Here is a 288,358-nt window from a genome sequence, read left to right as displayed (position 1 = left end):
AGGTGTACAAAGCAAAGTAATAGTTAGAAATTTACACCTCTCATATAGTGATAATACCGCTCCCCAAAGCTACTACCCCTCTGACATCTTATATAGCTGTTACAATCATTGACTATCTTCCTTATGCTATACTCCACATCCCATAACTATATATATGTAATATATAGTTTCTTACCGTTGTGATCAGAGAAGACGCTTGATATAATTTCAATCTTCTTCAATTTATTGAGACTTGTTTTGTGGTCTAATATGTGGTCTTGGAAAAAGTTCCATGTGTACTTCAAAAGAACATATATTCTGCTGCTTTGGGATGAAATGCTCTAAAAATATCAATTAAATCTATCTGGTTTAGTGTGCCATTTAAGGCCATTGTTTCCTTGTTGATTTTCTGTCTGGAAGATCTCTCCATTGGTGTCAATGGGGGAGGTGAATGTCCCCTACTATGACTGTATTGCTGTCAATCTCTCCCTTTATGTCAGTCAATATTTGCGTTACGTATTTAGGTGAAAATATGTTGGGTGTGTAACTGTTTACTAGGGTTACATCCTCTTGCTAGATATATCCCTTTCTCATTATCATCTTTGTCTCTTAGAGCTTTTGTCTGATATAAGTACTGCTACCTCAGCTTTTTTTCATCCATTCATATGAAAAATCTTTTTCCATCCCTTTACTTGCAGTCTGTATGTGTCTTTCTATCTGAAGTGAGTCTCTTGTAGACAGCGTATATATGACTCTTGTTTTCTTATCCATTCAGCTACCTGTGTCTTTTTATTGGAACATTAATCCATTTACATTGAAAGCGATTATTATTTTTTTTAAAGATTTTATTTTTTATTTTTTTTATTGGGGAATATTGGGGAACAGTGTGTTTCTCTGGGGCCCATCAGCTCCAAGTAGTTGTCCTTCAATCTAGTTGTGGAAGGCGCAGCTCACTGGCCCATGTGGGAATTGAACCGGCAACCCAGTTGTTCAAAGCTCACGCTCTAACCAGTTGAGCCACCCAGCCGCTCAAAAGTGATTATTGATAGATACATAGTTATTGCCATTTTATTACTCATCTTTATGTTCTGCTTTTTCCCCTTTATCTTCTTAAAAAAGTCCCTTTAACATTTCTTGTAATACTGATTTGGTGGTAATGAATTTCTTTAGGTTTCTCTTGTCTGGGAAGCGCTTTATCTCTCCATTTTAAATGACAGCCTTGCTCGATAGAGTAGTCTTGGTTATAAGTCTTTACTTTTCATCACTTTGAATATTTTTGAATATTTTGTGCCAATCCCTCTGGCCTGCAAAATTTCTGTTAAGAAGTCAGCTGATAATCTTTTGGGATCTCCCTTTTAAGTAACTAGTTGCCTTTCTCTTGTTGCTCTTAGGATTCTCTTTGTCTTTAACCTTTGTCATTCTAATTATAATGTGTCTTGGTTTGGGCCTGTTTGGGTTCATCATGTTTGTGACCCTCTGTGTTTCCTGGGCTTGTATATCAATTTCCTTCCCCAGGTTAGGAAACTTTTCAGTCATTATTTCTTCAAATAATTTCTCAATCCCTTGCTTTCACCCTTCTTCCTTTGGTACCCTTATTATGTGAATTTTGTTATCTTGATATTGCCCCAGAGGTCTCTTAAACTATTTTTTTTTCTGTTCTAAGTGTGTTTTCTACTACTTTGTCTTTTAAATCTCTGATTTGATCCTCTGCTTCATCTAGTCTGCTGGTGATACTTTCTAGTGTATTCTTCATTTCAGTTATTGGATTATTCACTTTTGACTGGTTCTTTTTTATGGTTTCTATGTCCTTTGTTATGCTTACTATCTCTTTGTTGAAGTTCTCACTGAGTTCCTTGAGCATCCTTATAACCATTGTCTTGAACTCTGTATCTGGTAGGTTGCTTGCCACCATTTTGTTCTTTTTCTGGACTTTTCTCCTGTTCTTCCATTTGGGATATAGTTCCTTTTTTCCTCATTTTGGCTGCCTTTCTGTGTTTGTTTCTATGTATTAGGTAGATCTGCTATGTCACCCAGTCTTGGCCTTATGTACTAGGTGCCCTGTGGAACACAGTGGCACAGTCTCCCTGGTCACCTACACCCTCCGCTCCAGGATTGTCCCTTGTGTGGGTTCTGTGTGCCCTCCTTTTGTTATAATTGAGCCTTGATTGCTGTTGGTATGTCAGTGGGTGGGATTGACCCTCAGGCTGTCTTGCTGTGGGGTTTGGCCATGTCCAGCTTACAAACTGCTGTATTGGGGGCTCCCTCCATGTAGCGGGATTCACCCCAGTGGGCTCTGGTGCCTGCTGAGAATGCCCTTTGGGTATGCCACTTGTGGGGCTAATTGGGAAGTGCTTTGCTGTGATCTGAAGCCGACCTCCAGGTATGTTGGTTCTGGGGCCTCTTGAAAGCAACTCTAGGGCAGTCCCAGATCAGCCACAACCCGGGACCAGCTGGGACTACCTATTAGGAGGTACAAAGTGATCTGTGTTCGGTCCTTGCCTGTGCTGGACCTGAAGGCGCATGGAAGAGGCCATACTGTGAATTGACGGTGGCTGCAGCAGTACTGGGCCTGGGATAGCTCTGCCAAAAGCCCAGAATACCCCAAGGTCTCCTGCCACCTGCTGGCTCCCATAAGGCTCAGTCACTGATAGAGCCTTGTGCGTTATGTGAGTTAGGTGAGGCAGGTTCTCTGAGTCACCAGCGTGGTATGAGTGTTCACCAGGTTAATGTAGATTCTGGTTGGTGCCAGTGCTGAGTCTGGAGCTACTCAGCAAAGGTCTCAGAGCACACTGAGGCCAGCTGCCACCCAGCTGGGGTCCGTGGACCCCTGAGAGTTATCCAGAAAAGAGTGCAATGTAGGCGGGGCTGGCTGTTCACCAAGAATGTGCCTAAGGCATTGAGCAATTCGGGTGGAACAGGATCCCAGGGAGTCACCAGGGTAGAGTGAGCAAGTGTAGCAAGCGGAGTTCACCAGGCCAATGCAAATTCAGATTTGGACATGGGGGTGTGGCAGCTCAACATAGGGAAGATGTCATCCACCTGCCGGCTACACAGGTGGAGGGTTCTACATAGGGAAAATGGCTACCGTCCCTCCAGTCTTCACCCTAAAGCCACACAACTCAGTCTCTCCCTGTATGTCTCTGATGCCTCCTGAATCACTGTCCTTTCACCAGAGCCCAGGGTGAGTGCCTGTGAGCAAGTGAGTTTGTGCACAGGCCCTTTAAGGGGACGTCTGGGTTTCCTACAGCCTTCCATCCCACCCAGATGATTGAAATCCACAATTTATCACATCACAGCCAGATGTTGTGGCAACTCTTCTTCCTGGCACTGGAACTCAGGGCTGTGGAACGTGGTGTGGGGCTGGGGTCCCTCACTCTTTTGAAGGGGACCTCCATTGCTGAGATATTACTCCAGATTCTCAACCACCAAATGAAAGTATGAGGCTACCCGTTCTGCGTCTCCACCTTTCCTACCAGTCCTGATGTGCCTTCTTCTTTATATCCTTAGTTGTAAAACTTCTGTTCAGCTAGACTTCAAATGGTTCTATGGGTTGACTATTCTATAATTTAGTTGTAATTTTAATGTGGTTTTGGGAGGAGGCAATCAAAACGGTTATCTATTCCACTATCTTGGATCCTAAATTCCAGGTTGTTGGGGATTTTTTAATTAATGGGTTGAATGGGGTGGAAGGTGCGTACTCCATCTTGTCTGGAACTGAAAGACCATTATCAGTTTTTGTTGCTGGTTCTTCATATTCCTAAGGCTCCCTCTGCAGACTTCTTTTCCTGTCTAGCTACATTCATCCTTAGGTGTTCTTATAAAATACTGTGACTAATTACAATCATAAGAAACTCTCAGATAAATATCTTCAGCCATGAACACTTTCCTGATCCCCACACTCACATATTCAGCCACCTTAGATGTCTAACAGACACCTTAAACTAGATACTTCCAGAACAAAATTCATGATTTTTCTGTCCAAACTAGCCCCTTCCTCATTCTTCCCCATGTCAGTAAATAGCAACCTTATTCTGCCAGGTGCTTAGATCATCTTTGATTCTACTTTATTTCTCTACCTCGATCCAATCCATTAGTATATCTTGTTGACTCTACCTTAAAAATGAAATGAAAATCCAATTCATAATTTCCACAGCTACCGTCCTGGTCCAACCCAATATAATATCTTACCTGGATTATTGGAATAGGCTTCTAGCTGGCTGCCATGCTTCCACTCATGCTTTCCCTGCATCTTGTTCACCACTCCAAAGTGCCCCTTTTTACATGTAAATTGGATCATGTCAAACTCAGAGTCCTTATCGTGTCCCTACTCAATCTGGTGCTGCTGCCCTTCCACCAAGATTTCCTGTCAATCTCCTTCTTGCTCACCATGATCTACCCACACTGGCCTTTGTGCTGTTCTTAGAACATGCCAAATATGTCCTGCCTTTTGGTACCAGCATTTGCTGCTTCCTCTGCCTGGAATGCACTTGTTCCAGATGGCAAAATGGTCTGGTCCCTCTTTACATTCAGGTTTCTCCTTATCAGGAAGGCCCTCCCTGACCATGCTTTCCAATACCCATGCGTCTCTTTGTCTCTTTGCCCTGATTTATTTTTCTCCTGATCATTTGTCCCAGTTATCTATTGTTGTGTAAGAAACCATCCCCAAAACTTAGTGACTTAAAATGAAAAAAATTTATTTACCCACAGTTTTGTGAGATGAAAATTCAGGCATTCTGGAGCCTCAGCTAGGATGGCTTTATTGGCTGGGAGGTGACCTCATATGTACAGGGCCTCACTTCTTGCTGTTATCTGGATTCCTCAGTGCTCCTCCATGATGAACTCTCCATGTGGCTAACTTAGGATTTCTCACAGCCAAGTGGTCTCAGAGTAGTTGGATTTTTTACATGGTGGTTGGCTTTTCCCTTAGTTGAAGTGAAAATGGCCAGGTTTTTAAAAAGCTAGACCCAGAACTAATGTGGCAACACTTCTGTGACATACTCTTGGTCAAGGAAAGACACAAGGCCAGCCCAGATAGGAAAGAGTAAATAGACCCCACTATTTGGTGGGAAGAACAGCATGTATGTACAGGGAAGGAAGATATTGATGATGGCCCTGGCTATCTTTGAAGATTATTTGCCAGAGCACTTATCACCACCTGACATTATTCATATTTATTTACACCACTAGGCTGTAAGCTCCATGAGAACAAGAGGTTGTCTGTTTACTTCACTATTATATCCCCAGTGTCCAGAACAGTACCTGGGACATAGTAGATACTGAATAAGTATTTTATTAATAAATTCTGCTCAAGAGCTGAAATTAGCTGACTCCTTGCTGAAAACAACTGAATTAGTATCCCTATAATTGTTAACTTCTGCTGATACCTGATCCAACATTTTACTACATATTTTATTTATAAACTCACAACACAAAGGGAAGTTTACAGATTTTACATATAGGGAAAACATATACCCTAGAAAAACACAGGTGGAGTCCTCAGAGGTCCAGAGACCTGGAAACAGGCACACTGCTGCTTATGCCAAAGTTTTAGGATATTACATAGTTGTTATATAAGCTTCCTCTTCAGCAAAGTCACATCCAGAGTCAATGGGAATTTTTCATAGCCTAGCAGATAAGCCAGTTACAGGCTCTACTTATTCTTAACCTACCAAGAGGCCCCAAAATTTCTAAGACACTTATTTGAAGCCAAGAGAAGAAGATACACACACACACACACACACACACACACGGTCAGACAATTAAGTTCACAAACTCATCCTAGAAAAAGTGCTACACACCTCATTGTTGAATATCACTATGGTCACCTCTGAAGTACTCCCCTTGGGAAGCTATGCACTGACACCACCCTTCAAAGCAATTTTGGAACTCTTTTTCTGGAATGGCCAGTAGAGCTGTCGTCGTATTACCCTTGATGTCCTGAATGTCATCAGAATGTCTTCCTTTCAATATTTCCTTTATCTTCGGGTGAAGAAAGAAGACATTGGGGGCCAGATCAGGTGAGTAGGGAGAGTGTTCCAATGCAGTTATTTGTTTACTGGCTAAAAACTCCCTCACAGACAGTGCTGTGTGACCTGGTGCATTGTCGTGATTCAAGAGCCGTGAATTGTTGGCAAAAAGTTCAGGTGGTCTAACTTTTTCATGCAGCCTTTTCAGCACTTCCAAATAGTAAACTTGGTTAACTGTTTGTCCAGTTGGTACAAATTCGTAATGAATAATCTCTCTGATGTCAAAAAAGGTTAGCAACATCATTGCAAAAAGTTCACGAACTTAATTGTCAGACCTCGTGTGTGTGTGTGTGTGTGTGTGTGTGTGTGTGTGTGTGTAAGCGCGCGCGCGCGTGTGTGGCGTATGTGGGGATATATATATATACTATTATATAGAGCAACTATATAGTTGTAACTCTGTTACTATTTAGCTGCCATCATATGTGTATGTATGTACATATACATACACATATATGTGTATATACATATATATATATGTGATAGTAAGTAAATAGTAACAGAGGCAGCCAGTTAATTGAGTGCCAAAAGGCATGGGACTTTGTATTCACATGTCAAGTGTACTATGGGTCCAACCCACAGCTCCCACTCAAGGAGCAGCCCTTGGGCATGCACAATATAGCCCTATGATATCCTGCTCACCACGTTTGTTTACGCTAAAGGTCAGGTACTTGTTTGACCCCAAAACAACAAATCCTTAGACAAGCCAGCAATCCAGGAATTCACCTGCCAAGGAAAGATTAGCTGAATCACATTACACTGGGAAAATCTAAAATAATTAGAAAAACAAAAACTATGAATAACAGAAGCTATGAGGTACTGAAAAGACATAAGTGAGGAGGTAAACTGGGAGTCAGATGGAAATAAGCTGACGTACAGAGAGCAGCTGAAGCATAATAACAGCAAAGTGCTAGGATGAAGGACCACAAATTCCTGTCATCCTTCCTGCCGTCTTAGATTCCTGCAACCCTAACCTCTAATAGAAGCCCAAGGCAAATGCTTCAATACTGTGCTTGAGAGGAGCTTTTCCTATGTTCATAAACAATGCATGAAGGAGCTTATTTGTTATTATGGCTGTAATATTTAATCCAATGATATTTTCTGCTGATTGTCTAACCCTACTAAGAACCAAAAGTGAAGAGAAAAAACGTATCCTCTTTTTAGAGTTCCCAGAAATAAGGAAAGGAAGTACAAGTCAGATTGCATGCCTTAAACTTCAAGCCAACAAAGAGAAATATTGGATGAAAATTAAGTTTATATTATTTTGATTATAGGCAATTGCATTTACTTAACTCAGTTCTTCCCTTGCACTGACTCTTAAAGTAACAATACCCTCACAGAGCTACAGAGGGAGAAAATACACTCCTTTTCTAGATTTTATAAGGAAAGGTATCCTGGCCACCTCACCAGAGAACGCTCACTACCTTCATAACTGCATTGCCAACTACCTGGAGGCCAAGCAGAATCACTTTTGTGTGTAGAATATCGATTCATAGAAGAGCTGGCTCTAAGCTGGGATATGCTGACTTGGCTCCTTTTTCCCTCAAACCTTCCTTCTTCTGCAAGCACCTCAGAGAGGGTGGGACAGGTGTAGCTATTGAATCCTGGGGCTGGTCCACCCAAGTCTTCTGGGTTCTGCCACTCTGGATAACAATATATTCTGCCTTTTGTTGATGTTCAGAATAAATCTTCTAAGATTCAAAACTTCAATATCATTTCTGGAGTTCAGCTTAGAAAACTGAACATGACAAATTCTGGGGTTTTTTGTTTTGTTTTTTTATTTTATTTTTTTAAAGTTTATTGGGGTGACAATTCTTAGTAAAATTACATAGATTTCAGGTGTACACTTCTGTATTACATCATCTATAAATCCCATTGTGTGTTCACCACCCAGAGTCAGTTCTCCTTCCATCAACATATATTTGATCCCCCTTACCCTCATCTCCCACTCTCGACCCCCCTTACCCTCTGGTAACCACTTAACTATTGTCTGTGTCTATGAGTTCTTGTTTCTAATTTGTTTGTCTTGTTCTTTTGTTGTTTTTGGTTTATATACCACATATCAGTGAAATCATATGGTTCTCTGCTTTTTCTGTCTGACATATTTCGCTTAGCATTGTACTCTCAAGATCCATCCATGTTGTCACAAATGTTCCTATATCATCTTTTCTTACCGCCAAATAATATTCCATTGTGTATATATACCACAACTTCTTTATCCATTCATCTATCGAAGGACATTTTGGTTGTTTCCATGCCTTGGCCACCGTAAACAAAGCTGCAATGAACATTGGAGCACACGTGTCTTTATGTGTAGATGTTTTCAGATATTTTGGGTAGATACCCAGGAGAGGGATTGCTAGGTCATACAGTAATTCTATTCGTAATTTTTGGAGGAAACTCTACACTGCCTTCCATAGCGGTTGCACCAGTCTGCATTCCTACCAACAGTGTACAAGGGTTCCTTTTTCTCCACAGCCTCTCCAACACTTGTTACTATTTGTCCTGTTGATGGTAGCCATTCTGACTGGGGTGAGGTGATACCTACCTCATTGTGGTTTTTATTTCTATTTCTCTGATGATTAGTGATGTTGAGCATTTTTTCATATGTCTATTTGCCATTTGTATGTCCTCTTTGGAGAAATGTCTCTTCAGGTCGTCTACCCATTTTTCAATTGGGTTGTTTGTTTTTTTTATTGTTGAGTTGCATGAGTTCCTTGTATATTTTGGATATTAGCCCTTTATCGGATGCACTGTTTGCAAAAATCTTCTCCCATTCAGTTGGTTGCCTCTTTATTTTGTGGATGGTTTCTTTTGCTGTGCAGAAGCTTTTAAGTTTCATATAGTCCCATTCATTTATTTTAGCTTTTTCTTCCCTTACGTTTGGAGTCAAATTCATAAAATGCTCTTTGAACCCAAGGTCCATAAGTTTAGTGCCTATGTTTAATTCTATACAGTTTATTGTGTCAGGTCTGATACTTAAGTTTTTCATCAATTTTGAATTAATTTTTGTACATGGTGACAGATAGCAGTCCAGTTTCATTTTTTGCACGTGGCTATCCAATTCTTCCAGCAAAATTTATTGAAGAGGCTGTCTTTTCCCCATTGTATGTTTTTTACTTCTTTGTCAAAAATTATCTGTCCATATTCATGTGGTTATATTTCTGGGTTCTCAATTTTATTCCATTGGTCTATGTGTCTGTTTTTCTGCCAATACCATGCTGTTTTGATTATTGTAGCCCTGTGGTACAAGCTAAAGTCAGGGAGTTTGATACCTCCAGTATTGTTCTTTTTTCTTAAGATTGGTTTAGCTATTCGGGGTCTTTTGTGGTTCCAAACAAATCTGATGATTTTTTGTTCTATTTCTTTAAAAACTGCCATTGGGATTTTGATCGGGATTGCATTAAATCTGTATATTGCTTTGGGTAGTATAGCCATTTTAACTATGTTGATTCTTCCAATCCATGAGCATGGAATGTCTTTCCATTTCTTTGTGTCTTCTTCAATTTCTTTCAAAAATGTCTTATAGTTTTCAGCATATAGGTCCTTCACATCCTTGGTTAAGTTTATTCCTAGGTATTTTATTTTTTTTTTGCTGCAATTGCAAAAGGAATTTTTTTTTGTATTTCTTTTTCTGAGATTTCATTGTTAGTATATAGGAATGCAATGGACTTTTGTACGTTGATTTTGTAGCCAGCAACTTTACTGTATTCGTTGATTGTTTCTAATAGCTTTTTGTTGGAGTCTTTAGGGTTTTCTATATATAGCATCATGTCATCTGCAAAGAGTCATAATTTAACTTCTTCATTCCCAATTTGGATGCCTTTTATTTCTTTCTCTTGCCTGATTGCTCTGGCAAGGACTTCCAACGCTAAGTTGAAAAGCAGAGGTGATAGGGGACAGCCCTGTCATGTTCCTGAACGTAGAGCAAAGGGCTTCAGTTTTTCACCATTAATTATGAGATTAGCTGAGGGCTTGTCATATATGGCCTTTATTATGTTAAGGTATTTTCCTTCTATACCTATTTTATTAAGTGTTTTAATCATAAATGGATGTTGTATCTTGTCAAATGCTTTTTCTGCATCAATTGATATAATCATATGATTTTTGTCCTTTATTTTGTTTATGTGATGTATCACATTGATGGATTTGCGGATGTTGAACCATCCTTGTGCCCCGGGGATGAACCCCACTTGGTCGTGATGAGTAATCTTTTTAATGCATTGTTGTATTCGATTTGCTAGAATTTTGTTTAGGATTTTTGCATCTGTATTCATCAGAGATATTGGTCTGTAGTTCTCTTTTTTTGTGTTGTCCTTACCAGGTTTTGGTATCAGGGTAATGTTGGCCTCATAAAATGAGTTAGGGTAGGGAGTACTGTCTCTTCTTCAATTTTTTGGAAGAGTTTGAGCAGGATTGGTATTAGATCCTCTTTGAAGGTTTGGTAGAATTCACTAGTGAAGCCATCTGGTCCCAGACTTTTGCTGTTGGGAAGGTTTTGGATGACTGATTCAATTTCATTACTGGTGATCGGTCTGTTTAGATTTTCCAATTCTTCATGTTTCAGCCTAGGAAGGCTATATGTTTCTAAGAACTTGTCCATTTCTTCTAGATTATTGAATTTTGTGGCATACAGTCCTTCATAGTTTTTTTGGATGATTCTTTGCATTTTTGTGGTGTCCGTGATAACTTCCCCTTTTTCATTTCTGATTTTGTTAATTAGTGTCTTCTCTCTTTTTATCTTGGTGAGTCTAGCCAAGGGTTTGTCAATTTTGTGAATCTTTTCAAAGAACCAGCTCTTTGTCACACTAATTTTTTTCCATTACTTTTTGTTCTCCATTTCATTAAGTTCTGCTCTGATTTTTGTTATTTCCTTCCTTCTGCTGACCTTGGGTTTCATTTGTTCTTCTTTTTCTAGTTCTTTAAGGTGTAACATGAGGTTATTTATTTGGGATTTTTCTTGTTTCTTGAGATACGCCTGTAATGATATAAATTTCCCTCTTAAAACTGCTTTCGCTGCATCCCAAACATTTTGGTAGGATGTATTTTCACTGTCATTTGTTTCTATGTATCTTTTGATCTCTCCTCTAATTTCTTCTTTGACCCGGTCGTTCTTTAAAAGTGTGTTGTTTAATCTCCATGTATTTGTGTTTTTTCCTATTTTCTTTTTGCAGTTGATATCCAATTTCAAAGCCTTGTGATCAGAGACTATGCTTGGTATGATTTCAATCTTCTTAAATTTGCTGAGGCTGATTTTATGTCCCAATATATGATCTATCCTTGAGAATGTTCCATGTACACTAGAAAAGAATGTATAGTCTGATGTTTTATGTTGAAGTGCTCTGTATATGTCAATTATGTCCATTTCATCTAATGTGTCATTTAGGGCTGCTATTTCATTATTTATTTTCTGTTTGGATGATCTATCCATAGCTGTCAATGATGTATTTAGGTCCCCTAGTATAATTGTGTTTTGGTCAATTTCTCCCTTTAGTTCTGTTAGTAGTTGCTTGGTATATTTCGGTGCTCCCTGATTGGGGGCATAAATATTGATGACTATTATGTCTTCTTGTTGTATAGCCCCTTTACCATTATGAAATGTCCATCTTTGTCTCTTGTTATCTTTTTCACCGTGAAGTCTGTTTCATCTGATATCATTATGGCTACACCTGATTTTCTCTGGATACCATTTGCTTGGAGTGTCAATTTCCACCCTTTCACTTTGAGTCTATGCTTGTCCTTGTAGCTGAGATGTGTGTCTTGGAGACAGCATATGGTTGGGTTTAGTTTTTTGATCCAATCTGCTACTCTGTGCCTTTTTATTGGTGAGTTCAGTCCATTTACATTTAGGGTGATTATTGATATGTGAGGATTTCCTGTCATTCTATCTTAAGTTTTCTGGTAAGACTGTGTCTCCATTGTTTCTTTGCCTTTTTGTTCTTGTCTATTATTTCTGTGTGGTGGTATTCTATGATGTTTCCCTCTGTTCTTCTTTTATTACAGTATATATTTCAGTTCTGGATTTTTTTTTTGAGTGGTTACCCTTAAGTTTATGTAAAAGAAAGTTTGATATTTAGAGTATTCCATTTTCTTCAGCATGCTTACTTTCTCCATTCCCATATTCCGATTCATGCCTTTACTCTCCCCCTTTTTATGCTTTGGTTGCCACAAATTGTCCCTGTTGATGGTGGTTGAATAGGCTCCTTTAGTATTTCTTGTAGTGCCGGTCGTGTATTAGAAAATTCCCTTAGCTTCTGTATGTCTGGAAAGGTCTTTATTCCTCCTTCATATCTAAAGGATATCTTTGCTGGATATATTATTCTTGGCTCATAATTTCTCTTTCAATAGTTTGAATATTTGGCTCCACTCCCTCCTGGCTTGTAGAGTTTCTGCTGAGAAATGTGATAATAATCTAATGGGTTTTCCTTTGTAGGTTACCGTCTTCTTTTCCCTGGCTGCCTTGAGGATTCTTTCTTTGTCGTTGATTTTAGACAGCTTCAATACAATGTGCCTTGGAGAAGGCCTGTTGGGATTGAGGTAATTAGGTGTTCTACTTGCTTCTTGAATTCGAGGATCCAGTTCTTTCCACAAGTTTGGGAAGTTCTCATTGACAATTTGTTTGAATATATTCTCTGTTCCCTTCCCTCTTTCTTCTCCTTCTGTATGCCCATTATTCTTATATTGATCTTTCTGATGGAGACAGAAAGTTCTTGTAGAGTTCTTTCATTTCTTTTAAGTCTCAAGTCTCTTTCTTCTTCCATCCGTGTCATTTCCAGGTTTCTATCTTCAATGTCACTGATTCTTTCCTCCATCTGGTCAACTCTACTACCTAAGCTGGCTATTTCATTCTTAATTTCTTCTATTGAGTTCTTAATCTCCAGAAATTCTATTTGGTTCTTTTTAAAAATTTCATTCTCTTTCGTAAAATGCCCATGTTGTTCTTTGATTGTGTTTCTGAGTTCATTAAACTGCCTGTCTGTGTTTTCTTGCATCTTATTGAGTTTTTTCAGAACTGCAATCTTGAATTCTGTGTCACTTAAGTCACATATTTCCATATCTTTAAGTTCCTTTTCTGGAGACTTTTCACTTTCTTTCTGAGCTGTCTTGTTGCCTTGGTTATTCATGGCAATTACTGATTTATTATTTCTCTTCCTAGACATCTACAGAAGTGGCTTCTGCAACAGATTGATAGGAAGAGGTCTTTCTTTTGTTTTCCACTACTTGTTGGTAGAATCTTTTATTTTCTCTCCCACTGCAGCCTTTTTTTTCTCTCTCACACGTTAGTGCTATGTTTTCTCTGTACTATTCCAGCTTCTCACACAATGGGGGGATTCCCTGGGAGATGGGCTTCTCCTCTGTTAATAGTTAGCCTGGGTCACAGGGCGCAGTGTCCGTGTGGGTATGCAGAGAGCTTTTGAAGTTCCAAAGCTCTTCCTGCACCAGATTCAGAGCCCGTATGTTTCAGCAGTTCTGTTTACTCCTTCAGGGATCTACCCAGAGAGGTGGGGCTAGGGGCGGGGTGAGTCGTGAGAGGTGGCCCAGAGCAACGGCGTGACTACCACCACAGCCAGTCCTGTTTCTACAGCTCCTCCCCTTTGCCAGAACTAGTTGGGCTGCAAATCTGTGTCTGTGGTCCACAGTTCTCAGAACAGCAAATATTCTGTTCTTTTGATCTGACACTGTTACTGTTCCGCTTCTAGCTCCAGGCAGGTGGGGGCAGGGCGAGCTCTGGGAGGGTAGGGAGGGGGCGGCTAGTCTCAGTGCCTAAGGCTTCTGTTCTCTGCTGGGCAGTGAGGGCTTAAACCACCGTTTCAGGCTTCTTGCTTCAGTCTTTTCTCCGAGGTCTCTGCCGTGAACGTTGGGTTCATCCGTGTTATGTGCTGCCCCCTCAGCCCTGTGGGCCATAAGCGGAGCCCTAGCAGTCCGAGTTCTTCCCTCTCCCGCAGCCGCGGTAGCTCCGGGATGCAGTGAGCTCAGAGCACTGAGCCAGGTCTGCGTCCTGTGCCCGCGCGGCTCCGTCTCTGCACTTCTCCCTTCCCTCCTCCCCTGCTCGCGCGATTCGCCCATCTTTAGGTGATTTCGGTAGTGGGCCTCTTCGTCTTTCCTGTCTGCTGTGCAGGGAGTCCTTTGTGGAGTTATTGTTGTTCCATTTGTTGTAAATTCCAGGGGAGATTTACAGAGGATCGCCTCACGCCACCGTTTTGTTGTCTTAAATTCTGTTTTTTATATTCACTAGAGAATGCTGCAATAGTATAAAATAGATGTAGATAATGGATCAACACACACGAAAAATTTAGGATTCTCTAAACTTGGCAAGGCAGAAGTGGAGGTAAGGCAGGACTGTCAGCAAGTACACACACACACACACACACGCACACACACACACACACCTGTAAAACCACTATGAGAGAAAGGCATTTGTGGGTTAATTCAAGATGAGGTAGTTATCACATTTCCTCTTCCCACCTCTGATACACTGGATAGGAAAGCAGGAAGGTGGGTAGAAGGAAACTTCTGAGGCAACACAGGCATGGGCTGCCCAACGCCATTGCCCTCTCTCTACTTCTACCCACACTGCCCTTCAGGAGTTGTCATGCAGGGAGTCACGTGGGGTCTCAGCTCCTGCTCCCCACATAAGAACGCAGGATATGGCTAGGCCAAAAAGGAACACCCACAGAGCCATAGATAGGGAAGTCATACCACTATATTCTCGCTGGCGGCTGGGTTGGAGACCCAGGAAGCAGGAGCCACACTATCCGCAACCTGCTGTCCACTTCTCTCTGCCAACCAACCTCATTTGCTAGCTGCAGTCCACCATGCTAACTGCAATCCACGCATGCTAGCTCAGCCACCATCTTCTTGCTAGCCCCCCATTTTCTGCTAGGTTAGCCTCAGCAGCTATATTACTGGCCAATGGCTCACTGGTTACAGCTGACTGTCAGCTAGCTACACCTGATGGCCATCCAATCACAGTTGATGGCCATTTACTACCTGAGCCAGCACTTTTCCACGTGAGGCCGAGAGCCTAGAAACTGCTCTCTGGGGCTCTGTCCCCACAGGAGTATATGCCATCTGCTTTTAATACCATCATCCATTCTTTTCCCTTGGCCATTAGTTTGCTAGGGCTGCCATAACAGAATACTACAGACTAGGTGTCTTAAACAACAGATTTTTTTTCTTGTAGTTCTGTGGGCTGGAAGTCCAAGATCAAGGTGTTGGGTTTCTTCTGAGGCCTCCCTCCTTGGCTTGCGGATGGCAACCTTCTCACTGTGCCCTCACCTGATCTTTCCTTTGTGTGGGAACATGTCTGTGTCTTTATCTCCTCTTCTGATATGAACACCAGTCATACTGGGTTAGGGACCATCCATATGAACTGATTTTACCTTAATTACCTCTTTAAAGGCCCTATCTCCAAATACAGTCAAATTCTGAGGTACTGAGGGTTAGGGAAATAAAAGGTCCAAATTTCCAGGTATAAAACAAACAAGTCACAGGGATGTAATGTACAGCATAGGAAATATATTCAATAATATTGTGATAGCATGGTACAGTGTTAGATGGTTGATGGACTTATGGTGATCATTTCTTTAGGTATATAAATGTTGAATAACTATGGTGTACCCTTAAATCTAATATAATATTGTATGTTAGCTATATTTTTAATAAAAACCTTTAAAAAAAAAAAAAAAAAAAAAGAAGAAGTGGCCGGCCCGGTGGCTCAGGCGGTTAGAGCTCCACGCTCCTAACTCCAAAGGCTGCCGGTTCAATTCCCACATGGGCCAGTGGGCTCTCAACCACAAGGTTGCCGGTTCAATTCCTCGAGTCCCGCAAGGGATGGTGGGCTCCGCCCCCTGCAACTAAGATTGAACACGGCACCTTGAGCTGAGCTGCCTCCCGGATGGCTCAGTTGGTTGGAGTCCGTCCTCTCAACCACAAGGTTGCCGGTTCGACTCCCGCAAGGGATGGTGGGCTGCGCCCCCTGCAACTAGCAATGGCAACTGGACCTGGAGCTGAGCTGCGCCCTCCACAACTAAGATTGAAAGGACAACAACTTGACTTGGAAAAAAGTCCTGGAAATTCACACTGTTCCCCAATAAAGTCCTGTTCCCCTTCCCCAATAACATCTTTAAAGAAGGAGGAGGAGGAGGAGGAGGAGGAGGAGGAGGAAGAAAGAAAGAAAGAAAGAAAGAAAGAAAGAAAGAAAGAAAGAAAGAAAGAAAGAAAGAAAGAAATCAGAATGAAACCTGTGCCCAGCACTATGGGATAAGCGTTAATGAGGTTGAGCCTGGAGACCTCCCAGGACAAAGCCATCCGATGCTCTGTTCCATTGGGGAGAGTTGTTGGCAAGTGAATGTGAACCACAGAACCATTACCTATGAGCCTGTGTGAGGGCCATCACTGGGGTCTGTATGGGGACCCATCTAAACCTGAACTTCATTGCAGAAAAGATGAATGTCCACATGATTGGGCAGGACCAGATTTCAAAAGCCACTCTCGGGAGTTTTGGAAACAAGAGCAGCTGGGAACATACATCACTTCCCAGTTCTTGTTGGAGATATATATATGCAGAGGGTGCCAAAAAATGTATACACATTTTAAGAAAGGAAAAAAACTGTATTAAAATTGTAATATTCAATATATACTGATAACAAAAGATGAATACAAGTCATGTGTATACATTTTTTTGGCACCCCCAGTATATCACATCTTATTTATCCATTTATTCACTGAAGGGCACTTAGGTTAAGACAACTTGGATGGACCTTGAGCACATTATGCTAAGTAAGTCAGACAGTGAAAGATGAATATTGTGTGATATCACTTATATGTGGAATCTAAAACAGCCAAACTCATGAAAACAGAGGGTAAAATGTGGTTACCAACGGCTGGGGGCTGGGGGATAGGAGAGATGTTGTTTCAGGGCACTAACTTGCAATGAGTAGTAAACAAGCCCTAGAGATCTAATGCACAGTATAGTGACTATAGAAATCGATACTGGATTATAATCATCAAACTTGCTAAGAGACTAGAACTATTCCAACCACTAAAAAGCAATGATAATTATGTAACGTGATAGAGGTGCTAATTATCACTACAATGGCAATCATTTTACAATATATAAATGTACCAAATTAACATGTTGTACATCTGAAATTTACACAATATTACATCAAATATATTTCCATAAAAAAAGATATAAACTATCATATGACAGCCATCCAGGCTGATCTCATCCAGGGAAGGCAGGGAGGTGAGTGGGAAAAGGGCTTCAAAGCAGCTCCTCACAAGCCTCCCATGAGCTCATGTTCCAGAAGGATCAGAGGCATTATGCCAAGTCTTAGATCAAGCTGTGGTACAAGCCTCCTCTGTGTAACCTATGTGAATACATGCAAGGTTCCCAGGACACCATTGTGGAGCCACTCCTCTACAATGTGCAGGGAAAGAGTCTTGGGATTCTGTCCAGACCTTTTTTCAACTTACGAAGTTTTGAGAAAACTTCATTAGTTTCAAATATGCCACTGTCTTCACTACATATAAGGAGAGCAATGAATTATTATTCTGTTGCTGGAGAGATCCTAATGTGGGAAAGCACCAGCTGAACCTGTACCCTCTGAGATCCTTCTGTGGCTTTGAGCCATAATATGGCCCAGAGAGGATGTGAGTAGAGCCATACCTAGATTGCCACATTGTATTCATTGGCCTCACAAAGGCCTCTGACATTCTCAGTAGTGTTCCTGGGTTTTAGTGTGCATTGGGGATGTTCGGACTTATCTTGAAGAAGGTGACACATATAGATTAACCGGGCTAATTGAAACACTTTTCATTATACATGGAATGAAACAGGAGTTCAGTAGTTGAAGTACAATTCTTATGAGGTGTGTTTTTTGAAGTCCTGTTCCTTCAGAGCTAAAAGCCAGTGTTAAAATGTTTCTTGTCCTTTGGGAAACTCTTTAAACCCAGCAGGCCGGTCTAAAAAGTCCTGAGTCCTCTGTTAATAACTATGTACTAAACCTTTCACACGGGAAGATGTTGCATTCTGATTATAAGCCTGAACAAAACCAAATCATCATTCCACATGATTGCAGAAAGGAAATTCCCACAATCCGCCTGTACAAGTTTGTTATGGCTGCTATAACAACAACAAAACCAGACTGAGGGTGGGGGGCCTTAATCAGGTCAAGGTGTTGGCAGCATTGGTTCCTTCTGAGGGTTGTGAGGCAGGATCTGTCTAGGCTTTTCTCTCTGGCTTACAGTAGCCATCTTCTTCCTGTGTCTCTTCACATTGTCTTCCCTTTATACATGTCTTGTATCCAAATTTCCCCTTCTTATAAGGACACTAGTTGTATTGGATTAGGGCCCACCATAATGACCTTACTTTATCTCTGTAATGACTCTGTCTTCAAAAAAGGTCACATTCTGAGGTACTGGTGGTTAGGACTTCAACTCATGAGTTTTCAGGGGACCCAATTCAAACCATAACACAGCCTGAGATACTCCTGCTTGTTCTGTTACCAATTGCTCATTTTGGCTAATTTGGCAGTACACTCTTAGACCAAAAGGTTAGAAGAATGAGTCATAAAGGAACACACTTTTTGCAACTCAGAAAACATAAGAAGAGAACTAACAAAGCTTCAAACTCCAGACCAAAATTCTTGAGGGGCACACTAATGCCAAATTTCAAATCTTACGATTTTAGCTACAGATTAATGGGAAATAGCAGCAATCACATTGCCCAAGAGTAATGTCAAGAAAAAGTAGACAAAACATGGAAATATGCAAGATTGCATGGCCTTTTAATTCGGGAGCACTGTCTAACAAGCCCAGCTAAGATTCAGCTGACTCTGTAAGGGAATGTAACTTGTTTGACATACAATTTACTATTGATTAGAACTCAGATATTTTATAAGTCTGTAAACTCAGAGGTTAGCTTACAGAAAACTGGGAAAGTGCAATGATTTTCTTTTCTGCCCAGTAGAAATGATCCCAAAGCTTATGGTTTTGTTGCCCTTTGGGACATTAACCAGTTTTGTATCCATGGTAGCAATCTTATATCAACATTCCTTTTTCTTCGCTGACTGTATAAAGCCCCACTTCTCATATCCTCTTTGAATCAGTTGTTGACCTTTTGACTTCCTCATTAATGAACTAAAATCCATATTTGATACTGGCTTACTGTCAATTTGTATATGAATTTAGCTTTTAATATTTTGAAAATTACACTTTTGTAGTACCATTTTCAGGCAAAGGTTATCAACTAGGAGGCAATAAGGTAAGTAAAATAGAATGTTATCATTGTTAAAATTAAAAGCTGGACAAGAAATGTAGGAACTGAGTTTATTTCTGCTGGCAAAGAAGAACAAGATGACAGTTTTGATGAAAACTTACATTGTCTCAGTAGGAAGTATAAGCATCAGTTTTATAAACAGTTTGAAAAAAAGAAAAAAATTGCACTCATACTAATTTAGAATTGAAATACAGGGCCCACATGTAAATTTCAAGATCCCTAACTTATCTTTCTTACTGGAAGGTTTTTAAGAGTTTGACCAAATTTGTAGCTCTGGTCATTTGAATGTCTAGTTATGTAGGTGTCTCTGTGGATTGTTAACAGGTCAATAAATTTGCAGTAGGAATTTTGTTCTTTGTATATCTAACTCCAGCAGTTGATTTTTTATTGGCTTTCATCAGCCTGCACTTATAGGTTTCTCTGTTCCCATGAAGGTTTTTCATAAATTGTGGGATATCGGCAACATGGCCAGAAAAGTATGGTCTTCTTAGTCCTTTCTGTATATAATGTGCTGTCATGTATTTTTCATATACATTCGGAAGCCAAATAGTATATGAAAAATGTATAGTATATGTGAATTTAGATTCTGACTCCATAAGAAATAATATTCCTAATAGCTTTGGACATGCTATAGTATAGCTAATGGAATGTAAACTTTAGGGTCCCACATTTGCACTGGTCCTGTACACTCCTCAGGAAGGGATCTAGCAATTTTGTATTCATAATCTGTATTATTTTTCTTTAAAAAGGCCCAACCTAAATTGTATAAATGGTGAAACCTATAAATCTCGGATTTCTCCCTGTCATAGAGTGAATTGTTGTTTATCAAATGCCATTCATACCACCACGAGAATTAGTGAATGCATGAAAGAACTGCTAAAGAGATATTTTCCTCTCTGGTTCACTTTCTTGTATACTGTACAGCTGGGTGTTTGTGCTGGGAGGTGAGAAGGTGGGACTCATATAAAACCTAGCAAAGCAGCTCTTAGGCAAGATTTTGTCTAGAATGAGCCCTGACTTTTGTTTACTTTTGTCAGGAACCAGGTTATGGGGAGAGAAGGAAAGAAATCCTATGTAACTTTACTAACCATTGTGATCCCAATAAACTTTAATTTAAAAATAAAAAGAAGGGATGACGTCATAGGAATGGCGGCAGCGAGGCGCACTTTCTGAGTTCTCCTCCGGATCTTATTACAAACGGGACCTATAACCCATCAAAGAACTCTTTGCTCATCACACAGAACAGCTAAGAGACTCGTGGATTACTTGAAGCTCAGGATTACTTGAAGGTGCGCTAATTGGGCGAGCAGGGGAAGGAAAGGAAGGGAGCGGAGTGAAAACGCGCGGCCAGCAGCGGCGGCGGGAAATCCCAGCCCGCAGCGGATTCTCAGCCGGTGGCGGCGAAAACCGCGGTGGCACCCGCAGTTCCGGGCACGCACGGGATCCCAGGGCGGAATGGAGAGCAGAGACCAATAGGTGGGCTCTTTCCCTGCGTCCCACGGCTGATTTCTCCTGCCAGGAGGGCGGCTAGTGGGCCCTGGGGCGGACAAAGAACACACACTCCATACCTGGGCCCCTCCCCCGCCCCGCTCTACCAATCCTACCCCCGCCCTTCCAGAGATTTAAACTGGCCCCTGAACTGAGGAGTAGTGTCAGATTACAGAGGAGCCGTAGTAGTGCTCAGGCTCTGGGAAGCCTGACAGGCAGCCCTGACCCAGGGAGGAGACTGGGAAGAGCGTGATTTTGGCTGGGCTAGGAGAGAAGAGATTCCTCCACCCCCAGCCACCACCTTTTCTGGCCTGCGGGAAGAGTGTGACCTGCGGCTGGGCTGGGAGAGAGAAGACCCCTCCATCCCCAGCCCCCACCCTTTCTGGCCTGCCTAGGGCGGGGCAAGTGCAACTTCCGAGACACTCCCAGGTATCAGCAGTAAGGCAGACGCAGCTCTGGGCTTTCAGCAGCTCAGAAATCTCCCGCCCGCACCCCCCCATACACACACACACTGAGAAAGTGCCTTAAGACTCAGGAGTACTGGACACAGGGCTGGTGGTGCTACTCTCAGTGTGTATATGTGCAGGCAAGGGCAGAAACTGCACTGACTTTGTAAAAACTATCATCCAGACCCCTCAGGCCCACGCATTTAAATCTACAGCCCCAAAGTCACTCTGGGCACCAAGTGACCGGCTCTGCCTGCGCAATAAGCAGGGGGCTCTTTGGTACAGCAGAGGACAACCTGGACATTACTTGGTAGGCTTAAGCCAAGACTGGCACTGCTTTTTGTTTTGCTTTGTTTTGCTTTGTTTTGTTTTGTTTTGCTTTGTCTGTATATCTTTGATATCTTTGCCTGTGTCGAGTGGGGGTTATCGGGTGTTTTTACATGTGAATGTATTTGATTTTTTTCTTTGTTGTTGTTGTTGCTATTGTGCTTGGTGATTTGCTTTGTTCTGAAACTGCCGTACTAGGGCCCAGCTTAAGAGGCACAAGATTCAACATATCCAGAGGCCAACTCCAGACCAAACCAGAGTACTACTGGGTTTGACCTACAAGTCACACACCCAGAGGGAATTCTCTGAAGGCACTAGAGCCCATAGAGGCCAAACCACATTTAAGTGGTCAACCCTCACGCAGCAGAACGCCCTGTGGTGGGCAGAGCCAAGTCTCACAACGAGTCAGCCTAGGAGTTAACCCCACCTACTCACAAGCAAAAAGCAATTAAAGATCTTCTTGAACAGGACAATATACACAACACAAGAGTCACCTTTGGAGCACACTCAGAGGAAAAGAACGAAGTAGTGCAAGTCAAATATAAAGGACACATACTACATAAGATAACCTAGCAAGAACTAAGAACTCTAGGGGATCTACCTAATACATCAAAGCAAACACAGAGAGTCAGCCAGAATGGGGAAACAAAGATACACGTCCCAAGTAAAAGAACAGAAGAAACCTCCACAACTGGAACCAAATGAAGCAGACATAACCAACCTTTCAGAGACAGAGTTCAGAACACTGGTGATAAGAATGTTTAAGGAGCTTAGAGAAGACATAAAGCAGGATGTAGAAATCATAACGAACAACCAGTTAGAACTGAAGAACACAATTACCGAAATTAAGAACTCACTTGAAGGAATTACCAGCAGGTTAGATGAAGCAGAGGATCGAATCAGCGACTTAGAAGACAAGGTAGCAGAGATCACCCAAACGGAACAACAGAAAGAAAAAAGAATAAAAAACAATGAGGATGGCTTAAGAGACCTCTGGGATAACATCAAGCGCAACAACATGCGCATCATAGGAATACCAGAAGGTGAAGAGAGGAAGCAAGGGATTGAGAACATATTTGAAGTAATAATGTCCGAAAACTTCCCCAACCTGATGAAGGAAACCAACATACAAGCCCAGGAAGTGCAGAGAGTTCCAACCGGGATAAACCCAAACAGGTCCACACCAAGACACATTATAGTTAAAATGGCAAAGCTGAAAGACAAAGAGAGAATCCTAAAAGCAGCAAGAGAAAGACAGAGGGTTACATACAAGGGAACTCCCATAAGACTATCAAATGATTTTTCTACTGAAACATTGAAGGCCAGCAGGGAGTGGCAGGAGATACTCAAAGTGATGTAAAGCAAAGGCATACAACCTAGATTGCTTTATCCAGCAAGGCTATCATTTAAAGTTGATGGAGAGATAAAGAGCTTTCCAGAAAAAAATAAGCTAAAGGAATTTATTACTACGAAGCCAGCATTGCAAGAAATACTAAAAGGACTTCTGTAAATAGAAAAAAGATCAAAACAACCTAACTACAAATTTAAAAATGGCAATAACTATGTACCTATCAATAATCACTTTAAATGTAAATGGATTAAATGCTCCAATCAAGAGACATAGGGTGGCTGAGTGGATAAGAAAGCAAGACCCTTGTATATGCTGTATACAAGAGACTCACCTCAGAACAAAAGACACACACAGGCTGAAAGTGAAGGGTTGGAGTAAGATATTTCATGCAAATGGAAATGACAAAAAGCTGGAGTTGCAATCCTTATATATGACAAAATAGACTTTAAAATGAAGAACATATTAGAAGATAAAGATGGGCACTATATAATAATAAAGGGATCGATCTGACAAGAGGACATAACCCTAGTAAACATCTATGTACCCAACATAGGAGCACCTAAATATATAAAACAGGTACTGACTGACATAAAGACAGAGATCAACAGTAACACTATCATAGTAGGGGACTTCAACACACCTCTGACAACAAGGGACAGGTCTTCCAGACAGAAAATCAATATGGAAACAACAGCCTTAAATGGTACATTGGACCACTTGGATTTAATCGATATTTTCAGAACATTTCACCCCAATGCTGCAAAATACACGTTTTTCTCAAGCGCACATGGAACATTTTCCAAGATAGACCATATGTTAGGCCACAAAACAAGTCTTGATAAATTTAAGAAAATTTAAATCATACCAATTGTCTTCTCTGATCACAATGCTATGAAATTAGAAATGAACTACAGGAAAAAAACTGGAAGACACACCAATTCATGGAGGCTGAATAACTTATTACTAAATAATGAATGGGTCAAGCAGGAGATCAAGGAAGAAATCAAAAGATATCTTGAGACAAACGAAAATGAAAACACGACGACCCAAAATCTATGGGATGCCGCGAAAGCAGTCCTAAGAGGGAAATTCATAGCTTTGCAGGCCTACCTAAAGAAACAAGAAACATCACTAATCAACAGTTTATCTTCACACTTAAGGGATCTGGAAAAAGAACAGCAAAATAAGCCCAAAGGGAGCACAAGGAAGGAGATAATAAAGATCACAGCAGAAATAAATGAAATAGAAACCAGAAAAACAATACAAAAGATCAATGAATCCAAGAGTTGGTTCTTAGAGAAGATAAACAAAATCGACAAACCTTTAGCCAGACTCATTAAAAAAAAGAGAGAGAGGACCCAAATTAATAAAATCAGAAATGAAAGAGGAGAAGTGACAACGGACACCGCAGAAATACAAAAAGTTTTAAGAAGTTACTATGAGCAACTATATGCCAACAAATTTGACAATCTGGAAGAAATGGACAATTTTCTAGAGGCGTACAACCTTCCAAGGCTAACTCAAGAAGAAACAGAAAACCTGAATAGTCTGATTACCACCAGGGAAATTGAATCAGTAATCAACAATCTCCCAACAAACAAAAGCCCTGGACCAGATGGCTTTACAGGTGAATTTTACAAAACGTTCAAAAAAGAATTATCACCTATTCTCCTCAAGCTCTTCCAAAAAATCCAGAAGGAAGAAGGAAGACTCCCAAACACTTTTCATGAAGCCACTATCACCCTGATCCCAAAATCAGACAAAGACACCACAAAAAAAGAAAACTACAGGCCGATATCTCTAATGAACATAGATGCAAAAATCCTCAACAAAATATTAGCGAACAGAATTCAGCAATACATTAAAAAGATCATACACCATGATCAAGTGGGATTCATCCCTGGTATGCAAGGGTGGTTCAACATCCGCAAATCAATTAATGTGATACACCACATTAACAAAATGAAAAATAAAAATCACATGATCATATCAATAGGTGCAGAAAAAGCATTTGATAAAATCCAACAGCCATTTATGATAAAAACCCTTAAGAAAGTGGGAATAGAGGGGTCATATCTCAACATAATAAAGGCCATATATGACAAACCCACAGCTAACATCATACTCAATGGGGAAAAGCTAAAACCATTCCCCCTAAGATCAGGAACAAGGCAAGGTTGCCCACTATCTCCGCTTCTATTCAACATAGTGCTGGAAGTTCTAGCCACAGCAATCAGACAAGAAAAAGAAATAAAAGGCATCCAGATTGGTAAGGAGGAAGTAAAATTATCATTATATGCAGATGATATGATACTATATAGAGAGAACCCTAAAGACTCCACCAAGAAGCTATTAGAGCTGATAGATGAATTTAGTAAAGTAGCAGGATACAAAATTATTATTCAGAAATCAGTTGCATTTGTATATACCAATAAGAAAACATCAGAAGGAGAAATTTAAAAAACACAATCCCATTTACAATTGCTCCAAAGACTATAAAATACCTGGGAATAAATTTAACCAAAGAAGTAAAAGATCTGTACTCAGAAAATTATAAGACACTGAAGAAAGGAATGAAGGAAGATATAAATAGATGGAAAGACATACCATGTTCATGGATAGGAAGAATTAATATAGTTAAAATGTCCATACTGCCTAAGGCAATATACATATTCAACGCAATTCCTATCAAACTACCAACAACGTTTTTCACAGAACTAGAACGTATAATCCTAAAATTAATATGGGAACATAAAAGACCCCGTATAGCCTCAGCAATCTTGAGAAATAAGAACAAAGTGGGAGGTATAACAATACTTGACTTCAAATTATACTACAAGGCTACAGTAATCAAAACAGCATGGTACTGGCATAAAAACAGACACATAGATCAATGGAACAGAATAGAGAGTCCAGAAATAAATCCATGCCTATATGGCCATTTAATCTACGACAATGGAAGCAAGAATGTACGATGGGGTAAAGACAGTCTATTCAATAAATGGTGCTTGGAAACCTGGACAGACACATGCAAAAAAATGAAGCTGGACCACCTCCTTACACCATATACAAAAATAAATTCAAAACGGCTTAAAGACTTAAATGTAAGATCTGAAACCATAAAATACCTGGAAGAAAATATAGGAAGAAACTTCACAGACATTACCCGGAGTAAGATTTTTACTGATATATCCCCTCACGCGAGGGAAGTAAGAGAAAAAATAAACATGTGGGATTATATCAAACTAAAAAGTTTTTTCACAGCAAAGGAAACCAGCAATAAAACAAAAAGGGATCCTACTGAATGGGAAAAGATATTTGCCAATGATATAACTGATAAGGGATTAATATCACAAATCTATGAAAAACTCACTCAACTCAACTCCAAAAAAACAAACGACCCAATTAAAAAATGGGCAGAGGACTTGAAGAGACATTTTTCTACAAAGGACATACAGATGGCAAACAGACATATGAAGAAATGCTCAACCTCACTAACCATCAGAGAAATGCAAATAAAAACCCCAGTCAAAATGGCTATCATCAATAAATCAACAAACAACAAGTGCTGGCGCGGATGTGGAGAAAAGGGAACGCTTGTGCACTGTTGGTGGGATTGCAGATTGGTGCAGCCACTATGGAAAACAGTATGGAGGTATCTCAAAAATCTGAAAATGGAACTACCCTATGATCCAGTAATTCCACTCCTAGGTATCTATCCGGAGAAATCCAAAACTCCAATTCAAAAATCTTTATGCACTCCTATGTTTATTGCAGCACTATACACAATAGCTAAGACATGGAAACAACCGAAATGCCCATCGGTAGATGACTGGATTAAGAAACTGTGGTACATGTATACAATGGAGTATTATGCAGCCATAAAGAAGAAAGAAATCTTACCATTTGCAACAACATGGATGGACCTAGAGAACATTATGTTAAGTGAAATAAGTCAGACAGAGAAAGATAAGTACCATATGATCTCACTTATATGCGGAATCTAAAGAAAAGAATAAGTGAATGAACTAATCAGAAACAGTTTTGGAGACAAAGAGGAAAAACTGAGGGTTGCTAGATGGGCGGGGGGGGGTGGGGGTAAAGGGGAAGGTGAGGGGATTAGAAAACAATCAGTAACCACAAGATGGCCACGGGGTTTGAAAATTAATCTGGGGAACGTAATTTAGTGGTTACCAGAGGGTAAGGGGGTTGGGGGGTGGGAGATGAGGGTAAGGGGGATCAAATATGTGGTGATGGAAGGAGAACTGACTCTGGATGGTGAACACACAATGTAATTTATAGATGATGTGATACAGAATTGCACACCTGAAATCTATGTAATTTTACTAACAATTATCACCCCAATAAATTTAATAAATAAATAACAAAAAAAAGAAAATAAACAAAAAAAAAGAAAGAGAAAGAGATCCTACTCTTAAAAGTCCCAGGGACGGTCAGACCTGCTTAGGTGTTGGCCATCTATATGATATTAACCTTTTTCTTGTATAAGATTTAGGAAATGTTATTAAATATCCTTTTATTAAAACTTTTGCCTCGTGGCATCAGTTATCTTGCCCAAATCTTTCTTTTTCACTATTTGGAATTTTATACCATACAAATGTGGTTGAGTAGCAATTACGTGGGTTGGGATCTTTTGATGTCAGACTGAGAGCTTATTTTTGATCTACATGCATAAAGGAAACTAGGAAATATAATTTAGCCTAGGTGAAATGGGAAGTAGCTCTTTTTTATTAATAAACTCCCAAGGATAAAAAGAAATTTTATAAACGAACACACTCTGATTAGTTCTGTGGTTTTAGTTTTATCATAGTCAGTCCCTTTCCTGAAAACTATTGAAATGAATATTTGGAAGATGGAAATTTCACTAGAAAAAGATTTTTATTTATTTATTTATTTATTTATTTATTTATTTATTTATTTATTTATTTATTTATTTTTTGGTCTAGAAACTATTTTTTAAAAATATTTTCCATTGGAACTTCTTTGCTGTAAAAAGTTAGTGGAATTGCTTTTTATTTTATGCTGCTAAAACCATTCACTTCTGAGAAGCCTTTCTTGACTTTTCCACCCTCCCCACCCCCATCTGAATTAGAAGTCTGTTTCCCCTGGTATTCCTCTTCTGTACTACCAAATATTTTTACTTGGCTTACATTAAGAATTTTACCAACAACAGTGAGTAAGATACCTTATGCTAAAAGCAGTCAGAAATATATACATTTTTATAAGCTGATTACACAAAATTTTTGATGCTTTTTAAAATAATTGGAACTGGTCAATAAGATGGTGAAAGAAAATTGTTCAGACTTACTTAAAGCTAATGTATTAGAAGAGATGGCTCAAAATCTATTAAAAGAAAAAAGTTATCTGCCTGTACAATTTTTTAACCTCCCATACTTCTTCAGTACATATATATAATACTATTGACAGAATTGACACCCACTGTGGTAGCCAGCCTCTGAGATGAAACCCCAAAGATCTGTGCCTTCCAGTATTTATTCCTTTGTTTTGTCCTCTCCCTTAGTGAATCAGGGCTAGCCCTGTGTAACCAATAGGATCCAGTGGAAGTGATGTTGCCTGACTTCTGAGGCTACATCATAGAGGCCTTGCAGCTTCTGCCTGGGTCTCTTGGAACGGTCACTCTTGAAACCCTCAGCACAATACGTGAAGTCCAACTACATTAACGCCATGTGCTAGAGAGATCACACGTAGAGGCCCAGAGATTTCATATACAATGATTCCTGGCCAGTGCCCCAGCCGTTCAAGTCATCCCAGCTGAGGCTCTGGATGTAGCATGGAACAGAGTTGAGTTGTCCCCATTGAGCCTTGTGGAAACTGCAGATTCGTGAGCAAAATAAATAATCATTGTGTTAATCCATTAAGTTGCAGGTGGTTTGTTAAGCAGCAATGGATAATGGAAACACTCTTCCCCTCCTTTCTCCTTCACTTATAAAGTGTTTCCTTAGGTGAGTGCAGAGTGAGCAATCACATGTCAGGTCAACTCAAGAATAGGGATTTTTTTTAGCTATTGTTGCTGGGGCAATTGAGTTATTCATGCTGTGGAGACATACCTCTTTAGGACTGTCTTCTAAGAGGTAACTATGTCACTTCTGTGGTCAAGACACACAGGGGACCCAGACCACCTCCAGTCTCTGTGACCAGGTGGAAACCCACAACCCAACTGTTAATATAAATGAATACCTCCATTACACTGAACATGAAGGGCAGCTTTCTATAGAAAAGAAGTCACAAAAGTATAAGTTATAGGTGGAAAAAGCAACCAATTTCTGTCTGGACTCTGCAGAGTTACAGCTGCCAGCACATGTTCCGTTTTCAGGATCTGCTCTCCACACGTGTTTGTAATACGGAACTCATCTCTGCAGCTGCAACAATTAGACCAGGGCTGTACACTGACCAATTGGTGTAACCGTTCTATTATCGACTGGCCAGCAATTTATCTGGTTATCTCCCTTGAGAATCTAAACTAAGATATAAAAAGATTGTAGCATGCATTTGCACAGAAAGGCCATGAGGAATAAGGGTGCGATGTTTGTTCTCAGCCATGTACGTATATGCCAGTGAGTAAATAAAGAGAGATAGTTTGCAGAAAAAAGTGGTGGTGAGAATCCATTGGGGAGAAGAGAGGAGAAAAGAAAAAAAGAGCACGAGAGAGCTCTAGCACTAGCTCTGTTTATTGGCTTTCTAGTTCCCAGTTTTTAAAATGTAATTTAATTTTCCTTTATTTTATTTTTGGTCAGGGGGTGATGGTGGGAAGAGGCTTAACAGAAGGGGGATTTTATCTTCACTTTTGGTTAAGGGTCCCTGAATAAATCACTGTTGGAACTTGTTTCCTCCATTGTGCTACATGGTGGTTATAATTTTAACATTCTATGAATTTAAAATATCTAAGGATCTTACCCAAAACATCCTCACATAGACCTTTCATCTCACTCTGAAGAAGAAAAGTATGCACTGGGTAAAGATCCTATTGCCTAAGATCTGGAACTTAAATTTGCAGTAATTTCTAATACTTGAGAACATGCACTTTTCTTCCTGATTATGCAATAAAGGACAGGAAGTGAAAAAAGGAACATTCTTAATGCTCAAGTCAGAGACTCATTTAGGATATACACTAGATGTGAATAAGTGTGAGAAAGTAAAATGATCACTAAATTTAAACCTGAACTGATCCACATTTGATGTCCTACCAAGATGTCAAAATACTGTGCTCAGAGAATTAAACCAATAACTCACGTTTTCTATTACATAAGCAATACATGTGTATTGAGTAAATTCAGCCCAACTATAACAAATATTAATATTTAGTGTATATATATTTTTTAATATCTCAAGACAAACCCTATACCATTTGCTTAGAAGATTATTTATATGGTAATGCCTATGTCCTCAACTAGGCTATAAACTCCATGAAGAGAACCCTTTTTCTATAACTCCACCCTGTCCCCCACACACACATTTCAGTCACTTTCTTTGGGAAGGAATATGGAAGAGATTATAAATGCTTTCTTCACTAGCGTGCAAGTATTCATTCATTTGACAAAGGTTTTATTGAGCACCTAGTATGGAGTTGGGCCAGTTCTAGGGACTTCAAAGGTACATGCCCTTAAGATAGTTTTTCTTGGTCTCAAGAAATTCAGTTCCGATGGGAAGAAGATACACAAATAATTATTTTACTAAGTACTTCTGTAATTTTAGAGTGAAACGTGGAAGTTTTAAGAAAGCACAGGAGAGAGGTCAAAGAGGGTCGGGGAGGTTGTTGGCGAAGTTTCCTGAGGGAGTGACACTGGCCAGACGATGTAGGGACGGAGGACGGGTAATGAGGGGAGAAGTAAGAAATATGGATTTCAGGGCCCCTTCCTGTGTCAACAGCAATTCCTGTTCCCTTATTATTTGCATAATAAAACTGTAGTTCAACGTTCAACTAGGGATCCGTCCCGCACCTCGAACTTGAAAACTGAGAACCAAGAGCAAAAACGTTGCGGACCAGGCACTCACATCAGCTCGAGAGCCCCACGGAGTCCTAGGAGGGCGGGGCAGAGCTGGGGGCGGGGTCGGCCGTTAGTGCGTTAGAGCCAGCCGGGCCCGCCCCTTGGGGCTCACGCAGAAGCCGGGCGTTGATTGGTTGTGTGCGTGCGTCGACCTCTTTTCATAGGCAGCGCTGGGGGCGCTGAGCGGTTATTGGCTGTGGCGGGTCGTCAAGGGCGACTGTGAGGAAAGAAGAGAGAGAGGGTTGTGGGCCTCGGAGGAGAACCCAGGCAGCCGGCGTCGGGGCGGTTCCTCGAGGCTGTCTTTTTAGATCTGTGGGGCCCAGGAGCCCAGGGTTCACACCGCACTCCAGGAGGTGCCTGAACAAACGGGCCGACGGGGAGTAGCGGCTGGGAGACCCGCGGGCCGGGACCATGGGCTGCTTCTTCTCCAAGAGGCGGAAGACTGAGAAAGAGTCGCAGCCCGAGGGGGAGGAGGAGCGGCCGAAGCAGTACAGCTGGGACCAGCGCGAGAAGGTAACCACCGAGTCCCGCAGCTTCTGGTCTCAGCCCTCCCAAACCGCTCCACGAGGGTCCCTTGCGGCCCCAGGAGAGCTGAGGGGGCTGACCCAAACCAATACCTCTCAATACCTCTCTCTCTCTCTCTCTCTCTCCTCTCTCTCTCTCCTCTCTTCCTCTCTCCTCTTCTCTCTCTCTCTCTCTCTCTCTCTCTCTCGATTGAAGTCAGGATGAATGACTTTTGGGGGAGGCGTATAATACAGCGTTAGAGAGGCTCTGCGGAGGACCGTGAAGCGCTGGAAGGGGCCTTAAAGCTCACTGTCAAGGTAGATGGACCGTTGAGGGTTTTCCCTCCGCTCCGCACCCTAACCTCCGGTCCCAGGATGGACTCGAGAGAAGGAAGGAGAAGGGGCAGTGCCCAGAATCCCAAATCTGCTCTTTCTCCGGCAGCGCCGAGCGGGGTTTTATCCAGTCCTCTAGTTACACATGGGACTGATTCTCATCTCTTTCACGGCTTATGTTCTTTCTGGGACTGTTTTCTCTTTTGTCTGCCCTAGCCAGTAAATCTCTTTGGTACCTAATGGTATATTCCACTACTGAATTTTCTCAATTACGAAGTGGGCTGTTTAACATACAGCTTTGCTTTCCCTCCTCTTCCAGTTACCCGAAAGGAATCATGAAAAGTGAATCGGTCTTGGAATGTGTGTTAAGACTGTATGGTGAAAATAACCAGCATAAACTAGGCAGTATTTGTTACTGCTTTAAGTGAATGATGACGCTCTAATTTTTACTTTTTATATAGCCAGAAACGAGAAAGCTTTGAAAAGATCCACTAGTCTTGCACAAAACACTTAGTCATAAATTTCGTAATGCTTCCTCTTTCTACATAGTTCTCCATTTGTGTTTAGTACAATACTTTGATAGACTTATCAATTATTTTTCTTTCAAACCAAATGAGAGATTTTTAAAATGTGTGTTATGAACACAGCTCCTTGGTTAATGTAACATATCTTTGTCCATGAATGCTTTATAGTAAATTTCTTATTAATGTTTTGATTTCATAGACCTGGCTGTGTGATTTCCAATCCCCAGCAGAATTTACTTATGTAAACTCAGTTTTTCAAGAGTCAAAATTAAGAAAGTGGATGCTTTTTGCAGACTTCTCAGCCCCATCTTTCTGCCCTTTTCTCAGATCCTTCTTAGGTTGCGTGGTATATTTATTAATTCTCTCTTATCCCTACTTGTAGCAGCATTTTATAATGTAGGAATGGAAAGTATTGTGCTTTCTGTCATGTAAGAAGATTGTACCTGTCGTTTAAAATTACTTGGTGTACAGTTTGTAAAAGATTCATTTCCTCAGCCCTATTAGTATTTCTGACAATGCTGTTTAAGCTTGAACTGTCTGCCATAGAGAAGGTTGTGTATTTATTTTTATTTTAGCTTTTTGTTTTGAAATCATAGTCCCAAACTAACGTGCTTTTGGTTTTTATTTAAAGTAATCTATTATGGTTGCCCTCTGACTCATTACTTCATAACAAATTCTTACAGTTAACCTTCATTAACAGGATGTTCATGTTAATCTTTCTCCTTTCAGATAAATGGATGTGCTCTGTGGTGTTTTTTTAATTTTACTCTTTGGCTAAGTAAACACATTTAAACAATAGAATAGTAGACACCAATATCTAAGCTTCCTCCCCGCCAAATGAGTGTATAGTAAATTTTCAATTGTAGACATTGTTTTCAATTTACGGGGAACATTCTTTGGGACCACTGCTGGGTACTGTAGTTGTAGAGGTGTAAGAGATGTTCCTGGGTATGTAAAATAAGCTCATGCTTCTGGGTATGTGGATAATAAAAACTAAAATCTTGATCAACTCAACTAATCAAAATTTTTCTAAATGAGCATTTTTATTCTGAAAACAGCCCAGTTTTAAAATCTTTTGGACTATTAGAGAAAGAGAATTACCAGCTTACATTTTGAGACAGTGGAGACGACCACATTTCTAATCATTGCTTTTTCTTTTTGGAATTTTGTCTTTTGGGAATTCAGAGGAATTCACTCTAGGTGCTTCATTTGTGATAGCCTGCTAAATTTTATATGATTTTAAAGATTTATATGATTTTTTTTCTAGTTCCTTACCTCTTTTGAGGCCAATTTGGGCGAGTGTACAGACGTTCTGTATTAGTCTGATGATGCTTTTACTGAGGTTAGCATGGTCTTTATTGCTCCCTGAAGATTTTAACTGTACCTTAAAAGCAATAGAATGCAAATACAGCCAATAGAAAGTAAATGAGATATGTTGCATGTATATTAACAGAATGGTTTGTATTAAAAGTTTAGACTTCTATAACGTGATCAAGCATTATAGCATATACAGTTTTAAAGTTATACCAGACAATTACCATTCAGCTTGTAAGACTTTAGGTGTAAAAACAAAATGTGTAAAATAAAATGTAAATAGTTATTTATAATAAAATATAAGTACGTAAAATACATATAAATAAAACTCTAGATCTGTGAGTTGAAAAAAAAATGTGTTGCCTATAAAGTTTTCCTCACAACTTGAAAAACTTGTGTTTAAATTTTTCCTTAGGTTGTGTAATCAGAGTATCTTTATTGAGAGGCACCCTCTGGGTTTTGGGTTTTGAGTTGTGTAATTGGGTCAGTCTTAGGGGACTGAAGCTAGAAGAAATTGTCTCAATTAGAAAGAATGTTTGGGGACTAAGTGTTGTCATGGCAACTGATATACTGTAATCAACAGTGTAAGAAGTCCGTTTTCTATTGCCGCTGACTTTGAAAAAGAAAAAAAGCTTACTGTACAATTATACATTGACATGATAAAAAATATTTTAGATTTGTAAGGTCTGTGTTTAAATCATTTGGAAAGAAATGCTTTTATCCTTGTTATCTGTATGTTTCCTCCCATAGCTAGGCAAATTTTTCAATATATAAGTACTCAAACAACAAGGAAGAATCAAAATTATAAGAATTATCCCTGCCCTTGAAGAGCTGAATGGCTTTTTTAAGTTGAAACAGTACGAACAAAGGGAAGGTCAGTGGTACAGAAAAGTAGTTTTAATTTTCCAGTTAGTCATACCAGTTCTCCTCCTAGATGATAGAAATGATGGCATAAGTATGAAAATTATTGTTTTGAGTATGGATAACATCTTGTATCCATTACATTTGTCTTATATTCAATAGAAATAATACTAAACAAAAGCCTTATACCAGAGATTGAAGTAACTGCATTTTGTTCAGTGTCTGTTGTGGATCTTTACATAAAGCAGCCAGTTTGTGCATTTCGGGTTCCTTGGCTATAAAATGGGACAGTGCTGAAGATTTCTCTGTGATTTAATAAGGTAAAGGCCTGTCCTGAGGAAGAGGGGTTACACAGTCATGGTTACCTCTAAGGACAGAGCTCGGACCAGAGGTTGGGCAGGACAGAACTGGCCTTAACATAAGGCAGATCGTATTCCCCGAGCTGTTCACCAGTGGAAGTGTGGCATTGAGGAACTGATCTCTGTGTTAGTGAAAACATTCAGACTAGAAAGAAGTCTGTATTGAATAGAGGGCTAGAGGCTGTTTTTAGCCTGTTAAGTACATAAGGTATTCTGGTTATCCATTGCTGTGTACCAAAACTTAATGGCTTAGATTAATGGCAAGTACTTGTTTTGTTCACAACTCTGCAGTTTGTGTGGGGCTTAGCAGGGCTGGTTCTCTGTTCTATGTGGCATCAGCTGGGGCAGCTTGACTTGGGGCTGGAGGATCTGCTTTCAATATGGCTTAATCACAGAACTGGCTGGCAAGTTGCTGCTGGCGTTTGGCTGGGAGCTCAGCTGGGGCTGCGGGCCAGGGGCCTTTTCACGTAGCCCTTGCTTCCACACAGCGTGACGGCTGGGTTCCAAGGGCGAGTGTCCTAAGAGAGACTGGTAGAAGCTGCGTGGCTTTTTCCTAACTAGCCTCTTAAATGATGTAGCAGTACTTCTGCCACATTTGGTTGGTTGAGGCAGTCACAAATGTCCACCCACATCCAAGGGGAGGGGATCTCTTGATGGGAGAGGTGTCAAAGAATTTGTCAACATGTTCTAAACCCTTTACATAAAGTTGGTTTTTTTAGAGGAAATAAATAGTTCTTTATTCATTTTAAAAACTTTTTTGAGATATAATTAATATACCATACAATTCACTCACTTAAAGTGTACAATTCAATAGTTGTAATAGGTTCACAGGTTATGTTAGCATCACTATGATCTAATTTTAGAACATTTTCATCCCGCACAAAAGAAACCCATACCCACTCTCCCTCTCCCCCTAGAAACCACACTTTTACTTTCTGTCTCTATAGATTTGCCTTATTTTGAACATTTGTCAATGGAATAATACAATATGTGGTCGTTTGTTGCTAGCTTCTTTGACTTAGCATCTTTTAGAGATTCATCCATATTGTAGCATGTATCAGTACTTTATTGCTTTTTATTGCTGATAACATTCCATAGAATAGATATTTTATTTATTTATAAATAAATTTTATTTATCCATTTTATTTATCCATCAGTTGCTGGACATTCACATTGTTTCCACTTTTTGGCCATTACAGATAATGCTGCTGTGGATATTTGGGTTTTTGTGTAGACATATGTTTTTATTTCTCCTGGGTATATACCTGAGAGTGGAATTCCTGGGTCATATGGTAACTCCATGTTTAACTTTCTGTGGATCTGCTAAACTGTTTTTCAAAGTGTCTGCACCATTTTACATTTCTACCAGCAATATATGAGGGTTCCAATTTCTTCACTCATTTAAAGTTTTGATAAAGGGAAAAAGCACAGGGAGTGGAAAGTATGTGGGACTGAGGTTTGAATTTGTATTCTGCACTCCTGCAGCTCACTGCTAAAGTCATTTAGCTTTTCCAGCCCTCAGTTCCCTAAGATCCCTTCCAGTTCTCTAATTCTTTGAGCATCTCATGAGGGGATGTAAACATTGCTAGAAGTGTTCAGTCAGACTGGGTGGACAAAAGGAATGTGATGAGATGTGAAATTAGATTAGATTAGATGATAGTGGAAAACCCTTTCCAATTCTAAAATTTTATAATTCTAGTTCATGTTTATTTAGCAACATAGTGAGCTAATATAAATATAATACTTCACCTCTCATCATCAATATATAAAGATCAAGGTACTAGTATTTATTATTTCTGTAGTTACATGGCACTGCCATTTTAATTTGTGAAATAACCTTTCTACATAGGTACATAGACCTGAAACTGACTTAACAATGTTTAAATTTTAAGTAATTTGTTTATTTTAATTGAAGTATAATTTACATACAACAAAATTTATCCTTTTACATGTACAGTTCTTTGAGTTTTGACAAATGACACAGTCATGTAACTACCACCACAATCAAGATACGGAACAGTTCTATCATCCCCCCAAATTTCCTCATACTCCTTTGTAGTCATCCCTACCCCCACCCAGCCTCTAATCAGTTTTTATCCTTATAGTTTTCTCTCTCTGAGAATGTCGTATAAATGGAATCATATAGTGTATAACCTTTTGAGTCTGGATTCTTTCACTTAGCATGCTACATTTAAGATTCACCTGTGTTGTTGCATGTATCAGGAATTCCTCTTTATTGCTGAGTAGTATTCCATTATATGGATGATACCATGTTTGTTTATCCATTCACCAGTTAAAGGACATTTGGGTTGTTTACAATTTTGATAATTATGAATAAAACTACCATAAACATTTGCGTACAGGGTTTTGAGTGAACGTAGGTTTTCATTTCAGTTAGTAAATACCTGGAGGTGGGATTGCTGAATCATATGGAAATTGTGTTTTAAATTTTACAAGAAACTGCCAAACTACTTTCCAAAGTTGCTGTACCATTTTGCAATCACACCATCAATGTATGAGAGATCCAGTTGTTCTCCATCCTCACCAGCACTTGGAATAGTCAGTTCTATTTAAAAAAAATTTAGCCATTCTAATTGGCGTGTAGTGGTATTACATCGTGGTTTAATTTGCATTTCCAGATGACTGGTTATATTGAGCATTTTTCCATGTACTTATTTGCCATCTGTGTATTTTCTTTGGTGAAGTGTTTATTAAAATATTTTTACCATTTTTACTGGGTTATTTGTTTTCTTATTGTTGAGTTTTGAGAGTTTTTTGATATATCCTAGGTACAAGTCCCTTGTCGTATGTGTGTTTTGCAAATTTTTTTCCCAATTAATGACTTGTCTTCTCTTAACAGTATCTTTTAAAGAACATGAGTTTTAAATTTTGATGAAAATCCAATTTTCAATTTTTTTTTCTTTTTTGGATTATGTTTTTGGTTTCACATCTAGGAAATTTTTGCCTAACCAAGATTACAAAGATTTTCTCCATTGTTTTCTTCTAGAAGTTTTAGAGTTTTGGGTTTTATATGTATGTGCTATGATCCATTTTGAGGTAATTGTTAAATATGGTGCACGGTATAGGAGATTCTTTTTCTTTTTCTTTTTTACATGTAGATATCCAATTGTTCCAGCATCATTTGTTGGAAAGATTATCCTACTGTGAAAAAAAAAAAAGATGATCCTTTATTAAATTGCCTTTGCACTTTTGTCAATATATATGTAAGTCTATTTTTGAACTCTCTATTCTGTTCCATTGATTTATGCACCTAGTAAACATTGGTTTCTGTTTGAATGTGTTTGTGTACTAAGGAACCAGATTGCTTAGGTCTGAGACTAAGCTCAAACACCTACTTGGGCAAGTTATTTAGCCTCTGGGGGCCTCGATTTTCTCATCTATAAAACAGAGATAATTATAATACACAACCCTCTTAGGAGTTTATATGAGGATTGAGTGAATGATTATAAAGCACTTAGAATGGTGGCTGGTACGTATATAGTACTTCTCAGACTCCTGAGTCCTTTTTTTTTTTAACTTTTATTTATTTTTTAAGTGTGTTTTTCCAGGACCCATCAGCTCCAAGTCAAGTAGTTGTTTCAATCTAGTTGTGGAGGGTGCAGCTCACACTGGCCATGCAGGGATCATACCAGCAAACCTGGAGTTACGAGCATCGTGCTCTAACCAACTGAGCTAACCGGCTGCCCCAGACTCCTGAGTTTTATTTTGGGCTTCTACCCAGATTGGATTTCCATTAAAATTAACAAATGTTATTATTTCATCTCAAATTATCATTATGGAAGTTTAACTATGGAGATGAATTTTAATGAAAAATTTGCATCACTGCTCAGTAAAAGAATAAGATGTGCTTTCTGTTAGGAAAATAATGCTTAACTTAGTTTAGTACTATGTTTCCCTGAAAATAAGACCTAGACAGACAATCAGCTCTAATGCATATTTTGAAGCAAAAATTAATATAAGACCCAGTCTTATTTTAATATAAGACCAGGCCTAATATAATATAACGTAGCATAACATAAAATAATATAATATGGGAGTCTTATATTAATTTTTGCTCCAAAACACGCATTAGAGCTGATTGTCGGGCTAGGTCTTATTTTCGGGGAAACACGGTAGTTGTATCAGGTGAATTCCAACTCCTGAGATGTTTCTTTGATTTTGAAAGTATATCCACTATCTTTTACAGATTGTACAGTGTTTCCCCGAAAATAAGACCTAACCGGAAAATAAGCCCTAGCAGATTTTTCAGGATGTCATCCCATGAACATAAGCCCTGATGCGTCTTTTGGAGCACAACTTAATATAATACCCAGTCTTATTTTCAGAGAAACATGGTAGTAAGAAATACAGCCTACACTAAGCTCACGTCATGAGTGAATCTTGGGAAAAAGTAATTTAAAACATAATTTTTTCATCTATGTGATTTTAGTCTGAGAACTAGTAACTTTTGCAAAATTATTACGGTATTAAGCTTCAGGTTGTTTATTATTACTTTTTGTTTTGAAGAACTTTCAGGGATTGTTGAAAAAGTACCACAACATAAATCCTAAGTTTCTTTGTATACCATGTTGACAGTCTAGATACTTTTATACTATAAACCTCTTTAGCTATAGTCTCTTTAGCTGTAGGATTAATTTCTCCCCATGCACTAGGAGAACTGAGGTGTTCAGAAAAAGTACGTAGAAGAATAGTAAATTACATTGAAGTCCTCAGCATTGGACTAAATGTTTGTGCTCCCCGCCAGCAAATTCTTATGTTGGAGTCCTAACTGCTAGTGTGGCTGTATTTGGAGGTGGGGCCTCTAAGGAAGTAATTAAGCTTAAATGTGGTCATAAGGATGGGGTCCTGATCTGATAGGATTAGTGTCTTTATGAGCAGACATTAGAGAACTTACCCTGCACCCACCCGGGAAAGGCCATGTGAGGATATAGTGAGAAGGCAGCCATCTGCAAGCCAGGAAGAGAGGTCTCACCAGAAACCAACACTGATGGCACCTTGATCTTAGACTTCCCAGACTCTAGAACTGTGAGGGGAAAAAAATCTGTTGTTTAAACCACCCAGTCTGTGTTGCTTTGTTATGGCAACCAATCTTAGTCTGCTCAGGCTGCCATAACAAAATACCATAGACTGGGTGGCTTAAACAACAGACATGTATTTCTCACAGTTCTAGAGGCTGGGAAGCATCAAGATGCCAGTAGATCAAGTGTCTGGTGTCAAAGTTAAATACAGCCAAACATTCCTTAAAGCGGTAAAAACATTTTATTCAGTAACTACTGACAATTTGGGAAAGTGCTGATCTCTGTTCCGATTGGGGTGACTTAAGTGGAGAATGGGGCTGGGGGGAAAGCAAGGGCTCAGTAGAGTCAGAGAAGTGAAAATTGTAAAGTTGATCAGAGTAAATGTGATTTGGCCAGCTGTGTTTGTTAACTGCCGTTACCAAAACTAGGATTCTGTCCTCCCCACAGAGACTGGTAGACAGAGGCCCATCCTTCCTGATAGTTATACTTCAAAGGAATGGCTCTGAGGTCCTTGAAAAAGGTATTCCTGAGTTGTAAGAGATACATATTGACAATTGTAAGCCCTATTTAGTAAATGCTCTAAAAAAAAAGAAAAAGAAAAGGTCAGGGGCTGATCTTCAGGTGTTGACTACAACAAATAGTAAATGTTCCAGGTAGGGTTGAGCTTTCTCAGGCAGGCATTTTAATGGGGGGCCGGAAGCTTCCTAAGGACACAGTTTTGTGCTGCTAGAAGCCATGCCAGAGTTTAGTCAAGTCTCTTAGTGCAGGGCTTTGGACAGAGGTACAATGTCCCAAGAGTTGTACAGTTGTCAGTGGTAAGGGCCTGCTTCCTGTACTCAGCCTCCTTGCTGTGTGCTCACGTGGCCTTTCCTGGGTGCTTGCAGGGGGGACAAGAGGGGGAGAGAGAATGAATGGGAATGAATGAGAATCTCTGCTCCCCCTCCTTTCTTCCTCTTCCTCCTCCTCTTCTGCCTTCCCTCCCCCTCCTACTTCTCCCGTCATGAGGCCCTCACCTTCTTGACTCGATCTAAACCTAATTACCTCCAAAAGGCTCCACCTCCAAATACCACCACATTGTGGGGTTAGGACTTCAACTTTTGGATTTTGAGAGGACACAGACACTCAGTCCATACCACAGCCCAAGGAGACTAAGACAGCAGCTCAGTCATTTTAAAGTTAAGAATAGATTTTATTTCTGCATTTACAAGCCTTCACTACAACTACTGATACAGTACTAACTATAATTAATGTAGTTGAAATTTCTGTTCAATACTGTACATCTTATATATCATTTCCCATGCAAAAAAATTAGTTAAGTTCCTTTAAGTAACAGGTACTAAGTTTTATTTTTTTATTTTTAGGTAAACATTAGTTTGTTGCCTACTTAATTCTCATAAATATGCTTGCAAATGTTTGAACTTGTTATCTGTGTCTTAGGCAAGGATAATTTGGCCAGAATCTTGAACCCCAAATCACTTGAACCCCAGGAAAATACACATACAATTTTACATTAAAGTTTGAAGTGATTTCTGGTAGTGAGAGAAATCGTAAACTGAAGTTGAAGATACCTCTTGCCCGTTGAGCTTAAGGCCTTCGTAGAGACCGGCCAACTCCTGGGCGGCTTTTCCCTACACCTGTTGGTGGCGCCCTTGATCTTCTTACTCCCGCTGTGGGAGGTGGATTGGTGCCAACAAGACAAACTGAAGACCAAAGCATGTTTTTACCCTCCTTAAGGCCTAAATCAGGACTGATTTCAACCACTCTTGCATGTTCCTTTTTCCCACTTTTAAGACCTGGACTGGATCAAAATCCCATTCGCCCATTCCATGTCCGCCTTGCCACCCCCTTCCACGGACTCTTCCAAGCGGAAGGCAGCCTCAGCTTCCTTTTGCTACTGCAGACGTGAGAGAGAAGAGAATGGAAACGACTGGCATTAGAAGGAGTGCCTCTGCCTGGCTTTGTGTGTAATTATCTTACCACTCAGCAGTGGGCCAACTTGAACAGTGACCTAACTGAATGTCCCTAAGAACACCATGTTCCTGATCAATATCAGACTCTCTTCTTTGGAGATGGGATGGGAATGGGGGATGGGGAAGTATGTGATCAGCAAACTCAGTTACCCTTCACATTGACATAGTTAAGAGACAGCTGGAGACCACCAACCTCAGGTTCCACCAGGTGCTGGGGGAAAACAGGAGAACAAAACAGATAACCCCTCGCCTATGGAGTTTATGTTCTAATGGAGGGCAGGAGAAGACAGAAAACATATACTTCATATATAGTGTGTTAAAAGGAAGCTTTTTTTGGAGAAAAATAATGGGGTAAAGAGGTAATATTGGAGGAGGTGTTTCAGTTTTAAATAGATTGGTTACAGGAATCCAGCCCAAAGTTTATGATCCACTAGGGGACATAGACTGGTATTTAGTGTGTAGGTGCTCAGAAAAGGAGAGCAGGCTTCTGGTTGAAGGAACTGGAAAGCTTCACGGACAAAATTGGACAGGTAGGCAAGTAGAACTGGGAGAGAGCCTTCTGGACAAATGAGAATCAGAGGACATAGACCAGTCACAGTAAGTGCTTCAGATCTATTGAAGAATAAAGTTTCTATAGGAGGGTGATAAGTGTTAGGACTAAAATGTAAGTTGATATCACATAGCGGTGTCTTACAGGGTAAGATTTTCTAATACCGAACCATTTTCACACAACCTGGGATAAATCCAACTTAGTTGAGATGCTTTCTCTTTTTATAGGATTGGTTTAATTTACAAAATTTTTTTTTTCATCTATAAGCATGAGTGAACTGGACCGATACTTTTCTTCTATTGCTATGTCTTTGTTTTTCTTATTAGGGTCTTGCTGAGCAGGCTAGCAACACGAGTTAGGGCTGGTGTTTTCATTATGGGAACAGTTCAGCCACTGCTTCTATTTCTTTAGTAGTAACAGCTTTTTATTTAAGCTTTTAAGTTCTTGAATTAGTTGTGGTAAGTTATTTTTAAGAGATTTGTTCATTCCATGGACAAAATCTTTTTTAAATTGTTGGCATATAGTTGTTGATGTTCTCTTTTTAATTTCTGTGTTATTTATAGTTATATATTCCCCTTTTCATTTATACCCTTTCTGTTTTCATTCTGTTCTTGATCGTTCTTGCCAGCTGTTTGCCTACTGTTTAGCGCCCCTCCTCCCAAAAAAAAACCTATTTGTGGCTTTGTTGATGTTTTCTATTGTATATTTGATTTCTCAATCATTAATCTCTGCAATTATTATATTATCTTTTTTTCCTTTCTGTAGGTTTATTCTGTTGTTTATTGTCTAATTTCTTAAGATGGACGTTTAACTCATTAATTTCGAGAGTTTTTATTGTAGCTATTTAGGGATATAGCTCCATCAAAGCACCATTTTTGCTGCATCCCGTATGTGGTGACTTAACATTTAATTTTAAGTAGTTTTAGATTTTGATTATGATTTCTTCTTTAACCCATGAATTATTTAGCAGTATACATTTTAAATTTTCAAATACGCAAAGGTTTTTTTAAAGTATCTTTAGTTATCAACTTTTTGTTTTTGTTTTTCTTTTTAATTTATTGGGGTGACAATTGTTAGTAAAATTACATAGATTTCAGGTGTACAATTCTGTATCACATCATCTATAAATTACATTATGTGTTCACTACCCAGAGTCAGTTCTCCTTCCATCACCATATATTTGATCCCCCTTACCCTCATCTCACACCCCCCAACCCCCTTACCCTCTGGTAACCACAAAATTACGTTCCCCAGATTAATTTTCAAAACCCCATGGCCATCTTGTGGTTACTGATTGTTTTATAATCCCCTCACCTTCTCCCTTACCCCCACCCCCCCCGCCCATCTAGCAACCCTCAGTTTTTCCTCTTTGTCTCCAAAACTGTTTCTGATTAGTTCATTCACTTATTCTTTTCTTTAGATTCCACATATAAGTGAGATCATATGGTACTTATCTTTCTCTGTCTGACTTATTTCACTTAACATAATGTTCTCTAGGTCCATGTTGTTGCAAATGGTAAGATTTCTTTCCTCTTTATGGCTGTGTAATACTCCATTGTATAAATGTACCACATTTTCTTAATCCAGTCATCTACCGATGGGCATTTCAGTTGTTTCCATGTCTTAGCTATTGTGTATAGAGCTGCAATAAACATAGGAGTGCATAAAGATTTTTGAATTGGAGTTTTGGATTTCTCCGGATAGATACCTAGGAGTGGAATTACTGGATCATAGGGTAGTTCCATTTTCAGATTTTTGAGATACCTCCATACTGTTTTCCATAGTGGCTGCACCAATCTGCAATCCCACCAACAGTGCACAAGCGTTCCCTTTTCTCCACATCCGCGCCAGCACTTGTTGTTTGTTGATTTATTGATGATAGCCATTTTGACTGGGGTTTTTATTTGCATTTCTCTGATGGTTAGTGAGGTTGAGCATTTCTTCATATGTCTGTTTGCCATCTGTATGTCCTTTGTAGAAAAATGTCTCTTCAAGTCCTCTGCCCATTTTTTAATTGGGTCGTTTGTTTTTTTGGAGTTGAGTTGAGTGAGTTTTTCATAGATTTGTGATATTAATCCCTTATCAGTTATATCATTGGCAAATATCTTTTCCCATTCAGTAGGATCCCTTTTTGTTTTATTGCTGGTTTCCTTTGCTGTGAAAAAACTTTTTAGTTTGATATAATCCCACATGTTTATTTTTTCTCTTACTTCCCTCGCGTGAGGGGATATATCAGTAAAAATCTTACTCCGGGTAATGTCTGTGAAGTTTCTTCCTATATTTTCTTCTAGGTATTTTATGGTTTCGGATCTTACATTTAAGTCTTTAAGCCATTTTGAATTTATTTTTGTATATGGTGTAAGGAGGTGGTCCAGCTTCATTTTTTTGCATGTGTCTGTCCAGGTTTCCAAGCACCATTTATTGAATAGACTGTCTTTACCCCATCGTACATTCTTGCTTCCATTGTCGTAGATTAAATGGCCATATAGGCATGCATTTATTTCTGGACTCCCTATTCTGTTCCATTGATCTATGTGTCTGTTTTTATGCCAGTACCATGCTGTTTTGATTACTGTAGCCTTGTAGTATAATTTGAAGTCAGGTATTGTTATACCTCCCACTTTGTTCTTATTTCTCAAGATTGCTGAGGCTATCCGGGGTCTTTTATGGTCCCATATAAATTTTAGGATTATATGTTCTATTTCTGTGAAAAACGTCATGGTAGTTTGATAGGAATTGCGTTGAATATGTATATTGCCTTAGGCAGCATGGACATTTTAACTATATTAATTCTTCCTATCCATGAACATGGTATGTCTTTCCATCTATTTATATCTTCCTTCATTCCTTTCTTCAGTGTCTTATAATTTTCTGAGTACAGATCTTTTACTTCTTTGGTTAAATTTATTCCCAGGTATTTTATAGTCTTTGGAGCAATTGTAAATGGGATTGTTTTTTTTAATTTCTCCTTCTGATGTTTTCTTATTGGTATATACAAATGCAACTGATTTCTGAATATTAATTTTGCATCCTGCTACTTTACTAAATTCATCTATCAACTCTAATAGCTTCTTGGTGGAGTCTTTAGGGTTCTCTCTATATAGAATCATATCATCTGCATATAATGATAATTTTACTTCCTCCTTACCAATTTGGATGCCTTGCCTTTTATTTCTTTTTCTTGTCTGACTGCTGTGGCTAGAACTTCCAGCACTGTGTTGAATAGAAGCGGAGATAGTGGGCAACCTTGCCTTGTTCCTGATCTTAGTTAGGGGGAATGGTTTTAGCTTTTCCCCATTGAGTATGATGTTAGCTGTGGGTTTGTCACATATGGCCTTTATTATGTTGAGATATGATCCCTCTATTCCCACTTTCTTAAGGGTTTTCATCATAAATGGCTGGTGGATTTTATCAAATGCTTTTTCTGCATCTATTGATATGATCATGTGATCTTTATTTTTCATTTTGTTAATGTGGTGTATCACATTAATTGATTTGCGGATGTTGAACCACCCTTGCATACCAGGGATGAATCCCACTTGATCATGGTGTATGATCTTTTTAATGTATTGCTGAATTCTGTTCGCTAATATTTTGTTGAGGATTTTTGCATCTATGTTCATTAGAGATATCGGCCTGTAGTTTTCTTTTTTTGTGGTGTCTTTGTCTGATTTTGGGATCAGGGTGATAGTGGCTTCATGAAAAGTGTTTGGGAGTCTTCCTTCTTCCTTCTGGATTTTTTGGAAGAGCTTGAGGAGAATAGGTGATAATTCTTTTTTGAACGTTTTGTAAAATTCACCTGTAAAGCCATCTGGTCCAGGGCTTTTGTTTGTTGGGAGATTGTTGATTACTGATTCAATTTCCCTGGTGGTAATCAGTCTATTCAGGTTTTCTGTTTCTTCTTGAGTTAGCCTTGGAAGGTTGTACGCCTCTAGAAAATTGTCCATTTCTTCCAGATTGTCAAATTTGTTGGCATATAGTTGCTCATAGTAACTTCTTAAAACTTTTTGTATTTCTGCGGTGTCCGTTGTCACTTCTCCTCTTTCATTTCTGATTTTATTAATTTGGGTCCTCTCTCTCTTTTTTTTAATGAGTCTGGCTAAAGGTTTGTCAATTTTGTTTATCTTCTCTAAGAACCAACTCTTGGATTCATTGATCTTTTGTATTGTTTTTCTGGTTTCTATTTCATTTATTTCTGCTGTGATCTTTATTATCTCCTTCCTTGTGCTCCCTTTGGGCTTATTTTGCTGTTCTTTTTCCAGATCCCTTAAGTGTGAAGATAAACTGTTGATTAGTGATGTTTCTTGTTTCTTTAGGTAGGCCTGCAAAGCTATGAATTTCCTTCTTAGGACTGCTTTCGCGGCATCCCATAGATTTTGGGTCGTCGTGTTTTCATTTTCGTTTGTCTCAAGATATCTTTTGATTTCTTCCTTGATCTCCTGCTTGACCCATTCATTATTTAGTAATAAGTTATTCAGCCTCCATGAATTGGTGTGTCTTCCAGTTTTTTTCCTGTAGTTCATTTCTAATTTCATAGCATTGTGATCAGAGAAGACAATTGGTATGATTTAAATTTTCTTAAATTTATCAAGACTTGTTTTGTGGCCTAACATATGGTCTATCTTGGAAAATGTTCCATGTGCGCTTGAGAAAAACGTGTATTTTGCAGCATTGGGGTGAAATGTTCTGAAAATATCGATTAAATCCAAGTGGTCCAATGTACCATTTAAGGCTGTTGTTTCCATATTGATTTTCTGTCTGGAAGACCTGTCCCTTGTTGTCAGAGGTGTGTTGAAGTCCCCTACTATGATAGTGTTACTGTTGATCTCTGTCTTTATGTCAGTCAGTACCTGTTTTATATATTTAGGTGCTCCTATGTTGGGTACATAGATGTTTACTAGGGTTATGTCCTCTTCTCGGATCAATCCCTTTATTATTATATAGTGCCCATCTTTATCTTCTAATATGTTCTTCATTTTAAAGTCTATTTTGTCATATATAAGGATTGCAACTCCAGCTTTTTGTCATTTCCATTTGCAAGAAATATCTTACTCCAACCCTTCACTTTCAGCCTGTGTGTGTCTTTTGTTCTGAGGTGAGTCTCTTGTATACAGCATATACAAGGGTCTTGCTTTCTTATCCACTCAGCCACCCTATGTCTCTTGATTGGAGCATTTAATCCATTTACATTTAAAGTGATTATTGATAGGTACATAGTTATTGCCATTTTTAAATTTGTAGTTAGGTTGTTTTGATCTTTTTTCTATTTACAGAAGTCCTTTTAGTATTTCTTGCAAAGCTGGCTTCGTAGTAATAAATTCCTTTAGCTTATTTTTTTCTGGAAAGCTCTTTATCTCTCCATCAACTTTAAATGATAGCCTTGCTGGATAAAGCAATCTAGGTTGTATGCCTTTGCTTTACATCACTTTGAGTATCTCCTGCCACTCCCTGCTGGCCTTCAATGTTTCAGTAGAAAAATCATTTGATAGTCTTATGGGAGTTCCCTTGTATGTAACCCTCTGTCTTTCTCTTGCTGCTTTTAGGATTCTCTCTTTGTCTTTCAGCTTTGCCATTTTAACTATAATGTGTCTTGGTGTGGACCTGTTTGGGTTTATCCCGGTTGGAACTCTCTGCACTTCCTGGGCTTGTATGTTGGTTTCCTTCATCAGGTTGGGGAAGTTTTCGGACATTATTACTTCAAATATGTTCTCAATCCCTTGCTTCCTCTCTTCACCTTCTGGTATTCCTATGATGCGCATGTTGTTGCGCTTGATGTTATCCCAGAGGTCTCTTTAGCCATCCTCATTGTTTTTTATTCTTTTTTCTTTCTGTTGTTCTGTTTGGGTGATCTCTGCTACCTTGTCTTCTAAGTCGCTGATTCGATCCTCTGCTTCATCTAACCTGCTGGTAATTCCTTCAAGTGAGTTCTTAATTTCGGTAATTGTGTTCTTTAGTTCTAACTGGTTGTTCGTTATGATTTCTACATCCTGCTTTATGTCTTCTCTAAGCTCCTTAAACATTCTTATCACCAGTGTTCTGAACTCTGTCTCTGAAAGGTTGGTTATGTCTGCTTCATTTGGTTCCAGTTGTGGAGGTTTCTTCTGTTCTTTTATTTGGGACGTGTATCTTTGTTTCCCCATTCTGGCTGACTCTCTGTGTTTGCTTTGATGTATTAGGTAGATCCCTTAGAGTTCTTAGTTCTTGCTAGGTTATCTTATGTAGTATGTGTCTTTTATATTTGACTTGCACTACTTTGTTCTTCTCCTCTGTGCGTGCTCCAAAGGTGACTCTTGTGTTGTGTATATTGTCCTGTTCAAGAAGATCTTTAATTGCTTTTTGCTTGTGAGTAGGTGGGGTTAACTCCTAGGCTGACTTGTTGTGAGACTTGGCTCTGCCCACCACAGGGCGTTCTGCTGCGTGAGGGTTGACCACTTAAATGTGGTTTGGCCTCTATGGGCTCTAGTGCCTTCAGAGAATTCCCTCTGGGTGTATGACTTGTAGGTCAAACCCAGTACTACTCTGGTTTGGTCTGGAGTTGGCCTCTGGATATGTTGAATCTTGTGCCTCTTAAGCTGTGCCCTAGTACGGCAGTTTCAGAACAAAGCAAATCACCAAGCACAACAACAACAACAACAACAACAACAACAAAGAAAAAAATCAAATACATTCACATGTAAAAACACCCGATAACCCCCACTCGACACAGGCAAAGATATCAAAGATACAAAGACAAAACACAACAAAACAAAACAAAGCAAAACAAAAAGCAGCGCCAGTCTTGGCTTAAGCCCACCAAGTAATGTCCAAGTTGTCCTCTGCTGTACCAAAGAGCCCCCTGCTTATTGCGCAGGCAGAGCCGGTCACCTGGTGCCCAGAGTGACTTTGGGACTGTAGATTTAAATGCGTGGGCCTGAGGGGTCTGGATGATAGTTTTTACAAAGTCAGTGCAGTTTCTGCCCTTGCCTGCACATATGCACACTGAGAGTAGCACCACCAGCCCCATGTCCAGTACTCCTGAGTCTTAGGGCACTTCTTCAGTGTGTGTGTTTGTGTGTGTATGGGGGCGGTGTGGGCGGGAGATTTCTGAGCTGCTGAAAGCCCAGAACTGCGTCTGCCGCTTACTGTTGATCCCTGGGAGTGCCTCTGCTGTTGCACTTGCCCCGCCCTAGGCAGGCCAGAAAGGGTGGGGCTGGGGATGGAGGGGTCTTCTCTCTCCCAGCCCAGCTGCAGGTCACACTCTTCCCGCAGGCCAGAAAACGTGATGGCTGGGGGTGGAGGAGTCTCTTCTCTCCTAGCCCAGCCAAAATCACACTTCCCAGCCTCTTCCCTGGGTCAGGGCTGCCTGTCAGGCTTTCCAGAGCCTGAGCACTACTAAGACTCCTCTGTAATCTGACACTACTCCTCAGTTCAGGGGCCAGTTTAAGTCTCTGGAAGGGCGGGGGTAGGATTGGAAGGGGGGGAAAGGCCCAGGTATGGAGTCTGTGTTCTTTGTCCGCGCTAGGGCCCACAGCCGCCCTCCCGGCGGGAGAAATCAGCCGTGGGACGCAGGGAAAGAGCCCACCTCCTTGTGCTCCTTGTGCTCTCCGTTCCGCCCTGGGATCCCCTGCGTGCCCGGAACTGTGGGTGCCACCGCGGTTTTCGCTGCCACCGCCGCTGGTCAAGACCCCACTGCGGGCCTGCTCGTTTTCACTCCGCTCCCTTCCTTCCTTCCCCTGCTCGCCCAATTAGCGCACCTTCAAGTAATCCTTCCACGAGTCTCTTAGCTGTTCTGTGTGATGAGCAAAGAGTTCTTTGATGGGTTATAGGTCCCGTTAGTAATAAGATCCGGAGGAGAACTCAGAAAGTGCGCCCCGCTGCCGCCATTCCTATGACGTCTCTATCTTGTTATTAACTTTTAATTCAATTGCATGTTGGTCCACATCATTGCCTGTAAGTTATCTACTATTTAAAATTTGTTGAGGCTTTCTTTATTATCTACTGTGTTTCCCCAAAAGTAAGACCTACCCGGACAATCAGCTCTAATGCATCTTTTGGAGCAAAAATTAATATAAGACCCAGTACTATATTATAGTATATTATATTATATAAGACCTGGTCTTATATTATAGTAAAATAAGACCAGGTCTTACATTAATTTTTGTTCCATAAAACACATTAGAGCTGATTGTCTGGCTAGGTCTTATTTTCGGGGAAACACAGTAGTACATGATTTTTACAAAAAAATTTTTAATGTGTGCTTAAGAAAAATTGTAAGTATACGAGGTGTGATCACAAAATATGGTGAATATTTAAATTAAAAAATTTATTACAGTAAACCACATTGCCATTAATCCCCCTCAAAACACTCCACCTCACTTCAAACACACTTATCCTATTGTTCTTGCCATTTTCTGAAGCAGTTCTGGAAGTCCTCTTTTGTGAGTATCTTTAGTTGTGCTGTCCTGGCTGCCTTGATGTCCTGAATTGATTCAAAAAATTTACCTTTCACGGTCATTTTGACTTTTGGGAAGAGCCCTAAGTCATACAGTACCAGATCTGGTGAATAAGGTGGATGAGGACATGCCATAATGTTTTTATTTGACAGAAATTGCCATACCAGAAGTTATGTGTGACATGGAGTGTTGTCACAATGGAGGATGAAACCGTTTGCCCATTTCATATTAATGCTTTGTTCGTGAGCCATGATTTACAGCACACTTTAAAACACCCCTTCCCTCAACCGTAGCTCACACCCGACTGACTGCGCCAAACAAGTTGAAACTTGTCACACACTGTTAATAAGTTTTGACGCATCAGACGCGTCACTTCCCATATTGAAGATCTATGCCTTTCCATTGGACAGCACTTGGCACCAGCATTCTCTGTATTTTGTGATCACAACAGAAAGGCTCCATGTCACACATCGCTTCTGGTACAGCAATCTCTGTCAAATAAAAACATGGTGTGTCCTCATCTACCTTAGTCACTGGATCTGGCACCTTGCGACTTCTGGCTCTTCCCCCAAAGTCAAAATGATTCAGGACATCGAGGGAGCCATGACAGGGCAACTAAAGACACTCATGAAAGAGGATGTCCCGAAATACTTCAGAAAGTGGCAAGAATGATGGAGTAAGTGTGTTCGAAGTGAGGTGGAGTCTTCTGAGGGGGATTAATGGCAATGTGTCTTTTACTGTAATATTTTTTTTATTTAAACATTCACGGTATTGTTTGATCACACCTCATACTCTGCTCATTAATGCAGAACTCAAATTTATTCATGGTGTAATTTGGATCTTCTGTATTCTTGTTGGTTTTATTTTTCCGGTATCCTTGACCAGTGAATAATTGAGAAAAGCAGCATTAGAAGTCATTCCTTAGATTTTAATTCATCAGTTCTGGGGGCTTGGAGAGGTCCTGAACAACTGTCAAATTAAGTCCCCGCCTGTTTTTTCTCAGCTCTTCACCAGCGCAGAGTTCCTGTCCTCCCCTGAATTTACTCTGAATGAAGTCTGGACCAGAGGTCTGAGTCCCAAGGGGTGTGGGGGATGCACTATTATCTCAAGATTTGGGAGGGGGAGAAGCAAGAGCAGAAATCCCAGCGGTTCCTTTTCTGTGTTACCCTCCCACATTCCACCATAGGGGTTTCTCATAGTTTCCCCTTTTCTTGGTGCTTTCCTTATTTAGTCCCTCAAGGGGTAGATCGAGAGCAATGGGGAGCCAGCAGCTGTGCTAGTTCAGTGTCTTGGTAGAGACCAAAGTGGACACTGTACCTGTATGTATACGAGCATCACCTGTAAAATCCCAAAAATGGAATTGCTTGACCACCTCTTCCTACGTGAAACCTGTGCTAACTCCAGTGCTTTGTTTTTTTTTTTTTGGTGTGTGGCACTATCGACATCCAGTCACATAAACCAGAGCAGGGCTTTTTCAAACATGTGGGTAGGACAATAGACAATAATAGAGGGCTTAATACAAAATGAGGGTAAGTATTAGTCTGTGGAAGTTTTGTTTGTATTAGTATGTGTGCATGCACAAATACTCAAAAGTATGTGTACTGGGCTGTACTAATGTGGATTGTGTTCAAAAAAGTTGAAAAACACTGGATTAGAGAACTAGGAAGCATTTTTGACCCATCCTTCTGCCACTGAACTACCTACCAGACCTGCTGATTCTACTTCCTCAGTTTCTCTCAAATTTGTCCCATCTTCCTCTTCTTTACTAACCACTGCTCTAGTTCTAGACCTTTCTGGACGATTACAACGGCCTCTGAGATCCATGTTCCACTTTTCCTTCTTTTTACCAGAATAATCTTTCTGAAATGTAAATTTTGCTTATTTAAATCCTTCTCTGGTACCCTGTTGCCCATGGATAACTTCAAAGCTTTATAATATGGCTCATGCCTACCTCTCTAGCTTCATCTGCTTCCGGTCCAGTATCACTGGTAACTCGAAACCACGTTTAGTTCTCCTCATACTCCCTGAAGAGTTATTTTGTTCATTCTTTTACTTTTGCCTATGGTGGGAAGGGAGGGTCCTTTACTTCCATCCCTTCTACCTGGTGAACTCCAGCTTATTCTTTCTCACTTTGTACAGAAAGTCTTACACCCCTAAATCCCCTGCCCCAGGTGTCCCTCCTCTGTGTTTCCAGAATATTCCGGGCACTTCTCATTATAAAGCCGGGTCATTTTTAAATCATCTGTTTAGGTTAGTGTTTACTTCTCTTATGGAAAGTGCTGCTCATATTCACTTTAGTGCCTAAAACAATGTCTGGCTCATATTGGGTATTCAAATGGTTGAATGTCTGAAGATCCAAAAAGTTAAAGTACCTTTTTCAAGATTGTGTTGCTCATGGGTAACAAAATAGAGACTGGAAAACAAGTGCCTCTTGTTGCCTTATGCTACAGACCAGTACTTCCTTTAATACATTATGTAAAACTGGATAAGAATATTTATTTTGCTATATTGAATAAGTCACATTAAGCTAGTTTGCTGATGATTAAGATGATTAAATTATCGAATTTTTACATACTGGATCTATGGCAGCCTGTTTCTGGTGCATGAATAGTTTTGCATGAAATTTATGTACTCACAAAGAGGTAAAACAGTGCAAGTAGATTCAAAAGTAATTTGGAAAAATAAAAATGGTCTTTTAAGTGACTTTATTTTGATAGGTCAGTTAACAGTTAAAAAATAATCAGACAAATTCCAGGCGTACTGTTTTAAAAAATTATGTGAGCTTTAGTTTAGAATATCTAAGGATGGAAATGGTGAAAATTGAAAATTTTCATTATAGGACTAGCTCAATAAATGTTTGAATCAAATTTGTACATGCAAGTTCTGACATACTGTGATTCTTGTACCTTCAGGTTCTTCCATTTTCTGGAGCATATTGCAGAAATTAGTCAGGGTTTAGGAACTAAGACTCATTCACCAATTCATGGAAGGATAGAGAAATATATTTCAATCTGGGTGTATTTCCAATTTCACAAGTTTTTAAAGAAGGAGAAGAATTTTTAAAAGTGAATCATCAGAAAAAGAAATAGGGTCAGAGCTGAAATATTCCTTAATATCCAGTATGCTGTGTGTAAGTGTGAGAATTTCCCCAATTGTTTCAAAAACATGTTTTTACAGTTTGTTCTTTGAAACAGGATCCAAACAATGTCCACACATTGTTTGGTTGATAATGTCCTTGAGTCTTTCTTTATCTATAACAGTTTCTTCTACCTTTTTCACCTTTTGCCTTTTATTTATTGGGAAAAAAATTGTCCTGTTCATTTTCTTACTATGTTGCAAAGTCAGTGAGAATAGGAACATATTATTTTGGCACTAAGAATGATGCCTGGCCCAGTAGACAATTAAAATTTGTTGCATAGTGTTAATAACACTCAATGTCTGTGTTTTGTTCCTGCAGGTTGATCCAAAAGACTACATGTTCAATGGGCTGAAGGATGAAACAATAGGTCGCTTACCTGGGAAGGTGGCAGGGCAGCAGTTTCTCATTCAAGACTGTGAGAACTGTAACATCTATATTTTTGATCACTCTGCTACAGTTACCATCGATGACTGTACTAACTGCATCATTTTTCTGGGACCCGTGAAAGGCAGTGTGTTTTTCCGGAATTGCAGAGATTGCAAGTGTGCACTAGCCTGCCAACAGTTTCGTGTGCGGGACTGTAGGAAGCTAGAAGTCTTTTTGTGCTGTGCCACTCAACCCATTATTGAGTCTTCCACAAATATCAAGTTTGGCTGTTTTCAATGGTACTACCCTGAATTAGCTTTCCAGTTCAAAGATGCAGGGCTAAGTATCTTCAATAATACTTGGAGTAACATCCATGACTTTACACCTGTGTCAGGAGAACGCAACTGGAGCCTTCTTCCTGAAGATGTTGTAGTTCAAGACCACGTTCCTCTGCCTACTACTGAAGAGCTCAAAGCTGTTCGTGTTTCCACAGAAGCCAATAGAAGTATCGTTCCCGTCTCCCGGGGTCAAAGACAGAAGAGCAGTGATGAATCATGCTTAGTGGTATTATTTGCTGGTGATTATACTATCGCAAATGCCAGGAAACTAATTGATGAGGTAAGCAGAAAAAGAAGAGAAACAGACATACACCTGGATAGAAACACGCCACTTTGCAGAGAACTTCCATTCTTTTCAAATTGGCTAGTAGAAATAGGCAAAGCTTAAGTTATACGTCTCTGTCCACTACAGACTTATCTGTAAGCTGGTTGCTTAGGCCTCAAAATACTTTACCAAAGAAACTTTTACAAAATGTAATTCACTTCAGTAAGCATTTATTAAGCACTTAATGTGTGCAAGTTATTCTGTTACCATATTTCATTGATTATAGGAGGCACATTTGTTTGTTGCACGTTTTTGCTGTTTGAAAGGCATCTTAAAATTGGTGGCAACTTAGAGCTCTTGAATTATACACACATTAACAGAATTCTCTGCCCTCAAAGAACTTCCATTCTTTATAATAAATGACTTCCATGGAAGCTCACAAAAGTAGTACCGAATAGTAAAGCATGACCTTTTATAATTATTTAGTGGGGCGATTTATTTGGAGTTTTCATTGTTTAGGGGTAGGAAAGACATTTATGAATACAACTTTTGGACCCTGTTGTGACTGTGAGAGCAACCTCCATATTAATTTCCTTATTGTCCCTTGTCCTATTGCCATGAAGGGGAGGTTGGTGCAGAAGAATGAGGTGGGGGCTGGGAGAGTGGAGGTTGTGGGTTCATGAGCAGGGGCTTTTGGTGAGTCCTTGAGTAGAGAAGGGTTCTTTGGATGGCAGCCTGTGCTTGAAAAATAACTGAGGCTCCAGAAGCAGCAGTCATATGTTGGTGGGTGCTAAAGTACAGAGGCAGCAGTAGAATATATTGATTATCCATTAATCATACGTTCATCAGGAAGAGTCTGTTTGAATTGAAAAATCAAACTTCCAGAAATGGAGAAGTGAATGGAGAACTCAGCAAGTCTCTTTTTGAATGGATGTTTTTAAAAATTTTATTGGGGAATCTTGGGGAACAGTGTGTTTCTCCAGGGCCCATCGGCTCCAAGTTGTTGTCCTTCAGTCTAGTTGTGGAGGGTGCAGCTCCGCTCCAAGTCCAGTCTCTGTTTTCAATCTTTAGTTGCAGGGGGCACAGCCCACCATCCCATGCGGGAATTGAACCGGCAACCTTGTTGAGAGCTCGCGCTCTAACCAACTGAGCCATCCGGCCACCCCTGAATGAATTTTTTAAAAGTTGTAACAGTTCTGTCAAAAGAAATGATTTTAAGGAAAAAAAAACCCTAAAAATGACTACCTCTCTGTAACTGCACATTTTACAATGTAGAAAACTCATGTCTGAAATCTACAAAGTATCTGAGGTCTACTTTTCAAAACAACAGAAGCCAAAGTATAATTTTAAGACTTTGATATTTTCTTTTTTTGAGCATACCAATCGGATGAAAATATGGTATGAATCTGGCAAGATACAGAAAAGTATTTCTAGTCTTTGAGCTATGTTAATCCAACATCTGAGAGGAAAATATTTTCATTATATGGTATGGTGATTTTTTTTTTAAATCTACATACAGATGTCAAAAGGTATAATTATTCACGTTAAACTCCTTTTTGGTAGGTAATGAAGAGTGGACATAAAGAATATACAGCATGTTGAAAGAAAAAAGCCATGAAAACAAAGTCTTCATGAGTCATCAAATGTTCTTAACCTTTTAACCTTTGGTACCTGATATATAAAATTGCAGTGCTGTGTGCCCTTAAAGTAGTATAACCAGGAAGAGTGAGGTTCTTTAGTTGTCCTTTTGGAATACAGAATAATTTAAAACAAACAAAATTCTAATAATAGTGGCTAATGTTTATATAGTGTTTACTATATACAGAGCACTGTTGTAAGGGAGTTAAGTGAATTAACTCACTTAATTCAGAATAACCTATGAAATGGGTGTCATTATTTCCCTTTTTACAGATAAGGGAAATGAGCCACAGAGAGGGTAAGTAACTTGCAAAAGGTCACTCAGCTGGTACACAGCAGAGCCATGACTTAAATCCAGGCAGTATGGCTCTGTAGTCCAAATCTTAACCCTTAAGCTTGATGCTTCTGTGCTGCCTCAGTGGTAAAAGAAAGTACGTTAACATCTGGTGGAGTGGGAATGTGACCAAAAGTGCGTGGAGTCAAGGCAGATTCTACCGTCCAGCCTAGAAGGAAAAACCCTGGCACTTTTTGGCTGGAGTTATCCTATCTAATTTTGAAATCACAAAATTAAGGAATGAAAAGAGAACAAAAAGAAGAAAATGCCAAGTAAGTGTGGGTATCAAAAGACCAGTGACTTACATATTAAAAGAGAGATTACATATTTTTTTAAAAAAAATGAAGCTTGAATTCCTAGGAAAATATGTGTAGAAGCTAGTTCTGAGATGGAAAAATAAATCTTTCTTGTATTATAACACAAATATCTTAGGACAACTTACACTAGAACTGTGATAACTAACTCTGATTCTGTCAAACCCTTGGAATATCACACAATTTTGTTTCACATTATTTCTATAAACTAAACATATCATAATGGGTTTTTGTAGTTCTATGGATTTTACAATGAACACGTATATAAAACTTAAGAGGGTAGGAAGTCCAGAAAAGCTGGGTAAAGCAGAAAACACATTCCATAGGGAGTCAAGTTACTGGGCCTCGGTTTTCTCACCTAAAAATCACATTTCTTGCTGGCTCTTACCTATGTCACAGATAATACACAGGATAAATTAGAGTAAAAGTAGTTTGAATTGTTTAGAAGTAAAATATGGCATAATTTAAGTTAGGTAGTTACCACTATTTTCAAGTTTTTAAAAGCAGAAGAATTTTCATGAAAAAGAGTCTCTGCAAATCTATGCAATGAAATATCCAAATAAAGCGTCATAGTTCATTCTTTGTTTTTAGGTAACGGTATTTTGAATTAATCATCTTACCTTTGTCAATTTATGTGTCTGACTATAAAATGAGAGGTAACAAGCAGTCTAGAAAATTAGAAACAGATGTAGGATGGTTTCTGATATTTTAAGTAACTTTGCAGTCATCATCTGGCAGTGATGTCCATGTAATTTTCTGCTTTTTTATGTATGTTTCTTTTCTGTGAGGCAGCATTGAGGACTATGAAAAAGAATTTGACTTTGAATCCAATTTGATGGAATAGTATGGAATAATGTAGTCATAGGATGAAATACTATCAACCATTAAAACTGATTTTATAGTAGAATACCTGGAAAATGTTCAGTCAAGTGAGTGAAAATTTGTAGATTAAGTATCTGACTTTTTTAAAGTAGATAAGTCTAAAAAGTTATATATACTAAAACGTTAACAGTTATGGCTATCTTGGGAAGCAGATTAAGAGAAGTGTATTTTTTTTTTTTGTAGTGCTATGGATTTTACAATGAACGTATTATTTCTGTAATGGGGGAAAGGTAAAGGTAGTATTACCTATATGGCATCTTTGAGTCATAGCACCTTGGTTGACATTTCTTTGTTTCTGTTTTTTGTTTTTCACACGTTCCGTATTGAACATTTTGTTATGTTCAAGTAACATATGTAAAAGTAAACCCAGTAGGCTTTGATAAAAAATTAAGTGGTTGAATGACTTTGCATTTTTAAAATTACTTTAATAATTATTTTAAAATTTAATATGTACTCATTGTAGACAACTATAGAAACAAAGAAGAGCAGAAATAAGTTTAAAAATCATAATGTACTGTACCTTGAATAGTCTTTTTAGGAATAATTTCTAATTTATTTGGTCTGTAATCAGATTATTTGGGTTTGAATCATAGCTGTTACCTAGTAGTTGTGTGACATTGGGCAGGTTTCTTAACCACTCTCTGTGCCTTAGCTTTGTTATCTGTAAAATGAGGGTAATAATAGTACCTACCCCCTGAGCGGGTTAAATGTATTATTTAAGCTTTCCCCCATTTTTCATTTGTTAGATTTAATGATTTATCATGTCACTGTACCGTAATTTACTTAACCATTCTCCTCTCATTAGATGTTTTGCAGTATCACCAAACTAAATCTTCTGTTAGTTTCAGTCAAAACAAACTTTTTAAAATTATGTTTTAATATTTGAGCGATCATTCACATTTATATGACCCTAAATCTTAACAGTAGGCATTGTAGTATGAATTCTTAACCAGAACCACCCACCTGGAAGAAAGAATCTTGTGTATATGAAAACTTGTTACAGCAAACACCCTGAATTAGAGTCATAACTAAAACAAAAATCAGCATGCTGTGTCACATTTTATACAGAAAAATACTAGACTGGGAAAATATTGTTTTAATCTCAGAAGGCCATTTTAAAATCTGAATGAAATTTTATTTTCCACAGATGGTTGGTAAAGGCTTTTTTCTAGTTCAGACAAAGGAAGTGTCAATGAAAGCTGAGGATGCTCAAAGGGTATTTCGGGAAAAAGCACCGGACTTCCTTCCTCTTCTGGACAAAGGTACCTTCTGGATGATTGGCATACTTTTGTGGTTATTTTCTTGATATGCTGATTTGCTTTGCTCTGGCATTTAAAGTCTCTTACATTGCCTTCTCTGTCTCATTTGTTCTGTGGTTTTTCTTATTACAATTCAGAAATGTCAAAATTTCACATCATTCAAAAAGCCCTGTATAACTAGAAATCAGACATTAGGTGTGGTTTTTTTTTTTTCTATTCTGTCATCTAAGTACTTGAAAGTCACATTTATTATTATGTATTTTACTATTTTTATTTTATTACTGTTGTAATAAAATTCACTATTATACTATAGTGAATAACCATTTCATTCTCCCTACCCAGAAACACTAAGCACTTGATAAGGATTCTTTCTGCCTTCAGTGTGCTTTGACCATACTGGAAAAGAAATTAGAAATATTTTTTTAAATGGTATACTATTAATTTATATATTTAATATGATTGATTAACTTCCTGTGCATGATTAGGATTGTTTTTCCCGGCAGGCAAATGCTACCAATAAATTTCAAATACTGAAAATATGTCTGCAAACAGAGAAACTAGAGTTTGTGTGTCCTCCTGAAGGGTTGCTGTTTGCCTATATATATTTGAAGGTGTGCTGATTCTAGAGGACAGGGTACTGTTTATCTGTCAGAGTGGGGACATTGTTCGCTCAAGACTCATCAGGCTTTTCTTGACTGACCTGAGCAAATATATATAGTAATAAGCAATGCTGATTGGGTATATCCTAGAGACAGGGCACATCTATATTTATATGTTCTTTATGTATAAATAAGTTGTAATAAACTGCAAAAATTTGTATGAAAATGTTGGAGGATTGTTAGAATAATTTTAATAACTAATGCTGGGTGTGACTCAGCCCTTAAGTGTTAATACAGAATTTCATATCCCTTTGTGGTTACTATAGTAGTATTAAGAACTCGCTCCAAGCCAGTGAGTGCATGAATCTATCCCAGATCTTACACAGGAAATTAAGACCTGTGCAACCATTTTGACCATGGGAACATTGTGACCATGGGAACATTGTGATGGAACCTTAAAAAACGAACATTTAAACTCTCAGCAGCTTTCAGAAATTGAATCAAGTAATAAGTGTAATGGACATTCTAAAGTGTGAGGACTAGGGATGAAGTGAGCATGTGCATAAATCTAAATTAATGATTTATATATTCATGTAATGTTAGTGAAGTGGTTTCATAGATTGTCTGTGTTTAAGTAACACAGCATTCCACGTGGAAGAAGTATGATGTTCTGTGCAAGTACTCTTGCCAAAAATATTTAACTTTAATTGAGACAAGACTTAACTTCTAGTTTATAGGAAAGAAAGGAAATCTAGGGAAATGTCAAATGACACCATGAAGAAACAATGAGACAAATCTAAAATAGAAGGCATTCTACAGACAACTGGCTAGGACTCTTCAGACAATGTCCTGGAAAACAAACAAAAACAATGGGGGGCTTCTGGGTTAGAAAAAACAACAACTAACTGCAAGGAATGAACTTTAATCGGGTTTTGGATTGGAATGGGGTGAACTGTAAAGCTGTAAAAGACATTTTTGGGACACCTGGGGAAGCTTGACAATGTTATTAGGGAATTATTTGTCAGTATCCTTCCGTATGATAACGGTATTGTGGTTATGTAGAAGATGCATGCTGAAGTGTTATAATGTCTACTATTTTCAAATGGGTCAGTAAAACAAAAACGAAGTGTGTGTGGGCATGTGTGCTTGCACACGCACATGGCGTGTGTAGCATGTGATAGAGCAAATGTGACCAAGCAAATGTTAACATTTGATGAGTGTAGGTGAAGAGCAAATGAATATTTATGTTATTCTTTCAAGGTTTCTATAATGTTTGGAATTTTTCTTTTTTTAAATTTTTTAAAAATAGTTTCAGGTGTACAAAACAATGCACTAGCTGGACATTTCACCCCTCACAAAGCAACCCCCACCCCAGCCCGCTGCCCCTCCGACACCGCACATCCACCACAATTCCATTGACTCTACTCCACACGCTACACTCCACGTCCCGTGACCATACACATCAAATTATAGTTGACATTCAGCACTACTCAACTTCAGCTCCAGGGGCTCAGTGCAGCGGCCAAGCATCCACACCATCCATGAAGCGGTCGCCCCAACAAGACATGCTCCCATCTGACACCCCACAAAATCCCCACAACATCATTGATTATATTCCCCAAACTGTCCCCCATGTCCCCGTTACCAATTTATGCTGTCTAATCCCTTCCGCTTCTTCCTCATCCCCACCCCCCTTCATTCTAGCAACCATCAGTTTTCCCTCTATATCTCTGAGACTATTTCTGTTTATTTTTCTCAAATAAAATGTTGGGAACACACAATGTGATATACAGATGATGTATTACAGAATTGTACACCTTAAATCTATGTAACTTTACTAACAATTGTCACCCCAATAAACTTCAATTAAAAAAAAAACAACCTGCATGTTAAAAAATAAAAAAGTAAGTAAAAGAGATACTACAGAATAAATGGTGTGGCTAGAAAGTGAAAAAAATTCTAGAGGGTAAGGAGAGTAGATGAGGGTAAAGGGGAACAAATATATGGTGATGGAAGGAGAACTGACTCCGGGTGGTGAACACACAATGGGATTTATAGATGATGTAATATAGAATTGTACACCTGAAATCTATGTAACTTTACTAACAATTGTCACCCCAATAAACTTTAACAAAAAAAAAAGTGAAAAAAATTTAAAAAGAAAGTAAAAGTTGGGGAAAGATTTTAAGCTGCCCCATAGTGCATTCACTGGTGTGGAATAGGGAGCAAGCTGTGGCGATATTCCAGCAGGAGTTGGATGGATTGGGTCCTTATCTAAAAATGGCCATCAATCATTCTAAGGAGGATTTTTCAACTTCGCTATTGACGTTTAGGACAGATAATTTGTTGTGGGGTGCTGTCCTGTACATTATACATGTTTAGCAGCATCCCTGGCCTCTGCCAACTAGGTGCCAGTAGCACACTGCCCCAATTATAGCAAGCAAAAATTTCCAGACATTGCCAAATGCCCCCTGGGGAGCAAAATTGCTCCCAGTTGCACACCACTGTTCTGAGCTAAGGGTGGACTTATTCTTTGGAAAATTCACTTTTATTTGAAATAGTTTGTATTTCAGAGTCTCTAATTTTTGCTCTTTAGTTAAAGTAGTCATAATTATTTACTTTTAATTAATAAAGCTATTTTACTGCTTAATGAGAAAATTCATTGTGTTTTCCATCTTGAGAATCTTCCAAACCTGACTACTCTTCAGAACCATCTAGGGTGCTTTTAAAGATACCAATTTCCAACTCCCACCCCAGAAAGACCGATTCAAATATCTCTGCAATATACCCTTGGGATCTGCATTTAAAAAATTCCCCAGATGGTTCTAATGATAATTCAGACTTGGGTTCCTTTGTTTTAGAGGGTCATTCTTTCTTTATTCAGCAAACATAATAGATGACATCTGATAAGTACTAGAGGAGGAGTCAGATCATATAGGACCTTGTAGGCCACTGTAGAGACTTTGGCTTCTGGTATAAATGCGATGAGAAGCTACTAGACATTTTTATTTGTTTTTTTTTAATAAACCTTTTATATTAGAATAATTTTAGATTTACAGAAAAATTGCAAAGGTAGTACAGAGAGTTTCCATATACCCTTTACTCAGCTTCCCGCAATGTTAACATAACCATAGTACATTTTTCAAAACTAAGAAGTTAACATTAGTAAAATACTATTTACTTAACCAATACCTTTTATTCAGATTTCACCAGTTTTCCCAGTTATGTCCTTTTTCTGTTCCAGAATTTGATCCAAGATCCCACCTTGCATTTAGTTTTCATGTCTCCTTAATCTCTTCTAATCTGGGACAGTTCCTTAGCCTTTCCTTTTTTTTCATAACCTTGAAATATTTGAACAGTACTGGTAAGTTATTTTGTAGAATGTCCCTCAATTTGGGTTTGTGTGATGTTTTCTCTGGTTAGCCTGGGATTACGGGTTTTGGAGAAGAGGTGATGTGCCCTTCTCATTACATCACATCAGAGGGTGCGTGATATCAACATGACTTATCACTGGTGACGTTGACCTTAGTGGCTTGTTTCAGGTGGTATCCAGCTAGGCTTCACAAACACTATAAAGTTCCTATTTTTCCCTTTCTGTGCTGCGTTCTTCAGAAGCTGAGTCACTAAGACCAGCCTATACTCCAGGAGAGGGGAATTAAGCTCCACCTCCTTGAAAAAGGGGGGTATCTACATACATTATTTGGAATCCTTACATTATTTGGAATTCTTCTGTAAAAAAGATTTGTCCCTTCCCTCCCATTTCTTTATTCAGTCACTTATGTCTACCAGTAGGGACTCGTGGATGTGTGTTTTATTCTTTGGATTATAATCCAATACTGTCAAATTGTTCCAGTTTTAGTCTTTGGGAGCTCTTTCAGGTTGGTTCTTCTGTCCTTTAATATGCCTTCTATTTCTTGTATTATTATGCAAGTTAAGACTTCCACAATGCTATTATATAGAATAGTGAGAAGAGGACATCCTTGCCCTGTTACTGATCCCAGGGTGAAAGTGTTCAGTCTCACCATTAAGAATGCTGTTAGTTGTAGGTTTTTCATATATACCTTTTGTTAGGCTAAGGGAGTTTCATTCTCTTCCTGCTTTGTTGAATTTTTATCACACATGGATGTTGGATTTTGTTGAATGCTTTTTCTGCATTTATTGAGATGATCGTGTTTTATTTATTATTGAGTCATTTAATCTAGTGAATGGCTTTTGTTGATTTTGAATGTCAAACCAGCCTTGTGTTCCTGAGATGAACCCCCTTGATCATGATGTATTATCTTTTTAACATATTGCCAGATTCAATTTGCTAATATTTTATTGAGGATTTTTACATCTTTGTTCATGAGGGATATTGATCTGTAGTTTAATTGTAATACCTTTGTCTGGCTTGATATTAGTGTAATGCTGGCCCCATAAAATGAGTTGAGAATTGTCTTTTCTGTTTAACTGGGCATTTTTTATAATTCCATTTTATTTTCTCTATTGATTTATTGTTTATACCTCTTTTCCTAAATCTTATTTAATGGTCGCCTTAGGTTGTACAGTGCACATATTTAAATCATTTGAGTCCACCTTGTAATAATATTTTACCACTTCACCTGTAGTATAGAAGGTCCCAATAATATTATATTTTTAAATCTTCCATCCCTGTTTCATTATGTATTTTACCATTACTATGCTATAAACACCTAATACATTGTTAATGTTATTACTGTCAATTATTTTTAGAATAATTAAAATAAGAAAAATATAGATCATATTTTACTGGAGGCTTTAGAGAAGAAAAATGTCATGGTCCCTTTAAAATGTAACTTTTATCACTCTGGTTGCTCTAAGGGGGAAGCAGAGAGACCCTACCTGGGAGGCTGTTGCTGTCATCTAATTGAGGCATGATAGTGGCTTGTTCCAAGGTCATATTAACATTACACAGAAGCATTCATTAGATAGGATGGACATTCAGGATTCTTTTTTGTTAACTTGAAAGTCCATAATCTTGTATGATAGTTCAAATATTTAGATGTAAAGCTACTGTGAACTATTTGATAAGACGTTCACATTAAAATACTAAAAACATGACCAGTGATCCTTGTTGACCTCATAGTGCAGTTTGAAATAATCACAGTAGTCATCATTAGCGAGAAAGACAAATAGGACTGCCTAAAAAGTGCATTGTCAGCATTGTAGTTGTTTTAAATTTACGATTATCCAAACATGTTAATCAAAAAAAAAAATTGATGCGCTTGTCCACCTTTTTGTTGATGTTTCTTTTTGACAAATTATTAGGTCACTTATTGAAGTTCATCATATTCTATTCAAAGAATATCAACCAAGTTACATACCTGAGTAATTCTACAAAAATTGGATTTTTAAATTCTAAATTATGTTGTCTTTGTAAAATACAGGAACTTTCAGTAATACATATCTGACTAAAAATACATATCTGCTGTATTTCCTTGTAGTGATCCTGAATAAAAGGATACCCTATTCTACTTTAATTCAAACTTGCCACTTTCTGCAAAACTGGAAACCCTACATTTATTATCAACTTTTTCGTTAAGAACTTATTTGGTTTAAAATGCTTTTTAAACTCTTTTTTGCAAATTTCCAAATGTACAATCTCTACTCAAAAGAAGAGAGTACAATGACCCCGTGCGTACCCATCCCCTCGTTTTACCAACTTTTTGCCATGCTTTAAAAAATAATGTATACTCTCCTTTTTTGCTGAAATATTTTAATCATATTTTGATATGTCTTGTCATTTCATCCCTAAGTATTACTACAGTATGTGTTTTAAACAAAATTAAAAACAGATGTTTTCTTAAGTAACCATAATATATTATCACAAGTATCATGATTAACAGTTCCTTAATATTGTCAAATACCCAGTCCATATTCAAATTTCCCTACTTGTCTAAAAACATTCTTTATGTATTTTTACAGTTAATTTGATCCAGATCTAAAATTGGCCTGCTCACTATATGTGGTTGTTTTGTATCTTATCTCTCTCTTAACCAGAAACAGGTGTTCCTCCTCCCCTTTTTGTCATGCCTTTTTGTCCTGTAAAAAGAAACCTGGTTAGTTGTCCTGTAGTATGCATGGGTTTGTTTAATTTGTTCCTCCCTAGTTGTTGTAGACTGGAAGTTAAATCAAAGGCTTGTTTACACTCAGGATTAGGTAGGGTTTTTTGGCAAGAATATTTCACAGGTGGTACTATTTCCTATATCATTAAATGAGAGGGCACACATAATGTTTGATTGTTGTACCTTTAGTGATGCTAAGATTGATGATTAAATTCAGGTGGTGACAGCGTTATCATCTTATTGCAGTTTCCTGTCCGTATTCCCTGTGGGATGCTAAAACGCTTGATGACTGTTGCTTGGTCCAATTATTTTATTAGGAGGTGCAAAGTGATCATTTTCTAATCATGTCACTACCTCTGCATTTATTAATGGATGTTAACAGAAACTCTTGTACACCAGAGTGGTTTGGTTAACTTGAAATATGCCTCATATCATAAAACCAGAATAAATAAAGGGAAAGTAATTAAGCATCAATTTTCAGAGTAATGATCTGGTGTCCTAGCAACCCCCAGTAGTATCCAGTGAATTTTGTTTCCCTTTTCTCTAAATATCATTAGGAGCCCATGACTTTTATATATGCAGAATGTTTTAATAATGCAGTCATTATTCCTTCTGATCTCACCATGTCTCATCTTTGGCCACTGGGAGCCCCTTCAAGCTGGCTTTTGTGTCCTTTGGATACAACCCCATTGGCCTTTGATAACCTCATTGCTTTTTGGTTCATCAAGATAATCCAGGTTGATCTTGCCCATTTCTTGCCCCAGACATAGAATCATCCATTTTTCTGAGAAAAGGTTCCCCAGTTACCTTCTTTTCTTTAGTCAGCCCCTGTCTTGATCTACGCACTGTAATGCTGAAAAACTCATACTTTAATTTGTTCTCTGTATCTAACTGTACAGTTGACTGTTAAAATATCCCGTCTTTTCTGTATTTGTTGCCTTATTAAATCACAAACCTTCAGTTATTTTGGTGCCCTGTGTAGTGTGATCTTTTCTCTTGTTCTTGTGCCTTGTCCTGTGACACACGATTACAGTCACCTTAGTGTTTCATTACTTAGTACTTCATTATTCTCTGTCGTTCTGTATTTGTTTAATGGGTTTATGTTTCTTTTCAAGAAATTTATAATTTCCTGGAGGTCAGGACTTCTCCATTACTATAGGAGATAAAAAGCAAACCTATTAAGAATATAGTGGAAGCTGGATAAATATTAATTGAATTGAAGTTTTACTTGGCTAACTTATGGCCATGTTTGGTTAACTTGAAATATGCCTCATATCATAAAACCAGAATAAATAAAGGGAAAGTAATTAAGCATCAATTTTCAGAGTAATGATCTGGTGTCCTAGCAACCCCCAGTAGTATCCAGTGAATTTTGAGCAATTAACAACAGTTTGACACCAGCAGTGCCAATTTAAATCCAAGCCAAACTAAATCATGAATCTTTATACCAGAATTTAAAGTACAGGTGGTTTAAAAGTATTCAAATTAATGTATGGGAAAGGAAGCATACATATTCTAGTCAGGGAATTAAAAAAATAAAAACTTAGTCGTTGGCTCTAGAATGTAGTTTTAATGCACCCTCAAGAAAAATACTTTCAAATGGTCAATACTTTTGGTGCCTAGCCTGAATTCTTACTTGGCTTAGCTTCATTACTGGTGGCCTAGAACTTGGCTGGTAAGTAGGGGAGTTGGAAGCAAGTCTGGCTGCCTGGCAAACCCTACTTATGTTGACCTGGATTACTTTTGATCTGTTTTGTCATTTTGTCAGCTATTTTTTTTGTACTGCTAAATGGGTGGACTTTTTATGGTTTTTATACATGAATGAAAAGCAGAAAAGCCAGACTATTTACAACACTTAAAAATGTGACACTAGTCCTGTAGTAGCACTGAAGCTACTCGTCATGGGATGAGACTCTGTTAAGTTTTATGGTTAGAGTAGGAAGAAGTAGCTGAAGTGATGTGTCCTATTAGTCTACTTTCTGCTTCCTTTTCTCTTACCTCCAAAGAAGAGTCTGAAGATTGTTCAGGGAAGGATAAAATATTAATTTTCGAATGGATTTGTGTTCTTGATAACACTTCTTCGCTTTGCTCATAGGTCCTGTTATTGCCTTGGAGTTTAACGGAGATGGTGCTGTGGAAGGCTGTCAAGTCATCGTCAACGAGATGTTCAACGGGACCCAGGTACAAGGTTTCACTATTTAGACTTCAGTCAGACCTTTTCATTTCCTTTCCTTTACAATCAAACAATAGTACTTTTTTAGTCCCAGTGTTGCATGGAATTCAAAAGAAAAACAGATCATGATTTTGAGGACCTATGATAAATAATTGGGAGCTAAGCTTTGGTTTTTCCTTGCTAAAGTAAAATTTTAATTGCTTAAAAATTTACAAAATAAGAATCTACTTATTAAAAATCTTCAACGATACATACCTTTCTAAAGTAAAAATTCTTATTAAATGTTTCTTCAAGTACTTCCTTTTTTAAAATAGTGATATATTGAAAAAAGTTATACAGATGGTCCCTAACTTACAGTGGTTTTACTTAAGGGTTTTTTTGTTTGTTTGTTTGTTTGTTTGTTTGTTTTACTTAAGACTTTTTGACTTTAAGTGATAGGCATTCGGTAGAAACTGTACTTGTAGCGATAGGTGGTATCATACTCTCTCGTGATGCTGGGCCGCTCCCGTCAGCCACACAATCACGCGGGTAAACAACTGACACTCTGCAGTGTATTCGTTGTGTTGGATGATTTTGCCCACCTATAGCTAATGTAAGCATTCTGAGCATGTTTCAGGTAAGCTAAACTAAGCTATGAGTTCCGTAGGTTAGGTATATTAAATGCAGTTCAACTTACACGATATTTTCCACTTATGATGGGTTTATTGGGACGTAACCCCATTGTAAGTTGAGGAGCATCGTATTTCTAAGATTATATACTTTAGATGGATGATCCCATTGCCCAGTGTTCATTTTTATTTGGTTCAGTAATGCTTCCTCAAAAATTGAACTTTAGCTGTATCTGGAAATAATTACATGTAGGTATTTTCTAGATATGTTGATGAGGTTGCTGTTATTTAAGAATTTCAGACTTAAATAACTTATTACTTTAAAGCCAAACATGTAAGAGGATTAAATGTGTGTGTGTGTGTGTGTACGTGCATGTGTGTATGTGTATATGTATATATACACATATATATATGATTATTTTTTGATAAATATCTCAGGAAATTTTTGGTTTTATAGTCTGATTCAGAAAAATTTTGGTTTTATAATCTGATTTGGCTTATGGTTCCTTGAATTTGCATAATTTAAAGTACTTTGTCTTTTGTCTCATTTTATCATCACACACTACTAAGGTAGAGAGCAAATATAATCAGATTGAATAGAAAAGGAAACGGAGGAAATGGTTGTATGATTTGGAGTTTTTAGAGGGAATGAAGATTATCTAATCCAACTTTCTTATTTTACAGGTGTGGGAACTGAGCCCAGAGAGGTTTACTAAATTTTCAGCATCATACAGCTAGTTTATGATAAAGCTGGAATAGAACTCGAGGTCTCTATTTCCTGGCTGACTTTGTAAATGCTATTTTTGAAGGGTTCTATTGACTACAGCTTTATTGTTGTTTGCAAACTAGTTCATTTTAAATTAGTAATATACCTCTAGCAGCTTTAAAAAAGATAGTCTTAAGTTTTGCTTCTCAGCCTATTGAGATTGTTATTAAAAAATAGAAGAAACTATTCAGTAGCTTTCATAATATTGACTGTCATATATTTTAAAAAGTAAAATTCTAAGTGTAATAAAATACAATTAAAGTATTATGAAAGCAAAGACCTTAATTATATCATAACTGCTTTAAAAAGAGCTCAATTTACATTATAGCTATTGAAACTATATTGCATGGATTCTATAGAAAATCTACAGATTAAATACGATCAATGATGTACTTGAATTTCTTTTAAATAGTAAGCTTATGACTTTGTTCTGTGGAGAACATGGGCTTTGGAATTTTGGAATTACTGGTATTTATTTTTTCATTTCTTTTATATTTAAAATAGATGTTTATATCAGAAAACAAGGAGACAGCATCTGCAGATGTAGACAGCTTCTACAACTTTGCTGATATACAGATGGGAATATAAAGTGCATTGTGGAACCAAGGACTTGGTATTGAGCCCTTTTCAACTTGTGTATTAGCAATGGCTTTTACTAAGGCTAAAATTATTAAAGTTGACTTTCAAATAAATTGTTGAATATTGCATCATTTACTTGAGGTTCGAAATAGTTCATTTTAAATTAAGTAGTTCTAATCAGCTTTACGACTGTTTAACCCACTTCTATAAGCTTACAGTTTTGATTCCCTGCGTATGATACTGTTATTAGAAAATGGAAGTGGCTAACAGTTCATGATTTTAATCCTAATTAAATATTCTTTCAAATCTTTAATAATTTAAACTTTCCTCAGTGCTCCATGATACTTGTTTGAGAATATGTTCCATTGTTTATTTTTTAATTTAGATGGATTTGTTACTAGTTGATCAATTAGAATGAACCTTTGCACATTTTTTTCATGTATATATCCAGTTAAAGAATTGCTTCCTAGTTGCATAATATGGCAAATGAGGTTTTGTACACGGAGTTGACATAATACTTTGTAAATTGAATTTTTTAAATTACTAGGCATTTGATAACCAGTTTTGCAAGTAACTCTACTAACTGATGTTGGTATAGCTGTTTAAAGACTACTTTGTGAGTAGTATAATTATTTGAATAATTTCCACCCTGTTTACTTTTTTAATACAACTGCTAGCTGACTCTTCTGCTGCCTGGTAAGAAAAGGTATATGTAACACTAAAACTATAAGAAGCCCAATCACTAGCAGTTTTCAAAAAAGTGATTATTGTTTTATCAGCTCTTGTGGGCTATTAGGAGAATTAGAACAAAACCTTGTGATATGCAAATTAAAAAGCTAGATAAATTTGATTTTCATTATATATGCCACGCATATCAAGTAATGTTCAAGCATAATAACGTTATTTTGGTTGTTTTAAAGCATTATTTTCTAAATCAACCTACCATAGTAATTTACCAGGAAGCAGGGGACAGCTACTTGTTTAATAAAAGTCCACATTCTTGAACCCAAGCCCCAGGTGCAGTCTCCAGGGAAAACTGCTCTAAAGGGTTTGTTGTAATTGGAAGTAATCAGTTTAGATGTGGAGAGGTTGATCTAGTGAGAAGCGACTGAACCTACCATCTACATTGCACATAGAGCTAATAGGACATTAGTTTTCATAGTCTATTTTTAAAAAGAACATTAAATTTAATTCTATTTTGGTAAAACTAAGACTGAAAATAGCCACTTGTAAAAATTCCTCTTATGATTGTTACTAAAAATATATTTTCATGTTTAAACTGTTTTTTGGATATTTTCAGATTAATTTATAACTACTACATTGAATGGTGTGTTGATGTCCAGAAATAATACATTAAAAGACTTTTCACTTTAACTTAATAATATTGACCACCTACCCTGTGCCTGGCCTAGTGTTAACCATTAGCATTGCATCATTTCAATCTTTTTCCAGGAGCATTCTATACTACATAATCAACCACTCCTTTAAATCAAAATGATTTCATAAGATGCAAATAAAATTTGGTGACAGGTTTAATATAATTTTGATCATAATTTACAAATGAGCTTTGCAAATACTGCTCAGGGGGCACTAATTTTCCCCATAGTTAAGCTAAATTAAATATGTTCCTTGTAGTCATGATTACATTATTAAACCCCATTATTCACATTTAAAATAATCACAGTACTTTTTGTTTTTCAAAAATATAATACAATGTTATGCAAAGCTGTAAACTGAGTTCTTTATTTTATCTATGGTATTTTTGCAAAAACTCAGGAATATAACATATAAAGGAAATGTTAATTTAAAATTTTCCACTAAATTTAGTATCTATTAACCAAAGCCTAAAATTTTATATTCTTCAGTTAGACAAGAGCTTGTACCCAAGTTTAATTTGTCTTTAAGGATAGTCATTTGTCTTCCCAAAGTTTGATAAGATTTTTAAAAAGTAAGTAGTGCTATGGTTCTTGTTTCTATAATTCTAAACTTTGATAGTACTTATAGTATACTACATTTCATTTCTGAATAGCTTTTGAATTCATGAAAAATTAGTAATTTTATTAAGTTATACATGTGTAAACATTATATTAGCTTATTTCTGTTATGTTGATAGTACTGCTTCTGTTTTTAGTACTGTTTCGCTTCTGTATATTTATGTCCAGCTTACGTATGTAATTTATGTAGTGTTTATAAAATGTGATTTGTAATAAATGTTGTTAAAATGAAAATGGCTTAACATTAATTTTTGAAGAGCATTTCTATAAAGTACATTTACTCATACATGTGCCAAAATTTGATCATGACACAACTTTTTTAATGATAAAAGTAAAATAAAGTGTTCTAATCTGTCTTATGTTAATGACAAATGAGCTGTATGCTGTGTGTGTGTGTGTGTGTGTGTGTGTGTGTGTGTGTGTGTGTGTACACATGTATACAAAGCACTCTGGAGAAATGGAAAGGAGCTAGAAAACCTATTTTAATCTGAGGAATTTTCAGTATAATGTTTCCTTGGTTAAAAGATACATTTTATTATGATTGAATACTTACTAAGATTAGATATCTTTCTCCTCCATATTTAAGAAAATAATGGTTTGTGATATACTGTCAGGTTTATACAAATTTTTAAATTACTACCAAATTTACCACCCTTTGTACTCAACTTCTCCCTCTCCTAGCCTATAAATCGTAAGTACTGAAACTGCAGATCAGTTAAGTTTTAAAATAACATTTATTTTCATTATTTCTATGTATAAAACTTCTACATGTACATTTAGAACATATGTGTAAAAACAAAAATGCACAAGGCCATAGCAAAAATTACTTCCTATTTATTGGATAATTCTTGCTGTGCTGAGCTCAAAATTTGCTTTTCTCATTTAAAAGGGAAATATTTAACTCTACTCTCTAGGAAGAGAAAATATTGTAATTAGGGTATGATTACTCCTTCAATCCATTCTAGAAAATATTTTATCCTTTAGAAGTATAACACTAGAAGAGCCAAACTTCATTGTTTTTATTTTTCAATTACAGTTGACACACAATATTATATTAGTTTCAGGTGTACAACATAGTGATTAGACATTTGCATAACTTAGGAAGTGATCACCCCAATAAATCTAGTACACATCTGACGGCATACATAAACATTATAATATTAATGACTATATTCCATACGCTGTGCATTACTTCCCCATAACTATTTTGTAACTACCAATTTGTACTTCTTAATCCCTTCTCTTTTCCATTCATTCTCCCAACCTCCTTCTCATCTGGCAACCCTCAAATTGTTCTCTGTATCTGTTTCTGTTTTGTTTGTTCATTTATTTTGTTCTTTAGATTCCACATATGAGTGAAATCATATGGCATTTGTCTCTCTGTCTGACTTAATCCACTCAGCATAATACCCTCTAGGTCCATCCATGTAGTTGCAGATGGCAAGATTTCATTTTTGTTTATAGCTGAGTAATATTCCATTGTATATATGTACCACCTGTTCTTTATCCATTCATCATTGATAGACACCCAGGTTGCCTTCATTTCTTGACTATTGTCAGTAATGCTGTAATGAACCAATGGATGCACACATGTTGCTTCGAAGTAGTGTTTTGGGTTTCTTCAGATAAATACTCAGAGATGGGATTACTGGGTCCTTCTTTCTCTTTTTCTAGATTTTTATTAAAAATGTAGCTAGGCTATCATCAATAAATCAACAAACAACAAGTGCTGGCGCGGATGTGGAGAAAAGGGAACGCTTGTGTACTGTTGGTGGGATTGCAGATTGGTGCAGCCGCTATGGAAAACAGTATGGAGGTATCTCAAAAATCTGAAAATGGAACTACCCTATGATCCAGTAATTCCACTCCTAGGTATCTATCCGGAGAAATCCAAAACTCCAATTCAAAAATCTTTATGCACTCCTATGTTTATTGCAGCACTATATACAATAGCCAAGACATGGAAACAACCGAAATGCCCATCGGTAGATGACTGGATTAAGAAACTGTGGTACATTTATACAATGGAGTATTAGCAGCCATAAAGAAGAAAGAAATCTTACCATTTGCAACAACATGGATGGACCTAGAGAACATTATGTTAAGTGAAATAAGTCAGAGAAAGATAAGTACCATATGATCTCACTTATATGCGGAATCTAAAGAAAAGAATAAGTGAATGAACTAATCAGAAACAGTTTTGGAGACAAAGAGGAAAAACTGAGGGTTGCTAGTTGGTTGGGGGGGGTCGGGGTGGGGGGGAGGGTGAGGGGATTGGAGGGCAGTCGGTGACCACAGGATGGCCACGGGGTTTGAAAATTAATCTGGGGAATGTAATTTAGTGGTTACCAGAGGGTAAGGGGGTTGGGGGGTGGGAGATGAGGGTGAGGGGGATCAAATATATGGTGATGGAAGGAGAACTGACTCTGGGTGGTGAACATACAATGTAATTTATAGATGATGTGATATAGAATTGTACACCTGAAATCTATGTAATTTTACTAACAATTGTCACCCCAATAAATTTTTTTAAAAAATGTAGCTAACACAATATTATATGAGTTTCAGATAGACACAACAGTGATTATATACCTAAAGAAGTGATCACCATGGTAAGTCCGTCAACCATCTGACACCATACTGTGCTATCACAATATTATACTAATGCTGTACGGTTCATCCCCATGACTTACTTGCTTTATACCTGGAAATTTGGACCGCTTATTACCCTTCACCTTCCCTTCTTTTTTAGTTTTTCATTTACAGTTGACATTCAATATTATTTTATATTAAGTTTAGGGGTATAAATATTTATACCTCTTTAGGAGTATATTAACTTTAGGGGTATGAACATTTATACCCCATAAAAACTTTAGTGGTTAGACATTTATATAATTTAAGAAGTGATCCTCCTGACTAGTCTAGTACCCACCTGGCACTGTACATAGTTATTACCATATCATTGACTGTATTCCCTGTGCTGTACTTTATATCTCCATGACTATTTTGTGACTACCAATTTGTATTTCTTAAGCCCTTACGTTTTTCACCGTCCGCCAACCCCCTCTCATTTATCACCCTGAAAAATCTAGTACCCATCTGACACCATACCTAGTTATTACAATATTATTGACTATATTCCTTATGCTATACCCTGCATCCCCATGACTACTGTCTAACAACAAATTTGTACTTAATTCCTTCCCCTTTTTTCACCCACCCCCTCAACTCTCCTCCCATCTGGCAACCATCAAAATGTCCTCTTATCTATGAGTTTGGTTGGTTGGTTGGTTGGTTGGTTCCTTAGATTCCACATGTAAGTGAAATTATATTGCATCTGTCTTTCACTATCTGACATAATCTACTCAGCACAATACCCTCCAGGTCCATCCAGGCCGCCAGAGTAACAAGAACCCATTACCTTCCATGGCCGAGCAATATTCCATTGTATATATGTACCACCTCCTTATTATCCATTCTTCATCTACGGACACCCAGGCTGCATCCACATCTTGGCCATTGTAAACAATGCTACAATGAACATATGGATGCACACGTACCCTCGAAGTAGTGTTTTGGGTCTCTCTGGATAAATACCCTGAAGGAGGATTACAGCGTCCTCATTTGTCTCTTGTTATAGCCTTTGTTCTAAAGTCTATTTAATCTGGTATAAGTATGGATGCCACAGCTTTTTTGGGGGGTTTTGTTTGTTTCCATTTTCATGAAATATCTTTTTCCATCTCTGTACTTTCTGTCTATGTGTTTCAACCTGAAGTGATTCTCTTGTAGGCAGCATATGTAAGGGTTTTGCTCTCTTACGCATTCAGCCCTCCTATATTTTGATTGAAGCATTTACATTGAAAGTAATTGTTGATAGATACGTAGCTATTGCCATTTTATTATTCATAATTTTGATCTTTTTATATCCCCATCTTAGAGAAGTCCTTCTAACATTCCTTGTGATACTGGTTTGGTGGTAATGAGCTCCTTTAGCTTTTTGTCTGGGAAGCTCTTTATATGTCCTTTGATTTTAAATGATAGCTTTGCTGGGTGGAGCAATCTTGGTTGTAGATCTTTGCTTTTCAGCACTGAATGTTTCCTGCCAATCCCTTCTGCTCTGCAAAGTTTCTGTTGAGAAATCAGCCGACAATGTTATGGGACCTCCTTTATAAGTTACTGCTTGCCCTTCTCTTGCTGCTTTTAGGATTCTTTGTCTTTAACCTTTGGCATTTTAATTATAATTTGTCTTTGTGTGAGCCTGTTCGGGTTCATCTCTGGCACTCTCTGTGATTCCTGGGCTTGTACATCTATTTCCTTCGCCAGGTTAGGAAAGTTTTCAGTCATTATTTCCTCAAACAGAGTCTCAATCCCTTGCTTTCTCTTTTCTCCTTCTGCTACCCCTATGATGCAAATGTTATTAGCTTGATGTTATCCCAGAGGTCTCTTACACTATCCTCATTTTTTTTTATTGTTTTTATTTTTATTTTTTGCTGTTCCAATTGGGTTTTCTACTACTTTGTCTTCTAAATCACTGATTTGATCCTCTGCTTCATCTAGTCTGCTGGGGATTCCTTCTAGTGTATTCTTCATTTCAGTTATTGGATTCTTCACTTCTGACTGGTTCATTTTTATGATTTCTATGTCTTTTTTATGCTTGCTATTTCTTTGTTGAAGTTCTCACTGAGTTCCTTGAGCATCCTTATAACCATTGTTTTGAACTCTGCTCTAGTAGGTTGCTTGCCTCTATTTCGTTTAGTTCTTTTTCTGGAGTTTTATCCTGTTCTTTCATTTGGGATGCATGTCTTTGTTTCCTCATTTTGGCTGCCTCTCTCTGTTTGTTTCTATGTATTAGGTAGATCTGCTATGTCTTTCAGTCTTGGCCAGGTGGCCTTATGTAGTAGGTGCCCTGTGGGGCCCTGGCACAGTCTCCCTGGTCACCTGCTCCAGGTGCTCCAGGACTGTCCCTTGTGTGGGTTGTGCGTACCCACATGTTATAGCTGAGTCTTGATTGTTATTGGCACGTCAGTGGGTGAGGTTGACCCTCAGGCTGATTGGCTGTGGGGTTTGGCCATAACCACAGCTTATGGCCTGCTGTGCAGGGGGCTTATTCAGTGAGTGGGATTCACCCCAGCGGGCTCAGTTTCCTGTTGAGACCACCCTTTGTGTGTGCTGCTTGTGGAGCTAATTGGGCAGTGCTCTGCTGTGATCTGAAGCCGACCTCCTGGTATGTTGGTTCTTGGGACTCTTGGGAGGGGCTCCAGTGCAGAACGAGGTCATCCACTGCCTGTGATCAGCTGGGAACTAGCTGGTAGGAGCTACAAAGTGATCCACGGTTTTTCACTGCCTGTGCTAACCCTGGAGGCACATGGGAGAGGCCACACTGCGAACCAAGGATGACTGCTACTAGTACATGGCCTGGGGCAGCTCCACAAAAAGCCAGGACACACTGAGGCCTATTGCCACCTGCCGGCTCCCTCAAAGTTCAGCCGCTGATAAAGCCTCATGCAGTATGCGAGTTGGGTGAGGCAGGATTTCAGGGAGTCACGAGAGTGGGAAGAGTTGTATTCACCAGGTTAATGTAGATTCTGGTTTGGTGCCAGTGCTGAGCCTGGAGCTACTCAGGGAAAGTCTCAAAGCACACCGGAGGCCAGTCATTGCCTGCCTGGGGCCCGTGGACTCCAACAGTTTTCCAAGAAAGAGTGCAGTGTGGGAGGGGCTAGCTGCTCACCGAGGAAGTGCCTCCAGTGTTGGGGGAGTTGGGTGGGGTGAGGTCCCAATGAGTCAGCAGGGTGGAGCCCTGGAGCTCACCAGAGCAATCAGATTCACATTTGGAAATGAGGGAGTGGGCTCAATACAGGAAAGATGACTCCCATCTGCCAGCTGCATGGGAGGAGGACCTCACTGGGAAAATGCCAACTGTCCTTGATTCCTTCCCGTGGAGCCACACACCTCAGTCTACCCCCCATTTGTCTCTGAAGCCCTCCGAGTCACCAACCCTCTGCCAGAGCCCAAGGTAAGTGTCTGTGAGTGAGTGAGTTTGTGCGAGGGCCAAGAGGACATCTGGGTTTCCTACAGCCATCTGTCCCACCCGGATGACCAGAATGCCCACTATTTTTCACAGCCAGATGTTGTGGGGGCTCCTATTCCTGGCACCAGTACTCCAAGCTAGGGAACCTGGAGTGGGGCTGCCGTCCTTCACTCTTCTGGGAGGAACCTCTGCAGCTGAGGTATCCCTCCGTTTTCAACCTCCACACAGAGGTTTGGAAGTAGCCCGGTTTGCATCTCTGCTCCTCCTACTAGTTTCGACGTGGCTTCTTTATATCCTTGGTTATAAAACTTCTGTTCAGCCACACTTCATATGGTTCTCCAGGTTAATTTATAAATTATAATTTATAATTTATAAATTATAATTTATAAATTATAAATTATTTTTTGGCACCTATATAATTTATAATTTATAAATATATATAATTTGTATAATACATCTAAATTTATAATATATCTATAATTTAGATGTAACTGTAATGTGTTTACGGAAGGAGGCATGGTGTTTATCTACTCCGCCATCTTGGATCTCCTCTCTGTCTCTTGTTATAGCCTTTTATTTTTGTTTTTTTAAAAAGATTTTTATTAAAATATAGCTAACATACAATATTATATTAGTTTCAGGTGTACACCATACTTATTCAACATTTATATACCTTAAGAAGTGATCACCATGATGAGTTCATCAACCATCTAACACCTCCCTCCATTTTTAATTTTTTCAATTACAGTTGACATTCAACATTATTTTAATTTCAGGTATACAACATCATATATATATATATACTGGGGGTGCCAAAAAATATATATACACTTTTTAAGAGATGTTATCTATGCTCAAGCGGTAGTTCGCTGTAATCAGAAGTGTCTGGACACTGATGGTGACCACTTTGAGCACCTCTTGTAATTGCAGAAGTCAAATGTGACTTGTATTCATCTTTTGTTAATCGGTATATATTGAGTATCACAATTTTCTTTTTAAAGATTTTTATTGGGGAAGGGGAACAGGACTTTATTGGGGAATAGTGTGTACTCTCAGGACTTTTTCCAAGTCAAGTTGTTGTCCTTTCAATCTTAATTGTGGAGTGTGCAGCTCAGCTCCAGATCCAGTTGCCGTTGTTAGTTGCTGTTGTTAGTTGCAGGGGGTGGAGCCCACCATCCCTTGTGGGAGTCAAGGAGTCGAACCAGCAATCTTGTGGTTGAGAGCCCACTGACGCATGTGGGAATTGAACCGGCAGCCTTCGGCATTAGGAGCACAGAGCTCCAACCACCTGAGCCAACGGGCCAGCCCCCTGAGTATCACAATTTTAATACAGTTTTTTCCTTTCTTAAAATGCGTATACATTTTTTTGGCACCCTGTGTGTGTGTGTGTGTGTGTGTGTGTGTGTGTGTGTGTGTGTACACATGGGATATATATACACATATATGGTCAAGGGATGTGGAGTACAAAATAGGGAATATAGTCAGTGGAATTGTAACAACTATATTTGATGTCAGAGGGGTAGTCGATTGGGGGCTTATCACTTAGTGAAGGGTGTAAATGTCTAACTATTACATTGTTTTGTACACCTGAAACAAACAAACAAATAAATTAATATAGGATATACAAGGGGTGCCAAAAATAAAATGTATACAAGTGGACACTTTGGTCAGCGTTGCTCAAGCAGTAATTTGCCATAATAAGACGTGTCTGGACGTTGATGGTAACCACTTTGAGCACCTCTTGTAATTGTAGAAGTAAAAAGTGACTTGTAGTCATCTTTTGTTATTGGTATACATTAACACTGTTTTTTCCTTTCTTAAAATGTGTATACATTTTATTGGCACTCTCTGTATGTGGGTTAGGCAGGTAAAACACACCAGTGCAAGATTAGTAAATAGATGATCATGAGACAGGTTAGCTAGCATGTCGCTAGGTAGACAGGGAGGTCCCTGGTGGAATAAACAAAAGACAGCCATATCCTGAAACTCCAGGTTTTCAAATCACTCCTTCTCTCCAGAACATAATGTAACAACACCTTGAGATTAATCATAAAATCCCTTTTGTCCTGACAAATGGAGCAGATCTGATAGATAAGAGTGGGTGACTTTGCTAATTCCTTCAGGATGGGCAAGCAGAACAAACCTGGTAGACGAATTGCATTAGAAGGCGCCAGTTCCCTTCTTCAAACAGCTCCCCTTCCCCAAACAGGCAAGGCAAGGTATAAAAGTAAGAGCTTTTGCCTCAGTCACGGGGCACCCCCATTCGGGACCCCCTCCTGCTCGGGAGCTCTAACGCTTTGCTTTCAATAAACTATCCTCTTTGTAAAACTCTTTGCCTCTCCTGGGTCCATGTTTCCATTCTGCGGTCTCACGAGACATGATCCCCGGCACTCACTCACTCACTCAAAAGTCCCCTACATCACTTGGGGACTCACAGAGAGATATATTTCTCCTTCAGTCAGAGGGGAGAGATAGGACATAATTTTTCTCCATAGTTTTCCCAGCAACATACCTTTTCTGTGCCTCATTTCCCCTGTCTGTACCCCAGTTTTCTGATCTGTAGAACGGGGATAATATTTACTTAATAGGGTTGTTGTGAGAGATGAGTCAATACATGTAAAGAGTTTGGAACAGTGCCTGGCCTGTGATAAGCTCTTAATAAGTGCTATTTTTGCTGTCACCAGCCGCTCACTTCTTAAAAAGTTGGGTCAGGTTCACAGGTCCCATTTTTTTCCCATGTAAGGTGAAAAAGAGAAGTAAGGTTGTTCCCAGGATGTCACCTAAATGCCAAGCATATTAGCATACAAGCTATGACCAGGATTCAGACTTTTTAGGGTGCTTCTACCTACAAATTTTCCGAAGTCCTTCTCCCTGTCTGTTGAATCAGAAGCAGGAAGGTGATGTATCTTTGGATTATTTTCCCTAGAGTCCTCTAATGATAATTAGCTCGCTATTTTATGTGACATGGAAGTGAAGTTGAATAAATCATAATATTCTTCTGAGTGAAAATAGATAAACTAAAATAAAATTTTATCTAATTAGAGTCATCTAGTTTTAGGACTCTGAAGGGTCTGGACCTTTTCAATCCATTTTACAGATGCAAAAATTGAGGGTTTGAAAGTTTAGATATGCTGTGCAACTCACACCGTAATCACTGAGCTACAATATTGACCTCTTGACTTTCTGCCATGACCACCTGGAGAACAAGACTCAGTTCATCCGGCTCCTCCTATATACAATCTTTTCTAACAATCTTAATGGTGTATTCCCTGCTTAGTGCTCACACAGCACTCTGTATAGACTTAGTGCTCACCCACCACTCCAGTTCTGTTCAACAAGCTTTTGCATTTTAACAAGGTGTTGAACGGATTCATATGCACATTCAAGTTTGAGAAACTGGCGCACCAGTTCCTCAAGCACTAGAATCAAGGCTTAGAAATCTTTGTCTTCCTAGAGAGTAGCTTAGGTTCCAGTAATGTGATCTATATTTAATTAATGTTTTTGATTGAATGACACAATCTAGTGCTTCATTCTACTCTAGCAGACTTGAGTCTTTTATGTAATTCCTCTCTTCACATACTGTCTTTGATTGGCTTTGGAATAAAAAACATTCTACAATAATTGCTTTCCCACCACCGGCCCCTTTTGTGTTGAAATAGTAACAGCAGTCTGCCCACTGAGTCTCTCCCAGGGGGCTTTAAGACCATCAGCGATATTCATTGGAAACAAAGGTAAGAGCATGGCAGTTTCTGACTTTTCTTCTGATGTGTTTTCGTATTCAAGTTGTTTTATTCAATTAGGAAACATATTGCATAAAACCGGAGTGGTGATTTGTTGATGCCTGCCTGAGTTACAAAGCAGTCAGCTACTTGTTTTGGGCTTGTGGGGAGAGTTAGTCACTGAGTCCCCCTGAGATCTGTAACCCTCCCTCTTTAGCTCTTGACGTCTTCCCACTTCTAGTGTTCAGGGACGAGCTTGGCCATCATCAACAAAACATGTGCAGGGTTTTCCAGAAAAGTGTTCAATGTTGCTCCAAATTTGGGGGAGAATGTGCTAACAATGGCTTTTATTTCTTTCCTGGAACAAAGGCTTAATTGTAAACCTACAATTTGACGGAAAGGTACAATCCCAAATGCACACTCTACCTTTATTTAAATGGGTTTTCTTTCTGTTTCTTCAGTATTAATAGATTGATGTCTTCACGAGATTTAATTGTAATTTCTTATTTAGAAGGTATTTCTTTGCCTTCTAAGTAGTAATAATGGTAGCACAACAGGATTCAGGTGGCATATGGTCACTCCCTTTCCATTACTGTTTTAAAAGCACATTAACACACAAAAAACTCGTGCTTAAATGTAGTGCTTAGGTTTGAAGAGTGTGACATTTCTGACTTGAAGGGCTCAGCTTCTTGAAATTAAAAACCAATGCTGACCTCCTTTACATTTCTTTGCTCAAGTGTATTGTATTTACAAACCCCCTGGCATTGACATGTATTTGTAAAGCAAATTAAATAACTGAAGGCTATGGCAATAGATTGGGCAGCATTTGAGGCCTACCTGGGATTCTTCATCTACCCTGTTAAATTTTAAATGAGTGTGTTTTTATGGGAAAATATTCCGTTCCTACCCCCATCCCTCAATTTTATGTGAAGAGAGGTAGCTCCCACCTCATCTGAAGTGGCAGAAATCATTTAAGTGTAGTTGGGTTTGGGTTTTTAAATGCTGTTACGTGGATCAGCTACTTATTATGTCAGCCTCTGCGTTAAGCATTTTACATATAAAATCTCATCTGATCCTCTCAGCAACCCTATGGGAGCAGTACTACTATTGTCCCTATTTTTATGAGTGAGGACATTGAAGCTTACAGAGTTTAGCTAATTTGCCTATGGTCAAAAAGATGCTAAGTGCAGAGTCTGAACCCAAGGCTGGAAAGAGCAGTTTAACTCCAAAATCCATGCTCTTAACCCCTACACATACAGCTCAGCAATAATAGCAATAGTAAAAATAATAGCAACAGTTTATTGAGCATCTGCTATAACAGCCAGGCACTGTGTTAAATACTTTGCATTCTCTAAGCCGTTTAACCTTCACATCAAATGAAGATCGTATCATTGGTCCCATTTTGCCAGATGAAGAAATTTAAACTTAGATTTAGTACCTCATTTGTTTAGGGTCACATGTTTGAGATTGGTATGTAGAAATCTATTAAAGGATGAGATCAATATGGTTGAGGGTGTATTTAGCCAGGATGGAGCAGGTTCCCACCCTGATTACCTGGTTCCAAGAGGTCTCTGAGGGAAATCTATGCCTGGAGTAAAGAACAAAGTGACCCTTTTATATTAGCTGGGGCTTTGGCCCCAGACTCCAGTGTACCACTGAAACGAGTGAGGCTGGCTCACAGTAGTTTTCCTATGCTAGGTAGGCCTGAGGTCCCCAAAGCCCACATTCTAGGTATGGCTCTATCTTCTCTGACATGACAAGGCCCTACCTAGGGATACTAGAGGGAAAGAAAGACCATTTGTCTTGAGGCCTGGGAGCCACTGCCCCTAGAACATGGCTTCTGCAAAGGAAGGATGCGCAAGAAGGCACTAACAGAAGATAGAGACAACCTATAAGAACCACTTACTTCTACTCCTCTCAAAGTGCCTCCTACTGTGATTGAGGTTCAACCTAGTGCCCTGGAATATTCCCAATCCAGACCAGCACTCTATTTTTTAAATTTTTTATTTATTAGTTTGTAAAATAAAAAATAAACATGGGATTATATCAAACTAAAAAGTTTTTTCACAGCAAAAGAAACCATCAATAAAACAAAAAGGCCACCTACTGAATGGGAGAAAATATATGTCAATAATACATTTTGTAGGGTGTCAGATGGACACAGACCAGCACTCTTTGAGGAGTGGAGGTGGGGATGGGAGAAAAGAGTGACTCTGAGCTTCCATTCCCCTAAAGACCAGCATTACCGTAACAAGTAAGTGGCAGAGATTGGGTTTAAACTGATGTCTGTCTCTTAACCACTATTACAGAGGGAGTGGTATATCAAAATTAATCGTGGGTATTTTTCAAAATACAAATGGCCCTTCAGGCAGTTAGAAAGCCTAAACAAGGTGACTGTACAGAGTATTAAAGGGGGTGGGAGGAAAGAAGATCAAAATGGGCAGAGAAACTTTTTTTAATTTTTATTGGGGAACAGTGTGTTTTTCCAGGATCCATCAGCTCCAAGTCAAGTCGTTGTTTTCAATCTAGTTGTGGGGGGCACAGCTCACTGTTCCATGTGGGGATTGAACCGGTGACGTTGGTATTATGAGCACGGAGCTCTAACCAACTGAGCCAACCGGCCACGCAGAGAAACATTTAAATAGCATGAAGTAAGTGGAAATGTAACGGATGTATGCGATGTCAGAGGGGTAATAGATTGGGGGAGGAGGGTTGTCACTGCGTGAGGGATATAAATGATAAATGTCTAACTATTGCATTGTTTTATACACCCGAAACTAATAAAATAAATAAATAAATACATAGCATGAATTAAAAACAAAAAACCAAAGATCTATCTGTATGCACTGATAAGGAGAAATGTTACTTTGAGGTTACAAAACCAAGGTCCAGAACAGTGTACCCACTGTACTATCTTATGTACAAGAAAAGGAGAGATAATAAGTGCATATACGCATGCTTACTTTTGTATAAAGAACCGCTGAAAGGACAAATGAGAAACGAAGAAAAGTTACCCACAGGAAGCAAGAGGAAATGAGGGGGTGGGGTGAGAAATGGGAATAAGACTTCTAAATGTATATCTTTTTACAGTTTTGATTTTTGAACTTTGTAAATATATTATCTGTTTTTTAAATAAAAATTGGGGGATACAGAAGCAGAAAAAAGGTGGTAGAGTAAAAAAGACAGAGTAATAACAAGTAGAAAAAAATCATGGGAATACTTTTCCAAAGACTCATTGGTGATTTGTTTTGTTTTGTTTTAACTTAGGGTGGAATTCAGGGAAAGCAAAAAAGTTAATGCCCAGAGATGACTGGAGGGAGATGACCATAGATGGCTGGATACCTTAGACCTGAGGTCCAGATATCAAGACGTTTCCTGAGGGACTGAGAGAGTTGAGAAAGAACTTCGAATTGATGAAGGGATAGGAACCGACTATCAAGCCAGTGGTACATCTTTTATTGCAGTTCATGTGCGTTACTCCTTTTTTACCTCATAAGAATGCTATCGGAGTCCATGTCACTTGCACCTCAGAAGAGTGCCTCTAAATCTTCTTGTCAAGATCTATTGGTTGTTTGTTTTTTTAAATCACACTTTGTTGCCTGTAGCATTTTTCAGTGATAATCACTCCTTTGTTCTTCAAAGTTTCTCCCACTTGCTTCCTGTGATAATGAATGCAGTTCTCCACCATCCATGAACTCAAGAGCACTGCTTGGGCCACGCACTGTGCTAGCCTGCATTTTTCCTACTTCTTTGAGACTTAGTCTCTTCAGCTAGCTCCCCATTGCTTTCTTTCTCTGCCTTTCCTTTTCCCTCTTCCACTTCAGCTGTCATCGTGGTACAAGGTTCAGTCTTGAGTCCTCTGCTTTTGTCCCTGTGTGTTCTCCTTTAGGTACATGAAACTTTCTCACGGCTTCAACTGGCACCATTAAACACAACTGTTCATCTGACTTCTTTTCCTCAATCTTCAACTGTATCAAATATATTCACTTGAACAGTTAAATAATTGTTCTCCTGCTCTCACCAAGTACTAAACTGAACTCATCACATTCCTTCTTCCCAGATGGCCTCCCGGTCTTCGCACCCTCATTTCCATTGATGATATGCAATTATCTCAGTTATACCATTGAAGGTTTGGGGTCATCTTAGACTGGTTTTTTTTTTTTTCACCTCCATTAGGCAGCACTTAACTAACCCTATTGTTGAAATTGTTCTCTACCCTTTCCTTTTTATGCCCATCCTTATCAACAGAATGTGTGCCATTGGCCTCATGGTTACTAGTCAGCCTCCTCTGGGGAGACCTCTGACTGCTTCATTCGGTGTATCCCATACACTGCAGGGCAAAGGAGATTAGTAATTCAGAGCTTATAGCCTTTGGGGTGGCTTGGTTATCATTTGTATTGAATTGTAAATCATTTCATCCTCTCCCAAGCTACACTGTCAGCTTTCTGAGTAAGCCAAATGATGCTCGCTTCTGTTTTGAAGCCTGGGACGACTTTCTTAAAGAATAAAAACAATGGTAAAAAACTGAGCAGCACCTACATGTCGAGTATTTTCACAAAATTAACCTTTGTATATCCCCACAGTGGCTATCACAGGATGCTGAGATAAGTCAACAGATACTTATTTGTTTGAAGAACTCAATTCTCTGCTTTAGCAATCATTTAACATCGTGGCTATCAAACAGGGCATGATCAATGAAAACGGGGCTTTGCTTATATTCCTCTCCATGCCTGGAATCCCGTGACCACTCTCCCCCTTTTCTCACTCCCTTATGCCCAAGCTTCAATTTCTTCCCTTCCTTCAGGACTGGCCCAAGTTTTATATCATCCAGTAAGCTGCGGACCCCTGATCATTCGTACTAGTCGTGTCAGAGTTGCAAAGAACAAGTGTGGATTTGAGAACCATCAGACCTGGGTTTGATTTACATTCTGCTACATACAACCTGTGTAGATCTTCACAAGCTATGTTACGTTTTTCATTTTCTCATCTGTAAAATGAGAATTATGCCTGCTTTGCAGTTATTTTGAGTATTCAGTGAAATAAAATAAGTAAAAGTACTAGCCTCAGTGTTAGCTATTCTCCTCCTTAATCATACAAAATCTTGAAGTATTTACTTTTCTTGTGTCTTAATTTTTTTCCCTTCTCCTCCTCTTCCCCCCGCCCCCAACTCCGAGTCAAGTCGTTGTTCTCAGTCTAGTTGTGGATGACGCAGCTCACTGGCCCATGCTGGTAGTATGATCACCGTGCTCTACCTGGCTGAGTTAGTCGGTTGTTGGCCACCGACCGGCCAGCTGCTCACAGCAGCCCGTGACAGCATACAGCAGCCCACGGCAGCACACAGCAGCCCGTGACAGCACACAGCAGCCCACAGCAGCACACAGCAGCCCACGGCAGCACACAGCAGCCCGTGACAGCACACAGCAGCCCACAGCAGCACACAGCAGCCCACGGCAGCACACAGCAGCCCGTGACAGCACACAGCAGCCCACGGCAGCACACAGCAGCGCGTGAAAGCACACAGCAGCCCACGGCAGCACACAGCAGCCCGTGACAGCACACAGCAGCCCACAGCAGCACACAGCAGCCCACGGCAGCACACAGCAGCCCGTGACAGCACACAGCAGCCCACGGCAGCACACAGCAGCGCGTGAAAGCACACAGCAGCCCACGGCAGCACACAGCAGCCCACGGCAGCACACAGCAGCCCGTGACAGCACATAGCAGTCCATGGTGGCTTACGCTGGCTGCCGACTGCTCACGGCAGCTCAGATCCAGGTCAAGCTGTTGTTCTCAATCTAGTTGCAGAGGGTGCAGCTCACTGGCCCATGTGGGAATCGAACCAGCGACCTCAGTGTTTGGAGCACAGCGCTCCAACCACCCGAGCCACCCAGCCGCCCCTCTTGTGTCTTATTTTTCCAAAATGACACAAAACTCTCTGTAGACAGAAACCAAGACTTCTGTACCTACCCCCTCCTGGTCCCTAGCAGCCAAATACTGCCTGAGGCAAATAAATACCTGTTGGATGAATACATATATGAACATGACTGAGGGGGCTCTAGTACTCTAATGCCAATCAGTAACTTCTATTGAAGTCCTATGAGTACTGAACCCACGACCTGAACCCTGTAGGACTGGGGTAGGTGGATGGAAGGAACTGTTAGCAGCGTACCAAAAAGAAGAAGGAAGAGGAGAAGGAGAAGACGAGGGAGTGGGAGTGGGAGAAGGAAAGGAGAGAGGAGAAGAGGTGGAGAAGGAGGGGGAGGGAAAGGAAAGGAGGAAGAGGAGAAAGAGGAGAAGGAGGGGCGTGGGAGGAAGAGGAAGAACGACATGCACACTCTCGAGGTAGGCAGCTAGGCAGCCCAGCAACTCCACAGCACCTTTAAGGTGCTAGGCTCTTTCCATCTTCCTGATCTGTCATCCGAAATATGTAGCTTTCTCTTTACACTGGTAAGATGGCTCTCATACCTCTAAGTACTGTGACTGCATTCTAGGTAGAAAGAGTGGCAAAGGGCCAGCTAAGTCCCTTTCCATCAGCAAAACAAAAGCTTTCCCAGCAGCCTCACTCAGGAGACTTCTACTTACATCTTATTTGCCAGAGTTGGATCACATGGCAATCCTACGTTCTAGTATAGGGAGGTGAGTATTCTTACTGGGCATATTGTCTCCCTGAGAAACTGAGATTCTGACAGTAAATATGAAAAGAATGAATATTGGGTAAGCAACTAGCAGTATTTGCCACGTGAAGCTTACCATCTCTTTAGTTTGGAATATTCCATAAACAGATGGGAGGGGCGAAGTTTAAGAACACATGGAACCCAAAAGTTTCTTCAGAGCAATAAAGAATGGGATACGATCATTTAGGTAAGGTCTCCCAAAGAAGTAAAACATTCCCAAGAAATTTCTGAAGAACGTCAGGAACAAAATTATTGCTGATGTGATTAAAACAAACTGGTTCTTATATCCCACAAGATGTGCCGGATTTATGAACAAACTGAGATAGAGCCTAGAAGACCTGGAACAGTTTTCACCAGCTTCTGTCTCACAGGTCGTGGTGCTTCTATCTTCAGAAAGCTGAATACAGAGACTTCGGAGAACTCACCGTAGATGATGGTACCCAAGAGGAACCACTCTCTCCTAAGCCATACACGGTGCAGTTTACTTGTAATATGGAAAATGATGGTTAGTCTCTGAAGTTGAGCATTCTCTGGAATCAGACACTTTCTTAATCCCTTTCGAAATTTCAGATTTAGAAGAATTCAATCTAGAGAGAACACAAAGTTCAAGCAAAATTAATGTTTTTCTTAAGTGCATATAGATTCTGGATTTCTATATAAAAGACAGTGATTGTATCATTCAGGATTTCACCAGAGAAACCAAATTTTAGGAGGGGTGTGTGTGTGCGTGTGTGTAAAGAATTTGTATATATTATATAACACACACACACACACGCACACACACACACACACACAGAATTTTATTGCAACAAATTGGCTGAGATGATTGTGGGGGCTGGCTAGGCAAGTCCAAAACCTGAAATCTGTAGAGCAGAGCATCAGAAAAGGCAGACTGGAATTCTTAGACACAGCTGCTGCTGCCATCCACATGTAGACTTTCTTCTTCACGGAAGCCTCAGTTCTGCTCTTAAGGCTCTCAACTGATTGATCCAGGCCCACCCTGATGATCTAGGATAATCTTCCTTACTTAAAGTCAACTGATTAGAGACTTAAATCACAACTACAAAACATTCCTACTTAGATTAGTATTTCACTGAATAACTGGGGACTATAGCCTAGCCATGTTGACACATAAAATGGACCATTACAGTGATGGTTGGTGTTTTGTTTTGTTTTTAATTTCCATCAGTGAACACTGTTCTTTGTGAAAATAAATCACAAGCCCAGACAAGCTTCCAGGAAGAGAGAGTCAATATTATCAATCTGTTACATCATCATTAAAACATATTTGGCCTATGAAGGTCATTAACCATCTGGTAAAAGGAAGCTTCATTGCTTATAACTCATCCACCGAGTGTACGCTATTGCCTGATTCCACTAAACTGTTTTCAGTTATTGTAAGAAAATTAGTTCTCCAGTTCAATTTAAGTTGACACTTAAAAAGGAAGTATTTCAAGAAACAGGTGTGCATTTCTCCATCTGTAAATCATTTCCTCATGCCACAAATGTTTAATGAGGGCTATGTTAGTTGGCAGTTTCCACTCTCCCTTGGGATAAAAACAGTGGATGCTTTAAATACTGAAACCTACACAAGAGTAGAAAGCATTTTGTTTTGAATTGTACCTCCTGTCCACTAATGATATGGAGAAAGCTATTGTCTCTCTGAGCCTCAGTTTGCTAACCTGTAAAATGGGAATAATTATTACTATCTTGAGGGTTTGGGGGAGGATTAGATGAGAAAATATAAGTTAAGCACTTGGAACACGGGAGATGCTCCAGAAATACTGATATTCTTCCTCCTCCCATGATTATAGCTTTCACAGGTAAGGTCTTATGAATTAAAAGTTCTCCGCAGAACTAGCGGGCCCACCCAAGCCACTTCCAGTGGCTTTACCATACAAGCGGCCTGTCTTGGCTTATACTGCACACTTTCCTAAAATCTCTCAGAGGTTCACAAACCCCAAACAAGCAGCATCTGGCCTCAGCATGCCCCATATCTCTTGCTAAGCAGCCCTAAGCCCGGCATTAGCAGCAGCCAGTCTTAGTTCGCAGTTTAGCCTCTGCCAGGTACCTCCAAGCCCAGTGTAAGTGGCAACCATCTGCAGATCGCTTTGTAGCTCATATCAAGTGGCCCTGGGCAAAGCACAGGCAGTGGCTGAACTTGGCCCGCAACAGAGCCCCTCCCAAGAAGCTCCAGAACCAACACACTCGGTGGTCAGCTTCAGACCACACCAGGGCACCACCCAACCATCTCCATAAACAAAACACCCAAAGGGCAGACTGGACAGGCACCAGAGTCCTCCTAAAGTGAATCCTGCTCCATAGGGTCAGCCCCTGCACAGCAGCTCTTCCACTGTAATCATGGCCAGTCCTTACAACCAATCAGCCCGAGGGTCAATCCCTCCCATTGACATGAAAACAGCAACCAAGGCTCAACTACAATAGGAGGGCACAAACCCACAGAAGGGACACACCTGGAGCACCCACTTCTGGTGACCAGGGAGACTGTGACACTGAGTCCCACAGCACACCTACTACATAAGGCCACTCTACTGAGACTGGGAGACAGCAGCCTTACCTAATACATAGAAACAAACACAGGGAGGGAACCAAAATGGGGAGACAAAGAAACAGGTCCCAAATAAAAGAACAGAACAAGGCTCCAGAAAAAGAACTAAACAAAATGAATACAAGCAATCTACCCAATGCAGAGTTCAAAACTCTGCTTATAAGAATGCCCAATGATTTCAGGGAGAACTTCAACAAAGAGGTAGGAAACATAAAAATGGAGTCATAAAACATGAAAATTGAACCAGTCAGAAATTATGAATGCAATAACTGAAATAAAGAATACACTAGAGAAAATCAACAGTAGATACATGAAGCAGAGAATCGAATCAGTGATTTAGAAGATAAGGTAGCAGAAAATACCCAATCAGAACAGCAAAAAGAGAAAAGGATCCAAAAAAGTGAGGATAGTTTAAGAGACCCCTGGAACATCAAACATAACATTCGAATCATAGGGGTACCAGAAGAAGACAGCAAGGAATTGAAAACCTATTTGAAGAAATAATGACAGAAAACTTCCCTAACCTGGGGAAGAAAATAGACATACAAGTCGAGGAAGCACAGAGAATCCCACACAAGATGAATCCAAAGAGGCTCACACCAAGGCACATCATAATTAAAATGCCAAGTATTAAAGACAAAGAAAGGATCTTAAAAGCAGCAAGAGAAAAAAAGCAGTGAGCTCCCATAAGACTGTCGGCTGAATTCTCAATAGAAACTTTATAGGCCAGAGGAGACTGGCACAAAATACTCAAAGTGATGAAAACCAAGGAACTACAACCAAGATTACACAGCAAAGCTATCATTTAGAATCCAAGTTCAGGTAAAGAGCTTCCCAAATAAGAAAAAAGCTAAAGGGGTTCATCACCACCAAACCAGTATTACAAGGAACGTTAGAGGGACTTCTTTAAGGAGAAGAAAAAAGATTAAAAATATGAATAATAAAATAGCAATAACTACATATCTATCAACAATTACTTTCAATGTAAATGGATTGAATCCTCCAATCAAAAGACACGGTGGCTGAATGGATAAGAAAACAAGACCCTTACACATGCTGCCTACAAGAGACTCACTTCACATCGAAAGACACACATGGACTGAAACTAAAGGGATTGGGAAAAGGTTTTTAATGAAAATGGAAATGAAAAAAAAAATCTGGGGTAGCAATACTTACACCAGACAAAATAGACTTTAAAACAAAGGCTGTAACAAGAGACAAAGAAGGACCCAGTAAATTTACTTCTAGGTAATTATCCAAAGAAACCCAAAATACTACTTCAAAGGGACATGTGCATCCATATGTTCATTCTAGCATTATTTACAACAGCCAAGAAATGGAGGCAACTTGGATGTCCATCAATGGAAGAATGAATAAAGAAGAGGTGGTATACCTCACCCCAGTCAAAATGGCTATCATCAATAAATCAACAAACAACAAGTGCTGGCGCGGATGTGGAGAAAAGGGAACGCTTGTGCACTGTTGGTGGGATTGCAGATTGGTGCAGTCGCTATGGAAAACAGTATGGAGGTATCTCAAAAATCTGAAAATGGAACTACCTTATGATCCAGTAATTCCACTCCTAGGTATCTATCCGGAGAAATCCAAAACTTCAATTCAAAAATCTTTATGCACTCCTATGTTTATTGCAGCACTATACACAATAGCTAAGACATGGAAACAACCAAAATGCCCATCGGTAGATGACTGGATTAAGAAACTGTGGTACATTTATACAATGGAGTATTATGCAGCCATAAAGAAGAAAGAAATCTTACCATTTGCAACAACATGGATGGATCTAGAGAACATTATGTTAAGTGAAATAAGTCAGACAGAGAAAGATAAGTACCATATGATCTCACTTATTCGCGGATTCTAAAGAAAAGAATAAGTGAATGAACTAATCAGAAACAGTTTGGGAGACAATGAGGAAAAACTGAGGGTTGCTAGATGGGTGGGAGGGGTGGGGGTGGGGGGGAGGGTGAGGGGATTGGAGGGCAATCGGTGACCATAGGATGGCCACGGGCTTGAAAATTAATCTGGGGAACGTAATTTGGTGGTTACCAGAAGGTAAAGGGGTTGGGGGGTGGGGGATGAGGGTGAGGGGGATCAAATGTATGGTGATGGAAGGGGAGCTGACTCTGGGTGGTGAACACACAGTGTGATTTATGGATGATGTGATACAGAATTGCACACGTAAAATCTATGTAATTTTACTAACAATTGTCACCCCAATAAATTAAAAAAAATAAATAAATAAAAATAAATTAAAAAAATGTGATTGTCTACAAAGAGAAAAAAAAAGAGGTGGTATATATACAGAGGGTGCCAAAAAACTGTATACACATTTTAAGAAACAAAAAAAACTGTATTAATATACACCAATAACAAAAGGTGAATACAAGTCACGTTTGACTTCTGCAATTACAAGAGGTGCTCAAAGTGGTTACCATCAGCGTCCAGACACTTCTGATTACAGCGAACTACTGCTTGAACAACGTTGACCAAAGTGTTAACATCGCTTAAAATGTGTATAGTTTTTTGGCACCCTCAGTATACAATAGAATATTACTCAGCTATAAACAAAAATGAAATCTTGCCATCTGCACCAACATAGATGGACCTAGAGGGTATTAGGTTGAGTGCAGTACGTTAGACAGAGAAAGACAAATGCCACAAGACTTCACTGATATGTGGAACCTAAAGAAAAAAACAAACAACATAAACAAACTCACAGATACAGAGAACATTTTGAGGGTTGCCAGATGGGAGGGGAGTTGGAGGGGCGGGTAAAGAAGGGTAAGGGATTAAGAAGTACAAATTGGTAGTTACAAAATAGTCATGGGGTTGTAAAGTATAGCATAAGGAATATAGTCAATAATATTGTAATATGTACGTATGATGTAATATGGATACTAGATTTGTTGGGGTGATCACTTTGTAAGTTATATAAATATCTAATCACCATGTTTTACCCCTGAGATGTATGTCAACTGTAACTGAAAAATAAAAAATAAAAAGGAAACAAATGAAGACCTTATAAGATAAAGAAAACTATAGAACATAATCCCTCAGGAACATAGATGCAAAATTTATAAAGAAAATTTTTGTAAATCAAATCCAACAATACATAAAAACAACACATCACGATTAAGTAGATTTTATGCCAGGAATGCATAATATATTTAACATTGGAAAATCATTCAATGTAATTCACCATATTAACAAAATACATATGAAAAACAGTTCTCTGCCAATGTTTTACAGATTGTCTCTATTTGATAGCACTGGTTTGGATATCAATATGTAGCAAAGGCTCAAGTGAGGCTACCAGGACTCATGAACTTATCACATTGGCTGTATTTTCTCACTGTAGTTTCCTTTGTATTTATTTATGTGCATATGAAGACCTTTTTTTTAAAAAAAGATTTTATTGGGGAAGGGGAACAGGACTTTATTGGGGAACAGTGTGTACTTCCAGGCCTGTTTTCCAAGTCAAGCTGTTGTCCTTTTAATCTTAGTTGTGGAGGGCGCAGCTCAGCTCCAGGTCCAGTTGCCAGTTGCTAGTTGCAGGGGGCACAGCCCACCATCCCTTGCAGGAGTCGAACCGGCAACCTTGTGGTTGAGAGGATGCCCTCCAACCAACTGAGCCATTCGGGAGCTCAGCGGCAGCTCAGCTCAGCTCAAGGTGCCGTGTTCAATCTTAGTTGCCGCCCACCATCCCTTGAGGGAGTCGAGGAATCAAACTGGCAACCTTGTGGTTAGGAGCCCACTGGCCCGTGTGGGAATCGAACCGGCAGCCTTCGGAGTTAGGAGCATGGAGCTCTAACCGCCTGAGCCACCGGGCCGGCCCCCTGAAGACCATTTTTACATGTTATCATTTCAACCACGAAGGCAGATAAAATGGCCACCTTTACAATTGCTATTTTGTTTGAATAAATCAGCAATTTTCCAAATTGTATCTGAAAATGTTCCTGTGAGTCATAGTGGTGAAGTTCTGAACAAATAGTAGGTATCACCAGATTTCACAAGTTTGAAATAATTTTTGACTGAGGAAAAAGGGTGCATATCTTAAAATTCTTTTCAGTATCAGACTCTCTCACGTGGCTTGGCAGATGCATAGGTTGTTTTGTGTTGTTATTAATTGTTAATTACACAAACAATACCATTTTATTTCCACTGAAAAAAATTGGAGATAAATCTAAAACCCTCTTTGATCCCTACTCCCCATTGGTAACTACCATTATCAACCTGGTCTGTATTCTTCCAGATTGTCTGTGGATTTACATGCATATTACAGAGCACAGACAAATTTATGTGGAAAGGAGCTATTTTACTTATCTAAGGAAAATGGGGCCCCCTGTTTTTTACCATGTGAAATTTGGTGTGGTGAGTAAGAGGGAGACTGGAGAGGAAAGAGAAGATGGAAGGGAGGTCTTGCCAAGAGTGATATTTCTGTATTTCTTTGGCCTTTTCACTTTTGGTCCCCTGAGCCTATTGCTCCCAAGTTACACCACTGTAGTGTCTGCACAACAGCACAAGCAGTTTAAAGGTCTTGCATCCAGTTTCATCAACGGGTGGCTCAACAAAGACAGACATACAGTCCCCTGTGCCTGTTCAAAGTATCTCTTCACGAAGTCCAAGCATCATCAATTTCATTTTACAAACAAAGAAAAAAAAAAGAATAATTTTGGCCTTAAAGTGCAAACTTAAGTCATGACTCCTGATGTCAAATTCTTTGTTTTCCAACTGAAACAAAAATCTCTTCATTAATCATGTCGTTGATTTATTTTAAAATATGAGGTAACTTCAAGTTCCAGACAAAACGGCATAAACTCATTTCTCTTTGCTCCTCCCTGCTAAGTAAAACTGAAATCCCTGGAAAGAATACAAAAGTTCATCAAAAAGAGTGGTGGAGGAATGTGTGCTGTCTGGAACCCTCAGGACTTGAGGAAACATGGCACTGAGCTCCCTGGTTTTTCAGTATCCCAGACTGGGTGACGGAGGAGCTTGCAACCTAGAATCTCCCATCAGAGCAGACAATAAATAAACAAAAAACAACAAAACCAAAGAAAAACCTACTGTTCCTAGTCAAAGGACCTGGAAAGGAGAGAAACCCAGTCCAGTAGGAGGGAAATCTTTTGACAGCACGGACCCTACCCCTGCCAGGGGTGTCAGCACAGACTGAGTAGGGATTATAGACTTAGGACCCCCATTCAGTAGCCTCAGGAAGCTGGGGGAACCATTTCCTCTCCCTCCAGGAGCACCAGCCAAGATTGAGTGGGAGTCCCAGCGGCTGGAGGCAGCCTGAGGAAGCATGCCCCCCACCCCCCACCACGCAAAGCTGCAGAGCGAGCTGGAGCCCAACCCCACCAAGCTGCCAGGGGAGGCATAATCTCTGCCCCCCGCTGGCAGAATCAGCGGCTACCCAGCAGGAAATCTACACTGCCATGCCCCACCCAGCAGCGGCAGGTAGCCAGGGTTAGCACTTTCAGCCTGGGCAGGCCTGGCCTCTCCCAACCCCCACCTGGTGACACCAGATGGCCACAGGAGGCACAGGTTCTCCTGACCCCATTAAGTAGCAGGTGGCTGGGGAGGCACTTTCCTCTCCCACCAGTGGTGGCAGCTGAGAGTTCGTGGGGGAGTTTGGACATCTGCTACTCCCCTCCCACCTGACATCAGCAAAGGATCCAAGGAGATGCCTCCCCCCCCACCGCCAGTGTTGCCATGTCAGTGAGACAGAGTGGACTTTCACCCTGGTCTGCTGTGGCAGTTGGTGCCCCTCACCACCACCACCCCCCCAATTAGAGAGCAAAGGAAGGATCTCAGAGAGGAGAGAGCTGGAAAAAGGGATTCTTTAAATCTTCATAGGAAGTCCTGGCAAGACACCTGACTGACTCAAAGGTAAAACTGACTAAATCAACATCCCTGGTGGTGTGAGAACTGAACTACAGTGTGGACTACCACCTAAGTTTTCAAGGTGGCTTCAATTAGTACACAAACAAACCAGAGCAGAATAGCATCGCCAAGTGTTCTGAAAACTCAATTGTCACTATAACCGCAGCCCACAAAAGTAGGCCAGGACCAGTGCACTAAATCTAAATAGGATAACTGTCTGCTAAAATAGAATATTTAAATAGGATCCAGAGTCTCCTAATATCCAAAATGTCCAATGGGAAAGTTTTCATCATATCCAGAACTAGTAAAACCACAACTTGAATGGGAAGAGACAATTAACAGACATACCACTGCAATAAGTCAGATGTTGGCATTATCTTACAAGGACTTTAGATTAGTAATCATTAAAAATGCTTCAATGAGCAATTACAAATTCTCTTGAAACAAATGGAGAAAATATGAAATTTCAGTAAAGAAATATAAGTTACAAAAAAGAACCAAATGGAAATTATAGAATTGAAAAATACAATAATCAAAGTTAAACACTCATTGGATGGGCTCAAAAGTGGCATGAAGATGACAGAGGATAGAATCAGTGAACTTGAGGACAGAAAAATAGAATTTCTCTAATCTGAGCAAAAGAGAGGAAATATATGAAGGAAATATACCCCAGAGTCTCAGGGACCTGTTGGACAATAACAAAAGTTCTAATATTCACATAATTGAATTCCCTAAAGGAGAGGAGAGAGTGGGACTGAAAACGAATTCAAGGAAATAATGGCTGAAAATGTCCCAAATTTGGCAAAACCCATAAACCTACAGATTCAAGAAGCTCTGTGAAACCCAAATAAGAAAACCAAAAAGTATCCACATAAGACACATCATAAATAACTTCTGAAAACTAAAGATAAAGAAAAAATCTTGAAAGCAGCTAGAGATAAAAAAAAAAAAATACATTACCTGTAGAGGAACACTGATTCAGATGATAGTGAATTTCTCATCTGAAATCATAAAGGCTGGAAGGAAGTGGTACATTTTTCAAATGATGAAAGAAAAGAATTGCCAACTCTGAATTCCATGTTCAGCAAAAATGTCCTTCAGGAATGAAAGAGAAACAAAGACATTTTCAGATAACAGATAACTTATAAAATTTTCACTAGCAGACTTACCATTCATGAAGAGCTAAAGGAAGTTCTACAAACAGGACGGAAATGATAACAGAAGGAAGCTTAGAGCTTCAGAAAGGAAGGAAAACAATGACATGTTTAAAAATAGGGATAAATATAATAGACTAGCCTTTTTTTCATGAGTTTTTAAAATCATGATGGATTGTTGAAGCAAATATTTTAACACCATCTGATGTTGGGTTCAATGTATGTAAAGAAAATAGGTAAGAAAATTATATTTTAAAATAGTCTAAATACATGGATTACAGTCACAGCTTTTAAAAATAACCCAATTGTATGCTATCTACTAGAAATTCACTTCAAATATAACAACATAGATACCGTGTTTCCCCAAAAATAAGACCTAGCCAGACAATCAGCTCTAATGCATCTGTTGGAGCAAAAATTAATATAAGACCCGGTATTACCTTATATTATATTATACCGGTATTGTATATTACATTACATTATATTATATTATATTATATTATATTATATTATATTATATTACATAAGACTGGGTCTTATTTTACTATAATATAAGATCCAGTCTTATATTAATTTTTGCTCCAAAAGATGCATTAGAGCTGATTGTCTGGCTAGGTCTTATTTTCAGGGAAACACGGTAGGTAGAAAGTAAAAGGATGAGAAAAGATATACTACTCAAACATTAATTTATAAAAGCAGGAGTGGTTACATCAGATAATGTAGACTTCAGACCAAACAAAATTACCAGGGACAAAAGAGGGATATTACATATTGGTAAAAGGGTCAATCCACCACGAAGACATAGCAATCCAAAATGTGTATACACCAAACAACAGAGCTTCAAAACACATGAAGCAAAATCTGATAGAACTGAAAGGAGAAACAAATCCACAATTATTTCTGGAAACTTCAATATCCCCTCTCAGCAATAGAACTACTAGACATAAAATCAGCAAGATTATACAGTTCAACAACACCATAAAGCAACAGGATCTAATTTATAGGACACTCCACCCAACAATAGCATAACTCACATTCTTTTCAAATACCCATGGAACATTCAGCAAGATAGCTCATATTCTGGGTCATAAGACAAACTTCAACAAATGTAAAAGAATTGAAATCATACAGAGTATATTCTCCGACCATAATGGAATCAAACTAGAAACTAATAACAAAGTCAACAGGAAAATCTCCAAACACTTGGAAACTAAACAACACATTTTTCATTAATCCATAGGTCAAAAAGGAAGTCTCAAGGGAAATTTTTAAAAATATGATGAACTGAATGAAAATGAAAATACAACATATCAAAATTTGTGGAATGTAGCTAAGGCAGTGCTGACATGGGAATTCAGAACACTAAATGCTTACATTAGAAAAGAGGGAAGGTCTCAAATCAATCATGTAAGCTCCCACCTCAAGAGACTAGAAAAAAAGGAGCAAAATAAAATTAACTCAGAGCAAGCAGAAGGAAGGAAATAATAAAGAGCAGAAATCAATAAAATTGAAAATAGAAAAATAATAGAGAAAATCAATTAAACAAAAAGCTGTTTCTCTGAAACGATCAATAAAATTGATAAAGCTATAGCAAGATTGACTAAGATAACAAGAGAGAAGACACAAATCACTAATATCACAAACGAGACAGGGGTCTTGCTAACACAGATCCTGCAGCCATTGAAAGGAAAATAAAGTTCTCAACCCAGTACCCACATTCTTTGGAAAAAAGATGCTATGTGAATGTCTGTCCATAGCAAATATATAGTCAATCCATGAACAAAATGTTCTCTAAAATCGGTCACTATTTGGAAAAGAAACTTGCAAGTTATTAAATTTCTTTGATATTAGGGACTCCCCCAAAGGAAACGAAGTACCATATGATCCAGTAATCCCACTTCTGGGTATATATCCAAAGGAAACAAAACTTACCTCAAAGAGCTATCTGCACCCCCATGTTCATTGCAGCATTATGCAAAATAGCCTAGGTATGGAAGCAACCTAAGTGTATGCCAGTGGATCAAGTAAATGTGTCCTTTTGATCAAGTACAGTGGACTATCATTCAGCCTTAAAAAAGAAGGAAATCCTGTCATTTGTGACAACATGGATGAACTTGGAGAACATTATGCTAAGTGAAATAAGCTGGACAAAGAAAGACACATACTGCATGGTATCACTTATATGTGGAATCTAAAAAAATAAATAAATAAAGTTGAATTCACAGAAACAGAGAGTAGAATAGTGGTTGCCAGGAGTTGGGCGGTGGGCGAAATAGAGAGGTTGGTAAAAGGGTACCAACTTTTAGCTGTAAGATGAATAAGGTCTGAGGATCTAGTGTATAACATGATGAGTATAGCGGATAATACTGTACTATATAATTGAAATTTGCTAAGAGAGTAGGACTTAAATGTTTTCATCAAAAAGGCGGGGGGGTAAATATGTGAGGTGATGGATGTGTTTAATAAAAAGGAATACTATGAAAAACTCTATGCACATAAATTTGACGACTTAGACAAAATGGCCCAATTCTTTGAAAACCACAAACTACCAAAACTCAACAAATATGGAACTTATAATCTGAATAGTTAAATAACTATTAAAAAATTAGATTTGTAATTTAAAAGGTCTTGGAAAAAGAAAGCTCCAGGTCCACATGGTTTCACTGGAGCATTCTACCAAACATTTGAAGAATTAACACGAATTTTACACAATGTCTTCTAGAATACCAAAGAGGAGGGAACACTTCTGTGTCAGGGATCCCTAAGACTACTTCCGACCTCAATGATTCACTAGGAATTCAGCATATAGTCAGAGTCATGGCTATGATTTATTAAAGCAAGAGAACACAGAGCAAAATCAGCAAAGGGAAAAGGCACTTGGGGCGAAGTCCAGAGAAAACCAGGCACAAGCTTCCAAGAGGCCTCTCCCAGTGGAGTCACATACGACGTACCTAAGTCCTCCAGTAAAGAATTGTGACAACACATGTGGAATGTCTTCTATCAGGGAAGCTCCTCAGAAACTCAGTTCCCAGGGCATTTACTGGGAGTTGGTCATGTAGGCACCCTCTGCCTAGCACTTACCAGAATTCCAGACTCCCAGAAGGAAAGCAGATGCTCAACGCAAACCATATTGTTTGTACAAACAGTTTAGGCACAGTGAGCCACTCTTATCAGTCCTGGGAATGGTGGGAACTCACCCCAAATCCAAGTTTCCAGATGCCATCCAAGGACCAGCCTTGCAAGCAGGCCTTTCAAAGAACAGCAGTCAGACCTGCTGCTAACTCTTTTTCTGCACAGCTTGAAAATCAGGAGACTTGAATTCTAGCCCCAGCATAAATCACATTTATACAAACAGTTTAGGCATAGTGAGCCCCTTTTATCAGTTCTGGGAATGGTGGAAACCCTCCGGACCTCCAAGCTTCCAGATGCCCACCATGGGCCTGCTACGTTAACTGTTTTCTGCACAACTTCACAACTCTTTTTATGGAGCCAGGATTATACCAAAACCAGACAAAAACAGTATAAAAAACACCCTCAAAACTTCTCTTATGAACTTTGACACAAACATCTACAACAAAATATTAGTGATATAGAATCCAGAAAGGTATAAAAAGAATTCTACCATGGCCAAGTGGGGCTTATTCCAACTATGCAAGGTTAGTTCAAAAATCAATATTCAATCAGTGTAATCTACCATATCCACAGGCTAAAAAAGAAAAATTGTATCAATTGATGCAGAAAAAGCATTTGACAAAATTCAGCATTCATTTATGATCAAAACTCTCAGAAACTAACAATAGAAGGGTATGTTCTCAACTTGGTAAAGAGCATCTACAAAAAAACTGCAGCTAACAGTTTTCTTAATGATGAAAGATGGAACATTTCCACCTAAAATAGGGAACAGGGAAGCATGTCCACTCACACCACTCTTACTTGACATAATAGTGAAAGTTCTAGCCTGCACAATAAGGCAAGAAAAGGAAATAAAAGGCATACAGATAGGAAAGGAAATAAAACTACCCATATTCATATTCACAGACAACATGATTGTCTATGTAGAAAATCCCAAAGAATCTACCAAAAAAAACTCCTAGAACTAATAAGGGATTCAGCAAAGTCGAAGGATACCAGATCAACACACAAAACTTAATAATGAACAATGAATGAGGGAGCTGGCATTAAAAACACGATACTATTTATGATTACTCCAAAGAAAATGAAACACAGCATACACTTAACAAAACACATACAGGATCTGTATGCTGAAAATTTCAAAATGCTGATGAAAGAAGTCAAGGAAGATCTAAATAAAAGGACAGACACGCATATCATGTTCATGGATTGAAGACTAAATATAGTCAAGATGTCAATTTTCCCCAAATTGACATACAAGTTTAACACAATTCCTATAAAAATCCAAGCAAGGTATCTGTATAGATAAGCTCATTCCAAAATTTATGTGGCGAGGCAAATGACCTTGAATAGCTAAAACAAATCTTAAGAAGTATGAAGTGGGAAGAATCACTCAACTCAATGTTAAGGCTTACTCTATAGCTATAGTAGTCAAGACTGTCTGATATTCACAGAAGGATAGACACATAGAACAATAGAACAAAATAGAGAACATAGAAATAGCCCCATACAAACAGTCCAACACAAATATGCCCAACTGATTTTGACAAAGATGCAAAAGCAATCAATGGAAGAAAGATAGTCATTTTAACAAATTGTGATTAAGCCATCAGACATCCACAGGCAAAAATATGGACCATGACCTTAAGTTCATATTTTATACAAAAATTAATTCAAAGTGAATCATGAATTTGAATGTAAAATATAAAACTATAACACTTTTAAAAGGAAATATAAGAGAAAATTTGTGGGACTTGGAGCTAGGTGACACCAAAAGGATGATACATAAATGCAGACATTGATAAGTTGGAATTCATCAAAATTAAAATTTTTCATCTGCAAAATCTCTTAAGAAGATGAAAAGACCAGCTACAGACTTGGAAAAATATTTGCAGACCACATATCTGACAGAGAACTTGTATCTAGAATATAAAAAGAATTCTCAAAATTTGACAGTAAGAAGCAAATAATATATTTAGAAAATGGGCAAAAGACATGAACATATATTTCACCAAAAAAGATACAGATGACAAATGAGCACATGAAAAGATGTTCAACATCACTACCTACTAGGGAAATGCAATTTAAAACAGAGATATCACTACACACCTAATTAGAATGGGTAAAATAAAAATATAGTGACAATACCAAATGCCGGCAAAAATGTGGAGCAAGTGGATGTCTCATACATTGCTCGTGGGAATGTAAAATAGTACAGACAGTCTGGAAAATTTTGGCAGTTTCTTATAACACTAAATTTACACTTACCATCTCATCCAACAATTTGCACACTTGGACATTTGTCACAGAGAAATGAAAACTTACGTTTACACACACACACACACACACACACAAACTCTACATGAATGTTCATAGCAGTTTTATTCTTAATAGGCAAAAATTGGAGACAACCCAAATGTCCTTCAATGGGTGAATAAACAAATTAGTGCATCCACAGCATAGCAATACTACTACCCAGCAATAAAAAGGAATGACCTATTGATAACATGCAACAAATTGGGGTGGATCTCAAGGAAATTCTGCTGAGTGTAGAAAAGCCAATTTCAAAAGGTATGATTCCATTTACATGATATTCTTGAAATAACAAAATTATAGAGATGGAGAACATGTTAGTGGTTGCCAGAGGTTGGGTTAGAGGAAGGAGATGACAGTGACTATATTGGGTAGCAGGAAGAATCTTTGTGGTAGAGGAACAGTTGATTGTGGTGGTTACCCGAATCTACACATGTGATAAAATTGCATAGTACTACACACAGATACAGAACATTACATGTAAAACTGGTGAAATCTGAATAAGGTCTGTGGATTGTACCAATGTCAATATCTTGGTTGTATAAGATATTACCATTGGGGAAAACTGGGGGAAAAGTACATGGGACTGCTCTGTAATATTTTGTACAGATCCTGTTAATGTATAATTATTTCAAAGTAAGTGAAGTATAATAAATGATGTAAGTGAAGGACTACGAATATTTTAGAACTCATACATTTGCATATTATAAAATAGAATTATTTTTAATATGGAAAACAGACAAAATATAAAAGAGCCCACATTTGTGTTTAGCCTAGACATGTCAATGAAAATGACAATGTGTTCATGGTAATTGCACAGGGTACACAGCCAAACCCAGACAGGTAAATCAAAAAGGTTTTGTTGCCTAAACATCTGTTATGAGTCAGGATGCCACCAGAGAAGCAGACCAATAGGACATTATATCTATGTCTATAAAATTTGTTCATTCATTCATTCAAAGATATTGGCTTACACAATTGTGGGGTTGGCTAAGCAAATCCAAAATCTGTAGGGCACACAGACAGAAAGGAATGATCAGCACCCCCCCCGCCCCGATTATCCAGAATAATCTCCCTTACTTTAAATCAATTGATCAGGAGCTTTAATTACATCAAAATATCTTCACACCAACAGCTAGATTAATGTTTGATTGAATAACTCGGGGCTGTAACCTAACCAAGTGGACACGTCAAAAAACTACACAACATCATGAAGCAACTTTGTAAGTGTATTCTGTGAATAGCCACCTTGGCTTTATCTTTATGGGTAATCCAAGCGCTAACGATTTAAATCAATAGTGCCAGACGAGGAGTTTTCTCTACATGAGGGTCCACTTATAGAACTTCGGAGTTAAAGGGGGCTGTGAAAAGCTTAGTTTGTATTTGAATATAGCCAAGGCACCTCCTGTGGTCCTCCCTGGCACACGGCGGGGCCAAGGCTCCTGGCGGCAGCAGCGCACCCAGCAGGAGCAGAGAGAAACCCACCTGGAGCACCGCGCGACGGGTGCGGGAGCACGAGGTGGGCGGAGCCTCGAGGCGCTCTGGCGGTAGCAACGGCTCCCAGCCCGCCAGAAGGGCGCTCGGCGGTCGGCGGGGAGCCAGTCCGGTAGGGCGAGCGCGGCCAGCGGTGGTGGTGGGGGGGGAATGCGGGAGGGGGAGGAAGGAAGGGGAAGAGGCGGAGCGTGGGAGCCCACAGTGTCAGGAATACAATAGTGCTCCGCGCCGCTTCAGCCGCCGCGGTGCCGCCGCCGCCCAACCGCTCGCCGGGCGTTGAGGCCTGACGGGCCCGGAGGGCGAGGGCCGAGGGCGGGAGCTGAGGCGCAGGGGGCGGCCCCAGCGGATCGGGCGGGGGGCGGGTGGAGGGCAGGTGCGAGGGAGGGGAGAGAAGAAAGCGAGCAGTTCGGGGGGCGGTTACCACTCCAACCGGACTCGCCCGGCACAGTGCCGGGCCGAGCGTGGAGCCGGGAGGGAGCTTCGACTGGCTGCACGAAGGTAGGCGCCACTGAGGCCGGACGCGATGCGAGTGGGCTGGGGGGCGGCGCGCCGGGTGGGCACGGGAGGGGCTGCCTCGGGGAGCCGGAGCGGGCGGTGAGGGGCGCAGCGTCCCGGCCCAACCTCGCGGCGCTCCAGGTCGCTCCGGCGTCCCAGGCGACTGGGGGCCGAGAGCGTGTGTGCGCTGAGGTAAAGTGACCGGCAGTGGTCGGCGCGGGGGGCGGGGGCGGGCGCCCGAGCTCGGCTGCAGCCACACTCAGGCAGGCGTGGAGCGCCATAACTGTTGCGGCGGATCCCTCCGGTGCCCCTTCCCGACGCCCCCTCGCTCCCTGTCCTCTGCCTGGTCTCGGGGCTCACGGGGTCAGACCCGCCGCTGGAGGACCTGCTCTGCGGGACGCCTGGAGCCGGATGCTCCCGGGAGCGAGGGCGCGCCCTGGCTGTTTCGATGTTGGGGGGCGGGAAGAACCGTGAGCCCGGAGGGGGGTAGGCGGTGAGGGGAGCGGCGAGGTCCTGGGTGAGCCCGGGCGCCCCGCGGGCTGGCGAACTTTCCCTCCCCCTCGCGTCATTGTTCTGGCGCTGCTGATCCGGGTCCGCCACGACCACCGAGTGCCGGGCGGTCCGGGGGGTGGGAAAAGCAAAAGGGCTTTGCGACGCTTCTGGAGAAAATTTCCCACCGCTGAGCTCGGCAAAGTTAACTTTTCTCCAGCGATCAAGTTGGTCTTATTCTCTCCGCCGTGGGGCAATCGATTAAAAAAAATATATAGACTCCCTCCAATCTTTTTCTCTCTCTTTTCAGAGCCACTGCTTCGGAGAAGTCTGTCTCTAAATTGCACAGGGCAACCTGCGTTTATTATTTGGGAGAAGGGAAGGGGGGCGTGATCTCGAGCGAGTGACCATAATGGTGGTAATGTGAAGGCATGTTTAAAAGTTGGTAGCATTGTGTAGCCCTGGGACATATGGAGCGCCTAGGCATTTGGCAGGAAACTTTTTTGGGCGCTTCTCTGACTTTCGGGGTTGCAAGGAAATACATGGCCTCAGATGTGCACGAGATTTTTTTAAAGTGAGATCCGTTTATCTGTGAAGCTGAGGAGGAGATCCCAGCGTCCCCCCGTCCACCTTCCGCCGTCTGATTGTATAAGAAATCAAAACCATGTTGAGGGTGATTCCACTGGCCTGGAGGGAAAGACAACCTCGTTCCCTGTATTCAGTCTGATAAAGATAACTGTCTGCTTCTCTCTAAACTCTAAAATAATTTAAGTAAAGATTAGTTGCACAATATCTTGGCTTACTTTAAGGAACCCAGAATCCACTTTCCCAGAGTAGTTCTCTTAAATACCTTCCCTGCAGCCACTTCTTGTCAGCCTGGGGGTGGGGGAGAGGGGGTAAGAAAGGAGTGGACCCGAACAAAGCATTGTTTTTATTTAATTTAATACTTTCTTGACATCTGTAAACAATGGGAATGTGGATCCCAGCCTCTGTACACTTTGAATAGTGTAGTTCTCATAAAACATCATATGATTACTCTCCAGATAATTGGGAATAGATGGTTTTTTTTCCTTTTTTGTTTAGCCGAGGAATATTCTACCTCTATAACATATCTTTTTTTTCCATTTATAGTGAGCTCTGAGCTTAAATATTTGAACTGTAGAAGGATAATACCTCTCTTCAAGGGGGTGAAGGGATTACATGAGGTGTTTTGGTAAGTGTTTCTCAGTGTGAGCTACCATCATTGCCACCTTTTCAACTGTGCTTTTCTATAGTTTTGTTTGCTAGAAAAGAGCTCTCAACCCAGTCTTGTTGCCGTGAAACAGTGCCTTTGTCTGGAATACTCAGGGGTTCTAGAACCCACACTTTCTGGCTCACTGGTTTCTGAGTTGCCATGCTCTGGCTTGGCCTTCTCAGGAGTAGGAGCCTGTGAAGCTCCCAACTCCTTCCTGAAGTGTCAGCTAGGAGCCAGGAGTGACTTGGAAGCAGCCTTGACCCACCATCTGGCCTGTAGAGAAGGTTCTCGGGCAGGACAGATGATCGTTGGGAGCTCTCATCAGAGTTGAGACATGAAGAAGAAAGGGTGTAGAAGACGTTCAGGTTGAGTATGGTCCTCTTCTTTGATAATGCTTGTCCTTTCCCTCCCTTGTGTTTTCACTGCCACAGCAACCCATTTCTCCCCTAAGCTACACAAAGCCATTTCTTCTTTTTGCCCACTACTTTGAGGTCTGGCTAGAACTAGGCAAGTATCTGGGGGGAAGTTGGGGAGGCAGGAAGCAGCGGATGTTCGTGAAGACATGGCATTACAGAGGGCTCTTACAAGCCTTGAGAAGGGACACAGGTTGAAGGTAGAGGTCCGACGCTGGCTGACATTAACATTAAGAAACTCTCTCATCGGGATAACTTACTATAACCTTTACTTACCTCATGTTATAGGTGAGGGATGGGTGTTGGGGGACACCCCTCTGGCACTCTCCTGAAATGGCTACTAGTGGGACACTTGAATGGTTTACAAGTTTCTACCTGTTCCAGTTACAGTGGCTGGGAAAGCTGAAGCATTCTGGTTTGTGGGGTGGGGAGGATCTAGAATGAGAAGGTAGAAGTGGTGAACGAATAAAAGAGTGCTAGCAAGTGGTCATTACAGACCAAGTAACTACTGCTTTGAGTTTTCTGTTTTCTGGAATCTTCTGTTTTCTGGAATGGTTGTTTTTGCCTCCTCTCTGTAGATCTCTCTGTAGACAATAGAGAAACTCTTGCCATCAGACAATAGCGAAACTCTTAATAGTACATTCATTAATACTCTTCAAGCAGTAAATAATTTAATCTCTTACCACAACCCCGAAGCCATGGCTGAGCCCTGCTACCCAAGGAGTTCCTTGTCCCTAGATATTGGCTGATAGGCAAGGAAATCCAAGCCTGGAGAATATAGTACCAGCGTGACACTAGACCTTGTGTGTTGTAATCTCCTGGGAAAATTGTTATTCTTTTAAATTATAAAAACTTATTTTGATATAATATTATAATTACAAAAAAGTTGCAAGAGTAGTACAAAGAACTCCAGTATTCCTTTTACCCGAGGTCACCAATTACTAACAGTTTGCTCCCATTTGCTTTATCATTTGTGCTTGCTGTTTCTTTTTCTGAACAGTTTGAGTAACCATTGAGAGGCTGGTCCTTTTCAAGGGCATCCTGTCCTGAAGGGTGGCTCAGATGCAGCCGTGGGATACAGCAGAACATGGTTGGTGATGCAGGGCCCCAGAGGTAGTAAAGTCTACCTACAGCCGTAAAACACATTTGTACATCACATGGAGTCTCTGGTGCTGGACATAGGAATCATTATCAATTGTAAAATGGTTAAGATAAACGCCTCTTTTGTCGCCATTCATGTCGTTTGTTCCTAACTATGCCAAACTTTAATATTGTTATGAAAATCTACTCCACCACCCCCAACTTTGTGCCATAATGTATTCTCCAACATTTTAATCGATTCATTCAGCAATCATGCATTGAGTGCCTCTAATTTGCTAGGGGGTATAAGAGGTGAAAGATGTTCATCCCCTTACAATCACAACATCCAGTGGAAAGGAACAAAGAAAAGTACCATCACAGTCAGAGAAAGAGTGTTCTTCTGAAGCGGTTTACAGGGGGTGATTGGGACACCAGGCTGGTCAAGGATCCGAAGAGTAGATACCTGGGAATTGTTTGGGGTGTATGTGAATGTAAAGATCCATCTTCTCTGAGGCTTGACACTCTTAGTTGTCCAGGTTCATGAGTTAGGGAAACCTTTGGTGTCATGCACCCAGCATAGGCTATGGGGCTAGGCCAGCTTGGATTCTAATCTTCCACTTGATCTTGGCCAGTTACTTAACTTCTCTGTGCCTCAGTTTCTTCATCTGCCAAACCACTTTTTTGAGGTAATAATTGAGGTAACAAGTTCTCTGTAAACATTCATTTTTATCTTCCCTTCCAAAAATGCAGTACATGGGGAAATCGCCTGAAAGGTATTAGGTAGTAAGGTGGGATTCAATGGAGTGTTTGTATTTTTTTTCTACAGATAATTGCTAATTGTAATAAGAGCCAGGATGGAGATTACTGTGTGGAAGAATAACAATCCCAGCAGCAATGATTTGTTAACTATTTCCTGTGTGCTGAGCACTGTGCTAAGTGCTTAATGTAGGATATCTCTCTGAGGTTTGAGTCTCAGAGAACTGAAACAAAGGTAACTTGCCTAAGGTCACCCAGCAAGTTAAGAGGTAGAATAATGCTTCTGAGGGAGACCAGCAAGGTGCCCTGGGGCCTGAAGGATGAGCAGGAATAAAAGCAAGGTACAAGTCAGAGAGAATGGATTGGCAGTCAGAGGGAACAGCACGTGTGAGGGCACTGAGGTGGGAAAGAGATGTAAGAATCCACAGAGGTTTGGCTAGGACTTGGGGAAAGAAAGATGCGGTAGGCAGGGGAAGATTGACAGGGCCTTATGGGACCTCATTAAGGAGCTTGTGTTTTATTCCAAGGGCAGTGGGAAGCTGCTGGAAGGTGTTTTTCACTTTTTCTTAAACCAAACCGTGTGTATATATACAGAGTGGTACCCCCAAAATAAGACCTAGCCGCACAATCAGCTCTAATATGTCTTTTGGAGCAAAAATTAATATAAGACCTGATGTTGCATTATATTATATTATATTATACCTGGTCTTATGGTAAAAATAAGACCAGGTCTTATATTAATTTTTGCTCCAAAAGACGCATTAGAGCTGATTGTATGGGTCTTATTTTCAGGTAAACACGGTGTGTGTGTGTGTGTGTGTGTGTGTGTTTAATCCAGAAAAGCATCTAGGCCTAAACAAAAGTGGCTTAAGAAAGTCATTTCCCTGTCAGTGTCCCACTTTGTGATACAATAGAGGCAATGTTTCTAACCCAAATGTGTAGATCTTAGACAATTTTTACTACCCACCATTAACGTGGCTGGAAAGAGTTGCTGTGATACTGGAAGAAGCTGGTCCTACAGAATGTTTCTAGAAGGAGGTTTAATTAGTCTCATATATCTGAGGATTTTTAGGCTGCATTAAGGGAGCTCTTTCAGTTTTCACCAAGCCCTGTCAAATGGGGAAAAAAGTAGAACTGGGAGAAAAAGTAATTCCTGGAAACCTGAGTTGTTCAGTGGTAGAAATGGAACTATTGAGTATAAGACTTTGGTTTAAATAAATCATGATAAAGATGCTTCAGTGACTAAATGGAAATACTTTTTATGTGTGTGGTTGTTTTTCGTTTTTTTTCTTTTCTTCTTTTTTTTTTGGTGTGTGCCGTCTGTGATGGCAGACAGCACATTTGTGAGAATCTGGGAAGACTTAGGCATTTTTTCAATACTTACATATTTATTTATTCTCATACAGGTACTGCACGTTTTTCTGTTTGAAACTATTTACGTGCAGACTAAACTTCACAGGAAGAAAACTCTTGTGCTCTTCCCCTTTCCATATGTACTGGACCCCAAACATATTTACTTTGAAGTAGCCTGTGTCAGTTAGATTTGGTGGGGGATGGGGGGTGGTGAGCGGGTGGCTGGAAGATCTAAGATGGCCCCGCTGACACATCTGGTGGTTGGCAGGCTAGGTTGGTCTAGGAGGCCCTACGCCGAGATGGCTCATCTCCACTCCAAATGGTCTCCTCCAGCTAGCTGGTCTGAACTCGTTAACATGGTGGTCTCAAAGGCACAAAGAGTAGCGAGTGAGAACAAGCATCAGTGCCCAAGCACTTCTCGAGTGTCTGCTTGTGTCACATTTGATATTGTCCCATCAGCCAAAGCCTAGAAGTGCTTCCGTGGCTAAGCTCAGAGTCATTGTGGGAGGGAACCATCCAAAGGTGTGGATACAAAGAGAGGCAAAAAATTGGGGGCCATTACTACAGTAATGCATAATAATTATGAATGTAACCTCTTTTCCTTTGATAAATCTTGTTAAACACCCGTTTCTAAATGTAGTGTGTTCTTGAGACTAAGTAATGTGATTGTGCCACCTCTTTTACTGAGTGTGGAGCTGAGTGATGGTTTTTCTAGGAGGAAACCAAAGGGAGGCAGTGTGGCTCTGGATATATTCTCATGAGTGGCTTGACTGTTCATTGATTTGTGTGACTGTAATCAACGGAGCCCCCCTGTGTTTCCTCAACCTCCTGCCCAAGCTTTCTCACAAAAAACTGTAGTGCACTAGGCTATACTAGGGTTTGTAGTCAAGAAAAAGATGCTTAATTAGGAATCCATCACTACCTGAAAGGTGAGAGAAACATTTGCAGCCTTTTCTCATAAGCTTTATGTGATTTATAGTTTTTACCTAAGAACAACAAAGATTTATTTGGGCACTGTAATAAGGATAAAGGATTCTTTATAGATATGTTTTATTTGGTCAAGGTTTTAAAATCTTCCTGTGGTTGCAGGGAAATATCCAGTATTGTGCTGTGAAGTAAGGGGCCAGTGACCAGCAATTTGGGGCACCAGCCTTTGGTCATTGATTGTGAAGTTTTCAGAAGTAACACCTTTCACATAACTGAAATGGGCTTTACAACCAGTTTGTGGCCTGAAACATATTACAGGAAAATGCAGCTGGACCCTGGGAAGCACGCGTGGGAAACTGAGTAGAAGGCTCACTTTGTACATCTTAGAGTCGTGCATTCCTCCAGAAAATGGTGTCGTGATAGAATCTCAGCTTCCCTTCTTTTCTCCTAGGATAAAAATGAAAAATCCCTGACATTGTAAAAGTGAGGGACTTGGAAATAGCCATCAAAATTATAAATGCACATATCGTTTGACCCAGCAAACACTTCCAGGAATTTATTCAACAAATATTTTGCATATTACTTGGAGTATTGCTTATAATAGTAAAATGTTGGTAATATCCTAAGTATCGGTCAAGGCTCGATTGTACAGTAGTATATATTACACTGATACTGCATGATCTCCAAGATGTACAAAATGAAAAAAAAAACAAGAAACAGAACAGTGTGTATTATATATGCTGCCATTTGTGTAAAATAGATAGTGAGGCAATAATATATACATTCTTGCTTACACAGAAAATATTCCTTGAAGGATATTCAAGACACTGATAGTTTGGGGTTGTACATGCTCAGGGGCAGACGGATAGGGGAGACTTTTTACTGCATAAACTTTTATATGTGCTTTTTGAATTTTAAGCCATGTGAATATATTACCATATTTTAAAAATTTAATACATTCATTTAAAAGGAGATGATATATGGTGATGGTGATGTGAATTTACATGGACTCGCACTGAAGTTGACCTGGTCAGAACTATCCCTATTAAAAATATATATCCTTGCCTGACCACTGTGCTATACTCCTAAAGCTGAAGCAGAATAATATTGAGTGTCAGCTATAACTAAATATATAGGTACGTGTAGTCACGGGATGTGGAGTACAACGTGGGGATTGTAACAGCTATATAAGATGTCAGAGGGGTAGTAGATTGGGGGGGTTATCACTTTGTGAGGGGTGTAAATGTTTATTTCGTTGCTTTGCACAAAGCAAGTAATATGCTGAAAGAGGGAAAAAAATTCTCAACTCAGAATTCCATATTCCATGAAAGTGTCCTTCAAAAGTGAAGAAAAAATAGGGCGGCCGGTTAGCTTGAATCTAATAAAAAAGTGTGTGTGTGTGTGTGTGTGTGTGTGTGTGTGTGTGTATGTATCTCCTGATATGATGTCACTTATATGTGGAATCTAAAGAATAGAATAAATGAACAAGCTAATCAGAAACAGTCTCAGAGACATAGAGATAAAACTGAGGGTTGCTAGATGGGAGGAGGGTGGGGATGAGGGAGAAGGTGCGGGGATTAGAAAGCACAGTCGGTAACCACAAGATGGCCACAGGGATATGAAAGACAGTTTGGGGAATATAATCAATAATGTTGTATAGATTTTGTAGGTTATCCAGTGGACACTTGCCTTATTAGGGAGACCACTTCATGGACGGAGTAGATGCCTGATCACTGCACTGTATGCCTGAAGCTAAATAATAATGAATGTCAACTATAATTTAATATATATGTGGTCACAGGATGTGGAGTACAGCGTAGGGAATGGAGTCAGTGGAATTGTAACAGGTATATACGATGTCAGAGGGGTAACAGGTTGGGGGAAGGGGCTTAACACTTTGTAAGGGGTGTAAATGTCTAGCTATTATATTGTTTTGTACACCTGAAACTAATAAAACGTATTGATATCAATATAGATAGATATGCATACAGATACATATCTCCTGTCACGTTTGTTTCCTAGAAATGCCTCAGAATAATGTACTTCTGAATTTTTAACTATAGTCCTGCCTTTTCCAAAATGTCGTCTGAGTGGAATCATATAATATGTAGTCGTTTTGGTTTGGCTTCTTTTACTTGATTTCATCCATATTATGTTCCTGTTCCTTTCATCACTGAATAGTATTCCGTTGTATGCATGTACCACACTTTGTTCAATTCACCTGTTGAAGGACAGCTTGGCTGCTTCCATGTTCTTGGCAATTATGAATAAAGCTATAGTAAACATTAGCATGCAGGTTTCTCTGTGAACATAAGTTTTCCGTTCATTTGGTAAGTCCCTAGGAGTGAGATTGCTGAGTTTTTATAAGAAACTGTCAAACTGTCTTCCAAAGTGGTTCTACCATTTGGCACATCTGCCAGCCACGAATGAGGTGTGTGTCGAGGTTCATTTTCCCACATAAGGATGTCCAGTAGCTCCAGGATCATTTGTTAAAAAGACTATCCTTTCTCCACTGAATTGCTTTTGTACCTGTGTCAAAAATATGACTTTGCTGTGTGGGTCTATTTCTGAGCTCTATTCTGTTGCATTAATCTATGTGTCTATCATTTTACTATTATCACAAAGTCTTGGTTAGTATAGCTTTGTAGTAAGTCTTGAAATCAGGTAAGATGAATACTCTTTTTTCTTCTGTATCAGAATTGTAGTGGTGAGAGAGGACATGCTTCGTTTATTCCAGTCTCGGAAAGCTTTCCATCTCTCACCATTAGGTATGTTAGCTGTAGGTTTTTAAACATACCAGGGGTGCCAAAAAAATGTATACACATGACTTGTATTCATCTTTTGTTATTGATATATATTAAGTAGTACAATTTTAATACAGTTTTTTCCTTTCTTAAAATATGTATATGTTGTGTGTTTTTTTTGGCACCCTCTGTATATACCCTATCGTGTTGAAAAGAATTGCCACAGTAGGCCTGAGGCTGTTTGCTGTCTTTAGAAGGGCTGCTTGCAAGATTGGCCCTTGGCTGGTACCTGGGAAATGGACTTTTCACACATTATGAAAATAAAATATTCTACCTTCATTTATTCCTTTTCCAATTCTCTTCATTTCTTTATGCTAATCCAAGTTCCCACCTTAATCTTTCTGCCTGAAGAATTTTCCTTTAACGTTTCTTTTATGCCAGGTCTGCTGACAGTAAATTTTTTGTTTGTCTGAGAAAGTCTTTATTATTCTTCAGTTTTTTTTAAACTTTTATTTATTTTAAGTGTTTTTCCAGGACCCATCAGCTCCAAGTCAAGTAGTTGTTTCAATCTAGCTGTGGAAGGCGCAGCTCAGAGTGGCCCAGGTGGGGATCGAACTGGCAACCTTGTTGTTAAGAGCACCACTTTCTAACCAACTGAGCTAACCGGCCGCCCTATTTTTTCTTCACTTTTGAAGGACACTTTCATGGAATATGGAATTCTGAGTTGAGAATTATTGTCCTCTTTCAGCATATTGCCTTGTTTGCGTGGTTTCTAATAAGTCTGCTGTAATTCTTACCCTTGTTCCTCTATAGTTAACCAGTCTTTTTTCCTCTGGGTGTCTTCGATCTCTTTCTTTGCCTAGGTGTGGCTTTTTAATTTTTTTCATATTTATTCTGTTTGATGTTCTCTGAGCTTCTTGTATCTGCGGTTTGTTGTCTGTCACTAATTTTGGAAAGTTCTCAGTCATTATTTCTTCAAATAATTCTTGTGCCCTGTTTTTTTTTCCTTTCTCCTTCTGGGATTCCAATTACAAGTATGTTACATTGTTGAATATTTCCCACAGTTCTTGTATACTGTGTTCCATTTTTTTCACTCTTTTGTGTCTTTCTTTTAATTTTTGTTGACCTGATCAATAAACTTGATATTCATGCTCCCTGATACCTTGGCTGTGTCAAGTCTGCTGTTGAGCATGTTGTGTTTTTCACTGTGTTTTTTTTTTTTTTTTTTCTAGCATTTCCATTTGAGTCTTACAGTTTCTGTCTCTTTGAAATTATCCATCTGGTCTTACATTTGTCTACTTTTCCCGTTAAAATCTTTAACGTTAATCATAATTCTTCTAAATTTCATTTCTGATAGCCACGACATCTGTGTCATACTGAGTCTGGATCTGATGATTGCTTTGTCACTTGGAATATTTTCTTGCCTTTTCTTATGCCTCATAAAGCTTATTGAAAGCTGAATATGGGCAGGAGATACTGAGGTAAATAATCGATATATTTGAAGAAGAACACAGGTTCCTTTCTGCTAGGCCTTTAGTGGGGGGACTTGAGTTAATCTAGGCAGGAGGTGACTTGCGTTAGATGTTTGGTTTTGCAGTGGGCACCAGAGATTTCTGATTCCTCTGGTGGTAACCTTTTTGCCTCCTGCTTGGCTTGGGGTTTTCCTTTGTGTTGTTTCCCAAGAGTTGTTTCTTACAGCCCTCCCAGTTGTAGTCCTCTGTTACTAACCATGTAGCTGGTTTGCCAGGTGGTGGCTGGTGAGGGAGGAGGACGTTCTGTGATGATTTTATTCAGCCTTAGACTTAACACAGGTACTGGAACCTGGGCCTTGAGTGGGTCCTTCAGAGGATTTCCTGCTCCTCCTCCAGGGATGGAGCTTTTTCTTTTTCCTCTGTTCCTTTTCCCTTGCTGCAGTGAGGACACCGGTGTCCTCAAGCCTTGGGTTTTCAGCCCTTCCCCCTGCGGATTAAGCCTTTTGTTCTGTACTGGAGATAAAGGAAAGAGGTCTGGGAGGATTTCACCATGGGTGCTGTTTTCCTCAGGCAACCAGCCCCACCGTGAGAGCTTCCTCTGGGATTTTCCCCATCCTCCCGGTAGGAACCTGGCGGGGTTCCTGTAGGGAAAACTTGTAAGAGGCTGGGAACGCTCCCCCACGTGGAGCCCAGGAGCTTCATACTCTCACGACACCCTGTCCTCCGGCCTCCAGAAACTTATCCGCATTTTCAGTTTAATCTTCCCATTGATTGACATGCTCGGATCATGAGTGCAGGCGCCTGGCTTTTCAGATAGAGATGCTGGTTTGCCCTGTGATCTTGGTTCTCTGATAGGTCCAAGAAGATTGTCTAGCTTCCTTCTTGGAAGGGTGGGAGTGATGGCTTCTCAGTGCTTTACATGTCACAGCTGAAACCTGAGTCCTAAAATACGTTTTAACTGTCTAATGCTGTGCGTGGCCCATAAAACTCAGTACAGGTTAGTTTTCCCCCTTTTTCTCTTTTTCTCACCCCCTTGAATTTTATGGTTTTCTGCCTAGGGAGCCAGAAATAATTGATTCTGGTTTGGATTCTGCCTGTTTTAGGCTTTAAAAACTTGTACACCACTGGCAGTATGTTATGTTTGCCTTGCTCTCTTTCACAGTTCTGTGTATGCCTTTGTAATTGTTGAGCACACTGTTAGCACTCAGTAATTATTTTCCTTATTCAAAATTAGAGCACAATTACGACTTTCTAGATTACAGGTTTTGCTAGTGACCATGTGTCTGTCATTTTTATTCCTCACATTTCCAGATGTAATTCAGTTTAGCAAATATTTGTTGAGTGTCCACCGTTCTATGAGTGAGGCACTAGGTGTTGAGTAGAATACAAGCCTGACCTGGCCAGGGAGTAACCAAGGGGTTCCCGAAGGCAGTGGAAGCCCTGTGGATGGAAGGATGTTGCAACTTGGGAGATATCTCCGTTTCAACCTAAAGGATTTAAAAAAAATTCTTTTTAAAATTCCATTTTCAATTTTACTGGAGATACATGAGTGCATTCCAGTAAAAATTGTAGAAAGAGCCATGATGTTCCATGTCATTGTTTGGAACTTATTCCATCACATTTACCTTCCCAGGATGAATTTTGATTACTTATTTTTGTTTTGCTATGTAAATTGTTATATCAGATATCATGCCATCTAATCATTTGCTGAAACACTTTTATTTTTAAGGGAATAAACACCCAAATTCATTTAACTTTTAAGGAGTGTTTATTTATGTATGTATTTTCTCATTAAACTTTGTTTTAATGGGTCTCAAAATTCTGTGGCAGATTTTTGGTCAAGTTGTTTCCATTAAAAAGTACCGATTTTAAAAATTAGTAACTTAAAAACTGCCACACAAAAAAATCCAAATGGTCAACAAAATGGTCTCCTTTCCTTCTGAAGGTTTTACAATTCATTGTAATCATTAACCAGTCTTTTACTATTACACTTAAATGGCCAATTGAGACAAACAGTTCTGAGACCATTCTTCCACCACTGATTAAGACTGGGGTGGCAGGTATTGGGGATAATATTCATTTGGCCTTCTGAGCTTTCTGGGCAGACTTGGTGACCTTGCCAGTTCCAGCTGCCTTCTTGTCCACGGCTTTAATGACACCCACAGCAACTGTCTGTCTCATGTCACGAACAGCACAACGGTCCAGAGGAGGGTAGTCAGAGAAGCTCTCAACACACATGGGTTTGCCAGGAACCATATCAGTGATGGCAGCAGGACCAGATTTCAGAAACTTGGGGCCATCTTCCAGCTTTTTCCCAGAACGACGATCAATCTTCTTCAGCTCAGCAAATTTGCAGGCAATGTGAGCCGTGTAACAGCCCAGCCCAGGTGCCTTTCCGGCACTGATTTGGCGTAGATGGTTCAGGATAATCACCTGCATCATGAAGCCAGCTGCTTCCATTGCTGGGTCACTTTTGCTGTCACCAGCCACATTGCCACGATGAACATCTTTGACAGACACATTCTTGACACTGAAGCCCTCATTGTCCCCAGGAAGAGCTTCACTCAAAGCTTCACGGTGCATTTCATCAGACTTTGCTTCAGTTGTAACTCTGACTGGAGCCAAGGTGACCACTATGCCGGGTGTGAGAACACCAGTCTCCACTCGGCTCCCAGGGCAGGAACACTGCCACCAACTGTGTAGACAGGGGCAGGCGCACAGGCTTGTCAGTTGGACGAGTTGGTGGCAGGATGCAATCCAGAGCTTCAAGCAGCGTGGTTCCTCTGGCATTACCATCTTTGTGGGTGACTTTCCATCCCTTGAACCAAGGCATGTTAGCACTTGGCTCCAGCATGCTGTCACCATTCCATCCAGAAACTGGCACAAATGCTATTATTGTGTTAGGGTTGTAGCCAATTGTCTTAATGTAGGTGCTGACTTCCTTAATGATTTCCTCGTATCTCTTCTGGCTATAAGGCAGCTCAGTGGAATCCATTTTGTTAACACCCACAGTTAGTTGTTTCACACCCAGTGTGCAAGCCAGAAGGGCGTGCTCACGGGTCTGCCCATTCTTGGAGAGACCTGCTTCACATTCACCAGCAGCAGCAGCAGCAATCAGGACAGCAAGTGAGCCTGAGATGTGCCTGGAATCATGTTTTTGATAAAGTCTCTCTTTCCTGAGGCACCAGTGATGGTCACACAATACTTGCTGGCCTCGAATTTCCACAGGGCGATATCAGTGGTGATCCCACGCTCAGGTTCAGCTTTCCGTTTATCCAAGACCCAGGCAGACTTGAAGGAGCCCTTTCCCATCTCAGCAGCCTCCTTCTCAAACTTTTTGGTGAATCTTTTGTTGATCCCACCGCATTTATAAATCAAATGGCCAGTAGTGATAGACTTGCGCGAATCTTCATGTCCAGTAATGACAATGCTGATATGAGTCTTTTCCTTTCCTGTTTTGGCTTAGATTTAATGGTGGTTTTCATGATAACCTGTGTTCTGGTAGAAAATCTGTTGCAAAACAGCTAAGGAATGTTTATTTAAAGAGGTAACTGTCATCATTCAGTTTGGATACATAGCCTGAAAATGGCTTTTTGCTTCACATCATTGCAGTGTAATTTTTAATTTTTAAATCTGAAAACTTGTTAGTGGTAAATAAAACTATAAAAGTCTACTGTGAGTAAATGGGAAATACAGAAATTAGTGCTGACTGAAAAGATGATCTATTACCTTTAAAAAAAAACTTATACAGTAAAATTGACTTTTTGGGGGTGTGCATGGTTCTGTGGATTTTGACACATGTATAGATTGGTGTAATCACCACCACAGTCAAGGTACAGAACAGTTCCATCACCCCAAAAAACTCCTTTGTGCTACCTCTAGTCACACTCTTCCCACCCCTGGCAGCTGCTGATCTGTGCTCCATTGCTGATAGTTTCGTCACTTTGAGGAGGTTTCCTGTAAAGAGATGTGTTTTAAGATAGGTTCTGAGAAATCATAGATGGTTCACATCATGGGGGCTCCAAGAGACCATGCCTCATCAAGTGTCCTCAACAGTTAGCTTTTAAAAAGTATAAGAATAACATTTAGCGATTATCCAAATTACTTATTTTATGGAAAGGTACTAAGGCTCATATCTTGAGGAGTGTGTAGCCTGGGGCTTGGTATATAGGAAGCACTCAGCAAGTGTTAGTTGATTCTGAGCTACTTTTTCCATTTTCTTTATGAAGTATAGCAAGGTACTCACTTTTGGTGAGCAGGATTCTTTAATGCTGGGAGGACAAGTAAAACCATCAAAATTGGGCATCTAGTCCAACCTTTGGATGTTACATAGGGCTCCCATATACCTACATTCTAAACTTTTTCACCACTGAGGACAACTTTTGAAATTTCCCTTTACCAACAGCTGTCACATAAATGGTGTGACACTGTATGTAATCTTTGGGTCTTACTTTTTTTCACTCAGCATAATGCTTTTGAGAGTCATCCAAATTGTGTGTATCAATAGTTTGTTCCTTTTTTATTTTTTTAATTATTTTTTCAGTTACAGTTGACATTTAATATTATGTTATATTAGTTTCAGGTGTACAGCATAGTGGTTAGACATTTGTTCCTTTTTTTATCGTTGAGTTGTATTCCATTGTATGAATGTACCACATTTGGGTTGTTACCAGTTTTGGGTAATTATAAGTAAAGCTGCTATAAAAATTCATGGGCAGGTGTCTGTGTGTACATAAATCTGCCCCTCTACAGTAAATACATGAAAGTGAGATTGCTAGAATTATACTACAATTCATGGAAAACTAGTTAGCTAGAGTTTGAATGCTAGAATGGATAGAGTAGCAGACCCAAGTTGAATCCTGTTTTTGCTTCTAACTAGCTATGCAACCTGAATGAGTTTAACCTCTTTGTGCCTCAGTTTCCTCATTTGTAAAATGAAGTCAGTAATACTAACCACTTAGGTTGTGTGTCAAATTAGTGCTATATTAAGGATAAAATACTCAGCAATGTCTGGCATACCTGTTATTATTATGATTACCTCATGTTTAATAGAACCTTTTCTTGTCAGAAACAGTCAGCTTTGATTAATTAAAATGGAGCATTTAAGTAATACATAGTGTCGCGTGTTTGGTAGGCAAGCCTCAAAGCGCATGCTGTCTGTGGGGGAAATTTCTTTTTAATTAAAGTTTATTGGGGTGACAGTTGTTAGTAAAGGGAAATTTCAAAAGTTGTCCTCAGTGGTGAAAACGTTTAGAACATAGGTATATGGGAGCCCTATATAACATCCAAAGGTTGGACTAGGTGCCCAATTTTGATGGTTTTACTTGTCCTCCCAACATTAAAGAATCCTGCTCACCAAAAGTGAGTACCTTGCTATACTTCATAAAGAAAATGGAAAAAGTAGCTCAGAATCAACTAACACTTGCTGAGTGCTTCCTATATACCAAGCCCCAGGCTACACACTCCTCAAGATATGAGCCTTAGTACCTTTCCATAAAATAAGTAATTTGGATAATCGCTAAATGTTATTCTTATACTTTTTAAAAGCTAACTGTTGAGGACACTTGATGAGGCATGGTCTCTTGGAGCCCCCATGATGTGAACCATCTATGATTTCTCAGAACCTATCTTAAAACACATCTCTTTACAGGAAACCTCCTCAGTTCTGAGGAGCACATTGAGGAGAGAATTACAGAACTTCAGCATGCCCACTCAAATGTCTCCCTAGTGTGCTATGCGTAGAACATGCAGCGGAGGCCCCTTTCTTGCAGAACTCCAGTGTAGTATGGTCCAGTTCAGTCTGAGCAAGCATCAAGACCAGAGGGCGTGTGTTTCCCTGTGCTTTGAGATACGCACAGAAGGCTACCCATTCACCAAATAGACGGGAGCAAATCTCGTATGTGGAAAGAGGAACCTAAATGTTCTTTCTTGTTTGTTAGTTCAGTTGTTTTGTAATGTTTTCACATGACACAATCCATCAACTGAGGATAATTCTTCACCTGGGATTCCAGGCAGAACTGGGTCGAACAAGAAGTCTTGAGCAAACAGTCTGAGATGTCATCTCTGAACTGTTTCCTCACTGCGTCCCCGACCCCAGTACTACCAGCAGTCTAACACTCACGCTTCCCTGGAGCCTTTCCTCCCATCTGGGACACCCTTCCTTCTTTTGCCCTGCTAATCCTGCCTGGGCCAATTCTTTTCAAATTCTTACAAGTTATGGCTCAGCAAGAGACACCTCTCCTCCCACACCCCACTCATTTGGACACCATCCCCTACTCCATGGTCTCTCATTAAGGCCTGTCTTTTCTAGTCAACTTTAGCACCTGTTGCCATACTTCCTCACTCTGTAACATATGTTGTATACATATGACCTGAGGATTTACAACTTGACTGCCACTCTGATTGATAGGAAACCCTCAAATTCTCTATGTCCTGTCTTCCACAAATACAAAACGAGAATTGCTGCCTGCTGTTTAATTAACAAATTAAACATTGGTTCTCATTTTGTGTTAAAAAATTACATGTAACATGTTCTAATGGCCACATACGAGGTTGGACAATTAAGTTTGCAAACTCATCCTAGAAACAGTGCCAGATACCTCATTGCTGAATATCACTACGGTCACCTTCAAAATACTCCCCTTGGGAAGCTATGCAGCGATGCCAGCACCTAGTCCACCCTTCAAAGCAATTTTGGAACTCTTTTTCTGGAATGGCCGTCAGAGCTGTCGTCATATTACCCTTGGTGTCCTGAATGTCATCCACATGCCTTCATTTCAATATTTCCTTTATCTTCGGCTAAAGGAAGAAGTCACTGGGGGCCAGATCAGGTGAGTAGGGAGGGTGTTCCAGTACAGTTAGTTGTTTACTGGCTAAAAACTCCCTCACAGACAGTGCCGTGTGAGCTGGTGCATTGTCATGATGCAAGAGCCATGAATTGTTGGTGAAAAGTTAAGGTTGTTTTCGTCTAACTTTTTCACGCAGCCTTTTCAGCCCTTCCAAATAGTAAACTTGGTTAACTGTTTGTCCAGGTGGTACAAATTCATAATGAATAATCCCTCTGATATCAAAAAAGGTTAGCAACATCGGTGCAACAAGTTCATGAACTTAATTGTCAGACCTCGTACAACCTATAGTTTGGAAAACAAGCGTTTTGCAGACTGTGATTCCTTGCCATGCTGCTACTGTGAAAAAGTGTGGCCATACAGTCTGCCTGGGCAGAGCATGGCTTCACAGTGTTGATTACAGTCAAAACTACAGACAGCTTTTCCCTGACTCCATCATGGTTTCCAGCCTTCCCTGTGATTCCTTGCCCACTTACAATGTCAAAGAGCACTAGGAATTTTTTCTTTTCAAATGTAGACGAACTTTGGCTATAAACGGTTGTATCCTACCTGTCTCATGAAGCTCGCGTCATATACAGGACAGAGGTGTGTGTGTATTACGAGCCTAAATTTAGCTGTCTGTGATAACCAGTTTAAATCAGGATAAACCTTTTTTATACTTCTAAATAAACCTATCTGTGAAAGCTGCAATTGTGCCATGTAGCCCCTCGAGGAGAATCAACGTAGGTCTTGCCTTTAGGGAAACTGTCTCGAGGCTGCTTTCTTGCCATGATCTGTGTGCTTCTACAGTCCAGATGCGACTCCACCTCCTTGCATACCCTGTCCATACAGATGCAGGTTCTGAAGGCCTCTTCCCTCCGTTCCTGCCACTAGGTCCCCACTGACCCCTGGCTGCCCACTGTGTAGCAGGTAGTGTCTGTATTCCTGAAAGCCTAGCAATTAATGGCTCCCACACCCAATCGCAACCTTTCTCACCATCCCTACCTCTTACTTCTCGAATCCTCTTCTCTACCCACTCTACCCAAACATGCCTTCACTGGAGTCTAAACATACCATGAGTCATCCTGCCGATCTGTCTGTACGGCCTCTGCCTGAAGTTCTCTGCATTCCTCTGGGTTTGTTCCATCCTGCACATTCTTCAGAACCCACTTCTGACAAAGCTCTTTTTTTTTTTTTAACCTCAGTGGTTCCTTCCATTTCTGAAGGCGCACAGAACAAAATGTCTCCACGCATTGTCCTGAATGGGATGGTGTGATAGAGTACTTAATGGCCACAAAGTCCTTTCATCTCTGTATGTACACCCCTCTACAGTGTGGCTTTGCAGCTTGGCCCGTGAAGAGGTGGAGTTTATTTCTCTATTCCTTGAATTTGAGCTGCATTTGTAACCTGCTTTGGCCAGCAAAATGCAGCGGGAGTAAAGTAACCCCAGGTAACTTCTGAGCCGAGGTCTCAAGAAGGGCTGTAGCTTTCCTCTGGCTCCCTAGAAATCCTGAAACAACCATGTACAAAAGCCCCAGCTAGCCTGCTGGAGGAAGAGAGATGATGGGGATAGAGAGGCCAGTCAACAGCCGTGTGTGAGGCCATTTTAGAACATTCAGCCCCGGTCTCATAGTCAGATGACTTTGGAACCGCATGAGGGACCCTGGGAAAGACTAGCAGAAGAACCACCTAGCTGATTCTAGCCCAAATTGCTGATCCACAGAATTGCGAGCAAACAAAACTGTTGTTATTTATAAATAAATGCTTGTTGATTAATTGACATTTAAAAAGCAATTACTCTTGGAACTGTTCTATATCTTGTTTGTGCTGGTAATTATATTCATACACATTTGTCAAAACTTGAACTGAACATTAAAAAGGGTAAATTATATTGTGTATAATTTTTTTAAATTAAGGTATAATTCAAAGCAATTATGCTGAAGAAATCCACTTATTTGATAAATGTAGCTAAATGTATAGGTAACATGTTACTGTGAGAAAAGAAATTGGGCCCTTTGAAAATAAATTTGCTCATAATAGGCACTCAGTAATGTTAGTTTCCTTCTTCCTTCCACACAAATTCTTCACAATCACCTGTCAAGGCTGTTAAAGAACGCATTCCCGCCCTCAGAGATTGCTGGATCTTAGGTGACTTATGAGATCCTATGATTGATTCGAAAGGTAAATAAATGACTATTTTGGAAAGCTTGCGTAAAATACAATATATAAGCCCTACCATGCTATCGTAAAGGCTGGACCCCTAGAACCTTAATTTTATTTCCAAAGATTTAGACTCAGTTATAAATAAACCATTAGCCGTCTGTTAATAGAAATTATTTAAAACTTTAAAATAATACAAAAGGATGATTGAATGTCTTTTCATTGTCATACTGGAGCATTGACTGGGAGGCCCACCAAAGATTTAGTTCTCTAGGGGATTGCATCTTTGTTTGGCTCATTATTCACTAATGATTAAGGTCCAGATTTCTTGAACTGATGTGTTAAATTGCATGTTTTTGTCTGGTAGAGATGTAAAATTTTCTTTTTGGTACAAGAAATAATCCCAAAGACTACAGATTAATTGTCCTGTCGGGTATTAACCATTCTTCCAATTTCACTATTTTACGAGGTCTGTCAATTAAGTTCACGAACTCACCCTAGAAAAAGTGCTACATCCCTCATTGCTGAATATCACCATGGTCACCTTCGAAGTGCTCCCCTTGGGAATCTATGCACTGATGCCAGCACCTAATCCACGCTTCAAAGCAATGTTGGAACTCTTTTTCTGGAATGGCCATTAGAGCTGTCGTCATATTACCATTGATGTCCTGAATGTCATCAAAATGTCTTCCTTTCAACATTTCCTTTATCTTTGGGTAAAGAAAGAAGTCATTGGGGGCCAGATCAGGTGAGCAGGGAGGGTGTTCCAATACAGTTATTTGTTTACTGGCTCAAAACTCCCTCACAGACAGTGCCATGTGAGCTGGTGCGTTGTCGTGATGCAATAGCCATGAATTGTTGGTGAAAAGTTCAGGTCGTCTAACTTTTTCATGCAGCCTTTTCAGCACTTCCAAATAGTAAACTTGGTTAACTGTTTGTCCAGTTGGTACAAATCCTAATGAATAATCCCTCTGATATCAAAAAATGTTAGTAACATCATTGCAACAAGTTCGCGAACTTAATTGCCAGACCTCCTATTCTAGCATTTTTACTTTCAGTAATCTATGTATACACCAGATCTCTCAGATATTCTTTGAATAAGCCTAACATCCTACTACTAATAAATTAGTAATTCCCTTACTAATAACATTCCCTTACTAATAGATTAGTCTTTGCTATGTGTTCATTCTATATTTGCATGTGAGTCATGTTTTTTAATTTTGAAAATTGTATTATGACACCCCAAACATCCTACAGCATTGCTGGTGGATCACGCCCCAGCCTATGCAAAGTCCCTGAAATCCACTACTGGCTGCTGGGGTTTTTTAGTGCTGTACCAGCACCTTGAAATACCTTTCTGATCATACTGGTACCTGAAGAGGTCTTCACAGGAAAAAACAAAACTGGATACCTCTGCAGGTGCTCAAGAACACTGAAGACTTTCTAGAACTACTCTCACAAAATGAGAAACTGATGTTCCTTCTGTCATGTTACTGTTCTTTCTATAAGCCGAGAGGATGACATTAAGAACCTTTGTTTTAGGATATCCAGAGCTGACAGACTCACACTGGGCCCTTCTTTTCTGTCAAACACTATGTCTGTAATCTGCTTTTGCTAGTAATGGCCATAAAATAACTATATTGGAGCAATAAAAATTGATAAACTACCAACTGCCTCAAAAATCTAATGGCTTTGGCAGAATATACTGCAGCCTGCTGTGATAGGACCTCCTTTTCCCTAACAGGTTTTATTTTAACACTTTCCTTTTCACACTAATGAGCAGCATAATCAAATCCACAAATTCAGCAAATGTGCAGTGTGTTCCAGGCACTAGGCACTGCTCTACCCTCACGACCCCCCGGCCCCCCTCCCCCGCCCCAAGCAGGCTCCAATAGTACTCAGTGTCAGTCATTGATTGGTAGTTATCCAGGATGAAAATGGAGAATAGAGCCCAAATGGAGGGTTGCAGTCTGCTGTATCAGCACCCAAAGGATTTCAAATGGAGTCAAGCAAAAGAATGGATCTCTTTCATATTAATAAAAGCTTATTTACGTATGTACAAGACCACTGAGTATTAAATACATACAAACTTGTAGTAACATCCTGAGAAACTGGTGTTTATAAATATTCTGAATCAGCTTGATAATTTTATTGAAAGAGGCATAAAACAAATATCTTGCACCAAAGGCTCAAACTCAGAAATAATCCACATATGGTGCCCATTCATACAAAAACCAAAGTGCCAACTTGCCATGCAGCATAGGGCATCCTCTGCAGAAGAAGTCAGAACTAAAATTTTAAAACACCAGGGAGGACGGGTGGAGTGGGTGGAGGATATGGAACAGGAGCCGGGGAAAATATTTCAACCCACCTTTTTCCTACTGATTATTCAAAAAAAATTCTTTAATATTTCACTATAAAATGTTTTTGAAAAAAAGTAATCAATCGGGCCAGCTTCTGCCCTGCCATGTAGGAAGCTGGAAGCATTGTTCCCACCTTTACAATTTTAAAAAAGCCAGCCTAACTTCAAATTCATGACTTTTATTGAACCTATCCGAAAGAAAGAAGTATTTTGCTCAAGTATTTGTTGAGAGGAGTATTTGTTTAAATATTTTGCTCATTTTTAAATTCTGTTGTTGAGTTTTGAGAATTAAATGAAATGGAATATTCTGGATAAAAATCCTTTCTTGGTTATGTGATTTATCAATCAATATTTTCTCTGTGGCTTGGCTTTTCGTTCTCTTAACAGTATGATTCACCAAGCAAGATTTTAGTTTTGATAAAGTCCACTGTATCGTTTTTTAAAGGATTTACGTCTGAAAACTCTTTTATTAACCTCAGGTCATGAAGATTTTCTCCTACGTTTTCTTCTAAAAGTTTTGTAGTTACTTATTTTGCATTTAGGTGTATGCCTATTTCAATTTAATCTTTGTATAGGATGTGAAGTTTAGGTGGAGATCTTTTCTTGCATATGTATGTGTAATTGCTCCAGCACCATTTGTCCAGAAGACTGTCCTTCGTCCTTTACATTGCTTTTGCACCCAGGTCAAAAATCAGTTGCCTTTATTTATGTGGGCCAATATCTGGCCTCTCTTTTGTTCCGTTCGTCTGTTTTTATCACTTCATCAATCCCATTGTCTTTATTACAATAGCTTTCTAGTAAGCCTTAAAATCAATGAGTGTGATTTTTCCAACTTTATTCTTTTTAAAATTTGTTTTAGCTATTCTAGATATTTTGCTGTTCTTTATAAATTTTAAAATCAGCTTGTCTATATTTATACCTGAGATTTTTATTGGAATTGTAAATCTAATGATGAATTTGATCAATTTAGGGATAATTGACATGTTTAATGTTTAATATGCTGAATCTTCTACCACATGATTATTGTATATTTCTCCATTTATTTAGATTTTCTGTGACTTTTATAAGTGTTTTCTATAATAGTTTTCAGCATATAGATTCTGTACATGTTTTGTTAGGTTTATACCTAAATATTTCATTTGAGCAATTGTCAATTACATTGTTTTTAAAACTTCAGTTTCCAATTGTTTATTGCTACCATAGTGAAATATAGTCGACTTTTGTATTGACCTCATATCCTGCTCTCCCTTGCTGAGCTAACTATTACAGGGCTTTTAAAATATATATATATAGATTCCCTGATATATTCTAAGCAAGCAATCACGTGTTCAAAAGTAGGGATAATTTGATTTCTTCGAATCTGTATGCCATTTTTGTGTCCCTTATTTCACAGACTGAGACTTCCAGTATGATGTTTAATAGGAGTGGTGAGAAAGGGCATCTTTTTCTTCACCTTTAAGGGTTTCATCCTGAAGTTTTTTGTTAGGTTGAGGAAGTTCCCTTCTATTCCTAGTTTGCTGACAGATTCTGTCATGAAAGCATGCTGAATTTTGACAAATGCTTTTGTTGTCATCAGCTGATATGATCATGTGGTTTTTCTTCTTTAGACTTAATGGTTGATTACATTGACTGATTTTGAACATTGAACCTACCTTGCATTCCTGGGATAAAGCCCACTTGGTTGTAGGATTTTTTTTTTTTAAAGATTTTATTGGGGAAGGGGAACCGGACTTTATTGGGGAACAGTGTGTACTTCCAGGACTTTTTTCCAAGTCAAGTTGTTCTCCTTTCAATCTTAGTTGTGGAGGGTGCCGTTCAGCTTCAAGTTGTTGTCCTTTCAGTCTTAGTTGTGGAGGGCACAGCTCAGCTCCAGGTCCAGTTGTCTTTTCTAGTTGCAGGGGGCGCGGCCCACCGTCCCTTGCAGGAGTCGAACCGGCAGCCTTGTGGTTGAGAGGACGCGCTCCAACCAACTGAGCCATCTGGGAGCTCAGCGGCAGCTCAGCTCAAAGTGCCGTGTTCAATCTTAGTTGCAGGGGGCGCTGCCCACCATCCCTTGCGGGAGGTGAAGAATCGAAATGGCAACCTTGTGGTTGAGATCCCACTGGCCCATGTGGGAATCGAACCGGCAGCCTTCGGAGTTAGGAGCATGGAGCTCTAACCGCCTGAGCCACCGAGCCGGCCCCAGGTTGTAGGATTTTATATGTCGCTATTTGTTAATATTTTGTTGGATATTTGTGTCTATATTGATGAGGGATATTGGTCTGTAGTTTTCTTTTTTGTACTGACTTTGTCTAGGTTTGGCATCAGGGCTTGATAAAGTAAGTTGGGAAGGATTCCCTCTTTTGTTTTCTGGAAGAGACCTTACAGAATTGATTTACTTTTTCTTTAAATGTTTACTGGAATTTGCCAGTGAAACCATCTGGACCTGGGCATTTCTTTTAAAAAGATTTTTAGCTGTGAATTTAATTTCCTTGGTAGATATGGCATTACTCAGGTTATTTATTTAATCTTCAATGAGTTTTGGTAGTTTTGGTTTTTGAGCAATGCGACCATTTCATTTAAGTTGTCTAATTTATGTGTGTAGAGTTATTAGTAGTATCCCCTTATTATCCTTTTAATATCTGTGGGGTCAATAGTGATAATCCCCTCTATGATTCCTGATATTGGTAATTTGAGTGTTCTTTCATTTTTTTCTTTCTCAGTCTTGCGAGAGGTATATCAATTTTATTCATGTTTTCAAACAACCAGCTTTTGTTTTCATTGATATTTGTCTGTTGTTTTTCTGTTTTTCTGTCATTTTCCAGTTTCATTGCTTTCTGCATTATCTTGATTATTTCCCTTTTCTGCTTGCTTTGGATTTATTTTCCTTTTTTTTTTTTAATTCTCTAGGCAAAGTGTAGATTATTTGAGACCTTTTATCCTCCTAAAAGAATATGTAATGCTATGAATTTCCCTCTTAGCACTGCTTCAGCTGCAGGACACAAATGGGTTATATTGTGTTTTCATTTTTCTTTAATTCAAAATATTTTCTAATTTCCCTTGGAAGTTTCTCTTTGATTCATGGATTATTTAGATGTATACTATCTATTATCCAACTGCTTAGAGCTTTTCTTCTTATCGCTCTCTTGTTGATTTCTATTTTAATTCCTTTATGGTCAGGGAACATATTTTTGATGAGTTCAGTTCTTTTATATTTGAGGTTTGTTTGTTTTTTAGTTTCAGGTGTACAAAGGAACATAATAGACATTTACACCCCTCACAATGTGATAACCCTTCCCTATCTGCTACCCCTCTGATGTCGTATATAGCTGTTACAGTTCCATTGACTATATTCTCTATGCTGTACTTTATATCCCGTGAGTGTATAAATATATAATTATAGTTGATATTCAATATTGTACTTCAGCTTCAGGTGTATAGTGCATTGGTCAGGCCTCTACACAGTCTATGACGTGACCCCCATGGTAAGTCCAGTGCCCATCTGGCACCTTACATGATCTTTACAACATTCCTGACTACATTCCCCATACTGTGTTTCACATCCCCGTGACTATATTGTGACTACCAGTCTGTACTTCCTAATCCCTTCAGGTTCTCCCCCGTCACATCTAGCAACCATCAGTTCTTTTTTCCCTATATCTCTGACTCTATTTCTGTTTTGTTTCCTCATTTATTCTGTTCTTTAGATTCCACATATAAGTGAGATCTCATGGTATTTGCCTTTCTCAGTCTGACTTATTTCACTTAGCATAATATTCTCTAGGTCCGTTCATGTTGTTACAAATGGTAAGATTCCATCCTTTTTATGGCTGAGTAATACTCCATTGTATAAATGTACCACACCACAGTCTTTTTATCCAGTCATCTGTTGATGGGCATTTCAGTTGTTTCCATATCTTGGCTATTGTGAATAGTGCTGCAGTAAACATCGGGGTGCATATATTTTTTTCGAATTAGCGTCTTGGATTTCTCCAGGTAGATACCCAGAAGTGGAATTCGTAGATCACAAGGTAGTTCCATTTTCAATTTTTTGAGGAACCTCCATACTGATTTGCACAGTGGCTGCACCAATCTGCAATCCCACCAACAGTGCACAAGCGTTCCCTTTTCTCCACATCCTCGCCAATACTTGTTGTTTGTTGATTTATTGATGATGGCCATTCTGACAAGTGTGAGGTGGTATCTCATTGTGGTTTTTATTTGCATTTCTCTAATGATTAGTGACGTTGAGCATCTTTTCATGTCTGTTGGCCATCTGTATGTCCTCTTTAGAGAAATGTCTCTTCATGTCCTCTGCCCATTTTTTAATTGGGTTGTTTGTTTTTTTGGTATTGCGAGTTTTTTAAATAAATTTTGGATATTAACCCCTTATCAGGTGTATCATTGGCAAATACTCCATTCAGTACGCTGTCTTTTTGTTTTATTGATGGTTTCATTTGCTGTGCAAAAACTTTTAATGTAGTCCCACATGTTTATTTTTTTCTTTGAGGTTTGTTTTATAACCCAGGATACGGTCTATCTTGTTGAAAGAATATATATTCTGCTATTGTCAGGTAGAGTGTTCTATACGTGTCAGCTAATTCCAGTAGGTTGATAATGGTGTTCAGTTTTTGTATATTCTTGCTGATTTGCTGTCTACTAGTTCTGTATATTAATTAGAGAAGAGCCTCCAACTATAATTGTGATTTTTCTACTTCTAATTTTAGGGCTGACATTTTTTGCTTCACATATTTTGAAGCACTGTTGTTAGGTGTTTACACATTTAGGATTGTTAAGTCTTTTGGCTGAGTTAATAACCCTTTTAGCATTATGTCATGTCCCTCTTTATCCTTGTAATTTTCTTTGCTCTGAATTTTTCTTTTGATTGGTGTTTGTATCATCTTTTTTTATACCTTTCACCTATCGTATGTCATTATATTTAAAGTGATTGTATCATAGACAGTGTGCAGTTGGGTTATGTTTATATTTAGACTATTATACTTAACGTAATTATTGACCTGCCTGCTCACTGTACGTCTACCATTTTATTATTTCTTTGTGTTATCTCTGTTATTATTTTCTCTTTTTTCTGCTTTCCTGCCTTCTTTTGGGTTATTTGAACATTTTTTAGTGCTCTATCTTAATTCGTCTACTATGATTTTTGAGTTTATCTCTTTGCATATTTTTTGTGGTTGCATCTAGGGATTATGATATACATATTTAGCTTTGCACAGTCTATTTTGAATCAGTGCTTTACCACTTCAAGAGGAATGCAGAAATATTACCACCCTACAGGTGCCTTCACCCTCCCCTTTTTTGTTGTAGTTATCTCATATATTACATGTACACCTATTGAAAATCCCTTCACACATTGTAATCATTTTTGCTGATAGCTACCAAACATTTTAACTCAAGAGAATAGTCTATAATATTTATCCAAATATTTACCATTTATGTTGTTGTTTCTTCATTCCTAATTATGTAAATTTCTTTCTGCTATAATTTCCCAACTGTCTGAAGAATATCCTATAGCAATTCTTTTAGAGCAGATTGTTGGCTATAAATTCTCATTCCCAAAGGATATTTTTGCTGGATATAGAATTATGGTTTAACAGTCCTTTTTCCCCCATACTTCAAATATGTTATGCCATATCCTACTGAGCTGCGTGGTTTCCAATAAAAAATCCACTGTAATTCAAATCGTTGTACCCTTGTAAGGTAATGTGGTGTTTTTCTCTGGCTGCTTTCAAGATTTTTTCTTTGTGTTTATATTCAGCAGTTTGATTTGGATATGTCTGGACATGGATTTTTTGGGGTTTATCCTGTTTGGGGTTTTTCACTGCTCAGGCTATTCAAAGTATCATAAGTAGGCTTAAGATTTCAGAATAGGCTGGCATAATAATGATAAAATACTTCTTTTGAAAGTATCTTTGCTTCATAGGGGCCTGCACATAGTAGAAATAGAAATATTTGCTATATTCATATATCCCAGACAGAATTCAACATCGGTAGTAAATTATAGTTGTAACTCCTGCTCACTTTCAGTGATGTGGAAGATTATTGCAATTGGACTAGAATGGAGAGAATTGAGCCGGGAAGAGAATGTGTTTTGTAGCTTTCTATACCTGTTTCGTTGCAGGTCTGTAAGTTAGTTTTCCAGTTCTGCTATAATACATTGCTATGCACTTACAAAATTTGCCCCTCCCGCAAGCTGAAACCTGAACATAAGTTTATGATGAGATGCTGATTTGAAATAGCTACTTTTATTTTTTATCAGAAAAGTCTGAAATTCTTTCAGGGAGGCATCAAGTCTTGGTTCGAGCAGAGATTGATACACTACAGCCTGCCAGCCAAATCTGGCCCACTACCTGTTTTTGTACAGCCCACAAGCTATGAATGGGTTTTTCTGTTTTGAAATGGTTGGAAAAAATCAAAAGAATAATATATCATGACTTGTGAAAATTATATGAAATTCAAATTTTAGTGTTCATAAGTGAAGTTTTATTGGAACACATCCATGTCCATTTGTTTACATATTACCTATGGTTTCTTTTATGCTGCAGTGACAAAGTTGAATAGTAACACAGAGACCTAATCGCCTACAAAGCAAAGAGGTATTTACTGTGTGACCCTTTACAGAAAAAGTTTGCTAACTCCTGGTTTAGAATAATGTCCAATTAATTGAGTTAGAATTTCAGTGACTTGAACTGTGTGAAAAGGGTAGCTAGAATTCAAACTTGGCTCTTAGGTGTAAGAGAAGTAGAAAAGTTATTAACTGATTACAGTACGAGTCTAGTTACATGTTTAAATATTTTCATTTCTGCAGCAATATTCCACATTACCTCTACTTTTAAAATTAGCCCTTCAGGAAATCCTGCCATTTGCAACAACATAGATGAACCTGGAGGGCATTATAGTAAGTGAAATTAAACCAGATAGAAAAAGACAAATACTGCATGGTATCACTTATATGTGGAATCTAAAAGAAAAAAAAAATTGAGCTCATAGAAACAGACTGTAGAATAGTGGTTATTAGGGACCAGGGGGTGAGGAAATAGGGAGAGGTTGGTAAAAGGGTACAAACTTTTACTTATAAGAAGAATAAGTTTTGGGAATCTAATGTGCAGCATGGTGACTTTATTTAGTGATACTGTATTGTATATTTGAAAGGGGCTAAGAGAGTAAATCTTAAATATTCTCACCACAAAAAGCAAAAATTATGTGAGGTGATGAATGTGTTAATTAACTCAGTGGGAATCCTTTCACAATGTATATATCAAATCTCACACTGTACACTTTAAATATATTACCGTTTTGTCAATTTCACCTCAGTAAAGCTGAGGAGAAATTAAATGAATAAATAAAGGGCAATAAATAAATAACACGAGCCCTTCATATCAGGAGAAATTAAATGGATGAAAAAGCAGAACTGTTACCTAGTTATTTGAAGAAGATTGTCAGTTGAAGGCACTTTGGGCCCAAGTATGAGTGGCTTGGGGAGGTTTTCTTGGCTAGAAGAGATAAAGACATTTAAATTTTGTTTTCCTGCTTCTGAGTTGGGCTTTTTACAGGTCTAATTATCTAATGGACTTTCTGTCAGTAGGCTTCTTTTGTGAGGCTGTTTCTCTGTGACTAGTGAAAGGAAATGGCCGGTCACCTTTAAATGAAGAGGAAAGCCCAGCTGACAGGAACCAGCCTGCTACTGCCCCTCATCCCAGCCGCTGTAGCGGGCCTTTCCTCTGTCTCGGAGACCTGCTTTGCCCATTGGCGTCGGAAGTCCATTGAGATGTCCGTGGACTGTTTCTTCCAATCTCTTCTCTCCATCTCAAGGACTAGATGAGCCACATCTGTGCTATTCGTGCATTTAAGGATAGTTTTGGGCCAAAGTTAATTTCTGTTGCTCATTGAAATTTCGGCTTCTTCAGTGGGTCGCCTATCACAGAGTTCCTAGAAACAACCAATTTTAAATCACAGTACACATTAATTTTTAGGATTAAAACAAACTACTCACTTGATTTGGAAACTTACCTTTTTAGGTGACAGGAAAACAAATCTCTCTTTGTATTATACATGCATATGTATATCTATATATATATGTGATTTCTCTATATATTCACCCTTAGATCTGTCACTACCATGAATACAGCTGTTCGAAGTGCCCTGGGCCACACCATCCTGAATCAGAAACCAGGGTCTGCCTAAACAGTCACTCAGACTTTTGCTCTCTCTATTTATGGTACCAGGACAGTCTTCAGACATACCCTGTTCACCCTGGAGGTATCTGCTGTGTTTTCCTGAATAGGTACTGTGGAGTTCCAAGCATCATCCCCCCCACCCCTCTTAGCATCTTTGGTGACCTCTGAAGCAAGGTCCTTGCTGGGCTGCTGGTGCTTTTAGCCCCTGGAGGCTGCTCTTCTGTATTTGCACAGCTCCCAGTGCTGCTGCACCACTGACAGACCTGACTCTGCCCATGTGGGTGGCCCACTCTTCCAGTACCCACTTAAGGACACTGGTGTCTGTGCTAAGACTCTTCATTCTCTCATCCTTCTGCTGCAGCCCCCGAGGCTGTGGGGGCTGCATGTGCGCTTGTTTAGGGTTCTGTGGAAAGTCCCTCTCACTGGGCTTCTGAACCAAGTTCCTGAAAGCTGAGCTTTTCAATAAAACTGAGTAACATTTCACACCATTTTCTGAATCATTCCTCCCTCCTACTTTGGAGTATTGCCCATAGATCCAATCGATGAGCTGCCATCTTCTCTTGGGACGCCCTTCTTTCCTAGGAGACACCTTGTTCCCTCAAGAACTAGATTCCTGGTAACATAGGCTGCTCCTGGGCGCACACTGACAGGTGAGAGTCCCACTGTGTGCTAATCACCTTCTGCTCACGTGGGGCCCCTCTGTGGGTTTATGTCTCTATACAGTTATGCACCACGTAGTGACATTTTGGTCAGTGATGGACCACGTGTACAGCAGTGGTCCCATAAGATTATAATGGAGCTGAAAAATTCCTAGTGCCTAGTGACGCCGTAGCCATCTTATCTTGATGTCATGGAACCCACTCACGCGTGTGTGGTGCTGCTGGTGTAAGCAAACCTACTGCACTGCCGGTCATAGAAAGTATAGCACGTACAATTACGTACAGTACTTAATACTTTGTAATGGTAATCAATGACTATATTACTTTCTGGTTTATGTATTTACTGCACTATGCTTTTTATCATTAGAGTGCACACTTTCTACTTAGGAAAAAGAGTGTGCTGTGAAACTGTGCTGTGTAACACCGGCAGCAGCCTCATCCATTTTGTGTGTACCACGTCTCCTGAGTGCATCATTTTCTCTTGTGCTTGATTTCATCTTTTTTAAGATGTGGAATTCATATTTTTAATTTTTATTTTTGAAAACTTCTTTAAAAATTTTTCCAGTTACTGTTGATATTGAATAGTATTTTAGTTTCAGGCTATGTTGTACACCTGACTCAATCTTGAGTTGTTCTGTGCAGTAACATGCCGTACAGGCTTGTAGCCTGGGAGCAGTAGGCTACACCATACAGTGTAGCAGGCTGTACAGTGTAGGTTTGTGCAAGTGCGCTCTACGATGTTTGAACGAGGACGAAGTCATCTAATGACGCGTTCCTCAGTGTATCCAGTCATTAAGGGGCACATGACTGTATTGATAATGTATGCCCTGTGGTGCATATATTCCTGTTCCTCTCTCTCCTTGAGGATATTTTTAAGCTGGTCAACTGCTGTAGGAAGCCCAGAGCTTAATTTCTACCTCAACTAGGCCATCTGCAGTCCATCTGAGATGTTGGCATTAGTTTGATCTTCTCCCTGCCCAAACATTCTGCCATGTACTATCTTTGCCCACTGCAGGCGTACGTGTCCAGTGGTTGCTACCATGTTTCCCTAAACATAAGCCCTAGCCGGACCATCAGCTCGAATGCGTCTTTTGGAGGAAAAATTAATATAAGACCCGGTATTATATTAATATGATATGATATTATATTATATTACACCTGGTCGTATAGTAAAATAAGACTGGGTCTTATATAATATAGTGTAAGACTGGGTCTTATATTAATTTTTGCTCCAAAAGATGCTTTAGAGCTGATGGTCCGGCTAGGACTTAGTTTTGGGGAAACTCAGTACTTCATAGAAGTTGACTTTCATTCTTCCCAAACCTTCATCTATTTTTGTGTCCTATTCCAAGTGTTGTTATCCTTCTTCTAGTTTTTTGAGGTAGGAACTTAGATTATTGCTTTGAGACTTTCATATTTTCTAATGTAAGCATTTAGTGCTATAAATTTCCTTTTCAGCACTGCTTTAGCTGTGCCCTACAAATTTTGATATCTGCGTTTTCATTTTCATTCAGTTTGATGTATTTTTTTAAATTTCTCTTGAGACTTCCTCTTTGACCCATGGCTTTTTTAGAAGTATGTTATTTAGTTTCCAAATGCTTGGAAATTTTCCTGTCATCTTTCTGCTATTGATTTGTGGTCAGAAAATGTACTCTGTATGATTTCAAGCCTATTAAATTTGTTTACACTTTCTTTATGGCCTAAGATATGGTCTATCTTGGTACTTTTTCTTTCGGTAGGTGCTTGAAAAGAATGTAGTCTGCTGTTGTTGGATACAATGTTCTACGGTGTTAATTAAATCCTGTCGGTTGATTGTGTTAAGTTCTTCCATATCTTTGCTGATTTTCTCACTGTTGGCTCTGTCAGTTGTTGAGAGAAGAATGTTGAAGTCTCCAACTATAACTGGGTTTGTCTGTTTCTCCTTTCAGTTGTTTTTGCTTCGTGTATTTTGCAGCTCTGGTTTTTTTGGTGCAGACACATTTTGGATTGCTATATCTTGGTAGGTTGACCCGCCTGTCTTTCTTTTTTTTTTTTTTTTTTAAGATTTTATTGAGAGAAAGGGAACAGGACCTTATTGGGGAACAGTGTGTTTTTCCCAGGACCCATCAACTCCAAGTCAGGTTGTCCTTTTGATCTCAGTTGTGGAGGGCACAGCTCAGCTCCAAGTTCAGTTGCTGTTTTCAGTCTTGTTGCGGGGGGAGGGAGAGTGCGGGGGGCGCAGCTCACCATCCCTTGCAGGAGTCAAACTGGCAACCTTGTGGTTGAGAGGACGCGCTAACCAAGTGAGCCATCCTGCCACCCCTGGCCTATTATTATTAATGTTCTTCTCCATCTGTGATAATTTTCTTTTTATTGATACTAATATAGCCATTTCTGCTTTCTTTTGAATAATGTTTGCATCTTATTTTTTTTTTACTTTCTATATTTGAAGTGAGTTGTGGTAGACAGCATATATAGATGGATTATGATTTTTAACCCATTCTGCCAATCTGTCTTAATTTGTTTATTTAGACCATTTACATTTTCTGGTCCTTCAGAGATCGATAAAATGTCTATCTATAGAATACATTATTTCTAGATTTGTGTCTGGCTTCCTCATGAGTGACTTTAAAAAATATGTGATGTAATGGAAAACTTACTAGATGAAGAGTCAAATGCCCTGGGGCCTGGGCCTTCCTTTGCTGTACAGCAGTTCTGTGACCTTGGGCAAATGATACCACTCAGTTCCATTAAAAAAGGCTCACTGAGCTCCTGTTGGGCACCAAGTACTGGGCAAGGGACCAGAGACACAATGATACGATATGACATAGTCCTTGCCTTCCAGGAATTTAGAGCTCAGTGGGAGGTATGTACAAGTCATCGGATCATTGCAGGGGTAAATATTATGGTAGACGTTAGTAGGCGCGTGTTACCCAGCTTCGGAGTGGGACGGGAGGTTAAGTAAAGCTTTCGATAATCAATGATGACTTAGCATAATTGAAAAAATAGAAGTCATAAAGATTAGGGGGGAAAAAAGAAGTGATGGCTGCATGGAATTTTAAATGACCGATAAAGATTGACAAGGTAAAAGGGAGCAGAGAAAGAAAATTATGAACATTTATGAATTTTTGTTTCCTTGTATTTAAGGGGAGATTGGCAGTCCAATCAAGAAAAAAAAAACCCAGCCACTGCCCCAGGCACACATGTATAATGTTGTGTAATCTAGATGTCTTCAGGCCTTGGTAGCCTGTATGTCTGTTTATACCCAAATGACGTGGTTCTTGGTTCCACTGGCTTCTGCTGGACTTGGATCCTCCAGCAAAGTGTTCATGGTTAGGTCTGTAAGTCATCATGGGGCATCTCACATGTCTTTATAAATCGACATCAATTATAGTCACCCTTCTCCTGTGCAGATCATTTATACAGTAGATGCCTTAGGTAGGCAGCAGGGAGCAGGATTGAATCATAGGCTTCAAAAGATTCTTTTAAATAAGGATTATAGTTTATTCAAATGATAAATTAATGATACATGTCATTTTAGTTAATGTACTGATAAGTTAATTACACTTTTAAAAAACTTTTATTTATTTTAAGTGTGTTTTTCCAGGACCCATCAGCTCCAAGTCAAGTAGTTGCTTCAATCTAGTTGTGGAGGGCACAGCTCACAGTGGCCCATGTGGAGATCGAACCGGGAACCTTGTTGTTAAAGAGCACCACGCTCTAACCAACTGAGCTAACCGGTCGCCCCCGAAAGACTCTTAAACTTACACTTGATTTTTGTCACGTTTCTAATTCCTGTATTCACCCTAATGGTATCTTCTGCATATAGGTAAATTTTACTGTATTTGTTTCCCTCTTCCTCAAACCATGTTTGCGTTTATTAATAAGGATTAAATATATATTTTTATAAAGTTCTTTTTCAATTTTAAGGAGTTTATAAAGCACTCTCCCAGTATTAGTTTTAATTCTTACAACAACAGTTTGCCAGTCATTTTATTAACTCATTTTATAGGTGAGGAAACTGAGGCCCAGGATGTGATCTGCCTAAGGTCACACAACTGCTGAGTGAGCCAGGGCTGAACCGAGGTCTCTCTGACTCAGTCTTGCGCTTTTTCCATCAAAAGAGAAGTCCATCCATTCACTTCTTTACTACATGTATTGATCTCATTTCTTCTTGCTGTATTTTAGGTCTCTCTCCTCTTCCCCCTCTTTCCTGGCTGAAGTTGTCTTCCTTAGGTGCGTGTCTCTGCTGCCCATCAGACTGAAAGTGTTACTTGTTTTTCATACCAACCCTTGGAGGAGCCATTTCCTTCTTTTCCCCAGCCTGGGGCCAGAGCTGATTTTCCAGATGGTCCCTGGGCCATCATCTGTATTGCTCGTCACGGAGACAGTGAGCTATCTGACCATCATTTATGTGACTGTCACCATAGAGAGGGAAGATCTGACTGGTGCTTATCCTACAAGTGTGGTTCTGCCCGCACCACTGTGCAGTGACCTGTCTGCTCAGATCTGCCTTGGGCAGCTGCCGGCTGGGATGCTTTTGACCTCTCTTCCAAATGTCTGTGTAGCCCCCGCCCCCCTCTTGAGGTGATCCCCTTGGAGGCTTCCATCTGAAGGTGCCTTCCAATGGGACCTCTCGGCGCTCTGCCTCTCCCTGTTCTCACACCTCCTATGGGGAAAGCTAAGCTGTGTGCACACAAGTATACTACAGTATGGCAGGTACCATGAGATGCTCAGGGCTCTGGGGATGCTTTACTCACCCTAAAATCCTTGCAGTTTTTATTTTCTGTAAGTTCAGTTCAGTCTGGGAGTCATTAGATAACAGAAGTTCTGGTCATGATGCTCCAAATGACTCGTCATGTGACTTTGGACAAACCCCTTCTCTTTGTGGAGCCTCAATTTTGACCCTGGGCTCTGGTGGAGGGACAGCAACTCTGGGGGTGTCAGAGATACATGGGGAGAGACCGAGGCAGTCCTCCCTTTGTGGGCCCCCTCCCCCCCGACCCTGCATGCAGCTGGCAGATGGGCAGCATCCCTCCTGCGCTGAGCCCCAATTTGGTATAAAGCATTTTTAACCACCTCAATCATTCATTTTTTGAGAATTCCTTGTCCATTGTCTTTAGTGTTTTCTAATAATTGCATGAATACATGGCAGTACAGAATATGGGAGCTACTGCGTACCGTCCTCATGGTGTTCACCAGTGGCCAAGCCTTGTGAAGAGTGTCTGGCCGGGGGAAACATGGAGAACGGTAAAGAGTTGGAAAGCAGGCGTGCAGAATAGCAGGTAACGGATTATGATGACTAAATCTGCAAAAGACAAGATTGAGAAGGTGTCCCTTCAATACATGCGACATTTTAAACAAAATTTGGTAATGGCCAGTTATGAGTACTAAAAATAAAATAAGGACTTTATTGCTATGGTGAGTTTAGGAAAAGGAGAAAGTGTTTCTAACAACTGTTGAAATGTTGAAATGTATCCCAAAGGGATATAGTAAAATTTCATAGCTGAACCTGAGGGGGAAAAAAGTGTCATGTCTCCCTTTTGGGGGTTCAGCTAAACGTAGAGGACTTGAGGGGCAGCGGGCAGACTTCGGGAGGGGACATGCTTGCATCATCACCCAGCCCTCCCGTGGATGTCGTGGGGAAGTAGGGCCTCGTGAGTCAGTCCATGGGTTCACATCTCAGCTCCTTGATCTCTCACTGAGTCTCTTTCGTATAAATGGATAACGTCGTGTAATAGGTATGATTAAATGAACTAGTGTATGTGAAGCGTCCACCATAGCAAAGGGTGCCCCCATGAGTATAGTACCCCACACCCCTGTTGACATTAGCCTGTCCCTAGCTTGGCGCTCCAAACTCACTGCTCATCAGTCTCATACCTTCTGTCGTCTAATCATGCAGAATCACTTACAGGTAGTTTTGTCTGTTAGTTCATTTTATTTTAAGCATGTTGTTCTTTTCCGCGCTCTCATGTGTGTTGTGCACTTCACCTCGGAGAATTCATCTTGGTCCAGGGCTGGCCTTTCACTTGGTGGACTCTGAAACCCAATCTTGTTCACACTGAGGATGGACCCCTCCTTAGGGATGGACTTGAGGTGACCTAGCTCTTGAGATCTGCTCTGTATAAGCCAAGTTGGCAATTTTTTGATAGACGTATAGTGAACATTCAACTGATGGCGTTTTTGGGTGATTTAGCCACCTCACACCAGATGACTGTGTGCACCACTTTCAAACTCCGTGGGGATTAATGTCATCTTACTAGCTTGAAACTGACCATGAACAGAGTGTCTACATCACAGAAATCCATACACTACAAATTAGAGCTCCCCTCCCCCGAGAGCCTGATGTTAAACATTTATCAGCACACCACTGATACGATCTCTCTGTCTCTTTGGGTGAGTTGTATGGGAGGCCAGGCCATCTTCAGAAGATTACATCACATGTGTGGACTTGGACCAGGGACTTTGGACCTGTGATGTGATTCCCATGTTTGATGTTATCCACCTAAGAGTGCCTCTTGGTCCTTTTCTGAAACTGTGGTATTCCTGCCTGCAGGCCAGATGCGTGGGTATTCGGACATGAACTCCATCTTCCCTGGGCCATGCTTGGATCTAGCTTCTGACTGTGTGACTTTCCTGTTTTGATCACTCAGACTGATCCACCTTGTGTTCTCACAGTCTTTTTCTCATCCTAAGTGGAATATAAAATATAGTGTTTGTTTTTACTAAGTTGTAGTCGTACTCCAGTCCTTCCCTGAAATGAAGTCAAACTCACTTTTTTTTTTTTTTTTGCATCCATGTCACTCCCTGTTAATTTGGTTGGAGTTTTGTGTATTGATGAGTTTTTTAGTCTCCTGTGGAGTCCGTACCAGGGTTCGCCCCATGGGTGTCCAGTCACATCCAAATGTGGGTTTTACTAGCTATTTCTCAGAGTAAACACGTGCGTTTTGCTCATCTCCAAATTCTTGAGCGGTCCGGTGCTGTTTGGTTGGTCCATGTCCTGATAATATGTCACTTGCAACATGAAGCTTCCAAGTCCTCTCTGGACAGATTTAATCATTATCCTTCTATGCTTCTAGGAAATTTGGAGCCTTCCCTCTTTCTTCTCTTATAAAACCTGTCACCGTGGATGGTTGTGGTCATTTGTTTTCCTCTTCTCCTTATCCCTCCATCAGAGCACTGAGCTCGGCGAGATTATAGGTCTTGCATTTATTTGTCCCTATATCTATAGTGCTAAGCATGGTGTCAAGCCTGTACTATCCTGTACATAAATTTGGAATGTGGGCAAATCAATAAATAACATTCTGTGAAATTAAAGAAAACGTGAAAGTTAAGTTAGCCTGTGGGAGTTTTTAAGATTAAGATCCCTAAATCCAAATTTACCCTGTGGATTAAGAATTAATTCCTGGACAGTCCTTTTGCCCCCTTTATAATATCTTTCAACTCTGGTCATTGCTAAAGTATGTGAAAGTGCTTTTGGAAAGATTCCCTATACAGGAGGGAACGCATAAAGGAGTGTCATTCTGGCTCTACAGCTTGGTCATGGAATTATGTGGGCAAATGAACCAGTTCTTTTATTTAAAGGATGGTTTCCCCTCTGTGGATAGACAGGGGCCAGCTTCTTTGATGCTGACTCAAGAAATTCTGCTGGTATTCTCCCTGCAGTTATTTTGTGGGCTTACTTTATTCACTACAGTTTTGACTTTACGTGTTCCTAGTCACTGGCAACGAAGATTCAGGTTAAGTACCAAATATTATTCATATTTCAGCAGACAGGAATACAGAGAGAAAAGGAAGTGCTAAAGAAAGATAAAGGGGTGGTGGCAGCGGTAGTGAACAAAGAGAAAAAATCCTTAAGTATACATACATATAGCATAAGGGACAGAATCTACAATGTAAGTGGAAGTATAATATACCTGAGGGAAAAGTATACAAGTCATAAGTGTACAGCCCTACTAACAATCGCAAAGTGAACGTGCCCATGTAACCGGTGCCCCGGTCAGGAAAGGACATTACCAGCATTTCACAGGCCCCTTTCCTGCTTCCTGGCAGTGACTACTCCTTCCTTCTACCCCAGAGGTTACCAAGTTACCACTATCCTGGTTCTGTCACTATAGATTAGTCCTGTTTTTGCACTTTGCATAGATGAAGAATATATATGTATGTATATGTGTATGTATATATGTATGTATAAGGTGTGACAATTAAGTTCACGACCTCACCCTAGAAAAAGTGGCACATCCCTCATTGCTGAATATCACTACAGTCACCTTTGAAGTACTCCCCTTGGGAAGCTATGCACCGACGCCAGTGCCTAGTCCACCCTTCAAAGCAGTTTTGGAACTCTTTTTCTGGAATGGCCATCAGAGCCGTCGTCATATTACCCTGGATGTCCTGAATATCATCAAAATATCTTCCTTTCAATATTTCCTTTATCTTTGGGTAAAGAAAGAAGTCATTGAGGGCCAGATCAGGTGAATAGGGAGGGTGTTCCAATACAGTTATTTGTTTACTGGCTCAAAACTCCCTCACAGACAGTGCCGTGTGAGCTGGTGCATTGTCGTGATGCAAGAGCCATGATTTGTTGGCAAAAAGTTCAGGTCGTCTAACTTTTTCGCGCAGCCTTTTCAGCACTTCCAAATAGTAAACTTGGTGAATTGTTTGTCCACTTGGTACAAATTCATACTGAATAGTCCCTCTGATACCAAAAATGGTTAGCAACATCACTGCAACAAGTTTGTGAACATAATTGTCATAAAATCTCACAGTTTTTAAAAGCCTGTTATATTGTGATGAATATATTGGGGTTGTTTCCAATTTGGGGCTATTACATACAGTTCTCATCTGAACATTCTCACACATGTCTTTTGAGGAACAAATGTGTGTGTTTCTGTAGGCTATATAACCAAGAGCTGGGTCACAAGGTATGCATATGTTAAGCTTTAGTAGATATTGTTGAACAGCTTTCCAAAGTATTTATACAGCTTTACATTCTCACCAGCAGTATCAAGAGAAACCATTTGTCCACAGCTTTGTCAACACTTGTATTGTTGATGTTTTCAATTTTAGCCATTCTACTGGTAGTAGTGGTATCCCATTGTGGCTTTTTTTTTTTTTTAATATGGATTTTTCCCATTTCCAGCCTCATTCTTTTTTTCTTTTTTTTTTAAAGATTTTATTGGGGAAGGGGAACAGGACTTTTATTGGGGAACAGTGTGTACTTCCAGGACTTTCTTCCAAGTCAAGTTGTTGTCCTTTCAGTCTTAGTTGTGGAGGGTGCAGCTCAGCTCCAGGTCCAGTTGCCGTTGCTAGTTGTAGTGGACGCAGCCCACCATCCCTTGCGGGACTCAAGGAATCCAACCGGCAATCTTGTGGTTGAGAGCTCCAACCAACTGAGCCATCCATGAGGCAGCTCAGCTGAAGGTGCCGAGTTCAATCTTAGTTTTAAGGGGGCGCTGCCCACCATCCCTTGCAGGAGTCGAGTCGTTGAACCGGCAACCTTGTGGTTGAGAGCCCACTTGCCCATGTGGGAATCAAACCGGCAGCCTTCGGAGTTAGGAGCATGGAGCTCTAACTGTCTGAGCCACCGGGCCGGCCCCCATTGTGGCTTTCTTCTTTCTTTTTTATTGAGGTACAATTTACATACGATAAAATGCAAAGATTTTAAGAGTACAGTTTGAGGTTTGACAAATACATATACCCATGTAACCCATACCCTAATCAAGATATAGATCATTCTGTCACTCCAGAAAGTACCATCATGTCTCTTTTCAGTCGATCATCTCCAATGAGAGGTAACCACTATTCTGATTTCTGTCACCATAGATTAGTTTTGCCTGTTACTGAACTTCATGTAAATAAAATCACACAGTATGCTCTTTTTGCTTGTGTAATTTTTTTATATTTGTATTTTTCAATTACAGTCAGCATTCAATATTTTATGTTTGTTTCAGGTGTACAGCATAGTGGTATACAGTATATGTTCTTGCATCTGCCTAGTTTTTGGCTTATTTTGCTCAACATAATGCTTTTGAGATTCATCCATGATGGTGTATGTAGCAGTAGTTTTATCCTCTTTTATTGCTGAGTATTTCATTGTATGAGTATACCGAAATTTGTTTACCTGATCTCCTGTTGATGGACATTGTGGGTTGTTTTGGAAGTCTCATTGTGGTTTTAATTTGTATTTCTATGACAGCTAATACTATTGACCATCTTTTCACAATTTATTGCCATTTCAGTATCCTCTTGTGAAGAGCTTGTTCGAAACTTTTGTCATTTTTCTGTTGAGTTGTCCATCTCCTATTAATTTATTGGAGTTCTTTATATAGCCTGGATGTGAATCCATTCTAGTATGAGAGAGTCTTCTCATTCTCTTAAGAGTATCCTTTTCACACAAAAACCTGTACAGAAATGTTCATAGCAGCTTTATTTGTCATAACCCCAAATTGGAAACAACCCAGATGTCCTTCAGTGGGTGAGTGGTTAAACAAACTGTGGTATATTCATATAATGGGATAAAAGGAAGGAACTATTGATACATAGAACAACTTGGATGGATCTCAGGAGCATTATACTGAATGAAGAAAAGCCAATCTCGAGGGCCGGCCCGGTGGCTCAGGCGGTTAGAGCTCCATGCTCCTAACTCCAAAGGCTGCCGGTTCGATTCCCACATGGGCCAGTCGGCTCTCAACCACAAGGTTGCTGGTTCAATTCCTTGAGTCCCGCAAGGGATGGTAGGCTGCGCCCCCTGCAACTAGCAACAGCAACTGGACCTGGAGCTGAGCTGCGCCCTCCACAGCTAAGATGGAAGGGACAACAACTTGACTTGGAAAAAAGTCCTGGAAGTACACACTGTTCCCCAATAAAGTCCTGTTCCTCTTCCCCAATAAAATCTTTAAAAAAAAAAAAAAGCCAACTTCGAAAGTTCATATACTATATGATTTCATTTATATAACATTCTTAAAATGACAACTTTGAGGTATAATTTACATACCACAAAATTCACATGTTTAAATGTATAATTCAATGCTTTTTTAGTAAATCTACCAAGTTATATAACCATCTCCGTAATCCAGTTTTAGAGTATTTGCATCACTCCAATACAATTCCTTGTGCCCATTTGCGGTCACTTTATTCCCCTTTTCCCCCAGCCCTTGGCAACCACTAGTCTAATTTCTGTCTCTATAGATTTGTACTTTGCAGACATTTCATAGAAAGAATCATACACTATGTGGCCTTTTACGTCTGGCTTCTTCAATGTAGCGTAATGTTTTTGATGCATCCATGGTTGTGCCGTGTATCAATAATTCATTCCTTTTTATTATTGAATAGTATTATGTTATATGTATATACCACATAATTATGATTATCTCTTTGCTGTGGATGGACATTTAGGGTGTTTCCACTTTGGGGTTCTCATAAATAATGCTGTGAACATTTAAGTCCATGTCCTTGCGTAGACATGTTTTCATTTCTTTGGGGTAGATTCCTAGGAGTAGAATTGCTGGGTTGCCTGGTAAATTTATGCTTAACTTTTTAAAGAAGCTCCATCTGTTTTTCAAGGTAGCTGAACCATTTTATTATCCACCGGCAATTCCTGGAGAATGTTCCATGTACTTGAAAAGCATGTGTATGTTGCTCATCTTGGGAAGAATGTTCCATAAATGCCAGCTAGGTCAATTTTGGTGTGTCAGTTTTCTGTATTCTTGCTGATTTTCTTTCTGGTTATTCCATCCATTGTCAAGAATGGGATGTTGAACTCTCTGTTAGTGTTGAATGTAGAAAACATTCAGCAGTTTGATTATGATGTGCCTGTGCATGGATTTCTTTGTATTATGTTTGGTGTTCTCTCAGCTTCTTGACCACTTTCAGCTATTTTTTCTTCAAATGTTTTTCAGCATCACACACTTTCTTCTCTATTGCATTCCATTGATACAAATGTTAGATCTTTTATTGCTATCCTCAGGTCCCTGAGGCTTTGTTCTATTTTCCCCCCGTCTTTTTTCTTTGTATTATTTAGATGGGCTAGTTTGTTTATCTGTTTTCAAGTTCACTGCCTCCTCCATCCTGCTATTGCATTCTTTCATTGAATTTTTATTTTGGTTATTTTATTTTACAGTTCTAAAGTTACAATTTAATTATCCTTTGTATCTTCTCTTTACTTTGCCAATACTTTCTATTTTAACTTTCTTTCAGGAGTGTTCAAGTTTAGTGATTGCTCATTTGAGCATTTTTATAACAGCAGCTTTAATATACTTGTTAGATAATTTCAACATTTGTATCATCTCATCATTGGCATCTGTTGATTGTCTTTCCCCATGTCAGTTTGCATTTTTGTGCTTGTTTGTATGCTGAGTAATTTTGGATTTTATCCTGGACATTTTGAATATTACGTTATTAGAATCTGAATCTTGTTTCAGTCCGATGGAGAGTGTTGACATATTTGTTTTAGCAGTCGATTGACCTGGTTAGATTCAGACTGCAACTTTCAGCTCACTTTCTGTGGGCTGTAGTTCCAATGTCAGTTCAGTATTCAGTGTCTTTGCAGTAGCACTATTCAGATCTGGCACCCAGGGGTCAGTCTGGGACCTGAGTGTTAGTCTGTTAGCTCAGGTCTCGAAGATCTCGACATGCTGGTTAGGATCAAACCCACACATGCACAGGTGGGGGGATGATCCCAGTTGATCATGATGAGTACTAGCTCGAAGCGGCTTTATGGGTTTGCTTTCCTAAGCTCTTCCCTCTTTGTTATTTTTGTGGTACTTTCTGGTTTCCTAGAGCTTTCTTTTTTGGTCCTCCAGTCAGAAACCATGCACTTTCACGATGCACTGCCTCTGGGGCCCAAGGAGCAGGCAGGCAGACAGAAAGTGAAGAAACAACGGGATTGGCCTTTGCCCTTTTGGAGCTATAGCTCCACCGAGTACAATGAAGTTTCCTCAGTGAAGGCTCGTCTCCTTCAGAGTTTGAATTCCTCCGGTCTCTCTCTGTCAGTCAGTGTCGTTGCTGCTGCCACAGCCTCCATCATGGGATTTTCTGGGCATGAGAGAAGGGAGAAAAAGGAGAGAAAAACCCGGGGGATTTCCCCCAGTCTCTTTGAGTTTTAGTAGTTCCTGTTTCCGAAAACAGCACCTTGAGCCAGAACATGTGTTCTAACCACAGTGGTCACTTTCAGGTTTTGTTGTGTTGAGTTCAGGCCAGAAAATACAGGAGGAAGAAAAGTAGTAAAGTCACCACCAGTTCAGTTGTACTTGGCATTCTGGTATTCTTCCCTGATCCGCCTGCTGAGACATACTTTAAACAGTTTTCTAATAGCTGTTCATGCATTTTGCACAGATTTTATAGTTGCATTCAGTAGACAGAACGGTAGATGCGTTTACTCCATCTTACTTGGAACCAAAAGTCTTAACTGATATTTTCAGTGATGTTTTGGATCAGTTTCTCTGCCTACCCAAAGTACTGATATCTCTGAAGTAATAGTTGCAGAGATGCAGTGTTTCGTGTAGTTAAGTGGACATAAGTTTCTAAGGGTAAGCAGAGGAGCTGCACTGCTGGCAGAATACACAGTGACCTCCTGAAAAACAAAGCCCCTTTCCGGAAGGCATACACGGTAATCCCATCAGGAAGTACAGTTCTTCGTCCTCGTGCAGCATATCATTGACCTGGTTGTTTTTTCGTGGCCCTGTCTGTCTGTCTGTCTGTGACATCCTCTGACTTCTGTCCTGCTGTTTGCAAGTCACCTTTCCCCCACCCCAGGACTTCATTCATCAACCCCTTTCTCCTCCTCCCTCTTCTTTTTGTCTCGTTTCCCCTACACTGTCTCCTTCGTAGCATTAGAGTCTTGCACTTTATCACCAGGCTCTGTCTTCCAAGGATAAATACCCTGCCCGTGACATCTTAGGATGTAAGTGCTTGCACTTGAATGATGGAGAAGCTACGCTGAGGACTGGGAGGTGAGTAATCACCTTTTGCTCAGAGATTAGGGCGAGACCCAAGTCTCCGCAAGGCATTGTGGTGGTCTAGCCAGCCACTTTTCCAGGTTATCAGGGCTTTTTCTCTCATACGGTATTTCTGGTGGTTAGTGGGACCGGGCCACATCAAGCTCCAGCACAGCCAGGAATATGGGTCTAGAAACAAAAGTAGTATTCAAGTCACACTACCCTCATTAATCTGGGAATATATCAGGGCTTTTTGAGCTGTTTTTTGGTTTGGTTTTGATTGTTCTTAATCTTGAAATTTAATAGGGAGACACTACTAAATAACAGTCACCTTTATGCAAGTATTATTTCCTATTGTAAGTTACATGGTACAGAATCACTCCTGGAAGGAAGTCCTAAACTGGCAAAAACACATGGTCAAAGCACATGTTTTTATGTTGCAGCATGCTTTCCCTCTTTTTATGGTGGAAATCCATTCCTTAACAGCCACAGTGGGCTTCCCAGGTGTCTATTCAGATACCTCAGGTTCCAGGCACAAAAGGCTGCTGATAACCAGGCAAGTAACCAGTTGGGCATGTCATTTCGAGGTGTGACCATGAAGTTTGCGAACTTGTTGAAATGATGTTGCTAACCTTTTCTTATATCCGAGGGATTATTCATTATGCATCTGTACCAACTGGACAAACAGTTCACCAAGTTTACTATTTGGAAGTGTTGAAAAGGCCGCGTGAAAAAGTTAGACGACCTGAACTTTTTGCCAACAATTCATGGCTCTTGCATCACGACACTGCACCAGCTCACACGGCACTGTCTGTGAGGGAGTTTTTAGCCAGTAAACAAGTAACTGCATTGGAACACCCTCCCTACTCACCTGATCTGGCCCCCAATGACTTCTTTCTTTACCCAAAGACAAAGGAAATATTGAAAGGAAGACATTTTGATGACATTCAGGACATGAAGGGTAATTTGATGACAGCTCTGATGGCCATTCCAGAAAGAGTTCCAAAATTGCTTGGAAGGGTGGACTAGGCACTGGCATCAGTGCATAGCTTCCCAAGGGGAGCACTTTGAGGGTGACCTTAGTGATATTCAGCAGTGAGCTATGTAGCACTTTTTCTAGGATGAGTTCGCGAACTTAATTGTCCGACTTCATATGTACAGATAAAAACTTGCTGATATGAAAGATATGGTACCTTTTCGAAAGAAAATCCTTAGCCACAACATGTCTCATTTACTATCACTAAAATCCATTATCTTCTTGATTGGGAGCAGGGCAGCAGCAGGGAGCTGCCTGAGTTATGACCCCACTGTTTTTATGCCAGACTGGCCCTTCTTTGTTTTTTTTTGTTGTTGTTGTTTTTTACATTTTTGATTTCCAAGAGTTTTATTTTTTCTTTTGACAGGAGTCAAAGTGACTAGTTTAAAAAAAAAATCACTCACTGTTCTTACTCTTTTATTTTACAAAGTAATCTTGTAAAATGTATTGGGAGAACTAAGACGTCACAGAAACAGTGATTAAACAGACAACAATTCTACAAATAATACTTATTTAATTATGTGCGTAGGTTGACCAAGGCATGAGAATTAAAGCTAGCTTTATTCAAGGCCAGTATAATTCTTGTAACCCCCCGCCTATAATAATTTTCAGGACCAATTAAATGAATTATTCCTTATTGATTGTGAAATATTCCCAGGTAACACCATTAAAGGCTGTTTTGAATTCAGATTGTTGCATTATTTTTTAAAGCTTGTCTTGGGATAACTGTGTTGCATTTCCCAGAACCTACCTGTAAGCTCTGAACTGAGACGTTCTGGTCCAAGATTCATGGAACCTGAGGATTGGACCTTCGAGGTCATAAAATCCGGGTACCTTCCCAGCGCAGGAATCCTCTCCACAATATTCTGTCAGACAGGCAGTTGTCTGATTCTTGACCACCGCCCCACCCCGCGCCAAGAATATATATTTTTTTCTCTCGATACATTTTTGAGGCTGCTCACTCATCTTTCCATGATAGATCATTCTTTATTCCCAAGCCAAATTCTGCCTTCCTGGAACTCTCACCACTATTAACACCTCTCCCTCCATAGCCACACATTGCAAACCTCTCCTTTATCCAAAATAGTTAAAGCCATCTATTTTCCTACTTCCCATTTCCCTTTCTCCCACCTGTGGTTCTTCACAAGCTGCAAAATCCCTGATTCTTTCAACAGCTTCTTATGTCAAGTATTTTAATGTTGTGGAAAAATTCAAAGAAGAATATAATGAGCACTCAGATTCTCCACTAGACAGGATTATGAATAATTAAGATTTTGTCATATTCTTATTTTTCTTAAAGAAATTAAAACGTTACAGAAGTGGTTATTTCCCCTTTGATCACCTCTTCTAGTGTCGTGCTCCTCCTTCCTCAGTTTCATGCATATATAGGTGTGTACAAACAGCATATAGATTTGTTTCGGATTTGTTTTAACTTACATAAATGGTGGTATTATAAATGTGACTGTATTTTGTCCACACAGCAAAATATCTTAGCTATTTTCATACATTTTGTATTAATTTTTCCATACTATATATTATAGTAGTCATTTTATGTAACAACATATTTTTGGCTGTCTGCCATCTGGGCTGATGGTTGGATTGTACCTTGTTCCTGCCCCTTTTGAAGTTAGGTGTGGCCATGTGACTTACTTTGGTCAATGAAACGACAGCAAAAGTAAGGGGTGTACTTTCAAATGGAGGTTTTAAGAGCCAGTGTGAGATTTAGCACACTTCATTCCCCTGGCAGATAGAGATGGGGTCTGAGAATGACTACTTGAGCTTTCGTGTCAACTCACTTTAAACATGTAGCCTAAGGAATGAATACACTTTGGTTGTGTTATGCCGCTCACATTTTAGGTTCCTTTTGTTACTTTGGCAAGGTTAGCCCATCCTGATTGACAAGTAGACCTACATCATTGTTTTTAGCTGCTGCGAAGTATCCCCAAGTGTGAGTAGACTTATTCTGTCTAGCCGTTTTCCTGTTGACAGAAGTCTAAGTACGTCCTGAATTTTGCTTTTATGAGCATTTCTGTTATGGTAATTGTGTGAATTTGTGAGAATTTCTCCAGGATATATATCTAGAAATCGGGTTGCTGGGTCATGAGGTATGGTTATTTTCAGTTGTACAGGGCTCTGTCTTTACTATCCAAAGTGGCTATACCAAGCTGTGCAGCATGATTCCCAAACCTTTTTCTTTTTTTTTAATTTATTGGAGTGACAATTGTTAGTGAAATTACATAGATTTCAGGTGTAGAATTCTGTATTACATCATCTATAAATTCCATTGTGTGTTCACCACCCAGAGTCAGCCAAACCTTTTTCTAATCTCGGTTCCCCTCTCTGGATTCCCTTTTGTTGGTCATTGTTTGTCAGTGATACGCAGACTGGAATTTGGTTGTCCAGTTGTTTTCTGACTGAGGTAGATGGTATGTTTCCAAATTCAGCCCAAGTGGAGTAGCTGTATCACCCTGTGGTATTTGCTGGCATCAAACACTGAACTGTTACCATCCTGTGTTTGGGAAACAGGGTTTTAAAAATTACAATGGCTTTACATATGTTCTAGTTAAATTTCATCCTTATTTTCCTTATCATATTAGCTTTCGAATTTTCCCCTTTTCTCTGATGAATATTCCTCCTAGGTCCGTAAACCTAACTTTATCTATGTCATCGATCAAAGTTTTGATCAGCACAGGTCCAAGGACATAGATAGTTCTGTGTCCCACCACAAGACACCTTTCAGGTGTACCTGTCTGCAGCCTAGATTCTTCATGTCATCAACTGGAAAATCCTGATGGCCTTTGTCAGCTGCCTCCACATATAGTGTCCCTATAAAGAATGATCTCAATAAATGATTCAAGTGACTGAACAGAAAGGAATCTGGGGTAAGTTGGGTATGTTACAATTTTAGAGAGCCTGTGCTAGCTGCTAGTGACTATTTTTCTCTTTCAAGTATTTATCTAACCAATGCTTAATTAATCTCATCTAGAATTTAGCTTGGAGTGAAAGTCCAGCTTTTTATTTCTAATGAGTATACTCTACCCCATTGAAAATAAGGGAGATTTTTGCCTCTCTCCAGTCTGTTGGGAGGTCTGGTTTCTGCAAGTTTTCATAGATGACCAGGGAGTGATTCTGCTGTCGTAGATGCAGACAGTCTTTTAGCCCTGAGGAGAGGAACAAGGCCGTGTGTAGGATCGTGACCAGCCCAGTGGCCTGTGCTCTACTCCCCAGCCAGGGTATCTCTTCTCCTTGCAGCAGAACCAAAGCTGTTCATAGTTCCAGGAACTGGAAGGACTCCCTAAGCCAGTGGCTCAGGTCGTTACAAGTTAGGCTTGCTAATGGTCTTTCTCTTGTTCTTTGGGACCAACCATTAATACATGTCTAATTCCGGTTATTTTGTGGTTGTTAGGATTGGTAGTTACATGCCTCAGAATCCCAACTCAAATGAGCCGAAGAAACAAACAGACAATTTACTGGTAGATGAGTAGCCTGTGGTCTGCGACCTTTAGGAGTGGCTGTATCATCACACATCCCAGCCCGGAGTTTCCTTCTCTCACCTTTGCTTTCCTCTGAGCTAGTTTCACTCAGGCAGACCATCGGCAGCAGATGGAGTTTCTCTTTTCTAATGTTGTCAGAACCCTGGCGTGACTTGATGTGGCCTGGGTCATGTGCCTGAGACGCAGAAGCTGTGTATGTATTGGAGAGGCAGCAATTGCCTTCACCCAGCCCGCATGGACTGAGAGTGAGCCCTCCTCCATTCCTCTTTCATACATTTGCTGGGTGCTTCCTAGTATGTGAGAGACACCATTAGGCTCAGGGGTTATCATGTGAGCGATAGGCTTAGTCTCTGCCTTCTTAAAATGTGTAAGTGTTTAGAAAAATGGACTTGAATGTGCTCGCCGTGATAAAGGAGAAGTTACTGATACGGGGAAGCAAACGACAGGGGTTCTGACCTCCGCTGGGGCAGGTGAGGGAAGGCTGCCCTGAGGAGGCGTTGTTTGGATAGAAATGTGACATGAGTAGGAGTGAGCTGTGGGACGTGGGAAGAGTGATGATGAGCAACGGGGCTGGGCTGGAGTACTACGTGCAGAGGCTCGGAGGGAGACAGGAACATGTTCCAGGCACTGAAAGGAGGCCAGGATGCTTGGAGCACAGAGACTGACGGGCAGAGAGGCGCCGGTGGGGCTGAATGAAGGAGTAGGTTCTACCACCTCTAGCAAGGCCGAGTGGCTGGCCAGAGGTTTGGCAGCCATAGAGTTTAAGCAGGGAATCAGAGCGATTAATAGCCCTGGTCCATGTGGATAACTCACTTCCTGAGACACAGCTTAGTCTAATGAACTAGCCAAGAGCACCCAGCTAGTAGGGATTTCTTTCTTTTTTTTTTTTTTTTTTTAATTTATTGGGGTGACAATTGTTAGTAAAATTACTTACATTTCAGGTGTACAATTCTGTATTACATCATCTATAAATCCCAGTGTGTGTTCACCACCCAGAGTCAGTTCTCCTTCCACCACCATATATTTGATCCCCCTTACCCTCATCTCCCACCCCCCAACCCCCTAATTGGGATTTCAGTCGAGCTACCACAATATCTGTCATGTGTCCAGACCTGGCTCAGGCGTTGCCTCTCTGCCAGGAAGCAGTTCTCATTGCCCCTTCCTTCCTGCCCCTGGGAGAGGGTGTGTGTTCCTCCGTTCCTGCTGCCTTCGTACCCTGCTCAGAGAGCTCGCCTGGCTTGGGTTACCCTTCCGGGTCTAGGCAGGACATGTTAGTGCCCAGTCAGGCTAATGTTTGGCATCTGTGCAAAGACGTATTATCACAGCACGTCTGGCTGTGAAAGGCCTGCTTATAAGGTTGTCCCTCGGCTGGCATCTGGGCACCGGGTTTTCAGGAGGGTTCCCACCATTCCCAGAACTGAGAAGGGTAGCTGCTTGTGCCTGAACTCTTGGTACAGTGCGGTTTCTGCTGAACACCTGCTTTCCTTCTTTTGGAGCCTGGAATTTTGGCATTTGCCAATCAGAGGGGGCCTATGTGGCCAGCCTCCGATCAAAACCTTGGGCACAGTCCCTAATGAGCCTCCCTAGAAGACATTTCACATGTGTTGTCGCAATTAGTCGCTAGGGAAATTAAGTGCATGCATCCTGTGTAACTCCACTGGGAGAGGTCTCTTGGAAGCTTGTGCCTGCTCTCCCCTGTATTTCACCCCATGTGCCTTTTCCCTTTGCTGATTTTGCTTTCTGTCCTTTCACTGTAATAAATCATAGCCATGAGTGTGATTATATGCTGAGTTCTGTGAGTCCTAGTGAATCACAGAAGTTGGGGAGTGGTCTTGGGGACCTCTGACATAGCATCCTTACATAACCATTGTTAAATACTTGTTTAACATTTACTCAAAGGAGAGCGTAAGCCTGGTGAGGAACCAGGGAAGATGGGGACTCGCTGGTGGTGGCACTGCTCTCCTTCTGAGCAGTCAGCTTTGGCCCTAAACTTGGAATCTTCACTCTATTAAACTACGGTCCTGCCGGGCCCACAAGGGACTGAGCACTGGGCTGCAATGGAAGGGTTTTACACTGAGGATCAGATTTGCATTTTGAAAAGAATCATCATGAAAATTCGTGGGGAAGGTTTGCTTTCCCAGATTCAAACTTACTGCAAAGCCACTATAATAAAAATAGTGTGGTAACAGACTGGAAATTTGATGTAACATCCAGGTTTTCCAAATTCCAGCTCAAGTTTCTTCATCAAATCTTTTTGAGTTCTTCCGGGCCTTGTAAGGGTGAACAGGTGAGAGTCATTTCCTCCTTGGCTTTACTTCTGAGGTCATGCAAAAACATGCATCACTTCTACTGTCTGCAATAGAACCCGCTGAATCTGTTTGTATGTGGTTGTGATGTTGTCAACTGTCAAAGTAGGCTTGTGGGGTTCTGAATTCAGAACCCAGGAAAAACAGTAAATAAAAAAAACCTTTTTCCCAGTCTCCTATGAATTGCAGATATTTCAAACCGTTGCATATTAATAGCTTAGGGGTGATTTTGGCACTTTTAATTTTTATCGTTTTTCATTTGGTAAAAATGAAATGTTCCTGTTTCCATAATCTGCCATCATAGTTTTGTCTTTCTTCTCATGTCAGGGGTGATGTTTCCTAAGGGAAAACTTAATTAGACTGTTCAATAATCTTGGGGAAAAGAGAACATTGGTTATATAAAGCACACTAGATGAAAGATTTTATTTTATAAACCTTTGAAATAGGAAAACATCCTGTACCGAGGGAACAGAGGTGGGATGATGGAGTTTTGCTGTCCTCATTTTGCATTTCTAACAGTAAACCTGAAAGCACAGGATCTTCTGACCATTGAAGCTGAAATTATGTATTCAGTGTTTCTCATGAAATAACATTTACCATTAGAAAGATCGCATTTATACTTGTCTTGGGTAATTCTAAAAATTTCTATGCAGAAAACTCAGCAGCTCAACCACACGAGCACACAAAAGCATACATTGATTACATACATGTCTGTGTATTGGCTGATTCCTGAAATGGTGTCTCAGAAGGATTAAAATTGAGCCTGTGTTCCGAGCCCGCGGTGCGGCCCGTAGCCTGGGAGTGTGCCAAGGAGTCACAGCACCTGCGCCTCCTCGCAGGCTCTTGTTGCTGCTGCCCAGGAAGATGGAGGGAAAGTGCCTCACCACGCCAGCCACACACACGGCTGGAAGTCCTGCCTGTGAGGCTTGTCCTCTGACTGACAAGAGACACGGAGATGATAGTCTAGCCCGCTGGTTGCAGTGCTGGGGCAGGAAAAGCGGAAGTGAGAATAAAACCACTACACTATACACCTGAAGCTAATACAAAATAATATTGAATGTCAACTCTAATTAAAAAAATAGATAGTCGCGGGATGTGAAGGACAGCATAGGGAATGTAGTCAACGGTATTGTACTAGCTACGTACGGTGTCAGATGGGCAGTAGACTTGCTGGGGTTATCACTTTGTGAGGTGCGGAAATGTCTAATCACTGTGTTGTTTTGTACACCTGAAACTAATCCTAAAAATAATCAAGCCCTCCCACCAAACCAGGCCCACACTAATCATAATGACCAGAAGGATCAGACGCCTCTTTGTCAACAGCCTCCTCTGGCATTAAACAACATTCAGGAGTTCTGGGTGTGATGGCCTGTTTGCACTGTGCAAATGGAATATGGGCAGAGGGTACTCAGATCTGACCTAGAAATTTGAGATGTAGGTAGGGAGACCTGATACCCCGCTGGGGACTCCCAGGGCAATTACCTTGAGTCTAGTGAGTGGAATACAACTCCTAAAGGAAACTGGGTGTTTTGAACTAAGCAATAATGTATGTAAGAGGCAAAGTTTCATGTCTGTCTCTTTGTTTATTATAAGTCCTCAAAAGTGCGTAGGAATTAAGGTGCTCCAGATTGGGTGAGGGCTTTGGAGACAAAGGGAAAGAAGCAGAGGAAGGAGTCTTCTTTTTGTACTTATTTTTCTTCATCAGTAAAATCCTGCAGTATTAAGTTGACCCAAATGAAATTGCTGATATTCAAATATTTTTACCTACAACAATGGCATTTCATATGGTTTAACCTAATATAAGCTAATTTTACCACATAAATGCTTTGAAAATATTCTCTGTTTATTGTGGCATTGGGCTTGACTTCACCAGAAGGGGAAGGTTCTCAAATTCTTAGAGTCTTTATTCTTTATAGTAACTTATGGCATACTCGTCACTTACCAAACCAGTGTTTTAGCAGCTCTATTGAGGCATAATTGATATACAAAAACTGTACATATTCAGTGTATACAATTTGATAAGTTTGGACGTATGCACACACCTGTGAAACCATCACCACAATCAAGGTAATAGACCTATCTATCACCTCCAAAAGTTTTCTTGTGCCTCTTTTTTGTGATAAGAACACTTAACATCTAATCTACCCTCTTAAATTTTTAAGTGCACAGCACATTATCATTAGTAGGCGTTATGTTGGACAGCAGGTCTCTAGAACTTACTCATCTTGTATAACTGAAATTTTATACTCACTGAACAACAACTCCGCATTTCCTTATTTCCAGCCCCTGGCAATCATTGTTCTTCTCTGTGCTTCTGTGAATTTGACGATTTTACATACCTCGTTTAAGTGGAATCGTACTGTATTTGTCCTTTGGTGACTGGCCTTTTAACTTAGCATAATGTCCTCCAGGTTCATCCACATTGCAAATGGCAGGATTCCCTTTTTCTTAAGGCTGGATAATATTCCATTGCATGCATACACCACATTGTCTTTATCAGTTCATCTGTCAGTGGACATTTGGGTTGTTTCCATATCTTGACTATTGTGAATAATGCTGCCGTGAACATGGGAGTACAGATATCTCTTCAGGATCCTGACTTCAATTCTTTTGCAATTATATGACCAACACGTATGTGAAAAGCTGCTCAACATCACTGTCAGGGAAATTCAAACAAAAATCACAATGAGATATCACCTCACACCTGTTAGGACGGCAGTTATATGTTTTATATGTACAGAGGATGCAAAAAAAATGTATACACATTTTAAGAAAGGAAAAAACTGTACTAAAATTGTAATACTCAATATATACAGATAACAAAAGATGAACACAAGTCACGTTTGACTTCTGCAATTACAAGAGGTGCTCAAAGTGGTCACCATCAGTGTCCAGACACTTCTGATTACAGTGAACTACTACTGCTTGAGCAACGTTGACCAAAGTGTCCATTTGTGTTGCTGCACACATGTACCATGCGTCTCAAATTGATCACGAATGCGTGCAATTGTTAGGCATGTTGGAGGTTCTGGTGCATACTCATGCCTCCGTTGTCATTGTACTTCCACAATGTTCTCGAATTTCAAATACCGCTTCCAGTGGTCTTGCTCTCCGGGAACCCAACCGTGCTTCTGCTTTTGTCTTTGTCCTGCCCGTTGCAGGTGACACTAGCATTCATTTGATTAACCGTCTTTTGAGCAAACGTCATACTGCACGTTGCTACTGTAATTCAATTCAACTTTGACATACATAACATCTCTTAACATATGTATACATTTTTTGGCACCCCAGGTGTGTGTGTGTGTGTGTGTGTGTGTGTACACATACATTGTAAGAAAAGAAAAAACTGTATTAAAATTACACTGATGGTAACCACTTTGAGCACCTCTTGTAATTGCAGAAGTCACACGTGACTTGTATTCATCTTTTGTTATCGGTATATATTGTGTATTACAATTTTAGTACAGTTTTTTCCTTTCTTAAAATGTGTATACATATTTTTGGCACCTTCTGTGTGTGTGTATATGTATGTGTGTGTGTGTGTGTGTAGTGTGTGTGTGTTGGTGAAAATGTGGAGAAATTATAACTTGTGCACTGTTGGTGGGAGTGTAAAATGGTGCAGCCACTATGGAAAACAGTATGGAGATTCTCAAAAAATAAAGAACTAGAACTACCATATGATCCAGCAATCCCACTTCTAGGTATATATCCAAAAGCAGTGTTTGTTTTTAACTTAGATATTCTTGAGAGAGAATCCCAAAGAAATCCAGAACCCCAGGGCTTACTGTCTTCAATACAAGGGCATTGTGATCCGTCGTCTAAGTAAACTGAGTAGCCTGGAACTTTCAGTTTGTTTCTGGCTTAGTCCATGATTCACTAGGCCTTCTTAGACAGTCATTAGGCATGACTGCAAATCAGTTGCTATTCCATCATTTCACAACTTCATCCTCAAAATGACCGTTAGAGGCTAGCTACTTATTCCCTCGCTCAGAATGTTTTTGGAGCGAGCTCTCCTTTTTGGAATTACCATCAGAGCCATTTTCTAAGCCACAGGAGGAATTGATTATTCACTTCATTCATTCAATAAGTATTTATTTGAGTCACGTACAGTTTTTGGCACTGTATCAGGTACAGAGAAGATGACTAGGGCATAGAGGGCGGTCAAGGGGAGGAGTGTGAACAGATGTATGCGTGCAAGAAAGCACCAGGACACGTGAGTGCGGAACCGTGAGGGGCTCAGCTTCCCTAGAAAAGAGACTGTGCAAGGAAAGTAAGACTGAGCTGTGGCCACACTGTGCCTTGCCTACTCGGCCCAGGAGTTTGAAATCTGTGCTGTGAGCAGTAGGGAGCCATTGAAGGTTTTTGTGCTGTTAATTTTAACCTGCCAGCTAATTACAGTAAAATTGGAATTACAAATCAGCCTTGCACTTTATTTTCCCAACTTGTTAGTGACTAAAACTGGTTTTACATGCCTCAGTTTTGTGTTCACTTGAATGGACTTTGAATAACATTTGATTGTTTCCAAAAATTAAATCCACTCTCAAAGGAAAAAATTTGCTTCCATTGACCTTATTCAAAGAAATATGATATGCCAAGGGAACAGAAAGCAAATCCAAGCAAAAATGTTCTGACTATTTTGAGAAATTGCATTGTTGGAACAAACATTTGCTGCCTCAGAGGGTCTCTTGGAAGTAAGCTTATAATTGGATGTGTGAATTCTGGTGTATTTGGGGTTGTTTTTTAAATTACTTCATAGTTACATGTGTGTGATTAACCTTTGGAGTTGGTATCTGCCCTACCCTTACTGGAATGCACTGAAGGGTAACACTGGTGCAAATAATGAGGATGGGGATTATAAGTAAACAGAATAGGGGTTCTAGTAGCAGTGTTTTTCTTCAGATGACATCAGGGGTGTGGGATGTATTCCTCTGACATTCTAGTTAACTAATTGCTGATTGCAGGTGCCACTCACCTCTGGTCTGAGGAGGTACCTATGGCTGCCTTGGCATCAGGTAGGATGAGAGCCTTGCAAATAGAGTGACATTTGCTCTCTGTATGGTCGCTAAGACACGTTTCTTCTTTTGGGCCAGGTGTTTGACCCCTCCATGATCTTGGCATTAGCTAGCGTGCCCTCTCAGTGGAGCCCAGCAGCAGTGCCTGGGTTTGGAGAATTATTCAGTATCTAAAGGGATTCAGTGTAGTAGGACTGAGGTGTGTGATGAAATTTCCATTCTACAGTTAAAAAGCTGACTTCTAAATTCTATCGATTAACTATTGCTGTATACCTAGCCACTTGCAAAGTTAGTGGCTCAAAATAGTAATTATTTATTTGGTTCATCATTCTGCGAGCTGACCTTTTGGGCTGGGTTCAGCTGAGTGGTTCTGCTGTTCTTAGCTGGTCTCCCTTAGACGTGTGTCAGCTACAGGTCAGCAGGGAGCTCTGCTTCTGAAGTTGGCTAGCTGTCAGCTGGGGTCAGGGGTAGAAGCGTGGGTCTGTACATCTCTTATCCTGCAGCAGGCTAGGCCAGGCCTGTTTTCATGGTAGCTGGCAGGTTTCTAAGACTGAGTAGAAGTGGCGAGGCCTAGGCTCAGAACTGACACACCATCCCCTCTGCTGCATTCTGTTGCCCTAAGCAAGTCACAAAGCCAGTCCAGATTCAAAGAGTGGGAAGGAGCTTCAAAGTTACCTTGAAAGGGTGGAGAATCAGGGCCATTTTTGCTATCTATCACACAAATAGAGATTTCTTAACGGTTTCAGTTACTCCTGTAACGTTTCAAAACTCATGTGTTCTTTATGTTCAGAGTTAAAGATTGATCAGAAACGAATAGGAAAGTATAAAAATTATTCACAAGTCAGGGCCTGATGACAGTCCTGTTGTGAAGCTGAGTGTTGTTGGACCTTGGATGCTTGGATACCTGAATATGCCTCCCATTTTAAGTCAAAGTGATTAATTCTGGATCCTTGCAACTAAATGTGAAGAATGTAAATGGAGGCTTCAAATGGAGCGGTAGGTTCTTTTATACTGCTCTCATCGGGAGGCAGGGCCTGTGTCTCCTTCCAGTGAAATCTGGGTGGGCTTGTGACTGCTTCAACCAGTACAATAGAATATGTGACTTGAGAGGCTAAGTCATAAAAGGCAACGCAGCTTCTGTCGTGTTCATTAGAACACTCAATGCCGGGAGCCCTGAGCTGCCCTGTAAGAAGTCACCTGTGCTGGAGACGCCTCTGTGGGTGCTCCCGAGATGGTCTCTGCTAAGCCCAGTCCTCCCTGCCAGATACATGAAGACTTGAAGAAACTTCCAGATGACTCCAGTTGTTCTTCCCAGCTAAGTAAGGTCCCAGACATCTTGGAGTAGAAAAAAGCCATCCTTGCTGTGCTTTGTCTGAATTCCTGACCTGCAGAATTCATGAGATGATAAAATGGTGGTTGCTTTCTGCCACTGTGTTTTGCAGTGGTTTGTTACACAGCAGTTGATTCCTGGAACAGCATAAATGAATGGGCATGGCTATCTTCCAGTAAGAATTTTACATAGTTTTACATTTCACACAATACTATCATTCTTTTGATTTTTTTCCCCAGCCATTTAAAAATGTAAAAGCCATTCTTAGCTCATGAACTGTCCCAAAAACAAGCAGTGAGTTCGATTTGGCCTAGGAGTCATAGTTTGCTGACCCTTGAGCTAAAAGATTATGTAGTACTTGTAAAATTTAAACCTAAGGGCTTCTAGTCAAGATGGTGGTGATTTCATACTTTAAACTGATATCTCCTTTCTAAACAAAGTTATCGTGGCTAAAGTTAAAAATCAGACATATCTGTGATCACGAAAAAATAAATCTCTGGACCAGAAATAGATCAAACAGTGAGTGAAGATTGTTCGTCACAGACCCTAGTTACTGATGGACTGGACTCTAGATCCAGAAGAAGGTAGAGGTGGCTGGTAATTGTATTTCTGCAGATACTGAGGATCAAAACACCATTGCATGGAGGAGATGATCCGTGACTATGTAAAGCCAAGGATTGCCCAGGAACCGAGACAGAAAATGATGTTGCTTCTAGTCAGAGTGGCAGGCAGGAGAGCAGAGAGAGACTCAGGGCCAGAGACAAAATGTATTATTGGCCTACTGTCTAAATCTGAACTTTTCTCCCTATTTTGGTGGAATGGGACTGAGACTCCTGGGAGGAAGCAACTCGCAGTGGAGAGGGTGATGGAAAGAGGGAAATGAATTTTCTCCAAGGTTAGCCAGCAAACTAAAATTTCAAAATGAGGACAGTTGTCCACATTAACAACCAGCAAATAAATTCACCCCCGATGAGAATCATTTTAGAATGACTTGAAAGATTTCAAAGAGATAAAGGAAGAGTAACATCCATTACACAATTAAAAAAAACAAAGAAAAGAAGTAGCCCATACCTGGTAGGAACTCATATTTGACTTGGAGATTTTTACATAAATGTCAGTGGTTACAAAATAGTTTAAATTAGTTATGGTGCTATACACAGGGCCCTCTGAGAGCAATACTGCTGTGGGAATTGTCAAGGTGTGGTGGCTGAATCAGGCAAGGGAGGCTTTCTAGAAGAGTGACATGTTTGCTACGCCATATAAGGATGAGTTTATATGTTTTCAAAGTGAGGAAATGAGAAGAGGGCCTTCCAGGCAGAAGGGATGGTATGATTATGTAAAGCATAGGGGTGAGAAGTGGCGTGGGGGTGGGAACGACCGAAGTTCAGTGCTGTTAGAACATAGCACCAGGCAGGGTGATGAAGGATAAAGGTGCAGGAGTAGCTGCAGCTCGACGGTGGAGGACCTGGGTGAAGACCTTAATAAAGATCTAGGAGCAAAGGGAAGCCATTGAAGTCTCAGCAATGAAGGGACACGGTCTGATTTGTGTTTCAGATAAGTTTCTGGCCATTGATTGGGTGGAGGGTAAATTTGAAGGTAACAATATCAAGAGTCCTAAGACCAGTTAGGAAGCTGCTGTTGGAGTCTCGGTTTCGGGAGATTGTTAGGTCCCAAATGGGAAATGAAAGCTAAAATGAGATAGGAATATCGATGTAAGAAGATAATTTCAGATGTTACCTTGGCAGAATTTGATGACTAATTGGATATTCCAGGGTGAGAGAAAGAAAAGTGTTTAGACATTTTTCTAGATTTTGTGACTGCATAGAGGGGTGTATCCACTGAGACCTGGAGAAAGAGAAGATAGTGTGGCCTTGGTATTGATCAGCCTTCAGGTGGATGTGTCGGTGGACAGAGGGTTTTAGATTCTCTCTCTCTCTCTCTCTCTCTCTCTCTCTCTCTCTCTCTCTCCCCCCCCCATCACCCCCCTCTGTTCTGGGGGTCACAAACATGTGGTGTAGTATGGAAACACCATCATTTACATGATGGTTAGAGGAAGAAAAGGATATTAGGCGCCAACACCGGGAACCCAGAAAAACCTTTGGAAACCAAGGCAGTTTTTTCAAGAGGGATGGTCAGAGGTGATGAGCATGTTAAATTCAGCATACAGATACCTAGAGAGGAGGGGTGGGAAATATGCAGAGACATGACCTTTTCCACAACTCTGGTGTGGTACAGGCCAGTTGAGGAGGGACTGAGAGGAACAAAGGGAAGACTACTTTGTAAGGAGTTTGCAAGAGAAGGGGAAGAAAGAAATTAGGTATTAAACAGAGCAAAATGATAGTTTGGGGTCAACAGATAGTTTGGGGATAAAGGTAGGGAGAGATTTGAACCTGTTCACAGATACAAATCTAGTATAGAGTCAGAATTAGGAAGGTAAAAAGGCAGATTTTTTTTTTCTGTTCATGGAAAATTATTTCTTCATTTAGAGCTGTCTAAAAGTTGGAATGGATTGCCTTGTTAGATAATGAGCTCCCGGTCACTGTCAGGTAAGTAGAGGTTAGCTGTTTTCTGCTTGATTGTGTAGAAAGATATATTGGTGACTGTCTTGGGGTGTTTTCGTCTCTGTTCAAGTCTCACCAGTTTGCCCGAAGTTGTTTTAAGCATCATAAACGAATGAATTATTCTGTGGGCCTGCCTTGCCTGGTAGCTCTCCATAATCAAATCAATGGACCAAGTAAATTTATGTGCCTTTGATCTTGAAGGATGAAATTAAACTGCAGGTTCTCAGATAAGAAAATATTGAGGCTAGGAAAGTTTCATCGCTGTGACAATCAACCCTGGTCTGAGCTCATGGTCAGTATTTTTGACAAGGTAGCCACTTTCCACACACAGCAACAATGAGTCTTTATTTCATTTTTTTTAATGAAATTCATTGGGGTGACATTGGTTATTAAAATTATATAGGTTTCAAGTATGCAGTTCTATAATACATCATCTGTATATTGTATTGTGTATTCACCACCCTATTTCAAATTTTTGAGAGTTTTGTCTTTGTCCACCATGCTTGTAAAACACTCTTACTCGGAATAATTAAAATAGCACTGAGATGATGGGAGAAATACAGAAAAAACTGTTTGCTCGACTCTGTGGTTCATATTTCTATATGGATGCATTTAGTTTACACAGAAGTTCGGTTTTCTCGTGCCAGGAGGAGATAATTCGTTTCTATCTGTTCTCTAGTCCTCATTTTAGATCTTCTAGAGATCCCTTCGGCTAGCATTTAAAACAGTTCAGGGGTAACCTTTTGCTGTTTTGTCTCAAATGACTACTTGTCTGTATCCAAACCTGGCTTCCTGGGGTACTGAAGCATGAACAGCATAAATGACTGAACTCAACTAATTCTCAGAAAGCCACATTTTAGTCAGTACTTTCCAACTTTCTCACCATCATTTCTTTTACAGAACAAGTGGTATAACTAATTAGAATTTTATTCCTTCTCAGGTTATACATTTTCAATTCTCTGTTTAACCTTTTGAAAATGCTAATAAGCAGTAAAAAGAACTAAAACTCACACAGGGAAAGTAGAAAATGCAAGTATATGGGAATAACAGTTCCTTGTCCCCAAAGAAAAACCAGGAGCACCAGGTGTGATGAATATTTATCTTTAAAGGAAAAATCGCTGCCTTCTTGTTACCAACTGACTTGCCTTCCTATGGCCCACAGTTAAGGCGGTCAGCCTCCCAGTTGCCCAGGCCTGTAAGTGTTGCCTGTTTCCTTGATGTGAGCGAGTGCAGTAAGCGAACAATTCCCAAGTCCACAGGCTGATTCTTTTCCTTCTCAATTTAGTACTTTCCAGATATGTTAGGAACATGAATAAAGTGCCCTTTTGATCATATGCTTACTTTTTTAGCAGTTAATTATTTTGAGATAATTTTTTTTATTTTGAAATAGCAGATTTGGAGAGAATGTATCTAAATTTAGAGAGAAGTTGCAAAAATAGTACAGAGAGCAAACTTCCTGTTCCAGACAAGATGGAGTAGACACATTTTACTCTATTCCAATTAAATATAATGCTGTGGGTAGCTTAAAAGTAAATGGGTGGGGAAAGATACGCCATACAAATGCCAATCAAAAGAAAGCTGGAATGGTTATACTAACATCAGATAAATTAGACTTTAGAGCAAAGAAAATGATCAGGGACAAAGAGGAGCACTACAGAATGATTGAAAGGGTCAGTCCAACCAGAAGACACAGCAGTCTTAACTGTGTATGCACCAAATAACAGTTTTAAAGTACATGACGTAAAACTCACCATAACTGAATTGAGAAGTAAACAAATCTACAATTACAGTTGGGAACTTCAGTGCCCCTCTTTCGGGAATTGATAGAACCAGTAGACAGAAAATTAGCAAGGCTACAGAAGAAATCCACCAATCAACCAGATCGAATTGACATAGAATGCTTCACTTGACAACAGTATAATATATTTACTTTTCAAGTACACATGTAACATTCACCAAGATAGGCTATATATCCTAGGTCATAAACCTCAACAAATATAAAAGAATTGAAATCATAACAGAGTATATTCTCTGATCAAATGGAATCAAACTCGAAATCAAAAGTGTACTGCAGGAAAATCTCCAAACTCTTGGAAATTAAACAACACGCATATCATTAATCCATGGATCGATCCGGAAGTTTCTAGGGAAATAAAAAGTACATTGCCCTGAATGAAAATGAAAATACAGCCTTACAAAACTCGTAGGATATTACAAAATCGGCGCCGAGTGGGAAATTTATAGCACTAAATGCTTATGTGAGGGATAGATGAAAGGGCTCAAATGAATAATCTAAGCTTTCACCTCAAGAAAATAAAAAAAAAGACTAAAATAAACCCAAAGCAAGCTGGAGGAAGGAAATAATCGCGAGAAGTTAATGTAAAAGAAAACAAAAGCAATACAGAAAAACGATGAATCCAAAAGCTGGTTCTTTGAAAAGAGAGATTCTAACTTAATTGGTAATGGGTGCAGTTTGGGCATTGAGATTTTTGTAAGCTCCCCCAGATGATTCCAATATGTAATGACGATTGAGAACCTCTGCTGGGGAGGCCAGATACATTTTCTTGGCTTTTAACCTATGTTGGCACTTATGGCCCAGCCCCTTTCATTTTTCCTGAAGAAAATCTGTAGCCATTTTCTTCTCCCTCACTTTTGGTTGCCCTCAGAGTCAAGACTGACTCTTTGCCCTTGTATATTCCTCTTTGCCCTTGTATATTCCGAGTCCGGCTGCTCCTTTGCCGGGGGCATGCTGTGACCTTAGGTGAGCATTTAACAGCACCCCCCACACTTCACACCCACACCACCTTGATTGATTTTGGGATTAACTGAAACCCTCCTCTGATTGGTGTGTCACACGCCATTGGTTACCAGTTCTAGGCTGTGATCACCCAAGCTTTGGTGACAGTGTGTCTAGAGCACCTGGTCCTGTGGCCCTGGCTCTGAGGAGCAGTAGAAAGGACTTGGTTTCTCAGTTCTGGTGGCCAGTGCGATGCCTGCACTCTGTTAGCGCAGTAGGAACAGCTGACGTGTGGTGGATTTGAACTTTCTCAGTAAGTTTGGGATTGTTGCTGTTTGTTTGACCTTATATGTGAGGCTTTCATGCCTGCTGTTATCCCTGAAACCTAGGATAAAGGTTATTTTTTCTCCTAATAAAAGCGGACGATCATTTAAAATCAGGTAGATGTTATTGTAAATGTATCGGGTACATGTGAGTAAATGTTTCAATGTGGACGCCACTCACAGCAGCAGATAAGAAATGATCATTTTAAAATTTTGAGTTTCTATCTGGAGAAAGAATTGTGTTGTATAGTAAAAGCTATTCTTGTTGATTTATTAGGTTGGTGCAAAAGTAATTGCGGTTTGAAAGGTGAATTGCACAAACTGCAGTCTCTTTTGCACCAACCTAATACTTTATTCTTAAGAGGCCTTATTTGCGCATGTTATTTTATCATAAAAGGATTTATGTTTTCTACATGTCTCTCTATTTTAAAGATGCCAAGCCTACTTATTTATCTGGATGGTTGAAATTATTGAATAGATGTACATAAATTAAAAAGAAAATGTACTGCTAATTTTTAAAAAGTTATTGGAACTGGGGCCTTTTTCCTTAAAAGGCATAGAACAGATTTTAATTTAGAAAGGGCTAGGGCCATTAAAATCTGTCAAGATAATATCACAAAATAGGCCACCCAGGCTGAAACCTTCCAGTAAGGTCTGTGTCAGCCAAGCAGTGGGCTGAGAGGTGGGGAAGGAAGGGATGATGTCAGGAGAGTGATAATTCAATTGTATGCTTCCTATTTTCAATATTCTTTCTGTCATTAAAGGAAAGGTTTCTTACAGTTTAAACCAGAGGTTGACAAGCTATGTATGGCCTGTGAACCAAATCTAGCCTGCCACCTGTTTTCTGTATGGCCTTTGAGCTAAGAATGGTTTTTACATTTTTAAATGGTTGAAAAATGAAGAGTAATCTTTCATGATGTTAAAATTTATATGAAATTAAAATTTCAGTATAATAAAGTTTTATTGGAACACAGCCATGCTCATTTGTTGTTCTGTTTATGGCTGCTTTCATGCTACAATAGCTGATCTGAATAATTGCAACAGAGACCATATGGCCCACAAAGCCAAAAATATTTGCTATCTGGTCTTTTACAGAAAAAGTTTGTCAAACCCTGATTGAAATTCATTTCCCAACCTGGCCTTCCCATGTAGGAGGATTTCTCCTCAGGGGGTTTGAAATTCCCAAATAATGTGTTAACAAGTCTGTCTATTAAAGTGGGTGAGCCTGCTTCCTGGCAGCAGGCATTAACTGTGGTTGACCTAGAAATACTTGTCTGAGCGGCAGGAACCTACCAAGATAAATTCTTCTTTTCTTCTTTTTTCTTAAGTGCTTTTTGAGGGCTTTGGAAAAGAGTTGAGCTCCACACTCTTCATCTCGTCACAGGGAGCTGATGAGTCACATGATATGTCTTAATTTTTTAAAATAAACTTTAAAATGACTGAGATGGAGGTATTCTTTTAGAAAGTACAAAAAAGTCCATTCCAACTTCTGGTAGCTCTTCTTTTGTAAAGGTAAAGATTGGTCGGGGGTGAGGAGAAGCAGTAAAATACGTACCATATGTTCTTTTTCTTCTGATTTTTTTGTTTACTCAGTCTCTAGATAGATATTTATGGCTTCAGTCACTGGACTACTGAGATGTGGAAGAGATGAAAGATATTTGAGGCAAACAGGCTCGAAGGGAAGTTTTGTTTTCACAATAATGAAGAAGTGATAGATTGTTTTGTAGAGAGGGGAGAATCCTGAATTAAAAGCATAGGCAGTGAACTCAGATGGTCTCAGTGTGGAGAGGGTTAGTATTCTCTACCCCAAAGCAGGGGGAATCAGCCCAAGAAGCACATTTATAGTATCTATGGTTTCTGGGAGCTTTTTTGCCCACATGGCAGGAATTAACTCTTAAGGACATAAGAAGTGTGCTGCTCCGGTCTGACCATTGGACTAAGTCAAGCGTCTGTCACTGTTCATGGCTCTGAAGGATAGTTTCCTATCCTTCAGAGCTGGACTTTAAGATGCTTCTTTACTTAAGGATTACTTCCAGATACCATCATGGATTTATCCTTGCTGATTTTATCTCAGTCCTTCTTGAACCTGTTTACATTTCCATTCTATTCCACTTCTTGAGCTGATGAGTTCTCTAAGTTTCCTAAGCTTTGCTCAAAGTCCTGCTTTCTTTTTGATAAAATTGCCTTTAGGTTTCAGGGAATGGCCCTTTGTTACTTTAACTTTGTGATTGGATGAATAAACTCAAGTCAATCATTTCTATATTCTTGACTCTTACTGATGTCTGCTTCTTTCTTTTAGAGCAAGATTTCTCAACCTTGACAGTATTAACCTTTTGTTTGGACCAGATAAGTGTGTAGTAAGGGACTGTCGTGTGCGTCATAGGATGTTTACCAGCGTCCCTGGCCTCTACCCCCCAGATGCCCCCTTCCCAGTTGTGAGAACCAACAAAGTCTCCAGATAGTGCCATGTGTCCCCTGGGCTACAAAGTTGCCTTCAGTTGCCTTCAGTTGGGAACCACTGCTTTTTTTTGGGGGGGAGGGTCTTCTCCAGACTGCAACGTTTTGTGCTTTTTGGATTACCTTTATAATATGGAGGCTTCTCTAACCGATTGATTGTATTGTACTCTTCTGGATTTTTTTCAGCTCTCGTGAATGCCCATCTTGGATGACGTTAGTAGCTACTTTTATAGTTTTAATTTTTCAGATCAGCTGCACCATTTGTGTGTGATGTGGGAGACAGATACTTCAAAATCTTAGAAGTATTTTTTTCTAGTTATAAATGACCTCTGTGTGTACTATAAAACTGTGGAGGATGGGAAAAATTAAAGAATGTTTTTATCACCCAGAAATTCATCGCTTCAATGTTACTAATGTACCTGATGTTAATTAACTGGTCTGTGGCCTTCATCTGTTTTTCTGTATATTTTATTTCATAGATGTAACATTGCTACATAACCAATTTTTATAATGTTTTTTGCACTTAACATTTAAACAGATGTTTCTCTGTATACCACGTTTAAATGATTAAATGAAAGACCATAAAATTAATATACTTTAATTATTCCTCTTTTGTTTGATAGCTAGGTTTCATTTATTACTTTTATTATGGAGTTCTAATGGACATTTTTGTTCATAAATCATTTTCTATGTTTTGGATTTATTCTCAAAGACGAATGCTGGAAGTAGAATTCCTGGGTCAAAGTGTGTAAATATGTTTGAAGTAGAGCCTTAAATTATTTTTAAGCTGCTGCATGGCCCCACAGAGAGCAGTGAATAGGGGCTCTTGCAGTGACCACACGTTTCAGAAGTGCGTCTCAAGGGTGTATGGAAGGAAAGGAAAGGGCTGTGTTGGAGTTAATCACTTTTCCTTTCCTGTCTGCTCTTCTGTGGGAGTATTAATGGGGAGTCAAGTAGCCACCAAACCACAGGCTTAGATTCCAGTCCCAAATAATCCCATTGGGTTGACTTCCAGACAGTGCTCCTTTAACCGGGAGATTCACTTAAGGAAGGCGTTTACTTTATACATTTGTATTTTGCCTGGTTTAGTCACTGCTAAAGTAAATCTGCCTGCTATAATCAGTTTGGTTGAGATTATAGTAGGAATAAGATCTGAAAACAGCCATCAAAAATTACTGTTGCCAGGGGTGCAAAGTGAGGGCTGGTGCAAATTTCAGTTCTGCCAAAACAAAGGAATACTCATTGTGGGAGGTAAGGAAGAAGAGAATAGCTTTATAAAGCCTGTACCCTGAATAGAGAACTAGTAAATAAACAGCTGAATAATAATATCCAAATGGCACATCAGGTAGTTACTCCAAGATTGCCCTGTACTTTGTTATGGTTTTGCGTAACAAAACATTTTATTCTAAAGTACTTTTGAAAATGTACCACTTAATGAAGATTCACATGTCATCTTAAGTAGGGGTGCCTAGAAGCAGAACCTGAGGCAGTATTTGAACGGACATGATTTATTGAGGGAGTGCTCTCAGGAGAAACCTACAAGGGAGTAAGGCAAGAGGGTAGGGAGGAGATGGAGCTAAAGTCAGGAGATGGGCTTAGGGAAGTCTAGCCTTAGCCTGTTTGGGTTGCGGGGGGTGTAGGACAATGATTGGCTGCTGGCTTCCCCTGGGAGAGAGAGACAGGGAGAGTCTAGTATAATCTCCCTGGCAGGATGCCAGCTCTTGGGGAGGGGGACAGCTGTGAGCCGTTAGCAGCCAACGGGCAGCAGCTGGGAGAGGGTATGCTGGTTAGGTGCAGGGGACCTATGTGGGGCGCAGCAGGATCTGTTACTCTTTTGCGAGTTTACTTTGTGCAGAACGCTGCTAAGACATGGAAGTAAGAGATGAATGTGCTCTAGTCCCTACTTGCAAGAAGTTTGTGGTCTAGTGGCCAGGCTGACCATGTAAAGAAACTTGATAGTGCAAGTCAGGTGCTTTTTACACGGACAGAAGCATGTGCAGAGACTTGGGTAGAAAGCATGAGAGGGAATGGTGGTGTGAGCGGGTTCTCTAGGGAGCTTCATTGAGGAGAAGCCCGCAAATTGGTAGGATGGGGTTGGGGGGAAATGGGCTAGCCCAAGGTAAACAGGGAGGGAACTGTAGACAGAGGGAAGAGGCCGGCAAGTATGAGACAAGATGATGTTCATGAAATCACATGGGGCGGAGCATGTGCAGGAGGCAGGGAAGCAGCCGCTGATGAGGCGTGACAGATTGGAGCCAGGACACTGTGGGCCTGGAAGGTCAGGCAGAGGAGGCTGGGCTGAGGAGAGGCAACATTCCTGCTGGCAGCCACCCCCAACAGCCTGCCTCGGGGCTCAGGGCCAACTTGGAGCGCTGATTCCCGGTATACCTGCCGGCTCTGCCCTCTGGTGGCCATGTGGCTCTAAGCACGTCACTTAAACGTTTCTGAGCCCCAGTTTCCTTATCTGTAAAATGGCTGGTAATGATATTTATAGGACTGTTGTTGTGATTAGAAATAATAAATAGAATATTTATTTATAATAATTTAGAATATAATAATTTAGAATAGAAATATAGAATATGTATATGTTGTGAATAGAAATAATAAAGCCAGATCTAAATTTACCATCATAGAATCACTGCTGGTGTTTACTGTTCTTTGTCTTTTTCCCACAGTAACTAAAACAGCAGTGCTGTCACAAAAACGAACAGACAGATGAATGGACTATAACAGCCCAGACCCCAAAATTTGCTTGTTTTGTTTTCTTTTCTAAAAATCATTAGCATCCCAGTTTCTTATTTCCCAGGACTGGTGTTACTGGTGTTAAATAATCTGTTTCCTAGGTTCTTTATCGACAATACAAGATTTCTATCTCCATCTATAATGAAAAGTGATTGTTATTATAATAGTTTTAAAAACGCCAAATTTTGCAGATTCTTAAAAATCTGCACCTCCCTCAGTCATGAACACTTGGTAACTCACTTAAAGAACAGAATATTATAGAAAATGGAAGCACTATTTTAGCCAAAGCTCATAAGACCAGAACTTCAGATAAGATGGAGTATCTATCTCACCAGAAGTCTTGGGTTTCTCACTTGAGACTCAGGGAAGTGAGAAGAGGGTCCATGCTCCGCTGGCTTTCTTCACTGAGAGTTTTTGGAGAATAAAAGTATTTCCTCTATGGCATTTGCTCCCTTCAGTCCTGGTATGAGTTAGCCACATGGAGATTATGTTTAGCAGACACAGAATTTTTCTGTTGCTAGTCCTCTTAACTTTCCCTAAAACTTTCTCATTAGCAAAATGTTACAATAATTTAAAAGCTTTTAAAGCTTTATTGAGGTCTAATTTACATACTGTAAAATTCATTTTGAGTATATAGTTCACTGGGTTTTAGTATATTTACAGGGTTTTGCAACCATCACTACTATTCCAGTTTAGAACATTTCTGTCACCCCAATGAAATTGACTTGCTATCAGTTCACATTCCCTCTCCTAACCTAAGGCAAGCACTAATCTACTTCCTGTGTTTTATAGATATGCCTACTCTGGACATTTCGTATAAATGGAATCATACAAAAAGTGGTCTCGTGTTTATGACTTCTTTGACTAAGCATAATGTTTTTGCGAAGTTTTTAAATATGTTTTACATTTGTTTTACATGTTGTAACACGCATCAGTACTTTGTTCCTTTTTTTATTGCTGAGTAGTATTCTGTGGTGTGGATGTACCACATATTGTTTTGCAGTTCACCTGCTGAAAGACATCTGGGTTTTTTCCAGTTTTTGGCTATTAAGAATAAAGTTTCTATAAACATTTGTGTATAGGTTTTTGTGTGAACATAAATTATCATTTCTTTGGGATGAATGCCCAGGAGTACAATTGTGGTTGCATGTTTAATTTTTAAAGAAATGGCCAGTTTTTTTTCTAAAATAGCTGTACCATTTTACATTCCCTCTAGCAATGTCTGAGCGATATAGTTTCTTCACATCTTCTCCACCATTGGAATTTTCATGTGTTTATTTGCCGTTTGTATTGCTTTTTGATGAAATGTCTGTTCTTTGCCCATTTTCAATTGAATCATTTGTTTCCTTACTGCTGAATTTTGAGAGTTCTTTACATATTCTGGATACAAATCCATTGTTGGATATGTGATTTGTAAATATTTTGTCTTGTTCTGTAGCTTTTTAAAAATATCTTCTTAACAGACTCTTTTGCAGAACATGGTTTTCATTTTGATGACGGTGAATTTTTCTTTGACAAATCATGCTTTCAGTGTCAAGTCTAAGAACTCTTTGCTTAGCCCTACATCCTGAAGATTTCCTCCTATGTTTTCTCAAAGTTTTACGTTTAAGTCCGCGATCCATTTTGAATTAACTTTTGTATGAGGTGTGAGACTTAGGTTGAGGTTCTTTGTTGTTTTTTGTGTTTTTTTGTTTGTTTGGTTTTTGGTATTGCTCCACTACTATTGTTGAAAAGGCTCTTTCCTCCATGGAATTACTTTTCTACCTTTGTTAAAAATCTGTTGGGCGTATTTGTGTGGGAGTATACTCACTTTTAATAATATAGAAATATATTAGGTTGTGGTAGGCAGAATAAGATGTCTATACTGTGATCCCTGGAACCTATGACTATGTTAGGTTACATGGCAAAGGAGAATTAGGGTTGCTAATCAGCTAGCGTTAAAATAGGGACATTCTGGATTATCCGGGTGAGCCTGATATAATCGCAAGGGTCCTTAAAAGTGGAAGAGGGGAGGCAGAAGGGCCTGAGAACGAGATGTGATGATAGAAGCAGGGTCAGAGAGATACTGTGATGGCTTTGAAGGCTGAGGATGATGGCCAGGATCCAAGGAACGTGAGTAGCCTCTAGAACATGGAAAGGCAAGAAAATGGATTCTCTCCTAGAGCCTCCAGAAAGGAACACAGCCCTGCCCATATCTTGATTTTAGCCCAGTAATACCTGTATCAGACTTATGACCCACTGAGCTGTAAGATAATAAATTTGTGTAGTTTTAAGCCACTGACTTTGTGGTAACTTGTTACTGCAGCAATAAGACATTAATAAATAGATATTTTAGTAAAAGCTGCCATTGATAATAGGATTTTAGATGTTTGGGCGCACGATTTATCTGGGAAGTTTACATATATGGAACATCCCAATGATATCAGACAAATGAAGTTCCACTCTAGGTATATTTGTGCATTCATTAGGGAATAATTAGAAATATATATTTTATTTTTGTTTAAATTTCTACATTCATTGCGACTTTAAATTATACCTTACTTTTTGATGGTGTTAGTGTTGTTTTTGTTTGCATTTCAGAAGAGTGTTTGAATGTCTTAAGTTTTGCACAAGGGAGCCAAATGTAGCCCCCAAAATTTATGTGATGGGAGGTTAACATTTTATTTAAAGAACTGTTCTTCATTTTGCAATGTACACAAATATTGAATCACTATGTTGTGCACCTGAAACTGATATAGTGTTATATGTCAATTTTATCTCAATTTTTAAAAAAGAAATATTCAATTGACTTTAACAGTAGGACAAATAGAACTTTGATTAATGATTTTGATACTTGTGCTGAACCTGTTAGTTTTTTAATAGTTTATCGAGATATAATTTACATACCATACAGTTCACCCATTTAAAGCATACAATTCCATGATTCTTAATATTAATATATTAATAGTGAATACTACGTGCAAACATTGCTGCAGAATACTTTGAATATCTTAACTCACTGCTTTCTGACTTCCATTGTTCCTGATGAGAAGTTAGCTGTTAATCTTATTGGGGTCCAATTATAAGTGAGGAGTCACTTTTCCCTTGCTACTTTCAAGATTTTCTCCTCTGGCTTTCAGCAGTTTTACCTTAATGTATCTGTGGATTTCTTTACAGGTGGTGGTGGTGGTGGTGGTGGTGGTGGTATAAACTACTTGGAGTTTGTCAAGCTTCCTGGGTGTACAAATTAATGTTTTTCAGTAAATTTGGAAAGTTTTCATCCATTATTTTCTTCAAATATTTTTTTTTCTGCTCCTTTCTCTCCTCTCCTTCTGGTACTCCCATTACATTACTTGTATATGTTGATGCACTTAATGGTGTCCTACATTTCTGTAAAGCTTTGTTCATTTTTCTTCATCTTCTTCCTCTCTGTTCTTTTGCTTGCATACTCTATATTGATCTATTTCAAGTTCACTAATTCTTCTGCCAGTTAAAATCTGTTGGACCTCTTTAGTGAATTTTTCAGTTTAGTTACTGTACTTTTCAATGCCAGAATTACCATTTGGTTCTTTTTTATACTTTCTATCTCTTTATTTATATTTTTACCTTTCCTTTTTAAATGTTGTTAAATTTATTGGGGTGACATTGAATAATAAAATTATATAGGTTCCAAGTGTACAATTTTATAGGACATCATATGTCTATTGCATTACGTGTTCACCACCCAAAGTCAAAGCTCCTTTCGTCACAATATATTTGACCCCCTTTTCTACCTCCCCCACCCCTCCTTTCCAAACTCTGGTAACCACCATATTGTTGTCTGTCACTATGAGTTTTTGTTTGTTTGTTTGTCTTGTTTGTTCATTTTATATCCCACATAGGAGTGAAATCATGTTTATTCACTTTCTCTGCCTGACTTTGCTTAGCATGATAATCTCAGGATCCATCCATGTTGTCGCAAATGGCAGTATTTCATCTTTTCTTATGGCTGAGTAGTATTTCATTGTATATATGTACCACATTTTCTTTATCCAATCATCTATGGAAGGGCAGTTCGGTTGTTTCCATGTCTTGGCCACCATGAATAATGCTGCCGTGAGCATAGGGGTACATATATCTTTATGAATAAATGTTTTCAAATTTTGGGGGTACATACCCAGAAGAGAGATTTGCTGGATCATGTGGTAACTATTCTTAATTTTTTGAGGAAGCTCCATACTGTTTTCCAGAGTGGCTGTACTAATTTACATTCCTACCAGCAGAGTATGAGGGTTCCTTTTTTTCCACAACCTCTCCCACAGTTACTATTACTCCTCTTGTTGATGATAGCCGTCCTAACAGGTAGGAGGTGGTATCTCATTGTGGTTTTGATTTGCATTTCCCTAACAGCTAGTGAAGTTGAGCACCTTCTCATATGTCTGTTGGACATTTGTATGTCTTGGGAGAAGTGTCTGTTCATGTCCTCTACCCATTTTTTAATTGGATTGTTTGGTTTTTTTGTTGTTGAGTTGTATGAGTTGTTTATATATTTTGGATATTAACCCCTTATTGGAGGTGTTGTTTGCAGATGTCTTCTCCCAGTTTGCTTCCTTGCCTGTTTGTTTTGTTGCTATTCTTTTGCTGTGCAGAAGCTTTTTAGTTTGATACAGTCCCATTCATTTATTTTTGCTTTTACTTCCCCCTTGCCTTTGAGGTCAAATTCATAAAATCCTCTGTAAGACCAACGTCCATAAGTTTAGTACCTATGTCTTCTAGGTATTTTATTGTTTCAGGTCTTATATTTAGGTCTTTGATCCATTTTGAGTTAATTTTTGTGTATGGGGACAAATAGCATCTAGTTTCATTCTTTTGCACGTGGCTTTCCAATTCTCCCAGGACCATTTATTGAAGAGGCTGTCTTTTCTCCATTGTATGTTTTTGGCTGCTTTGTTGAAAATTATTTGCCCATATACTATATGTGTGTTTATTTCTAATTCTCAATTCTATTTCATTGGTCTGTGTGTCTTTTCCTGCCAATACTATGCTGTTTTGATTATTGTCACTTTGTAGTATAAATTGAAGTCAGGGAGTGTGATACCTCTGGCCTTGTTCTTTTTCTTAGGATTGCTTTTGCTATTCGGGGTCTTTTGTTGTTCCAAACAAATCTGATGATTTTTTTTATTCTATTTCTTTAAAAAATGCCATTGGGATTTTGATGGGGATTGCATTAAATCTGTATATTGCTTTGGGTAATACGGCCATTTTAACTATGTTGATTCTTCCAATCCATGCGCACGGAATGTCTTTCCATTTCTTTGTGTCTTCTTCAATTTCTTTTAAAAATGTCTTACAGTTTTCAGCATATAGGTCTTTCACATCCTTGGTTAAGTTTATTCCTAGGTATTTTATTCTTTTTGCTGCAATTGCAAAAGGAATTGTTTTTTGTATTTCTTTTTCTGAGATTTCATTGTTAGTATATAGGAACGCAATGGATTTCCTTACCCTTTACTTCTTTTTTCTTTTTTAATTTATTGGGGTGGCAATTGTTAGTAAAGTTACATAGATTTCAGGTGTACAATTCTGTATCACATCCCTTTACTTCTTTAGCCATGGTTTTCTTTAGTTCTCTGAATATATTGATATGGCTAATTTAAAGATTGCCTATTAAATCTGACATCTGGTTGCCCTCACGGGCAGTTTCTGTCATTTTTTGCTAGTGTATATGTCATACTTTCCTATTTCTTTGCATATCTCATAATTTTTTTGTTGGAAACTGGACATTTTAGATAGTAAAATGTAGCAACTCTGGGTACTGGCACCCCCACCCCAGGCTCTTTATTGTTATTTATTTACTTTAGTGACTCACTGGATTATTTTATTGAAGTCTATTTCTCCCCCCTTCTCCCTATAGTGTGAAGTCTTGATGCTGCTTTTTAGGGGTGCAGCCTTTGGTATGCCCAGAGTCATTCTGGGATGATAGTGGTTCTGGTGGGGCTCTCTTTCCCTGACCACAGTGGAGCTAGCTATTAAGCCCCACTAATTGCTGGCTGCTCTGTTGTTTTTAATAATGCCCTGGGGCCTAAATTGCTCCAGCAAACTGATCCAATCAAATTAGGGCTCCTTTGAAGGGATAGTTCCTGAGATCAGTATTTGAAATTTCTTCTGACCCCGGAATGCTTCCTCCCAGCTCTCTCATCCCCTGGTTCTCTCCAGCATGCCAGCCAGCCTAGGCGTGAACAACCTCTCCAAGCTCTGTTGCAAAGGAAGTCAGTTCCATTGGAGGAGATTTGGAGCCCTCTATTCTATAGCCTGCTTCTCCTGCTAGGGAAAACCTCCGAGCCGAGCCGCAGCTCTAGCACAGGGGGTGGGGACAGTGATGTGTTTCTCTCTGAGTCACAGCCCCAGGTCTCCTAGGGTTTCCTCTCCTGAGGTAGAACCCCCATTGTGTGAGCAGGGTAGTTGGGGCCTCCGAGTTCTTGGTGACACCACACCCGAGGCATAGCTTCCATCCCAGGAGCAGGGGCCACCTGGAAGAAGAGAGCACCCCACCTCTTAGCCACCCTTGTGTGGAACTTAGCCTCAGCAACAGGTAGCTGGGGGCAGGATGAGAAACGCTGACGCCTGCCCCTAACAGGAACCAAGCCTTGCAGCTGGAAGCTGGGAGAGAGGTAGCTCTGTGTTCTCCACTACACCAGTCTCCTGTGACACCTGTGCTGGGAGCCAGGGGTGCAGGGAGGGAGTCTACGTTCAGATACTACCGAGTCTTACCCTACTTACTGAGTTTTAGGAGGTCTCCTTCAATAAATGCTTCTTCATTTGCCGTATGCCCTTAGGACCATTTCCAGAGATTTTAAATGAAGGGGTGTTTGTTTTCATGCAGCTCTTCACATTGTCATACCAGGAGTGGAACTCTCTTAGCTTTTTAACATACAGTTTTGTTTCTGAATCTCCTAATTGTTCACAGTGGCCTTGTGCTTGGATTTTTATGTCCTTTGAAGATTGTGAGTGGCGTGAAGGCAGCAGCCCTGACCTTTATCCTCATGAGTGCCCCCATAGCATTCTGTGTCCTCTGGCACAGAACAGAATGGCGGTGACTGCCTGTATCACTCTGTCTTTTCTCGTTTATATCTGCAGCACTTCCTTTGTGACTTGAATTGTTTAGCTGTGTCTTCCTTTTTTTCCTACACTCTAGTGCTGGTGTATTCCCAGAAAGGGGGTGCCTCTGTCACTGGCCACACCCACAAGGAAGGACACTTGAACCATTTGAAGTTTTAGTCAAAAGCATTATGTCTCTTGACAATATAGGAGCTTTCTATAGCATTCCTTGCAGTGTATATATAGGTATAATTTTAAATTCGGCTAGTGGTTTTGGGAATGGGTCCAGGGATAAAGTGAGAAAGAGGGAGAAAGGGCAGGCAGAAAAGCAGTGTGTGGTTCTGCTCTTAAAGGTGGGACATGCCTCACGAGTTCTTTCTTCAGCCAACCACATCTCATGCCTTTCAACCTTGGCCCTTGACAGCTCTGCCTTGGCTACCGCTTTTTTCTTTCCTGCTCGTCCCTTGTTGGGGATCCCGAGCTGGTGACAGCCCCGTGGCTGCCCTCCTTTGCTTGGGTGGACATCGATCATGTGGCCATGTTTGAGGCTACAGCCCGTCCTGTCCCCTTCATCCTCTGTTGCGTGGGCTACCTCCTAAGGCTCATGTGTAGCTTCGCCCAGTCTTTGACACTCTCAGTGTTGGAGAATTTGATAATACTCTTCTCCCATCTCTCTAGGCCATTTGAGAATATTCTTGACAGAAATCATTTGATTTGTGTGAGTGGCCTGCTGCTCCTTCTTGGGATCTGTAGGAAAGCGTTGACTGTCCTCTGGGATGGGTGTGCGTGCGTGTTGACTGTTTCATTCAGTGTTGTTCTCTTTCCCAGGATGCTCCAGAATGAAACGGCATAGAACTCTGAGCAGCAGTGACAGTTCAGATGAGAGTGAGTAGAACCAGCCAACAGCTGGTAACCTCTGTATCTATACTCCTTGAGGATTTCTTCTTTGACTTGAGGACACGCTGTTTCGTACTTCCTTCAATGGTTAAAAAATAATGTTTTTAGGAAGGAAAGCTTTGGGTACCATTTTTCTTATTCATTTAAATTTCATTAGAAATAGACAAGTTAGGTGGGAGAATTGGTTTTATGTGGCATATAGCATTTTGTTTTTCACTTTTCATTTACTTAAACAACAAATGCCAAAACTAATAATGATTTAACACTGCTTTTCTAGAGAGGAAGAAAAGTACAAGAGCATAAATTGTAGGCCCTACAATTCTAATTGTAGCTCAGGTACTAAATGTTTGACTGGATGAATCATCATTTGTAAAAGGCAACAACCTTATTAACGATAGCATTTGTGGAAGTGTTGAAGGATACACAGATTACTGGTTCTACATTTTTAGTTTCCAGTTGCTTTTGCAGATACTTTTTCTCCAGGTGGAGCATGAATCATATTATTCCAAAATGTTATGAGGTATGATTACACCAAATCAAATCTCCTCAGGATTAGCATTGTTGAAGCTTTTACACGCAGAGGGGTCACCTATAAATGTCATTAAACTACATTATGAGGCTTTCTTGGTTGTAATTTAACTTTCTTCAGTGGTATGAGATCACTGTGTTCTTCTCCATCATATCTTTCATATTCTCTTGGATGACATTTAGTTATATTAGCAGGTAATAAGTCTCAGTATTTTTTTCTAATTATCTTTTGCAGGTCCTTCCACTTCCTTTACCTCAGCCTCAATGTATAGGAGCAAGTCAAAAATTCAAAATGAACACAAGAAATCTGCTGAGGTGAGATCAGATATTCAATTTTTAGACTTGAAAAAAAATAGACAGTTGCCTTCTGCGTACATACCTACAATACCCAGATCTTGGAGATGTAAGGAATAAACTACGTGCCAACGGATAGGCTTGTTTTCTGATTAGTTTATTTTTTTAAGTAAGATTCCTTTTTCTTTTCCCTTTGGGAAAACAGTAATCTTCACACTGTGATTTCATTTTGGCGATGACACTTAAGTGCCTAGCTTTAGAATATAAAGCTTCCCCTTAGCCAAGAAGTCAAAGGGAGGCAGACTTGGGGAATTGGGAAGGACCCATACATCTGTCCTACGATTAGAAAGAGCTAAGTTGGTAGGTGGGAGGCAGTGCAAGAAGGGATAGGTGAGGATTTGCGGATGGAGAAGGGAAGGACCAGTTTGCAGATCTGGGCTGTGGTGGTTCCTCACAACCGTCGGCACTGCCAGCCCAGGAAGAATGTGGCACTCCCGGTGAGGCCACTCATCTTCTGCCCAGAGGGCAGCAAAGTGCCAGAGTTGCACTTGTACTTGGTAATGATTCCATGGATCCTACAGACTTTCCTCTGTGATAATTAAATGAGAAATTGCCCTGTGTATCTTCACTTCTGCTATGAGTACACTTCCTTGGCTGAAAAGGAAAAGAGAGTATAGTAGTTAACTCTTGCTGCATTACACATCATCACAAAAATAGTGGCTTAAAGCAGTACACGAGTATTATCTCAGTTTCTGTGGATCAGGAATCTGGGCACACTATGACTAGGTTCTCTTTTCAGGGTCTTCCAAGGCTGCAGTCAGTATACTAGGTGGGCTGTGTTCTCATCTGGAGGTTTGACTAGCGAAGAATTGGCTTCCAAGCTCATTCAAGTTGTTGGCAGAATTCATCTCCTTGCAGCTGTAGGACTGTGGTCCCTGCTTTTTTGCTGGCTTTGGTGGAGGTCCACCCTCTGCTCCTGGAGGCTACTTGTCGTCCCTTGCCATGTGGCTGGCCTTCTCCATAGCTCCTCTCAAAATATGGCAGCTTACTTTTTCAAAGCCAGCAAGCGGAGAATGTTTTGCTCCAGCCTGCTAAGACTGAGTCTTACATTACATAATCATGGGAGCGACATCCCATCACGTTTGCCGTAGTCTACTGGTTAGAAGCAAGTCACAGGTTCTACCTGCCGCCACACAAGGTGTGTGTGGGGGGGTCATTGCTTTAGAATGTCAGCCAAAGAGAACATTTCTCCTATTTTCAGAGGTCACTTTCCATGTCCGCACTTTGCCAGGGATCTTTCTGGGCTGAGTAGAATATCAGTGAATTTATATGTGTCTGTGTCATACAGAAAAACTTATGGAATAAAATGCACATAAACAGGAGCAGAACAAATTTCCCATCTATCCTAAGGAGGCTTTGACTACATAATGGTGAAAAAGAAAGAAACCTTGCTGCTTTTCCATTTAGGACAGCTGGTCCTAGAATAGAAAGTGACTCAAAAGCTTTAGACCTTAAGGCCTGCTGCCTCCAGTGCAGTGAGAATAGCAGTCTTTTGTTGTGAGGGATAGGGCACCTGAGCTACTGGAAGCAATTGTTTTCCTTTATATTTCACATTCTGTTATAAAAGAGAGACCCTGATATTGTAGGACAAAGCTAGCCTTGGCATTAGAAGAGATTGATTCCATTTTACTCTGGCTTATTTCATCTCTCTGAAATAATTTGTTTTGTTATCATAACATGGACATTATCACACCTACCTCTCATAGCTACCATTTATTTGATATTTTATGTGCCAAGACCTTTATATTAGATCATATGATTGTTTCCCAAAGTTAAGCAATTGTAAGAATCTCCTTGGATGCTTCCTTCATTTAAAACTGTATTTAATAGCTTAATTGTATATCAGTATGGACTCATGCGTATTTATACCTTGGTTTATAATCCAATACCACATATTTTGTTGTTTGCTATAATTGTTCCATAAATTAGTGAAGTCATCTCTATTATTTTTCTCTTTTCAATTCCATTGATTTCTGATCTTTATTATTTTAGTCCTTTTTGCTTTAGGTTTATTTTGTTCTTTTTCTAAATTCTTGAGGGTGGGTACTTAGGCTATTTCAGACTTTTCCTCTTTTCTAATATAAGAATTTTAGTGCTATAAAGTTTTCTTTAAATACTTTTTTGATTTTGATATGTTTATTTTATTCTAGTTTGGTATATTTTTTATTTCTCTTGAGACTTCCTCTTTGACCCATGGATTATTCAGAAGTGTGTTTATTAGTTTCCAAGCATTTGGAGACTTTCCTGCTACCTCTCCGTTACTGATTTCTCGTTTGAGTCCATTTTTGTCGGAGAACATAGGCTGTATGATTTCAGTTCTTTTACGTTTGTCAAGGTTTTGTTTCATAGCCCACAATATGGTTTATCTTGGTATGTGTTTCATGGGCACTTGAAATGAATGTGTTTTCTGCTGTTGTTGGGTCCTATTGGTTGATGGTGTTCCTCTATATCCTTGATGATTTTTTCTGCCTCATAGTTTTATCAATTGTTTAGAAAGAGCTGTAGAAGTCTCCAGCTGTACTTGTGGATTTGTCCATTTCTCCTTTCAGTTCTATCAGTTTTTGCCTTACATATTTTGAAGCTCTCTTGTTAGGTATATACATATTTAGGGTTGCTATATCTTCTTGGTAAATTTCTTATCATGTATTGCCCCTCTGTCTTTGGTAATTTTGTTTGCTCTGATGTCTGCACTATCTAATATTAATATAGTTTCTGGCTTTCTTTTTGATTCGTGTTTGTGTGGTATATTTTTTCCATCTTTTTACTTTCAATCTATATATATGATATTTGAAATGAATTTTTTGTAGATAATATATAGTTGGGTCATTTTTCAGTCCACTCTTACAATCTCTTTTAACTGGCATATTTAAACCATTTATATTTAAATTTTGGTATTATTTGGTTTAAATATACCATTTTATTGTTTGTTTTCTATTTGTTCTCTGGGTTTTGTGTTTTTTTTTTTGTTCCCCTCTGATTCATCTTCTGTCTTCCTGTGGATTACTTGAACATTTAAAAAACAAATTCCGTGGTGATTTTTCTATAGTGATTTTGAGTGTGTATCTTTGTGGCAATTTTTAAAATTGCCACAACCCATAAAAGGGTTATGTATGCAACCCTTTACATACATAACTTACCAGTCTACTGCTCTCTGCATTTTACCACTTCAAGTGAAATACAGAAACTCTTAACACCATTTAGGTTCATTTACCCACCCCCCACCTTTATTATATAATCGTCTTAAATATTTTCTGTACATACATTGAGAACTACTTTAGACAATGCACTATTTGCTTCAACCATCAAACATTATTTGCAAAACTCAAGAGGAAGATAGTCTATTATGTTTACCCATATTTTTACTCTCTTGTTCTTCCTTTATTCCTGATGTTCCAACTTTCCTTTTGTTCATTTCCTTTCTGTTTGAAGAATTCCCTTACACACAATGCGATACATAGATGATGTTTTGTAGAAATGTACATTTGAAACCTATATAATTTTACTAACCAGTGTTACCCCCAATAAATTAAATTAATCAATCAGTCAATCAGTTTCCCTTTAGCCATTCTTTTAGGGTGCGTCTGCTGGTGACAAATTCTTTCAGTTTTCCTTCATTTGAGAACATCTTGGTTTTACCGCCATTCCTGAAGGATATTTTCACTTGAGATAGAATTCTGATTTGACGACACTTTTCTTTTAGCACTACTGGCCTCCATGGTTTCTAATGAGAAGTCTGCTGTCACTCAGATAGTTGCTCCCCTGTAGGTAATCAGTCATTTCTTTTCCAGTTGCTTTTAAGATTTGTCTTTGTTTTTAGTTTTCCAAAGTTAGATTATGATGTGCCTGGGCATGAATTTCTTTTGTTTTATCCTCTTTGGAGTTTGATCAGCTTCCTGAAGCTAGGTTTATATCATATGCAAAGTTTGGGACATTTTCAGCAATTATTTCTTCAACTATTTTTTCAGCTCCACCTTCTTCTATCTCCTTCTCTTCTTGGGACTTCAATTGCTTGAATGTTAAATCTTTTGTTTTTTTACCATCGGTCCCTTAGACTCTTACCTTTTTTTTTTTTTTTTAATTCAGTATATATTCTTTCTGCTGATCAGGTTGGGTAATTTCTCTTGTTCCCTTATTCTTTATTCTGCTAATTCTATTTTTCTGTTGAGCCTATTCCCTGAGTTTATTTCAGTCATTGTGTTATTCCATTTCAAATTTCCCATTTGGTTATTTTTTTATGTCCTCTATATCTTTGCTGAAACTTTCTTTTTTTTTTTAATTAAAGTTTATTGGGGTGACAATTGTTAGTAACTTTCAATCTTCTTGTTTCAGAAAAGTGTTAGTAATTGCTCATTGAAGCATTTTTATGATGGCTGCTTTGAAATCCTTGTCAGATAATTCCAACATCTGTGTCATCTCAGTGTTAGTGTCTGTTGTCGCCTCTCACTCCCGATTCTTAGTGTGATGAGTGACTTTTCCATTGTGTCCTGGCCTTTTTTGGTAGTATGTAATCAGACACTAAGTCTTATTTAAATCTGTTGTATCGGGCTTCCGTAATAAATGGGCCAGTGGGGAGGAGGGGCTCTGACTCCTTACCACCAGTTGCAAAGTTCCTAGGCTCCCCATCCTCATTCTGTTATCTTGCTAGGAAGATAGTTCTATCATCTGTCTGGGAAGGGGCAGGAGTGACTCATTACTCTCCTTAGTACTTGGTGGGGGGGTGGAAATCCCTACCTCGCTGCCTCCCTGATACCCGGAGGAGTGGTGGTGGTAAAGGGTACCTCATTGCTGATGGCCTAGCACCCGGGCTGTCTACCTAATCCCTGCTGATCCCACACTGAGGAGTGGGGGGCACCTTGTTATTACTGGGTGGGAGTGGACATCAAGGCCTGTCAGGTGATGTCCACTGACACTGCAGTAATCTCCCTAAAAACAACAACAACAAAACCATTTTAAACATCTTTCTTGAAATATGATTCTCACCCCAGGCAATTTATCCATTTAAAGTGTATAATTCATTGGGTTTTAGTATATTCAGAGAAGTGTTTAACCGTTACCACAATCTAAATGTAGAACATTTTCATCACCCCAGAAAGAAACTCCCTACCCATTAGCAGTTACTCCCCAATTACCCTACTCCCAGCCCCTGCCAACTGCTAATCTAATTTCTATCTCTATGGATTTGCCTGTTGTGGACATTTCATAGCAATGGAATCATACAGTATATAGCCTTTTGTGTCTGGCTTCTTTCACTTAGCATAACATTTTCGAGGTTCATTCATGTTTTAGAATATTTCAGTACTTCATCTTTTTATGACCGAATGATATTCTATTGTATGGATATATCACATTTTGTTTATCCATTCATTAGTTGATGGACAGTTGGATTGTCTCCATTTTTGTAGTATTATGAATAATGCTGCTGTGAACATTGAGGTACAAGTTTTTATGTAGACTTTTGTTCAGTTGTCAGAGTGTCACCTAGGAATGGAATATAGTAAAGGAGTCATATGGTAACTCTCTTTAGCCATTTGAGGAAATGCCAAATTTGTTTTAAAGAGGCTTCATCAGTTTCTACTCCCACCAGCAGCAGTGTATGAGGGTGTAAAATTTGTTGTTGCTGTGGGTACCAGAGACTTCAAATTCTTCTAGTGGCCTTGTTTTGGTTTCCTCTCTTGGCTTAGTCTTCCCTTTGTGCTTGTCCTGAGAGAGAGTCTGTCCTTTGCAGCTATCCCAGCTGTAAGCCACTGTTATTACCACCGGGGGCTTTAGCGTGGTGGTAGGGCATGGGGGGGCGGGCAGTGTTCTCTCATCTTCTGATGCCATCTCAGTCTTTGGAGTGCATAGTGGTCCTACATCTGTGATGCGGTGAGATGGGGGAGGCGGACTTAAAGGGTAGAGCTTTTTTGCCCCTGCCCCCTATTCCGCTATCTGTCCCCCTATTCCGCTATCTGTCCGCAGCAAGTATATGCTGGCATTCTCAGTCTGTATCCTTGAGCTTCTCCCGCCTGTAGATCAAGGCTTTTGTCCCCCTTAGATAACACAGGGAGGCTGAGGCCGGATGCTTTTCCTTTCTCCCAACACTAGTGAAATTATATCAGTGCCCTCACTTGATAGCCTTCCCCTGGAGATGAAGCCTTTTGTTCAGTAAGGGAGTCAGGACACTGAGCCCCGGGGACCCAGACAGCACCACTGGGGGGGCTTTTCTCCAGCTTTCCCCCCATCTTCCATGAGAGAGCCAAGTTGGAGTCCTGGAGAAAAAGCTTATGAGAGGGTGGGAACCCTGTGTGACTACAATCCCCAGGAACTTCGTACTCTCGCAGCAGTCCACACGTGGCCCCAGCAATTCATCAGAATTTGTAGTGTAGTATTGGTATTGTGGCTTCTGCACCAGGTGAGCAAATGCTCCTCCTGTCCAGTGTCTCCCCGCAGGCGTTCCTGTCCCTCTTTGAGTTGGCCATTCGTCCTGTGACTCATTTCTCTTAACGGATTCACACAAAAATCGTTAATTTTCTGCCTGTCCTGCCCTTTTCCTTCTTGTAAGGATGGGAGTTTCTTCTTTCTGACCCTCTACAGTCTGAGATGAAGCCTTGTTTTTTTACAGGGAGTTAGTCATTGAAACGCAATATAAATGATCATTTTTTTTCTGGGGTTTACTTAGCTGCCTTAATCGATTGGGTTTTTTTGGTGTTTTTTTTTTTTTTTATGTTTTGTGCTTTGGTGAGATTCCTGAACCTGCCTCCCCCCTGATTTGTCCTTTAGAGAAGAGTTTCCTAGGGCTGTGTGAATCTCACGTAGGGTTCAGGGGCTTTCGTACCTATCTTAAAGGATTGACTGCATATCGTCTGTGACTCATGTATCACGTCCAAGATGTTCACAGCACCAGAGTGAATGCTCATATATTTTAACTCAGCAGAGAACACTGCAATACCCTCACATAGACCCTGTTTACATCACTTTATCTGTATTTTTTGACAAGCTTGATTATTTGATTTTCTGGCCCACAGCAGATAAAAAGCACTAAGCTTGCAAATGCACACTTATTGCACAAAAAGGGACATTGAGGGATGGGAGAAAAACTTGCAAAGCAAACCTCAGATGTCATCTCTTGTATGAAAATTGCCCAGATCTCCAAGTCAGACGCAGTTGCTCCCCCTCCTCCATGACCAGGATGCATACACCTCTGTTATTTACGGGGCAAGGGGAGTAATCAAACCTACCAATGCAGCCCCAAAGTACATTGCTTTATGTCAGTTGATGTTCCAGTGAATGGCAGCCGGTAGCCATCAAAAATGTCCCATTTTTTATAAGAAACTTGAGAATAATTTTAAACTATTTGAAAATATTTCCATGTAAAATATTCACATGATTTTTAAAGTTTTAAACTTAGAAATTGAATTAGCTTTGCTTCATTGGAAAAAAAAATCAATGTGGGAAACAATGTCTTGACAATAGTGGATACCTTTGTTACCATATAAGAATAAGCTTGTATTCTGTGCTAGGTTTTCACTGTTTTAAGTGGTTGATTCTTGTAGATAACCTGAAAATCTTTTCTTGCCTTAAGATTGTATAATTCTAAGAAAATTGCTTACAGTTAACTCTATTTAAATATAGTTACCATGTTTGCAGTTTGGTTTTTTTTTTGTGCTTGCGGGATGACACATCTGTTTGTGGTCAGTTATGTATAGTTTCAGATTTAAGTGACTGTGAATCAAAACTGATCAATCTCTAGTTGCTTTATTCACACGAACCAGACAGTGTTCCCCTTTGTATCAGACAGGAAGTAAATGTTTGGCTTTTCCTCTAAAAAATGTCGCATAAATGTTCAGACTAGCTGTGCTTTAAGAAACTGTGCACTGAGAGATGTTAATGAGAGCAGTAAAAGCCAGAGCTGTCCGTGAAGGGCATTTTCATTTTGTGGCGCTGGCAGGTTAAGCATTGATATTCTAATTGAATTCCTAGTGAGGCCTCCTTTGTTTCTGTGAGCATCTGAGAGGCCAAGACGAGCATGCACTGTTGGACTTGGCATAGATTCTGGGCTGTATGTTAGCCTGTGAATCCCCTCTTTGACCATAAATGAGCAGATATCTGGTAAGTACAAAGCCTTTTTGTTTTAGGAACTTTTGGGGCAACTACCAGTGCATATAAAATAGGCACACAATTAAGAACTTGTAAAACTTCTCGACTTCATTACCTAGGTCAGTGTCAACATCCAGATCCTTCATTCATAATCTTTAATTTTGCAATAAATGGCCATGTTTTATTTTGTGAAGTTTCTGCATAAACTCATGGCCTCTAGAATGTTGGTTACAGGTCTTGATGGGGCTCTTGCTTGGGAACTCTGTCTTTGGGAGCCAAACCATGCACGTTTTAGTTGAGTCAGAAACATCTCCTTTACCCCATCAGATTACTTTCTGGACTAGATAGAACTCAGCCATATTCCTCTTCTTTTAGAAGTAAAGCTGAGACTATGGTGATAATAAAATAACTGCAGCTAGAATTTATTTAGCAATGACTGTGAGTCCAGTACCATGCTAAGCCCTTAATGTAAATTCACCCATTTAATCCTTAACAACAACCCCTCTGAGGTAAGTGTGATTATTATCCCCATTGTACAGATGAGTAAACTGAGACACAGAATTTAGATATCTTGCCCCAAACTATTAAGTGGTAAAACCAGTAGAACAATCCAGGCTGACTGTCCCTAGCCCCATTTTACTTTCTTCATAGATTTTTAATTTCATATTTAGCTATATTAAAGCATTTGCCAATGCTGGTCTCCTATAATGGGTAAAAAATTTAAATGCTCTGGATATTAGAATATGACACGGGGAAAAGTAGTAAATAAAAGTCAAAAAATATGAAAAAAAATTTGCCTGGTTCAAACATTGAACCATGAAACAAAATACATTCAGAGAGACCCAGCTTTTGTCTCTCTCTTCTCCCTATTTTCCTCCCTCTCCAGAGTTAACCTTTTTTTTAAGTTTTAGATTTATCCTTTTATTGTTTCTTTATGAAAATATAGACGTGTGTGTGTGTGTGTGTGTGTGTGTGTGTGTGTGAGAGAGAGAGAGAGAGAGAGAGAGAGACACTGTATGTGTATAAAACTCACACCTCTACCCAGGATACACTATAGCTATTTTATTTGCCTGTATTCATTTTAAAAACAAACAAACAAACAAAAAAAGTCTTATCAGAAGACGATTCATGAGACCCGTCTGGTAATATATCTCATACCACTTTGCAGGTATACGCCTGAGTACTGAACTGACATTCCTATCCCCTCTTTAACATTTTGCATTCTGCCTCATGCTTGAGACATTTGACTTCTATAGCAAGATAAGGCAGACTCTTGTACTCTACTTTGAGTGAAAATGCTTCTCTGGAAACTTTGGATCTGATGCTATTTAATCTGGCTAGCTTATAAAATTGAAGTCAGGCTTATCATATAAGTCTGCTTTTTTTTTCTCTAAAGGTAGACAGGAAAATTACAATAGTCATTGGGTTTAGCCATTTGCTTAAGAAAAATAGGTATGAGTTGACTGGTGTTCCTGCAGTGCAAGGTTTCCCAGACTTCACAGAGCGCCTGTTCCTGAAGATCATGTGTTTCTTTCTTTTTCTATTTTTTTTTTAATTGGGGAGTATTGGGGAACAGTGTGTTTTCTCCAGGGCTCATCAGCTCCAAGTCAAGTCGTCGTCCTTCAGTCTAGTTGCGCAGCTCAGCTCCAAGTTCAGTCACCATTTTCAATCTTTAGTTGCAGGGGACGTAGCCCACCATCCCATTTGGGAATTGAACCCGCAACCTTGTTGTTGAGAGCTCACGCTCTAACCAACTGAGCCATCCGGCCGCCCCTCTGGCAGCTCAGCGGCAGCTCAGCAGTTTGTTGTCTTCAATCTAGTTGTGGAGGGCGCAGCTCACTGGCCCATGTGGGAATTGAACCGGTAGCCCTGTTGTTAAGAGCTCACGCTCTAACCAACTGAGCCATCCGGCCGCCCAAGGTTTGGTATTTCTGAAGCCATGGGCAAAGGCCACATTTCATTGGCCTCTGCTTTTATATCTCTGTCTAGAGTCTTCAAGTTACCCTTCTGTTTGGTGAATATGTGTATTAGTTTTCTAGGGCTGCTGTAACAAATTACCACAAACTGGGTGGCTTAAAACAACAGGAATTCATTTTCTCACAGTTCTGGAGGCCAAAAGTTCAACATTGACCAGGCTGCACTCCCTCCAGCAATTTTAGGGGGGATTCCATTTTTTGCCTCTTTCAAGTACTGGTGACTGTCAGCACTTACTGACTTGTAGATCAATGAGTCATTCCAGTCTCTGCCTCCTCCGCTGCTTCCTGTAATCTCCTTCAGCCTTTCTCTTGTCAAGACACTTGCCATTGGATTTAGGCCGACCGGGATATTCCAGGATGCTCTCTTCATCTCTGATTTTTAAAATTATTTACATCCACAAAGATCCCTTTTCCAAATAAGGTTAATATTCACAGGTTCCAGAAATTAGGATCTGGACATATCTGTTTTGGATGCCACCATTCAACCCACTACAATATGTTTCCAGGTACTTACTTAGGAAATTATACAGAACAGATTTTCATAAGCAGTTATATCAAGTATGAACTCACGGCATATGCTGTATGATTAGATAATGTGGCATTATTAAGCCCAAAGTGTACTTTTGCAGCTAATTGATTTATATTGTGAAGTGTATCACATGGAAAATAATGAAATATTTTAAGAAGTTGAAAAATATTAGGTTGGTGCAAAAGTGATTGCGGTTTTTGCAATTATTCTTAACCTTTTAAACCGCAATTTTGCACCAACCTAATACTTGGCTCTAGTATTTATGGATCTACAGTAGGATTCCCACACCACAGTCTTTCCCAAAGACAGTAGTTTAGCACAATTGTAAATTGCTACCGCCACTTAACCACTGGCTCATTAATGACATGCTCATAATTTATTGAAATGGATCTGAGAGTTAAGGAAAATGGTGATTCCATTTCTCCTCCTAGCCACCCGGAACACTGAGCTCTGTCCAAAACACATTCAACGGATATGTCTGTGATCGTTTCTTACCCCCTTATACAAAGCATTATGTAATAAACCACCAGTTTTTGTTTCCTGCTAGAAGTAGCTTTCTCCCTCCACAGCGCCCAATTAACTTTAATAGGCTAGGATTCTTGGTAGAAAAGTCGTTTTCTTGCCACCTGGCCACCAGCATGTTTAAGGTTGGTTTCCTTCTCTACCTTTGCTCAGGTCATGTTATTAATTCGAAATTTTCCCTAAGTGAAACCAATAGGCATTTGCAGAATTGTCTCTGGAAAGTAGCAAATGGAATGAGTCATTATTCATTTAAATGACATCATTTGATTATGTGATTGTTCAGTCTGAAATGTCGTCAGTTTAAACAGAACTGCACCAACTGAGAACTAATTGCTTCATTGGATAATTCTCTGTGCCTCTACACGTAATTTGGACAGTGTTTCTCCTCAGAGAACCTTTATTAGCATTAAAGGCTAAAATGTTTGCTTGATAGCAGCTCTTCCTTTGATCTTCCTGAAATGTGGACACATTTATCTTCAGCTTGCAAGTGGTTTTTAAATTTTTTTCAGAATTAGAAATTAGTAGGTGAGATACAGACCAGCGTATGTGTGCTTTCGTGTGAAAGTGTATTCCCTCATTGCTTAAGACACTAACAGGGACTTAATCACTGAAATCATTGCCAGCACTCACGGCATACTTTAAAAAAGCACGGCATGCTTTTTTTCTCCTGTTGTTTAAAGGGCAGAATCACAAAGCTTAGGCCGCCACAGCCATTGAAATCACATTTCTAGGCTGGTGAACACATTTCTGGGCCCCTTAGTCATCCAGAGGCCCTTTCAACCAGAGGATAATAGTACATCACACTTTGGATGGATCCCCATTCCCATATTGTCAATACCTAATTGTGCTGAGAGTGCAGAAAATGAACTATGGGGAATCTCTTCATTTCCACAAGTCCAGGTTGTAATTGTACCCATATCATCATCCCCTCCCTCTGGTCTCTGGACTTTCCACACAGCTTGGGCTCCCTGGCCAGGGGTAGGGTTAAGGCTCGCACTGGAGCCTCCTGGCTGCCGCCGTAGACATATTAGTCCTGTCCTCTTCACCCGTGAGGAGGTCACTGAAAGAGATAAAAATGAATAAAGCAGATAGTAAAAGTTTACAAAAAAGAAAATGAAAATAAAGAAAGAAAGAAAAAGAAAATGAGACTAAGGACATTTTTAAAAGATATAAGTACAAAGATAGCTAGAATAAAACTGCAAACCTTCTTAAATATAAAAAAATTACAATTAAAAGCAAAGAAATCTGATAAAGAAGCATAGGAAATATAATATACATAATTATAAAATATGAGAGTTGAGACCAAATATATGAGTCATGCCAATAAATATGAATGGGCTTAACATCTGTTAAAAATATTTTTGGCTTACTAAACAAGACCCAATTATATGCTGTATATAAGAGCATACCTAAAACATCTATTCAGAAAGGATAAAAAAAAAAAAGATGGACAAAGGTATACCAGGAAAATGGAAACAAAAATAGCAGGAGTAGTGATATGAATATCATACAAAGTAGAAACCAAACCCCCAAAACAGGAAAGGACACTTTAATGCTAAAAGCTACAGTTCACCATGAAGATACAATACTTGTGCATCATTATACATTGAATAACACAGCAACCACTTCATGGAGCAAAGACTATAGGAGATACAAGGAGACATACATAGAAACACACTAATCATAGGAGATTTTCAAACACCCCTCTCCATATCAGACAGATTAAGTGACCAAAAAAAATAAGGGGATAGAAGGTCTAAACAACATAAGCAGTAAGGTACATCTTGATGAATGTATATCAAATTCTACAGTTTGATTTTAAAGGTACTGGAGACTACACCTGCTCAAATATCTATGGTACATACACAAAATATGATCAAATATGTTAAGTCACAAAGGAAGCATCAATCATTTCCATTAAGTAGAAATATTATAAACAACACTGACCACAATGCAGTAAAATCAGAAATTAACAAAAGCAGAAAGGCCCTTCCCTATGGAAATTTTAAAATCTATTTAACAACTCTTGGGTGAAAAGGGGAAATTCAAACTGAAATTATAGGTTTGTTGTGTTTTTTTTTAAGATAATGAAAACATTCCAGCTCATATGCTTGCTCCATATCTTAAGTTATATGATGAGAAAAAGAAGGCAAGCATTGTTCTACCTACTCCTGATAAGCTTTTCTACAAAAAAATTTACTTCTCAATGTTTCTAATGTTTAATTACAGTATACTAAACATAGTACAGTAACTCTGTTTTTTCATTTATGTATTTATCGCCAACAGTAAAAGACTTTAATATTTTGACCAAAATGTTTAAAGATATACAAAATCATAACTTTCCCATTAATTGTTATGATCACTTTTCATAGTTATTATGTGCACTGTCATTTTTATGGTCCCACACTGCTGTGTAAAGTGGAACTGCCTATATTTTGCAAGCCTCTGTACAAATAAATTTGAAAACCTGGATAAGATAGATAACTTCCTATGGAAATACAGATTACCAAAATTGACCCCATTAGAGGCAGAAAGCTTAAAGAAATAAATTTCTAAAAAAGAAGTAGAGAAAATTATTAAGGAACTGCCTTCCCCCAAAAGAACCAAATGCAGATGGTTTCAAAGGGACCATGATTCTCAGATTATTCTAGAGCATTGTAACAGAAGGAAAATGTCCTAAATTGTTTTATGAAGCATGCATAACACTGATACCTAAACCTTAAAGATAAAAAAACAAAATAAAAAGAAAGAAAACTGCAGATAAGTATCACTCATGGATGTAATACAAAAACATTAATGAGCTATTAGAAAATGATACTATTCTTCCATAAGAAAAGATGAAATAGTGCCATTTGCAACAACTTGCATGGATCTTGAGATTATTCTGCTAAGTAAAATAAATCACAGAAAACGTCGAGAACCATATGATTTCACTGATATGTGGGTTATAAAGCTGAAAGGAATAAGACAAACAAATGAAGAAACAAAAACTCATAGACACAGACAATAGTTTAGTGGTTACCAGAGGGTAAGTGGGGAGGGAGGTGGTCAATGAGGGTAAAGGGGATCAACTATGTGGTGATGGAAGGAGAACTGACCCTGGGTGGTGAACACACAATGTGATATACAGATCATGTATTACAGAATTGTACACTTGAAACCTATGTAACTTTACTAACCATTGTCACCCCAATAAACTTTAAAAAAAAAGAAACAATACAATACCATATTAAGAAAATGATATATGACCAAATGACATTCATTCTGGAAATGCAAGTTTGTCTCAGTTTTAAGAAATCCAATATTATCATACAACATATTAATATATCTAAGGAAAATTATATACTTATTTACATATACACTGAAGAAGCCTTTAACAAAATTCAATACCCGGGCATTATAAAACATTCAAGAAAATAGAAACTGCAAGATACTTTATTAACATTATAAAGTGTATATGCCATAGTCCTCAACCTAGTATTTTATTTAATGGGGAAACACTAGAGATATTTCCAGTAATTTCAGGAAAAAAGCAGATATGCCCACTATCCTCATTACTATTCCAAATATTAGTAAAGGTATTAGCCAGTGCAATTAAAGAAGAGAAATCAATTAGAGACATAAGACTAGGTAAAGAAGATGCAAAACCCTCTCTTTTTGTAGATGATACGATAGTTTATCTGGAAAACCATAGGAAAATTAATGATAAAATTAAAGAATTCAAAAAATTTCAATATGGTAGCAGGATATGAAGTTCACATATAAAATGAATAGCTTTTGTAACCAGGTGTAAGATATAAACATGCCCGGACATGTTGTAATATTGGAAATTAAGGAAATACTCCAAAAAGTATGGGACGTATTAAAAGAGCACAGGCACCAGCCAACCTGAAAGCACTCCAAATGACCAAAGGTGGGACAATTTCATGAACAAAATAAATAATAATACTGAATTATAATCCAAAGAATAAAATAGATATCCACAAGTCTATAATGATATAAATAAACAGATAAATACCGTGTTTCCCCGAAAATAAGACCTAGCCGGACAATCAGCTCTACTTCGTCTTTTGGAGCAAAAATTAATATATATTATATAAGACCCGGTATTACATTATATTATATTATATCATATTATACCCAGTTTTACAGTAAAATAAGACTGTGTCTTACAGTAAAATAAGACTGTGTCTTATATTAAATTTTGCTCCAAAGGACGCATTAGAGCTGATTGTCTGGCTAGGTCTTATTTTCGGGGAAACACGGTAGGGGAGAAAGGACATGTCTTTCTTAGAAAAGAATTTGAATTAATAAATGTAGGACTGAGGGAAATAGAAAATCACCATTAGAACACCACAGAAATAATTGTTGCAGGAAAAATATCTACCAGTGGATACTAAAATTAGTTCATGACAGTTTGAGGTGAAACAGGATGTTTTTATAATCTCAAAGTAGCTCCTCTAAGATATTTATTAATTACAAAGGGAAATATAGTAACCTAACAGTGAAGAAAACAAGCAAGACACTACCTTAACCAAGTGATCAAGTTTAACATCACTACTAATAAGACCGGCGTTGTATATCCCTGATATAATGAAATGAGAAGGACACAGCATCATTTCTGTGGTGTTCTTGCCAAAAAATGAATAACCTCAGTCTAATCATAAGAAAACATCACAGAAACCCAAATTCTATCAAATATATGACTAGTACTCTTCAAAAGTGTCAACGTCCTGAAAGACAAAGAAAGACTGAGAAACTGTCACAAATTCGAGGGTACTAAGGAGACATGACAACTAATTGCAATGTGGGATCTTGGATTGAATTCTGGAACAGAAGGACACTAGGGGGAAATTAGTAAAATTTGAATAAGGTCTGTAGATTAATTAATAGTATTGTAGCAATGTTAATTTTCTGGTTTAGGAAATTGTGCTCTGGTTATGCACAATGTTAATATTAGAGAAAACTATGTGAAGGGCATATGGGAGCTTTGTACTATTTTTGTAACTTGTCTGTAAGTCTAAAATTATTTCTGAGTAAATAATTTAAAAATAAGGGGATAGCTAAATAAACAATTATAAGTTATCAGGGGATACTTTTTACTTAATTTGAGAGAGTTAAGGATTGTTTGTTTTATACAAACTGTTTTAGAGTAACCTGTATTGATAATTTAAATTTAAGGAGCCCAAGAAAATAATTCAGGAAGGACCCCTTTACTCTTTATTAGATCTAGAACCAGCTGGCTTCTTTGTCAGCATTTCAATCCCCTTCCGATTAGAACGTAATCTGGCCATTTAGGAAGTTAGAGATGTCTCTCTTGTTGAAATGCAGAGTGGGTGGGGATGGTCTTTTTAAAAGACAATTAAATGGTGTTAGTTCCTTAGTGATGGTCAACTCAAGGTGTGTGCAATGTCTTCCCAGGTATTCAGAAAGGACCTCATCAGTGCCATGAAAATTTCAGATTCTCACCATGTTAATCCTGACAGCTATTACCTCTTTACGGATACATGGAAAGAAGAATGGGAAAAGGGAGTCCAGGTACCAGCCAGTCCAGACGCTGTTCCACAGGCTTCCCTCAGGTATTTGCATGCTTGCACCTTTGACTTAGGAAATGAATGTTTTTTGTGTGTGTCGGTGGGGATGGTTAAGATTTTATTGGGGAAAGGGAACAGGACTTTATTGGGGAACAGTGTGTACTTCCAGGACTTTTTTTCCAAGTCAAGTCTTTTCGATCTTAGTTGTGGAGGGCGCAGCTCAGCTCCAGGTCCAGTTGCCGTTGCTAGTTGCAGGGGGCACAGCCCACCATCCCCTGCGGGAGTCGAACCGGTTGAGAGGACGCGCTCCAACCAACTGAGCCATCCAGGAGCTCAGCGGCAGCTCAGCTCAAGGTGCCGTGTTCAGTCAATTGCAGGGCCATCCCTTGAGGAACTTGAGGAATTGAACTGGCAACCTTGTGGTTGAGAGCCCACGCTCCAACCAACTGAGCCAACCGGGAGGCAGCTCAGCTCAAGGTGCCGTGTTCAATCAATTGCAGGGCCATCCCTTGCTGGGTCTCAAGGAGTTGAACTGGCAACCTTGTGGTTGAGAGCCCAATAGCCCATGTGGGAATCAAACCGGCAGCCTTCGGAGTTAGGAGCACGGAGCTCCAACAGCCTGAGCCACCGGGCTGGCCCAGGAAATGAATGTTCTTATGGTTATCTGTGTGCTGCTTAGGGAGAGAGTTTCATACATTTATAAATACAAAAGCATATACCATGTTTACCAGTTCACTCAGACTACAGGCAGATTATGCCAGGCTAGGATAGGCCAGTAGTTACAGTCAAGCTCAATTATTTGGGGATATAATATGTGCCCATTTACAGGATAAAACTGTTTGGAGTCCAGTCTGAAATTATGATAAGATTTTTGGAGACGAGGATTTCCAAGTCTGACTCAACAAATCAGTGGAATTTAAATTTATTAGTCTTTGAAGAGAAGCAGAGCATTAATTACATAACCCCATAATAACCCTAGTAATACATAACACCACGAGAAGTTGCTTCATTATAATAGGGGCCTTATAGTGATAGCATCTATACATAAAGGGCCAAAACATTTAGTTGTAGAATGCATCAATACTGGGGGTGCCAAAAAAAACGTAGACACACGACTTGTATTCATCTTTTGTTATCAGTATACATTGAGTACTCGTATTACAATTTTAATAGTTTTTTCCTTTCTTAAAATGTGTATACATTTGTATAAATGAAAGGGGATAGCTGAAATAATTGGGTTGACTAGAAGCCTGTAGCCTTCATTTGCAAAGATTAGAGAAGAAAGTTTAAGTAAGACAGGACTTTGGTTTTGTAGGAAGGGGAGAGGACTTTTCTGCCAGAGGAAGTAGTAAGTTCAGCTCCTCAAAAGTAATGACTGGTTTTGGAAACCATTTTTTCTTACTAGCCTTTGTGTTCCCAGGGCTTTACACAAAGGCTGGAATGAAATAAAATGCTTGGTATGTGAGTGAGTGAGTGAGTGGAGTGAAGGGAGGGAGGGAGGGAGGGAAAGGAAGGGATAGCAATAGATATGGGGCTGATGGGATCTGCTGCTTACTATGAGAAATTGTACATCTCATTGCACATCTATTTCTAGTACATACAGAGGGTGCCAAAAAATGTATACGCATTTTAAGAAAGGAAAAAACTATTAAAATTGCAATACTCAATACACACCGATAACAAAAGATGAATACAAGTCATGCATATACATTTTTTTGGCACCCCCAGTATTAGGTTCTTAAAGGGCAGAGGTTATACATCCTTGAATTCTCTGTCCTTAGCACCAGGTTCATGCTCCAGAAATGCTTGTTGAGTCACTTCTGGAAACACAAGCCCAAGCTCTCCTACCCACAGAGACTGTCTGTCCTGTTAAGGAAATCTCCAGTCATGCCAAACATGCATCCTGAGCCTTACTAGCTCACCATCATTGACACCAATATCTGGCCTCTAAAAATCAGAACAGCATCATGAATGAACAGAAGAGTCGGGCGTTTGCACGTCCTTGCTGTCAATATGTTTATATAGCCCATAGCAGTAACAGTGGGGAAGCTAGACTTCCACCTCAACCCTGCAGTAATAATGCATCCCTTCCCCTCCCATCTAAGGTGGTATCAGAGGAGACTGAGTGCAAAGTCGGGACTTTTCACCATTGCCCAGCGGTAATGAGGGCACCTCCTCTTCCTGTAATGTCAGTGGCGGAGGCCACATAAAGAGCAGTAATAAGGTGCTTTTACCAATCCCAGTGAGAGAGGAGCATCAGTGGGGGCTTAATGGGGAGCCAGAACTCCCAGCCTCACCCAGCAGTAACAGAGTCCCTGGCCTTGGATGTCGACAGAGGCCAAATGGTGAACCAAGAGTTCTGCAACCATGGTAGTAATGAGGTGATAACCCCTCTCCCTAACCCAATCTCCACGCAGAGCAGTGTCAGAGGAAACAAGTCAAAACAGAAGGTTGAATAGATCCAGAGTCCCAAGTTGCAGTATGGAAAAAAATCACTTATACCAAGAACCAAGAGGATCTCAACTTGATCAAAGATAGTTAATAGATGCCAGTACCGAGATGACAGAGATACTAGAATTGCCTAATAAAGATTTAAAAGCAGTCATTATAAAAATGCTTCAGTGAACAATTGTGAACACACTTGAAGCAAATGAAATGATAGTATCTCTTCTTTCATTCCTGATACTGGCAATTTTTATCTCCTTTTTTATTTGCTACAGGTTGATCAATTTTATTGACCATGTCACAGAATCATCTTTGTTTTGTTATTTTTTTCTGTTTTTAATTTCATTTTTTCCTGCTCTTTCTATTATTTCAATTCTTCTGCTTACTTTGGGTTTATTTTGCTCTTCAACTAGTTTCTTGAATTGGGAGCTCAGCTTATTGATTTGACTTTTCCTCTTTTCCAATGTAAGCATTTAGTGTTATAAAGTGCCCTCTCAGCACTGCTCTAGTTGTGTCCCACAAATTTTGATGTGTTCTATTTTCATTTTCATTCCCTTTAGTGTATTTTCCCCTTTAGACTTCATCTTTCACCTTTTTTTTCCCTTTTAGATTCATTTTACTTAGCAATGTGGTTTTTAGTTTCCAAGCATGTGGATATTTTCTTGTTATCTTCTGGTTACCGACTTCTATTTTTGATTCCATTGTAATTAGAGAACACACTCAGTATAATCCCAATTTGTTTAAATTTGTTGAGGTTTATTTTATGGCCCAGGATATGGTCTATTATGGTACATGTTTGTGGATGCTTGAAAACAATGCTGCTGCTCTTGGGTCGAGTTTTATAATTGTTAATTTGATCCTGTTAGTTGATGGTGTTGAGTTCTTCTATATCCTTAAACATTTTCTATCTATTATGTCAATTACTGAGATAGGTTCAAGACTCCCAACTGTAATTGAGAAGCTGTTTATTTCTCCTTTCAGTTCAATCAGTTTTTGTTTCACATATTTTGCAACACTGTTATTTGGTGCACCTACATTTACAATTGCTATGTTTTCTTGGATTATTGATCCTTATGTCTTTATATAATGTGCCTCTCCATCTCTGGTAATTTGCTTTGCTATGAAGTCTACTTAATCTGATATTAATATAGCTACTCCTGCATTCTTTTGAGTAATGTTTGCCTTATATATCTTTTTCTTTTCAACTTACATATATGCTTAAAATTTAAGTATGTTTTTTGTAGACAGCATATATTTAGGTCATGTTTTTAATCCACTCTGTCAGTCTCTGTCTTTTAAGGGGTTTACATCATATACACTAAATGTAATTATTGATATGTTAGGGTTTAAGTCTGCCATTTTATTTTATCTTATTGTGTATGTTCTCTGTTTTTTATTTATGTTTTTTTTTCTGTTTTCCTGAGGGTTATCTGAACAAATTACCATAGCTTCACCCAATGTGAAATACATTATTTGAGTAGCCCATAACTGTTCATGAAATTGAATTTTTAACAACTTTCCCTAAAAAAATACCTCTAGGCCCAAATGGTTTTACTGGAGAATTCTACCAAACATTTAAAGAAATAAAAAGTGATAATCCTAGAAGAGAAATTTGAATCAAACTTAATGGAGTTACAGAATAGTCGACTGTGGGAATGTGGATGCACTGTTGTGAGAGGCTCTAGATATGCAGCCAAAGGAACTTAGTGAAAGTGAAATTATAGACATAAATAAAGTGATTGTGGTAAAAAGAATGAAGATATCCCGGAGAAAGTGATGCCAACAAAAAATTGCACATTAGGGCGGGCCCGGTGGCTCAGGTGGTTGGAGTGCTGTGCTCCTAACGCCGAGGTCACTGGTTCGAGTCCCACATGGGCCAGTGAGCTGTGCCCTCTACAGCTAAGATTGTGAACAATGGCTCCACCTGGAGCTGGGCTGCTGTGCGCAGCTGGACGACAGCATGAGTTGCCGTGGGCTACCATGTGCTGTCATGAGCAGCCAGCGAGAGCTGCTGTGAGCGGCCGACTGACAGCCAGTGATGGACTGCCTCAGCCGGGGGGAGCGCAAGGTTCATAATACCAACATGGACGAGGGAGTTGCGTCCTCCACAACTAGACTGAACAACAGCTTGAACCAGAGTGGGGGTAGGGGGAAACTGCACATTAAAGGAACTCTCAGAAATATTTTACAACACTGAAAACACAAAGGACAAAATGTTAGAAACTAATCTAAATTTAGAAAGGAGTATGACAATTTGTCAAAGCCTAGAAAAGGTGCTTGCTCTGTATCATAAATTATGCAATGAAAAGGAATCAAGCACCATACTCTTGATAAGTTTTTACAAAAAGAATTTAAATTCACAATGTTTCAAATTATAGTGTATTAAACATGTACCGGTTGTACAATTTTTATTTCCCTATATATTTATAACCAACAATAAGAGAGGTTTTAATGTTTTGACAAAAATTTAAGCGTCACTGAACAATAATAATTTTCCCCATTGATTATTAAGATTGCTTTTCACAGTTTCAGCTTGCACAGTCATTTTTACAGTACCATGCCACTGGGCAGAACAAGAACTACCTGTAATCTGTAGTGACAGCAGATCAGTAATTTTTTGGAAGAGGAGAGTGGAGCAGGAAGGTACAAGGAAACTTTTGGAAGTAATGGATATATTCATTATCTTGGCTGTAATGTTGGTTGCAGAGATGTATATATATGTTTGTCAGAACTTACTAATTTGTACATTTAAAGTATATGCAGTTTAATGTATGTCATTTATACCCCAATTAATGTTAATAAAAGTACCATTCACATCTATATACAGAGGGTGCCAAAAACATGTATATACATTTTAAGAAAGGAAAAAAGTGTATTAAAACTGTAATACTCACTATATACCGAAAACAAAAGATGAATACAAGTCACATTTGACCTCTGCAGTTACAAGAGCTGCTCAAAGTGGTTACCATCAGTGAAATTTTAATAAAGTTTTTTCCTTTCTTAAAATGTGTATACATTTTTTGGCACCCTCTGTATATATGCGCATACATTTCATGTATGTGAACAATCACAAATAGAGGAATATATAGATTGGTAAGAAAATGTGATAAGTGATAGTGGGCATATAAAAGCATAACACTGTGTGATTAGAAGAGAAAAGAAAGACAGCAAAATGTGACTATAAGCTACCTAAAAGCAGAAGCCCTACTGTCAAGTAGTAGTTTTTCAATACACATTTATTGTTGTAAGGAGAATAAGGCAAAGGAAGCAAAGAGGAAAATGGGTAGATGTCAGGAAAGAAAATTAATGAAAAAGCAAAAGATACTCTGGTAAGAAAAACAAAAATGAGGATAGGAAGAAAAGGGTATAAAAACAAGGAAGATTTGGGAATAATAGCAAATGAGAAGGGCTGAATCTCCCATTTTAACCACTTGCCTTTTCTATACTGAAAGTGAAAAAGACTTTTTTAACTTTATCAAGCAATTGATTGAGTTTTAGTGTAAGTAAATATGCATTGTACATAATGAGTGACATGGTAAATCAAAATAAGAGAATGGGACAGTATTTTTACTGACACATCCCCTCGGGCAAGGAAAGCAAAAGAAAAAATAAACATACAGGCAGCTGGATGGCTCAGTTGGTGAGAGCGCAAGCTCTGAACAACGGGGTTGCCAGTTCGATTCCCACATGGGCCAGTGAGCTGTGCCCTCCACAACTAGATCAGAAACAACGAGCTGCCGATGAGTTGCCGGAGGGGCAGCCGTATGGTTCAGTTGGTTAGAGTGTGAGCTCTCAACAACATGGTTGCCGGTTCAATTCCCACATGGGGTGGTGGGCTGTGCCCCCTGCAGCTAAAGATTGAAAACAGCGACTGGACTTGGAGCTGAGCTGCGCCCTCCACAACTAGATTGAAGGACAACTACCTGGAGCTGATGGGCCCTGGAGAAACACACTGTACCCCAATATTTCCCAATAAAAAAAGAAAAACATGGGATTACATCAAACTAAAAAGTTTTTTCACAGCAAAGGAAACCATCAATAAAACAAAAAGGCATCCTGTTGAATGGGAGAAGATATTTGTCAAAGATACATCTGATAAGGGGTTAATTTCCAAAATTTATAAAAATCTCATTCAACTCAACACCAAAAAAACAACCCAATTAAAAAATGGGCAGACGACATGAAGAGACATTTCTCTAAAGAGGACATACAGACATGAAAAAAAATGCTCAACCTCACTAATCACTAGAGAAACGCAAATAAAAACCACAATGAGATACCACCTCACTCCTGTCAGAATGGCCATCATCAATAAATCAACAAACAACAAGTGCTGGCGAGGATATGGAGAAAAGGGAGTGCTTGTGCACTGTTGGTGGGATTGCAGATTGGTGCAGCCACTATGGAAATCAGTATGGAGGTATCTCAAAAAACTGGAAATGGAACTACCTTATGACTCAGAAATTCCACTCTTAGATATCTAGCCATAACGGTAATTTAAAAAAAAATGTATGCACCCCTATGTTTATTGCAACGCTATTCACAATAGCCAAGACGTGCAAACAACTGAAATGCCCATCGGTAGATGACTGGATTAAGAAATTGTGGTACATTTACACAATCGAGTATTACTCAGCCATAAAGAAGATGAAATCTTACCATTTGCAACGATATGGATGGACCTAGAGAACATTATGCTAAGTGAAACAAGTCAGATGAAGAAAGACAAATACCATATGATCACTTATATGTGGAATCTAAAGAGTAGAATAAATGCCAAACTAATCAGAAACAGTCTCAGAGACATAGAGAAAAACAGGGTTGCTAGATGGGGGGTGGTGAGGGAGAAGGTGAGGGGATTAGAAAGCACAGTCAGTAACCACAAGATGGCCACGGGGATGCGACAGACAGTTTGGGGAATATAATCAATAATGTTATAAAGATTTTGTAGGTTATCCAGTGGACACTTGCCTTGTTAGGGAGACCACTTCATGGATGCTGTAGATGCCTGACCACTGCAGTGTACACCTGAAGCTGAATAATAATGAATGTCAACTATAATTTAATATATATGTGGTCACGGGATGTGGAGTACAGCGTAGGGAATGGAGTCAGTGGAATTGTAACAGCTATATACGATGTCAGAGGGGTAGCAGATTGGGGGAGGGGGGTTACCACTTTGTGAGGGGTGTAAATGTCTAACTATTACTTTGTCATGTAACTATTACATCTGCTACCCCTCTAACATCGTATATACCTGTTACAATTCCACTGACTCCATTCCCTACGCTGTACTCCACATCCTGTGACCACATATATATTAAATTTCTATCTATATTGTTTTGTATATCTGAAACTAATTAAAAAAAAGTGGGAGGTAGGAGGATTTCACTAAGTTCCTCAGTCAGGTCAAGTTCTAAGTTTGTCGCATGACCACCATGGGCTTTTATAAATGTGCAGCTTGCCTTTCATTTTAGATTTTTCAAAATTGGGATATAATTGGGGCCGGCCTGGTGGCTCAGGCGGTTAGAGCTCCATGCTCCTAACTCCGAAGGCTGCCGGTTCGATTCCCACATGGGCCAGTGGGCTCTCAACCACAAGGTTGTCAGTTCAATTCCTAGAGTCCCGCAAGGGATGGTGGGCTGCGGCCCCTGCAACTAGCAACGGCAACTGGACCTGGAGCTGAGCTGCACCCTCCACAACTAATATTGAAAGGACAACAAATTGACTTGGAAAAAAAGAAGAAAAAAGAAAAAAAGAAAAAGAAGAAAAGAAAAAAAAATCCTGGAAGTACACACTGTTCACCAATAAAGTCCTGTACCCCTTCCCCAATAAAAAAAAATCTTAAAAAAAAAATTGGGATATAATTGATAAATATTTTTTTTTATCAAGATAGAATTCACATACCATAAAGTTCACCCTTTTAAGTTGTGTGGTGGTTTTTAGTATATTCACAGAGTCGTGGAACTATCACCACTATGTAATTCCAATTTGAAGGCAAGAAGTTCAAGATCAAGTTGCTGTCAGGGTTGGTGTCCAGTGAAGCCTCTCTTCCTGGCTTGTAGATGGCCACCTTCTCTCTGTATCCTCACAGGGCCTTTCCTCTGTGCATTAAGGAGGAGAGATGTATCTGGTGTCTTCCTCTTCTTTTTTTTTTCTTCCTCTTCTTAGGACAACAACCGTATCAGAATAGGTCCCCACACTTGTGACTTCCCTTAATCTTTATTATCTTCTTACGGGCCCCATCTCCAAATAGGGCTTCAGCCTATGAATTTTGGGAAGACACACGTCGGTTTATAACAGCCACTAATCTGCTTTCTGTCCCTATGGATTTGCCTATTCTGGACATTGCATAAATGGAATCATACAATATGTGACCATTTGAATCTGACTTCCTTTACTCAGCATAATGTTTTCAAGGTTTATCCATGTTATAATACTTACCAGTGTTTTGTTACTTTTTATGGCCAAATAATATTCCATTGTATGGGTATACCACATTTTGTTAATCTCTTCATCAGTTGATAGATGTTTGCATTGTTTCCATGTTTTGGCAATTCTGAATAATGATGCTATGGACGTTCTTGTACAAGTTTTTGAGTGGACATAACGTTTTCTTTTCTCTCAGGTATATACCTAGGAGTTGAATTACTGGGTCACATGGTAGCCTTATCTCTACCATTTTGAGGAATCATTAAATTGTTTTCCACAGCATCTGCAACGTTTTATATTCTTACCGGCCATGTAGGAGAGGGTTCCATTTTCTCCATATGCTCACCTCACTTGTTGATAATGGCCATCCTAATGGGTATGAAGTGTATCTCATTGTGGTTTTGATTTGCATTTGCCTGATGGCTAATGATGTTGAGCATCTCTTCTTCATGTGCTTGTTAGCCATTTGTATATTTGTTTTGGAAGAGAGCTTTTCTACTTTATTACAAAAAGAAGAAGCCTTTATGTGGTCAGAAAATACAAGATTGATCTTTTTATCTCTTCCTGTGAAACGCTACTGTTCAGACAGCCAAAGTGTATCATCTCAGTTCACTTCTTTCTTTCTTTTTTTTAAATTTTCTAATCCAGAAACTTGGTATTTTTTTATATTGGTTTCCTTAATTTTTCTTTGATGATTTATAGTTTTTTTGTATAGATATCTTTAACATTTTTTTCATTAAATTCATACCTAGGTCGCTGTGGTGTTTTAACGCTATTGTAAATAATTTTTCTTATTTTAGTTTGCAGTTGTTTCCTTTTAATATGTAGAAATACTACAACTATATCCTTTGACCTAGTATCCCATTACTTGGGTAAATTCACTTGTTAATTGCAGTAGTTTGTAAGTTCTTTAAGGTTTTCTGTGTACACAATCATGTCATCTGTAAATAAAAATAATTGTACTTCTTCCTTTTGAGGTTGATCGTTATAGTAGTACCCCCCGCCAAAGAAGTTTGCCTCCTGCTCTCTGTGCCCTTATGTATAACCCTCCCACAACAATTCTGAACTGGTATTGTCCAATGTGGCATCAGCAAAAATGATGCAAAACAAAGGCTTGATAAGCACTTGCACATGGAGGCTTGCCTTCTTTGAGTCATGAGACCACCATGCCGTAAAGAACACCCCGCAAAACAAAAAAAAAGAATATGTGGATTGAGAGGCCCCACTGCCCTAGGTAAACTCTTTTCCCTGGACTCCCACCATGTGATTACAGTTTCACGAATGATCCTAAAGCAAGACCAGCAAGAGATGGCTCTGCGAACTCACAAATTTGCAAAAAATGGTAGATAATTATTATTTGAAGCTGCTAAGTTTCAGAATAGTTTGTTATGCAGCAATAAATAATGGGTACAGGCATTTGTACCTAGAAGTAGGGTGTTGCCATAACAGAAGCACAAAATATGTGGCATGGGTCTGGGCATGATCTGAGGCTTTAAAAGCAGCACGGAGATTATTGGTAAAGTTGGATGTATGGCAAACAAACTGTTAGTGGGGTCTGGACAGATGTCAACCCATAGAGTAAAACCCTCAAAGAATTCATAGAAAACACAAAAAAGTTAAGATATTTGTACAGATTTGCATTGTATAATACTATACTGATAAAAGCACAATCATCAGTTCACTTTATGTTCCATCGCATTCACTTTGGAATGGATGCCCTTGGTTGCTGAAAATCTGACTCTTCAGTGAACAGGGCGACAAAGTCCCCTGACCATCAGTTCCAGAATGTCCCATTTTTATATAGTGCATTCCTGAACTCCATATATATAAAAATGTATACACATTTTAAGAAAGGAAAACTATTAAAATTGTAATACTCAATATATACCGATAACAAAAGATGAACACAAGTCACATTTTGACTTCTGCAATTACAAGAGGTGCTCAAAGTGGTTACCATCAGCATCCAGACATTTCCGAGTATGGCAAACTACTGCTTGAGCAACATCCACCAGTGTCCATTTGTATATATTTTTTTGGCATCCCGGTGTGTGTGTGTGTGTGTGTGTGTGTGTGTGTGTGTGTGTGTGTATTTGGAGAAATTATCCAGGTCTTTTGCCCACTTTGAAAATTGGGCTGTCTTTTTATTGCTGAGTTGTCAAAGTTCTTTACATATTCTGGATACAAGTCTCTTATCAGATACATGATTTTAAAACATTGTCTCCCATTCTGTGAATTGCCTTTTCACTTTCTTGGTGGTGTCCTTTGAGGCACAAAATTTTTCAATTTTTATGAAATTCAGCTTTTCTATTTTTTTCCTTTGATTGCTTGTCCTTTTGGTGTCAGGTCTAAGAAATCATCGCCCAAACCAAGATCATGAAACTTTACATCTATTTTTTCTAAGAATTTTATAGTTTTACTTCTTATACTTGGGTCTTTGATCTATTTGAATTAATGTTTGTATATGGTGTGAGGTGTTCGGGGTTCAACTTCATTCTTTTGCATGTGGATATCCAGGTATCCCAGCTTCATTTGTTGAGCAGCTTACTTTTAGAAAGTCATAGACACTATATACCCTAACCCTACCCACCTGGGTTCCATGAGTACCTTATAAACCAGGCTTCTATGGAAGAAAACATAGTGCTTGAATCACCAAGAAATCCCAGTTCTATTTTTTCTTACAAAAGTGTAAATACTAATTTTTTTATTAGTTTAAGGTGTACAAAACAACATTATAATAGTTAGACATTTAAACTCCTTCCAAAGTGATAACCCCATCATCTGCTACTCCTCCAACATCGTACATAGCTGTTAAAAAAACATTGACTATATTCCCTATGTGGTACTTTACATCCCGTGACCATACATACATATGTCAAAAAAACTGTATACACATTTTAAGAAAGGAAAAAAATTGTATTAAAATTACGCTGATGGTAACCACTTTGAGCCCCTCTTGTAATTGCAGAAGTCAAACGTGACTTGCATTCATCTTTTGTTATTGGTATATATTGAGTATTAAAATTTTAATACAGTTTTTTCCTTTCTTAAAATGTGTGTACATTTCTTTGATACCCTCTGTATATTTAATTATACTTGACATTCAATATTGTACTTTAGCTTCAGGTGTATAGCACAGTGGTCAGGCCTCTACACAGACTAGGACGTGATCCCCCTGATAAGTCCAGTGCCCATCTGGCACCTTATGTGATCTTTACAACATTATTGATTATATTCCCCATACTGTATTTGATGTCCCTGTGACTATATTGTGAGTACTAATTTGTACTTTCTAATCCCTTCACCTTCTCCCCCATCCCCACCCCTCCCATCTAGCAACCATCAGGTTTTTTTTCCCTAAATCTCTGAATCTATTTCTGTTTTGTTTGTTCGTTTATTCTGTTTTTTAGATTCCACATATAAGTGAGATCATTTAGTATTTGTCTTTCTCTGTCAGAACTTATTTCACTTAGCATAATATTCTCTAGGTCCATCCATGTTGTTGCAAATGGTAAGATTCCATCCTTTTTTATGGTCGGGTAGTAGTTCATTGTATAAATGTACCACAGTTTCTTAATCCAGTCATCTACTGATGGGCATTTTGGTTGTTTACATATCTTGGCTATGTGAATAGCGCTGCAATAAACATCGAAGTGCATGTATTTTTTCGAATTAGTGTTTTGGGTTTCTTTGCGTAGATACCCAGGAGTGGAATTGCTGGATCATAAGGTAGTTCCATTTTCAATTTTTTGAGGAACCTCCATACTGTTTTCCATAGTGGCTGCACCAATCTGCAATCCCACCAACAGTGCACGAGGGTTCCCTTTTCTCCATATCCGCGCCAGCACTTGTTGTTTGTTGATTTATTGATGATAGCCATTCTGACTGGGGTGACATGGTATCTCATTGTGGTTTTTATTTGCATTTCTCTGATGGTTCGTGACATTGAGCATCGTTTCATATGTCTGTTGGCTGTGTGTATGTCCTCTTTAGAGAAATGTCTCTTCATGTCCTCTGCCCATTTTTTAATTGGGGTGTTTGTTTTTTCTTTGTTGTATGAATTTTTATAACAAATTTTGGATATAAGCCCCTTATCAGATGTAACGTTGATAAATATCTTCTCCCATTCAGTAGGCTGTCTTTTGTTTTATTGATGGTTTCCTTTGCTGTGAAAAAACTCTTTAGTTTGATGTAATCCCCCATGTTTATTTTTTCTTTTGCTTCCCTTGCCAGAGGGGATATATCAGTAAAAATATTACTAAGGGTATTGTCTGCAAATTTACTTCCTATATTTTCTAATAGGAGTTTCATTGTTTTGGGTCTTACATTTAAGTGTTTAATCGATTTTGGATTTATTCTTGTATATGGCTTGTGAAGGTGGTCCAGTTTCATTTTCTTTGCATGTATTGTCCAGTTTTCCCAGCACCATTTATTAAATACACTGTCTTTACCCCCAGTGTAAATTCTTGCTTCCATTGTTATTAGATTAAATGACCATATAAGCATAGATTTATATCTTGGCTTTCTGTTCTGTTCCATTGACCTATGTGTCTGTTTCTATGCCAATACCTTGCTGTATTGATTGCTATAGCCTTGTAGTGTGATTTGATGTCAGGTAGTGTTATACCTCCCACTTTGTTCTTATTTCTCAAGATTGCTGTGGCTGTTCGGGGTCTTTTATGGTTCCATATAAATTTTAGGATTATTTTTAAAATCCCCTCTTTCAAAAATCTACCAAGGTGACTTTTTAAAGTTATTCCTACTTTGAACTAAGAAGCTAATTTTTCTACTTTATGCTTGACTCTGTCCAAGTATGATACTTTTTCCCTATACTATATGACAAAACACCATTTATGTTACTTTTTATTGGTTAATTTTATAACTTTTTATGTTAGTGTTTCTTTTTGTATGTCTTTGTTGTTTTTTGCATAGATTACAAAACTCCTAGAAGTTAAGGAGGTCGTCTGGTAACTGTTTGGTTATTTACACTATTGAGGGAATATTTCAACAGTTTATGAAATGAAAAGATAGTACCTTTGGGAGCATTTGAGATCTTGCTCCCTGGCACATGTCGTGAGTTTGGCTCAAGTGAACTCATAAAAATTTAAAAAAAAAAGAAAAGAAAAAAGCTTTATTCTCAAAGTTTCAAATTAAAGTGTTTCCTTTGACATAACTGCCAGATCTAAACTAATATAAATATTTCATAATAAACCCTTGTAATGATTGCTTTTAGAATTAAAACTTATCTTCAGTGTTTGTGTATTGCTTTCATATAAAGAAGAAATGTTAATAATTATTCAATTATAAAAATTCTTCCTGGCTTCCAAATTTTAAAAATTGTAAATTACTGTGCATTGAAAGCATGATGGCATTTCTCTTTTTTAACGTTTAACTTTTTATTTATTTATTTAGTTTTGGTCCTTGGAAAGAACCTTTTAGATTTTTATTAAAATATAGCTAACATACAATATTATGTTAGTTTCAGGTGTACGCCATAGTTATACAACATTTATGTACCTGAAGAAATGATTGTTTATTAATTCTGTGCAAAAGTTTTTTTAATACAGAATGTTATAGCGGTTTACAATAGCATACGAAAAGTGTCAGAATGTAAAAACAAAAATCTTTTAATATATTATTTTGGGTTAGCTTGTTAAAATCAAAACCTAATTGGTTAGTTATTTTATTTTCTACTGATAGAAAAGTCACTTCTCTGGAGAAAATATTCTAAAATATAAATCTGTTAGAGAAATGTAAGAATGACTCTAATGTAATACAATAGTTACATAAGTTAAAATATTGGGAAACAATTCTTTACCATTATGTATTAGTCAAGATAGGCCAATTGCTGTAACAAACATCCCCAAAAGTCTCAGCATCTTAACATAATGAAGGTTTTGTTTCTTGCACATGTCTCCTTCCAATGTGGGTTTGGGATGGGGGTCATCTCTGTCCCATGTAGTCATTCAGGGACTCGGGGGTTTGTTTTGTTTCAGTTTGGTTTGGTTTCATTTTTTTTCTGTTTGTTTCTTTTTTTTAATTAAAGTTTATTGGGGTGACAATTGTTAGTAAAGTTATATAGATTTCAGGTGTACAATTCTGTATTGCGCCATCTATAAATCCCATTGTGTGTTCACCACCCAGAGTCAGTTCTCCTTCCATCACCATGTATTTGATCCCCTTGGTTTCGTTTTTGAGTGGCTCCTCTATCTATTAGGTCCTTTCCCACTCCCTTCTCCACCCCAAAAATTCTAAATCCAGTCTGCAGGAAAAGAAAAGACAATGCAGAGGGTTATGCAGGTAGATTTAGAAGGGGAGGCAGCTAGACTTTGAAGTGGTTTATCCACCCATATGCCATAAGCCAGGACTCACTCACATGGCCCACCTAACTGCAAAGGAGGCTGGGGAATGCAGTCTTGCTGTGGGCTTAGATGAAAAAAGGAATCAGGGTTTGGTGAGCACAGAGCATTTCTCTGCTGCTCTTTAATAGTGACATTACAAATTCAAACCTACATGAGTACAGGAACCTTATTGATTTTATTCACCACCGTAGCACTCTCTGACCTCTTGCATGGCAGCTCTGGGCTCCAGGAGTGAGCATTCCAAGAGATAAGAGTTAGAAGCTGCTAGTCTCAAGGCCTGGGCTCAGGAACTGGCACAGTATTCCACCACACATAATTAGAACATTTGCAGAGCTCCCAGACTGAAAGGAAGAGAAATAGATCCTACCCCTCGACAGAAGAACTATCAAAGGATTTCTGACCATCATCAGTCCATCACAATAGTAATATTTTAATGTTTATATTTGAGTTACTTGTCTTATTACCTACAGTTTAATCCATTAGAAAAATTTGAATGCAAATAAAACTAAACACTTGCTTTTTATTTATTACCTAAACTGCAAGATTGTCAAAATATTTCAGAATTTTATTTCCTAATGGACTTAGAAGTGATTTTGGATATCTGTAAATTAATTGACCTGATCCTTGGGTGCTAGAATTACTCTCTTGGTGGTATAATAACTAAAAAGGACAAAAACATACAATGGAGTAGGTGGAGCAAATCCTTTCAGAATTTTTGTTTTGGCTTCAGACTAGGATTTTCCCTCTGTTCCATCATCCTTTGTGCAGTTCTCTTGTCTTGTGGTGTAGTGTAGTGTGTGTATGTGGTGATTGAGGGGTGTGGTGCAGAGAATTACAGAGACAGCTTGCTCTGTAAGTTACAACTACTTAGATAAGTTTGTTCACTACCACAAATATTTTTTTTTTAAGGAGGGCACAGCTCACCGTGGCCCATATGGGAATCGAACCAGCAACCTTGGTGTTATTAGCACCATGCTCTAACCAACTCAGCTAACCAGCCACCCCCACAAGGAATTTTTTGAAAGTTCAACAAATAAAGATGGTGTTGACCCCACTACATACGTTTTTAGGTAGACTATGGGTGATTTTGACTCTCGTCAGTAATAAGTAAGCTTCAGATAGTTTTTTTTCAGGTTTTCATTTGTATATTTAAATTATTTTCTGTTGCAGTAAGGTTCCAGTGAAAGGAAAACAATGCTTCATGTTTGGTAAAAGAAGCATGCATTATAAGTTGTGTGACACAGAAGTGGTTAATGGTTAAAATTTACTATGTGTATGTGTGTTTAAAACTGCAGATGAATTATTGACTTACTGTAAAAGAATAATCAGAGTACAAAACATTAACTGCGTAGTATATATGCTTATACATACGTATACATCGTATGTGTATGTATAAATAAAGGGGAATGTTCTTGATTTTTTTCACTTAACAATATATCATCATATACTTCTGAGTCATTAATGATACTGAAAGAGGGAATAATTAGATTTTCAGGCAGGCCCTGTTTCTCCTTGGAATGTAAAAACTGGACTAACTGTGCTATGGACAGCAGTACTTGCTTCACTAACTTGCCAGGTCAAATATATACCCACCGGTTCAGCATTTCCACTTGGATGTCCAATAGACATCTCAGACTTAAAGGTCCCAGACTAGTCCCACCTGTAATTTTCCTTGTTTAATTGATGGTAGATCCATCCTTTCTGTTGTAGCTCTGCCTTTTCAGTCTTTCAGGCGACATTCTTAGTCATCTGTGATTCCTCATTCCCTCATACCCCATATTCACTATTAAAGGAGACCCTCTTGGCTCTACTTTCAAAAGATAATTTGGATTTCATACAGTGAGTCAAAGGAAGAACAGCCACTAATGATCAATGGGAGCACCGGCCTACCTGCCTCCCACTTCACTGCTGTATTTGATCGTCATGCCTCTCTCACCCCCCCCCCCCGCTCCCCTTGCCCTACTCTTCCCACACCACCTTTCCCATTCCATGTCAGGCAGCAGCAGCCTACCATTCATGCTTTCAATTGTGAGAATTAGTACAGAGCACAGTGTACAGAGACTTTCATATACACACTTATCTTATTTAAAGTTTAAAGCAGTCCTTTGACTGTTTTTCCAGTACTGTTGCTGTATAAGTTGTTTTTCCATTTACTATTGCCCCCAAACTTAGCAACATCAAGCAACTATGTTATCGTATTCATGGATTCTGTGGGTCTGGAAATCAGGCAGGGCACAGTAGGGGTGCTGTGTCTCTGCTCTACAATGTCTCTGACCTCATCTAAGAAGACTTGAAGTTTGGAGGTGACTCAATAGCTCGGGAGTAGAATCATCTGCAGGTTTATTTACTAACATGTCTGTCACCTGGGCTGGGATGTCATAAAGACTACATGTGGCCTCTCCATGTGGTTTGGCTTCTTCACAGCATGACAGCCTTAGCATAGGCAGACTTTTTACAGGCCTTAGGCACAGGGCTCCCCACGTGCACATGTTCCAGCAAACGGGGTGGAAGCTATATTCCCTTTTATAAGCCAGCCTTGCAATTCTCAGAGCTTCGCTTCTGCCATATTCTATTGGTGAAAACAGTCACAAGCCCTCCCCAATTCAAGAGAAGGAGAAATAGCCTTTACCACTTGATGCGAGAGTGGCAAAGCCACATTGTAGAAGAGCGTGTGGGATTTTGAAAATACCATCTGTCACAGGTTATAATTGTCCTGTTTGATAGATGAGTCATGGAGTCTGGTAGAGAAGTGGTAGCCTCGAGTGGCAAGATTAATGAGGGGTATCTTGGGAAACTACTCCTAGAGAAATGATAACAAGGGGCTCCTATTTAGTGATCTTTTAAGACACTTATTTCCAGCCTTTAAAAAATCCATGATGTTATATAGTATTTGCTGTATCTGTGCTCTTCACAGATGATTCTAATCTGCTCATTAGGAAATGAAAAATAGTCTCTACTGCCAAAGATTTTTAAGATTTTTATTAAAGTATAGCTAACATGCAATATTATATTAGTTTCAGGTGTACACCATAGTTATTCAACATTTATATACCTAAAAAAGTGATCACCGTAAGTCCAACAACCATCAGACACCATACAACGCTTTCACAATATTATTGACTATATTCCCTATGCTGTACATTACATCCACATGACTTGTTTTATACCTGGAAATTTGGACCTCTTATTCTTCTTTATCTTCCCCCCCTTTTTCAGTTACATTTGACATTCAGTATTATTTTATATTAATTTCAGGTGTACAGTATAGTGGTTAGACATTTATATAATTTAAGACTTGATGCCCCTGACGCGTCTGTTACCCACTTGGCACTATACATAGTTATTACCATATTATTGACTATATTCCTTATGCTTTACTTTATATCCTCATGACTATTTTGTAACTACCAATCTGTACTTCTTAATCCCTTCACTTTTTCACCCTGCCCCCCAAGTCCCTCCTGTCACTCCGACGCCATCTGTGTCCATCTGACACCATACATAGTCATTACAAGATTATTGGCTATATTCCTTATGCTATACCCTACATCCCCGTGACTACTGTGTAGCACCCAGTTTGTACTTCTTAACCCCTTCCCTTCCCCCTTTTCACCAATCCCCCAACCCCTCTTCCATTGGGCAACCATCAAAATGTTCTCTGTATCTATGAATTTGTTTCTGTATTGTTTGCTTGTTTATTTTGTTCTTTAGATTCCACATATAAGGGGAATCACATTGCATCTGTCTTTCTCTGTCTGACGTACTCCACTCAGCACAGTACCCCCCAGGTCCATCCATGCTGCTGCAGATGGCAAGCACCCATTCCCTTCCCTGGCCGAACAGTAATCTGTTGTATAATCATATGTGTACCATCTCCTCTTTATTTCCATTCTTCCACCGAGGGACACCCAGGCTGCTTCCACATCCCGGCCATTGGAAACAATGCTGCAATGAACATAAAGATGCAAACATCACCCTGAACTAGCATTTTGGGTTTCTTCAAGTAAATACCCAGAAGTGGGATTACTGGGTCCTTCTTTGTCTCTTCATATAACTTTTGTTTTGCAGTCTATTTTGTCTGGTATCAAAATACTGCTACCCCTGCTTTTTTTGTTTGTTTCCATTTTCATTAAACATCTTTTTCCATCCCTTTCAGTCTGTGTGTATCTTTCAATCTGAAGTGAGTCTCTTGTAGGCAGTACGTGTCAGGATCTTGTTTTCTTATCCATTCAGCCACCGTGTCTTTTGACTGGAGGATTTAACTGATTTATATTTAAAGTAATTGTTGATAGATATGTAGTTATGGCCATATTATTATTCATATTTTTTATCTTTTTTTTCCTTTGTCTTAAATCTGTCGTAGCATTATCCTCTCAAGATCCATCCATGTTGTCACAAATGTTCCTATATCATCTTTTCTTACTGCCGAATAGTATTCCATTGTGTATATATACCACAACTTCTTTATCCATTCATCTATCGAAGGACATTTTGGTTGTTTCCACGTCTTGGCCACTGTAAATAAAGCTGCAATGAACATTGGAGCACACTTGTCTATATGTATAAATGTTTTCAAATTTTTTGGGTAGATACCCAGGAGAGGGATTGCTGGGTCATACGGTAATTCTATTCGTAATTTTTTGAGGAACTTCCACACTGCCTTCCATAACAGCTGCACCAGTCTGCATTCCCACCAGCAGTGTATGAGGGTTCCTTTTTCTCCACAGCCTCTCCAACACTTGTTACTATTTGTCTTGTTGATGATAGCCATTCTGACTGGGGTGAGGTGATATCTCATTGTAGTTTTTACTAGCATTTCTCTGATGATTAGTGACGTTGAGCATTTTTTCATATGTCTATTTGCCATTTGTATGTCCTCTTTGGAGAAATGTCTCTTCAGGTCCTCTGCCCATTTTTCAATAGGGTTGTTTGTTTCTTTGTTGTATGAGTTGCATGAGTTCCTTGTATATTTTGGATATTCCCTTACCGGAGGCACTGTTTGCAAAAATCTTCTCTCATTCAGTTGGTTGCCTCTTTATTTTGTCGATGGTTTCTTTTGCTGTGCAGAAGCTTTTAAGTTTGATATCGTCCCATTCGTTTATTTTAGCTTTTACTTCCTTTGCCTTTGGAGTCAAATTCATGAAATGCTCTTTGAACCCAAGGTCCATAGGTTTAGTACTTATGTTTTCTTCTATGCAGTTTATTGTGTCAGGTCTTATGCTTAAGTCTTTGATCCATTTTCAATTAATTTTAGTACATGGTGACAGATAGCAGTCCAGTTTCATTCTTTTGCACGTGGCTATCCAATTCTCCCAGCACTATTTATTGAAGAGGCTGTCTTTTCTCCATTGTATGTTTTTTGCTTCTTTGTCAAAAATTGTCTGTCCGTATTTATGTGGTTTTATTTCTGGGTTCTCAGTTCTATTCCATTGGTCTACATGTCTGTTTTTCCTGCCAGTACCATGCTGTTTTGATTATTGTTGTCCTATAGTACAAGCTAAAGTCAGAAAATGTGATACCTCCTGCCTTATTCTTTTTTCTTAAGATTGCTTTGGCTATTGGGGGTCATTGGTGGTTCCAAACAAATCGGATGATTTTTTGTTCTATTTCTTTAAAAAATGCCATTGGGATTTTGATGGGGATTGCATTAAATCTATATATTGCTTTGGGTAATACAGCCATTTTAGCTATGTTGATTCTTCCAATCCATGAGCACGGAATGTCTTTCCATTTCTTTGTGTCTTCTTCAATTTCTTTTGAAAATGTCTTCTAGTTTTCAGCATATAGGTCTTTCACATCCTTGATTAAGTTTATTCCTAGGTATTTCATTCTTTTTGCTGCAGTTGCAAAAGGAATTGTTTTTGTATTTTTCTGAGATTTCATTGTTAGTATATAGGAATGCAATGGACTTTTGTACGTTGATTTTGTAACCAGCAACTTAATTGTATTCGGTAATTGTTTCTAATAGCTTTTTGGTGGAGTCTTTAGGGTTTTCTATATATAGCATCATGTCATCTGCAAAAAGTGATAATTTAACTTCTTCATTCCCAATTTGGATGCCTTTTGTTTCTTTCGCTGTGGACCAGCTCGTTCCATGTCTCCACCCCTCCTCCCAGGCTCAATGTGGCCTCTTCTGTATGTCTTCTACCTGCCAAATATTTAGATCAACTGAAGACATACTGAGGATTCATTGTGCATAAGACGCCAGAAGAGGGCATAGGTCAGGTTAGAGCAGTCGCAGCTTCCTTTTATTGCCTTCTCAGCGTCACAGCAGAGTTCACATGGACCAGAGGTAGCAAGTAGGTAGCTTACCTTGAGGAGCAGCAGGTGGATAGGCCTTCTGTGTATGGGGCTAAGGAGATGTGGTTGTGGGTCCTCTCACCAAAGGTCCATCATCCAGAAAGTTATTACAACATTCACTTACACTCAGACATCCAAATTGGAAACCGTACCCCACTGCATCGTTCTAACAAAATTGCTCAGACCTCTAGGTTTGTGAGCTTTTGCTGATTTGGTTAGTGGTCTGGTGACCATTCAATGAGTGTCTGTTATACCTAGTATATAATAGCCAGAGAATAAAATCACCCAGGGATAATCCTGGGATTTCCCCCCAGCTGTAACAGTGTTATATGTACTTGAAGATATTAAAGCTGCATTTTTAAATTCCAGAGTCATACTTTTTTCACTAATTCTCATACACCTTCCCTTCTATCGTTATAAATACAAGAATTTCTCCTTGTGAGTATGTTGTGTTAACGTTCCCTTTTCCCCATGTGTTTCCTTTCCTTTGGTGTTACTGGTTCACTCTATAATCTTTATTTTCGTAGACTCAGTCCTTAGATTCAGATCTTTAGTTACCTGTGAAAATATACGTATGAAAAGATGAGATAACATCATCATTATAAATTTCGCATCGAGTTGTAATATATACATGGAAAAGTAACCAAAGCATAACAGTATATAACTCTGTGAATTTTCATGAATTAACTGTCCTTTCACTGCCACTCAGATCAAGAAATAGAGCATTATCAACACCCCAGAGCCCTCCTGCTCCTACCCACTAACTGACCTTCGTCACCATAGGTGATCGTTTTACCAGTTTTTGAACTTCATCTTGTTTATCACGGTGGTGGTGAGATTCATCCACGCTCTTGCATGTAATAATAGGGCATTAAGTTTCACTTCTGTGTCGTAATCCGTTGTGTGAATATATCACATGTCATTTGTCTACTCTGTTCTTGATAGATATTTGGGTTGCTTCCAGTTTTCAGCTATGATGAAAAATGCTACTATGAACATTTTTCTGCATCTTTTGGTAGATACATGTGGACTTTTTGTTAAGTATATTCCTAGGAATGGGTTTTCTAGATCATAGGGGGTATGTGTATGTTCAGGTATAATATCTGCTGCCAAATAGTTTGCCAGAGTGGCAATTCACACTCCCACTAGCAGTATATGAGAGGTCTATTTGCTCCACTAAGTATTGTCAGTTTTTGATCAGTCTTCAAGTTTAGCCATTCTGCTAGGTAATAGTGATTGATTTCAGTTTTCAATCTGTAATAACTAATGAGGTTCAGAACCTTTAAAATGTTTTCTTGCCCTGGATAGCTTTATTTGTCAAGTGTCTATTCAAGTTTTTTGCCCAGTTTTTAGTTGGTTTTTCTGTCTTTTTGTAATTAATTTGTAAGAGTTTGTTATATATAGTTGATAACGTTTTTCAATGTCTTCCTTTATGGTTAATGACTTTTGTGTCTTATTTAAAAATTATATTTTCCTATCCCAAGGTTATAAAGATACTCCCCTTTGTTTTCTTCCAGAAGTCTAATAAACGTTATTAGTTTAATTTAAAAACATTTATAGTCTACCTTGTTCCACATAGAATTTGAGGCAATTGAGTTGTTAGCAGAATATTCTTCCTTTTAGAAGAAGATGAATCTTGAAAAGATTATTCTAAAATTACCTCATACGCCATTCATCAAAAAAGCACAGCATATTTAATCTGATAGTCTCTGGAGAATTCATATACGTGTCTTGTCCTTTTCAGTTGGGTTCATTTCAGTTGGAAGCAGGCCTCTTATAGCAGTTCCGAAATTTTTAGCTTCAATTAATATTATAGGGTTCTGTTTTTTCTTCAAATATTTGTTGCCTTTGGCTTTAAAAACTCCATATAGTAGAAAAAAGAATATGTGCAAATGTGTATAGTTACTAGCTTTATTCAATATATATTGTTTGGAATCATAAGCTTTTAGAAGGGTGCTTAGGAGGAAATATTTACTCTGTATTTACAGAGTAGACTTTGCCTATATATTTATATGTCTTCATATGAATGCATTTATGTTTATGAATCCTTTTAAATATATAGTAACTCTAGAGTAAAGAAGCTTGCTCCAGAAGTCTTACAGAGAAACATATTTCATCATAAAATAATGAAAATTACATCTATTTGTTTCTTTCTTGTTTTTTACAATTGCCAGGGAATGATAATCCAAATTTCCTCCTGGGTGTATTTTCTTTTTATGAAGTGTTTTTTCTTTTTTAATTCTTTTTTTTTTTAATTTTTTTATTGGGGAATTTGGGGAACAGTGTGTTTTTCCAGGACCCATCAGTCGTTGTCCTTCAATCTAGTTGTGGAGGGCGCAGCTCAGCTCCAAGTCCAGTCGCCGTTTGCAATCTTAGTTTCAGGGGGCGCAGCCCACCACCCTACGTGGGAATTGAACCAGCGACCTTGTTAAGAGCTTGAGCTCTAACCAACTGAGCCATCCGGCCGCCCCTCTTGGGTATATTTTCTGATGCTTCATGCAGTACCTAAAACATTGGTTGTAGAATAGGTCATTGGTATGAGAAACTTCTTTTGGTTTTCTTGCCTTAGGCTCTTAAGTGTCAGAAGGGGTGAGGGGAAATACGGGTTTGCTCAGCCCTGCTGAAGAAGTTGATGGAAGAACATAACTCTTTCATGCCATCATATTACTCTGGCTCAGGCTTATGATCACTGTCATTTATGGTTGGGAAATGCCTTGAGTTTGTGTAAGCCCAGGGCCTCTTGGCTTTAACTTATCTACATAAACAGTGAAAATAAGAAATATAACAACAACGGCATTATTAAACATTTATTTTTTGCTATACACTGTGCTAAGCACTTTATATATTTTATTTCATATACTTGTCTTCATAGCCCTAAAAGTTTGAGATTATTTTATCACAATTTATGATTATCGTCAGCCCTCGCTAAGAAAACTGAACCAACATGGAAAGTAAGTAATTGCCCAAGATCAGCATACAAGTGAGTGGCAGAGTAAACAGCCTTGTCTGATTCTCGAGCCTGAACTCTTTATCGCCATCCAGTATTGCCTTTGTGGCAGAAAAGCATGAGCTGAAATAGATCTTTGGTATGGAATCTGGCTGTGCCTTTGTGCAGGTATCACCCCTTCCTCGGTTTCCCCTTCTAAATAAATGCGGTGGCCGTTGTACCAAGAACACACAATGCAACATTTTATTAGAATGAATGGTCGTAGGGACCCAGGAGCCATGAGGGTAAATGAAGCATTTCGTCAGCAGTCAGTGTTCACAGGTTATGACAAAACTGAATTTGTAGAACCATTTGCTATCTAGAAAGGGATCTGCCATCCCTCCCATTTGGGTAGAAAGGGAGAGCAGTTGACTTCACGTCATGACCTGAGTGCTATTGAGCCTGTCCAGTCAGTGCCTGCAATCTGTCATTTGTTGATTGTTATCACTGTCTGTCTTTTGCTTTTCTAGGATTGTGGCCGAGAAGGTAAAGGAGATTCTGTTTACCCGGCCCCGAAAGTATATCCAGTGCTCTAACTCAGAGACAGTGGAGCCTGGTTATATCAACATTACGGAGCTGGCGGCATCTGTGTGCCGCTATGACCTAGACGACATGGACATCTTCTGGCTCCAGGGACTCAATGAGGACCTTGCAGAAATGGGTAAGTTATTTTTTCACAAGTAAGTTGCTTCTTGACGCAACATGTGATTTTTTGTTGTTGTTGTTGTTAAGTTGTCAGGACCATTTTACTTGCTTTCATCTTGTGGCTTCCTTTCTTTTCTGGCCTTTTTGTGTATTTTTCTCTTTGATTTCATCTTAATGAGGCATATCTTGAACTGCATAAATATATTGAAATAGAGCAATAAAATTTAAATCTGACCTTTTCTTTCCTTGTTCATGGTGAGTAGCACAGATCAGGGATGGCATGTAGATTTCACGAGACTGTTTCCCAATTCTGAGTGTGTGAGAGGTCATGGCTCGTGGACTTCTGGTTGAGGAGGATTCTAAGATTGGTTCCTCATTCAGCCCTGAAAAGCATTCAGATCAGAGAGCGGGCCCAAAGATAGTAGCGCCTCTACCATCTCTTCTTGATGGAGAGAAGCTCCAAGTTCACCATTAGGCAGCACCACTGCAACTGACAGGATGATATGACCAGGGCGCCTTAATGCAGGACTCGTAATTTTGCTGCTTGGAAGAAGAATGGCAGGCCAAGGGTAAACCATCTCAAAGCAGTTCTTAGCTACCTCCAGAGAGTTCTAGAGTGGTCGTGCAACTCTCAAAAATAAAATAAAATGAAGCAAAAACAAACAGAAACCTTGCAAGTCAACATAATAATAATTTTAAAGAGAATGGCTGCTATGCAGTCCCTTACTGGCAATTCTGGGAAATCCTAGGCTGAAAGGAAACTAACTCACACACAACTCTTTTTGACCTGTCTTCAGTCTTGAGCAGTGTTTAGGTCCAGGTGGTTCTGTGGAACTGAGTGCTTTTTAATTCTATATATGAGATATGGTGAAGGATACATTTGAGTTCATTTTTGTTTGAATCTCATTTGTCCGTTGTTAGTACAAGGATCAGTGGTTTTCCTTTTCTTCCCTCTCTCCCCCTCTTTTTTTTTCTTCCTTTCTTATGAGGTTGGTATCTCAATGCATGTGACCAAAAAATTAAAATCGAATAAATCCAGTTTGGCATGATGGTGGTACTTATTTTGCCAGTAACCAATACTTAACTCCTTGCTTTTTAAAACTTTTTGTTTTATGTCTTCTCTTGCTCTGCCCTCTAAGAGGAGAGGGGTTGTCAATTTAGGGTGGGAAGCATAAAGAGGAGAATAAAAGACGGACAGAGAGGGAAAACCAGAGTGGAGGGACATAAACAAGTGGATTGATGGCTCGAGGTGTGGTGTTTATGAACTGCATAACATCCACATACATTACAGACACTACCTCATAGCAAGGTTGCTTTGGTATTTTGCAGTTAATTCCCTTTGGATGAGTTTTTTTTTTAAATAAACTTTATCTAGGAATAGTTTTACATTTACAGAGAAGTTGCATATTTAATACAGTTAGCTACATCCCTCACACAGTTTCAGTTTCCCCTAATGCTGACATCTCACTTCACCATGGTACATTTGTCAAATCTAAGAAACCAACACAGGTACATTACTACTAGCTAAATTCCAGGCTTTATCAGGATTTTACCATTTTTTTACTAATGACCTTTTTCTGTTCCAGGATACCACACTGCATTTAGGCTTGGACGAGTTTTAAAAGAGGATTGCCTTACCTCAAGCATTCCTTTAGGGTGAATGATATTGTAGTGAGGCTTCTAAGAGCTTAAAATAAACTTTTTTAAAAGCAATGTTCAATTAAGCATATTTTTGTGATTCAGATTAAGGAATTTTAAAAATTGAGTGCTTACTACATACCAGGCATTATACTAAGCAATGTATAAACATTACCTCATCTCAGTCTTACAAGAAATCAGTGAGTTTGATATTATCCTTATTTTATAGACAAGGAAACTAAGCCCTAGAGCAGATAAATAACTTGTCAAAATTTACATAACCAATATGAGGTCAAGTTGGAATTTGAATCCAAGTGCTCTTCTAACCAGACACTGTACTCCTTCACTGCAGAAAGAAAGTTGTGATTTGTCTTGGCTGGAAAATTGAAACATACTACCTGGGTAGTTTTTTTTGTTTGTTTTATAAGTATCTACAACATTAAAAAAGGTAATTTATGTGGAATTTCAAAGTTCCTTAGGATCTTACATTACAAATGAAGTAGAATACTTAGGTAAATTTGTTTTCGTTTATTTTGGGAATTGTTCCTCAGTTTACAAGCTGTTAGAATAAATATATGTGTGCTCTCACAAAATTAATAGTTCTCCAAGCAAAAAATGTTTAGTTTTTATCAGTATCCACCATATGAATCTTTTATAGTTTGGTTATTAAGTATGGAAGACTAAGAAAAATTAAAAGTATAGAAGGAAAAGGAATCAAGAGTCAAAAAATGGAATTTCAGAATTTGCATTTAGACGTTTGTAAATGCTAACAGGTTTGTTTTATATTGGAGTTTGACCTTGGTAAATTACTGGATTTTTTAAAAGTCAGGTTTCAAAACCAATATTTTATGTATATAATCACATATACAGTACCTAGAATTTTCTTTTATGACTTAATACCTTTTTGTATGAAAATTTCCTTGTATAACCATTAAATGTGCTCATTGGGACTAATTTTCTAAGAATGATTATTTATATCCAAATAGTTACGTGATTCTAATTATCTTATTATGCTATAAGTTAAAGTCTTCAAAATTACCAAGCTCAGTGAAAGTCCCCTCTCTGGGAGTAAAAGAAAACGCACAGATTTAGGAGGAGACTGGCTAGGATTTAGAGAAAATTGAAAGGATCAGTAATTGATCTTACAAGGAATATGATAAAATGTATTTCTCCTTCATGTGTCAAACACTAATATGTAATGGTAGGTAAATATTAGAATAGCTCTAGTAAAATGATTCCTTGAAATCTGGTGGTATTAGATCAAGGAAGAGATGGTTTTGTCCTTTATATATCCTCACCCCTGGAAAGAGAACTGACTCTGGATGGCGAACACACAATGTGATATATAGGTGATGTATTACAGAATTGTACATCTGAAATCTATATAAACTTTACTAACAATTGTCACCCCAATAAACTTTAATTAAAAAAAAAAAGAATATCCTCATGCCTACACCGGGCTCACAGTAGGTGATTTGCGAATGACAGCTAACTGACAGGTTGATTGATTGTTTGTATTTCTGTGCAGGTTGTGGGCCAGTTGATGAGAATCTTATGGAAAAGACAATAGAAGTCCTCGAACGCCATTGCCATGAAAATATGAACCATGCTATTAAGACAGAGGAAGGGCTAGGCATAGAGTATGATGAAGATGTGATCTGTGATGTGTGCCGGTCTCCAGACAGTGAAGAAGGGAATGATATGGTGTTCTGTGATAAGTGTAACGTCTGCGTGCACCAGGTCAGTGAGCGCTGAGACCAGTACCTCCCCACAGTCAGCCTTGCTGAGGCTCGCTGATGATCTCCAGCACCCATATCTGGGTAGCAAGCAGCTTGCATGTAGGGGGAAAATAAAGATTTGGCCTGGCTGTTCCTCAGTAGTTCCTTTAGAAACAGTACTTCTTATGATCCCCAGGGTGACTTACTAACTTTACCCGAGGGGCTATACCAGGTGATCGCTGTGTTCCTTTATGCCCATGCCATTGAGATTGCCTTGTTCAGTACTTTGACAGTACCTTGGGGAGTCTCCTTGCTGCCTGCCTGGGAATCTCTCCTCTGCCTTCGAATCCTTGTTACCTCATCAGGTGCACCCGTGGTCAGTAACCTTGAGTTTACACCTCCTGCAGCTGGAAGTCTGGACTCCTTACCCTAGCACCTGGCGCCCTCCCCCGTCTGCCACGTATGCCACTCCCAGAAAGCTAGGTCCACTCCACTTTTAAAAATCATAGAATCTTAGGACTGTAAAGGATGGTCCCACTCCTCAATTTTACAGGTTATGCCCGGAAGGTTCAGTGACTTTAACTAAGCTCTTCCTGCTAGTTATTTGTCATTCTTTCTACCACACTGCCTTTTTAATGAATAATACTGATGCTGATGATATCAACATTCTTTTCAGCTCTTTCCTTTTCCCCACAAGCCATGTGTTCCAGCGAAATAAGGTGACTTACAGGGGCAGTGATGGATATTCCTGACACTACCCTGTCTCCATGTTTAGGCCACACCCCAATCCAAAATGCCTCCTCCCACCTCCAGCTGTCAAAAATCTACATATCTTCCAAGATCTAGTTCAAATCCTTTCTTGAGCTCCCCTATCACAAGTGATTTTTCACTCTTCTGAACCTGTTGGATGTTTCATTCATTTCATTAATTTATCTAGCAGATAGGTACGCACCACCATCCATATGCCAGGACTGTGCTGCATGCGGAAGACACAGTCAGTGGCGAAGAGGCAGACCTGGTCTTCACCCCCAGGGAGATCAGAGTCTGTTGTAGGGACTACCCGGAAAGTGCCCATTCAGCATAATACACCGAGTGTCTTTTGTAGGTAGAAGTCCATGCTGCTGTGGAAGTACGTGGGGGGACTGGGGGGGTCAGGGACAACTTTCAGGAAGCGGCATCCAAGTTGAATCTTAACGGCCAAAAGGAGATGCCAGATGAAACAGCAGCAGGTATTCAGGCGGAGTGGAGAGCATGGTCAGATGGGGTGAAAGTGGGCAAAGCATATTGGCGGCAACTGTGAGCAGTTCAGAGCTGCAGAGAGTGGTGGGTGGAGCTGCGAAGGCATGCAGAGTAAGGGGAGACAAGGGTGCACGGCACGCCTGTGAAGGGCCTTCTCTCACAAAGGAAGGAACTTCGGTTTTGTCCTATCAGCTCTGAAGGACCAGATTTGTATTTTAGAAAGATCATTCTGGCTACAAAATGAAAGGATTATATAACAAGAGATAGAGAGAAACCACGGCTTAAGACTTTATTTTAATTCCCTGGGCCGTGTAACCTAACCCTCTATATTAGAAGGTACTCAAAATTATTCTGTGACCAATTGGTTCTTCATTTTACTTTTGTCCTTGTTTTTTGTTTGTTTTTTAAGAGAATTTATGAAAGGTAATTTTTTTAATGTATACACATTTATTTTTATTTTATTTTATTGGGGAATAGTGTGTTTCTCCCGCGCCCATCAGCTCCAAGTCATTGTCCTTCAGTCTAGTTGTGGAGGGCGCAGCTCAGCTCCAAGTCCAGTCACCGTTTTCAGTCTTTAGTTGCAGGGGGCGCAGCCCACCATCCCATGTGGGAATTGAACCAGCAACCTTGTTAAGAGCTCGCACTCTAACCAACTGAGCCATCCGGCCGCCCACTTTTGTCCTTTAAAAGACTGAATTTCAAAAATTTGTCTTCACTCTACCAGTTATTGTCATTTATGTCACACCCTTAGTGAGAGACAAAATCTTTACTATACAAGGATGAACTTAGGTCCACAGTATAGGTCCACAGTCCCTTCTCTGCAATTCCAAATTTTTAAAACTCTGAAAACTGCAAATTTTTGTTTAAACTTGGCACCAAAACTAGTTTGGGGGCAATAGTAGAACTCACCCAATATGAGGCCATTTATAGTCTTTATCCCATTTTGTGTAAATACTCATGTATGTTTTAGAGAAATATTAATGTATTTGATTATATGGCACTGCCCCTGGTCCCATTGGGGGGTTAGGTAATATACCTTGTATGTACTGTATTTCCTAAAATCTGAGCAACCCTGAATTTCCTAATGTTTCTCACCCTAGGGTTTTCTGATTAATGACTGTCAATCTGTAGTAGGCTTAAAGGGAATAGTACAAAGATCATCTGTGTATACTTTCTGTATTTGTCCTTCACAGTTGGGACAAAATATTAAGGAATTGTTTTCAGGTTCTTTGACTAACAAAATGAAATGTAGCATAATAATTCTCCTCAAAGGTATTTTTTTTTAAACATACCCAGTGATGACTATGAATGATGCTCTTTCATCACGTAGAAAAAGATGACAGTAACACCTGTCCAGGCCTTGCAGGATATAAGCTGGTATGTAGTAAAGCTGGATGTTGTGCCACATAAAATTTCATCCAACAGAGGTTCTTTCAGAGTATATTCTCACTGGCATTCTGAAGTTACTTAGGTTAGAGCTCCCTCTGTTGACTGAAAAATGACTTAAAATGATTTGGAAGATTTGGTTTATTCAACACAATCAGGAACATATTGACATATTTATTAAACAGAATTTTTGTTCGTTAATGCCACCATAGTATGCAAATGTTTGTGCCTCTGTGCCTATAATATACTTAAGAAGAGAGGTTTACTCAATAGACTTCAGATTTTAGCAGTGAACTTAAAATTTTTCATTAAAAAATATGAAAATTGAGACCATTCCAAGTCCCTTTGTATGTTCCATTTTCTGCTTCTTAGCCCAGGTATTGAATACTCAAACTGAGGCTTAAATTTGCCTGAAGATACACGCTCACGGTTTTTCTATGTCATATATAATGTTTGGCACTGAGTTTATTAACCCCCTGAAATTGTATGCAAAACATATGTTCATGCACGTATGCAGTTTTCTCAGGAGAGTCCACAGCCTTCATCATTTTGAGGTCTACAAAAACTTGAGAACCACTGCTATGAAATCCAAGCTTCTATGATCTTATGACCACGAATAAGTCTACACAAGACTCAGTAAATGCTTTTCTGCCCAATAGAATGGCCAGGAGGTAAAGGGTCATCCTAGAACCAGCCATTGGTTTTTCTTCTGCTGGTCTGAAAGAGGCTGTGTTTTAGGGAGGAAGCTTGCTTTCATTTCCCAGCAATCTTTCTGTCTGGACCTCAGAGAAAGAAAAGCTTTGAAAGTTAGAAACCTTATAAAGTGATGCTCTGCTGTTGTAAGACCAGCCTGGCTGGATTCCACCTTCAGTTCTTGAGCTTTAATTTGTATGACCAAACCTACCGACTGGAGGTCAGTGTAGAGATCATTCCAGATAAATTGACGGTAAAGGACCTACCCCCAGTGACCTTAAAGCCTCAGTGAGGAGATGAAACATCACAGCCGAAGTAGAGCCTCCGTGACGCAGACTGTGTACCTAGTGAGGGGAAGCACCGAGTAGAAGGCCGGGGCCGAGAAGCGGAGCAGACACGGGGTGTAGTGGCCTGCGCAGTGAGGTGAGGAGCAGCAGGCTTTAGATCCAGGGCCAGCAAACGTTTCCTTTGGAGGCTCAGATAGTAAATATTCTAGACTTTTAGGGCCACACACAGTCCCTGTTACCTAATATTTAATGTCCTTTAAAAGTATGAAAAACATTCTCAGCTTGTTGGCCTTACAAAACATCCTACAGGTAGTTTGCCAACCCCTGGTTTAGAAGGGGGTGGGAGTGAGAGCAGAAGGGATTTCTAGAGGGTTTGGTGCTGTGCAATGGTATGAAATCACTGTTTTAATAAGAATATGGCAGCCAAATAGAGGAAGGGTTGAAGGTGTGAAGGGGGAGGAGGAGGATTTCGAAACAAATCAGTCCAGGCAAGGTGTGATGAGGACTTGGGTGGAGCCATTGTGGTCCGGATGGGGAAGGAGGTCAGAGTCTAGAGGTCACTGCAGGGAGGACTCCTAAGCCCCGGGGACAGTAGGGGAAGGAGGAAAGGGGATAATAGGAGTCTGGGAATTTGGATCTGGAAGCTGGGAAGCATGGTGGTGATATGGATAGAGAGAGCTGGGAAAGGGGGCCAGTTGGCGGGGGTGGGGGGTGACATGATGGTAACTGTTGTGACTTGAATCTGATCTGTGGGTGAACCACCTGGGCAGGCACAGATTTTGAAGCTGCCGTGGTGACTAAGTCAGTGGTGTAGGGTGTCCCAGGCCACATGGGGAGCCAGTGGCCCCCAGGTTTGGTCTCAAATGGTGAGAGTAGAGCAGTAAGTAGGGAAGGATGGGCATAATTGGAGGTAATGAAAAGGAAATCTAGAATGTTTTCCAAACTAATCTCCCTCCTCTCCCCCAGTAATTCATTTATTTGTCCAGCTTCATTCCACAAAGGATTTGAAGCAGCTTCCAAAACTCATTATGGAGTATTGTGATTAGTCTAATATTCTATTCAATTCAGTATTTATTCACAAGGCCCTTTTTTTTCAACTCAAGCAAGTAATTGCTACAATTTGCAGAGTGCTTTTTGTGAACCAGGCAGTTAGGCTCTTTAAACATCAGCTCATTTGCTTCTCAGAAGTTTCATTCTGTTTATTTTCTAACATGTTTTTCTTGATCACAACACTGCATGACATGTAGAAGTTGTTGAATAAGTATGTGACTAATTATAATAATCATTGAAGAAGCTTTAAAAAATGGAGGCAAAAAATATATATATATATGTAATCCCCAAACTCAGACAACAGTTGGGCTAACCTTTGCATGTATTTCCTTCTAATCTTACTCTGTTCTCACAGACCGACATACTGCTCTTAGAACAGATGCTGGAAGTTGCCTTTTGTTTGGCGGGGGAGAATATTTTAAACCGTGCTTCCCCGAAAATAAGCCCTAGCCGGACCATCAGCTCTAATGCATCTTTTGGAGCAAAACTTAGTGTAAGACCCGGTATTATATTATATTATATTATACCCATTCTTATATTAAAACAAGACTGGGTCGTATATTAATTTTTGCTCCAAAAGACGCATTAGAGCTGGTGGTCTGGCTAGGTCTTATTTTCAGGGAAACAGGGAATTACTAAATGCTAGATATGAGCTTGTTTGGCCTTATTGGCCTCTTTCTCCTAAAAGCGGAGGATATTCTGTGGCTGTACCAGAAAGCAGACATCGACCCTGGTGAGAAGAATGCTAACCACTCTCCCTTTTCCTCGTGTCTCCAGGCCTGTTACGGCATCCTCAAGGTCCCAGAAGGCAGCTGGCTGTGTCGCTCCTGTGTCCTGGGCATTCATCCACAGTGTCTATTATGTCCAAAGAAAGGTGGGGCCATGAAGACCACCAAGACAGGAACTAAATGGGCTCACGTCAGTTGTGCCCTGTGGATTCCAGAGGTAAGAGCTCATCCAGGCCTGTGAGGCCTTTTGCTCGAAGGTACCCCCATTTCCCACAATATTCAGACCGCCTCAGGCTTCATAGAGATGCTTCATGCCTGCCCACATTTCTGAGGTGAGGATGCTTCTACGTGAGCTCCCTCACATCCTTCTTGGATAAAAGTGATCATGTAAGCCCATGCTGATTCATTTATAGGTGGTACTGCCAGCAGTACTGGATAAATTTGTGGGACAGTAGAGGCACAGAAGACCAGGAAATGAGCAGCAGATTTTTAAAAATATTTATTAAATTTAGTGGGGTGACATTGGTTAGTAGAATTACTATACAGGTTTCAAGAGTATAAATCTATAATATATTATCTAACTATTGCATTGTGTTTTCACTACCCAAAGTCAAATCTCCTTCCATCACATATATTTTGACCCCCTTTACCCTCATCTACCACCCTCTCCCCCCTTATTCTCTGGTAACCACTAAACTGTTGTCCGCGTCTATGAGTTTTTGTTTGTTCATGTTGTTCCTTTGTTGCTTTCAGTTTTATATCCCACATAGGAGTGAAGTCATATGGTTCTCAATTTTTTCTGTCTGACTTATTTCGCTTAGCATGATGGTCTCAAGATCCATCCATGTTATTGCAAATGGCAGTATTTTATCTTTTCTCGTGGCAGAGTAGTATTCCATTGTGTATATATACGACATCTTCTTTATCTAATCGTCTATCGAAGGATATTTCGGTTGTTTCCATGTCTTGACCACCGAGCAACAGATTTTTTAAGGTAACATTTACCTTAAAATACCAAATCTTAAGTGTAGGGGTTCATGCATTTTCACACATGTGTGTATCTGTAACCACAACCCACACCAAGGCATGGAACTCTCTGGAAAGATCCCTCATACCCACTTTCCGGTCCCTCTTTGGGTCCCTGTTACCCAAGAGTGATTTCTATCAGTATACATTAGTTTTGTCTGTTTTTGAACTTCATATAAATAGAATCATACTTTTTGCACTTTTTTCTGTCTGGCTAGCACTCTGTGTTGTAGTGTGTATCAGCATTCATTCCTTTCTATTGCTGGGTAGTGTTCCATTGTATGGATATACCGTGATTTGCTTATCCATTCTCCTTTGATGGACATTTGAGTTGTTTCCAGTTTGAGGCTATTATAAATAAAGTGAACAACAGCTCTTTCCACCCATCCCCCTGTGATGGTTGCCCTTTGATTTTTGAAGCTCTTTCCAGAGCTTGGATTCAACATTTGTTTAAGAGCTTCTTTATTCAAAACTCCATCCGTTATTATTTAATCTGGTTCTTCAGTTGCTGGTATTTCTTGATGGGCTGTGTGCACACTAAGTTGATTAAAAAGGGCTTCCAGACAGTACTTCTCCTTACTTCTTATGGCTGCCCTTTTTTTTAAACTATCTGGACATCCCACTCACATCCTCTTTCCCCAGCCCCTATCCAAGCCAGCAAATTTGTTAGGCAGTTTAACTGTAGGACAAGAGAGACTGCAGAATTCAGTTCATGAGGGAGCTGATGATAATATATCAGTAATTCATTCTCCTTTAACATTTCCCTGGCTTTATTCTTGTTAATGTCAGTTCCAGGGGAGTTATACAATAATCAAGCTCACAGAGTTAAACTGAAAGTTCTAGATACATACTGTGGTATTCTAATGGATATAGAGGTCAGTATTTTTTAAAATACTTGACAAGTGGTTTCTTTTTCTTACTAAGAACATCCAGCTTATAGATATGTGAGATGAGCTTTCAGGTTTCTGGCCTGAGAGTGACTATTTTCCAGCAGCAAATCCCTTGCTAAGAGAGCAGGCTCTCTCAGCATATAAGAGTCTGGAATATGACTCAGGAAGAGTTCTTTAAAAGTAAAAGAAGCTTTCACACCTACTGACCTTCTCTTAAGGTTTCTAGTACCTGGTTTCCAGTATCCTTTGGGCTGGTTTCTTGATGCGGGAAGAACTTGTGCTAGTTTAACCATCCTTATTCAACAGACCTTCACGTTTTAGAGTTGTATCTCTCTGAGAAATTCATGCACATATTTGTATTAAAGAAAAAGAGGAAAGAAAAAGAAAACACTTTTTACTAGAAGTTACTTGACCCCTTATTTTCATGTGGAAAAGAATTTTCCATCTTTTTTTAAAACATCCTTTTCCTTTCAGCACTCTCCCAAAGACTTAATTTCTCTTTGAAGTCTCTTTGGCTGAGAGAGTAGACGAGTAAGCTGATGATACATATGTGATTTTAAGGACTTTGGTTTACAAATGTTGTCATCCCCATCCTTTCTATTTATGTGCTCCAATCTCTTCATTATACAAATTGCTGCTACTTTCCAACAATGTCATGCTTCTTTGTAAACTGAACGGAAAGGCTTGTCGCTGCCTCTGTTTCTCATCCTTCATTGATTAAATGAAAAAAACAAGGCATGTGGCACCATCTGTAACATAATAGGTGCTAGATTTTGTGAATTTTAATTTCTTTCCTTAGTAGCTTTCTTTTTTTTTAATAAAGTTTATTGAGGTGACAATTGTTAGTAAAGTTACATAGATTTCAGGTATACAGTTCTGTATTACATCATCTATAAATCCCATTGTGTGTTCACCACCCGGAGTCAGTTCTCCTTCCATCACCATATATTTGATCCCCTCTTTGCTTTCTTTGATTCCTCAGTAAAGTGTAGATGTCTTTGATTCATTAAAGTAACCACGCCTAGTCTCCACTCCAGCCCTCTCATCCTATATATGAATCGTTATATTACTGGAAATGATTGAAGTTCTGAGCAGTGGCCAGAGACAAGTTTTATTTCTCCTTAGTCCCATAGTAACCTTAAGAGCCATGGCTCACCTCGTTGTTGTGATGTTCTGAGCTTCATGTAACATCATTCATGGTTTGTAGAAGGGATTTCAGGAATGCCATGGGGCCTCGCCTTATGCGGCTGTTTTCTTCGCAGGTGAGCATTGGTTGTCCCGAGAGGATGGAACCAATCACAAAGATATCCCACATCCCACCCAGTCGGTGGGCCTTAGTCTGTAACTTGTGCAAGTTGAAGACAGGAGCTTGCATTCAGGTAAGTCCCCATGAGAAGTGGTAGAGTGGGCTAACACCAAATTAGCCAGACTCGCCCGCCCAGTGAGAGCATTCTGTTACCTGAAAGGTTACTCAGGAGGCCCCCCACTCACTCCCAGGGCTCTGCCATTGTACAGACCATTTCTGGAACCCTTTTTTTTGGACATTGTCTCTGAACCCTTCAGCTTAGTCTTTTCAGTATCCATAGTGGTAATTAGTTTCCATCCTTGGTTGTCAGAGTTGATGAATTAGGTGAATTCTGAAGCACCCGGTTCAGGTAACATGGGAGACTGCACCACTGAGCCCCACAGCACACCTACTACCTAAGGCCACTCTACTAAGACCAGGAGACATAGCAGCTCCACCTTACATAGAAACAAGCACAGGGTGGCAGCCAAAATGGGGAGACAAAGAAACATGTCCCAAATGAAAGAATAGAACAAAACTCCAGGGGGGGAAAAAAAAACGAAATGGAGACAAGCAATCTCCCAGGCACAGAGTTCCATTCACTGGGTATAAGGATGCTCAGTGATCTCAGGGAGAACTTCAACAAGGAGATAGAAGCATAAAAATGGAGATAGAAAACATAAAGAACCAAGCAGAAATGAAGAATACAATAACAGAAATAAAGAAGACATTACAGGCTCCAAGGTACAACGTGAGGTGCCTCCCTGGTTACACAAGTCACAGGTGACTGTATCCAGTACCTGCAGCTGGAGAAGAACAAGCACCAATTTCATCCAGCAAGGCTAATCCCTATGACCAGGGATCTGACCTTTAGCTAATTTTAATGTTATTATAATGTCATTTGGATCCTTTTGTAGTTCATAAGCATGGTGATTGGGTGTCCACACTCTTGTGTGAGATATGCCTCCCACAAACTTTGTTACGACACATGAAATGAAAACATATGCCCACACAATAACTTGTACACAAATGTTCATAGCAGCATTATTTCATAAAAGCGAAAAAGTGTAAACAATCCAAATGACTATCAACTAATGAATGGATAAACAAATGTGGTATAGCCATACAATAGTATATTATTTGGCCATATTTTAAAAAGAATGAAATTCTAATACTTGTTACAACATGAACCTTGAAAACATGCTAAGTGAAAGAAGCCAGACACAAGCAGGCACATATTGTATGGTTCCACTTACATGAAATGCCCAGGCTAGGCCTATCTATAGAGATATAAAGTAGATTAGTGGTTGGGCGGGGCTGGAGTTGGGAACAGGGAGCGACTGTACATAGGCATGAGATTTCTTTTGGGAGGGGTTGAAAATGTACTGGAATGCATATGGAGATGTTTGTACAACTCTATAAAATATACTAAAGACCACTGAAGTATATACTTAAAATTGGTGACTTTATGGTATGTAAATTATATCTCAATAAAGCTGTTTTTTAATAGGCATAATAGTACCTCCCCTATCACCTTAAGTGCTTACAGTAGAAATTAATGAGATGTATACCGAAGCATTTTGTGTAATAAAATGTTTTGGGGGGAAAGTTAAATAGGTTTTTAATTGGCACCAAAACTTAGTTGGCATTTCTCCTTTGCCACCGAAATATATAGACCTCCAGCTATAAATATCATAGAATGACTTTTTTTTTTAAACTAGATGACTTTTATGGCAGAGTTTCCTAAGGACATTCCAGTTTTCATCTAAATACCCAATTCGTATTCGTGTATTTTATTTTAGGTAATTTATATTTATGTTTCTATTAGGTTGCTGTAAAAGTAATTGCGGTTTTCGCAATTACTTTTAACCTTTTAAACCACAATTACTTTTGCACCATCCCTAATACATTCTGTAAATTTGAACTGAGAGAGATGATTTGTTGTTAGCTTCCCATTAGTAATAGTTTTATGTCACACATTCATTCTCTTAAATAGAAAACAATCTTTTTGCTTTCTTTTCCCATATTTGTATCAGTTATTAAATAGCAAAAGAGCACTATGCCCAACACTTTTTAATCTTCTGCTAAAGAATGCCTTTTGCGTCTTGTTTTCTAAATGACTGGCTAGTTTCTTAGCCAAGTGATGACAAAAGATACCCAGATAAAAATATGTTTGGGGCTTTTATCATGGTCATTTTCATGAGGCTTTTCAAATACATGGAAGTTTTAAGAATACAGATGTCAGTGTAAATGTAACGAACTTTTCCAACAGAGCTTTCCAGAGCTGGGGTGGGCTTGTTGTGGGAGTCCTAGGGTAATTAGTAGATGGCTAGATGACCACTTACTTGAAAAGTGGAAAGAGTGGGAGTTAGGGGGGCGGGTGAAGGTAGAAAATCAGGTCTTTTAGAGGAAGTACAAGCAATAATAAATGTGATGCTTGATAAGATGATCTTAGAATTCCATCCTTGGGATTTTTTATCCTGTGAAGTTAATTTAAATGGAATCTGCCCCACTAAAGCTTTGATGGTTGTCAGGATTCTCTTAGGTGTTGAATTTCTCAATCTATTATAAAGAGACCTGTCAGGGTTTGCATTTCCTCAGTCTTTATTCATATCCAAGGTCGTTCTCTATATTTAGTTATCAAAAACCCAACACATAGGTAATTGAGCATTTTGCCCTCCAGATGTAGGCATCCAAAAGAGTTGAAACTTGGCTTTAACCATGGGCATTCCCACTACATCCTTTGAAACAAATCCTCCATTGCTTTCCCTCCTGCCTCTGCGTAAGCATAAATACACGCAAGCATTTTAAATCTTTGGAAGGAAAACTATAGCAGTATACCCATAACAAATGGTAACTCAGACTAAGTGAAGCACAGGAAAGAAGTACAGCAGTCATGGGCCAGATTCTCCCTGGTCTGTGTTGAATTTGTGAATGGCAAAATATAGTTAATTTCGGATTATCTGTAACCATACTGTCCAATAGAACTTTATGCAGTGATGAAAGTCTGTGCTGTCCAGTATGGTGGGAATATGACTAATGTGACTGAGAAATTGAATTTTTCATTGTGTGTAATTTTAATTAATTTAAATAGCTGCTTGTGGCTGGTTGGCTACCATGTCAAAGACCACAGCTCTATCAGAACAACTTCAAGAAGTTAGATTACTTAAGATACTGGAGTTCCCATGGCCTTTTTAGAACTAGTAGATGCTCTGGCAATAATACTGACTTGTTTTTTCCTGTAATTTGTTCAGAAGAATTTCTTGAGCACCTGCTTGTTCAATAGTTGATGGCACTGCATGACGAATGATGCAGCTGCTCTCTTTAAGAACAATGGCCGGGGATTTGACATTTGTTATTCTGTAGGTACAGTGTGAGAAGTACTGTTATAGAAGCACATAATAAGGTAATACGGGAGACACAGGATAGGGACAGCAGGACTCTTTACAGAGGTCAGGGAAGACCTCTTAGACAAACTTAATGCTTGAGCTGAAACCTTAAAGGGGAGTTTGGAGCTTTTGGGGGGGGGGTTGCCCTTGTTTTGCTGTTTTCTATAAGAACAGATTTCCTGGGTGACTTGTAAAGCTTCTGTCATGATCAGTTGAGGACCAGCTTTATCCCTGTCTTTCCTTTGCTCCCTGAGTTCTCAATTTAGGCCCAGGTATATAGGGCTTCCCCTTCTCCCCAGCCCCGCTGCCTTAACACGTCTTCTGTCTTCCTTCAGTGCTCAGTGAAAAGCTGCATCACTGCCTTCCATGTCACCTGTGCCTTTGAGCACAACCTAGAAATGAAGACCATCCTAGATGAAGGGGATGAAGTGAAGTTCAAGTCATTCTGCCTCAAGCACAGCCAGAACAGGCAGAAACCTGGAGAGGCCGAGTACCCCCTACATAGGGCTGCAGAGCAGAGCCAGGCCAAAAGTGAGAAGACCAGCCTGCGGGCACAGAAGCTTCGGGAGCTGGAGGAGGAGTTCTATACCCTGGTCAGTGTGGAAGATGTGGCCACAGAGTTGGGGCTGCCCACACTAATGGTGGACTTTATCTACAATTACTGGAAACTAAAGCGGAAGAGTAACTTCAATAAGCCGTTACTGCCTCCGAAGGAGGATGAGGAAAATGGCCTAGCACAGCCAAAAGAGGAAAGTATTCATACTCGTATGAGAATGTTTATGCATCTACGGCAAGACCTAGAGCGGGTAAGGGGACCAGCTGTGAGGAGTCTGTAAGTCTCAGTCTGCATAGACATGGAGGTCCCACTTCCGGTTGTTTTCTTTAAGCGTCAGTTCATTTCTAGTGTGGGGATTCTGTGTCATTGCTTATCTTCTCATTTCATCATGGCCCCAGATGGTGGGCTCTGCTTCAGTTTTGTCAGGGAATGGAGAGGCCTCACTTACATGCTCCATGAACCATAAATCTGAAATAAATTCTCCTTTGGTTTATTTTTTATTCACTGTTGAGCCTAAGTTAGATCAGTTGTATTTTACTGACACACTTACGAGGCTGCGGGCTGAAGAAAGAATGAATTTTGTTCAGGAAAGCCCTAGTTCCGAGTTTCTGAAACTCGGCACTATTGACATTGGTGCTGGATGGTTCTTTGTTGTCAGGGGCTGTCCTTTGTTGTGTCCTTGGTAAGATGCTTAGCAGCATCCTTGCTCTCTACCCACTAGTGGCCAGCAGCAAACCTGCCTCCCCCTGCGCCCAGATACCACTTGTGACAACCAAAATATTTCCAGATTACCAAATGCCCTGAGGGTCAAAATCGTCCTTGGTTGAGAGCCTCTGCACCAGATAATTCCATTTAACTCGTGATACATATGATATGAATAAAGTACCAATTTAGTAGATACTGTATATACATAGTATCTACTAAATTCTGTAGGGTAAACACAGGGCCTAACATACCCCTGTAGTACCAATTTAGTAGATACTATATACTATACTATATAGATACTATACTATATAGATACTATATATACATTTTATTGTATATATACAATTTAGTAGATACTGTGTGTGTGTGTGTGTGTGTGTGTGTGTGTGTATACTATGTATATATAGTATCTACTAAATTGGTACTACAGGGGTGTAAGTTAGGCCCTGTGTTTACCCTACAGAATTTTATTATCAAGTATAATTACAGAGATGGCTTATTTGTTTGTTTTTCTCTGCTGCCAGAATTTGGAAGGGAACTAATAGATTTGGCTCACTTTTTACAATTTAACTCACACATGTATAGCACTTACTGTGCAGCGACACTGTTGTAAGCATTTTTTATATAAATTTTATTGGGGTGTTGTAAGCATTTTTTATAAATACTGACTCATTTAATCCTAACATGCCTATGAAGTAAGTGCTATTATTATCCCTACTTACAGATGAATAAACTAGGACACTGAAAGGTTGAATAATTTGTCCAGATGGGGAGTATGAGAGAGTGAGGATTTCCCCCTTGTGACTGAGTTGAAAGAGTGAGCAGTAGACTTTATCTATAACTGCTGGAAACTGAAACTTTATCCTGCTTGGTCCAGCACTCATTAGAAAATTGTACTGGATCCAGCATTACCATTGTTTACTCAGGGAAGGCTGAAATGTTAAATTATCATTCAGTCTTCCCAGCCTGGCTGTGCAGATAACTGGCAAGCCCAGGACACTGCAGGGAGAGTAGGTTTGAGGAGGTGGCTTTGGAGCCTTTTACTTATGCTGCTGATTGATATGGGAACCACGATCCCACAAATGACCAATGCTGCGTGAATTCATGTGGAGTGGCTGTCGTTGTACAGCCTTTAGGTTTGTTCTTCTCTCCTCACCAGCCCCCACCCCACCCGACTTTAGTTGTCTAAATTTTAGCTAAACAATTTTGTCAGATTAGCCCAACATGACAAAAATCTCTGTTTGCTTGGGTTTGGGCTTTTAGGTCCGAAATTTGTGCTATATGATAGGCCGGCGAGAGAAGATGAAGCTGACACACAACAAATTACAGGAACAGATCTTCGGTTTGCAGGTCCAGCTTCTTAACCAGGAAGTGGCTGCAGGTAATCTATATATGAAAGATGGTCTAGAAAATACCAGGGATGCCAAAAAAATGTATACAAGTCAACACTTTGGTCAACGTTGCTCAAGCAGTAGTTCGCCATAATCAGAAGTGTCTGGACACTGAGGGTAACCACTTTGAGCACCTCTTGAAATTGGAGAAGTCAAACCTGACTCGTATTCACCTTTTGTTATTGGTGTATATTAAGTATTACAATTTTAATACAGTTTTCCTTTCTTAAAATGTGTATACATTTTTTGGCACCCTCTGTATATAGATTCTATTTTAACAACTTAAATTTTATGTCAATTTTTTCACCTAAAAATCTTTTAAAATTCTTGTCAAATATCTCATTTGCTCTAGTCCAACCATGATACAGTGTGACCCATTCCACTGTCAACTCATGAGACAAGAAATCCCAGGGTGGGGTTGGGGGAGTTGCAGGTCTAGGGCAGATAATATAGACAGATTGGGGCCATTAGTTGGAACCATGAAATTGTTCTATAATCATTAGATTCATTTATAAATCAAGAAGATAGTATCTAATCCTAGTTTCCAAAAAAACATTTCATTCCAGGGTTAGCCATCTTAACAATAATCTGTTAAAATAAATTCTTAGCCAGAAGTTAGGTGATCTGGGTTCTTGTCTCTTCATTTATTCACTAATATTTGTTGAGCCCCTACTATGGGCTAAGAACTGAGCTAGAAGATAAGATAGAGCAGTCAGTGAGACAGAATCCCTGCCTGCAAGGTACGCTGCCTTGCAGGGACAGGTGAGAGAGACAGGTGAGCATAATTAGAGTGCCCTGAGCATGGAGAGCATGGCTGGAATGGCGACAGTCATATTCAGTAACATGTGTAACCTCCCTATGCCTCATTTAACATAGAGGTTGGTGGCAGAGCTTGGGCAACAAGGGGTCTCTGTGCTATTGGCTTCTCAGTGGTGGGAGTTGGCCCCATAACTGCTTGTGGCGTCAGTAGATGGCAGCCCCTGGTAGAGAAGGGGGCTGTGAGTGTTCCACATGGACCCTTGGGGAATAAATGGTGCCCATTGGGGCACCTAATAGTTGTCCTCGCTGTATGTCATTTTGGTGAGGCTACATTAAGGTAATAATGGGCAAAGGCTAAGGCCATATGCAAGGAGGAACTGTTTGGTAGTGCTCTGTTAATTTCTGAGCACTCAAAATACTAGAGAGAGGACCTGTTCTAAATATGACTGTAGGGTGAAATAGCCAAGTAACCAGCACTCCCTAGGCCAAACCCATAGCAGGCCATTGGCAGGGATGTCAGTCCTTTCCTCTCGGCCTTGCCACTACAAAACCTGCCCCACGCCTCCATGACGGTCATTCATAGTGGGGAAATGTTTTTCAGTTAAGAACCTAAAATACTCAGGAACCACCCACTACCACTTCTACTATTGCCAGGTTAAAACCCATATATGCGCCTCAGCCACCAAAGCCAGTTCTGTGTTCCTGAAGGTTTGTATTTGACTTGCTTTAGGATGGCCAGGAAAGACTGGAGGGTGGCGTCTGAAATGTCTGTGTTTAAGGCGCATCCTAAGTGCTGTCCAGTACCCACCATGTGCGTGCACGCGCGCGCGCACACAGATCCTATGTGTGTATCATTGCTGGTGACATTCTTTTCATAAATGGAAGGGGCAGAGGTGGGGGTATAGGAGGCAGCACACTAGTCTTTGTGATCATTTTACAGACTGGGAGAGCAGAAGGAGTGAGGTCGGGAGTCACAGAACAAACACTGGCATTGCTGAGGTTCCCCCGCCCCAACCTCTAGTTCAGCTCGCTCTAGCTGCTATACTGGGATGTACAGGCAGAGAGTGCTTGTTAGCCACTTGGAAGAGTGGGTATGTGAACTCACTCTGCCATGAGCACGTGTGCCATTGTTTAAATCAGTTGTTAAAATGAATCTTTCTTTTTGATCTCAGGACTTCCTTTGTCAAGTGCACTAGAAAACTCATTGTTTTACCCACCACCAAGAATTACCTTAAAGTTAAAAATGCCCAGATCGGCCCCAGAAGACTGCCGAAACAGCTCCACAGAGCCTGATCACGGACCCCTCTCTCCTGACAGCAACTCCCCTGTTCAAAATATAAGGAGCACGCAAGTGCCTCAGGAATCACTAGAAATGAGAATGAAATCATACCCAAGGTATCCATTAGAGAGCAACAGTAACCGTTTGCTGGCCAGTCTCGGCCTTTCTAGGAGTGAAGCAAAGGCTCCCAGTCCTGCTTGGAGACCTCCCTCTCCGGAGTTCTATCATGGGCAGTCGCAGGGAAAGCCTCTGGTCCTTCAGGCTGCCCTTCATGGGCAGTCTTCCATTGGGAATGGGAAAACTCAGCCTAACTCCAAGGTTGCCAAGTCCAATGGCCTGGAGGACAGCTGGTCTGGGGATATTACCCAAAGAGATAGCTCGAGTGAGATGTTCTGTGGCCAGGAGTCCAGGCTCAGCTCCCACTTGGCCAGTCAGGGCAGCTTTAGAAAATCTGCCGTGGAACACTTCGGCAGGTCCTTTAAGGAGGCCACCAACAGGTGGATGAGGAGCACAGAGGGCCTCCCGTGCTGTGGGAAGCCGACCAAGAATAGTAACCCCAAGGAGCAGCTCTGGGGCAAGCAGCTTGTCAGGCGGTCTGCAGGGAGAGCTCCCTATCAGGAAAACGATGGGTATTGCCCAGATTTGGAGCTCAGTGATTCAGAAGTGGAAAGTGATGGGAGTAAAGAGAAAGTCAAGGTTAGGAGAGAGAGCTCAGACAGGGAAAATCCTCCCCACGACTCTAGACGGGATTGCCACAGTAAAAGCAAAACGTATCCTTTTTCCCACAGTTCAATGCAAAGGTGATCAACAACGTCCAAGAATAACTCCGTCTGCCTTTGCCGCACATATTGTGGGAAACCCATACACTAAAAAGATTCTGGCAAAAGTTGGGAGAAATTGTAATGAAAAAAATAAAGTGTTTCCACAGTAAACTGGCTTGCAGTTTCTGAACCAGTTTCAAGTCTAGTTTTCACAAGCACATTATAAGAATTGCAGATTGTCCAAAAGTCTCTTTTTGCCAGAGACTATTGAGAACAGCTGGGCCCAGAGTATTAGTTCAGTAAGTACTTTGGGGCAGCTTTGCTGTTATATTAACATATTGATGCGCATATGTGTTAAGAATCCTTGTATTGTTTGTGGATTTGCGAGAGACATGATTACCAGACACTAAAACTACTTATCTTTTGAAGCTACAGCATGTGACTCCCAGAGCTCCTATCCATAGGAAGTTTCTAACTCCACTGGTATCTGGAAACCCTCCTCAGGGAAAGACCAGGGGCCAACATCTCAGATACTGTCAGACTCAACTACCCTCTTCCTTCGCTCTACGCAAGGCAGAGTTTCTTTCAGAGGATCTTAATTTACCAAGTCAATACTCCTAATGCTGATAAGTGTCCAGTGCCTGTTCCTAGACTTGCTTGCTGGGGACGCACTTGTAACTATTTCACCCAGCTAACAAGCATAAAAAGCTAACTTGTGGATAGTGTTTACAAAAGTACGAAAGTACTACTTCCAAGGGAAATGCTCTGATTCTCCCAGTGGAGGCGTTTGTGAAGGATCCCAGAGCCTTTCCCAAAGTGAGACCATTTCTGGGGGATTTGTACCAGGTCAGGGTTTTTGTGTTATTGTTTTCAAGTAAGTTTGACTTAAATAAGTTTGGCTGACAGTTTTTGTATACCTGCTTTAATGTTTATAAAAATTTTATTGAGGTATAGTTAAAATATAATAAAATGCACAGAGGTTAAGTATTCTTACCTGCTTTAATTTTGAAACAGATTTTTATTGTCAAACAGAATTTGAAAGCATGTGTTTAACACATGGATGTAATTTAGCTTTGTACCAACTTTGAATCCGAAGTAATTTTCCAAACAAAAAGCTGGAGCCGTTTTTCAGAAGTTGTTTCTACCCTGTTCCCAAACTATCTGCCTTGATTAATTTCTGGGAGGAAGAGAATGATGATGTTTGGTGGGGGGCGGGGGGGGGATAAAACATGTCTGCTTCCCGTGTAAAGAAGGGGAAATGTTACAGTTTCTAAAATGTGAAGCCAACTATAATTCTCTGCTCTCTTTTCTTAGCCTTAATATTCTCTTTTTTCTAGTTTGGGAAAGTGTAGTGGAAATATTCAGACAAAAGTGGCCATTTTCAGTTTTTTTTAAGTTGCTTACTGGTAGAACAGCCCAGCGGCAATAGGCGCCGGTCAGTAAAGGAAGGAGCGCCTCCCTCCATCAATAAGGGAAACAGCAGTTTCCTCTCCCCGCTTTTGTAGCCTTGTTAATGGCTTTCTTTGCTTTTGTTTTTGCCTCCTTTTCTGGAGACTTCTGTATTTTGCCTCTCCTTTGGTCACACCTTCAGCATGTTTCTTTTAACACCTGTATACATGTGTGAACATGCCCTAACGTGTGGAAGGTGTCCTGTATTTTGTTTGAATGGAAAAAGCTGTGGATTATCCAAAGGAGGAATAGAATTTCTCCTATTTATACACCAGGTTTCTGTGCATTTTTTTTTCTGGAGTTCTCCTGGGGTTAGATATTAATTGGACACTTTCATGGCGATGAAGTGATAATGGAGTTGTGTTATAAACTCCTTCTGTTAGAGGCCAGTACAGTAGCCCATGTCCCTTCATGCCTTTCAATTCTGAGTGAGTGGGAGGAAAAGTGAACGTTGAAAAAGTGCTTTAGCCAAATTCCATATGTAATGCCATTGGGATAGTATTGACTAAAATAATTTCAGTCAGGGAAACATAGTTGTAATATTTTTACAGGATTTTCCTAGGTAAATGAAGGAGCCTTCAGTTGTGTAAATTTCAATTGACCCAAAATGTATTTGCTACATTTTGCTGTTGTTGGAAGTATTACCTCTTAACCTTCTTTGTTAATTTTTTTTCATTTTGTCTTATATAGTCCAGTTTTCCAAGATAAACTCAGTCTTTTTTCAAATGTCACCTTTTTACCAATACTTTTTCATTAAATTATGAAAACTGCTAACTACTGTCAGTGTGGTAATGTTTTATTTTGGCATATGGGTTTTAGAAAATCTTACATATGTGCCTTTTGTATTTAAAAAAAAATCTTACTCAAAAAAATGAAAATAAAAAGTCTTGTTAATTAAACAAAAAGAGATGGTGGGGGAAAGAAAGGAGGAGGAATTCAGTGTTTAGAAGCACAAATTCATGATTCATGTCAATCCCAGGGCCCAAAGAGAACTCTGGGGGCTTGGACTCAGCCAGAAAGCATGAGTTCATTGGTCTGATAAGACAAAACCTTAGTATTATCCAAAAAAAATCACCAGGGAAATGGATCGTATCTATAGTCACAAAGTTTGGGAGGCTTAGATCAGGCGTCACCTAACTACATATCTTTACAGTATTCATTCTATTTGGAGTCATGCGAGTATGTTAATGTTATACGAGTTATGTAGTACCCTAGGGGAACTCTGAGGCCTTTATAAACATTTTCATTATATTTGAGAAATGTACTTGCTAAAAGTCACTGGGTAAATCAGTAGTGAAGATAAAGGATAAGGCTGTTTCTCTCCCTCCCCCTCCTGTTAATGGATAGCTGTTTTGATTCAGTAAATTGTTAGGTAAAATGTTGGAGAACTGTAACTACAAATATACCCTATTACAGCCAACAAGAGCTTTGGGTTTATAGTAATGTCTGTATTTCCAATGGGAGATGAACCTTAGTCTTTGCGTTGAGAAAACTTTTACACTCAGAGAATAAACCATAGGATGCACAGTCCTGGGGGATTTTTCCCTCAAGGACTCAGCATTGTTTTCCCTCAACAACTCAGCATTGTTTTAAAAAAAGGAAGAACAGGACAAAATGGAGTCACTTTTGCTAAGCCACATCACCAAACCAAAACTTAAGAACTAACCTAATTGCAGTTTCAGCCTCTTCCGAGTGGAATTTTCAACCAATCAGATTGCAGTTCCCTGGTTAACACTGGGGAGGTAATCTGCCTGATAAAAGTGTTCTTGCCTGAAACTACCCACTCTTTTTAACTGCTTAGCCCCCTTCCTTCTGCCTATGAAAACCTTCCATTTTGTATTACTCATCAGCCTGCCCTTCTAGTTGCTAGATGGGATGCTACCCGATCCATGAATTCCTTAATAAAGCCAATAATTAGGTCTTCAAATTTACTGGTTGAATTTTGTTCTTTACAGCGTGCTTGCTGACCCTTAAGAATCAAAGGAAAACACCTGATAGGCATAAAACCTTACTTATCACTGAATAACTCATGCAATATTTTTTTTAAATGTATCTTATTTGTAACAAATGTTTATTACATTTTCACAGCCTTAATTCAACTATTTTCAAGTTTTATGGAAAGCAGCCATTGTGTATTGATTATTTTAAAAATAGCTTATAGTTAAATAAAGGCCTATCCGGAGGCTGACAGTCTTCTGCAGGGAACTCTAACAGTCAATTCAGCACAGTTAAAGAAGGCTTCTGTGAATACAGTTAATTTTACTTCATGGATTGGGACCAACTCATGACCTGAAGCCAAGAGGATAATTGTCCGAAATGAGTCAAGTAGGGGAGGCTCGATCCCCAGACTGGTGTCCCCTGTTCTTTCCAATTTCTTTCTAATTAAATACATTAATCGTCTTAATAAACTCTCAGAGCATCCATCATTTCTCAACTTGTGAAGGGGGAGTTGGATGTGCACATTCCAGCCTCCAGGCCTGCACACCCCAAGTTTTAAGTTTCCCTCCTCTCACTACTCCTACTCCACCTCCTCAATTTTATTTATTTTAACTGAATATCAGGTTATAAACCAGCTAGAAAGGTGGAATTGGACTGATTAAGCTATACTCATTACAGCAAGTTATCAGAATTTGGAAACCATTTGCAGAAGTGCCTTTTGGTCAACATTACTTTCTAAAGTGTCGCCATGATGTAATGAAGCTGCTTCCATAAATCACACATGGAAATGGGTCTCATTTTATAGTCATTTTCCATATGGTTGATAAAAACAACTTCATGCTAAGAATTGATGACACTTTGAAAATTGTAATCTCATTGTACTAATCACTTCAGCCTCAAAAAAGAAAGATACTTCAGGTTGGGTGGTTATTTTTCAATCTTTCAACTGCTTAGGGAAGCAAACATTACATACTTATTCCTGCTTCAGATAAGCCTTGTGCATGTACCAGGGTTCTGGTAACAGACTTTTCTTTTTTCCTAACTTCGCCTCTTCAACTTTCCAAGACAGGCTCTCTGGTTAATTCTACCATTCTGTGGCCATGGGATGAAACCAATGATGGTTCACAAGGCTGGTTTTGGCTATTTGCAGTACTGTAGCCATTCATCAGTCTTTTCAGTTGTATTTTCCCACAGGGGTAACAATAAACAGGGTCAAACAGGGCTGTCTGCATCTTTGGGACAGATGTCCTTGTCCCCCAGTCCTGAAAGGTGAACTGAGATCTACACTGGCAAAGACGAGGCTAAAGATCAGTTTCAAGACAATTTGTTTGGGACCAGCCAACACTTCAAATAATGAAGATGGCAGTATTCATTGAGCCCTTTCTCTGTGCCAGGACCTTTACTAATTAAGCCTTCTACACAAACTACCTTGTATTTAGTTCTTATGCCAACAATATAAAGATGATACAATTAGCTCCGTTTGACATATATGAAAACTGAGGCCAAATGGTTAAAAGGCAGTTGCTAAAGGCCCCACAGCTAGTATACAGCAAGATCAGGGCAAAAACCTGTGAAGTTGCCTCTACAGCTCATACTCTGGGCCACTTTGCTTGACTCCTGTGCCCCAAGCCCCTTCTCTAAGTGTTCCTACTCAGCTTCTCCCTGAAGAAAGCAACCTGACTTGAGGTTTAATCATATGAGTCCTGTACCACTTAATCCTTGCCACCCTGGACAGAGATGACGAGGCCAGAATTAGTCAGATGACACAAAGGCAGTCTAGAGGCTCACGTCCAAAGAGCAAGATAATTCACACAAATCTGGACAGGACAGGCCTCGTGGTAGAGCTAGGACCTGGTGGACTTGCCACCTCCATGGCTAGTCTAACCTGTAAGCTAAATAATAGCCCGCCAAAGATGTCCACATCCTAATCCCTGGAACCTGTGAATGTTACCTTGTGTGATAAAAGGGACGTTGCAGATGTGAGGACCCGAGATGGGGAAATTACCCTTGATCAGCCAGGTGGGCCCAACCAATACCACAAGCGTACTATTTGTAAGAGGGAGGCGGGAGGATTAGTATTGGTAGTAGTAGGAGATACGATAGTGGCAGCAAGAGGTTGGAGTGACGCTTAGAGGGGCATGAATGAGCCAAGGAATGCAGGTGGCCTCTAGAAACAAAAAGTCAAGAAAACGAGTTTTCCTCTAAAGTCTCCAGAAGGAACCCAGCCCTGCCTGCACTGTGATTTTAGACTTCTGACTTCCAGAACTGTAGGGGATTAAATTTGTGTTGTTTTAAGGCACTAAATTTGTGGTAATTTGTTACAGTAGTAATAGGAAACTCATGCACAAGACACAGAGAAAGTGTTTCTTACCCTTTCAGAGGAACAGTCCTCCTTCCCAAAGGGCCCTCCTGGGCTACCACTGACCAGTCTAGGTTGGTCCTGTGCTTTTCTCTCCTAGTTGAAACACTTTCTTAAAATGGAAAATAGGTGTTTTTTCAATCAATAAAATCTTCCCCGGTAGAAATTAGATTTCTATTTCCTGCCCTTCACATTTTTTCCAAGGTAGCCTTTGTTACTCAGGTGACCTTAGGTAATCCTCTATGGTCCTGCTTGATCGACTGTGGCTGGACCTGGCACCTCCTGAGGAGTTGCCATAGGTTTGGATATGCCTGTTTGGGTAAAAATGTCCTAGCGAAGTGGAAATGATTCTGTTTGAGTGTTACTCCATGGGGAGAGGTGAGGCTCATTATGAGGAATGATGCTCTAATTATCAGTGTCCAAGGAAGTGGGTAGCTTGGAGAGTGAGCGAGTTCTTGAAGATCCCAGGCACCTGAGCAGAGCTTGGGGATTAAAGAATGCAGTTTAGGCTACTTATGAAAAAACCTACTTTTAAATATAAAGACAAAAGTTAAAAGTAATAGGATGGAAAAATCCTATGCTAACACCAAAAGAAAGCTGGAGTGGCTATATGAATATACAGGGCCAATTCATCACGAGGACATAAAAATCCTAAATGTTTATGCACCTAATAAAGCTTCAAAATACATTAAGAAACTTGCTGAGGTTATCACTTTGTGAGTTATGTAAATGTCTGATCACTATGTTCCTTATGCCTGAAACTAATAAAAAAATAATGGAGCTTCCTGGGCAAAACAATAATAATACATTAAGGAAAAAATTCTAGAACTGCAAGGAGAAATGAACAAATCCACAGTTACAGCTTATGTCTGTAATTAACAGAACAAGTACACAGAAAATCAGTAAAGACATAGGAGATTTGAACAAAACTATCAACCACCTAGATTTAAATTGACATTTACCACTCCACACCCCCCCCAACAGCAGAATGCACATCCTTTTCAAATGCAAATGGAACATTTACCAACATAGATATTCTGGGCCATTAAACAAGTCTTAATAAATGTAAGAATTCAAGTTAAAGTATGTGCTCTGACCACAATGGAGTGAAATTAGAAATCAATAACAAACATCCCTAGAAAATCCAATTATTGGAAACTAAACACACTTCTAACTCGAGTTAAAGAAGAACTCAAAAAGGAAATCAGAAAATATTTTAAACTGAATGAAAAAAAAAACATAATTTGTGGGATGGTGCTAAAGCAGCACCTTAGGGAAATTCTGTAACACTAAATGCCTATATTAGAAAAGAAGGGTCTCAAATCAATGACCTCACCTTCCCCCTTAAGAAATTCTAAAAAGAAGAGGAAATGAAATCCAAAGTAAGTAAAAGAAAGGAAATCATAAAGGTCAGAGATGAAATCAGTGAAGTAGGAAAGAGAAAATCATTGGAACCAAAAGCTAGATCTTGGAGGAGATAAATAAAATTGATAAAACATCTAGTGAGACTAATCAGGAAAAAGAAAAGGTAAATTTACCAGTATTAAAAACGAGAAAAATGACATTGCTACAGATTCTACAAGTATTAAAAAGGTAAGGGAAGGGCGGCTGGATGGCTCAGTTGGTTAGAGCGCGAGCCCTCAACAACAAGGTCGCCGGTTCAATTCCCACATGGGACGGTGGGCTGCGCCCGCTGCAACTAAGATTGAAAACCACTACTGGACTTGGAGCTGAGCTGCACCCTCCACAACTAGATTGAAGGACAACGACTTGGAGCTGATGGGCCTGGAGAAAACACACTGTTCCCCAATATTCCCCAATAAAAAAAAATTTAAAAAAAAATAGTTTGTTACTTCATATGGCTGGATAGCCTCCAACATGAGTTTAAAAAAAAAAAAAGATAAGGGAATATTGTAAACAACCTTATGCCAGTAAATTTAACAATAAAGGTGAAATGGATAAATTCTCTGAGAGAGACAAATTATTAAAGCACATTCAAGAAGAAATAGATAACCTGAAAAGCTCTTTATTATTAAATAAATTGAATCTGCAGTTAAAAACTTTCTTGTGAAGAAAACTCCAGGCCCAAATCACTTCACTAGTAGATTTTAACAAACATTTAAGTAACAAATAATATCAAAACTTCCAACAAATTGAACAGGAGAGAATAGTTCTCAACTCATTCTATGAGACCAGCATTACCCTGATAACCAAACTAGACAAAGACCTGATAAGGAAAGAAAAATAGACCAATATCCTTCATAAAAGACAAAAGTTCTTAAAACTTTAGCAAATTGAATCCCATCAATGGATCAAAAGGAGAATACATCCTGATGCCTTATCTCGGGCTGCTATAACAAAAAACTATAGACTGGGTAGCTTAAACAACAGAAATGTATTTCTCACAGTCTGGAAGCTGGAAAGTCCAAGCTCAAGGTGCCGGCAGATTCCATGTCTAATAGGGGCTCACTTCCTAGCTAAGTAGACAGCCACCTTCTTGCTGTGCTCACATGGCCTTTCCTAGGTGTGTACTTGAAAGAGATCTCATTCTCTCTTCCTGTTATAAGGGCACTATTCCCACCCTTGTGGCCTAATTGAAACCTAATTACCTCCCAGAGCCCCCCCCCCCGAATACCATCACACTGGGGGCTAGGGCTTCAATGTATGAATTTTGGGAGGGACATAAACATTCACTCCATAACAAATACCAAGTGAGATTTATCCCAGAAATGCAAGGTCGATTTAACATTCAAAACCACTCAGTGTAACTCACCATATCTCAATAGATACATAAAAAAAACGTGACAAAATTCAATATCCATTCCTGATGATGATGCTCAGCAAACTTAAAACTTACCAATAAAGGACATCTATGAAAAACCTATAGCTAAGATATTTAGTGGTGAGAGACAGAGTGCTTTGCTTTCCCCCTAAGGTCAGGAATAAGACAAGAATGTCCGTACTCCCTGCTTCTCTTCAACATGGTACTGGAATTTCTAGAGAGTGCAATAAGCAAGAAAAAGAAATGAAGGCATCCTGATTAGAAACGAAGAAATACAACTTTCTTTATTCTCAGATGACATGATTGTCTATGTAGAAAATCAGATGAAATCTACAAAAAACCTACCAGAACTAATAAGTGAGTCTAGCAAGGCTGCAGGACAAAAGGTAAATTTACAAAAATCTGTTGTATTTTATATACAGGCAAATAGCAATCAGAAATTGAAATTTAAAAAAAATTACCATTTATGATAGCACCAAAAAATTGTAAAATTCTAAGGTATAAATCTGCCAAAAGATATGAAAGACCTGTACAATGACATCTACAAAACATTGCTGAGAGAAATGGAAGAAGACCTAATTGAGTAGAGAAATATATGATGTTCATGGATCAGAAGACTCAATATTATTAAGAGGTCAATTGTACCCAAATTGGTCTATAGACTCAATGCAATTCCAATCCAAATCATACGAGGTTTGGTTTTTTTTTTGGGGGGGAGGGGTTGGAGGATTGACAAGCCAATTTTAAAATTCATATGAAAGTGCAAAGGACCTAGGGTAGGCAAAAACACTTAGAATGAGAATGGAGTTAGAAGACTGATACTACCCTATTTCAAGACTTATTAGCTACAGTCAGTAATCAAAACTGTGGTATTGATATAAAGATAGATATATAGATCAATAGAAGAGAATGAATTCAGAAGTGGACTCACACATATATGGGCAACTGATTTTCAACAAAGGTATACTCAATTTAATGAAAAGGGGATTGTCTTCAACAATCCTCTTTCCAAAAAGTGTGGTGGAACAATTGGATACCGGTATGTAAAAAACTTCAGTCCATACCTCACACCGTATATAAAATTTTAAAAAATTGATCAAAGGCCTAAATTTAAAACCTAAAACTATAAAGCTTCTAGACAAAAACAAAGGAGAAAACCGTTAGGACCTTGGTTAGGCAAAGGTTTTTTAGATATAACACCAAAAGCACTTTCCATAAAAGAACATATCAATACTTGTAAATAGCTCTTCATCAAAATTAAAAACTGCTACTTTTTGACAGACACTGTTAATAAAAAGAAAAGAGAAGTCACAGAATGGGAGAAAAGATTTACCAATCATTTATCTGATAAAGGACTGATATCCTGAATATATCAAGACTCACAACTTAATAACAAGAAAATTAACTAAAAATGAGCAAACAATCTCAACAGGCACTTTGGTGAAGACATACGAATAGCAAATACTCAATGAAAAGATGCTCAACACCATTAGTCATTAGGGAAATACAAATTAAAACTACAATGAGACCCCACTACACACCTATTAGAATGGCTAAAATTAAAAAGACCTTACCAAGTGATAGTGAAGACGTCTAGAATTGGAACTCATATACACGGGTGGTGGGAATATAAAATGGCTCAACCACATTGTAAAACAGTTTGGAAACGTCTTACTAAGTTAAACATACACCTAACATGAGGTCCAGCCATTCTCCTACTAAATATTTACTCAAGAAAAATGAAAGCAAATGTTCACATAAACACTAGTACACAAATGTTCATAGTAGCTTTGTCTGTGATAGCCGAAACTGGAAACTCAAATGTCCACCAATGCTTGGATGGATAACAAGTTGTGTTTACATACAGTGGAATACCTCTTAGTAATAAAAAGTAATAAACTACAAGATAGATGAATCTCAAAATAATTATGCTGAGTGAAAGGAACAGACAAAACAGAATACATACTGTATATAAAAATCTAGAAAATGAAAACTAAAGTGACAGATCCGTGGTTGCCTGGGAGTTAGGAGAATGGAGGGATAATAAAGGGGCAGGAGGAAACTTCTGGGAGTGATGGATGTATTCATTTTCTTGATGGTGGTGATGATTTCAGGCATGTGTACATATGTCAAAACTAATCAAATTATACTCTATATATGTCAGTTTATTGTATGTCTGTTATACAATAATAAAGCTATTAAAATAAAACCTTAAAAGGACTTCTTCAGTTATGTCTTTATGTCCCTAAGAATTTTGTTCCATCAGCCTGGAATCAAGAGGTTTTATGCAGCCTCTGCTGGGTAATGGTTGGCCTTCAGCCAGGCTTTAGAGACACAAGATTGCACAAGCACCATCCTTACAGCCCATGGAAGTTCTCATGGGGTCTTCTGAATGTAAAACTGTAACTCTTCTCTACTAAACACCTGCCTCCTTCATATTTTCCTGCTATCATGTTCTCTATGTGGCATAATTTCTCTAGGGTCAAACTGAAATTACCATGGCCACACTGGAGAATTTTTGACATGAACAAGATTGTTCATTTAAGAGGTACCTTAGAACAACAAGGGAAGAAACCCTCATGAGATTGTTTTTGTCTAAAAGAGAAGTCCTTCTTGTTGTTGTTAACATAGGAGACTATGTAAGCTTCGTTTCTATATTTCAAAGATTAATGAAGGGTAGTTTAAAATTATTGAGATGGTAAAATTGTCAGTGGCCCACATTACTGTCTAAACCAGCTGGAATCTCAATATCTATCTATCATCCATCTATCTATCTGTCTATCATCTATCTCTATCTCTCTTGTTTGTCAGAATGGGTTTTCGATATCTATACATTCTTCCCTCTCTTTCAAAAAGAAATATAATTAGCCTTTTACAATGATAATTTCCTATTTATTTGTCTGAAGCTGGTTCCTGTTTATTTTTTTGTCTCTCTCCCTCTCTTTTACCCCACTGGGAAACTTTAAAGATTAACTGATCAAAAAAAAATTCAGGAGGTGGCTGGTTAGCTCAGTTGGTTAGAGCACGAGCTCTTAACAAGAGGGTTGCCAGTTCGATCCCCACATGGGCCACCGTGAGCTGCGCCCTCCTTAAAAAATAAAAATATCGCTTTGCGGCCTTTTGGCTAAGATCAAGTGTAGTAAAAAATAAAATTAATAATAATAATAATACATTTCAGTTATTATGTGTATACTCTAGGAATATCTAGCCCTGATAAACTGTCAAAATGTCTAAAAGAAGGAAAGAATTTATTAAGTGATGTTTCTTTTTGTGGACACTGAAAAGTGTATTTACATAATAGCCTTTGTTTTTCTAGTTATGAAAAAAGAAGAAAAGAACTTATTTCCAAGATAAAGAAGAGATTTTGATATAACTGAGAGTCTTTAAAAATTAGTTTACCATTTATAAATAACGCCAGCACGATATTTTGGTTTGTACAAAACCAGGATTAAATTATTTAAACTTTCTGAATTTCTCACACTGGTTTTATGAGTTAAGTAAGTCACCATTGTTTATTGTACATATGTTGATCATACATATGGAATGATAATAACGGATGTCTTTTTTAAAGAGTTTGATTTTATGTAATTCTTAAATTGCTACAAATCACAAGGATTTAACATGTTAGCTAAAATTGAAATTTCCAGATCCTAACTAACTTTTGAAACTTAGATAAAAGTTAATAAATAATCTTTGGATGCCTGGACAGTTTCTAAGTAAGAAAAAAGATACAAAATACTAGTCACTGAACATTATTTTTTATTCTTATTTCCTAGAATGGCACTGTCCTTATTATCCATAAATCCAGGAAAAGGGCAGAGAACTAATGAATTCTAAAACCAAAATTATCAAAGCTCTCAGAAACCCCTTGAACATCCATGGCCTGAAATATTGCCATTTTCCTTGAAGGCAAGAAGATCGACCCCTCTGGGGTCTAGACGTCATCTCATTCTGCATTAATAATGGGTTGCCCTGCACATTGGAAAGTACTTCCAATCCTAGACTCTAACCTACTATAAGCTAATATGGCTAATTACCACAGGGCACTCATACAATACCTCCAGGTTTATCACCAACAGGTACAAGCACCTTTTTTTTTTTTCAATTTTATTGAGTAACTGTTTTTTCCAGGACCCATCAGCTTCAAGTCAAGTCGTTGTCTTCAATCTAGCTGTGGACGGCACAGCTCACTGGTCCATGTGGGAATCGAACCAGCAACCCTGTTGTTAAGAGCTCATGCTCTAACCAACTGAGCCATTGGCCACCCCCCAAGCTGCATTTTTAAAACACCCACCTAAGCTGCCTCTGCATGATCACAAACCTGAAGGTTTGGTTTTCTGAAAAGGCATCAGTAAAACTGCCCTTCCGCCTCCAAGGAAAGAACATCAGGTACTGTTAGCAACTGGCACAGCAATAAAACTCCAAGGTACTGATACTCAAGTTCATGTTTCCCAACTTAAAAGATAATACATCGCTTTAGCCTAACTACTGGACAGCCATTTTATTGGGACACTAAACAGGATTCTTAGGAACCCTCCAGAAACTGCTGACTGCAGAAGTGGGCAGCTTCTGCCCAAGGTTTATTTTGATTCTGCAGTAGCCTTTTCTTCCTCTTTACCGCTCATCTTGCCTATTATTGTACTTTAAACTCTCCAGTAACTGACTAAAAGGCTTCTCAGTATATCCTGTGATTTTTGACTCTCTTTAATCTTCTCCCACTTAAGAAGAAACAAAACGTTCTGATAGGTTTTTCTCAGATCATAGCTACTGCTCTGATTTGACTGTTTACTGACAAAAGTTTAATCATTTTTCCTTTAAACACTTTAGAAGGTACATTTCCTTTTATAGGCCCCTTCTGGTTCTTAAGTTTCCCTCACATCATTAATCCCAAACTTTGGTCATATAAAAATTGACCTCACATCAATAAAATGCTTCTACTGAGGTCATTGCAACCCTATCAGCAAAACCTAGCCCATAAAGAATGAGAACTAATATTGGGGCTATGCCTGGCTATAATCATTTGTTCTCTTCAGAGACACTCCTTGTGGAAACTGTTTGACTCCACTCATAATACCTGCCCATTTCAAGGGACATATAATTAGCTCGTGCAAAATGGTACTTAAACACCCAGTAGAGTCTGTGCTCTATTAGGATACCATTTCTTATGTGGACATCAGACTTACATCCACCTGCCACACACCATTCTAGTATATTTGGGGTAATTGTGAGAGACTTTCAGATGTTTAGAACTACCACCCCTCCTGTGAAATATGTCTTCCTGAAAAGAAGAGGCAAGCACAGGTGAATTTGGGTAATGCCCAGGAAAAACAACTGACTCTTCACGCATACTCTGTGAGCTGCAGTTTCCTCAATGGTGAAACAAGTGGTCCCAAATCTGTTTCTGACACCTGGAGATCGCACTCCCACTCTTTGTCCCACCCAAGAAAGTGTCCTTCAGTTCTTATTTTTCTACTGATGATTTGGGCTATTTGCCAAATTTTCCCCAGCTGGATGTGGCTTTGGGAGTTTCTTTACTTTGTAGACTTGTGTTTTCCCATCTGTAAATGGGGAGGGACTTAGGAGAGTAGTTGTCTTAAGTACCCCCCAGGGCGAAGGGGAAATAATTGAGGCCACAAGTGCCACTTAGTCTCTTAAACTTTGCTCTAACCATCTCCTACCTGCCTAGAGCCTGTGCCTTTGGATGCTGGTTTCTGGCCCTTCCTCCTTCATGACTTAAAGAGAATTAGAATGTCACAGTGATTGTGAATTGAATGTTCTAAGGGGTTTTAGGACAGTGCAGATGGCAAGGAATGGGACACTGGATTGCGAGACGTAAATAATCAGGAATACTGACCTTGGATTCAGTACGTTCAATAAAATGCACACATCTCAAGTGTACCACTGGATGATGCTTGACAGGACATACACCTATGCAACTCAAAGCTCCATCAGGATAGCCAGCAGCTCCATCACCCCCAGAAAATTCTCTTAACTCCCCTTCACAGTTAATCCCTGGCTCCCACTCCCCAGGGGCAACCACCATTCTGTTTACCTCCCTCCTCTAATTTAATATTTTCCACTTGTGGGTTATTTAGAGAAAGTGTGGATGGTGAGGTGGCAGATCCAGGACTACATGGAGACTCTCAATGGAAAATGTGAAGCTGAGTTAAATTAAGCCTTTCCTTTCCCCACCAAAAACGTGTTTGCAAGAGTTGGCCTCCAGCCATCAGAGTATTCTCCACTAAGAAAAGAGGATTTATTTAACAGCTTTGTTCTTTCCTTTTTAATCTGTTTATTTGACCCAACCCTCGACCCACTCTCACGGTTAAGCATTTTAGTAACTTTTTGTTTGAGAAACTAACAAACCGTCCAAACTGCAAAGCCTGGGTTAACTTGTCTCTAAGCCTCGACCCCAACGCCCCCTCCGGGTGGCTTTGCAGGATTCTTCCAGCTGAGATGGAGGACAGGGACAGCGAGGGGCTTACCGGTCACGTCCCCCACCCCCAGCCTAAGTGCCCCCCTCACCTCCTCCCGCTCCCGCTGCCTGACCTTTGAGCCGCCCAGAAGTCACCAGCCCGGCCTCCCTGCCCCCTCCCCGGAAAGGTCTGGTGACAGCCGAGCAAATCCCGCTCAGACTGGTCTTCCGATCAGGGACAGCGGGAAGGACGCCGACTGCCATCCGCCTACCCACGGACCCGCGCCGGAGACCAGGCGGGCTCGCCTGCAGCGTCCGAGGGCCTCGCTGTCGCCTGAGGCCGCAGCGGCGCTACCAGATAGCGGAGTGGCCCCTCGCCTGCACAGGTACCCAGCTGCAGCAGGTACCTGCCGCAACGTCCCGCTCCCCCCAACCCTCCCACCACCGGGCCACCCGTTTGTGACCACGAACCCCTCCCTGTCGGGCTGCGCTCTCTGGAACTCAGGCAGAAAGGGCACATTTGCCAGCCCCTGGCTTGCACGACGGAGCGAGCGTGGGGTTAAAAGTTGCTATTGCAAAAGCCTCGCGTCTGATCTTGGGCCTTATCTCAGACTGATAACATGCAGGCCTTTGGAGCCTGTGCCAATTTTTAACAGTCAATGAAGATAGCAAATGCTGGCACACTGGCAGTTTGTATTTGAGGCCGATTTGAGCTGTGTTTCTTTAAAAAAAAAAAAAGTCAGTTTATTGAAGGAAATATTAAACCAAAGATTGCTTTCCTTTTCCTCCCATTATTAACTTCCTCAGCTACGTGTGGGATCACTTACTTTAAAGCAGACAGATGCCAGAGAGAAAAGATGGAGATCCAGGTGATTTTGGTCATGATCAGCCTAAGTGCCCCCCTCTTGGGAAAGCCTCTCTCTTAGGCAAGAGAGAAGGCTCTTGAAAGTTACCTGTTTTTCCTCTCCCACATGGGTTTCTGAGGTAATGTTTTTTCTTTTCTGATAATTTTTCATTTTCTTCTCCCTGTTTCCTGGTCACAGTCTCTGGCCTAAAATCCCAGCATACAATGTTCCTGCCTGTGAAGTTCAAGACCTTGCCAAGTTGGCACCGTGCCTTCCTAGGCAGCAAGAAATAGCCGAGGGGCTGCCAGTTCTACAAGGGTGTCCAGACGATGTCCTTTTCTCCACCCGTTCCATTATCTGAATTTGAAAATGCGTGTTCGTTCTAATTTAGTGTATTATCACTGATGAACATACATTTTTACAATGCAGTCAGAAAAATGCAGAGCAAAAAGGCTCTGGCCTTTGAGCGGTCAGAGAAGTGAATCAACAACAACGGATTGGGAGGGCAGCAGGAGAAGGTGACCTGCAGACTCCCAGAGGGGCCACCAATGAGGGAGTTGCCTTCCCCCCCACCCCCCGCCCCGCCTTGGGGACTAGGATGTTGGCATAAAGAGCAGCCTTGCCTCTGCTGAGCTGCTGGTTCTCTGAGGTCATCAGCACCAAGGTGTGGATGTTGGAGTGTTGTGTTGCTTTTTTGTTGTTGTTGTTGTTTTGGTATTTTCTCTCTCTCTCTCTCTCTCTCTCTCTCTCTCTCTCTCTCTCTCTCTCTCTCTCTCTCTCTCTCTCTCTCTCTCTCTTTAAAAGATAGCTTGATAAAAAGCCCCGGTAAGTTGATTGAAGATGTCTCATGTTATTGCCTATCAGCTCTTCCTCCTGCTACGTTGCATATTTCTTTCTGATTTGGAGAAAGTGCGTCCAGCCTTTCCACTTCTAATAAAAACAACTCAGTCTGTATTGAGCTCTTACCAGGGTCTCAGTCCAGGTGTTGCGCTGAATTTGCTCCATGTGATGACATTTCCTTTTATCTCTGTCACCCTCAGTAGATTGCCCCATGACAATGTCTTCCATTAAGATTGAGTGTATCCTGCCGGGGAACTGCCGGTTAGGTGAATCTCCAGTGTGGGAGGAAGCGTCCAACTCTCTGCTCTTCGTAGATATTCCTGCAAAAAAGGTTTGCCGGTGGGATTCACTCAGCCAGCAAGTGCAGCAAGTGACTGTGGGTAAGGATGAAGGCCGGGCTCAGATCCACTGAACCAGCCATCTTTTCCTTGGGGAGGGTTGGGACCATTTCCACAGGACCTTGTTAAAGCATGTTGAATAGACTTTAAAAGTTTTGGATTGCCATGCTGTCTGTCCTCCCACTTTGACCCGGGAGTAAATTCTAGATAGTTAATATTTGTCTCTTCCTCTGCAGGGGAGGGGCAACATTCCCCATTTTGCTCTGATAAGGAGGCACTGTAAAATCTTTCCTTAACATCTTCAGATAACAGCACTGAAAGCTTGAGACCCAGTATCTACCTTGGGTCAGACCAAGGGCTTAATTAAAAAAAAAAAAAGTATATTCCTTCTTTGAATGTGAATAGAAGAGCTTTTGGATTTATAAAACATCAACCTGTACTATCTGTTCCGTGTACAAAATAGAATTTCCAGTGCTTTTGAGTGTGATTCTGTTTATGGCCATGTGATTTCCAGAGGGGTTTTATGATATTCTGCGGCCCAAAGGGATGGCCATAGAGAAAGAAGTTTCTTGTTTTCATTATTGTGATCATGGCAAGAGATACCAGGAATTCCTAAGCACTGGGACCCTCACTCTCAACCCAGAACTGGGGATCTCAAACTTTATCTTTATGAGAGGTAACAACTTTCTAATTCACTGAAGGATGTGATTATGGCTGGAAACAAAGTGACTGTGACCACTGAGTGGGGGGAGGGGCCCATGCCCTTCCTAGTCTCTCTTCCAGCATTCACACGTTAGAGATACATTCCTGCCCTAATCTGCACACCCCCTCCCCCAAATGTGGAAAGGGCTTGTGCTGTCAGCAGTAGCTTAGAAGGCTAACAGAACTCTCAAGCCACAGGCTGGGATCCCTGATGAGAATGTGACTCTCCTAATAGTGTCCTGCACATTCCCTGGGACCCTCAGTGGCTCAAATCAACTTCTGGGTAGGGCTTTTAGCTGAGCACTCAGCACCTTGCACTGAATAGGTGTTCAGGAAATGTTTTCAAAATAAATTCTGATAAATTTGTTTCTGGTGACTGCTCACCATGGTAATTAATATCTCCACTTAAAAAAAAAGGAAGTTTCCTTATACACAGAATATTAAACCCAGAAAACCTAAAATTTAAAAATACAGGGAGCATTTTAGATCTTGCTCCCCAGCATATATCGTCAGCTTGGTTCAAATAAACTCTTATAAAAATTCTCTAAATAAATACATACATACATACATACATACATACATATATACATACATACAACATATAGTAATATAATGAAGACGTGTTTTATCACTGTAGCTACATTTATATTTATTACTTTTACAATGCCTACTTCCAAAAAGGATTTGAAAAACAATTTTAATTAAACAATTTTAAATTGAATTAGATTTAAATAAAAGTTAAATAAAATATTTTAATTAAACGAAATATTTAATTTACACAAATTTAAAATTTTTATTTAATTAAATAAATTTAACTTCTAATTAAATAGGGCCCCTTAAAAAAGACAGTGCTGTATTGGAGGGAGAGAAAGATGTCGCAAAACCTAGTTGCTGGAACTAAGCAAAGTTTGTCTCTGAATTTCCTGGAGATCTGTCAAATTGAGCATCAGTTGTTCTGTAACAACTGCTCTGGTGCGCCCTTCCCCAGTTAGAAACCTCCTCCTCTGAACTTGACATGACGCTTGCCCCAATGTGTGGTGGCTGCTGTGGTTTGACTTCTCTGCTTCTCTCACTAGACTGGGAGCTTCCAGAAGAATTGGGTTTCATTCACCTTTCTGTCCCTGCTATCCAGAACAGCACACAGAGTTCATTCTCAACAAATCTACTCGGTTACATAGCCTTCACTATTCAACAGAAGGAAGAGAGCACTCCCATTGTGGAAAGAGCTGGAATCCTCTTAGAGGGGCCAGGTGGCATGATGGTCGCAGCATGCTGCTGCGCCACTGGACTGTTTGCAGCGTTCTGAATGTTGCTTTTGCCTCTTGCAGATGCCCCAGTCAGCTCTGTGGCCCTCCGCCAGTCGGGAGGCTATGTTGCCACAATTGGAACAAAGTTCTGTGCTTTGAACTGGGAAGATCAGTCAGCCATCGTCCTGGCCACAGTAGATAAAGACAAGAAAAACAATCGATTCAATGATGGGAAGGTGGATCCCGCTGGGAGATACTTTGCTGGTATGGTTTATCTTTAGCACCTACTTACTGAGCTTGGGACAAAACTATATCGCTTATAAAAGTCTCACTGCTTTAGTGGTAAAAGTGCTATTCATAATGGGTTTGGGGTTCTTTTATTATTACTTAAATAACTTGTATCACTAAAAAACAAAATCCCATGAGAAAAACTTCATAGATATTCCTTTCAGTTTCTGTCTCTAACAGAAACTAACATTTGTATGGTACTTTTGTGGTTTAAATATGTTTTAAATACAGAGGTTTGTTGTTGAAGTTTAAATTAGAAATAATTTCAAATTTACAGGGAAAAAGTAAGAATCATACCAACAACACCTGTTTGCCCTTTACTTGAATTCACTTATTGTCAACATTTTGTTCCACTTGCTCTATCTATAGAAACACATTTTTCTCCATAATCATTTGAAAGTAAGTTGCATATATCATGTGCCTTTACTCCTAAAATACTTCAGTGTGAATTTCCCAAGAAAAATGACATATTCTTTTTTTTAAAATTAGTGTCAGGTGTACAAAACAATGCAATAGTTAGACATTTACACCCCTCACAAAGTGACAATCCCCCTCCCCCAATCTACCATCCCTCCAACATCGCACATAACCGCCACAGTTCCACTGACCCCATTCCCTGCGCTGCACTGCACACCCTGTGACTATATATATATGTATACACATACATATATATATATATACATATATATATATTAAACCACAGTTGATACCCATCACTATTCAGCTTCAGCTTCAGGTGCACACTGCAGTGGTCACCTACACTGTCCACGAAGTGGTCTCCCCAATAAGACAAGTGAAAAATGACATATTCTTACATGACCACCGTAGTTATCAAGTTTAACATTGATACAATAGTCTTATATGATGTACTATCTATATTCCAATTTTGTCAATTGACCGTTCGGTTAATTTTTTACTGTCCTTTATAGCATTTTCCCCTCCAGTCTAGGATCACGTATTGCATTTAGTTGTCATGTCTTTAATATTCTTTAATCTGGAACAGAACGTAGCCTTTCTTTGCTCTTTTATGACATCGACATTTTTAAAGAACAAGTCCCACCCAACTCCCCCCATTTCCTTTTTTAAACTTTTTTTTCTCCCCTTCTCTGCCTTCCCCCACCCCCAACTCCGGTTCAAGCCATTGTTTCTCAGTCTAGTTGTGTAGGACATAGCTCCCTGGCCCATGCTGGTATTATGAGCCTTGTGCTCCCCCACCCACCCCTCAACTGAGGCAGTCGGTCACCAGTCGTCTGTCCCCGGCTCACAGCAGCTCACGGCAGCCCAGCTCCAGGGAGAGCTGTTGTTTACAATCTTAGCTGTAGTGGGCGCCACTCACTGGTCCATGTGGGAATCGAACCGGTGGCCTCAGCTTAGGAGCACGGTGCTCCAACCACCTGAGTCACCTGGCCGGCTCACTGCCCCCTTTTTCAACGGTACATTCCTCATATCCCTCATGTTTTTGTATTTGTCTAATGTTTCCTTGTGGTTAGAGTAATGCTATACATTCATGGCTAGAATACTGCATAGGTGATGGTTTGGCCTTCTCAGGGTATCCCATCTAGATACTGTCTGTCCCTCATTGGTTGATGTTAGTTTTGATCACCCAATCAAGGTCTTCTCAGATTTCTCCACTGCATAGTTATTATTTTTTATTTGCAATTTTGTGGGGTTTGTTAATTATCTATTGCTGTGTAACAAATTACCCTGAAATTTAGTGACTTAAAATAACAAACATTTATTATCTCACATCGTTTCTGAAGGCCAAGAATCTGGATGTGGCTCAGCTGGATGGTTCTAGTTCAAAGTTATGTCATGAAATTGCAGTCAAGTTGTCAGTGGGGACAACAGCCTCAGAAGGGGCTGGAGTCTCTGAAGGGGCCTGGAGGATCTGCTTCCAAGCTTTCTCCTGTGGGGGTTGGCAGGAGGCTTCACTTCCTTACCATGTGGACCTCTCCATAGGACTGCTCAGGACATGGCTTCCCCTAAAGCTGGTGATGAGAGAGAGAGAGAGAGAGAGAGAGAGAGAGAGAGAGAGAGAGAGAGAGAGAGAGAGAGAAGCTAGTTTTACTCTAACTCGTCCCAGAAATGGCATAGCATCACTTCTGCCATGTGCTGTTGGTCACAAAGGCAGTGTGGTGTCGGGAACTGTACAAGAGTGCGAATATGCTAGGAGGCATTAGGGACCACCTTGGGGCTACAACACGAGGAGCTACTTTAAGTCCAAGCAAATATCCTGGTCCTCATCAAAATCTCTCACTTACATTTTACGTTCTTTGATGATTCTCGCTTGAACCAATCTTGATTGTGATGGTGGCAGAATGGCTTACATACAGCTTTAAATGAATTTTAACTACAGTTTGAATTTAAATAATGCATTTCACACCTATTTCTCATTTAGCTCCCATAATAACAACCCTATAAATAGCCAAAGTCAATTCTAAATCCATGCTGTTTCCACCTCCCCATGTTGCCCCCTCCCGTTTTCAGCCATGCTGTCCTGACTCCATTCACTTTTAACATGGAAAGTAGGTGAGATCTGAGCAGCTAGTTGTGGGTTGCTCCCAATCTTCTTGGACTTGACACAACCCCAGATCTAGTCCAGGATGGGTTGAAAGATTAAAGATGGAAGTTCGTTGGAAGCCCTTCTGCCAGTAATTTCTGCAGGATAAAGAAATATGATTGGATACTTTACCTCCTGCTGAAATTGATTTTCTCTCTCCCTTATGGCTAGAAGTTTACAGTTCTGTGGCACTTTGTGAGACAAAATAAAGATGTCCTCAGAGGCCTGAGTAACCTGTGCCCTCAGGAGACCCCTTAAAATTGTAGATGTCATCTCGAGTATACATACTGGTTGTGTGCATCTGCCAGAAGCACCTGAGAACCTTTTTCTAGAGAGATTTCATAGCTTTCAGCAGGTGCTAAGAGGTGTCCCTGGACCAGAAAAGGGTGGGGTCATCTGACAGTCTAGATGGAGTTTCAGGGTGGTAGGCAGTACTCTAAAGGTATCACCACACCCAAGGTCTGATGTGTCTGTGCTCGCTGCTGGATAATGATACATAATCCAGGGCTCCAGGTTGTTCTTTCCCACTAAGGAAGAGCCTTTCCAAGCAACAGGGGGTTTCCATCGTGTTCCAGGCATCTTTTTCTGTGAGGCACATAGTGGAGAGGAATAGTAATGAAACAAAGCTAACTGCCTTATAGCAGGAAACTGCCACATAGGCATTCTTTTCTTCAGGACAGAGAATCTATCCTGTCTTGCTTGCTATTCAGGCTTCCCGGTTTTAGTCCATTTTCTCTTCTTTCAGATGGAGCTCAGTAAAAGTAAATGAGCTTTCCAGTTTCTTCTTACAGTCAAATTCTGTTCTGTCCCCTGAGATCACACTCAAGTCTCTATAAGTGAATATCTCGTGTGCACTTGAGAAGAAAGCGTATTCTACTGTTGTTGAGTGGATTTCTATAAATGTCACTTAGTGACCAGGTGGTGAATTCTGTTCAGTTGTATTTCTTTGCTGATTCTCTATCTACTTGTATCTATTACTGAGAGAGGGATGCCAACATCTCCAACTACTATTGTGGATTTGTCTATTTCTCCTTTCAATTCAGACTTTTGCTTTGTGTATTTGGAAGCTCTGTTGTGAAGCACATACACATTTAGGATTATTATGTCTCCTTAGTGAACTGACCATTTTCAATATGTAGTACCCGTATTTAGCCCTGGTAATTTTCTTTGCTCTAAGTATATTTTGTCTGATATTAGCATAGCCTCTCCAGTTTTCTTTTGATTAATGTCTGCATAGTATATCTTTTCCCATCCTTTTACATTTAAGCTACCTATATCATTATATTTGAAGTGAGTTTCTTGTAGACAGCATATAGTTGGATTTTTTTAATTCCTTTTGACAATCTCTGTCTTAATTGATGTGTTTAGATTATGTAATGTAATTATTGATATACTTTAACTTAGATCTACCATTTTATTATCTGTTTTCTCTTCTTTCCCTCTGTATTTTTTTGTTCTTTTGTTTCCCCTTTCCTGCCTTCTTTTGGGTCATTTGAACACTTTTCAGGATCCACTTTTAATTTCTTTATTGTGATTTTTTCAGTATATCTCTTTGGATAGTTTTTAAAGGGTTGCTGAAGGGATTGCAAAATATATAGTTAACTTTTCACAGTCTATCTAGAACCAATATTTTATCACATTGGTAATCACCTCTTTATGCTATAGTTGTCTTTATACACAAACATTGAAAACCCCATCAGAAAATGTAATTTTTGCTTTCAACCATCAGAAATATTTTAAAGAACTAAAGAGGAGAAGAATAGTCTGTTTTATTTTCTCATATATTTACTATTTCTATTGCTCTTCTTTCATTCTTTATGCTCCAAGCTTCCTTTTAGCATCGTTTCCTATCTGTCTAAAGAACTTTCTTTAGCAGTTCTTTAGAGCAGGTCTGCTGGCTGTGAATTCTGTTAGTTTTACTTCATTTGAGAATGTCTTTATTTCACCCTCTTTCTTGAAGGATATTTTCACTAAATATAGACTTTTAGGTTTACATTTTTTTCTTTCAGCAAATTAAAAATGTGTCACTTCCATCTGACCTCCGTGGTTTCTCATGAAAAAAATCGATATTCATTGAAATCATTATTCTCCTATATGTAAAATGTAATTTTTCTTCTGTTGCTCCCAAGGATTTCTATTTGACTTTAGTTTTCATAAATTTGATTATGACGTATCTGAGTATAGGTTTCGTTGGGTTACCCTCTTTTGAGTTTGTTCAGCTTCTTGGATCTATAGTTTTGTGCTTTTCAGCAAACTTGGGGAGTTTTGACCCATTACTTCTTCAAATCTTTTTTGGATCTCTATTCTTTGTCCTTTTCTCTAGGAATCCATTGACACATATGTTAGCCGTTTTGTTGTTCTTGTTTTGTTTTGGTGTGGTTTGGTTTTGCAATCTTTTTTTCTCTGTGTTTTTCAGATTGGGTAATTTCTATTGATCCACCATCAGGTACACTGACTCTTTCCTCTGTCATCTCTTTTCTGCTATTGGGTGTATCCAGTGAGTTATTTTTTATTTCAGTTATTTTATTTTTCACTTCTAAATTTTTCATTTGGTTATTCTTTATATCTTCTACTTCTTTGCCAATATTTCCTATTTTGAGTTTTGTTTCACGACTGTTTACAAATTGCTCATTTGAGCATTTTTAAATAAAAGCTTCTTTAGTCTTTGTCAAATAATTCCAACATCTGTGCCATCTTGTTTTCTGTATCTGTTGCATTTTTTCCTATACAAGTTGAGATTTTCATGCTTCTTGTGTTGCCAAGTAATTTTGGATGGTATGCTGGACATTGTGACTATTGTGTTATGAGACGCTCGGTCTTGTTTAAGTCCTATGGAGAATGTTTATATATTTGTTTTAGTAAGTAATCTGTATGTTTCAGTTCAGACCACAAGTTCAAACCTGCCTTCTATTAGGTGCCATTATTATCTGTCCCACATGCGTGCCACTTGGTGGTCAGTCTGAGACTTAAAAGGAGTTCTATCCACAGCTCCATTTTCAGTCTTTGGTATTCTAATTAGAATCAGATCCATGTGCATGTACAAGTAGAAGATGAGCCCAGTATGTCATATTCAGCTTTATGGGCTTACATTCCTGAGCGACATTCCTCTTTACTATCTCCAGGTACTTTCTAGCTTCCTGGAGCTCACCTTTCATTCCTCCAGCCAGAAATCACCCATCTCTATGATTGTGCTGCCTCTGGGGCCAAATGACAGGAGAGAGAGAGAGAGAGAGAAGGGGGGAGAGAGAGAGAGAGAGAGAGAGAGAGAGAGAGAGAGAGAGAGAGAATAAAAGCAAAAGTGTTTGGCTCTGCCCTTTTGGGGATGTAGCTTTACCAAATGGAGAGGAATGTCCCCTTCGCTCAGGGTTTTGATTCCTGTAGTTTCCTGTTGCTGGCCAACTCTCTGCTGTTGCCACCCTTGCTACAAAATTGCCTGGGGACTGGTGCATGATAGAATGTAGAGAAAAGAGTATAAAATATCCAGGGGATTTCTTCCACTCTCTGTGAGCCTCAGGAGTTTTCTTTTCTACTCCTTGAGCCAGATTTAGAGGGTTTCTCTTGGATCTCTGTCTGTCTGCGCCATAGTGCTCACTTCCAAGTTTCATCTGTATTGAGTTCAGGCTGGGACATACTGGGGATAAAATGGAGAACTCGCCACCAATTAGATGGTACTTCGAATTCTCATGTTCTTCCCTGAGCTGCCTGATATTTACTTTTCAGAGTTCTCAAATAGCCGTGAATTTTGTCCAGGTTGTATAGTTGTGTTCAGTGGGAGAAAATGAGTTGGTGCAGACGTCTTCCTTATCTGGAACTAGAACCTCTCTAGTGGTTTTAATTTGCATTATAAACAAGATAGTTGTCATTTAAAAAAATATAGGACCCAGACTGGAATTGTATAAATTCCTTGATTGAATCACAGGAAGGAACCCTGGTGAGACAAGATGGTGTCACCCATGGGCACGATGCTGTGGGTCTGGCTCAGTGGCCTTCGGTTTTTGTAGGCACCATGGCTGAGGAAACGGCCCCAGCAGTTCTGGAGCGGCACCAAGGGTCCTTGTACTCCCTCTTTCCTGACCACCATGTGGAAAAGTACTTTGACCAGGTGGACATTTCCAATGGTTTGGATTGGTCCCTGGACCACAAGATCTTCTATTACATCGACAGTCTGTCCTACTGTGTGGATGCCTTTGACTATGACCTGCCGACAGGAAAGATCTGTATGTAATTTTTCATTATTTTTCTTAATACTGCTCATATTTTTTTCATATGTATGTCATTAGTAAGCTGCCTCTCCCTCAACCCATGTGAAAAGGTCCTTGCTTTGTCAAATAGAGCGCTGTCCAATGTTATTATCCCAGTATAGTAATGATTACATAGACTTGACTCTGCTGCCGGTCAAGACATGGCTCTCAACACAACTAAATGTGGCCATGGTTGGCATAATATGGATAGATCCTTAGTCCTCTTTCCTGCCACCATTACTAGAAAGAGACTCACTGTAAAATGGACCCTATTCTACGAGGAAGTACCTAAAGGCAAATAACATACAGCAAGATGGGATAAAAGAATAGAAAATTAGAGTTTGGGGCTGATATTTCATATTTGTACTTTAGTTAACTATAGTTAAGTGCTCAGAGACAAATTAACAACCTCTCAAAATGGAAAAGTAAAAAAAAATAGTTACAGATTGTTCAACTCCATAAATGGGCTCTAAATGAGCCATAGTTGGCAAGTGGGAGGGAAGGAATTATTGAGAAGAAGTTAGAAGGGTGTACTTGAAACTGTTTCATGAAAGGTGCCAAATCACAAGAGCAAAACCAATAAGAAAATGAGTTGAAAAAAATTACAAGACTCTTGTGTAGATTTAATCAGAGGCAAAACACTACAGTAGAAATCTTTTGTTTTGAAATATGTAGTGTTCTTTTTTATGACTGTGTTTATCCATTTTGCTTATCATAGTTTTAACATTTTTTCCATCATACCTCAATTCAATTACTGTTGACTTGGATTTCGTAGTGTAAAATTCCTCTGGATTTTGATGTTTGTTTTTTGTATACTATGATTCCCCCCTTTAAGGCCAGCCAGTTGGATTCAGAATACCCCTCCTTTCAGAAAGAAGCTCTTCTAATATTTACTTTTTTATGTACTTATTTTTTTCAATTATAGTTGACATTCAATATTATTTTATATTTTGTTATATTTAGTTTCAGGTGTACAGCATAGTGGTTAGACATTTATCTAATTTATGAAGTGATGCCCTGATTTACTTTTGATAAGGTGATTTGGGAGCATTTGGTTGGGCAAAAACAGAACTCATATATCTTACTAGTTTTTATGCATGAATTGTTCACATGGCACCACTAAGTTGCCTTATAGATCTTGAAGTTAATCAAAGTAGGCATTTTTGTAAGTAAAATGACCAAGCCTCAAAAAGATCTAGTGGTATTTCATTAAGAAGTTTGCTTTCTTTTTTCTCTTCTCTGAAAGCTTAGACAGACATGTCTGTACCCAAACTAAAGGGAGTGAATCCACGCCAAAGCATGTGGTAAAAATCTTTGGTTGAGGGGTGCCCACTCATGTTTCTGGACATTGTTCAGAGTTAAGAATCCTTCTGAACCATCCCATCTGTGGTGCTCACATGCCAGACCCTGGATAAGCAGAAGTGATCAGTGTTGTTTTGGTGTGTGTGTGTGTGTGTGTGTTTTAACCATAGCCAACCGCAGAAGTGTTTACAAGCTGGAGAAAGAAGAACAAATCCCAGACGGAATGTGTATCGATGCTGAGGGGAAACTCTGGGTGGCCTGTTACAATGGAGGAAGAGTGATTCGTTTAGATCCTGAGACAGGTAGGCCCACGGCACAGTGCAAAATCCCTGCCATGTCTAGAAAATACCAGACACTGGGGACTGGAGAAACTTCATTACTAATAAAGTTAGCGATATATTCTAAGGTCTCAATTAGATGATTTTGGAAATAAAGGCCAAAAATGTAGCCCCAAATTTATAGTCAGAACTTCTTTTCCTGTGGCGGTAAGCCTTTTTGCTCAAAATAAATAAATTGTCAGGGAAGGTAGGTTTAATACATGATTGAAGTCTGACCTCCACCATCTTTTTTGAACTTCCTTATTACTCTGCAAAGGGTCCTGAAAGCTTTCGCAGGTTGGAAATTTGCTGGATGTAAACTTTAAATAAAATATTTGGTGATCTAGGGAAAAGACTCCAAACTGTGAAGTTGCCTGTTGATAAAACAACCTCATGCTGCTTTGGAGGGAAGGATTACTCTGAAATGTATGTGACCTGTGCCCGAGATGGAATAGACCCTGAGGGTCTTTTGCGGCAACCTGAAGTTGGTGGAATTTTCAAGGTGATCTGGCTATTTCTTTTCTTTTATGGGTGATGTGGGAGATCCTCGGTTAAGTAACTGAGTGATCAGTGCTTTTTCATACTTTCAAAACATAATTCCATTTAGCATTTTAAGCTCACTATGCTAGGCTTTAAAATGTTTTCTTTAGATTTTTTAGACTAGAAGTTATCTGAAGTCCAGGACAATATGTTTAGCCTCTTTTGAAAAAAAAAAAAATATATATATATATATGTATATGTATGTGTATATATATACACATATATATACGCACATATATATACATATATGTGTATATGTGTGTGTGTGTGTGTGTGTGTATATATATATATATATATATATATATTCAGAAGTGCTAGCCAAAATTCTATAAATCAGTAGAATGGGCTTGGAAAACCAGTATTTGAAACATGTTTATAAAATTAGTTGATTGTTTTGATATCACAAGAATATTTTCAAGTGTTTAACTTTTTTGGAACAAAACAAACACTAGTGGGCTGGCCCGGTTGCTCAGGCGGTTGGAGCTCCATATTCCTAACGCCGAAGGTTGCCGGTTCGATTCCTCGACTCCCGCAAGGGATGGTGGGCAGAGCCCCCTGCAACTAACAACAGCAACTAGACCTGGAGCTGGACTGCGCCCTCCACAACTAAGATTCAAAGGACAACAACTTCACTTGGAAAAAGTCCTGGAAGTACACAATGTTCCCCAATAAAGTCCTGTTCCCCTTCCCCAATAAAATCTTTAAAAAAAAAAAAACACTATAGACCTTTTGAGCTGAAAAGAAATGTAGAAATCATCTGGCTCAAACACCTTTCTTAACAGCTGGGAAGATGATAGAAATAAATTCAGTTTTAAATCCAAGTTAGTTATAAATAATTACTAGTTATTATTATCTATATGAAAAATTGTTAGACCATAAGTACCTAATCAAGTAATTCCTTTTTTAAAAAACTTAAAAAAAACTTTTATTTATTTTAAGTGTGTTTTTCCAGGACCCATCAGCTCCAAGTCAAGTAGTTGTTTTAATCTAGTTGTGGAGGACGCAGCTCAGAGTGGCCCATGTGGGGATCGGACCGGCAACCTTGTTGTTAAGAGCACCACGCTCTAACCAACTGAGCTAACTGTCTCCCCAAGTAATTCCTTTTTATGATAGGAAATAAAACGAGTAATAAGTGGCTAAATATATGATATGAATCATAAAAATGCTTTTGAAGAATACTTGTGAATTCCTTTTTTTCAATTTCTCGTTTTTCTTTTTTTTAACAGATAACTGGCCTGGGGATCAAAGGAATTCCTCCCTATCCTTATGCAGGATAAGTGACAGGCCTTCATTCCTATTAGAGGAAACTTTGAAGACAACTAGAAAATTCTGGAGCTGAAATTTCAATCTAGTTACAAAAAAATGGAGGCAATGATATTATAACAAGGTTAAATGTTTATTTGCAATTTTTTAAAAGTGGAGATTTTTAACAAGGGGTGACAGGTGGGTTTGATAACACACCATAAGGCATTTTGCGTAAATATATGGTGATGGAAGGAGAACTGAATGTGGGTGGTGAACACACAATGTGATATATAGATGATGTAACGCAGAATTGTACACCTGAAACCTATGTAACTTTACTAACAATTGTCACCCCAATAACCTTTAATTTTTTTTTAAAAACCCGGCATTTTGCAAAGGTACTATAGAAATGTCAAGAACTGTTCAACTGTCAACCAGCCTCTTGATTCTTTGAAAATTGCTGGTGGATGGGGGAATGAAGGGACTCTATCTGTTCTTTATTCTGCATTCTAGTTATACTTAAAACTTCAAAAAATGAATAAATAGTAATATGGTAATGACTTATTACAATTATGTTCCTTTTTGTTTTATTCATAATCTTATAAAATATGCTACAATGCTAACCTACCTTCATATTACTCTTCCTATATATTATTTTACAAACTAAAATAGTGCTAGAGGATAAGAATTAAACACTTAGGCAAAATCCGTGGTTCCAACTGCCACCTACCTAATAGATATAAAATATATCACCTTGGAAATAATTTTTTTTTTAAAGATTTTATTGAGGAAGGGGAACAGGACTTTACTGGGGAACAGTGTGTACTTCCAGGCCTTTTTTCCAAGTCAAGTTGTTGTCCCTTCAATCTTAGTTGTGGAGGGTGCCGTTCAGCTTCAAGTTGTTGTCCTTTCAGTCTTAGTTGTGGAGGGCACAGCTCAGCTCCAGGTCCAGTTGCCGTTGCTAGTTGCAGGGGGCACAGCCCACCATCCCTTGCGGGAGTTGAACCGGCAACCTTGTGGTTGAGAGGACGCACTCCAACCAACTGAGCCATCCGGGAGCTCAGCGGCAGCTCAGCTCAAGGTGCTGTGTTCAATCTTAGTTGCAGGGGGCGGAGCCCACAATCCCTTGAGGGAGTCGAGGAATCGAACTGGCAACCTGTGGTTGAGAGCCCACTGGCCCATGTGGAAATCGAACTGGCAGCCTTTGGAGTTAGGAGCACGGAGCTCTAACCGCCTGAGCCACCGGGCCGGCCCATCCTCTTATTTTTAAAGTACCTATATCATTATATTTGAAGTGAGTTTCTCTTTTTAATTCAATCTGCTTTTCTTTTTGAAAGTCCTGCATCTCAGGACACCCCCAAACTGGGATGACTGATTATCTTATATACTCTGCATATGTGGTCCCATGAATCTTTTTTCTTCACCCATCCCCCACTCCCTCCCCATTGGCAATCAAGGGAGTTCAGAGAACAACGTGGCTGGAATGGGAGGCTCCCAGGGCTCCAAGGAAGGTGTAGACTATCAGGAGACCAGGGATGATGTGAAGCACAAAATAGGGCACCTTTCCCTCCCCGACTCCCACCACTACACCTGGCTAGCCTCCTAAACCAGTCACTTCCAGGTAGTGAGAGAGGTGGAATGGTTGTGGAGCTCCAGCGACCAAGTGAAGTATTCTAAGGACTTTGAGGAGGGAATCTCCTGAAATTTCAGGTGATCCCAAGCCCCCACATGGCTCTCCTGCTCTCTCCAGTACCCCTGGGCCCAGGAACTCAACCTACTGGGACCGAGGCTCTAGCCCTTCTCTCCTGGCAGTGGAAGCCTCCCCCATGACAAACATTAAACCCGCTACATTATCTGAGTTTTTTCTGGCCAATTTCCCAAATGGCCATTTAGTAAACCAGACTTCTAAAAAGACTTTTGCTTGAAAGCGAATCAAGACATCTGGTCAATCTTTGAACCTAGACTTAAGGTCAACCCCCAAATCAGAACCTCTTGTCAAACTACAAAGCAGGCCATCTGGTCAACCTGACTTACCAAAAGCACTCTGCCATCATCCCTGAGGGTCCCTGCACATGTTTTGCAGAGAATGCCAAGAATGCAAGGTCCTGACCAATCTTTACACAGGCCATTTTTCAGAGTTGTGTTTGTAGCAAGCTCCCTTGAGAAATGAGGTAACGTTTCCCTCCAGATAAGAAGCAGGCTTGTTACTGCTCATTGTAAGAACAATTAATCCCCACGTTTAGTGTTCCTCTCCTACAACACAATCTACCATGTGCACAGGTGTGTATCTAGGCCCACCTGTATTACCCCCTTGGAGAACCAGCTCAAACATCATGCTGACACTCTGGCTCTTGCTTTTTCTATGAATAGTGAAGTCTTTTATCTCTGACTCAGGAGTTTCATGTCTTCTGCTTTCATCCATGAAACAGGATAGCTTGTTAGCTTGCAAGTAGGGTAAAATCTCAGACCCTCTACAGTTCTGGACATTGACCTGCACCCATCAGACTCTGAGTCCAGACTCCTCATACCGGGCACTAAATCCTGTCTTACCCCCTGCCAGATGCCAACTCCCAACCTATGCTGCCAACTACTACTTCCCCAATTTGCCCTCCAAAGACTAACTCCACACTAATAACCCTAGAACCTACCTCCTATTTTTTGCTCCAGAGACTAAGTTCCAACATCTCCCTCTAGAGATTGTCTTGACTTCTCCTGACAGAAATCAAGTCAGGACCTCTGCCTCCAAAGGGTACATATCAACTTGTGCCATGAACAGCTAGGTTCCCCAATTCCCCTTCCCCAGGCCAAGTCCCAATTTCAGCTCCAGAATCTAAGTCCCCATTCTTAGTCCTAATATTAAGTGTCCAATTTTTACTGCAGATGCTAAGTCCCGACTTTCATAAGTAATCACCAAAGCTGTCTAACCATCTGACCTCAACAGAGTATTTCATAATACTGTTTCTTATGCAGAGGAGAAAGGAGTGGGGAAATACTGGCAGAGGTAGACCCTGGCGTCTTCCACAGAGGGTACAGAGTCCTTTCAGAACTGATCCTAGGGAAACCAGGAACAATAAGCAACCCTGAGCAGAGCCTTCTCACCCTCTGTGGCTTGTAGGTCTTTCGATAATGACCCAGGCACCTGGAAGCCCTATTTCTTGGATAGAGGAGGTTGGAGAGCAGTGAGACTGACATGGGACAACCTCAGGGGCCAACAACAAGAGTGCAGAGGCCTGTTAGGAAGGGCTCACTGGGGGAAAGGGATGAACCCAAATGCCAGCAGATGCTCCCCCAACAGAGTTGGCTAGACACACAACTTGAACCTGGGCACTTAGTGGCATCATCTCTTGTACAGGGGAGAAAAGAGTTGATGAGAATAGCACAAGTCAACCCTAAGGTTCTCCCTGATGAGCGCAATGGCCTTTCAGGAGAGTCACTACAGAAACTGCAGGGATCTGAAACCCCAAGTGCCCCAACCCCTGCATCCAGCTGGGCTTCCAATACCTCCCAGGGTTCTATGGCCCCATTTATCATGAGGGGGAGGTAGAAGAGCGGTGGAATCCCATGGGACAACCCCAGAGGCCAACGTGAAGGGTGAACAAATCTTTCAGGGGAACCATCTGTGAGAAAGGAACTATTTGAAACCTCATCTAAGCTCCACCCTCTTCAGACAGCTAGCCACCTGACATCGTCACTCTAATGACATGGTCTGGAATGTTGATTGACTTCTTCAGCTTGACTATGGAAGCTGGATTGACTTGCTCAGCCCCCCTGGGCCTCCACATAGGGTGCAGAGGCCTTTTAGGAGGTCGCTTCCAGGCACCTAGCTCTTTGGAGGCTTCCACAGAGGATAGGCTTGCAGGCCCCAGGTTCCCATCTCTGAAACCAGTCGGACCAGCACCAGAAGCCCTTGGGGCTTCTGCAGAGGTGCAGAGGCCTTTTTGAGGAATGTCCTGACGGTTGGTCTCTATCTCCAGATCAACTGCAGCAGGTTAATCATGCTACTGCAACCCAGCGGCTTCTTGGCCTTGATTATCATCTGGGAGAAATCAGATGGCATCTAGGATAACTGAATGAGCCCCTGAAGGCGACTGTAGTGAAGGAAGAAGCTTTGTAAGTGGAATTTCAGCAGACCCGGGGCCACATGAAGCCCATACTGAGCTCCCCCACCTGCAGATAGCTAACTGTCTGGCATAGTCTGGGTTGTCCTCCGATCCCCATTCTTGACCTGGGGAGATCAAGAAGGAGCGAACTAGAGGCACCAGAGGGCCCTAGGGACCTGTGCACAGGCTGCAGAGGTGAAGGACGTCTCTGGGAAGTCCACGGAGGCCAATACAAAGGCTTTTCAGAAGAGGCCGACTATGGAACTGGAGTGATCCCAATCCCCAAGATGTGCTCCCCCAATCCCAGTTGTAGCCAGCTAGCTAACCAACCTCAAGTAAAGAACTTCCTGGCCCTGTTTCTAATCCATACCTAATCCTGACCCTGAAATCAAACAATTGAACAATTGAACTCAACCTAAACTTAACCCTAACACTGATTCTGACCATGAACCCAACCCTCACATTAATTATAACCCTAAACCTGCTTCTAACCTGACTAGAAACCCTAACACTAAAGCTAACCATAAACTAGACCCTAAACATTACCTGGTCCTGACCCTGGCTCTGACCCTAACCCTTGACTTCATCCTAAACTTGATCTTTACCCTAAACATGTCTCTAACCATGAACCTCTCCCTGACTTAAACCTAACAGAACACTGACCATCACCTAGAACCTGACCTAACTCGACATCTGACCCTGATGCTAATGCTAAAACATCACCCTAATCCTGCTTCTGACAATAAACGACTTATCCTGACATTGATTCTGAAATTGACACTCAATCTAACTCTGACCACAGACCTGACCCTGATCTGTTTCCCTGACCCTGTCCCTTATTACCTTGATCCTTAACATAACCGTAACCCTGACACTAATTATTCCTAAACCTAACCCTAAGGCCGAGTTTGTAGGAAAATGTGTTATTCTGACCTTCTTTTTACATACACTGTTTATAATAGGATTTCTTCTAAGAATATGTGGGCCGGCCTGGTGGCTCAGTCTGTTGGAGCCGTGCTCCTAACGCAGAGGTCGCCTGTTTGATTCCCACATGGGCCAGTGAGGGGCACCCTCTACAGCCAAGATTGTGAACAACGGCTCTCCCTGGAGCTGGGCTGCCGGTGAGTGCAAGGCTCATAATACCAGCGTGAGCCAAGGAGCTGTGTCCTACACACAACTAGACTGAGAAACAACGGCTTGAACCGGAGTGGGGGGTGGATGGGGGGTGGAATATGTTATCTCGATGTTGTTTTCACTGAACTTGTCTTCACAAATACTGCTGAGTTTCATCTAAATTTACTCCAACTCACAATAAGGAGTTATTTTGGAGGAGAGTGTGATTCTGGACACATGTTTACTTAGATTAATCTAAATTTGCTCTAACTTTCAAAAAGTGGTTTCCTTGGCAAAGAACGTGAGGTTCTGAGCTTGTTTTAAAGCATACTGCTTCTCTTCAGCTAGGTTTACCCTAACTTGCATCAGGAAATTAATTCTGAGAAGAAAGTGTGATTCTAGATTCTAAATTTGTTTTCACTCATATTGCTTAATTCCATCTCAGTTGCACTAAATTGCCATATGCAATTATTTTTTTAGAAACATGTGTGATTCTGTGCTTATTTGTATATATACAGCTTAGTTTCATCTTCATTTGCTCTAACTGTTCAAAAGATATTACTTTTGAGAAAAATTTGTGATTCTGACTGTTTTAAAATAAAGCTCTTAGTATCACTTAGATTTGTTTTAACTCACTTTAAAAAGTTTGTTTAGGGAAAATATGTGATTCTAAGTTATTTGCACATAAACAGCTTAGTTTCACTAGATTTATTCTAAATGTATTAAGTTACTTTGGAGAAGAATGTGTGACTCTGAGCTTGTTTTCACATAAAGTACTTAGTTTCATTTAGATTTGCTTTAATCCAATTGAGAAATTTTTTAGGGCTTAAGTTATTTGAAAGTGAATGTCTTAGTTGTATCTAGATTTCTTAAGTTATGCTGAGAGGTCATATTGGAATGAAATATATGATTCTGGTTCTGCTTCTATCAAAGGTGAACAGGGATCAGATTTACCCTTCCACCTGGAACAACCAAAGAACCCTGACAAAATGAATGAAACAACAGGTTTTAAGCACTGAACAGCAGGCAACCAAGAACTGAGAGATTGGAAGCAGATGAAGTGAGTACTTATGATTCTTCCAGTTTACTGCCTTGAGAAAGTCTTCACTAATCATCAGGGAAATTCAGATCAAAACCACAATGAGTTATCACCTCATACCTGTTACAATGGCTATTATCAAAAAGACAAGAAAGAAGTGTTGGCGGGGATGTGGAGAAAAGGGAACACTGTTCACTATTGGTGGGAATGTAAACTGGTACAGCCACTGTGGGAAACAGGATGGAGTTTCCTCAAAAAATTAAAACTAGAACTACCATATGATCCAGCAATCCCACTTCTGGGTATCTACCCAAAGGAAATGAAATCAGTACTTCGAAGAGATATCTGCACTACTATATTCATTGCAGCATTACTCGCCATAGCCGAGACATGGAAACAAGTGTCGACAAATGAATTAATAAAGAAATTGTGGTGTATAATATATACAGTGGAATATATTATACATCACAGATCCTCAATCAGCAGCCTCACGGGCCTCTGATCACTAATTACCTTGGGACTCAAATCCTGGAGCCATATCCCTGACAGCACTGGCAGCCCATCACTGACCTTCCAAAACTTACAATGGCCAAATCATAGGGATTATCAGAGCATACAGAACAATCCCTCAATTCTTGATTGTCAGTTCTATGAAGGGTCTAAGATTTTACCCTCTTACAAGTTTACAGGTTTTATAGATGCTGACAGAAGACACAAGATTCCTGGAGCAGAGATTAAGGATTTTACTATTAGGTCGCTGCAAAGGGAATTGTGGTTTTTGCAATTATTTTTAACCTTTTAAACCGCAATTACTTTTGCACCAACCTAATATTCATAGCACAGCAAACAGCATGCACATCATGTTGGTACCCCATGTCCTCCAAGTCCCACAGGGGTGACAGAGAGAGGTTCTGGTGGATGCTGCATACGAAGCATCACAGCCAAAAAACACCAAAACAAACAAACAAACAAACAAACAAACAAAAAAACACTGTGCTTGAGAAACCCAGCCTGTTCTTTGTCCCAGAGAGAGACATTAGCTCATCCCTCAATGTTGCTTGTTGTCCCCACAATCCTGAGAAATGGCCAAGGTCATAAGTGGTCAGGGCTCTGTATTGTTAGCGTGAAAGTAATCTAAGGCCAGGCTATTATACTGCAACCCGCACAAAGGAGTTTAGACTGACTTGCGGATGTTTGGTGTCACTGTCAATAATGACAGAGGGGCAATACGTGGGCCCAAAAGCAAACCCTATCCCCAATGTGTTCCCCAGTCTTTCCCCCATACACAAACATATAACCCAAAGGGGCACAGTTCATTTCAGTTCAGAATTTGTTGTTAAACTTGATTGGGATCACCATTACTTTGGTTTGGTTAAGTCCCATGGGTGGTCTCATCAAGGGCTTGTAGCCCAGTTGCTAAACATGGCATAATCCGTGGCCACTCAGGTGTCAGGAGACGCAGATGAATTTGTATCAGGCAGATCTAAACAAGGTTGTGCTAGCCCTGTGTTTGTACAGGCACGAGGGAAGTCTGTGTTCATGAGCTAACGGTGATGGCATCAGGCACAGCAGACTAGTTTAGGACCAGCCATGTTCACATGAGTTTATCTGTGTTTGTCATCCCAAGGAAGTGAAGACAAACCTAGAAGCAGGTCAGATTGCCAGCTGCACCCGCTGCTTACTCCAGGAGACCATATGATTGTTTTATCAGGCTGCAGTGCTCTATCTAGGGGACAACGAGCATTAACTGTCTCCCCACCTTGCACCTCTCAGGGTCTAATGTGTTCCTTGCCCACGTACACTCCTTCCACTGCCATTAAATTGGTATGTCCCATCCCAGTGCCTATAACTTTACTTTTATCCAATCATCCCGTACTTGCACCCAGACCTTTCATCTAGAAAGGTCAGGTGCAAGAGGACCAAAGGTATTTTTACAAAACTTACGGGTTTTGTTATGTCTTCTATCTTGGCCAGTGTGGGCCACTAGAAGGGAACTTGGTGAGCCATGTACTCAATCAAGTGGTCATTACCATTATGATCTAGGACTGTGTCCATCCAACAAGAAAATCATAACTCTAAGCCTAACTCTAAGCCTATGATCTAGGACCATGTCCATCCAACAAGAGAATCCAGGTGACTGAACCAGAATGAGGTTCAAGTACCCTAGTCCCCTTTTGGGCTGAGCTGTCACCTGGAGGGTTACCAACGAGGCTGGCCTGGGATTGCTGTGAGGGGAAGGAAAGATACATCATGCCCAGGAATGGCAGGGCAGAATCCCAAATTTTCAAAATAGGTCTCTATAACTCATCCCTTTTGTCCGATCATTATCCAGGAGGTGATCCCTTTCTGGGGACAGCCACATTCAGTGACCAAATTGCCTTATTAAGGTATGTGGATTAGGAGGTAAGAGAGGTAGTCTGAAATACTTCTGAGTCCATTTTTGAGGAGGCTGTTCAATGCTCAACAATATTAGATATCTGCTGATGGTAGGGAGCATGGAATGTCTAATACTTTGACTATTGGCTCATTGTTGGATGTACCGTCAGACTGCAAATGGTCTGAATCAGAAACTTAGAGTCTTTTACTCTGTGTCCAGTCTCTGATGTGGATGTGTTGCCATGTCCAGGAAGCAATGGCAGTGATCTGGGCAGTGCAGACTCCATCAGCTGCTTAATTCCAGATGGTCTCATCAGAGAGCAGGCCCTTACTACGGGCATCTACGTGGGTCACCCAGACTGACCTCACTACCAACGATCCATCACTGATCACCACAGGCCCCCATCATTGTCCCCAGAAACCCCCATCACTCTAATCAGAGACCTTCTCTCTATCAAACAACCTCCTCCATCACAGTCTCTCAGGCCCTAAAAACTCAGATCAAGTTCCAATTTTCTGCCAACTGCTGTTAAGCTGCTTCTGAGAACCACTTATATTTCTAGTACCCACTCCTAAGACCACCTTTCCTAAGAGCTGCTCTTTTCTGTCCAGCATAGGAAAGCTACATTCATTGTTCCAAAGCTGTGATTTTAAAACTGTTTAAAGTATCACAAGACTTTTGAAAAACAGATAAGGTGTGTGTGGGGGGGGTACTTGTGGGATTTGGGTTTTCTCGTTAAGCGAAACAAGAGTCAGTCAAGGAAAGACCCCCACCTTTTCTGCAACCAGATGCCCCGCCCCCAACTCAAGAAGACATGCTTATTGGATGATAAGCGTGTCAGTCAAAGCAAGATCGCCCGCCAAAAGACTAGTGCTCCGACGTTCTCACTGGTTGGAAAGACTATCAATCAAGTCTCTACTCCCGCCCCCTGGGCTGAAAGATGGACGGATCCAGACCCACGCTCGCTGACAGGCCTGTTTGTCAATCACCGCTCCTCACAATCAGCCCTCCACCCTCTCCCTCAGCACATCTAGGACCCCAAGAGCAAGAGTTCTTGATTGGCTGCCCACTGCTCTTTCAGCTGGAGAACCCACCCTCTACAGGTGTCAAAGCCGCTCTCACAAACAGCTGATTAACTCCAGGGTTGTCAACGGCCCACAGATCTATCACAACTGGCTCCGCCTCTTCCTGGACATCTAAGGACACAGAGACAGGCGGGCCTGCAAAGAGTCTCTGAGCCCATCCCCGCTTCTCTGTGTAGGTCCTTTTAAGGTGTCGTGTTTGGTGCTCAGTCTCACCCTAGAAGGGAAGAGAGGCGACCGGGCTGTGTTGGTTTCCCTGAGTGTAAGTGCGCAGTGGTGAACGTAGTCTCTGCGCAGCCGCATTAAGGAAAACTAAAACCTGGGGGCGGGTCCAAAACACTTATAAAGATTAAGTCAGAGCGCGACTACTTTGGTTTTCTCCTCTAGTCCTTAAATATTGGCATTCATTCAGACCGCCCAAGTTGAATCTCGGTGTGGGAAATTTTACCCGCGTGTGCGCAAGTGTGTGTGTGTGTTTTTTAAAATGTATTTAAATTTTAACCAGAAAATAGTTGTGTTTGTGTGAAAAGAAATAACACAAAGACAGAAAAAAACCATTGGATTGTAACTCTGATTGTATCAAAAACTTGCTGCATGACTTAAACAAGAAAACTCTCTGAGCCTCAGTTTCCTTTTTTGATAGAAGATAAAGATGGCATTAAGCTCTACCTATATGAAAATGCAGGGTGTCCATCTTAAAAATAAACCTTAATACTAAGAAATCCACCGTGCCTTTTAGGAGGAGCACCATATAACAATTCAGTTTATGTTAGTCTTCTAGACAAGTTAGATGCAGCTGAGTAGCTAAAGAAGCAAAGAAAAGGCCAAGATAGGAAATGCTCTTCCTGGCTCTTCCTACTAAGCAACCATGAGTGAGCAGTTTATTTAGATTCTCTCTGTCCAGGTTTGTCCTTCTGTGGTATCAGGGAGCTCTCAGAATTTCTTGTTTTTGTTTTTTAATTCTCACAAGCCTGGAAAAATAAAGTTCCTTGAAAAGCTCAAAAAATATATATGTATGTGGGCACAGAGTCCCAGAGACCAGTTTCTAGGCTTTCGGCCTCGTGTGGGTGGGTGCTGGCTCCCGTAGTGGATTGGCCGTAGGCTGTGATTTGTTGGCCATGGGCTGTAACCGGTTAGCCAATTGGCTGCTGATGTAATTGCCGTGACTGGTTGGTTGGTTGGCTGTTTGGCAGGCAGAAAAGCAGATGGGCGGATTGCGGATGGTGTGGATCGTGCTTCGTGTGTGTGTGTGTGTGTGTGTCGCCTGGCCGCCAGAGAGAATATAGTGGTATGACTCCCCTATCTATGGCTCCGTGGGTGTTCCTTTTTGGCCTCACGATATCCTGTGTTCTTATGTGGGGAGCAGGAGCTGAGACCCCGCGTGACACCCTGCATGACACTGTATATAATTTTTCTGTTATTGTGTTTTCTGTAAGATTCTGTAATATGGTAATGATGGTGCTTAATTCACTTACAACTCTAGTTTAAAAGTTTAAAAGTTTAAAAACGGGCGGGTGGCTCAGGTGGTTGGAGCACTGTGCTCCTAATGCCTAAGGCCGCCAGTTGGATTCCCACATGGGCCAGTGAGCTGGGCCCTCTACAGCTAAGATTGTGAACAACAACAGCTCTCTCTGGAGCTGGGCTGCCGTGAGCCAGAGGTTAGCGTGAGCTGCCACCGGGTGTGTACTGCTGTGAGCAGGCGGAGGCTGTGAGCACGATTGGCGACCGACTGCCTGGGGGGGGGGAGCGCATATGTCCCACACAATTACACTGAGAAAACAGCTTGACCCGGAGGGCGGGTGGAGGCAGAAGAAAGGGGGAAGAAAAAAAGAAGTTTAAAAATAACCATAACTCTAATAATTTGTTATTGGTTACACAATATAAATTAAACTGTACATCAATAACCTAAACTGTGAGGGGGAGGAGAAGTAAAAGTGCAGAGTTTAGGTATGCTGTTGAAGTTGTTATCAACTTAAAATAGGGTATTATAATTTTAATATACTTGATGTTATCTTCATGGTAACCACAAGGTAAAAACCTGTAGTAATTACATAAAAGAACATGATAAAGAAGTCAAAGCATGCTGATACGGTACCAAAAGACATCAAAACAGAAAGACAGCAGAAGAAACAAGGAACAATGGATCTACAAAACAGCCAGGAAACAATGAGCAAAATGGCAATAGTAAGCCCTTACCTATCAATCATTACCTTAAACATAAATACTGTAGATTAAATTGTCCAATCAAAAGACATAGAATGGCTGAATAAGTTTAAAACAGCAACAACAAAAAAACAAAAAAAAACAAGACCCAACGATATGTTGCCTACAAGAGACTCATTTTATTTATCTTTTTTTAAATCAAAGTAAAAGCAATGGAGTTTATTTCAGTGAAATTATTTTAAATTAGGTATGATATATTAAGCTCCATATTCCCCAACCTGGTAGAAAAGTTCCTCTCAGTGAGAAATCATTTATTTTAACGGCAAAATTTTTATATACCAGTAAAATCTGTTATATCTAACACTATGTATACAGTACATTTCTGGCAAAAACCGTATACATCTTTCAGTTGTCAAGACAAGGTAAAAATATGGTTGCATAAAATCACAAAAAATATAAATTGCTCAAAAGATCATTAAAAAGATGAAAAGTCACTTGCATTGACTCATATCTTCAATTAATAAGAATTTGCAAACTACAATAAATTTTTGAAAATTCTGATGCAACCTTAACATACTCAACCAAAAGTTGTCACTTCTAATATCCCAGCTTAGAAAATAATTGAGTGCAATAGTCTGTGCATTGATCATACAATTTGTACAGGTGCAATATTTAAATATCTTCAAAATAAAACTCAGTAACTAAGAGGAATCACAATAACTTGAAAAGAAGCAAAGTTTACACAATTAACAATTTTTAGAAGGTCCTGTTTAAATTGGTTCTTCTTTTTGTTCCTCCCTCCCACAGCAGCTTATAGAGACATGACAACGTTTTAGTTCTATATACGCGTACAAATTTGTAACTTCAAAAATACAGTCTTCTGGGGGCTGGCCCGGTGGCTCAGGCGGTTAGAGCTCCATGCTCCTAACTCTGAAGGCTGCCGGTTCGATTCCCACATGGGCCAGTGGGCTCTCAACCACAAGGTTGCCAGCTCAACTCCTCGAATCCTAAGATTGAACACAGCACCTTGAGCTGAGCTGCCGCTGAGCTCCTGGATGGTTCCGTTGGTTGGAGTGCGTCCTCTCAACCACAAGGCTGCCGGTTCGACTCCCGCAAGGCATGGTGGGCTGCGCCCCCTGCAACTAGCAACGGCAACTGGACCTGGAGCTGAGCTGCGCCCTCTACAACTAAGACTGAAAGGACAACAACTTGAAGCTGAACGGCACCCTCCACAACTAAGATTGAAAGGACAACAACTTGACTTGGAAAAATGTCCTGGAAGTACACACTGTTCCCCAATAAAGTCCTGTTCCCCTTCCCCAATAAAATCTTTGAGGGGGGAAAAAAAGTGTATTAAAAAAAAAATACAGTCTTCTGTTCTTGACATCAGGAACAATACTGCACTTAAAGAGCCTACCATGTTTCCCCAAAAATAAGTCGTAGCTGGACAATCAGCTCTAATGCGT

At 39.7% G+C, this 288,358-nt stretch overlaps 3 protein-coding genes, 1 long non-coding RNA gene, 1 other non-coding gene and 1 pseudogene across 19 annotated transcripts; 4 read left to right on the top strand and 2 right to left on the bottom strand.

Annotated features, from left to right (window-relative positions):
* The first annotated feature begins 31,132 nt into the window (after positions 1 to 31,132).
* On the top strand, positions 31,133 to 72,311 carry RP2 (RP2 activator of ARL3 GTPase). Its single transcript, XM_033105841.1, has 5 exons — positions 31,133 to 31,439; positions 54,269 to 54,934; positions 59,235 to 59,349; positions 68,124 to 68,209; positions 70,080 to 72,311. Exons 1-5 carry the CDS (start codon positions 31,338 to 31,340, stop codon positions 70,161 to 70,163), a joined length of 1,053 nt encoding a protein of 350 aa, XP_032961732.1. The 5' UTR covers positions 31,133 to 31,337; the 3' UTR covers positions 70,164 to 72,311.
* A 16,734-nt stretch (positions 72,312 to 89,045) lies between these two features.
* LOC117022193 (uncharacterized) lies at positions 89,046 to 105,236 on the bottom strand. Its single transcript, XR_004423003.1, has 3 exons — positions 105,124 to 105,236; positions 98,000 to 98,134; positions 89,046 to 89,156 (listed from the first exon to the last, which is right to left on the bottom strand). It is a non-coding gene; the product is annotated as an uncharacterized LOC117022193 (long non-coding RNA).
* JADE3 (jade family PHD finger 3) lies at positions 105,195 to 247,832 on the top strand. 7 transcript variants are annotated; one of them, XM_033105512.1, is made up of 12 exons: positions 105,214 to 105,244; positions 107,248 to 107,329; positions 182,070 to 182,126; positions 182,902 to 182,981; positions 199,545 to 199,702; positions 224,656 to 224,846; positions 227,997 to 228,208; positions 233,619 to 233,786; positions 236,748 to 236,864; positions 240,495 to 240,965; positions 242,684 to 242,801; positions 244,743 to 247,832. In XM_033105512.1, exons 2-12 carry the CDS (start codon positions 107,317 to 107,319, stop codon positions 245,651 to 245,653), a joined length of 2,496 nt encoding a protein of 831 aa, XP_032961403.1. In that variant the 5' UTR covers positions 105,214 to 105,244; positions 107,248 to 107,316; the 3' UTR covers positions 245,654 to 247,832. The 7 variants fall into 7 exon arrangements, with proteins under 7 accessions (XP_032961422.1, XP_032961403.1, XP_032961412.1 ...); XM_033105503.1 differs by lacking the exon at positions 105,214 to 105,244 and adding an exon at positions 105,561 to 105,630; XM_033105531.1 differs by lacking the exon at positions 107,248 to 107,329 and having other exon boundaries at positions 105,195 to 105,244.
* Positions 118,172 to 124,066, bottom strand: LOC117024757 (elongation factor 1-alpha 1-like; annotated as a pseudogene).
* LOC117030488 (small nucleolar RNA U13) lies at positions 237,676 to 237,779 on the top strand. The gene has a single exon (XR_004424406.1). It is a non-coding gene; the product is annotated as a small nucleolar RNA U13 (small nucleolar RNA).
* A 12,868-nt stretch (positions 247,833 to 260,700) lies between the features above and the next one.
* On the top strand, positions 260,701 to 275,575 carry RGN (regucalcin). Of its 9 annotated transcripts, none has more exons than XM_033105898.1 (8): positions 260,710 to 260,939; positions 261,361 to 261,537; positions 262,442 to 262,618; positions 264,607 to 264,789; positions 271,375 to 271,590; positions 273,087 to 273,218; positions 273,581 to 273,735; positions 275,000 to 275,575. In XM_033105898.1, the coding sequence occupies exons 3-8, from the start codon at positions 262,450 to 262,452 to the stop codon at positions 275,048 to 275,050; spliced, it is 906 nt and encodes a 301-aa protein (XP_032961789.1). In that variant the 5' UTR covers positions 260,710 to 260,939; positions 261,361 to 261,537; positions 262,442 to 262,449; the 3' UTR covers positions 275,051 to 275,575. The 9 variants fall into 9 exon arrangements, with proteins under 9 accessions (XP_032961825.1, XP_032961789.1, XP_032961769.1 ...); XM_033105878.1 differs by having other exon boundaries at positions 262,439 to 262,618; XM_033105916.1 differs by lacking the exon at positions 261,361 to 261,537.
* The last annotated feature ends 12,783 nt before the right edge of the window (positions 275,576 to 288,358 follow it).

This window comes from Rhinolophus ferrumequinum, chromosome X (assembly GCF_004115265.2).
Source record: "Rhinolophus ferrumequinum isolate MPI-CBG mRhiFer1 chromosome X, mRhiFer1_v1.p, whole genome shotgun sequence".
NCBI lineage: Eukaryota > Metazoa > Chordata > Mammalia > Chiroptera > Rhinolophidae > Rhinolophus > Rhinolophus ferrumequinum.
Note: the sequence above shows the minus strand (reverse complement) of the source record. Positions and strands in the feature narration are given on the sequence as shown.

What these genes read in the sequence shown, in the direction of transcription:
- RGN (XM_033105916.1), top strand. Translation starts at nt 262,450, where the DNA reads ATGACAATGTCTTCCATTAAGATTGAGTGTATCCTGCCGGGGAACTGC. An exon ending in AGTGCAGCAAGTGACTGTGG is followed by an intron (nt 262,619 to 264,606) that starts GTAAGGATGAAG and finishes TGCCTCTTGCAG; the next exon opens with ATGCCCCAGTCAGCTCTGTG. An exon ending in AAGTTGGTGGAATTTTCAAG is followed by an intron (nt 273,736 to 274,999) that starts GTGATCTGGCTA and finishes TTTTTTTAACAG; the next exon opens with ATAACTGGCCTGGGGATCAA.
- RP2 (XM_033105841.1), top strand. Translation starts at nt 31,338, where the DNA reads ATGGGCTGCTTCTTCTCCAAGAGGCGGAAGACTGAGAAAGAGTCGCAG. An exon ending in CCTTCCTCTTCTGGACAAAG is followed by an intron (nt 59,350 to 68,123) that starts GTACCTTCTGGA and finishes CTTTGCTCATAG; the next exon opens with GTCCTGTTATTGCCTTGGAG. An exon ending in AGATGTTCAACGGGACCCAG is followed by an intron (nt 68,210 to 70,079) that starts GTACAAGGTTTC and finishes TATTTAAAATAG; the next exon opens with ATGTTTATATCAGAAAACAA.
- JADE3 (XM_033105512.1), top strand. An exon ending in TGAGGACCTTGCAGAAATGG is followed by an intron (nt 224,847 to 227,996) that starts GTAAGTTATTTT and finishes ATTTCTGTGCAG; the next exon opens with GTTGTGGGCCAGTTGATGAG. An exon ending in GTGCCCTGTGGATTCCAGAG is followed by an intron (nt 233,787 to 236,747) that starts GTAAGAGCTCAT and finishes TTTTCTTCGCAG; the next exon opens with GTGAGCATTGGTTGTCCCGA.